Source organism: Cetorhinus maximus, chromosome 13, assembly GCF_964194155.1.
Source record: "Cetorhinus maximus chromosome 13, sCetMax3.hap1.1, whole genome shotgun sequence".
Classification (NCBI taxonomy): domain Eukaryota; kingdom Metazoa; phylum Chordata; class Chondrichthyes; order Lamniformes; family Cetorhinidae; genus Cetorhinus; species Cetorhinus maximus.
Window position 1 is genome coordinate 69,247,206 of NC_135891.1, and position 288,358 is coordinate 69,535,563.

A 288,358-nucleotide genomic window follows, 5' to 3' on the forward strand; every position below is an offset into this window, starting at 1 on the left:
TCACACTCCTGGCTTGTGCCTTGTTACTCGCCGCAGTATTCCTAGCCTCTGACCTGCTCTTGTAGCCACAGTATTTATATGGCTAGTCCTGTTCAGCTTCTGGTCAATGGTAACCCACAGAATGTTGATAGTGGGGGATTCAGCGATGGCAATGCCATTCAATGTCAAGAGGCAATGTTTAGATTCTCTCTTGTTGGAGATGGTGATTGCCTGACACTTGTGTGGTGCAAATGCTACTTGCCATTTGTCAGCCCAAGCCTGGATATTGTCCAGGTCTTGCTGCATTTGGACATGGACTGCTTCAGTATCTGAGGAGTCAGAAATGGTGCTGAACATTGTGCAATCATCAGCGAACATCCCCACTTCTGACTTTATGATGGAAGGAAGGTCATTGATGAAGCAGCTGAAAATGGTTGGGCCTACAACAATAACCTGAGGAACTCCTGCAGTGATGTCAAGGAGCTGAGATGATTGACCTCCAACAACCATAGCCATCTTCCTTTATGCTAGGTATGAGTCCAACCAGCAAAGAGTTTTCCCCCGATTCCCATTGACTCCAGTTTTGCTAGGGCTTCTTGATGCCACACTCGGTCAAATGCAGCCTTGATGTCAAGGGCATTCACTCTCACTTCACCTCCTGAATTCAGCTCTTTTGTCCATGTTGAACCAAGGTTGCAATGAAATCAGCAGCTGAGTGGCCCCGGTAGAACCCAAACTGAACATCAGTGAGCAGGTTATTGCGAAGCAAGTGCCGCTTGATAGCACTGTTGATGACCCCTTCCATTACTTTACTGACGACAAAGGGTAGGCTGGTGGGGTTGTAATTGGCCGGGTTGCATTTGTCCTGCTTTTGTCTTCAAGACATACCTGGGCAATTTTCGACATAGCCAGGTAGGTACCACTGTTGTAGCTGTACTGGAACAGCTAGGCTAGAGGCGTGGCAAGTTCTGGAGCACAAGTCTTCAATACTATTGCTGGAATATAATCAGGGCTCATAGCCTTTGCAGTATCCAGTGCCTTCATCCATTTCTTGATATCATGTGGGGTGAATCAAACTGGCTGAAGACTGGCATCTTCTCGACCTCTCGAAGAGCCCGAGATGGATCATCCACTTGGCACTTCTGGCTGAAGATGGTTGCAAATGCTTCAGCCTTAACTTCTGCATTGATGTGCTGGGCTCCTCCATCATTGAGGATGGGGATATTTATAGTGCTTTCTCCTCCGGTGAGTTGTTGAAGTGTCCACCAACATTCATGGCTGGACGTGACAGGACTGCAGAGATTAAATCTGATCTGTTGGTTGTGGAGTCGCTTAGCTCTGTCTATCACTTGATATTTATGCTGTTTGTGCAAGTAGTCCTGTGTTGTAGCTTCACCAGGTTGACACCTCCTGCACTCCTCATTGAACCAGGGTTGATCCCCTGGCTTGGCGGTAATGGTAGAGTGGGGGAAAGAATTGAGTACAGTTCTACTGCTGCTGATGTCCCACAGCACCTCATGGATACCCAGTCTTGATTTGCTAAATCTGTTCGAAATCTATCCCATTTAGCATGGTGGTAGTGCCACACACCACGATGGAGGGTATCCTCAACATGAAGACGGGACTTCATCTCCAAAAGGACTGTGCGGTGGTCACTCCTGCTGATACTGTCAAGGATAGGTGCATCTGCGGCAGGCAGGTTGGTGAAGATGAGGATGTTTTTCCCTCTTGTTGGTTCCCTCACCATCTGCTGCAGACCCAGTCTAGCAGCTATGTGCTTTAGAACTTGGCCTGCTCAATCAGCAGAAGCGATGGGCATTAACGTTCTGCATTTTGCCACCCTCAGTGCTTCTTCCAAGTGTTCTTCAACATGGAGGAATACTGATTCATCATCTGAGGGGAGGGGGGTGGGCATGGGGTTTCCTAGTCCATGTTTTTAATCTTATGCCATGAGATTTCATTCAATGAATGTTGAGGACTCCCTTCTGGCTGTGTACCACTCTTCTGCCACCTCTGCTGGGTCTGTCCTGCCCAGGGATTACAGTAGTGGGACTTTGCCTGTAAGGTGTGTTTCTGTGAGTATGGCTGTTGCTTGACTGGCCTGTGAGAGAGCTCTCACTGGCCCCCAGATATTATTGAAGAAGATTTTGCAGGGTTGGCAGGGCTGAGTTTGCCTAGGTTGATGCCAGGTGGCCCAGCTGGTTTCATTCCTTTGAGGCTTTTTAGCAGATTGATACAACTGAGTAGCTTGCTAGGCCATTTCAGAGAGCAGCTAAGGGTCACATGTAGGCCAGACCAGGTGGGGGCAGAAGACATTAGTGAACCAAGTGGGTTTTTACGACAATGATTTCATGGTTATCAATAGACTTTTAATTCCAGATTTTTATTGAATTTTAATTTTGCTGTCTGCCATGGTGGGATTCAAACCTGGATGCACAGAGCATTACCCTGGGTCTTTGGACTACTAGTCCAGTGACAATACCACTATACCATCACCTCCCCCTTTGGAACTCTAGAGAATGCTTCCTGCACCTGCATGCTTGCTTTTAGTGATTCATGAACAAGGACACCCAGGTCCCTTTGGACATCAACACTTCCCAACCTCTCACCATTTAAGAAATATTCTGCCTTTCTGTTTTTTCTACCACAGTGGATAATTTCACACCTATTCATATTATATTCCATCTGCCATGTTCTTGTCCATTCGCTTAGCCTGTCCAAATCTCCTTGAAGCTCCTTGCATCCTCCCCACAACTCACAGTCTCACCTGGTTTTGTGTCATCAGCAAATTTGGAAATATTACGTTTGGTCCCCACTTCCAAATCATTTATATAGATAATGAACAGCTCTGGCCTCAACACTGATCCTTATGGTACCCCTCTTGTAACAACCTGCCATCCAGAGAATAAACCGTTTATTCCTATTCTCTGTTTTCTATCTGTTAACCAATTCTCAATCCATAACAATCTATTACCCCAATCTCATGTGCTCTAATTTTATTTACTAACCTCCTGTCTGGGACCTTACTGAACGTCTTCTGAAAATCCAAATACATCACATCCACTGGTTCTCCTTTATCTATGCTACAAGTAACATCCTCAAAAAACTCCCAACAGGTTTGTCCAACATGATTTCCCTTTCATAAATCCATGTTGACTCTGCCTAATCATATCATTATTTTCTAAGTGTCCAGTTATCACATCCTTTATAATAGATTCTAACATTTTCCCTCCTCGTGACGTCAAACTAATAGGTCTGTAGTTCTCCGTTTTCTCTCTCCCTCCCTTCTTAAACAGTGGGGTTACATTTGCTACTTTCCAAACTGCAGGAACCCTTCTAGAATCTACAGAATTTTGAAAGATAACCACCAATGCATCCATTATCTCTATAGCGACCTCCTTCAATACCTTGGGATGCAGCTCATCTGGTCCAGGGGATTTAGCAACCTTCAATCCAATTAATTTTTTGAGTACTACCTGTTTATTAAGACTAATTTCTTTTGGTTCCTCATTTTCATAAGTCCCCTGATTCTCTGCTATTTCTGGGAGATTTTCTGTATCTTCCATGAAGACAGCCACAAAGTAATTGTTTAGTTTGTCCAGCATTTCCCTATTCTCCATTATAAATACTCCTGTCTCCACCTGTAATGGACCCACCTTTGTCCTAGCTAATCTTTTTCTTTTTACGTACTTAAAGAAAATTTTACAGTCCACCTTTATATTACTTGCTAGCTGGTATTCATACTTTCCTTTCCCTTTCTTTATCAGTTTCTTTGCTGGATTCTAAATTGCTCCCAATCCTCAGGCTTACCACTTTTTCTGGCAGCCTTATAAGCCACTTCCTTTGACCTACCAAAATCTTTAACTTCTTTCGTTAGTCACGGTTGATTCACCTTTCCTGTTGGGTTTTTGTGTCTTAGAGGAATGTATGGTTCAGCCTCAATTGGAATATTGTGTCCAATTCTGAGCATCATAGCCTTAGAAAAGGTGCAGAAAAGATTTACGAGAATGGTTCCAGGGATGATGGAACCATTATTCCATGGATAGACTGGAGAAGCTGAAGCTGTTCTCCTTACAAAAGAGGAGATTGAGAGGAGAGTTGATAGAGGTATTCAGAATCATGAGGCATCGGAACAGAGCAGATGGAGAGAAACTGTTCCCATTGGCAGAAGGGTAAAGAATCAGAGTGCACTGATATGTGGTGAATGACAAAACAGCCAATGGCGAAATGAGGAAAAATCTTCTTACGCGGTGAGTGGTAAGGAATACCACTGCCTAAGAGTGTGATGCAGGCATGGTCAATCATGGCTTTAAAAAGGAAAATGGATAATCACCTGAAGACAAAACAAATTGCAGGGTTATAGGGAAAGGGTGGGAGAGTGGAACTCATTGGTTTGGTCTTGCAGAGAACCAGTATGGACACGATGGATGAGGTCCTCAGGTCCACCAAGCTGTAACTGAGAGCTCTCTTTAGATACAATGTGCAGCTTTGAGACAGAACTTTTCCAATGTTAAGTTAAATATTCCTCAGTATCCAAACAATATAATTGGAGCACGACTTCAATGTTTAATGAGGCCCCTGCTTGCCTGCCTGTAGTGGACACTGTTGCCACAACCAAAATCAGTGCAGTTAAAATGATGGAGGGCAGGAATACATTGGAAAGCACCCAAATGCCATTTTAACCAGCCACTTATCCCTCTCACTACTGGGTGGGCAGAGTTGAAATGACCTGCAAGAAGCTCGGGACTTACATTGAGTTTTTCTTTGGCAACTTAACAATTCACGGCATGGTTCAACTCCTCTCATATGCATCTAGTAGAACCTCCAGCTGGATGGAACCATGTGTATGATAACAAGCACCATGACACCAACCAGCCTGTCTGACCCCCTCCAAAATAGAGTACAAGAGTAAGCTTGCAGGGAACATAAAAACTGACTGTAAAAGTTTCGATAGGTATGTGAAGAGAAAAAGATTGGTGAAGACAAATGTAGGTCCCTTACAGTCTGAAACAGGGGAATTTATAATGGGGAACAAAGAAATGGCTGACCAACTAAATACATACTTTGGTTCTGTCTTCACAAAGTAGGACACAAATAACATACCAGAAATGTTGGGGAACACAGGGTTTAGTGAGAGGGAGGAACTGAAAGAAACCAGTATTAGTAGGGAAATGGTGTTGGAGAAATTGATGGGATTGAAGGCCTATAAATCCCCAGGGCCTGATAACCCCAGAGCATTTAAGGAAGTGGCCCTAGAAATAGTGGATGCATTCGTGGTCATCTTCCGAGATTCTATAGGCTCTGGAACAGTTCCTACAGATTGGAGAGTAGCTAATGTAACCCCACGATTTAAGAAGGAAGGTAGAGAGAAAACAGGGAATTATAGACCAGTCAGCCTGACGTCGGTAGTGTGGAAAATTCTAGAGTACATTATAAAATATTTAATAGCTGAGCACTTGAAAAACAGTGGCAGAATTGGACAGAGTCAGCATGGATTTGCGAAAGGGAAATCATGCTTGACAAATCTACTGGAATTTTTCGAGAATGTAACTAGTAGCATTGATGAGGGAGAGCCAGTGGATGTAGTTTATTTGGACTTTCAGAAGGCTTTCGACAAAGTCCCACATAAGAAATTAGCGTGTAAAATTAAAGCACATGGGATTGGGGGTAGTGTATTGAGATGGATAGAAAGCTGGTTGGCAGACAGGAAACAAAGAGTAGGAATAAACGGGTCTTTTTCCGAATGGCAGACAGTGACGAGTGGGGTACCGCAGGGATCGGTGCTGGGACCCCAGTTATTCACAATATATATTAATGATTTAGATGAGGGAGCTAAATGTAATATCTCCAAATTTGCAGATGACACAAAGCTAGGTGGGTGGGTGAACTGTGAGGAGGATGCAGAGGTGCTTCAGGGTGATTTGGACAAGGTGAGTGAGTGGGCAAATGCATGGCAGATGCAATATAATGTGGATAAATGTGAAGTTATCCACTTTGGTAGCAAAAACAGGAAGGCAGATTATTATCTGAGTGGCTTTAAATTGAGAGAGGGGAATGTGCAACAAGACCTGGGTGTCCTTGTACACCAGTCGCTAAAGGTAAGCATACAGGTGCAGCAGGTGGTAAAGAAGGCAAATGGTGTGTTGGCCTTCATAGCGTTAGGATTCGAGTACAGGAGAAAGAATGTCTTGCTGCAATTATACAGGGCCTTGGTGAGACCACACTTGGAATATTGTGTGCAGTTTTGGTCTCCTTATCTAAGGGAGGATGTTCTTGCTATAGAAGGAGTGCAGTGAAGGTTTACCAGACTGATTCCTGGGATGGCGGGACTGACACATGAGGAGAGATTGAGTCAGGATTATATTCGCTGGAGTTCAGAAGAATGAGGGGAGATCTCATAGAAACCTATAAAATTCTAACAGGACTAGACAGGGTAGATGCAGGAAGGATGTTCCCGATGCTGGGGGAGTCCAGAACCAGGGGTCACCATCTGAGGATACGGGGTAGGCTATTTAGGACTGAGATGAGGAGAAATTTCTTCACCCAGAGAGTGGTGAGCCTGTGGAATTCACTACCACAGAAAGTAGTTGAGGGCAAAACATTGTATGTTTTCAAGAAGGAGTTAGATATAGCTTCTGGGGCGAAAGGGATCAAAGGACATGGGGAGAAAGCGGGAGCGGGCTATTGAGTTGGATGATCAGCCATGATCAGAATGAATGGCGGAGCAGGCTGAAAGGGCCGAATGGCCTATTCCTGCTCCTATGTTCTATGTTTCTATGTAAACACAGCCAGTGCCTATATAGTGTTAGATCAAACAGTACAACCTCCATGATTCTGACCCTCTACTCTAGCTGAGACAGAAGCTCAATTGCTTTAAATGTGTAACGATGTATGTTGCAGGCATTTATAAATGGTGCTTTCCACCCCTGCCACAACACCCCATATTTTTACAGTGACCAGTTTGAAGGTGTAGGCCACGTTATGGAAGGCTGTATTCATCAGCCACAGGTTGCCCACTTCCCCAGTGGGCGCTACTGAATCCTTAGGATGTTTAGACTAACAGACTTGAAAGGAGTGTCTACATAAGCCTTGAGGGGTTACTGTAGTGCACTGGTGGTAGAGTCAGAGATTTGGCTAGCGTTTTTTGTAAAGTTGTTAATTGACACAACATTAGTTGTTTATATCTGGTCTCTCAGTTTGCAAACCCCCTGTGGAGAGATAGATAACAAAACAGACAAATGAAAACGGTCACAGGATCATGGGTTGGAGTTACAACTGTATGTTTACAAACCAAATAGAAAATTCTAGAGGCTTCACAGAGAGACAGCAGAGAGAGAGCTGGAGTTATCAGGGTCTCACTCTCCTTACTAAGCCATAGGCTACCCTTAGTGTACAAAAACATAGCAAACTACCATGAGAATGCCAAATTTCTTAATAGCTCCCCTAGTCCACGCAATATTGCTCTGGACCCCATTTAAATACATTTGAATGTGTTATTGCTTTGATCATAAAAGGTTTTACAATAAAACTTGCTTGTTTTCCCACTTGCCAAAGCCAAATTGAGGGGGAAGGATGGTGATATTGTGTTCTGGAACTGCACCCAAGTACTACTGAGTACAGGTGCACAGCAAGGGCAGTATAGATGACATCAACCTCAAATTACAGTGCTCACTGGCTGGGGATGTTGTTTAATAGGATTTCCACAGTGTTTACAGGTTCCAGCTAATTTGGCTCCAACCCTACATCCTCACATTTTTGGATGCACTGTGGACTTGGCTGGATCATTAAGCATAATAAATTTCTTAAGTACGCACTCAGTATTGGCACAGTAGCTTACTTCTTCACTGATCCCAGAATGACGGTGCTGTCGGCTGACTGCTCTAACCCTATCTCTTCCCCAAGGCCACTGAGGCCCAGTTGCTGCCAAGACTGAGATATAACACAGCTCAGAGATGCAACTCACTCTTGAGCACACAAGGGAGTTTGCGTCACAGGATTAACAGCTGCCCCTAGGGAGCTCCCAGGCTGTGGACCAAAGGACAGAGCCTGTTAGCAGAAAATGGAGAACCTTACTGCAACCAAACCCTTCCAGAAAATAAAACTTCAAGCACTTGATCAAAACACATACTAAAATATTTTAATATAGCTTAGTAGGTCCTGACCACGTGCTGTTGATACTCCTGTCCAGTGCTCCCTCTGCTGATATGAAGCAAATTTTGGGAATCTGTTACAATTCTGAAGTGCAGCTTACTGCATGTTCAACAGAATTCTGACCTGTGCTAAAAGGAAGATCAGCAATCCATATGTCTGCTTTCACCTCATTGGAATGTCTCTGGGCTTTGATGAGAGTTGGTTCATTTGGTTTCCCATTTCCAAGCTTTATATTTCCCATTCTTTAATTAAGTACTTCCTCCATCCCCAGTATCATTTCTGCATCAAGTGCCGTTCTGTACTCAGTGCCATTCTATACGTAATGCCATTCTGTTCCTGGTGCCATTCTGTACATGCCTGAATGTACACAAAATGTTTATCAAGCCCAGTAACTTCATGACTTGCCCATTTTCTGTATCCCCAATCATAATTGCTCCACCATTGGCGGCCATGGCTTCAGTTTACTCATAGACGTTTACTGCACGGAATGAGGCCATTCAGCTCATCATTTCTGCGCCGATCAACAAAGATCTGACTACACTAATCCCATTTTTCAGCGTTTGGCCATAGCCCTGGAGGCTATGGCAATGCACGTGAATATCTAAATACTTCTTAAATGTTACGAGAGTTTCTGACTCAACCACCCTTTCAGGTAGTGAGTTCAAGACTCCCACCACCCTCTCGGTGAAAGAATTTCTCCTCAACTCCCCTCTTGGCCACCTACCTCTTACCTTAAATCTACGCCCCCTAGTTACTGACCCTCTACTAATGGAAAAGTGCATTCCTATCCACACTATCTAGGCCCCTCATAATCTTATACACCTCTATCAGGTCCCCTCTCGACCTTTGCTGCTCCAAGGAAAACAACCCCAGCCTATCCAATCTTTCCTCATAGCTCAGACCCTCGAGCCCAGGCAGAATCTTGGTAAATCTCCCATGCACCCTCTCCAGTACAATCACATCCTTCCTATAATGTGACCAGAACTGCACACAGTACTCCAGTTGTGGCCTATCCAGCGTTTTATACAGTTCCAGTATAACCTCCCTGCTCTTGTATTCCGCACCTTGGCTAATAAAGGCAAGTATCCCATATGCCTTCTCAACCACCTTATCTACCTGCCCTGCTACCTTCAGGGATCTGTGGATATGCACACCAAGATCCCTCTGATCTTCAGTAATTTCCATGGTCCTACCATCCATAGTGTAATCCTTTGCCTTGTTAGCCTTCCCAAGTGCATTACCTCACACTTTTCCCGGTTGAATTCCATTTGTCACTGTTCTGCCCACCTGACCAGTCTATTGATATCCTCCTGCAGTTTATGGCTATCCTCCTCACTATTTACCACCCTACCAATTTCCATGTCATCCGCGAACTTCTTAAGTCCAAATCATTTACATACACCACAAAAGCAAGGGCCCCAGCACCGAGCCCTGCGGAACCCCACTGGAAACAGACTTCCAGTCACAGAAACATCCTTCTCCCATCACCCTCTGCTTCCTGCCCCTCAGCCAATTTTGGATGCAACGTGCCACTTTGCCTTGGATCCCATGGGCTCTTATTTTCTTGACCAGTCTGCCATGAGGGACCTTATCAAAAGCCTTGCTAAAGTCCATGTAGACCACATCAAATGCATTACTCTCATCAACACTCCTGGTTACCTCAAAAAATTTGATCAAATTTGTCAAATGCGTCCTTCCCTTAACAAACCCTTTTTTAATAATGGGACAACGTTAGCAGTCCTCCAGTCGTCTGACACCTCGCCTGTGGTCAGTGAGGATTTGAAAATTACTGCCAGGGCCCCTGATATCTCTTCACTTGCCTCCCTCAACAGCCTTGGATACATCTCATCTGGGCCAGTGGACTTATCCACTTTTAAGGCCACTAAACCCATTAGTACATCCGCTCGTTCTATGTTAATTTCCTCTAATATTTCACAGTTCTCCACCCTGATGTCCATACCTGCGTCATCCTTTTCCATTGTGAAGACCGACGCAAAGAACTCATTGAGGACTGTACCATGTCTTCCGAGTCCACACAGAGATGACTTCTATGGTCCCTAATTAGCCCTACTCTTTCCCTCTTGCTCTTTATATATTTAAAAAAACCCTTGGGTTTTTCTTTATTGTACCCACCAATGCTTTCTCATGTACTCTCTTAGCTTTCCTAATTTCCTTTTTAAGCTCCCCCTTGCACTTTTTATACTCCGATAGTGACTCTGCCATATTGAGCCCTCGATCTCTGCCATAAGCTTCTCTAGTAAAATTAGCCTTTTCCCAGTTTAGAGCTTTTATTCCCAACCAAACCTTATTCTTTTCCATAACTATCCTAAAACTAACTGAGTTATGGTCACTATTTCCAAAATGCTCCCCTACTGATTCGCCTTCCACCTGCCGGGGCTCATTTCCAAATATTAGGTCCAGGACTGTCCTCTCCTTTGTTGGGCTTTCTACATAGTGGCTAAAAAAGTTTTCCTGGATGTATCTTAAGAATTTTGCTCCCTCCCAACCTTGCACACCAAAGCTATCCCAGTTCATATTTAAAATCCCCTACTATTACTGCCTTATTATACTTACGCTTCTCTGAAATTTTATTACATATTTGACCCTCTATCCCTCCCTGACTGTTTGAGGACCTATAGTACACCCCTACAGCATGTTTGCCCCTTTTGTGTTTTTTATTTCTACCCATATGGCCTCAAATCATGATCTGTCCAAGATATCATTCCTTCTCAATGCTACAATTGATTCCTTGATCAATATTGCAACCGCCCCACCATTTCCTCTTCTAGCCCCCTCACTATCTCATCTGAATAACCAGGAATGTTGAGCTGCCAATCCTGCCCTACTTTTAGCCAAGTCTCTTGTCATAACTATGATATCATACTCCAACGTGCCTACCTGTGCCCTCAGCTCGTCTGTCTTATTCCTTAGGCTCCTTGCATTAAAATATATTCCATTTAGCCTTGTTAAATTCACTTCTTACCTATCTAGCCTATGTTTCCTCTGCCTTCCAGACTCACATACTGTCATTTCAACTTTTAATTCCATCTTAGCTTCTCTCCCCTCTGAACCACTTTTCAGGATCCCATTCCTCTGCCAATTTAGTTTAAATCCACCCCAACGTAATTAGCAAACCTCCCCTCTGAACCACTTTTCAGGATCCCATTCCTCTGTCAATTTAGTTTAAATCCACCCCAACATAATTAGCAAACCTCCCCGCGAGGATGTTGGTCCCACTCCTGTTCAGATATAACCTATCCAACTTGTACAGGTCCCACTTTGCCCAGAAACAGTCCCGGTGCCCCAGGAATCTAAAGCCCTCCCTCCTGCATCATCTCTCCAGCCACACATTCTTTTGCTCTATCCTTCTGTTCCTATACTCACTATTGCGTCGCACCAGGTGTAATCTGGAGAAGTCCTGCTTTTCAATTTCCTACCTAACTCCCTAAACTCTGCTTGCAGGAGCTCATTTCTCTTTCTTCCTATGTCATTGGTCCCAACATGGACCACGACCTCTGGCTGTTCACCCTCCCCTTTCAGAATGTCCTGCAGCCGTTCCATGACATCCTTGCCCCTGGCACCCAGGAGGCAACATACCATCCTGGTGTCACATCTATTGCCGCAGAAGCGCCTGTCTACTCTCCTCATTAATGAATCCCCTACTATTATTTCCATCCCACACTTCTTCCTCCCCCACTGAGCACCTGGACCACCCACAGTGCCATGACCTTGGCTCTGGTTGGCCTCCACAGAGGAACTGTCACTCTTACCGTTTTTCAAGGTTGAAAAATGGTTTGCGAGCGAGATGCACTCAGGGGATTCCCTCACTACCTGCCTGGTCCCCTTCTTCTATCTGATGGTCACCCATTCTCTCTCTGCTTGCATTTCCTTAAGCTGCGGGGTGACCACATCCTGAAATGTGCTATTCATGAACCCCTCAGCCTCATGAATACATTGTAGTGTCCCCAGCTGACGCTCAAGCTCCAAAACCCGGAGCTCGAGTTGCTCTAGCCAGAGGCACCTTCTGCACACATGATCACCCAGACTGCCAGGAGTGTCTAGGATTTCCCACATAGCACAGGATGCGCAAATCACAGGACTGAACTCCCCAGACATATCTTAACTAAATAGAATATAGACCCTTGCTTCTATTTTACCTTTATTCCTACTTGAGCATAAACTAGATGTTAGATCCTCTAGGTGCTGCTGACTGCCTGTTCCAGGGTCCTCCTCTCGTACTCTCCTCTAGGCGCGGTTGACTGCCTGTCTCAGGGTCCTCCTCTCACACCCTCCTTTAGGTGCTGTTGACTGCCTGTCCCAGGGCCCTCCTCTCGCTCTCTCCTTCAGGCCTTAAGCTCTGGAACTCACTTCCTACACCAGTTTGCCTCATTGCCCTGCTTTTCTCCTTGAAGACATCCCTTAAAAGTCTACCTCTTTGACCAAGCTTTCGGTCACCTGTCCTAACATATCCTTATGTGGATCAGTGTTATATTTTGTATTATAATGCTCCTGTGAAACACCTTAAGATGTTTCATTATGTTAGAGGAGCTATATAAATATAAGTTGTTGCTGCTGCCCAATATCCTTCTGTACACTTTATCAAAGAAGTAGCTGAAAACCAGTTAGGTGTCAGTCCCTCAGACTAGTTGGGCATGGAACCTTCATCCTCGCCCCCTGCCAAGTCACATAAGTTGCAGTCAGTGTAATACCCCTTCCCAACACCCAACCAAAAAGATTCAGAGAACAGACATGTCCTTTCTTAACCATAGGCCTCTGAGCCACAAGTAGGAGCTAGCTGATTGCAGGGTTGCGAAGCGAGGGGTGGGAAATCAGGCCCCAAGCACAGAGCAAGAAGTTGTGCTGAACTGTACACACATATTTCTGACAGCCAGTTTCTGTCCACATAGAGGCATGGAAAAGGAGTAATCACTGACTAACAACAAACATGGAATTGATAACCCTTCATTTATACCTCTCATACTTCTATTTGTGCTAACTCTTGTTACCTGGTACTCATCAACATGCTTCTACCACACAGACTTGAATTATGAGTGTATGGCTTGGCTTTTTATAAGACATTCTCCACATTTGAACCAACAAAATAACCCTGATTTTTCTTTCAACCTGCATCAATCCGAGTGTGCAAGTTCGAGTTGGTGGGGCTGTTAAAAGCAATCTTGTCAGACAAACTCATCCTACCGCAAGAGGGCAAAGCAAACAAGACTCCTTTTGTTCCTAATGATCCCCTAATACAAACGGATCCAGGGAAAGAATCTTGACAAGGCTTGACATTGAGAGGGGATTGAAAAAGACAAGCAGAGCATAGCCCTGTCCAGCCTGAGTCTGAGACCAGCTGTTTGCGAAGCCCTGGTGGTCCAGTAGCTAAGCAACAGATAATTAGCCATAGTCCACAAAGGACCATAGGCATCATGTTTCCATTGGAGAGAGACAATTGGTTAAATAGCTTGAGGGGCACCACTTGCAAAAATGGATCAAGGAAGGAGCAGAGCCAGGGAGAGAACTCATGGGCCCTGGAGCTTCTCCTGTTTCCGAGCCCCAAATTCCACCCACCGCACCCACCCCCCCAAACCCCTCCCTCAATCAGGCATGATATTTCTTTCCTTTCAAGGTTCACAACCAATCAATTCACCAACAATCACCGAAAGGTCCTAGTAAAATGATAATGCCCATTGTTGGCATCTGGTTACAAAAATCATCCGATATATATGCAGCATGGATCATTACTATTAAGAGCAGCAACAATATAATGCAGTGTTAGTTTGTATGCATCACGCTATGACTACTAAACAAACCAAAGAGTACAAATTTTACTTTAACAGCATCGTGCAATATTATTAATTTGACAGTAAAATATCCCATTAGTTATTTATAATACTGTACAGACATTAACACTGTTATTGGTGACTGCCTCAGCACTCATTAACATGTTCTGCATATTGCACCATATGAACATGGTGACAGTAAATTCATATTTGGAGGAAATATTCAAGACTTGTAACCCAGATAAACTGCACAAGATCTTTTCCATTCTGTAGAAGGAGAAGATGTCCTCCTGCCTGGGTGCATGATATTATTCAATATAATTATTTCACACAAGGGGTGTAATTGTGTTCTCTCTTATCAGTAGTCTCACAGAGTAGAAAGATCAAATGAGACCTGAGCAACAAAGTGGAATGAATGAACAACAAAGGTCTTCACTGTCAGTGAGAAGCGTTGGAGCCCTCAGGTGTCTCTGTAAGATGCCACTTTTGAGAGGCAGGAGGACAAAGACTGAATAGTTAACAATTGTATCTGTGTTTTCTTGATCAGAAAGTCTGAAGACTCTGCTGATTTCTGCTTCTCATTACAGTATATTTTCTGTATCTACTATGCAACACAGCTTTATCATGATATTTCATTCCACAAAAAGCTCATAAAAGCACCAAAATAGAGTGGGATAATAGGTAAGTAGACAAAAGGACACAATTGAAGTCAATGGAAAAGACTCTTGAGAATCATGTGCAGTGTAAAAAGGTTTCTGATTCACTATGAGCCCATTACATATTCCTATCCTGGCAATTTCACACAACAAAGCCTGTTCACACTAAACTTCCATTAGCAACAAAATAAACTGAACTCCAGCCATGTTTACACCCTCTGTTCACTAGATAATTATGGATGACAAAGGCCATAGAACTCAGCTCTTCTCATGCATCCAGAATGACATATGAACATACGTATTAGGAACAGCAGTAAGCCGCTTTGAGCCTGCTCCAATATTTGATAACATTGCCTACATTATACCAGTGACTACAACTCAAAAGTACTTAATTTGGGACATTGAGAAAGGTGCTGTATAAATGTAGGTTTTGTCTTTCTTTCATTACACCTGCATGCAGTAGGCAGAGTCACAGTAGCAATGGCGAAATTGGGGGCCCTCTGCTGATTCTCTAAGGATAATTAATCACAGAGCAATCCATTGATATTAGGAAAATGACTAAAAAGAAATGACTACATTTACAAAACAATTCAACTCTGTAGCTAATACAACCTTACCATCCTGACTTCTCTGGCACCAATCCACAATATACCATAAATGGCATTTTCCCCTTTTATGCTAATGACACTATCCCCATGATTTGTCAATCAACTATGTACTAGCAGTTCAGGAAAAATGTAGATTGAATTGTTGGTCTGAATTTTTCAGAGAAGGATGATACATAGCATGAAAATTCAGTATGGTCTTAACTCAAGAACTAAATGGTTTCCCCTTCCCCCAGACGCTGTCATACAGATTATGTTGTACACTATGAATTTACAGTCTATCCATGGGTTCCAAATGATAGTGCATTACATTTGTACTAAATAAATGTGTAAATAATATTTTTAATAAATTCTAGTTGTTGTTTGAGGTGTGAGAGAAACAGGCAAATTAAGTGGAAAAATGTAATTAATAAATTGGAAACTCCAAGAGTAAAAGAAGTGTGACAGCAAAACCCTGAAAGAAATCATTTCTAGAAGCGCTTAAGTCATAGGATTGGGTTTCTATGGTAAAAGCTCTTAATGCTGTTTCTCTGGGATTTCCATTTTTTTTTTGCCAAACTTACAATGGACGATCGGGAATCCTCACCCCCAGAGATATTTTAGTCTCACAGTGTGACTACCTTCTGCTTTATTTGAAACAGGATGGTGCAAGATGGGATGAACCTAGGATGGAGTAAAATCTTTCTTTAAGCAATCCCTTAATGATTTCATTCCCGGATTTTGGAAGAGTAATAAAATGGGTGATAGTGAGTCAACACCCTGTATTGCAGCACTCCCAGTTTTTAGTTTCTTACATTTACTTTGATGAGGCCCAAGATTCTCAAGCATCTGTTACATGAACACAGCATGTCATCAGAATTGTGTCTCACTTAGGGCATAATGAAAATTTACACTGCTATTTATATGCCAGTTCAAATTCAAAAGTTAATTTCAAAAGAGAATTTTTAGAAGTGTATAGCATTTAATTTTGTGGTACGAAACCGTAAAAGTGACACTGCTACATCTACAGATTGGACTCCAGACTCTCTGATGTTGCTTTAGAGCTCCTGTGCCAGGTGGTGGATAGGAGGAAAAATATCTCATTCCACTGGGAGACCAAATGCCCCTGGGAAGCATGCTGCCAGTGGGAAGACTGTGGAGGTCAATGCCAGGAACCTTGCTCCCAGGACATGACTGTAATGGTCAATCACCGCAACAGAGTTGTCAGATATTGCTCTCACACTGTCGGCTCACCGCCTCCAACTTCACTGCTCACAATACTCCTCCATCCTGCTTCCCCTCTATTACAACCAGTCCCCGGGTGAAGTTCCCCCAATTCGTTACGATCCCAGACAAGGTAACTCAAATTATTATGCTCCCAGGTAAGGAGGGATGAACTGGCTCCCCTTCATTATTCAACCTCCTTGGTTGGTCGCAGCAAGGCTAAAGGATCCCTTCCCTCATGGATACCTTTTCCCAGTCCAAATGTATTTATGTTTTAAAAGGAGCCAATTTAACCAGGCTTTCTTGAGTCAAAGAAAGAATGAGTTTATTAGTTACTAAACACAAGAAAAAATAATTTAAAATGTATCACACGTACACATAGATTAGAAATGAGAAATAAGTCCAGAAAAAAAAGTTTAAAAAGATGTATACGAATCAGTCTTTTGGCTTGTCCACGAGGAGTAGATGGTGAAACGTTATGACCATTAAGTTGGGTGATTCCGGTAGAGCTGACTTTGGCAGTTGAGCAGTGGGATGGGAGATTCTTGGATCTGCAGGTCAGCTGAAAGGAGTTGCGCTGTTTCCTTTTCGACTGTGGCTTTGCTAACTTGTGAGTCACCTCCAGCAATCAGAGAGGGAGGACTTTTTTACCTGTAAGCGCAGGGAGGCCTAGTTGCTGTTCTTCAGGTATGACCTTCACAGCACACCCTCGCACAGCAGGCCTGGAACACCAAAGCTAGCACACAGAACTAGGGTTGCAGTTGTCTTTTTAACCCCTCTTCTTTTGTATTCCTGGAAGGGAAAAAATAAACATGTCTTTCACCCAGGTCTGCTTTCTTTTCAACTCACATTATGTCCACAGTCTGGAATATAACTCACAGGAGATGGTATTCAGCATTCATTATCTCCGCAACCACAGGAGATTACAGTTCAGTTTTTGCATTGTATCTTTTCCTTTGAAGTGTCTCTATCTGAAGTAGGTCTTGACACCTTTTTAGGTGTGACATTCTGTTCTCTGGACTAGTTAGTCAAGTGTAATCCACATAGGAATTTTCCCGCAAGAGGTTGCTTTACAGTCTCAGCCAGTTTTTGCTTGTATGTTCTTTGTGTTAAAAAACACATGTTTTAAATAAAACTTCAATATGTCCATAAGTAATGTGGGCTATGGTCCGCTGTCATGACACCCTCACCCCCCTGCAATCACTACAGCCCATGTCACAGCATCACTTTCTCCTCACATTCAGACACACATCACTATTGCAACCCTCACTTCCTCACATTTCACAATTTACACACTGCATTGCAATTATTTGACCATGAGAAGGAGATTCTCCTAACTCCTCACAAGACTGTCATGACCAGACTGCTTTCTTGCAGAAGTAGGTTGTTGGAACTTCAGACAGGTGGCTTCCAGTGGAGGAGGCCGAACCCACCAGCAAATCTTCTTGCCCTTTTAGTAGAAAACCTCCTGACCAACACAGGCAGGGGCAAAATCAAGGCCATGACGAGTGGAAATGCTGGAGAAGGCATCATGCAGGGTTTCTTTACACCTCATCCTCTTTCTTCCTTCTTAGTTTTACCTCATTCCCCTTTTTCTCCTGCTTAGGCAGCCCCTCAGGATCAAGTATTATTTGCTTCCACTCCATTTCAATAGGTTCTGAGAGGGCTGATAAGTCCAATGTGTGATCTGCAGACTCTGCCACATGTGGAGCAGGTGGTGCATGAAGGGTTGGGTAGATGGATTGGTTGGAGGTTTTTGCACTTCATCCAATGCCTCAACTTCACCTCTGCTTGTTCCTGAAGTCTCTCAATGTGTTTGGTGCCTTCCCGATTGAACTTTCTCCATTTTGGTCAGTCATAAGCCAGGGCCTCCCATGAGTGAGCAGAGACGTTTGATCTTTTCAGGGATTCACTGAGGACATCCTAAAGCGTTTCCACATTGTCAATGACAAACTGAAGTTGCTTTCAACAACCACTACTCCTGCTCTCATTCACAATAATATCTAACCTTTGTCTTTGTCTTTTATTTCAGGTCCTCCAACCATAGGAGTCTAATTTGAATATTTTATTCATAGCTTTAAATAATTCCGGTATCCACTTTGAATGTCTATAGAGCAGCCTGATCCAATATGGCAGGTGGTGCACTTCCAGCTCATAATGAGTTCATTTTCTGCTCACCATATTGCATTCTTAAGCACCCATTCAACACCTGAAAAATGGATGTGGTGCCGTCAAATTTTTAGACGTGTGTGTGTGTCTGTCTGTGTGTGTGTGTGTGCATGCATGTGTACATGCTTGTGTGTGTGTGTGTGTGTTTACAACGGGTCAGGGTAGTCAAAGATGGGAAATTAAACTTTCTTGTTTTTACCCCAGTGCAGCCCTAGAGCACAGCATTGTGTCAGCTCTACCACTTCCATTCCAGCAACATGACTTAACCCTCAACCTAAGAAGGGTGTCCCCTAGTGCACTCACTCCCTCCACCAGTGTACTCTGGCTGCAGTGTGTGCCAGCTATAGGATGCACCGCAGCAACTAGCCAAGGATTTTTCAATAGCACCTCCACCACAAGAAGAACAAGGGCAGCATGTGCATGGGAGAACCACCACTTCCAAGATGATCTCCAAGTAACACACCAAGCCATCTTGGACAAAAATCACTGCTCCTTTCTTGTCACTGGGTCAAAACCTTGAAAATCCCTACCTAACAGCACTGTGAGAGAATCTTAACCACATAGGATGCAGCGTTTCAAGAAGAAGGTTTACCACAACTTTCTTAAGGGCAATTTGAGATCAGCAATCAGCGCCAGCTTTTCCAATGACACATCCTGTAAATGTATAAAAATCTACTGAGGTACATCCCCACTTCCCACACCATCAATGTTGTGGACTGTCTGAGGAACACTGTTAATTTTTGCCAATGAATGGGCAGTCCAATGGCTCTGAAAACTGGATTGAAAATATTCTAGGCTTATTTCTCATTTATAATCAGCAGACACAGAAGCTGAGAGATGCACTACCTAGCACAAGTGTTGTCAAAGGCATGTAAAGATAAAATTAATAAACAGTAAAAACTTTCTCTAGCAGGCTTTAGGTACAGGCTGATGGAGCAGTGAAGCAAAGGGAAGAGTGTCAGATAGCACTGCTCCTCCATCCAGCTTCCATCCCACATAACTTCCCAATAAGCCTCTCCGTGCTGGGGTTTTGGTTCAGCACAGTTTTTGCCTTGCACCATTGCATATTTCATAAAGAGGGGGAAAGAGATCACTTTCAGGGAGAGGCATTTGAAGACTTTTAGCTGAGCAGGTACAGAGAATACATTTACACATCAAAACTCAACACTTCCTGGCAGAGTGCCCCATAATACAGAGATGATGATTAATTCTTTAAGGGAGCCCCCAATCCTGCCTTAATAAAGAGGTGATGAAGTTCACTCTCCTCACTAAAGAGCCTTGAGGTAGATAGTTCTTGATTTCAACACTTCAATTGAGGGAACAAGGTGACAGTGACATTTCATAGTTAGAATATGAATTGGAATAATGTTCTTTTGCAACTAACTGAACTAAAATGGAAATATCAGAACAATATTGGTCACCTGCTTTTTTTTTATGGGATGTGAGCATCGTTGGCTGGGCCAGCATTCAATGTCCATCCTTAATTGCCCTTGAGAAAGTAATGGAGATTCGCCCTCTTGTATTGCTACATGTGATATAAGTACACCCAAAGGCTGGGATTTTCCATGCCTGCCAGCGTTCGGTTGCGTGAGAGGACAATATGGTGCAATCGGTTTCACAAAGGCGTGAAACCAGTTTCACTGGACCACTCAGCCCGCCAATGGGGGACCGCGTTTCCTGCCATCGGATGCCGGGAACCTCATTGTAATACATCTGCATATCATTATTAGGCCAGCGTGCCAGAATCATCCCCTCACTGCTGGATCGTCTCCCGCTGACGTGTTTCACAACAGCATATAAAAGTGCACTTGGCATGCACTTGTCAGGCTGCACTTTGAGGGGAACTCGGAGGTGAGTACACAGCAATGATGTGCAGCGCTTGCCAGGGTCACCTGTTGGACTTCGGAGCGTTGGAGGAGGGCAAGGGCAGCTCTGCTATTGAATATAGCGCACAAGCATTCGAGTTGGGGGGGTAGAGTGGGCAAGGGAAGCATTAGGGAAACCTTGTATAAAGTGACCATTTCTCTGTAGCTGAGACAGTTCAGGCGCAGCCACATTGATATGATTTGACTTGGGCTTCTACCTTTTCTGCCCACTCAAGCAATGCAGAGGCATCAAAGTGCTCCAGAGCTTTTCACTCCTCCACCCCCACCGGCACAGACTGCAAACACATGAGCATTTTAGTGGACTGCAGAACAGTTGGACAACTGCACACATTGTACAATCTCCTTGCTAAAGCTGGCCATGGTTGTCAATGATGCAGCTGAAGATGTTTGGACCAAATACACTACCCTAGGGAACTCCTGCCATGATGTCCTGGTGCTGAGCCGATTGGCCTCCAATAAGCAGAATCACCTTCCTGTGGATTCTTTTCCTCCTGTTCGTCAGTTTTACTGGGGCTTCTTGACACCACACTCGGTCAAATGCTGCTTTATTATCAAGAGCTGAGTGGTCCTGACAGAACAGAATCAATCACCTGTTCAAATGTCATTACAGAATTTATCAGCTGGTCCAATGTGAGAATGACATGACTGAGGTAATAACTGAGTACTTACATCCACCTTCACTAGAAAAGAGAACACTGCCATTGTAGCAGTAAAGGGGAATGCAGAACCGATATTGGATAGGATAAAAACAGGGAATCGGGTAGGATTTGGGCTCTGTATCACCAGTCTTTCAGCACTATGCTGCCTCCTAATAGTGAAATATGGGGTCTGAGTTGTGCACACACACCAGAAATCATGAAAGCAAAAGGTAGAATGAATTTACCATACCAGCCGCAAAGCAACGAAGCCAACAAATGCCAACCCCCCAAACCCAGTTTCAGGAGTTAGTCCAACATTTTAAAAAACTTTTCATGGGGTGTGGGCATCGCTGGCTAGGCCAGCATTTTTATTTTTATTTATTTAGCAAATGCAAATCCCAGGAGCCAAGTGATTGCCTCCTTATTAGTTGAATTTAAGGTGACTAGTCCGCCACTTAGTCTGCAGAGGGGACATTCCTCAGTAATGCGCACTATTGTTTGTGTCATAAGGGGTTTGTACTGAGGCCCCGGAGGTGGAGGGAGGTTGGCTGCACAGAGACCCTGACTTGTCTTGGGGGGCAATGGATCAGCATCAGTACCCAGGTGCCCCGGGAAAGCAAATATTCCTACCAGCAGACTAAATTCCAAGAGAAAATTAAAGGACTCCGAAAGAGTCCAGTCACCCCAGTCACCCCAGAACCAGCAGTCTCAGCATTGAGCAGCCCTCTGGCTTTATGGCTCTCCAAATCTTACAGCTTAATGTTGAGGGCCTAACGGCTGCCAAGCGTTTCTACTGCCCATCTCGAATACTTAAAATGTAGAAAAGTCACCCAGTCTGGATGGGATATATCCTAGATTCGCTCTATTCTAGAGCAAAAAAAGGTGGAAATTGTGCCCACAATCTTCCAATCCTCCATGGATACGAGAAGGGTAGAGGATTGCAAATGTGACATACTTGTTTAAAAAGGGGAGAGGGATAAACACGGCAACTCTAGGCCAGTCAGCTTAACATCATTGTGGCGATGCTCTTAGACACAATAATCTGGGACAAAATTAGTTGGCATTTAGAAAAGTGTAGAGGGTGGATGAGGATAACGTGGTTGATGTTATGTTTATGAATTTTCTCTAAAGGTATTTGACGAAGTACCACATAAAAAAGTTGTTAGCAAAATTAAAGCCCATGGGATTATAGGGACAGAGGCAGCATTGATATAAAATTGGCTAAGGAATAGAAAGCCACAGAGTAGTGGTGAACAGTTGTTAATTAAACTTGAATGATGTATCCAGTGGGTGATGGTCAGTATTAGAACCATTGCTCTTTTTTATATATATTAATGACCTGGACCTCGGTATACAATGCATAATGTTACAGTTTGCATTTGATGCAAATTTCGGCAAATGAGCTACCACTTCCTTCCTGTCCTTTAAGCATTTGATTTTTAAAAATCGGGCTTCCCCCTCCCACATGGTTGCCCAGACCAAATGTTTGATGGCATGGGCAGCATATTATCAGGGTCAATTGGCTTGACAACACGCTTAATTGACACATGATTGTTCATTTAAATATGGCAGGTGGGCTGATGGTTTTGGGGTATTATGGGGTAGAGCTTGGGGCTGAGCAGGAAGCATGTGGGTGCCACACCGCCCTCACGGGAAACACGCCCACTGTGAAATGTAAAATTCGGACCTTAGGGAGGGAATTACAGCACTTAGGGCCTTGGCAACTGAGGGTAGAATTGATGGATACAATGATCTGGGAGGTTCTGGGGCTGAAGGAGATTACAGAAATAGGTGAGGGATTTGAAAACAAGGATTCAAATTTTCAAATTGAGGTGTAGCTTTACCAGGGGCAAATGTAGGGCAGCATGTACAGGGGTGATGAGTGAGCAGGATTTGGTGCGAGTTAGAACATAGGCACCAGAGTTTTGATTGATCTCATGTTTGCAGAGGGCAAAACATGGGAGGTCAGGATTGCATTGGAGTAATCAACTCTAGAGGTAACAAAGCATGGTGAGGGTTTCAGCATCAGGTAAGATGAGGCAGGGGTGAAGTCATACGATACTACGGAGGTAGAAATAGGCAGTCTTAATGATGGTATGGATCTGTGGTCAGGAGCTCATCTGCAGGTCAAATATGACCAAAATCGCAAGCAGCCTGGTTCAACTTCAGACAGTTGCCAGGGAGAGGGATAGTGAGTGAGCGGATCAAAAACAATGGCCAGGATATTTCAGATGACGGGGTTTCCCGTCCCGCCATCTGAAGAGTCGGCATGGAATGTTGCCAGAGCTTGAAAATTGCCACTATGAAGAAAGATTGGATAGGCTAAGTTGTTTTCTTTAAAACAGAGGAGGCTGAAGGGTGACCTATTTGAGGTGCGCAAATTATGAGGGTCCTAGGTAGGATAGACAAGAAAGGCCCGTTTCCCCCAGTTCAGGGGGAAATTACTAAGGGGCATAGATTGGTAGAGGGATTAGAGTGGAAATGAGGAAAGTCTTTTTCACCCAGATAGTGGTGGGCGTCTGGAATTCACTGCCTAAGCTGGTGGTTGAGGCTGGGTTAGTTTCTCTTTCTCTCTTTTTTTGGCCGCCACAGACAGGATGGGCTGAATGGCCTCTTTCAGCGCCATAACTTTTCTTTGGTTCTGTGGTTCTAACAAAGCCTGCCTACACTGCCTACCCCGCAGCCATTTCATGCTTGAATGAGTGTTAATTGGCTGCAGGCGGGACTTCCGCCCCTCAACTGGGAGGAAGTCCTGCCTTAGACAGTTGCCGACCAATCTGATTAGCTGGGAGCTCTAGTGCCTGCAACGACAGAAGCTGCAGCGGACTGAAGTGGAAGTTCATGAAGTCCAAGGAGCCAAAGCCCTGGGAGTGCATGGAAAGGTGAGTTTGTGGGGTCTCAAGGCCGGGAGAGTTGGGAAGGCCTGTGGAGGTGGATACTGGGGGGGTTGTGATGTCGGGGGAGGGGCCGAGGGTGTGGGAGGGAGAATCTAGTGGCTACCGGTCCTTAAGGGGGAGTTGCCTGAAGTTGCCTGATATAGGCGCCTCCCCCTGACCCCTCTGGGCGAGCAAGGAAGCCCATTCATGCTATTTCATGCTCCCCCCGCCTAAAACCCACCAGTGGAGAAGCATGAAATTCGAGCATGTGTCTTTCCAATAATTAGTTGGAGGAAATTTCTGCTCATCCAATACCGGATGTCCGAGTAGTAGTCCATTAATTCAGGCACAGTGGAGCTTAAGGGAGATGGTGGTGAGGTAGAGCTTGGTTTCTTCAGTGTACATCTGGAACCATCATTTCAAATGATGTTTCCAAGTGCAGAATGTAGATGAGAAGAAGGAGAGAGGCAAGGATAGATCCTTGGGGGGCACCAGAGGGAATGGTTTGGGAGCAGGAAGCGAAGCCATTGCAGGTGACTCTATGACAATGACAGGATAAATAAGAATGAAATGAGGTAAGTGCAGTCTCACTTTTGTCACAGTCAAGAGATGTTATGAACTGACTCAGAGCTATGAGAGGGATTGAAAGCTGAGGGGATTGAAACATGGGGCAGGCGTGCGGGCACGCACCCGACACACACGAGCGTGAAATAGCTCACAGTGATGTCAGGTGAGCATCCCAACATCATTGCGCCCCTTAATCAATTAATTACTTTGAATTTTCTGCTGCAGCGAATAGGCCAGGCGGCCTTTGCATTTTTTGCAAAACCTCAACAGGGGGGATGAGGTTTCGAACAGTGACTAAAAAAAACAATGAAAATTTTTAAAACTCATATTTCACATGTCCCTGTTCATGTGGCAGAGTCAGATGTGAGGACATGTTTTCCTTATTTTTAAAATCTTCAGCTCCCTGAAGCAGCTCTGTGCCTTCAGGGAGCTTTCACTGAGCACACCCCCATGCATGCACACACTTCAGCGCTTGCGCTTCTCCTTTCCCCACCCAGGCAGCGCTGAAGTTATCAGCGTGCACTTCATGCTGGCTGGCCATTAATTGGCCAGCTAGCGTGAAATCACAGACGGGGCCCAATCGCAGGCAGCGGTCCATTTCGCGGCCACCCCCGGGCCCACCCGTTGCGCCTGCCCGACAAGGGGAATATCCTCCCTGTAGAGTTCTGAGAAAGAAGGGAACTGATTTGTGAGGTGACAACATGTTCAAGGGCTTTGGAGAGGAGAGGTGGCTGAAATTGGGTGGTAGATTGCAAGAACGGAGGGGTCAAGTGGTGGTTTTTGAGAAGAGATGCTTAACGGCAGATTTGAAAAGGCGACAGCAACAAGAGAACAACTATTAATGTCAGCTTACATTGGAGTCAGAAAGGGGCTGCTGTGTGGTCAGCAGCTCAATGGAAATAGGGTCGAAGGAGCTGTAGGTGGGTCTTACTGAAGAGAGCATGACTGAAGAAAGGAGAGAAGCTGTAAAAAGATACAGATTCACGGTTAAAGTAAGAGGGAGCCTGAGAGGATGTTTGGCCCGTTGGACTAGTGGAAAGTAGGGAAGTGGCAAAGGCAGCTGATCAGATGGCCTTGATCTCGGTAACAAAAATCCCATGAGCTGCTTGTATTTAGTGTTGGAGGGAAGGGTGAAGGAAACAGGCAGAGGGGCTTAGGAAGCTGGTTAGTGGTGAAGTCAGGTGTTATTTTTACCTTCAAACATCACAATCCGATTCTCTATTGCGCCTTACACACTCCCACCCTCAAGCTTTGTCTTAGTACAATCACAATCTTTGCTTTCCAAGCCTAAGACTTCGGTCAGGGTTTTCTGTGCCCACTGGTGTCAGGCGTCATGGCAGGTGTGAGCGGACAATATGGCAGAAAGGCCAAAAATCAGTTTCACACCATCGTGAAACCAGTTTGCAAACGCCTGCTCCACCTGTCAATGGTGGGCCGTGATTCCCGCTGCCAATGTAATACATCTGCATATCGTTATAAGCCCAGCTCGCCGAATCATCCCCCACACTGGAACATCCAGGCATGCTGACGTGCTTCACAACTGAACATAAGCGACGTGCACCTGGCGAGATGCACTTCACTTGGGACTTTGAGGCTTATTTGCCCACCTTGCTTTGGGCAGCACTCACGGTCATCAGTGCCAGGCATTGCAGGCAGCACCACAGCACTTTTAGGGGGGCTCATGGGCAGGTCTCTACTTACGAGACCAGCCATAAGGCGGGAGTGGCTTTTCACTGACCGCAGAGCTAGGGCTTGCTTGGGAAGGGAGAGAGGTGGCCTCAGGTAGGGAAGAGGCTGCAGGACCAGGGCATTACTGGGGAAGGGGGGGTTTCCCAGGGTGTGTGTGTGGGGACAAATGTTGATCTGTGCAAGCGGTCTTAAGATAGTGAGGGCTGAGGAGGCAGTCTCCAAAGGAGATGAGGCCAGATGGAGATGTGAGGGTGCGTGTGAGAGAGTGAGTGGTGATGTCCCTTGAGATGGCAGTGAGTGAGATGCCAGTGAATGTATGATGGCCTTGTGAATGTGTGAGTTTAGAGTGATGGGATGGTTGCCTAACCCTGGCGGCACGAATGAGATCATTCATCTTCTTTCTGAACTGGATAGCCAATTTCTTCTTTGCAGCATTGGCACTGATCACCACTGCCACTGCCTCCCAAGCCTGAGTGGTGACACTGATGGGCCTCCTGCAGCCAGAGCGGGGGTAGAGGATGTTGTGGTGGGTTCCAACGGTGTGCAGAAAGCATCCCAGGGATGCGTCACTGAATCAGGAGGATGCAGTCTTCTTGCCTTTTGGGGCCATGTCTTCTGTGCAGCAGTCCTGGACTGGAAGCAATGAGAAGTGTGTGTATGGCTGCACTTTAAATGTTGCGCCCTGCGTGAGGAAGCAGAGAGGTGATGGTGTGGCGGGCAAATGAGAGCCCACCCACTGTACCTGCCATTGAAATGGTGTGTTTCCCGGGAACGCATGATTAATGAGGCGGGTTTGGGATGATTACGGCGTGAAAATCCGCCATTGAGGCCGATGGGTAAAACGTCCTTTTTCCCGCTTGGTACTGCACCTAATACAAATCTGGGATGATCCCGCCCTTACATTCAAAAGTTCATGATACACAACTGATTTAGTCATTGATCTTTATATCTATCTTGACCACATAAAGTCCTGCTCTTCTGTGCCAAAACTCCATCGGGAAGGAAAATGTAACCCTCAGTTTCTTTTACCAAAATTATCCTTAAACTCATCTTCTCTACTCCTTTCACCCTCATCTCCAAGGAGCTGCGAGGATACTAGGGACTCCTTGTCACTAAGATTAATATGGTCCATTCAGCTGCCTGTACTGCTTCCCTTCCCCTTCCCCTAGGCCACAGCTCTAACTTTACCCCATAGAGACCCCCCTGCCCAGTCTAGCTCTCATCATTATTATTAACCCCTGTTGCAGCTGTTATTTGGTTATTATTAACGCCACTTACAACTACAATTAGGTTATTATTAATCCATGTTTCAAGGTTATTATCCACTGCTGTTTAAGCTACTATTAGATTATTATTAATTGCAGTTTCAGTTGGTATCAAATTATTATTAATTTTGTTGCCAATGTTGAATTTGTTATTTTTAACTGCTGTGCTTAGCGTGATGAGCTTATTATTGACCGCCCTTCCTTCTATGATTATATCATCATTAACTACTTTCCCAGTTGCAACTAGGTTCTAATTATTGCCTCTCCACCTGTGGAAATACTGTGGCTCCAAGAGCAGGTCAAAGGCTGGATATTTTGCTGCAAGTGACTACCTTCCTGGCTCCCCAAAGCCTGTCCACCATCTACAAGGCAAAAGTCAAGGTGTCAGCTGTGGCTCAGTTCATAGCACCCTCGCCTTTGAATCAGAAGGTTGTGGGTTCATGTCCCACTCCCGGAAAACCAAGAACTGTGAATGTACTTGAAAGAGTTACATGCGATCTGTTGATAACTCGAAAGAGTTACAAGGCAAAAGTCAGGAGTTTGATGGAATACCCTCCACTTGCTTGTATGAGTGCAGCTCCCAAAACAATCGAGAAGCCTGTCCACTCAGGGGATGTATAGATCCCATGGCATGATTTCAAAGGAGAGCAGCAGATTCTCCCCGGTGTCCTTCCCAATACCCTATCCTTCAACCAACAACACTGAAACAGATTATCTGGTCATCGTGTCTTTTGCTATTTATGGGATTTGGCTTTGTGGGAATTGGACATCCCTTTGCCAACATTGCCACAGTATCTACACTTTAAAATGTATTTCAAAAGCAAAATATGGAGGATGCTAGAAATCTAAAATAAAAACAGACAATGCTGGAAATACTGGATAAAACTAGTAGCATCTCTGGACAGAGGAACATAGGAATACATAGGATATACAGCATAGCAGTAGCATATCAGCTCTGTGGCCTTTCATCAGACACTGACTCCTGACCTCAGCTCAAACCCAAACACAAAACCTGAGTCTAACCCTGAACCCTAATTCTAATCCTAACCTTAACTCTGTACCTACACTGCACCACCAATGTGGTAACTGCATGTATTGTCCCTCCCTCCTGGCAATCAGGGGTCATGTGATGTACTGTGGGGGGCTTCGATCAGTGAACTCTTAGCGTGGGCAATCCGGGGGCAGAGCCTTTTGGACGAGGGATCGGGTCTTGGTGCAAGCACTCCGAGATGTCTCTGTAATAAAGTTTTACTGTTTCCTTACAAAGCTTGTCTGTTCCATCAAGTCATCACATTTGGTGACGAGAGTAAAATTAAGTTCGACTGTGTACCTCACCCTGTTACTGTGAGTAATTTGAATTTTAAAAACTACTCACCAGTCATGCTGCTGTTTGGAAGAATCGATCCATATGATGCTAATATTGAAGATTGGAGCCAGTACGTTGAGCGCCTCGGATCTTACTTTATTGCAAATGAAATAACCGCTGAAGAGAAGCGGAAATCGATCCTCTGGAGTATATGCGACAGTAAAACATACAATCTGATTCGCAACCTGACTGCCCTGAGCCTGATTCCAAGTCATATAGTGAGTTAGTGGACCTAGTGAAAGCAACTCTCCAGCCAAAGCCGTCTGTGATAATACAGCGTCTTAAATTTAATTCAAGAGTTCATGCTCTGGGAGAGTCCATTACAGCTTCTGTGGTGAACCTCAAGCAGTTAATGGAATATTGTGACTTTGGGGGCGCATTAACCGATATGCTGCGGGACTGACTGCTCTGTGGAGTCAAGGACGATGCCAAACGGTGCCGCTTGCTGGCTGAAATCAATATCAACTTTAAGCGCGTCCTGGAAATCTCCCTCGCCACCGAAAGTGGTGCGAGAGACTCGGAGGCTTCATTACACATGGATAATGGCACCGTACTTCATGTAGGGCGGGAACCTGCCACTGAGCATGAAAGCCAGGCCTGCAGAATTAAACTGCAATTCTCACCTATATCCCTAATCCTGACTAGCCCTGACCCTTAAATGTAACTCTACCTCTGGTCCTGACCCTTAACCTGAATCCTAACCCAATCCCAATTCTAATCTTAGAAGTCAACCCTGAGCCCAAACTCCAAGGCTCTTCTAACTGTAAAACAAAAACAGAAATACCTGGAAAAACTCAGCAGGTCTGGCAGCATCGGCGGAGAAGAGCAAAGTTGACGTTTCGAGTCCTCATGACCCTTCAACAGAACTAAGTAGAAATAGGAAAGGGGTGAGCCCTGACCCTACCTAGGAACCTGATCATAACCCCAACTACCCTGGAATGTATCAAAATCCTTAATCCTGACCCTAACACCTGAACTAAAACTTCATCTCTGACCCTAAACCCGACCCTACCTCCAAACCGAAGCCCAAATTCAACCTTAACCCTAACCCACCTCCTTCTCTGGATAACAGCAATATACTGAGCACAGAAGCCAGCGGATTAATGTACCTCACCTCTGCACCAGGCGATCTATTTTATTAAGTCAGGTGTCAATGACTGAAGCAATGTGATCACTGATAAAGGACACTTGTCCATAGCACGGTTATCTCAGCTATTGATACCCAGCAAAACTGCCCACCATAGACACACATGATCACTGACACGGGATCTTTCTCCCTGTTACCTCAGCTGTTTGCATCCAGTTTCCATGTGGGATTAAGATCAGACAATGCTACTCAATGGTGTCACCATCACTCAGCCATGATACTTATCACCTCTCCCCACAGTCAGCCAGTACTGAGTAGGAAAGTTCTGGCTTTGTTCCGTGGCCTGTGCTGACCTGACTGATCTCAGAACTGCTGGAAATGTTACAATTGGCCTTAGCGCCATGCTGACAGAAGGGATAGTTTAGTGGGGGTTTCAACTTCTGATTGTTTCCCAAGGATGAGTGCCAGAAACAACTGACGTGTGGATTGAAGCAGGATTGGCTGTGATGCCCCCCAGAGTCCAATAGCCTGCACAAACTCAGTGTCTGGTTTTACACATTATAGTCACTTGAACAAGGTACTGGAGAGAAACATACCTTCACAAGGGATTAATAACGTCAGGGGATAATACGAGAAAATTTAAAATCCATTCCCACTAAAATTTAAAAGAGGAAGAGCAAATCAATTTTGGTGGATATTAAAAGATGTGGTCACGGGAAAACTTCTCTCTTCAGACAGATTCATCAATCATTGGTCTGATTGCTGTTGGTGTAATCTTGCTATGCATGAAATGACTGCTGTGTAGGCTTGTGATATCAACAGTGACAGTCCTTTAAAGCAATTCATTGTACATGAAGGCAGGTTGGGGTGTTTCTAAGAACTTGCTCTCTCTCTCTCTCTCTCTCTCTTCCTTGCTGCCCTCCTCCCACATTAACAGGTTCACAGAAAGGGACATTGATAAAGCAAGCGAGACACTGTGGGTAAAATCCCTGACAGCAACTGGGAATTCAAAATAATTCCATTCGATAAAAAGAAAAAAGCAAGGAGCCATCCTGCCCTATGTCAGCCTCACCCCTTCATCTCTTCATCAGCAAGCAGTTAAATTCAAAAGCCCATCCCTCTCACTTAATTACAGACGCCCTTAAGACATTCAGATAATTTGCTGTTGTTACTTTTGAGTTTAGACTAGAGGGTGCTCCTCCCACATAAGCAGCCTCCTGCTGGCTCCGTCTGCACCAGACAACTGCACAGATTTACATGCAAAGGGATCGCAACTCCTGTAGGTGAAGTAACTCTCCAGCTCTCTCGCTTAACTGTAGGAGTCAGTTCAGACAACATGGGTTCTGAACTATACCTTCACTCGGATAGCTTTGACTGGGCAACCTCGACTAAGCTGTGAGGGAAAGGAAAAAGAAGGAGTCAGAGAGAGAGAGAGAGAGACAGACAGAGAGAGAGAGAGAGAGAAAGTGACCATGTTTGTGTAGAGGAGTCACACAGCAGTCCAACCTGAGTGTAAGAATGAGCTTCCTGCTGTTAATTAGAAAACCTGTAACAGGACTTCTCTGGAACTGCTTCTTGCTGCAGTCGGTCTTGGGAAGTCTCACCACTGACAACGGCATCCATTCCAGTTTCATCCACGGCCGTCTAAAGAGCCAGGAGAGGCGGGAAATGCAGAGAGAAATCCTCTCGATCTTGGGTCTGCCTCACCGCCCCAGACCACACTTGCATGGCAAGCACAACTCGGCGCCCATGTTCATGCTGGATCTCTACAATTCCATGTTGATGGAGGAGGCGGGGGGCTACTCATATCCATACAAGGCCCTCTTCACCACCCAGGGACCTCCTCTGGTCAGGCTACACGACAGCACCTTTCTCAGCGATGCCGACATGGTCATGAGCTTCGTCAACCTGGGTGAGTCTAGAACATTCCTTTGATTCAAATTACAGCTGGGGCTGTGAAGATGAATCTAAATCTTCAACGGTGGGTGTTTTTTAGCATTCTCGGTGCCGCACACTTAGTTTGTAGGCAGCTGTAAAAATTCTTGATAGTATTTGGCATTTTGAATGAGAATCCACTTCAGGTAGGAACTGAATTGTCACAATTTTAAGTGTCCCTTTAACTCGAAGGCCAGCACAGGCCGCTGCAAATTTAGTTAGGTATTCCCCCCATCACCCATCTCACTGCTTTCTTAGTATTTTCTCCCTCCTCCTTGATGCCCAATCTTTTAACTGCAGTGATCTTTACTAATGGGCATTCCCAGGTACCTGTTCTCCAATCAGCCACTGGAAGGTACTGCCAGGCCATGCTATGGATGTCAATTCCCCCTGTCTGCTCTCCCTGATACACACTTTCCTCTCCGCAATCCCTACCTTCCTTTTTACGGAAAGCATTTAACTTTCTCACAAAAACAAAAGAAGCAGAAGGCAGACTTGTGTTGGCACAACAGGACCCAGGAACATGCCAGTTTGACAGAGTGTCCACAGAAGGAGCTTTAACAAGGAAGATCACACAAATATAAATTGTATCTTTAAGATATTTGGCAAAAGGACTGATGTGATGAATTTTTTTTAACACATGTCTGTATGGTTTGGAATGCACTGCCTGAAATAATAGTTGAAACAAATTCAAAAGCAACTTTTGAAAGGAAAATGGATAAATTGTTGAAAAGCAGAAATTTGCAGAGCAATGGGGAAAGAAGAGAGTAGGACTAATTAGGGAGCCCTTTCAAAGAGCTCGCAAAAGACAATAGGCCGAATGGTCTTATTCTATGAGTCTCCTTCAATCTTGAATGTAAAGAGTTAAGAAATTGAGTTGAAATGCTCTGATAGTAACTAGGCTTGCTTTTTTGTGCTGGTATAGGGTTTACGTTCATGCTGCACTTTAAGGGTTAAAATCTCAGCTCACAGATATATAATATATTTGGAGGCAGGAAAATGTTTCCTGGTGGAGTTCCCTGGTTAAGTATTCACACTGTGGCCTGTCTCCCGTCTGTTCTGTTGTGTGGAGCTGTTGAATGTAAACCTCACTTGATGCAGTCACCTCAATCAAACTGAGCAGCTGTTAATATTTCTGTTAACCCTTTGAATACTGGAGTATTCCCCCTCTCTTTCCACCTTCTCCCACTCCCGCACTCCTCTCCTGGCATATGGTTCAATAGCCAATGAAAACTCTCCTGTACATTATCCATTCTTTGCATGTAGCGTTTAAATGATCAATGTTGACCATTGTGTGAAGACTTCACAGCTCAGCTAAACTCTTGTCCTTAATCCAAACTTCACACAGGCACACTTTCCAGCAGGATTGCGTGGTGGTAATCAGGAGCAGAATTCTTTGTGTTTTCTAACCCAGGTGAGATAACAGCAGTTGTAAACTAAACTGTTGCCTGCCTGAGATTAACTAATTTAGCTTCAGACCAGAACCTGACCCTGGAACTGTCGTTTGCTCCACAGTAACTGACAGTAATGAGACTGAAACGTCTCTTCCCTTGCTGTCAGAAAACTTTCTATACCTTTGATCCCAATATTTCACCTGGTCCAAATTTTGAATCACTTGGGGTAGATTCTCAATTTGTGGATTAATGGAAATGTGAATTGGGCTGTTTCCATAATAGATAGCTAATCCGCAATGCCAGTTTACACCCAGGCTGCCACCTGAAAACTTGTCGCAGTAATGTTGCAGCGTCTGGCAATGACAAGCATAGCCAATGTAACTTAAGGTGATACTCCATCCATGGTTTGAACAGGGTTCCCAGCAAAGTTACAGTGGAGCAGAGAGAATAGCCAAGGAACCTCACCCCATAAACATGCTTTTGGCTTGTGCCCCAGCCTCAGGGAGTGATGTATATCTGTAGTCTCAAGGATTGATCTATGCCTGTAAATCGGAGAGTGATTCTATGTCTGTAGCTCAGGGAATAATTTGGGAGATCATGACACTGACACATTGGTCAATACATTTGCAAAGACGACTCTCTAAATCCAAGATGACCAACAGGTGTCAGCATGATCCATTATGAAAATGAACCTGGCTAATCTCTGCTCTTTCTTTAACTTTGGCAGCGCTAGCAAGGGTACCTGACCTTCCTAAGGCTTTAGCTTGTGGTTGACAACATCTGTGTTAGATCCCAGTGACACAAAAACAACACAAAATCAATTTAATATTTTCACATGTACTGTTCACAGGCATTCCAGCAGGTGAGGTCCCCAATCTTCTTTACCTAGGATCAGGTCCCAGGTTAATTATTGACCGGTAACCAGCTAGCTGATTTCAGTTAAGGCAGATATTGAGATACTAGAAATGGTCAAGCGTTCCTGGGAGAGGAAAGATTATCCAGGTGTGACATGGTTATTTCCGTTGCCTCTACTGCCCTCTAGCAGGTTGTTGAGGTTGCAGCTTATTCCTGATCCCTTCCAGTAATTGTATTGGGCAGTGTGTGGAGTGAGGCCTATATCAAACTGTGCTTTGTTCTTTTGAGAGGACACAATAAAAACATTTCCATAGTGCCTTTCATTCACTACATCCAGACGTCCCAAAGCACTTTATAGCTAATGAAGTACTTTTGAATTGTAGTTACTATTCTAATGTAGGAAACACAGCAGCCAATTTATGCACAGTAAGATCTCACAATCAGTAATTTGATGGTGACTAGATATTGTTTCAGTGATGTTGATTGAAGAATAAATATTGGCCAGGACACCAGGGATAACTCTCCTGTTTTTCTTTGAAATAGTGCCATGAGATCTTTTACATCCACCTGATAGAGCAGACAGATCCTCAGTTTAACATCTCAACTGGAAGACAGCAGCCCTGACAATGTAGCACTCCCTCAGTACTGCACTGGAGTGGCAGTTTATAATTCATCTTAACTACTCTTTGAGATTGCGAGTTTCACATTTTAACCACTTGCTGGGTAAAGAAGCTTTTCCTGAATTTCTTATCGGATTTATTAAGGACTATCTTATATTTATGGCCTTAGTTTCCGACATGCCTGTAAGTAGAACGTTTCCCCTAACAAACACTCTTCATAATTTTAAAGAGCTCTAAAGGTCACCCCTCAACTTTCTTTTCTAGAGAAAGGAGCCTGAGTCTTTTTTTAAAAGAGGGGGCTGTTGCTCATTGTTTAATTGTTCCTTAGCTCACTGCACTCTCCCCTCCCTGAGTTTCCACATCATGTGTGAGCCTCACTGACGCCTGGTTGGTTTAGCCCAACTTTACTTAGTAACTGTCTGTCAATGGTCTTCAGTTGATACAGGGCGGAATTGTCCCAGAAATCGGCAAAGTCTGATATCAGGCAGGGAAAGCAGCCTTTGACCTACTGATGGCAATAACTGCTTTATCCACCATATCGTGCGGCACTTTGTTTCAAAAATGAAGTGGCATGGGTTTCACATTGGATCACTGGTGGGGTGGCCTCTGATTCATCCGCCCCGCCATCACCACAGCCTTCAGTAATCCAGGTGCCATATTTAAAGGGCACTCCTGCACAGAACTAGCACTTTCTAAGGGATAGAAAGCCTCTGGGACCTGATGGCTGCCAAAGGGAGGAAACATGCTGCCCCCAGATTTAGCGACGCCTCCCTCAAGCGCCTATCGGATGCTGTGGAGGCATGCCACAAAGTCCTCTACTGCCTCTCTGGGTGAAGACCAGCAAGCAAGATTACCAATCCAGCATGGGAGGTGTTGGTCAGCGCCAACGCCCTGCAAAAGAGGACAGCCACCTAATGCTGAAAGAGGATGAATAACCTCCACCGTTCCGCCAGGGTAAGTCACTCTTCTCATTACTCTCAACTCACACACTCACAACCGCTTCACACCTCCACAGGGATCTCACTCACTATCAATCCAGGAACATCACCACTTACTCTCGCACACACTTCATCTTCCATGTGGGTCATGTCCTCATCCCATCCATGGCACTGCTCACCACCCACACATGCCATGCATCCTTCTCATCTGGCCTAGCAGGCATCCTGCTTACACTCTCTCCATCTGTATTCATGCAGGACAAGCTGGCACACAACAAAAGGGAGAGGTCGCAGACTGGTGGAGGAATGTCCGACATCAAGGTCCTCATGGACTTTGAAAATAGAGTCATCCAGCTGGCCAGGGATGATCTGGACCATTACTGTGCTGATGGAGAGTTCGGCAGTGCTCAACTAAGTGAGGATCCAGCAGTGTAATATCCATCAGACAACCATGCTGTGAGTGAGTTCCCCTGTTCCACAGTCCCCTGCCATGCACTAATTATCTCTCCTTGCTTTCGCAGGCACACCTGAGAGGCAGCCAAAGGGGTCCACGAGTCAGTTCCTCGACTCAAGCCCCAAAGACACCTTGGAAGAAGAACCTGATGACACACTCCAGTGCCATCCACCCAGGTGACTCCAAGAGTGTCCAGCCGATCTGAAACCCTCTTCCTGTGACCCCAGCAGCACCAGCTCCACAGGCCGAGGAGGGTGCCACTGCCACACAGCAGGACCCTGAAAGCAGGCAAGGCCCTCCAGGTGTCGGCCCTCGAAAGGATGCCCGCTAAGGTCAACACAGACAACAGGGCATAGTGTTAGCAGGCCATCTCCACCTCCACTGTGGGTGTCAGGAGAGCACCAAGAAAGAGGTAGCGGCAGGATTAGAAAGGTCAAGAAAATTTAATTGCAAAACGTGGGCACAGGCATTAATCACTTGTACTTAATGTTGACCAAGAATGTCTCCTTGTCTGTGCCTCTTTGAGCAGTGCTCGTGTGAATCAGATGTGAAACTTTGTTTCCTGCACAAAATGAAGGCAGGTGTCGCAGTCCAAGGCCTCTCCCCTGTGCAGGGTGTAACCTTTTGAGCACAGTGATTGTCCAGCTTCAAAGTCACTCCCCAGATCAGTGATTCCTGCACCTCCATATGGCTTGTGTTTGCTGCAAGAATCTTGTACCCAAGTGTCACATGGTTTCGTGATGTTTTCTGTGTGCTTTCAGCACCTTAAAGGCAAGACTGCCCCCCCACCCCATCTCATCACTATTCCCTTCAGGTGAAGGTGTGATGCTGAAGAGGACAGATGATGAAGCCTGTCAAAGCCTGTCTTCAAGTCCATGTAGCCATTGTTTCTCAGCAGCGTCTCCATGATATGAGCCTCTTCACATGAAGAGTGTATGTGCGCTGCCCTCAGCCAGAGATGTGTCGGACATTCCCAGCTGCAATGTGAAGATCTCAGGAGTATCCTCACTGTATCATCGTCATCATCCTCCTGGAATCTTGTGGCAATTGGGGGGGGCTCATGAGCATGCCTGCCTCATCTGGCCAGTGCAATGGCCTCATCACCTGCACCCTCGCCTTCCAGGATCTCATCACCCTCATCCCCTTAGACCTTCTCCTCATCGGAGGAGACGTGCAGCTCTTGCATCTCCTCATCATCCAGGTCCTCCCCGCTTTGCATCGCCAGGTTGTGTAGCACGCAGCAAGCCACAATGATGTGTGACAGCCTCTGGGGAGTGTACTGAAGTGCTCCACCAGATCTGTCCAGTTACCAGAACCTCATTTTCAGGATGCCAGTGGTGTATTCAACCAAACTCCGAGTTGCCGCATGAGCCTCATTGTGCCTTCTCTCACCAGGATTCTGAGGCCACCGCATGGGCATCATCAGCCACGTCCTTTGTGGGTACCTCTTGTCCCCGAGGAGCCAACCCTGCATCCTGTGCGGTCCCTGGAAGATGTCAGGGATCTGAGATTGCTGAAGATGTACAACTCGTGGGCACTTACAGGATATCATGCTTAAACCTGCATGATCCGTTTGTTATTGCTGCAGACCAGCTGAACATTGAGAGAGTGGAAGCCTTTGCAGTTCACATATTGGATTGCTTGTTGCCAGGGAGATTTAAAAGCCACATGGGTGCAATCGTTGGCACCCTGCACCTGTGGAAATCCAAAATTCTGAACAAATCCCAGTGCTCTTGCTTCCTGGCTTGTCTGATCTCTGTCAAAATTAACAAAGTTGTATACCTTGACAAAAAGGGCATCCATGACCTCCTGGATACATTTGTGGGTGGAGGCTTGTGAGATCCCGCAAATGACCCAGTGGAGCCCTGGAAGGAGCCACTGCCATAGAAATTGAGTGCAGCAGTAACTTTAACTGCCAGTGGCGATGGATGTCCTCCGAGTCCCAGTGGTGCCAAATCACAGGTGGCCTATGTGCGTGACCATTTCCCTTGGCATGCACCGGCATTGGCGACACTGGTTCTCGCCCATCTGCAGGTATATGAACCATCTGTAGACCCTGGATCTAGTGATGCGCCTATGAACGATGGCTCTGTGGGGTTCATCCTCCAAATGCGGAGGAGGCTGTTCCGCCCCTTGGTCTTCTGGGTTCTGCTCCTCCCTTTGGCGAGCTAGGCGCCTTCGTCGCATTCTTCTCTCCTGCCTATAAGCAATCAGGCAGACTGGGAGATCACCAGGCTCCATGGTCCTGAAGGTCTCAATGCTGCAGTATCAAAAAGAGTGACACAAGGGTCAGCAATTGTCTCTGAAGGACCACTCTTGGTCAAGTCATCGCCGATGGCTGCCTCTCAAGGCCCTTAACACATGCCAGAGAGTCCAGGCCATCACATGGATACCTAGTGTTTAGTGCACATGATGGCTCACCATGCCCACACAGCTCCGCCCCACACCACATGACCGAGTGGCGGCAGCTCAGCCACTCAACTGCATTCTGAGCTCTTATCTCAGGCACAGGCATTTTCCTAACCTAGACTCCAAGGCTTTGCTTGTACCATGAGAGTTTTCAATGTCAACTGAAACAAGGAGCACAGCCCTCTGTCAGTGTTCGATGGACATCTTTCCCAACAGGATCCTCAGGCTTGCCCAGTCGCGCAATGGTTCTGCAGCATCATCACACTCATTCAAGTTTGAAGTGTGTGCAAGGGGTTAACAGTAGAGAAGCAATCATTGGCATTCTCAGGAATAAGTGTTGCTTGAGTGGGCACAGTTGCTTGACTAGGCTGACTCCAAGCATGTCAATTGAGCTCAAGCTTAAACGCTCTCAGTTCCAGTGGAATGCTCATCTTTGATATGTTTTGCCATTAGCCCAGTTGTTTTCTTCTCCCCGCAACCCCCACCCCCCAGTCCCTGCATGTGTTTGTACTTAAACTTCAATCAGCGTTACCTTCAACCCCCTGGCACTGCCACCTTTGCCCCGAGGTTGCCTTCTCCCCCGCCTCCCCCTTTGCACAGTCTCCTTTGCCCTGAGGTTGCCTTCTCCCCTTTCCCCCTTTGCACTGTCACCCTTGCCCCAAGGTTGCCTTCTCACCCTTCCGCCTTTGCACTATCGCCCTTGCCCCGGCACTACAAACCAACCGTGAAGAAGCCACTGCAGAGACTTGCCTGTGCCCTCCCTAAATCCGTGGAGCTGCTGGGATCATCACGAGTGGTACACAAAGTTGTGTGCACTCACCTCCAAGTCTCCCTCAAAGTTGAGGTCACCAAGTTCATTCCTTTTAAAGGCTGTTGTAAATCACGCTGTTGTAAAATTACGCTGTCGTGGGATTTAAATTTGAAATGGGGGCATGATTCTGGTTGTGGCCACAATAATTAGATGCAAGTTTATTATAATTTAGTCCCTATGATCAACCGCAGGAAACCCGGCCCACCATTGAAGGTGGGGGGAGAGGCCAATCACGTCCTGGATTTACATCATCAGGAAACGTGGCTAGGGCTTTCCTGCAAGGTTCTCCGATCTCGCCACCGAACATGCCCACCAAGAACAGGGCGGAAAATCCTGGCCATAGATTCAGTCATGTTGGCTGTGAGTTTAATTTTACATGGAGGGGAAGAATCCAATTAAACCTCCTCCAACCTCTTCTGCAGTTTGTGTGCAATTCTTAAAGATAGTCTAGGGGCTAGAAACCCGGGCCTTCACATAGAGGGATGGGCCATGCAGTCAGGCCCTGTAATTATTATGGTAATATCTGCTCTTCCCACATCCTTCAGCTAGCTCCAGCTCGACGGATATCTTGAGAATCTGCTGCAGGCATCCACTATGCTAAAACTGTTTTGTAGGACACGTGTGAGAATTAAAGCACTGGGGCTCCTTCTGGGTAAAAGCTCTCTCAACTCAATACCTTATCTTGCTAGGAGTTCAATTGGTAACTCATGAAACCAGCTTGTCCCATTGTGATATAACCAAATATACCACCTCACCAAACCAGCTGGCTGCCTGATTATTTGGCAAATGCACTCAAATGAGAAATGATGTGCACAATTGTGGGTTGGCCAGAAACCCAGGGTCAGGTGCCAGTGTATGGTACTCACCTGGCAATGATGCCATTAAGGTGCATTGTGTTATCAGCATATAACTGCCTTTCACTGGGTCATGTCCAACTTGTATTGCATCAGAATCAGTTGATTTACTACAGCCCTGTATACTCAGAGAAGTTGGAAGAAGAAACACTGCATTTCTATCGTGCCTTTCACAACCTTGAGATATGTTAGGTGGAGCTAAAATACAGTGAGCAATGTTTTCTCATTCAATGGCAGAACAGATTAAAGGGACTGAATGGTCTACTCCTGTCTCTCTGTCCTCAAAAAACAAGACCACCAATCCTAACAAATCATGGGGAGAAGGTGGAGGGATAGCACGAGGTGAATTGTTCCTTCAGAGGGCCAGCACAGACACAACAGGGCTGTATGGCCTCCTTCTGTGCTGCAACAATTCTATGGCTGGAATTTTATGGTCCCATCGCGGTGGGAGTGGGGTCTGAAAATGTGGCGAGCCGTTCAAAAGTCCATTGACTTTGGTGGGACCAGAAGGGACCGTAAAATTCCATCCTATGACTCTGTGAAATCTGCACAGTTTGGGTTGAAATTGCCAATGGCTGCTAAAGAACTGTACATCAGAATCCAGTAGAGTGAGGTTAATATTGAACTAAAGCAAAATATGAAAGCTATGTGGAAATGGCCTCCCAGTGCTCCCAGCTACAGAGCAGTAAGAACTAGTAAAGAGAGAATCTCACCTTCAGCAGGCTTTTGAAAGAGTAGTCAATCTCCCATTAACACCTTGAAAAACTCAGCAGGTCTGACAGCATCTGCAGAGAGGAATACAGTTGACATTTTGAGTCCGTATAACCCTTCATCAGAACTAAGGAAATAGAGAAATGAGGTGAAATATAAGCTGGTAGAGGAGGGCAGGACAGGTAGAGCTCAATAGGGGACCAGTGATAGGTGGAGGCAAAGAAGAGATTGCCAAACATGTCATAGACAAAAGGACAAAGGGGTGTTGAATATATGTGTAAAAAAATTATAAATTATTCCAATAATTTATAATTTTTTTACACATATATTTTTCTTTTCCCACCTATTTTTAAATTTATTTCGATCCATTGTTTTATCTCCACCTTTTAGCCTATTTCGATCCCTTCCCCCCACCCCACCCCCACTGGGGCCATCTGCCACTAGCTTGTCCTGCTTTCTACCCTTAGTGTCCCCGTTAGCACATTCCTTAGATAATATCACCACCGTCAACACCCCTTTGTCCTTTTGTCTGTGACATCTTTGGCAATCTCTTCTTTGCCTCCACCTATTACTGGCCCCCTATCGAGCTCTACCTGTCCCGCCCCCCTCTACCAGCTTATATTTCACCTCATTTCTCTATTTCCTTAGTTCTGATGAAGGGTCATACGGACTCGAAACGTCAAGTATATTCCTCTCCACAGATGCTGTCAGACCTGCTGAGTTTTTCCAGGTATTTTTGTTTTTGTTCTAGATTTCCAGCATCCGCAGTATTTTGCTTTTATCCCATTAACACCTTGTTTGAAAGAGACTCTCTACATCTATTTTTAAAAAGGGTCTCACCATTAGTTCAGACAAATCCCCTGACAGTAAGTCATCCATTAGCACCTGCATCTGGAGCCTTTTAAAGAACCAATTCCAATTTGAATCCATTTCAAAAAGGGAAAACATCCTCAGTGAATAATGTTCTTTTGTTTTGCTCTGTCTGCATCTGTTGATTTATGTTTTAGCAACAAGAGGTTGTGTAATTTGGTGGAAACTGGCTATCCAATACCTCTACTCCCCCTCCTCTACTGCAACATTAATTTAATTCTCTTCCTTTGTAAAGACAAATGCAAATGTAAGCGACACCAAAATACTTCTCAGCAAATAGTTTCACAAAGTCCCAGCAGTGCCAAAGGTTGTTGGCATCACTGGAAATCATGCAACATCTGCCAGAGTCTGGTCATGGGCTGTCAGGATTAGAATACAGGTGACACCTTCTGACAGCCTGGTTAAGCTTCAGAAGAGGCTTTCAGGATGCATTCATTACTGTAAAGCCTGCTGAAAGGTAACCATCTGACCAATGCTGGCAGTTGGTTACTTGGGTGTTAGCCAATCGATTTTTTTGTTTGTTCTCAGGCCGTGGGTAATGCTGCCAAGTCTGCATTCATTCATCATTTCCAGTAACTCTGAGAACATTAAGAATCAACCACATTGTGGCATAGGTCGGCTAACTCAGTACAGACTGGGACCAAACCCAGGACCTACCTGGTCTTTGTGACTCAGTACCAAACTAGGCAGACAATTTAACACCTGTGCCTTTAAGACACAAAATCACTCTGATTTTCTTTAAATTTATTCTCGTGATGCAGTTGTCACTAGCAAAGTTGGACATTTATTGTAATTGCCATCAGAAAGTGGTGGTAAGCCTTCTTCTCTGTAGTAGCTTGATACAATTGATACAACTTCATTGTTCAGTTAAGAGTCAGCCACATTGACATTGATCTCCTGGAGGTACTGCTGGTGGTACTTCTCTAGTGCTTTGAGGTACTTGCTATAGTTCATCCAAGTCTCCAAAGCATAAAGAAGTGTGGGCACCACACCAGTGCCTGGAAAACCATGACCTTAGCCTCAGGTTTGAGATCCTGGTTCTCTCTCTTTTGCTGAGTCAGCCAAAGGCTAAGTTGGCCCATTGGAGGTGATGATGTATTTTGTCATCCATGTCTGCCTTCATCGAGAAAATAATCCACATTTTCCAGGATCTCATCATTGATTTTAATTGAACAGCACCAACCATTGTATATGGCCTTTTTCAATGTCACAAAAGCCTTTGACTCCATCAACTGCGAAGGTTTATGGAGTATTCTCCTCAGATTTGGTTGGCCTCAGAGAGATTTCTCACAATCCTCTGCCTACCCCATGATGACATGCAAGCTGTGATCCTCACCAAAAGAACCACCGCAGACCCTATCTCAGTGAAGGCTGGGGTCAAATAAGGCTGTGTCATTGCACCAACTCTCTTCTCCATTTTCCTCACTGCAATCCTGCACCTTACCTTTAGCAAATTACCCACAGGCGTGGGACAATCTACAGAAAAGACGGGAAAACTATTCAACATATACAGCTTTCAATCCAAACCAATACCACTCCAACCTCAGTCATTGAGCTTCAGTATGCAAATAATGTTTGTCTGCACGCTCAGAAACTGAGCTCCAGGTCAATGTTGACTTCTTCTCTGAGGCATATGAGAAAATGTGCCTTTCACTAAACACCCAGAAAACTAAGGACCTCTCTGAACCAGCTCCCATAGCAAAGAACCTCCTTCCATCACTCATTCAGGTACCTGGCCTTTAATTCCTGGAGTCTTCAGGATAACTGTAAATCATACAAAGATCAAACTGGGCAGAGGCAGCAAATTCTCTTACCTAAAAGCCATTACTGAACTAGTTGGATTTTTCTAACAATGCAACATCTTCAATCTTATCTGGTGCTAGCAATAAATTGCTGGATTTACCAAATTAAAGTTGCCAAGTTTCTGTGGTGGGATTTGAACTCAGAGCCCTTGATTACTAGGCTAGTATCATAACCACAAGGCTGTTGTATCCAACTTAGATAGTAGGTCACTGATAGTTAGTGATGAGTGGAGTTGACAGATGTCCTAGAAGACAGAAAAGGTGCATCTGAAACTATGGCCAATGTGTCAGGTCCAAGAGTGAGATTTGATCGAGGTATTCAAAATCATGAGGGGTCTGGACAGAGTAGATAGGGAAAAACTCTTCCCATTGGTGGAAGGATCGAAAACAAGAGGGCACCGATTTAAGGTAATTGGTAACAGAAGCATTGGGAACATGAAGAGAAACTTTTTCACATAGTGAGTTGTTAGGACCTGGGATGCGCTGCCTGAGTGTGTGGTGGAGGCAGGTTCAATCAAGGCATTCTGGACGGAATTAGATTACTATCTGTAAAGGAAGAATGTGCAGGGTTACGGGAAAAAGGCATGGGAGTGGCATTGCTTCTTCAGAGAGCCAGCACAAATATGACGGGCCATATGGCGTCCTTCTGTGCTGTAACAATTCTGTGACAGATAATCCGCCTCTATTGAAATTATCAGTGTCTCTCCAATAATTAGTTCACTTGTACATTTTGTAATTCAGAGGTTCCCAACTTTACTCTAGATCTACCAGCTGCCTGTATACCCTTACCAGCATACCAGTTTAATATTTTAACCTCTTTAATGCTGTTGTTTAAAATGTACAAATGATGACACATATACAACTTAAAGAATACCTTAATTGTATTATTTTCCAGTAATGTAACAGGTGTGGCTGTTTGTTCGAGCATCAGTGCTGTTTGGAGTGATAGGTGACAGTTTGAGTCATAAGTTGCTCAGTAAATTGGACACTGAAACATAAAAGAAAATTTTGCATAGAATAAACACCGCTCCTTTAGAATCATAGGGCAGAATTTGGCCCTTGGTGTGCGGGCTCGGTGGGGGCGGCCAGGAAGCCGACCGCCATCTGTGATTGGGCCCGGAAGGCAATTTCACGCTGGCAGGCCAATCAAGGCCCGCCCAGCGTGAAACGCGAGTGGCAGCACTCAGCGCTGCCTGTGCCTGTGCGGGGGTGGGGGGGGGGGAGTGCGAGCAGGGCAAGTGCAACCTTCGAGCATGCTCGCGAGTGCTCACTACATAACCTCCCTGAGGCAGGGAGATGACTGATTTCAAAAAAAAAATTAAAGACGCTGAGCAAGTCGTGGATAGCATGTTTAGTGAGGTGGTCACACTGCAGGTGAAGGTTATACAGACAGAAAGGGAATGGTTGACCATCAGGAACAGTAAAAGACTCAGGAAGGTAGTGCAGAAGTCCCCCATGGTCATCCCCCTCTCTAACAGATATATCACTTTGGATACTGTTGGGGGGATGGCCTCTCAGGGGAAAGCAGCAACAGCCAAGTTCACGGCACCGTGGGTGGCTCTGCTGCTCAGAGGGGCGGGAGGAAAAAAAGTGGCAGGGCTACACTGATAGGGGATTCAATAGCTAGGGGCACAGGCAGACGCTTCTGTGGCCGCAAACATGAATCAAGGATGGTATGTTGCTTCCCTGGTGCTAGGGTCCAGGATGTCACGGAGCGGCTGCAGGACATTCTGGGGAGGGAAGGTAAACAGCCAGTGATCGTGGTACACATTGGTACCAACGACATAGGTAAACTAAGGGATGAGGACATGCAAGCTCAGTGCAGGAAGTTAGAAGATAAATTAAAATGCAGGACTTCAAATGTAGTAATCTCAGGATTACTCCCAGTTCCACATGTTAGCGAGAGCAGGAATAAGAGGATGGACCAAATGAACACATGGCTGGAGAGATGGTGTAGCTGGGAGGGATTCAGATTCTTGAGGCACTGGGACCAGTTCTGGGGAAGGTGGGACCTGTACAAACCGGACAGGCTACATCCAGGCAGAGCTGGGACCAGTGTCCTTGCGGGGGCTTTTGCTAGTTCTGTTGGGGAATATTTAAACTAGTATGGCAGAGGGATGGGATCCCAGGAGTAGGATCAGATAGGTCAGATTCAGATCAGAAAAATGGAGGTAGAACATTAGCTAGGGACGTTGTGATAGACATGGAGTTACAGGAGAAGCAAAGTTTACAAAGTGTCCAGCAAGGGAAATTGATGGGGTTAAACTGTTTATACTTCAATGCAAGGGGTATTACAAACAAGGCAGATGAGTTAAGGGCACAGGTAGATACATGGCAGCAGGATGTCATTGCTATAATGGAGACCTGGCTAAAGGAGGGACAAAACTGGCAGCTTAATATCCCTGGTTATAGAGTCTCCAGACACAATAGAGTAGGAGATAAAAAAGGAGGTGGGGGGTAGCACTAATGGTTAAAGAATAAATTCCATTTGTGAGAAGGAATGATATACTAAATGGGTCAACAAACAAGGCTTTATGGATTGAGGTTAGAAATAAAAAGGGGGCAGTCACACTACTGGGAGTATACTACAGACCCCCAAATAATGAAAGGGAGATAGAAGAACAAATATGTAGGCAAATTTCTGCTTGTAAGAACAAGAGGGCAATAATAGTAGGAGACTTCAACTATCCTAATATCAACTGGGATTCAAACAATATAAGGGGCACTGAGGGAAAAAAATTCATGCAGTGTGTCCAGGAAAATTTTTTCAACCAATTAGTGACAAACCCAATGAGAGGAGATGCAATTCTAGACCTAGTCTTAGGGAACGCAGAAGGGGTAGTTGATGAAGTGACAGTTGGCGATCATATCAGGGACAGTGATCAAAATTCAGTAAGATTTAGCATTACCATGGAAAAGGACAGAGATAAGGCAGGAGTAAAAGTCTTGAACTGGGGAAGGCAAATTTTGCAGAAATAAGAAGGGACTTGGCTGAGGTGGACTGGACAGCACTGCTGGAGGATAAAACAGTGGAAAACCAGTGGGAAGCACTAAAAAGCAAGATCCTAATCGTACAAGTAGACATGTCCCCTACAAAAATAAGAGTGGTACTGTCAAATCTAGACCTCCCTGCTTGTCTAGAGGAATACAGGGGAAGATCAAACAGAAAAAGAAAGCGTACGATAGGCACAAAGAACTAAGCACTGCAGATAGCCTAGACGAATATAGGAAGTGCAGGGACGAAGTAAAAAAGGAAATAAGGAAATCAAAGAGAGGGCATGAAAAAAGATTAGCAAGTAAAGTTAAAGATAACCCAAAGATGTTTTACCAATACATTAATGCTAAAAGGTTAGTTAAGGAAAAAGTGGGACCTATCAGAGATGAAGATGGAAACTTGTGTGTAGATGCAGAGGCTGTGGGAAGGGTTTTGAATGAATATTTTGTCTCCATGTTTACAAAGGAAAGGGAGGATGTAGATATAGTAGTCCAGAAGGAACACTGTGAGATATTGGATGGGATAGTCATAAAGAGAGGGGAAGTACTCGAAGAGTTGAAATCCTTGAAAGTTGATAAGTCACCAGGGCCAGATGGATTGTTTCCGAGGCTGCTGAAGGAAGTCAGGGAGGAGATAGCAGATGCTCTGAGGATGATTTTTCAATCTTCACTCGATATAGGGGAGGTACCGGAGGACTGGAGAAATGCAAACGTAGTTCCATTGTTTAAAAAGGGATCAAAGGAAATGCCAAACATTATAGGTTAGTTAGTCTTACATCGGTGGTGAGCAAATTAGTAGAATCAATCCTGAGAGATAGCATTAACTGTCATGTGGAAAGGCATGGACTAGTCATGGATGGTCAGCATGGATTTGTTAAAGGAAGGTCTTGCCTCACAAATTTGATTGAATTCTTTGAGGAAGTGACAAGAAGGGTTGATGAAGGTAGTGCAGTGGATGTTGTGTACATGGATTTTAGCAAGGCATTTGACAAGGTCCCACATGGCAGATTGGTCAAGAAAATAAAAGCCCATGGGATTCAGGTTAATGTGGCAAACTGGATAAAAGGTTGGCTTTGTAACAGGAAACAAAGGGTAATCGTTGATGTGAATGGAAAGTTGTCTCAAGTGGTGTTCCACAGGGCTCGGTGTTGGGACCCTTGCTGTTTGTGTTATATATTAACGATTTGGACGTGAACGTAGGGGGCACGATTGGGAAATTTGCAGATGACACAAAGATTGGCCAAGTAGTGGATAGTGTAGAGGCTAGCCATAATCTCCAAAACGATATAGATGGGTTGGTGGAGTGGGCGGTAAAGTGGCAGATGGATTTTAACATAGAGAAGCGTGAGGTCATACATTTAGGGAGGTCAAACAGTTACAGGGATTACACAATAAATGGGAATATACTAAGAGGGGTAGATGAAGTGAGAGATCTTGGCGTACAAGTACACAGGTCCCTGAAGGCAGCAGTTCAAGTAGACAAGGTTGTAAAGAAGGCATATGGAATGCTCTCCTTCATTGGCAGAGGTATAGAATATAAAAGTAAAGATATAATGTTGGAATTATATAAAACACTGGTGAGGCCACAACTGGAGTATAGTGTGCAGTTCTGGTCACCACATTATAGGAAGGACGTAATAGCTCTGGAGACAGTGCAGAGGAGGTTTACAAGAATGTTGCCAGGGTTAGAACAGTGTAGCTATGAAGAGAGATTGGATAGGTTGGGGTTATTTTCCTTAGAACAAAGAAGGCTGAGAGGTGACTTGATTGAGGTGTACAAAATTATGAAGGGAGTAGATAGAGTGGATAGGATAAAATTGTCTCCCTTGGAGGAGAATTCTAGAACCAGAGGACATAGATTCAAGATAAGTGGCAGAAGGTGTAGGGGGGACATGAGGAATAACTTTTTTACGCAGAGGGTAGTGGGTGTCTGGAATTCACTGCCCAAGTTGGTGGGAGAGGCAGAAACTCTAAAATCTTTTAAAAAGTACCTGGATCTGCACCTTAAGTGCTGTAAGCTGCAGGGCTATGGGCCGGGTGCAGGAAGGTGGGTTTAGAAAGGGCACCTGGGTGTCCTCGGGCTGGCATGGACAAGATGGGCCGAATGGCCTCCTTCTGTGCTGTAACTTTTCTATGGTTCTGTGGTTCTATTTTATAAATGTTATGCAACATGTCCCCTCATGTGACACTGTCACATGAGCAGGGACATATTATTAATGAAAAAAATAAAGTTTTTGTTTGATTTTATTTGCTTTTGGAAGCCTCATCCCGCCCGTGGATGAGGTTTCCACAAAGGTGCAAAGGCTGCTTGGCATTTTCATCTGCCTGCCAACCATAAGGTTGGCTAGCCAGTGAAAAATTTCTCTTAATTAACTTTTAGTTGTCAGTGGGCACACTGCCAACTCCAGCGCACACCCACCGACCGAGATATCGCGCGAGGGCGCAATGACACACACCCGACATCATCGGGCGTCATTTTACGCTCGGTCGGGTCGGGCTCATGCCTGCCCACCGAGCTAAAGATTTTACTCAGAATTTACAGCACAGAAGGAGGCCATACCATAGTCCAGGTCGTTTATATATAAAAAATAAGCAATGAGACCGATATCAAGCCCTCGTGGATCACACGGAATCCTCTGCAGTCAGAAAAACAACCATTCAACATTACTCTCTGAATCCTATTCTTCAGCCAATTAAGTACCCAAGTTCTACTGTCCCTCTAATCCCAAGTGCTTTTATTTTCCAAATGAATCTGTTATGCGGAACTTCATTAAATGCCATTTGTCATATATATAACGTGTATCGTACTACCTCCATCAGTCCTCTCAGTTAAATAACTCAATCAGGTTAGTCAGGCACATTTTGCCTGAACTAATCTGGCTCTACTCTCTCCATGCCATCCTTTGCATTTCCACTGGTCTCCCCACCCTTAAAAGTCTTAATAAAACTCATCTTTTTGGCCAGGTTTGGTTCATTCCCTATTAATCTCTCCCTCCATGGCTCATATCCTTTTTCCTGCCAACTTCCATTTCTGAAGTCCCTTGGGATAGTCTTCACGTCAAAGGTGCTATATGGATGCAAGCTTTTATTTGAATTTGCTATTTAGGTTATTGTGTTATTACATAAGATATTTGACCCAATCAAGGTGAGATGGTTGTGTAGTTGTAATGTCACTCGACTAGTGATCCAGAAGGCCAGGCTAATGCTCTCTGCATATGGGTTCATATTCCACAACGGCAGCTGGTGGAATTTAAATTTAATTAATAAATCTGGATTGAAAACTAGTCTTAGTAATGGTGACCATGACAATTATCATTGATTGTTGTAAAAACCCATCTGGTTCACTAATGTCCTTTCGGGAAGGAAATCTGCCATCCCTACCCAGCCTGGCCTACATGTGACTCCAGACCCACAGCAATGTGGTTGACTCTTAACCACCCTCTGAAATAGCGTAACCAGCTACTTACTTCAAGGGCAATTAGGGATGGGTAACAAATGCTTTCTTTGCCAGCAGCGCCTACATCCCATGAAAGAATAAAAATAAGCCTAGGCTGGTGTTTATGCTGCACTCGAGCTCCTCCCATCTTCCCTCATCTGAATCTATCATCGTAACCCTTGATTTTCTTCAATCTGATATGCTTGTCTAGCTTCCCCTTAAATGTATCTATCCTATTAATTTCAATCACTCTCCGTCAGTGAGTTCCACATTTTCACCCCTCTTTGGATAAAGAAGTTTCTTCTGGATTCCCTATTGGATGTCTTGGTGACCAGCTCATATTGATGGCCTCCAGGTATGCTCTTCCCCACAAGAGGAAATACTCTAATCTGTATCCACTCTATCAAAACATTTCATAATGTTAAAGTCTATTAGGTCACCCCTTGGCCTTCTTTTTTTCAAGAGAAAAAAGACCTAACCTGTTCATCCTTTTCTGATATGTAAACAAATGCATTTCTGGTATCATCCTTGTAATTCATCTCTCCATCCACTCCAGTGCTTCTATATCCCTTTTCTCATGTGGCAACCACAACTGCATGCAGTACTCTATAAGTGGGCAGCCAAGATTCGATACAGGTTTAGCATAAATTCTGTACAATAACCCCACAACCAACAGATCAGATCTAAGCTCTGCAGTCCTGCCACATCTGGTCATGAACGGTGGTAGAAAATTAAACAGCTAACTGGAGGAGGAGGCTCCACAAATATCCCCAACCTTAGTGATGGAAAGCCCAGCACATCAGTGCAAAAGACAAGGCTGAAGCATTCACAACAATCTTCAGCCAGAAGTGCCGAGTGAGTAATCCATCTCGGCGTTCTTTGGAGGTGCCCAGCATCACAGATGCCAATCTTCAGCCAATTCGATTCACTCCATGTGATATCAAAAAATGGCTGAAGGCACTGGATACTGCAAAGTCTACGGGCCCTGACAACATTCCAGCAATAGTACTGAAGACTTGTGCTCCAGAACTTGCCGCGCCCCTAACCAAACTGTTCCAGTGCACCTACAACACTGGCATCTACATGGCAATGTGGAAAATTGCCCAGGTATGTCTTGTACACAAAAAGAAGGACAAATCCACCCTGGCCAATTACCGCCCCATCAGTCTACTCTCGATCATCAGCAAAGTGATGGAAAGTGTCATTGACAGTGCTATCAAGTAGCACTTATTCAGCAATAACCTGCTCACTAATATTCAGTTTGTGTTCCGCCAGGGCCACTCAGCTCCTGACCTCATTACAACCTTGGTTCAAACATGGACAAAAGAGCAGAAATCAAGAGGTGAGGTGAGAGTGACTGCCCTTGACATCAAGGCAGCTTTTGACCAAGTGTGGCGTCAAGGAGCTCTAGCAAAACTGGAGTCAACGGGAATCAGGGGGAAAATTCTCCACTGGTTGGAGTCATACCGAGCACAAAGGAAGATGGTTGTGGTTGTTGGAGGTCAATCATCCCAGTCCCAGGGCATCGCTGCAGGAGTTCCTCAGGGTAGTGTCCTACGTCTAACCATTTTCAGCTGCTTCATCAATGATCTTCCTTCCATCATAAGGTCAGAAATGGGATGTTCGCAAATGATTGCACAATGTTCAGCATCATTTGCGACTCCTCAGATACTGATGTGTCCTTATGCAGCAAGAACTGGACAATATCCGGGCTTGGGCTGACAAGTGGCAAGTTTCACACAAGTGCCAGGAAATAACCATCTCCAACAAAAGAGAATCTAACCATCTCCCCTTGACATTCAATGGCATTACCATCACTGAACCCCCCAATATCGACTTCCTGGGGGTTACCATTGACCAGAAATGAACTGGGCCAGCCATATAAATTCTGTGGCCACAAGAGCAGGTCAGAGGCTGGGAACTCGACGAAAAATAACTCACTTCCTGACTCACCAAAGGTACAAGTCAGGAGTGTGATGGAATGCTCTCCATTTTCCTGGATGAGTGCAGCTCCAACAACACTCAAGAAACTGGACACCATCCAGGACAAAGCAGCCCACTTGATTGGCACACCATCTACCATCTTCAATATTGACTCCCTCCATCATTGATGCCCAGTGGCAGCCATGTGTACCATCTCCAAAATGCACTGCAGAAACTCACCAAGGCTCCTTCGACAGCACCTTCCAAACCCACTACTTCTACCACCTAGAAGGACAAGGGCAGCAGATGCATGGGAACACCACCACTTGCAAGTCTCCCTCCAAGCCACACACCATCCTGACTTGGAAATATATTGTTGTTCCTTCACTGTCGCTGGGTCAATATCCTGGGACTCCCTCCCTAACAGCACGGTGGGTGTACCTACACCACATGGACTTCAGCGGTTAAAGAACCACCGCCGCCTTCTCAAGAGCAATTAGGGTTGGGCCATGATGCCCATGAATGAAGAAAAAAAAATCATCAAGGTCGACACTTCATTGGAGTACTGAGGAGGTGCTGCACTGTCAGCGGTGCCATCTTTTGCATACAATGTAAACTGAGACCTGGCCTGCCCACTCAATTGATGTAAAGGATCCCATGGCACTATTTCAAATAAAAGAAGTGGAGTTATCCCTGGTGTCCTGGCCAACATTTATCCCTCAATTAACATCAGTAAAACAGAATATCTGACTATTATCACATTGCTGTTTGTAGGATCTTGCTGTGTTCAAATGGCTGCCCCATTTCTTACCTTACAAGAGTGACAACTCTTCAAAAAGTACTTAATTGGGCGTAGAGTGCTTTGGGACATCCTGAGGTTTTGAAAGGCAATATAGCAATCTAACCCTTTCTTTCTTCATCTTTTCCTTTCTTAAAGGACATTAAAGTATGAACAGGGCAGATTCAGCATCAAAGGTCTAATACACCACTCTCGAAGAATTTCCACTGGAAAAACTCAGCTTTCAAAAGATGGGTCAGATTTATTAATTCAGTGCTAAACACAACTCCACCCTGTCAGGGACACGGAGTCCCAGCCACAGACGTGTCCTTTCCCTTTAAGGAGATGATCTTCTTGATGGTTCCCCTCAGGGTTCGGTGAATATGACATTTGAAGCTGTAAAAGCAGCTCTCGGGAGCAGTTGATGGAGTGAAACACGGGCTAGAGACACGCGCAGCTGCAACCTGTGTTGTGTTAAGAGTTTGGAACATGCAGCTCTGCATTCCAGCTCACTGCAGGCTTTCACTGGAGCCTGGCCAAAGGTCAGTGTGGACATCCCACAGCCTCTCGCAGGAGCCACACTGAGCCTAGCATACAGCCAGCTGGGCTGGTTTAACTTAAAAGTGCGAATGTTTTTAGTTGCTTGCTACATTTTCTTGTTCTGAAGCTGGGGTTTCAGCTGATTCAGTGTGGGATCCCTCCATACCGTGCTATGGAAGATGTGCCACATCGACACACAATCCTGCATTTGATCTAATGCCCGTGCAACAACCTGGAACTGTGGGCAGGACAGTGCCTCAGTTTTTCCATGCAGTTCCATGTCACAAAGAAGGGAGCAGAGGGGGTGATTTACCTGGATGAGGCTGTTAGTTCACAGCAAGAAAAAGGTTTACTGAGAAACAACACATACTGTGTTAAAAAACAGAACAGTTTAGCTGTGCATAATATACAAACACCACCTGTTACTGGGCTTCTGCATACCTTATGTAAAAAGACACTATCCTGGGATTTCCTCAATGTTATTGACACCTTCAGAATATTTTTTACATCCGCTGTGGCTTCTAGAGGGCAATGCGTGGAAGTTCCTGTGCATGCTAATTTGCATACTTATTGGTGTAAAAGTAGTGTAAAATTGATGCAGGCAGCAATACCAGTAGGAGACAGTCTTTAAATTGCACTATCAAATTTGCACTATTAAGCAGAACACTGAACAACAAGAAGCTCCAGTGTTTGGTTCATTTATTACTCTCTCTAATTACTTCAATGTCTAACCAACATTTTAGCTTGAACAGAATTATAAATATTCGATTACCAGCTGTGCACAGAGGACAGCAGGGCCAAGCGCCAGGCAGAGGAGAAAAATGAACGGTTTTACTCATTCAGGCCTCCATCCTGAGTATGTGTCACCAAGTTACCCATGGAGCCTAGAGGGAGGTGACATTAACACTGAGTGCTAACCTTTGCTAACCGCCAGGACTGCAGAATGGTGCAGAAAATTCCATAGCCTCAGAGGGCCAAGCAAGACAACACACTGTATTTCCACTCTATTTCCTTCCTTACCTCACAATGGGCATCAATACCCTCTTAATCTTCATTCGTCTTTCAGATGAAACTTTAAATTGAGGCCTTGTCTGCTCTCTCAGGTAGATTTGAAAGATATCATTACACTATTTGAAAAGCAAAGGTTTCTCCCCAGTACCCTGGCTAATATTTGTCCCTTAACTAACATTACTAAAACAGATTATCTGGTTAAATGTCAAACTGCTATTTGCATGATTTTCCTGCGTGCTAATTGGCTGCCACATTTCCTGCAGTGACTAAACTTCAAAAGTATTTAATTAGTTGTGAAGTGCTTTTGGATACCCTGAGGTCATAAAAGGCACTATAGAAATGTAAGTCATTTCTACAATCAACCTTCTGAGGTTAAAAGCCTTTCTAACTCCCCATCTTGCAATATAGCTCCACAATTTTGTCGGGATAGGTTCTGACTCCCCGCAGCCCTGAATTGGACGAAGCGGCTCTGGAAAAGTAAGTGAGTGAGAGTGAGCTTTTCCAGCAGGTAACTGTTTCACATGACCCAAAACTCTTTGTTTCACTTAAACACCCGCACATCTATTACTTCATGTCTCCTACACCACTTTCCTACACCACTGCCAATCCCACCCTGATTTGCTTATCTTTTTGCTGGAGAAATTGGTACAGAATGCCCATCAGACAGGCCAAATTAAGGGGACTTCCCCACCTTTAAATCGCTCTGATGTCCAGGCCAGGCAGTTCCTGGGGGAACATTCAGTACTTCCCATGAGAGATGGTGAGGCCGGTAGCACTGATATGAAGTAGACATGACAATAAAGCTTTGGAATTGTTGAAAAACCCAACTGCTTCACTAATGTTCTTTAGGGAAGGAAACTTGCTGTCCCTACTCAGACTGGCTTATTTGTGACTCCATCTCAGACCAATGTGGATGACTAGCAATCTTGATATGTTGTATCACCAGGGAAAATAGGAATGGGCAATACACAATACATCACATTTATTTCCAACAGCACTTTATTGATAACACTCTGTTATCACTGCCCTCTGTCTTACGAACGTATGAATTAGGAGCAGGAGTAGGCCACTCGGCCCCTCAAGCCTGCTCTGCCATTCAATAAGGTCATAGCTAATCTGAATGTAACCTCAACCCCACATTCCTGCCAACCCCCGATAACCTTTCACCCCCTTGTTAATCAAAGACACTGCTTTCACCACCATTTGAGGAAGAGTCCCAAAGACTCACAACCCTCTGAGAGAAAAGATTTCTTCTCATTGCTGGTTTAAATGGGCAATCCCTTATTTTTAAGCCGTGATCCCTAGCTCTAGATTCTCCAACAAGAGGAAACATTCTCTCCACATCCACCCTGTCAAGACCCCTCAGGACCTTGAACAATGCCCAGGTCAATGCGCCACTCACAGAAAACAAACACACACCATTGGAGTGCGTAAATGGTGTACATGGTCATACCTTAACAGAATGGGATTGGGTTGATGGCTCTTATGGTCCTGTCATGTTGCTTTTTTTGTATGCTCATTGTTCTTATCCATCACCACCTTCTTTCTTTCCATCTCTGTCACACTACAACTGTCACACTGATTTCTGTATCACATTTTTAAAAAGCCAGAATTAAAACTGAGTGAATGACTATCACATTTAACTATCAAACACATACGTTAAAAACCCTGTCTGTGTTTGGTCTCCCAAATGCAGAGGAAGCCATATCATAAGCAGCAAATACAGTTTGCTAATTTGAAAGAAGTATAAGTAAATCATTGTTTCACCTGGAAGGAATGTTTGCGGTTTTGAACAAGTGAGAAGGGAGGAGGTAAAAGGGCAGGTGATGCATCTCCTGCACTTGCATGGAAAGGTGCCGTGGTGAGAGGAGGGGATGTTGGGGGTGACTGAGGAGTGGACCAGGGTGTCACAAAGGCAATGATCCCCTCAGAATGCTGAAAGGAGAGGGGAGAGGGAAATGTGGGGTGGAATTTTACAGCCCCACCAGGAGCAGGCTGGCAGGCAGGGAAGTGCCACAAATTCAGATGCCATGTCAGCCTGCCCTCCTTTGGTTCAATTGAGGTCCTTAAGTGGCAGTTTACTCATGTTGGGAGGTGTTGATGCCATTTGGCGAGACCATTAAGTGAAAGAAACCTAACGGCCTTTCTGGGAGCTAAGGTGGAGATCCCTCCTGTTCAGACACCCTGTGTCCAACCCCCTCAGTGCTCCCTCCACTGCCCACTCTAACTCGATCCCCCACCCCTATGGCTGGGGTCTGCCAGCCTGGCCCCCAATGATAGCCTGGACTTACCTGCATCTCCAGATTCATGGTCCATTGGTGTTGGGGACTTTATGTAGTCCCAGCAGCACCTACTGCTCCTGGTCATACTGCTGGGACTAGAGACATGCTGGCAATTTGATTGGCCATCAGGTCTGCAGGTGGGATATCCTCCCAAATAGGGCAATAGTCTCACTCTGAGCCACTTAATGGCCCCATAGCTTTCAAATCACTGCGGGGCAACACAGCCAAATGGCGGAGGGCTCCCCCCGACCCAACTTTTCAGCGGTGGGTGCAAGGCTACCAACTCTGCGTAAAAATTCTGGCTATGTTTAGTCATGGCTGGAGGTGGCAATTTCGACAGAGGATGATCCGTTGAATGTGGTGGCTTGTGGCCTGGAAGGTGAGGGTAAGGGGAACCTTAGCATGGTAATGGGAGGGAGAGAGGGAAAAAAGTCAGAGAAGTGTGGGAAATGGAACAGATGTAGTCGAAGGCTTGTCAAACGTGGGGGAATTCCTCAGTTGAGGAAAACAGAGGTCATATCGGAAGCACTGGAAGGTGTCATGGCCAGAACAGATACGATTGAGAATGGAATACAGTCATTAAGGAGGTAGGGCTTGTAGTGGATATTGGTCAATAACCTCTCCCCAGAAATGGTGACCGAGCACCTTGGGAGCAGGGTTGCCAACCTTTTAGGATTGACCTGGAGTCTCCCGGAATTGAAGATACATCATTGCAAGCAAAACCCGAGGAAAAATCATAAGGGTGTTTAAACGGGTTTATTTATTTCCTTTGAGCACTTCTGTTACACAATAGTTATAAAAATATCAGAGGTGGGAGAAAAGACTGTGAGGAATCATCCAAATGGATAATAAAGAGTCTGTTGACTTTCCAATTAAACATAGGAACAAGAGGAGGAGGCCATTCAGCCCCTAAAGCCTGTTCTACCACTCAGTGAGATCATGGGATATCTTGGGAGGTCTGTGCTACTTTGAATACTTGAATGGAAGGCTTCAATTAAAGGAACAACATATTTACTTCAGAAATATATATCCCCATGAAGGTGTTTTAATACATAGCCTTAGACTGATTATCTGGGAAAAGCTTCCTTTTGATCTCATCTTTCTGTGTGATGTCTTCAGACCAGGTGCATAAACAGATGTGGAAAGTGTTATGTGAGAATGTGTTGTCAAGGGAACAGTGTCAGAATAGAGATAAGCTGGGACATGCAGACACAGTTCCCTCAGCTCTGCCCTGGCGGACCAGCAGAAGAAAGATTCTGCTTTTAATTAGCTTTATGTTAGATTGGTGGAAATAAGTTCTGTCACGTGATGAAGCAGGTTGAACCAGACAGACCAGGAAGATCCTTGGACTGGCGTGGGCTGATCCAGGACAAAATTAACAGTACTTGGACAAGTGTAGATTTATTAAGGAAAGCTAGCATGGATTTTTTAAAGGCAAATCATATTTAACTGCTGTAAATTGCACCCTAGAAGTTGACCTGGCGTATAAGACAACCCCATTTTTTCAGGTCCAAAAATTATGATTTTGTATATACTCTGCATATAAATTGACCTCCCTTTTCAGCCACAACATGCTATTCTTACATTAATAGTGTCATGAAAAGCTGATTACAGCGACAAATTATATACGGGCATATTGAAGTTTTTAAGGAAGATATGTGTGTTTTTAAAGAAATACAAGCAAGGACACTGAGCAAAAGATGATTGATAATGTAAAGTGAATTTTCTGGAAAATTCCTATATGGATTATACTGACAGACCTGTCCTGAGAGAACATGGAATGTTGCACCTGAAAAGGTGTCATGGCCTTCTTCAAGCAGAGACATTTAAAAGGGAAATGGGAAAGATGCAAAAGACTGGTTGCAGAGACAAAGAATGATTACCACGTCTAATAAGTCATTTAAAATCCATCTCTTGTTGATTTATATCTCAGGATGTTATAAAATGGTCGGAGATGAAAGAAAACAGACTCTGGGGCCAGATGTGTTTTTTTTTCCCTTACAGGAATACACAGGGAAAATGGTTTAAAAAGCTAGCTGCAGAGCAGTGCAGTGTATGCTGGTGTGCTGTGTGCATATGACAGCAAGAAGACCAATTAGTCACCCCTGCAGTTGCAGGCAAAGTTTCTTTCTCTCTCTCTTTCTGCTGCTGGAGGCAAGGCTTAACAGAAGCCACAATCAAAAAGGTAAAAGGACAACCTCTTCAGCCAATTTTCAGAACCAAATGTCTCCAAACCAACTACAAAATTGTCAAAGTCAGTTCTATCAGAATCGTCCAACTTAACAACCACAACGTATCACCATCTATGCCTCACAGACAAGCCAAGGACCGATTTGTATATTTTTTTAAACTTTTATGTGGACTCTTAACTTCTCCTTTCTGATCTATGTGTATGTGTGCTACGCTTTATTATTTTTCTCGGGTTTTTAGTAACTAATAAACTCATTCTTTCTTTGACTCAAGAAAGCCTGGTTAAATTGGCTCCTTCTAAAAAATAAACACATTTGTACTGGGAAAAGGTATCCACAGGGGAAGAGATCCCCTTTAAATGAACCTCGTTGTGACCAACCGAGGGGGTTGAATAAAAAAAGGGAGCCAGTTCATTCCTCCTCACCCAGGAACATAATAAATTTGGGGTCCCATTTAGGAAGTTAACATATTGGAGGACCTCACCCTGCGACATGTCATAACAGTAGTCAGCTTCAATTTTACACCCCACAAATGCATGTTTTACTTACCAGAGCTTTATAACTGTGTGCATGAGGTCAAGCAGATGATATGGGATGTGTTACAAAGATGTGTGGGAGTTTAATACACACCCACTCTTTGCATTGGATGCAGATGACATTTCAAAATAGCAAGGACCCACATCCATGCTAGTGGTTCATTTTTATACACAGCGCGTAAGTCGACCTCTGTTTTCGGAGGGTTTTTTCGAGGCTTCAAAGGTCGACTTATATGTTGACAAATACAGTAACTTGATGGAGATTTTTGATGAGGAAACAGAGAAGGTTGATGAAGGTAATGCAGTTGATGTGGTGTAGGTGAATTTCCAAAGGCATTTGATAAAGTGCCACATAATCAACTTGTCAGCAAAATTAAAGCTCATGAAATAAAGAGACAGTGGCAGCATGGGTCCAAAATTAGCATCGTAACAAGAAACACAGAGTAGTGGTATGGTTGTTTATCGGACTGTAAGATTGTATACAGTGGAGTTCCCCAGGGATCAGTGCTAGGGCCACTGCTTTTCTTGACCTATTGGTTCCAGTCCCGTCCGGTGCGGCACCAGAAATGCCCACCCAAAGTCAACAGACCATTAGCTGGTCCATCAAATCTGAAAAATTCCCACTATGGGCGGGACTGGAAAATCCTGACCTTAGACTTAGGTATATAGGACACAATTTCAAAATTTGCAGATGACACAAAACTTGCAAGTATTGTGAACTGTGAAGAGGTCAGTGATAGACTTTAAGAAGACAGGCTGGTGAAATTGCCAGACAAATGGCAGATGCAATTTAATGTAGAGAAGTGTGAAGTGATGCATTTTGTGTTAGGAAGAACAGAGAGAAGCAATATTAAATAAAGGATACAATTCCAAATAGTTGCAAGAACAGAGGGACCTGGGGTATGTGTGGACAAATCACTGAAGGTAGCAGGGCAGGTTTAGAAAGTGGTTAAAAAGGCATACAGGATCCTGGGCTTTATAAAAAGCCATGGAGTACAAAAGCAAGGGAGTTATAAAACATTGGTTCATCAACTGGAGTATTGCATCCAATTCTGTGCATTGCCCTTTAAAGAAGGATATGAAGACTTTAGAAAGGGTGCAGAAAAGATTTAGGAGAATGGTTCCAGGGACGAGGGATTTCAGTTCCATGGATAGATTGGAGAAGTTGAGACTATTTTCCTTGGAGAAGAGAAGGTTGAGAGGAGATTTGATAGTGGTATTCAAAATGATGAGAGGTCTGGACAGAGTAGATGTGGAGAAACTGTTCCTGTTAGTGAAAAGGTCAAGAACCAGAGGACATTGATATAAAGTGAATGACAAATTAACCAATGGCAACATGAAGAAAAACCTTTTTACACAGTGAGTGGTTAGGATCTGGAATACTCTACCTGAGAAGCAGGTTCAATTGTGGCTTTCAAAAGAGAATTGAATAAGCACCTGCAGAGAAAAATATTGCAGGACTATGAGGAAAGGGTAAGGGAGTGAGACTAGTAGAATTAAACTTCCAGGGAACCTACACGGATACAACAGGCTGAATGGCCTCCTTCTATGCTGCAACCATTCTATGATTCTATGATAAGTGCCATCTTGTGGTGAAATTCCACTATCTACTGTTGTAGCAGCGGCATTAACTCACTTAAAACAAACTGCTTAACCCCTTTGGTAAAATAGCAGTCAGTTATTTCACACACACTGCCACATTGTTTGTTGATATCACACAGATACATTTCAACCCAACAGCAGCATCTAATCACAAAATACATGTTACTATTCTCAAGGAAGGACAACAGGAATGATTCCAAGTATCAGGAATTTTGGCTATCTGTGAGGAGAGGGTAAGGAATGTGGGTTTAGAAGAAAAGATCCAGGGATGATTTCAATGAAGTCTTCCTCAGGGAACTGACAAGGTAAATTCTCACTTTGTAAAGGATTCAAATACCAGTGGTAGGGACTACTGAACATGACAGTGATCATGGGAGCTGCATTAACATCAGTAGAGAGACAATAATACAGGGGGAAGTGACTGAATGACAGGTGAGGGAGTTGGACATCAGTCGAAGTATAGTCAGTAACATGGAGCACTGACTGGACAATATTTCTGATTGTAACAATTCAAGGAAGCCAGATTAGTACCAGTGCTAAATATTAGGGTGGAATTCCAATGGGGTTTTATTAATTTCCTACCATAACTTGGGTGGAAATCCTGCATTAGTGGCATAAGTTGCCCTTTATACTGTTTCTTTAGAGTGGCCAGCAATCTCCTGTGAAAGGTTACTAACCTCCTTTGGAATTTTCAAATCTAACTGGTCGAGTTTACTTCATCAATGGAGATACTGTCATTGCACAAAGCTATTGAAATTGTCCCAACTCCTCCTGTGACATATGTCGATATGACCCTCACCCACCTACATCACAAGAAACACTGCATGTGAAGGGCTTTACCACATTTCTCAGTCATGTGGTAACACTGTTACTAGGTATTTATTTCAGTATAATGCTTGGCCTCAACCAGGTCCATTGCAGTCTGCATTTTACTCTATGAAGACATAAAAAAGCTTATTTCAGTGGTAAACTTTAATCAAATGACTATAAATTGAAATGGCTGGTTTAATGTTCAGGTTAGTAAATATGATGCACAGTTGCTTCATCACCCAGTGTGTAGGAACCCACAACCTCAATCACCAAGAAGGACAAGAGCAGCAGCAATGTCTGTACACCATTATCTTCGATTTTTTTTGTCCAAATTGCACACTTTACTGACCTCCCTATATTGCCAGTCACTGATGAGTCAACATCCTGGAATTCCCTACCTAGACCCATCATAGGAGGCCCAACATCACAAGAAATTTGGCAGTTCAAGGAGCCGACCCAACAGCACCTACTTAGGGCAGGTAGGGTTGGGCAATGAATGAAACCAGAAACACGCACATTCTGAGAACAAAATAAAATAAAAGATGAGACATGTGTACACATTTTACACATTGTTTTAAAAAGGAGCCATCAAAGGAATGAGGGAAGGCAAAATTATTTGAGGGATTATTAAAAAATATTGAGAGTACAAATGGAATATTCTTAAAGGAATGGTGCAAAATGTACAGGATGAATACACAGATAGGATTAACAAGTAAAGACTAAATCAAGAAACTTGAACAATGGTTCAGGTAGATGTAAAAAAGATCCCAAGACATGATGCAAAAAGAGGTGATTTTCCCACTGTGCTTACCACCATTCTTCCATAAATCAATGCCATCAAAAGGGGGTTTATTTCACTGCTCTTCATGGTATATTGTTATACTCAAAATGAACCCCACATTCACCTACATCACAAGAAACACTGCATGTTAAGGACTTTACCACATTTCTCAATGATATGATAATATATAAATGCTATTTCTTTAGAACCAGGAAGAGAAACAAATCACCACAAGAAGAAAAGTTGGGGACAGAGTTACTAAAGGTCATGTTCAACCTAAATAGTCAACATCTTGATCAAGGAGCTGTTACAATGCTAGCCTGTGTAGATCCCGGCTTCCAACACTAGGGAAACATCAGACCAAATTGAGACAGTTGCCAATGAATGTGTGTTGTTCTGATAGTGTTTCAGCACACTGGCAATTGAGTCAGAAGGCCATGGGTTCAAATCCCACGCTAGTGATTTGAGCACAACGTCGAGGCTCCTGAGTGTCACACCAGGCAATGTTTAATGCAGAGTTAACCACTGAGGGGAATGCCATTACCTCACGAGATGGAAGGCTGCCAAAGAAAAACCTAGGCTAACACTTCAGTGCAGTACTGAAGAGATGCTGCACTATCAGAGGTGCCATCTTTCAGATGAGACATTAAACCGAGTCCTGCCTGACCTTCCAGATGGAAACAACTATAAATGAAGTGAATCTTGCACATAGGAACTGGATCAAATTGAAGAACTCTTCTCTTGGGGAGCTCATAGGACTCTGAGAGCTGTAGGATAGAGGAAACTGTGGGACATGCGTCAGCCTGAAGAATATTTAGGAGGCGTCATGTGTCTTTTAAAGGGAGAATGCTATTTTCTCCATAATTAAAAACCCACACCAAGATCAGAGACACAGAAAACATACTTTTCAAAGTGGCAAGTTTCAACAATCTTATTAGTGGGTTGCTACAGGGGAAAAACAGCCAGTGTCAAATTATTATCTTGTAAGAGAGTTTTTGCTCCTTAATCGAAGTTTGGCATTGACTGATAAATGCACCAGCGGGGCAAGGCACCATACAGTTCATTATTGTTAACAGTTAGGATACAAACCAGCACTCCAGCAAAAGCAGCTGCATTGTTTACACCAGAAACAAGCACAATTATTATCACATTTGCAACCTTATTCCTAAATCATTGCTCTCTAGCCAATCCAGTAATACACAAAACCTGTTACATAAGTAGAGTATTCAAGGGGGATTTATAAATATCCCTGAAACCATGCTAGAATACTAAAGACTTTTCTGGAATATCAGAGATAATACCGTAAATGTCCTGATCGGTGTTGGCCTCACCCCCATTGTTATCAGAATGAATGACTGCCTCTAAGCCAAGGTTCTGATAACTTCTTTTAATGCACTTTCATGTTTTTCCCATTTGCCTGTTTTGACATGTGGGTGGATTGCAGCTCAGGAATAGAATAGGTGCAGACTGGAGCCAGAGGTAAAGAGCAGGAAAGTAAAATGGAAAATGCCCTGTATCCCCAATTAAAACAGGAGAGGAGTAAACCTTTGCACTTATTTTTATTCAGAGTCTAAAGAAGTTAAAAGCATTTTCTCATTGGTTCTTGGGAAGTTAACATCTCTGGCAAATCCAGTACTTATTGCCCATCCATAATTGCTCTTGAGAAGGTGGTGGTCAGCCGCTTTCTTGAACTGCAGCAGTCCATGTGGTGTAGGTACACCTACAGTGCTGTTAGGGATGGAGTTCAGGGATTTTGACCCTATGACAATGAAGGAACAGCGATATAGTTCCAAGTCAGAATGGTGTGTGGCTTGGAGGGGAACTTATGTGGTGTTCTCATGCAACTGCTGCCCTTGTAATAGAGGTTGCGGGTAAAAGGTGCTGTCGAAGAATCCTTGGCAAGTTGCTGCACTGCGTCTTGTAGATAGTACACACAGCTGCTGCAACTGTGAGTCGGTGGTAGAAGGAGTGAATGTTTAAGGTGATGGATGGGCTGCCAATCAAGCCGGTTGATTTGTTTTCTAGGGTGTCAAGCTTCCTGAGTGTTGTTGTAGTTGCACTCACCCAGGCAAGTGGAGAGTTTTTCATCATACTCCTGACTTGTGCCTTATTGATGGTGGACAGACTTTGCCGGGTCAGGAAGTGAGTTACGAGTCACAGAATTCCCAGCCTCTCACCTGATCTTGTAGTCACAGTATTTATGTGGCTGGTCCAGTTCAGTTTCTGGTCAATGATAACCCCCCCAAGGATGTTGATATTGGGGAATTCAGTGGCCTTAATACCATTGGATGTCAAGGGGAGATAGATGCTCTCTTCTTGGAGATGGTCATTGCCTGGCACTTGTGTGGTGCAAATGTTACTTGCCATTTATCAGCCCAAGCCTGAATGTTGTCCAGGTCTTTCTGCATATGGACACACAGTTCTTCAGTAATTGAAGAGTTGCAAATGGTAGTGAACATTGTGCAATCATAGTGAACATTCCCACTTCTGACCTTACGTGGAGTATAAGTCATTGATGAAGCAGCTGAAGATGGCCTAGGACACCAACCTGAGGAAATCCTGCAGTGATGTCCTAGGGCTGAGATGATGGGTTTCCATGAACCACAACTGTTTTCCTTCATGCTAGGTATGACTACAACTAGTGGAGAATTTTCCCCCTCATTCCCATTAACTTCAATTTTGCTCAAACTCCTTGATGCCACGCTCAAACAAATGCTGCCTTAATGTCAAGAGCAGGCACTCTCACTTTACTTCTGGAATTCAGTTGACAAGTTTACACAGGTTTCTTGCTTAAAGGGTGGTTGGAAGCAGAGATAGAGCCAAGAATTGGCATTATATTCCTCATGTGCTACATACAATCAGTACAGTGTTCCTATTGATGACACCAGTAAACTTTTTCTAGGTAAATCACATGTGTGCTATTGCATTTCCTTATCCTACTCTCCTTTAGGCTAATTCAGCAGTTCAGCTTCCCAGGGTAAAGATCCCCAATTACTGACTCTCATGCGGATAGAGCTCCCCGGGTACTGACTCTAACTAAATTACAATTACTAAGGCACTTACTCATTAAAGTTCAATTCCCCAGGTACTGACATTCACTGGGATACATATACCTGGACACTAGCTCTCAGTGAGGGAATCGCTACTCTGCATTACACCATTACTAACCAGAATGTGGCACTCAGGCTACTAACGGAAATAAAAACAAAAATAGCTGTAAAAACTCAGCAGGTCTGACAGCATCTGCGGAGAGGAATACAGTTAACGTTTCGAGTCTGTATGACTCTTCATCAGAACATGGAAATACCTGGTTTCCAGGGACAATTCCAGGTTTCAAAGCATTCCACCTTGGCAGCATGCAGTTGGAAATAACATTTAGTTTCAGAAAATCTTTTGTAATAAAATCAGTACAGCATTGAAAATACAGGCTGCATAAAGTCCTGAGAAAGACACCATCAGCAGTCCCTCTTCAACTTTCCATGGGCAACAGCAAAATATGTGCTCCCTCTGCCCTGCCTAAACCCCAACTTCAAAACATCACCCTCTAAGCTCCAATGACATGCTTTTAATTCCCCACATTAATCACCTTAGTGATCTCTCGCAGTGAGATTGCTCATTTTGCCAAATTAAAGGTAAATTTAGGTTATGAGCCTATACTCACTGGGCTGGGCACTGCCAACATCAAGGGCCCTTTGCAGCCATTAGACAGAAAAGCCTTTTGCCTGAATGGTGTGGGCCAAGTTCAAAGGCAGGTCCCAGGTGTTAGAGGTCAGCATCTAATCCATTCTGTTGGAGTTAAGGCCCTTACTACTAACGTTTGTGCCTAACCATCTCCTGCCTTTTTCTTTGAATAGCTCATTAAGTTTTCAGAGGGGATAATGAAGGACTTATAGGACTAAACTAATGGCAACATCACAGAAGCAAAGTCTTAGTAGGGCTGGTGTGAGTAGTAGAACTGACATAGTTGCGGAGTAAGTGGAAGGTCTCCTAAGGTCAAAGATGAAACATTTTGTTGGGGCAGCGGTAGAGAGCTTTGCTACCATTGCTTGGGAGGGGACAGGTTGAAATTACAAAGCCTGGAAGGTTCAATGAATAGGCACAAGCCTGCATGAACTCTGATGGTCGTGAGGAGTACATTCCAATTGCTCCCTTTATGCAGCATCAACCAACGAAACTGAACGAGCTTGACGAGTCAAGTAAATAGTCTCATCCCATTCCACACATTCTTTACGATACCAAAAATCTCTCAGATGTAACAGCCCTCAGGCTAGATTCCAATATAAACTAAAGTGATGACATATTTACAGATTAGTCATTGCTAGCATATCATTATATTTAATACCTTTGATGCTGGTTGCACAGCAACAGAATAACCAATGCATTGGATGTTTACTTCAAAATGTTTCTTGTTGACTATTTATGGCTTTGTGTTCTTTCTCTGTGTTGAGAAGAGGTTGGAACTCCATCCTTTGCAGTGTCAGCTGTGGCTCAGTGATAGTCTCCTTGGCTCTGATCAAAAGGATAAGTTCCTCTCCAGGGACTTGAGTCCATAATCCAGGCTGGCACCACTGTGTAGTACTGTCAGAAGTGCCATCTTTCAGATGAAACTAAGGCCCCATCTGCCCTCTCAGGAGGATGCTAAAAATCCCATGGTAATATTTGAAGAAGAGATTTCTCTTCAGAATTCTAGTCAATATTTATCTTTCAACCAATATCACTAAAACAGATTATCTGGTCATTAATCTCATTGCTCTTTGTGGGAGCTTGCTTTGTGCAAATTGGCTGCCATGTTTCTTACATTATAACAGTGACTACACTTCAAAAGTGCTTAATTGGCTGTAGAGGACCTTGGGACATCCTGGGGTTATGAAATGCGTGATACAAATCTTTCTTTCTTTAATGTGATGCTGAGGACATTTTATGTTCTGCAGGACTGACACAACAGTCCACATGTAAAGAGGTTTGAACTAATCATTTCAACTGCAGTATATAAGCAGCAGCAGCTGAGGTTATCTGTAGTGCACAGGGATCCAACAAATCAAGGAGCCTTCAAAATTCATCCTAATTATATCCCAAATGGTGATCAGTTGGTGATAGTGGACTGCACCATGCTCCCCTAGGCACTGGACTGAGATTTCTTCTTGAACCAGCCTATCCTCAATCCCACACTATAATTTGATAATCATCATTATTTCATAACCACCACAATGTAATAATATCTGATTTTCTGATGAGATATCAGATGCCCCACCTCCCCTCTCAAGTGAATGTAAAAAATCTCATTATACCAATTGAAGAAGAACGGGGAGTTCTCCCATTGTCCTGGCCAATATTTATCCCTCAACCAACATCACTAAAGCAGCGTATTTTGTCCTTTAGTACTGCTGTGTGTAGGATCTTGCTGTTCACAAATTGGCTGCCGCATATCCTGCATTACAACAGTGAATAAACTTCAAAAAATATTTAAATGGCTGTAAAGTGTTTTGGGACATCCTAAAATCATGAAAGGCATAATATAAAAACAATTTCTATCTAATGTCCCTAGGAACAAGACAACACAATTCTAATTTATTTCATTTTTTCCTTTCTTGGTTCCCAATATCATACACTTATGACTCCCCTCCCACCCTCCAATAATGAGGACAGGCAACTGCTAGACACTTGGAGGATCAGGGCACAGGCCAGTGTGACTCAGTGTCTCGATTTGAAGCTCAGAGGAGGGATCGGGTTAAATGCTAGTTTTATATTCTGCACTACTTTACTCTCTGCTGATTACAATGCAAAATAAAATTGACTGGAGTTATATAGATGAGGGAGAGGGGGTTGGGGGTGGGGGCATGGGGTGGGAGAGCTGACCCGAATCCGCCTCTGGGGTTATGTTTAAATTCCCTCTTCCAGCCCCTCATTGGTACTTCTTTCTTGACATTACATTGTGGAAAATCTCCAGCATCCTGCCACTCCGTGCCACATGATCACATCTTCAATTCATTGAACAATTTATGTACTTAGGAAGATCCTGTCATAAAATCATAGAATGACACAGCACAGGAGACCAGTTATTCCTGTACTAGCTCTTTCAAAGAGGTAGTCATCTAATCCAACCCCTGTGCTCTTTCACCAGGGCCCTGAAACATTTTCCAAGTATTTACCTACCTTTTGGAAGTTAACATTGAATTTGCTTCCATCACCCTTTCAGGCAGCGCATTCCGGATCACAATAACTTGCTGTATAAAAACAATTCTCCTCATCGTCTCCCAGTTCTTTGCCAGTCACCTTAAATAACTTTATATTGGGTCAAAAGGCATAAATGAATGATTTGAGCTCTTGATATGCCGAGCATAATGGTGTCAGTACTGAAAACAGCATCAAAAACAATGCTTTAGAATTCAAGTCAAGGGAAAGGCCAGTTCATTCTGTGTGCATGCACTGGGATTTAATCCTCCAGGCATAATATGAACAATCAACAGTCCCAGCCAACTCTCAAGCTGATCACTTGGCTGGTTGGAGGTTAGTAGATGGCTGGGGTTTAGATTGTATTATCATTCCTCTGGCTTTTATTCAATATGGAGGGAACACATACTGAGGCAAGCGCTCGCTCTCTGTACATTCCAATGTGAAGTCAAGGGCCTTGGATGTCACAGATTGTTGAAACCCTCTAAGGGTCTCAGTAACCCTTCTGAAGTAGAATCAAAAATGTTGTGAGCTTTGAATTTTAATTTAGATCCAGAATTGAGGGATTAAGGGACACTCTTTCTTTCTCTTTCAATTGCAAATATTAGTTGCATCTTTAACATAATTGGCAAAAAAAACCAGATGGGATATGTTTGAATTACTTTTCTATGATGAGTTGTTATATCTGGAATGCAATGTCTGAAAGTGTGGCGGATGAGATTCAATAGTAACTTTCAGAAGGGAATTAGGTATAACTGTAAAAAAGAAAACACTGCAGAGCTATGGGAAAAGAGTAGGGTGGTGGGAATAATTAGTATTTTTTTTGAAGAGTCAGCATAGGCATGATGAGCTAAATAGCCTCCTTCAGTGCTGTATGATCCTATGATATCCAGACCAATGAAGTACTGTATGGGGGATAGGATATGGGGTTGCATGCTTGAGTTGAGTTTTGCTCTGGGCTGCAGTTTCTCGGACAGTGCTGAGCATTGCCCTGCATGATCCTTTGACCACACAGTGCTGCTTAACAGTCCTAGGGGTGCGAAAGGCATTGAGGAAGTTGACTGTAAGTGTGCCTCTTGTTTGGGAAGTGCCATGCTGCAGGAAGAGATGTGACCAAGGTGGGTAGGGATACCACCTGTTATGACACTAACTTATGTACAAATTGTGCTATTATCTACGGGTTAATTTCAAGGTGAAGTGAAAATATAAAACATGTTTTGTAAAAGCTTCAATTCTCTTTTAGGACACACTGTTGTCCTAAATCCCTTGTCAGGTAGCATTACTCCTGATAAGAAAGAACTTGCCTCTATAAAGGGATCACAATGGATCAGAAGTGTCAGCTTGCCATTAGCAGTTTGCCTCTTCCCTGCATTTTACACAAGAGTTTGGGAGAATTGCTGCTTAGTCTTGGCTCTGTGCTTTGATTGAAATTCTTCATCCCTGTTTCATTGCTGGTTCCAAGCTTGATGATTGCCATATGAATGCAGAAATGTTGATGAGTAATTGTGGAGTGGTGCCTGTGGGTTGAGCTTTCCTGGATCCATTCTGTTGGAACAGGTGCAGTAGGAAACAGCAGTGCCAGGACTGCCAGCCTCCTGTCCATTGAACAAGCAGAATGGGGCTTTTGGATCAGGAACTTTTAAATGGCCCACTGGGACCAATCAAAGGAAAGAAGGAGCTGCAGGCAAGCTGAGTGAGAGAGAAGCTTTGCCAGATTCCTGGTACCAATTCTTCAGAATTCAGAAGGTTAGAAATGGAATCCCTCTGTGAATTGCTGGGTTTGACCAGTTCCAGTAGACATGATTTCTGGAGAATGGGATTGGCCATAGTCCAATGCATACATTAATGAAACCCCACACCCGGGTTTCTGGCTAGAGACTCTGGCTCCTAATTCCCTGGCAAGGATCAGGACAAGAGGAATTTGGGGCAACAAGTCCTTCACTTTGCTCATAGTTTGAACACTGCCCTCTATTCCACCGAGACACTGCATGGGGGTGCTGGGGTGGAGCTGGAGGTGGGGTGGTGTGAGGGATAGAGAGATGAAAAACAGCTGCATCATGGAATGCAGCAGATGAAAAGATAAATTCAACAGACACTGTAATTTACAACACAGTCAATGCTCAGCATTCAGCTCAGTCTAGGCATCTGGAACTTCTCAACAATGGAGACTGGGCCAGGAAATGGAAGATGGAATCACCACTCAACCCCAACTATCACCCCACCCAACCCCAACTATCACCCCACCCAACCCCAACTATCACCCCACCCAACCCCAACTATCACCCCCACCCAACCCAAAACATCACCCCCACCCAACCCAAAACATCACCCCCACCCAACCCCAAACATCACCCCCACCCAACACCAAACATCACCCCCACCCAACCCCAACTATCACCCCCACCCAACCCCAAACATTACCCCCACCCAACCCCAAATATCACCACCATCCAATCCCAAACATCACCCCCACCCAACCCCAAATATCACCCCCACCCAACACCAAATATCACCCCCACCCAACCCCAAACATTACCCCCACACAACCCCAAGTGTCACTCCCACCCAAATCTAACCATCAGCCCCACCCAACCCCAACTATCACCACCACCCAACCCAACAATCACACCCACACAACCCCAACTATCACCTCCACCAGACCCAACTATCACCCCCAGCAGACCCCAAATATTACCCCCACCCAACCCCAACTATCACCTGCACCCAACCCCAACTGTCACCCACATCCAACCCCAAATATCGATCCCACCCAATCCCAAATATTAACCCCACCCAACCCCAACTGTCATTACCAACAAACCCCAACTATTAACCCCACTCAACCCAAGGTTTCACCACCAGCCAACCCCAACTATCACCCCCACTCAACCCCAACTAAAATCCTCACCCAACCCCAACTATCAACCCACCCAACCCCAACTATTAACCCACCCAACCCCAACTATCAACCCCACCCAACCCCAACTATCAAACCCACCCAACCCCAACTATCAAATCCACCCAACCCCAACTATCACCACCACCCAACCCCAACTATTACGCCCACCGAGCCCCAACTATCATCCCCACCAGACACCAAATATCAGCCCCAACTCACCACAACTATCATCCCCACCGAACTCCAACTATAACACCCACCCAATCCCAACTATCACCCCACCGAACACCATCTATCACCCCTACTTAACCCCAACCATCATCTTCACTTCACCCCAACTATCACCCTCAGCCAACCCCAACTATCATCCCCACCTCACCCCAACTATCACCTCCCAGCCAATGCCAACCATCAGCCCAACACAACTCCAACTATCCACACCACCCAACCCCAACTATCACCCCACACAACCTCATCTATCACCCCCACCCAACGCTAGCTATCACCCCCACTCAACCCCAACTATGATGCTCACCTCCCCCCAACTATCAACCTACCCAACCTCAACTATCAACCCCACCCAACCCCAAATATCACCCCCACGCAACACCAACTATTAACCCCACTCAACCCCAGGTTTCACCCCCACCCAACCCCAACTATCACCGGTAATCAACCCCAAATATCATTCTCACCCAACCCCAACTATCAAATTCACCTAACCCCAACTATCATCCTCACCGAACCCCAACTATCACCCCACCCAACTATGACCTCCACCCATTCCCAACTATCATCCCCACCCAACCCCAACTATCAAACCCACCCAAACCCAACTATTATGCCCACACAAACCCAACTATCATCCCCACCCAACCCCAAATATCACTCCCACCCAACCCCAAACGTTATCCCCACTTAACCCCAGGTTTCACCCCCACCTAACCCCAACTATCAACCCACCCAACCCCAAACGTTAACCCCACTCAACCCTAGGTTTCACCCCCACCCAACCCCAACTATCAAACCCACCCAACCCCAACTATTATGCCCACCCAATCCCAACTGTAATCCCCACCAGACCGCAAATGTCAGCCCCAACTCACCCCAACTTTCACCACCATCCAAATCCAACTATCACCCCCACCCAACCCAATTATCACCCCCACCAGACCCAAGTATCATCCCCACCAGACCCAACTATCACCCCTACCCAATCCCAACTATCACCCCCACCCAACCCCAACTATCACCCCCACCCAACCCCAACTATCACCCCTACCAGACCCAACTATCACCCTCACCTCCCCTCAACTATCAACCCATGCAACCCCAACAATCACGCCCATCCAACCCCAACTATCACACCCATCCAACCCCAACTATCACCCCTACTCAACCCCAACTATCAACTCACCCAACCTCAACTATCACTCCCACCCAACCTCAGCTATCACTCCCAACCAACCCCAACTATCACCCCCACCCAACCCCAACTATCACTCCCACCAAACCCCATCTATCACCCCCATTTAACCCCAACCATCATTCCCACCTCACCCCAACTATTACCCTTACCCAATCCCAACTATCACCTCCCAGCCAACACCAACCATCACCCCCACCTCACCCCAGATTCCCAACTATCTTCCCCACCCATCTCCAACTATCATCCCAATCCAATCCCAACTACCACCCCCACCCATCCCCAATTACCTCCACCAACCAACCCCAACTTTCACCCTCACCTGAAAAAAAGGGTCAGAGCTGTATGACACCGGCTTGTAAATTGTTGTCTACACTTTGGGTGTCCTGTTCATTCCATTTGCCTCTCTCCTCCAGTCTTTCCTTTCAACTTTGACTTCAGTGTTGGGTTAAAATGCCTTTTGATTCTATCACAGAATCACAGAATTTTCACAGGACCTTTGCAGCACAACAGCAGGTTCATCACCACCTTCTTAAGGCAATAAATGCTGGCAACATCTACATCCCATGAATGATTGTTTTTAAAATTGGCCTATCGTTTCAATACTGGCTCTCCAAATGAGGCTTAATGCCATTTTTTTGCCTTCTCCCCATAATCCTGCACACTCTTTAGTTTTAGATAACAGTCTAATTTCCTTTTTAATGCCTCAATTGAACCTGCCTCCACCACAGTTTCAGGCTTTCCAAAACCTAAACACTTGCAGTGTGTAAAAGTTTTTTCTCATATTGTTTTTGCTTCTCTTGCCAATTACTTGAAACATGGCCCCTTGTTGTTGATCCTTTCATGAGTAGGAACATTGCCTCCCTATCTACTCCGAGCAGAACCCTCATGTTTTTTTATACCTGTATCATATTTCCTCTCAGTTTTCTCTTCTCCAAGGAAAACAGTCATAACTTCTCCAATCTATCTTCATTAACTGAAGTTCCTCATCCCTGAAACCATTCTCAGGAATCTTTTCTGCACTCCCTTCAATGTTACATCAAAAAAAGATAACACCTCTAGCAGTGCAGCACTCCCTCTCAGTACTACACTACAGTTTCAGTCTTGATTTTTATGCTCAAGCCCTGGAGTAGATTTGAACCCAGAGCCACAGAGGCAGGAGTGCTACCAACTGAACAGAAGGGTGAGTCAGGAATATTCAGGAGTAAACTGCACCAGTATCAAGACCCTACCCTTTCATCTCTATTAGAGTTAACCAGCTCCTTCTCCCTGTGCTTAAATATATCACATTAATATTGACAGCTGTCACTATAGCTTAAAGGACACAGTGTGAATTAGATAGAATATACCACAATGCAAATTGGTGAGACAGAGATAGAGCTTAGTCTAGTAAAGGGACTGGTACTGAACAGTGCTCAGGACATCTCTTGCTCAACCCCTGGATCTTTGGTAATTCTCATCCATGGACTCTAAGGGAGGATTAAAAAAGCAGGAATGCTCCCCAACCTCACAAGAATGCTTCATTTCTCCAATGATAGCCAATTTTTCAATCATCTCTCCCTCCTATTCAAGCCCCAGTCACAGTCCAGAACCTTTCCTCACTCCTTACTGCCAAGGGTTGTCCCCACAGATTTGCAGCTGTGGCTTCCTGCCAATACTTACTGTTCCCACCTTTTGGCCAGAAAGTTAATGTAGCCAGCTGTTAGGCAGGAAATAGGGCCACAATTATTCAAATGATGCCTGCTGTTATGATCGGCAGGACACTCCGCCCTGTACCAGTTATCAGTCTCCATCACATTGTGCCCCTTAATATCAGGGACATTTGTCTATGTATGTAATGGTATTTACGTTTACATGTTAATTTGTCCCTGCACAACTGTGCAGGCTGGTATGTTCTTGTCCTCATGTATGCATGTGAGTATGCTTGTGCATTCATATGCACGTGATGTGTTTGTGTATGTAAGATTGTCTGAATTTGTGCAAAATGGCAGCCGGAAGGGTAATATTAAACAGGAACTGATTACACATTTTTCCATTTGCATATATTATATTAATCAGAACTTCCTGCAAATACAGTATCAGGGTATGGAAACCAGACAAGAGTGTCCTGTGGTTTGGAAAGTCCTAGACCTATTGATTTAGCAGAACCAGTTCAAGCTGCTTTGCAAGTGAAAGTGACAAGAGAACAATTTGAATTGCCAGATGGATCTGTTTCGAACAGCCTCTCAGTAAACTATTAATCACAATTCCTGCTATCCAAAGCACTGCCCTTGTGTAAATACAAACCAGCAGTGGACTCCTTGGCAACTGGGCACACTTATTTAACATCAGCAACAGCTGGATCCTGAGTCACTCATTACACCCACTGCCATGGCAACTTGCAGGCCCAACCTACAGTGTTCCAGAACATTAAAGTCATCTGGGACCCAAATTCTCTTTTTCACCAAGATGAAATATTGGAATAAAAACTTTAAAATTTTCTAACCCATTTCATCGTGAAAGGTTTTGATTTTCTTATTCACATCATTAATGAGTTCAAAACACATGATGTAATGAGCTGCTTGAATTCCATTTCTAGATAACGAGGCACTGTTACACAAAATTAATAACACATTAGAAAAAAGTGTGATGCCAGAAGACTGGAGGATAGCTAACGTTATACCTATATCTAAGAAGGAAGATAGAACTTGTCCAGGGAACTATAGGTCAGTCAGCTTAACAATAGTACTAGGAAAAATAATGGAATCCCTAGTAAAGTAGAAAATAGAAAAAATATAGAAACCAAATATATAATAATGAATAGTCAGCATCAATTTAAAAAAGGAAAGTCTTGCTTGATCAACCTCATTGAATTTTTTGAAGGGATAACAAAGAGAGTAGACAAGGATAATGTAATAGATGTAATATATCAAGATTCCCAAAAGTCCTTCAATAAGATACTACATCATAGACTAATAAATAAGATCAGGGCATATAGATTCAGAGGACAAGTAGCAGAGTAAATAGCTAGCTGGCTGCAAGATAGAAAGCTGAGAGTGGAGACAAAAAACAACAATTCAGTGTGGCAGAAGATGAGAAGTGGGGTCCCACAAGGATCAGTGCTAGCACCACTATTGTTCACAATTTATAATGATAATGTAGACTTTGGAATCAAGAACACAATTTCTTAATTTGCAGACATCACCAAATTAAACAGGATATTCAACTCTGAGGACTCCAACAAATTACATGAAGACATTAATAAACTTACAGAATGGGCATTTAATTAGAAAATGAATTTAAAAATAAATAGTTGTTTGGTAGAAGAGAACTTGAGTATTGCTGAAAAAAGACATTTTATTGAAGCTTTTCGTCCTGCATTCATCAGGACAATCTCAAGAATACCAATGTCAGGAGAAGAAACAACTTTATACTGTATGAGAAAAGAGTGCTGATTGGTTGGAAAGTGGACTCTGATTGGTAGAGGTGTTGCCATGGAGAATGAAGCAGCGAATGGTTATCACTAATTTTTTTAGCTGAAACAGGCGCAACGTGTGTACATGTTCTTTCTGTCTGCAAAGAACAGGGCCCTGTGTATTAATAGATGTAGCTTCCAGTACACACAAATGTGCCACACTGCGAGCCCAACTGACAATCTTAAATTGGTTGTCAGCGTAATTATTAGCGCACTGAGGATTATTTAGCAAATGTTGTCCAATTGCAGAATCACGTCTAATGTTGGACACTGGGTTTTGACTTTTACAAGCACCAGCTGGTTGGGTATGATCTGTACCTTGCCCTTTGCAAACAGCGGCTGGGACATGCTGTTTGATACGATCAGCCAGTCTTTGGGATGTACGGCCTACTTACCTAGCATCACACTGGCACTGAAATTCATATACCACATTACTCATTTGTGTGATAGGCACAATGTCTTTTTGGCTTGACAGCAGCATCCTGTTAAGGTGAATACCATTCGTGTTGCTACTGCAGGGTAGCAGCATGAAACAGCTAGCTTCACCTGTTGCTCAAACCTGTCTGCGCCATAAACTCACTTAAGCTGATGCGGTTTGGAATGCAATTAACGACACCACTAAACATGTAACAAATCTCTCTGACCATGTACTCTCAGAAAGCGAGGAGTTTGTTCTTGCACATGGTTTCAATTTCGGTGTGCCTTTATCTCAAATCAAATGGGAAGAGGTATTTGCTGAGTTTGAACTCCTCTATTCCCAACTATCCTGCCACAAACCAGTGTCCACTGAAGACATTAAGTCCTTGAAAGCGTACCTAGCTGGTCTAGCGCATGCATATTGCAGGATTATGAACGACCTGTCCGACTTTCACATGCAACACGAATGTCTTACAGCATTGTGAGGCCTTAAGACCAACCCAGACATACACATCAGTAAACCTGACAAAGGGACGGGAATAGTCATCTTTAACAAGCGTGACTATATCAACAAAGTGCACGCCATTCTTAATGACAGGTCCAAATTCATATCCAGTGGACCTGCCGCTCAACATGACCAGACAGCCTTGCTCAAAAGTAAGCTAAAAAAACACTTGCTGGACTTGTATAAGAGCAATGAGCTACCGCATGATATACATGACTGGGTTCGTCCTCACGGGTCGCTGCGTCCGCATATGTATGGACTGCCCAAGACACACAAAAGTGATGTCCCTTTATGCCCTATCTTATCTATGACCGGTTCTGCACAACATGAATTGGCCAAATGGTTGGGCAAATTTTTAGCAACCAGTTTTGAACAACATTTCCTGATACACAGTGAAGTATCCCTTCACCTTTGCAAAGGCCATACAGGACTTGCATACCAATAGCAATGCTGTGTCCATGTGCACATTTGACATTGCTAGCCTATCCACCAATGTTTGACTTAAGGAAGACATAGATATTTGCACTACATCATGGCGATCTAGACCCACCATCATTGCATGAATCAGTATTCATTGAGCTTATGAACTCAGCAATTCGCACAAATGAACTCAGTTTTAATGACACCATGTGTGCCCAAATAGATGGTGTTGCCATGGGATCCCCTCTAGGCCCAGCTCTCGCAAACATCTTTGTTGGGTTCCATGAGAAACGTGTCTTCGATGGAATGACACCTAACCTTCTACTCCTCGCAAATTTCTGATATGTGGGTGATACATTTGCCATATTTAAATCCATAGCAGCATGTAACAATTTTCTTACATGTCTTAATGGGCTGCATCCTGCGCTCAAGTTCACCTTTGAAATGGAGCAGTCAAATGAGGAGAAACTGCTGGACATTAGGTGAGACCACTGGACATGACCAGAGACTGGTAGATGTGGGGAGAGACTGGTGGACATGAAAAGAAACCACCGACATAAGGAGAGACTGTGCATGAACTGCAAAATGTTCCCGTTCCCATGGGGCATGCTTGGAGACGAGGTCAGGAGGAATGTCATAACAAAAGTGTCGGGTCGGAAAGTTGATCACCCTGGAGGCTGGTCATTACTGGTAGAGGGCACCTGCCTGGCAGTGGCAGCTAGCCAATCTGTATAATTGACTGCCCATTAATATGCTGAATGGGTCACCACTGGGATCTTGCCAGCAGTGGACAGGTTCCTGACGGAGACAAAAACAGAATTACCTGGAAAAACTCAGCAGGTCTGGCAGCATCGGTGGAGAAGAAAAGAGTTGACGTTTTGAGTCCAACATGACCCTTCAACAGAACTGAAGTATAGTTAGGAGAGAGGTGAAATATAAGTTGGTTTAAGGTGGGGGGCGGGGGAAGAGAGAAGTTGAGGGTGGGGTGGTTGTGGGGACAAGCAAGCAGTGATAGGAGCAGATAATCAAAAGATGTCACAGACAAAAGGATCAAAGAGGTGTTGAATGTGGTGATAAGGGCCGAACACTCCTTTCAAGTGAAGCAGCATTTCACTTGCATTTCCCCTAACTTAGTCTACTGCATTTGTTGCTCCCAATGCGGTCTCCTCTACATTGGAGAGACCAAACGCAAACTGGGCAACCGCTTTGCAGAACACCTGCGGTCTGTCTGCAAGAAAGACCCAAACCTCCCTGTCGCTTGCCATTTTAACACTCCACCCTGCTCTTCCACCAATGCTGCCAGACCTGCTGAGTTTTTCCAGGTAATTCTGTTTTTGTTTTGGATTTCCAGCATCCACAGTAGCTTTTAGCTTTTTGTTTTTAGGTTCCTGACGGAGACAGGTGCCTGACTCAGGGGATCCACAAGGCCTCCTACAGTCATTCTCCCGTCCAGAGCCATCAGCCGGCCATCCTGCATAGGGGCTTTCTGACAGCTTAGTCACCTTTTTTTATTCAATTGAACACCTCACATCAGAGGGGGGTCTCAAGGTAGGGGTGCCCTCTCTTTCCCCACCCCCCCCACCCCAGCCACTGACAGTGGCAGTTCCATCTCTGATGGTGGGACTGTTGTTCTGCCCCCTGCAGGGACCCACCTGCCTCTTATTTGGCTGCCCCCTGGAAGACCTCCCATGTGGGCACCCTGACAGACAGAGTAGTGTCAGGGCTCAGAAATGATCTTACTCTCCTTCATTTTTTAAAGTGTACAAGCTTCCGCTGAGTAAAAAAGCACTCAACCAATTCTCCTGGCATCTAACTGCATCATGAACAAAAGACTGCACTTTTTCCAATCACACTCGAAATTCCAGTTCAAGGGCACAGGGAGCGGCTGCTTTAACCATCTGGACTGAAAGCTGTTCCTACTTTTGATTCATTTTATGTTTCCGATGTCAACATAAGGGCTCAGTGAAAATACACAGAGCGAAGAGATTTTTTTTGGCTGCACTACATAACTATAAAGTCTCAAGGAGGAGATTTTCCCTCATATTTCATGTCTAACTGAATAAGACCCCTGGACTTTTGCTGGTCGAACTGACATGGCCAGCAGTGCTGAAGGATACTCCAAAAAAAGGATCTGAAATGTCAGGGATCCATCGGAATATAGACTTTCCAAGTACATAATGTTCCCTGGAGGAAGGCAGGGTGAGCTCATTCCACCCATTGCAGTCCGCTCAGTTTGCTCCATGAACTTGCTCTGTATTTATAATGATTAACCTTACTCATTATTTTGATTTTTTTTAAAGAAATCTTTTTATTTTCTGAACAGAAAATATTTAGTCTTCCTGTATCAGCATCTGTTTGTACTGCATGTGGTAATGGAGAGCCAAACAGATGTGAATGTTTAATGATTGTGCAAGGCTGTGTTGGGGGGTGGAGAGGGGTGGTGGTGGGGGTGGAAAGGGGGGTAGTTGGGACCACAGGCAGGGAGAAGGCTGTAAACATGGCCTGATGGTCAGTCTAAAGCAAACTGTAAGGTGATGGGTATAGATTGGGAAGACCAGGGTCAATAACTCCTGATGTTGGGTGAATTTCTAAAATGTGAGGAAAAACAAAAGGATTTTTTGCTGTTATAAACACTTTATAGGAAAAAAGAATGCATGAGCTTTCTGTCAAAGATGTCGGAATATCAGAATATTCAGTTTTATGAGGTTCTAAACAGAGATAGTGAATACTTATATTTTGGGACAAATAAAAGCTTAGAAGATCTAAGTATCAGATTCTGATACTCCAAATCACTTCCCATTCACTCCCTTACACAGCAGTTTCATCCCAGTCTAACATATTTCTTGGCAAAGTAGCTTTGTGTTTTTCACAGTTGGACTGGAAATGGCTGGTGTTGGTGGACTAATACCGCATCCTTCTGATAATTCTATCAGCAATTTCCCACAATATATTCTTTTTCTCTGGTAACTAAAAATGATTCAATATGCTGTAAGCCATGAATCCTCAATTATGAATTAAGCTGCCGATTCAATCTCGTGCTGCACCTCTATCACCTTGGATGGGGAGATTCACAGTATCACAGTACCTTTACAGTGCAAAAGGAGGTCATTCGGCCCATCGAGTCTGCACTGGCTCTCTGAAAGAGCATTCCACCTAGTCCCACTCCCCTGCCTTATCCCCATAACCTTGCATATTCTCTCTTTTCAGGTAGCAATCCAATTCCCCTTTGAATGCCTCAATCGAACCTGCCTCCACCACTCTTTCAGGAAGTTTGTTTCAGATTCCAACCATCCTCTGGGTGAAAAAAAATCCTCACATCACATTTACTCCTTTTGCCAATTATTTTAAACCTGTGCCCTCTAGTTCTTGATGTTCACTTGAATGGAAACAGTTTCTCACTATTTACCCTGTCCACACCCCTCAGGATCTTGAATACCTCTATCAAGTCTCCTCTCAGCCTCCTTTTCTCCAAGGAAAAGAGTCCCAACCTCTCCAATCTATCCTTATAGCTACAGTTCTTTATCCCTGGAATCATCCTTGTGAATCTTCTCTGTACTCTCCCCAGTGCTTTCACATCCTTCCTTAACTATGGAGCCCAGAACTAGACGCGTTACTCCAGATGAGGCTTAACTAATGTCTTATACAACTTCAACATGACCTCCTTACTCTTGTACTCAATGCCCCTATTAATAAAACCTAAGATATTATATGCTTTATTAATTGCTCTCTCAACATGCCCTGCCATCTTCAATGATCTATGTATGTATGCATCAAGATCCCTCTGTTCCTGCACCTCCTTTAGAGTTTCTCCCTTTATTTTATACTGTCTCACCATATTTTTCCTGCCAAAATGAATCACCTCACACTTCTGTGCATTGAACTTCATCTGTCACTTGTCTGTCCAATCCACCAACATGTCTATGCCCTTTTGAAATTCAAGACTATCCCCGTCACAGTTACCAACATTTCCAATCTTCATATCATCTGCAAATTTCAAAATCATGCCCTGCGCACCACAATTTAGGTCATTAATGTATATCAGGAAGAGCAAGGGTCCCAACACTGACCCCTAGGAACTCCACTACAAACCTTCCTCCAATCTGAAAAACAACCATTTATCACTCCTCTGTTTCCTGTCACTCAACCAATTTCTTATCCAAGTGCCTACATTCCCTTTTATTCCATGATCTAAAATTTTTCTCACAAATCTGTTGTGTGGCATTGTATCAAATGCCTTTTGAAAATCAATATACACCACATCAACAGTGCTTCCCTTATCAACCTTCTCTGTTACCTCCTCAAAAAACTCCAGCAACTTAGTTAAACATAAATTTCCCCTAATGAATCCATGCTGGCTTTCTTTAATTATCATGCACTTGTCTAAGTGACTATTGATCTTATCCTGTATTATAGTTTCCAGAAGTTTCCCTACCACTGAGTTCGAACGACTGGTCTGTAGTTGCCAGCCTTTTTGAACAAGGGTGTAAAATTTGCAATTCTCCAGTCCTCTGGCACTTCGCCTGTGTCTAATGAAGACTGGAAGATTATCATTAGTGCCTCTGCAATTTCCACTCTCACTTCCCTCAGTACCCTTTGATGCATCTCATCCAGTCCTGTTACCTTAACTATTTTATGTAAAGATAGCCCTTCCAACACCTCCTTCCTCTCGATTGTAAGTTTTCCTAGTATACCAGTTACCTCCTCTCTCACCTCAGCCTGGATAGCATCTTCTTCCTTTGTAAAGGCAAATGCAAAATATTCGTTCAACACTCCCACTATTTCTCCATCCTCCACATGCAAGTCCCCTTTTTTATCCCTAATTGGCCCTACTCTCTCTTTTACTACCCTTTTATTATTTACATGCTTATAGAAGACATTGGGATTCCCATTTATATTCACTGCCAGCCTCCTTTCATGCTCTCTCCTTGCCTTTCTTATTAGTTTCTTCACTTCCCCTTCTATATTCAGCCTGATTCTCCATTGTATTTTCTACCTGATATACGACAGATATAGTCATTTGCGCACTTCCTTTTCATCTTTACCTCTATCTCTCTCGTCATTCAGGGTGCTCTGGATTTATTTGTCCTGCCTTTCCCCTTCAAGAGAATATACCTTGACATTTCTTGCAATACTTTTTCTTTGAAGATGGCCCATTGTTCAGCCACTGTTTTTTCTGCCAACATTTGATTCCAACTCACTCGACTCAGAGGCATTCTCATCCCATTGAAGTTGGCTTTGCCCAATTAATTATCCCTGTTCTGGATTGTTCCCTGTCCTTTTCCATGATTAACCTAAACCTTATGATACAATGGTCACTGTGCCCTAGAGGCTGTCCCACTGATAGTTGATCCACTTGGGCAAACTCATTCCCCAGAACCAGGTCCAAAAATGCCTGACCTCTCATTGGACCAGAAATATACTAATGCAGAAATTTATCCTGAACACATTCCAGGAATTCTCACCCCTCTTGTCCCTTTGTACTATTTGTATCCCAGTCCATATTTGTATCCCATTATGATGACTCTATAATTCTTGTACCTCTAAGTAATTTCTTTGCAAATTTGTTTCTCCACATCCCTTCCACTAGTTGGTCTATATACTACACCAATCAATGCTGCACCTTTTTCATTCCTTATGTCTAGCCACAAAGATTTCGTCCTTGACCCCTCTGGAGCATTCTCTCTCCCCAGTGCCATAATGTCATCTTTAATCAAATGTGCTATCCATGTAATCCTCAGCCTTGCAGATGCACCACAGCGACTCCAGCTGCCCTTCCAATTCCATAACCTGGAGCTCAAGCTTCTGCAGCTGGTGCCACTTCCTGCAGATATAGTCATCAAAGGCACCTTGTGCCTGCACAAATTCCCACATCCCGCAAGATGCACATTCCACATGGCCAAGCTGCTCTGACATACCTTAAACTTTATATAAAGTGTTTACTCAGCTGTCACTCACCAATCGTCTCTTCCTCTCCTCCTCACACTTCTTTATGAAATCCCGCTGCTCTCTCCCTCTTAGGCTTTTTTATCTCCTGGGCTCCTTGAGCAACTTCGATTCGCTTTTACACAGATCACTCAGTGGAGGAGACTGTCACTCATTGAAGAGGACTGTCAGTGGAGAGAGGACTGTCTCTCAGAAAGAGAGGAGAGAGACGGTCACTTTGTGAGAGAGAGAGAGAAACTGTCACTCAGTGTGTGAGAGCGAGAGAGAGAGAGAGAGAGCGTGACTGTCACTCAGTGGGAGAGAGAGAGGGACTGTCACTCAGAACAGAGTCGTTCCAGATTTGCATTAAGTGCGGTAGCGGGCAGGAAAAAGGGTGTTTTACCTGTCGGCCTCATTGGCAGCTTTTCCAGGCACCATATTTAAAGGGTGCCCCTGCACAGAGCTACCTCTCTTCAGGTGACCCCAGAGGCTCCAGCTCCACAGGCCGAGGAGGGTGGCAGTGCCACACAGCAGGACTCTGAAAGAAGGCCAGGGCCCTCCAGGTCCCTCCAAAGGACGCCCATCAAGGTCATCACAGACAGGGTGTAGCAATCAGCAGGCTTCCTCTACTTCCACTGTGGATGTTGGGGGAGCACCAAGACATAGCGGCAGGGCTAGTAAGGTTAAGAAAATGTAGTTTCACTGTGTGAGTATGGGCATTAATCACTTGTACATAATGTTGACTATTGTAAATAAACTCCCAACAATGTTCTCCGGCCTAAGGCTCCTTATTCTGATCAGCAGTGTTCAAGTCAGTCTGAAGTGAAAGCCTTGTACCTGCACAAGATAAAGGCAGTTGTCTCAGTCCAGGTCCTTCTCCCTGTGCTTTGTACAATCTTCCCAGTACACTGATGGTACATCTTCACAGTCACTGGACACATCAGTCATGCCTGCACTTCGATGGGACTTATTATTACTGCCAAAATGTACTGGGCTGACGGCACAGTCCGTCATTCTCTCTGTGTGCTCTTAGCAGCATTGAGGTGTGGCTGACTCCCCATCGCATCAGCATCTGTGTCCAGTGACAGTATGGTCCTGAGGGGTTCAGCTCACAAAGGATGCCATAGGATCAGGACAAGTTAAAGTTTCTCTGCTGCATCTCCATGATATGACTGTTCACAGAGCACAAGTGATCTGCCATCAGCCAGACAGGAGTTAGACATTCACATAAGCTATGTGGGGATCTATGGAGTGTCCCTGCTGCAAGTCATCATCATCGTCCTGGAATATAAGGGCTATGGGCATCTACTGGGTCTCCATGACAGGAGCCTTATCACAGAGGGCATGTGCGCTGCCATCAGCCAGACAGGAGTCAAATGTTCATAGATGCAATGTGAGGATCTATGGTGTCTCCTCACTGCATGTCGCCATCAACCTCTATAAATCTAGCAGCTTTGAGGGCCTCCCAAGCATGCCTGCCTCATCTGGCCAGTGCAGTGGTCTCATCGCTGTCATCCTCACCTTCGACATCTCCTCACCCTCATCCCCATCGGCGTCCTATTCATGCAAGGAGGAGACATGCAACTCCTCCACCTCTTCCTCAGGCAGCTCCTATCCCCGTTGCAGTGCCAGGTTGTGAAGGGCGCAGCAGACAATGAGGATGTGTGACACCCTCTGTGGACTGGTATTGCAGGGCTCCATCAGACCGGTCCAGGCACACGGAACCTCATTTTCAGCATCCCAAAGCTTTGCTCCACCAAAGTACGAGTTGCAGCATGAGCCTCGTTGCACCTGCTCTATGCTGCAGTCTGAGGCTGCCGCATGGGCGTCATCAGTCACACCCTCTGTGGGTAGCCCTTGTCTCCGAGGAGCCACCCCTGCAGCCTCTCTGGGCCCTGGAAGATGTCAGAGATCTGAGACCTACTGAGAATGTGAGAGTTATAGACACTCCCAGGGAATCGTGCGCAGGCCTGCAGGGTGCATTTGCTGTGGTCCACACCAGCTGAAAATTCAGCGAGTGGAAGCCCTTGTGGTTGACGTTGTTAACTGCTTGTTGCCATGGGGACCTGAGTGCCACGTGAGTGCAGTCGATGGCACCCTGCGCCTGTGGAAATCCAGATATTTGCGCAAATCCCAGCACTCTAGTTTCCTAGCTTGCCTGATCCTGGGCGAAATGCACAAAATTGTGTGCTTTCGTGAATATGGCATCCATGACCTCCTGGATGCACTTGTGTATCAAGACTTGCGAGATCCCATAGAGTTCACCTGTGGAGTCCTGGGTGGAGCCACTGGTGTAAAAATTGAGCCATTGACATTGGATGCCCTCCAGGTCCCTGTAGCATCAAATCCTGCAGCTTGAGGCATATGTGACCAGTTCCCTGGACATGTGCAGTCTTCAGCGACATTGGTTCTCGGTCATCTGCAGGAATGACAAGCACCATCTGTAGGCCCTGGGTCTAGCTAGGCACTGACCTGCAATGGCTCACTGTGGCTCTTCAGATGTGTGTGCGGGAGCCCTAGCCACCCCGTCTTCTTGAAAGTGCTGCTTCTCCGTCTGCCCAGCCAGGCACCTCCATCGCTCTTTTCTCCTTTGTCTCCGCTCTCTGTAAGCCACGAGGCATACAGCTAGGTCACAGGCTCCATGCTCCTGATGTACTCCTCCTGCAGGATGAAAGAGAGAGGCGTGTGGGTTAGCATGGGTGCACTAAGAACCTGTCTGCATTAAGTCTGAAGGCGTTTTAATGCATGCCATACAGTACTGGCCACCACTTTGATGGCCAGAGTTTATTGCACTGTATGGCTACCCAAAACTCCACCCACCTCTGTCCCACCCTACCTGACCAATTGGCAGCAGCTTTGCCTGCTGGACTGCATGCTGAACTCTCAGCTCAGGTGCAGGCATTCTCCTAATTCACACTGCAAGGCTGCACTGTTAGCTTGAACCATGGGGGAGACTGGTCCAAACCTGAATGATGACATTGCAAGAGGCTGTGAGCGCCTCCAGCAGTGACTGCTCCATGGCCAACTTTCATAACGAGATTGTACAACTCGCCCAGTCATCCACTAAGACCCCTAAAATGCTCATTAATTTGCAGTCTGCACCCAAGGAGTGAAAAACTCTGGAGCACCTGGTGGCACTTTCGTGCCTCTGCGTTCCTTGAGCGGGCACATAAGCTAGAGGCCCAACTCCAAGCATGTCAATGTAGCAGTGGCTGAACTGTCTCAGCTGTGGAAGAATGCTCACTTTATACAAGGTTGTGGTAATGCGTGGCTGCTTCCCTCCTCCCACCCCACACATGCTCGTGCACTAACTTCAGGCCACGCTGCCTTGCACCACTAACACCCCAACCTCATCCCAATCGCAGTACAGCCCTTGCCCTGGCACCGCACTGTCAGCCAGTTAGGAAAAGGTGACTTGCTTGTGCCCTCGCCTGAATGTGCGGCGCCTCTTCCTTGAAGTCAAATGAAAGACCCTCGCAAGCGTTGCACAATGTTAGTGCGCACTAACCTCCGAGCTCCCCTTGAAGTTCAGCTCACCAGGTGCACGCCTTTTAAATGCTGTTGTGAAACACGGCAGTGTGATTGCTCGGATAATCTAGCATGTGGGTGGGGGGTGATTCCATTGGGCAGGCAAAATGATGAGATGTAAATGCATTGAAATTATCCTCCTGACGTTGGATGGTGGGCGGAGCGGACGATCGCAAACTGGTTCCAAAATAGCGTAAAAGCAACTTTTGGCCTTCTTGCCATGTTATCCACTCATGCCCGCCATTACGCCCGATGCCAACGGGGATGGAAAATTATGTCTTCAGTGGGAGAGCAAGAGACTGTCACTTATTGACAAAGTGAGACTATCAGTGAGAGGGAGAGAGACTTCACTCAGGGCAGAATTTTCCGCTCCCGCTAGCTGTGGGAATAGTGGCAGGCGGGGGCACAAAATTTGGAGTAATGGGAAAAGTCATTTTCCCGCTGTCGGAAAAATCAGTTTGAAATTTTATTCTCCCAACTTTGATGGCAGGTTAAAGGCCTTTCCCGCTGATCTATGTCGGGAATCACATTTCCATTCAATTGCATCTCATGAATGTTCGTTAAAAGTCCAACTTGCCAGAATCATGTTCCTCCTCCAAATTAAGTGCCCTGCTAGCAGATAATTGGAACGGCCTGTTTTACAACCGTACATGACCTGCGTGCATCTGGCGAGTTTCACTTCATCGATAACATTGAGGTATGTAGATGCTGCTTTCGCCTGCCTTTAAGAGTGTTGCAATTCGGGTGCGTCTATCACAGGCAGTTCCAAGGCTGGACAGGGGTAGCAAGCTTATGGGGGAATGTGGGAGGGGATGTCCGGGGAAGGTTACTGGAAAGGGTGTTTGGGGAATGGGAAGAGTGTTTTAGAGGAGGTCAGTGGAGCTGACAGTGGAGTCCTGGGGGGCGAACTCAGGGTACTGGTGGTAGGAGGGAAAAGTCACAATTAGAGGGGGACGTAGGATACAGTAGGGTGGCTGGTTCAGGGTGTGAATCTGGTAGGTGAAGGTGTCATCGGGTGGGTCATGGACAGGGACAAGAAAGGTGGCATGGATAACGGGAGGGGTCAGGGTCTGGGTGGGCATGGAGACGGTAACGGGTGTTGGCTCTGTGCGGTGGAAAGCCATGTGGAGGTGGATGGTTATAGGGTCCAGGGTAATGGGGGAAGGTTCAAGGGTGACAGAAGGGAGAGAAAAGGTGATATTAGATGGGTCTATGGTGATGGGTAGAAGTTTGGGGGTGACGAGGTGAGGGTAGAAGATAGTGGTGCGAGTCTGGAAAGTGACATGCAGCATCTTTACAGTTACAGCAATGGATGGCATTTGATGTAAAACTGCGATACCGCGAAGTGGGAGGAGGGTCTTTTTGGGTAGATGGAGTTCAAGGTCAGCACAATTGGCTGACTAAAGGGACACCCTAATAATTATGAGGAAACTGTAAGAGAACAATGCTCAATTGTGATATGGTGAAGCCAATATGGCAGCAGGTTTGTTCCCGAATCATGGATCTCATGAAACCTCGAGACCCCAGCAAGGTGTGGAGCTGCTGTTTACTCTGTGCCATTTGCCATCGGCTGCAGTCAGAGGCAGGGATTAAGGGAGGGAGGGAGGGTGGATGGCTCCAAAGGACACGGCTGGTGGAGGGCAGCCAACTCATGACCCCAAACCTCCACCCTCCCGGGTGAATGCTCATGGCTGACAAGGGATCATGCAGTTAGTCTTCTTTGCTGCCAAGGCAGTGATCTCTCTACAGCGTTTCGAGAGTGGTGGAGACAAGTGTAAAAATGTCCATTTGAGGCTTCTTGCATATGGCTCTCGCCACCCTGGTCAAAGAGCATTGCCTCCATATGCATTCAAGTATGGATGAGAGGACATCCATCTCTGGTCCTCCAGGATGTCCTTTAACTGGAAGGAGCGGGATGGGATGTCATGACTAGACAGAGGCCAGGTGATGGGCTTAGTACTTGTCTGCTATCTTTGAGATGGAAAGAAACCTGTAAAAGACATGCACAATAAATGTAACACCAATTTGTTCACACATCCACGGAGGCGGCAATGATGCAGGCTGCAGGCAATCCACCTTGGTAATATCTCACATCCAGATGAATAGATAGAAGGCCTGTTGCCAGTTGGCAGAGGGCCATGAGGAGCAAGGGCCTGAGCAGTAAGAGGCAGCAGGGCCTCTATTAGGTCAACAGGCTGGCGCACATGGACCACTGCAACAACAAGCATTGGCCCAACTATGGGTGTATCGCTGGCTGTGCCCTTGTCTAGAGATGAGCAAAAGGCAATGCCATAGTCACCCTCATATGTCCTGGGATATGATTGTTCACATTGAGCAGTACGAGCTATGGCTGCAAGGGCTCAGGAAGAGTAATGTGAAGCTCCGGGCATGCAGTGAATGAAGAGATAGAGGGCCCGTTGCCGGGCTGAGTGAATGTGTGTCCAGGTGCCCTTTAGAAATGGTGGCAGCACCTCCCATGAGGCAACGGCAGGGCAGGTGACTTGCTGCCCATGCACCACAAAATTTGTCAAGCTCCTTGCGCGTGCATAATTAATTAACTGAAAAATGGAAGATCGCATGTGTTCACCCACCCCACCGCCCAGTGGGAATCACGCCAACTTTTCTGCCCGCCACTGCACTTAGTCTCCAGAACGGAAAATTTCGCCCTTAGTGTGAGAGGGACTGTCACCCAGTGGGAGAGAGAGAGAGACTATCACTCAATGTAAGAGGGACTGTCACCCAGTGGGGGAGAGATAGAGATTACCATTCAGTGTGAGAGGGACTGTCACCCAGTGGGGGAGAGATAGAGATTACCATTCAGTGTGAGAGGGACTGTCACCCAGTGGGGGAGAGAGAGAGATAGAGACTATCACTCAATGTGAGAGGGACTGTCACCCAGTGGGAGAGAGATAGAGACTATTACTCAATGTGAGAGGGACTGTCACCCAGTGGGAGAGAGATAGAGACTATCACTCAATGTGAGAGGGACTGTCACCCAGTGGGAGAGAGAGAAGCTATCATTCAATGTGAGAAGTAACTGTCACCTAGTAAGAGAGAGAGAGAGAGAGAGAGACTATCACTGAATGGGGATTGGGACTTGGATAGGCTATCGGAGGCTGAGTTTTAGATGACTTGAGTTAACAGCAGATGGAAATATTGGATTTCAGTCAGGCTTGCATTGGAAGTTGGAGTTGATAGTCATGGATTGAGGGATTCAGCAGCAAATGGTCTGAGATGGCTGGGGATATTGGTGTGCAAGTTGATAATATTATGGAGAAGATTGGGGTCAGCAGCTTAGCTCAGGGTTAAATTGGCCACTAGGATGGCAAACAATCTGGAATAGTGACTGCAGAGGCAATTAAATTGATAGAGAGGGCTTAGTGCACGTGGTGAGAGGATGGGATTGATAACAACAACAACTTGTATTTATATAGTTCTTTTAATGTAATAAACCATCCCAAAAGGTTTAACAGGGGCTTTACAAACCAAATTTGACACTGAACCACATAGGGCAATATTAGGTCAGGTGGTCAAAAGTTTCATCAGTGGGGTAGGGGTTAGGAGGTCTTAAGGAGGAAAGTGAGGTAGAGAGGTGGAGAGCTATAGGGAGGGAACTTTAGAGCTTTGGGCCTAGGCAACTTAAGGTATGGCTACCAATGGTGGAACAATTAAAATCGGGGGCATAGAGGCCAGAATTAGAGGGGTGCAGATATCTCGGAGAGTCGTGGAAGGAATCGGAAGAGGCAAGGACATGGAGAAATTTGAAAACAAGAATGTGAGTTTTCAAATCAAGATATTGTTTAACTGGGAGACAGTGTAGGTCAGTAAGCACAGCTGTGATAGGGGAATGGTGTGAATAAGGACACAGCCAGCCGAGTTTTGGATGAATTTAAGTTTACAGATGGTAGAATGTGGGAGACCAGCCAGGAATAGTCAAGCTTAGATATAACAAAGGCATGAATGAAGGTTTCAGCAGTGGTGAGCCGAGGCAGGTGATGTTACCAAGGTGGAAATAGGTGGTCTTAGTGATGGCATGGATAAGTGTTTGTAAGCACATCTTGGGTTCAAATATGACACCAAGGTTGAGAGCAGTTTGATTTAGTCTCAGACTGCTGCAAGGAAGACGGTTGGAGTTCGTATAGGGAACGGAGCTTGTATAATGTTTTTTACAATGGCTTCAGTCTTCCCAGTATTTAATTAGAGGAAATTTTTGTTCATTATCATTTCCAGAAAACACAAAGGACTTAATTTCTGCAGCACAGGGGGAATTATATATCATCTTGGCTACCTTATAAAATTATTATATTTTTTTAAAATGGACAAAGGTTTTATACTGACTGAAGCCTTACTAGCTGCTACTCACACCAAAGGGATTTCTAGCCTTCAGTAGACAACAGGGACCTCATTATCACTAAAATGGCTCTAATGCCTCCTGTAACTGCAGAAGTCAAATTGCAAGGAAATCCACAAAGACCCTTGACATTTCTAAGGCAGGGATCTGGCCAACAAAGATGATATGTCTACAAAGTCAAAGGAACCCTGAAACCTGTTAAATTTATTAATGGTTGAAACATTAACCATCTCAAGAACCCAGACCAGGAATAAACACCCTTTGTCGAAACCAAGGTGAAGAAGTGGGAATAATGTCACATGACCCCCCTTCTTCTCCCCCAATAATATTGCCACGTGGAGCTGTATCCAGGCAATCTGCCAACTTCCAGCAACAAAGCAGCAGCAGAACTAGAGTTCTGCCCAGGTTTAAATTGCCTGGACTCTGGACTCACATTAAACAATAATTCTTATTTTATCTGTGGTCCTTGTCCTGTACATCTTTCTTTCCCTTATCCCTCCTTTATTGTGTGAATGTACCGGGGTTACGTAGTGACACCTACTCCCTGCATTTTGAATGTGCGTAAAATAAACAAACCCTCTGATTTTACCCTATCTTGAGTTTGCCAGGAGGTTTATTAATAGAGAATTGAATCACTCCAAAACTGAAGGATTGGGGAAAACAAGCCACCACTTATAAAGGGGGAAATCGGAAATCAAAAACAGTTTTCTATTTACGGAGGGGTGGTGAGAGGAGAAATCAGGGCTCTTTTAAATTAAACCCCCTTCTGTCCATAACTTCATCCAATAGTGGATGTTCAAGAAAGAGTATGATAATTTAGCAACAAATGAGCTGAGAGAGGTGATCATGAGGTAGAGCTGGGTGTCATTAGCATACCTCTAAAAACTGACGTTGTGTGATTGGATGATGTCACTGAAGGGCAGCATGTAGATGAGAAATAGGAGGGGGCCAAGGATAGATCCTTGGGAGACACAAGGGGTGCGAGAGCAGGAAGAGAACCATTGCAAGAGACACTCTGGCTATGGTTAGATACGTAGGAACGGAACCAGGCAAGAGCAGTCCCACCCAGCTCCATGACTTTGTAGAGGTGTTGGAGGAGGATGGTGTGGTCAATTGTGTCAAAGGCTGTACACAGGTCAAGAAGGATGAGCAAAGATTGTTTGCCATGGTCACTGTCATATAGCGTGTCATTTGTGATAGTGAGGGGTTGGAGTCTGTAGTGAGTAGATGGATTGAGTCTGTAGTGAGGGGGTAGAGTTTGCCAAGAGGGCAGAGTTTGGCAAGGAGGTGGAGATGATAGAGCACAGAAGAGGGTGGTGACTGTGGTAAGGGGTGGCATCCGCTGCAAGAGCTAATGGTAGAATATGTAATTTGTGAATTTAGTTAAAATGTACTTTTCCTGTTTCTATGACGAATCATATTGACAGCAGCTAAGCTTGAGGAAGAGCAGGCCTACAGTCAGTGGGAGTCTCTCTTTCTAGTGCAATTGCAATCCTACAGACATAAGAACTGCACTGAGCAGCCCTGGCATTTCTCAATAGGTGTGGTGCTCAGTATCAGGGAGGTTCTGATCCTTGATTGATCTCCACCAGGACAGCAGGATGACATTAGCTTCCTTCAGTGTTCCAACAAAAACGAAGGAAGAACTGAAAACTGGTTGCTATCCAGCTCTACATGGTAAGGGTGGCATGTGTGGGTATAGGATGAGATTCAGATCTAGCTCTGGTCACAGTCAAATATCCCATCAACAGTCACTATCGAGGCTCCCCAATCATAAGATAAATACATGGGACTAGGCTCCAGTTAGCTGTCTGTTGTTAGCGTTGCCAACCATCCAGGATTATCCTGGAGTTTTCTGGGATTTAGTCTAATTCCAGGAAACTCCACTGCTGCAGGCAAACTGGTTAAAAAATCACAGGATCATTCATGAAATAGGACATTTAAAATTTGTGTTTTTTTTCAGTTTCTTTGAACACTTTTGTTTATGAGTTGGTAAAACATTGGAGATAGAAAAAAGGCTGCTTGAGAGTCAAGAATCAATCAAAAAATCTGTTTGCTTTCCAATTGGCTGGGAAAGGCTGTGCTTCACAAGGATGGGTGTGCCAGGTGACCAATGGCAGGGGTGTGGAGGCAGAGGGATTGGGGGCAGCATATCATATGATGAAACCTCCTGGAATAGGTCCAAACGGAGTTGACGACATTTTGTATACGCTCAATTGTTACTTAATCTTTGCAAGTTAACAGAGTCATAATCTAATGTTGATCGCCAGAAAATCACAGCTGGTTCATACTATTGTAAATTGAAAGCATATTTTACAACTAAGGTGCAATATCTATATAAGTATGTAAGAAATAATCCTCAGCTTGTACAGTTTGCAAATGATTATCATTTAATGCCTGTGATAAACAATAATGCAGAGGGGGCAGGATTTTTAACTCAGTGGGTGGGTGTGCACCCGACCCGACTGAGTGTGAAATGACTTGTGATAATGTCGGCCAAGTGTGCCAACGTCAATGCGCAGTCACATGATAGTTCGGTCGGTGGGTGTGTGCCGGAGCCGGCAGCATGCCCACCGACAATTAAAAGGCCTATTAAGGCCATTAAGTTATCAACTGTGCTTAATTTTTCACTGCCTGTTCAACCTAACGGCTGAGGGGCAGGCGCGTTGGAAACCTAATCCACGGGCAGGATGAGGTTTCCAAAATCAAATACAAATGAAAAAAAGAACTTTAATTTTTAATTTAAAAATGTCCCTGCTCATGTGACAGAGTCACATTAGGGGACATGTTTCATTAAATTTTTCTGTCTTTTAATAAATTTTTAATATATTCTTCATCTCCCTGAGGCAGCTCCGTGCCTCAGGGAGATTATTCAGTGCTCTCTCGTGCGCATGTGCAAAGTTCACGCTCGGCCCACTCGCCTTCCTCCCCCCGCCCACACAGGCAGTGCTCAGCGCTCAGTGCTGCCGCTCGCGTATCACGCTGGGCAGGCTTTAATTGGCTCGCCCGTGCAAAATCATGGAGCACTACTGATTGCGGGCGGCGGTTGGCTTCCTGACCGCCCCCGCCTGCCCCTGCTGATCTCTCACTGCAAGGGCAAAATTCTGCCCCAGAAGTTTAAAATTGAAATTTACTAAACTAGCATCTTAAGGCTTGAACTATTGCTCTGGAGACATAAGTTCAAATCCCACAAAAGCAATTGGTGAATTTAAATTTAATTAGAACCATCGAATGAGTACAATGCAGCAGGAGGCCATTTGGCCCTTCAGGTCTGTGCTGGCTCTCTGTAAGTGCTATGCTGTTAGTCCCATAATTTTGCAAATTTCTCTTCAGATATTTATCCAATTCCCTTTTGAAAGCCTGGATTGTATCTGTCGCCACATTACTCTGTCAGTACATTCCAGGTACTAAACAATCATTGCATGCAAAAAAATTTTCCTCATGTTGCCACAGATTCTTTTGTCATTCAAGTTAAATCTGTTTCTCCTGGTTTTTGTTCCTTCCACCAGTTTCTCCTTATCTACTCTGTTCAGACCCCTCATGATTTTGAACTCCTTTATCAAATCTCCTCTCAAACTTCTCTTTTCAGCGAATGACCCCCAACTTTTGCCAATCTATTCACATAAACAGAAAGTCTCAATTCAGTTAAGTAAATCTGGAATAAAAAGCTAGTCTCAGCAATGGTGACCATGAAACTACTGGATTGTGATGATAACCTATCTAATCTCCTTTATGGAAGGAAAGCTTTTGTCCTTATTGAGTCTAACCTACATGTGACCCCAGACCCACAGCAATCTGGTTTACATGCATGCATTGTTAACCTACCTTTTATTCCTCATAGTCCTTCTTAGTCTGCTCCTGTCTATTATAGTACTATTTCCTTCTCTAGTACTAACCAGCACTATCATTCCTTCACCCTTGTCAATTTAGTTTAAAACCTCCCAATCACATAGAGAACCTCCCCAAGAGGGCATTGGCCCTAGCCCTGTTGATGTGCAACCTGTCCCTTTTGAATAGGTGCCTCCTGCACTAGAATTGTTCCATTGTCCCAAACAATCTGAAGCCCTCTCTCCTGCACCATGCCTTAAGCCATGTATTGATCCTCCCTATATTCCTGTTTCTACTCTTGATAGTGCATAGCTTGGAAGCCCTGAGCTTGAGCTCAAGCAACTGGAGACATTTCCTATATACATCATTCCCCCAAGACACATGAAGGATCCTGAAGTTCCCACATGGCACAGGAATTGCAAGCAACACGTCTCAGATGCACATCCACTATCTAAACAAAACTCTAATCCCTCTTTTAGAATATAGTTGGTGTCTTGCTGAAACTATTAAGCTTGATTAATGCCTCTAGGCCAGCGCTCTGTAAATACTCTTACTATTCATTATTTACTGTAATATTTAACTCGGTTGAAATGTTTAATTTCCAGGATCCTAGTTTAACCAATGTCCTAGTTTAAAGAGAGAAAAAGAGAAAAATATTCACCAACCAATCACATACCTGCTTTTCATTTATTATGTTCAGTCAGCTGCTAGAAATTTCCACATAAATGAACATGGTCCTAAACATTTGTTGGCACCTGGCATAAAACAGGTGCTGAAGCATTCAATATGCTGAGCTGCACCCACCACGCACTGGAAGTGCACATTGTTGGATTAGGTGCTTCCTTAGGTGTCCAGGGAAATATTTGAAACTATCATTAAAATGTTTAAGTTAGAGTTTGACACTCGTTGTAGGGCCCTTATATGATTTTGCTATGCCCCAGTACCTGAATCGCCACATGATAAACTCAAGCAATATATGACACTAATGAGCAGCAAGGACCCTTCAGCAGCACTAATTAGATGGCTCATCCACTCACTTACAGGTTGCTTGTTTGTCCATCCAAGTAACTTACATCTGAACAGGCGGATATAGCCTCAGTTTAATGTCTCATCTGATAAAACCACAGCTTTGACAATGCAGCATTCCATCACTACTGCATTGAAGTGTTAACCTAAGTTGTGTTTTTGAGTCCTGTAGCTGCTATTGCTGTGGTACCATCCCCCAGAGAGGAAAGAGAAAATAAATTATAGTGGAACTACACTAATGCAGTGTGCCTTGATCAGAGGAGTCAATCTGAAAGGATTGTAATATTCAAGGGCCATCTGTTTAGGATTTTAGTTAAACATTAAGTGTAGGTTAGATTATGTTATAAATAATGGCCCCACGAGAAACAACTCTTCTAGATGAAGTAAAATCTCATAGTCCATTGTCATTGTAGGACTGGAGTTATTAATTATACATTAGACAACAGATAGCATATTCAATAAATACTTGCAGAAACATGTGTGAAAAACAGGAAGATTGGCTGGCTATTTTTTAATAGTTTGTCCTTAATAATTCTGAAATCAGTGTGGCAAAGATATTTGAGAAGTTAAAAGGAATTTAAAGAAAAAAAATGTAAACATGGGCCAGATTATCTATCCCCCAGGGTTCCAAAGCAGGCGAGGGTTTAACCTGTACAGGTACAGGCCAAACGACTCAAGGAATCATCAAACACAAGCGAGACTCTGGAAGTAAATGGACACAGTACCTATCTATCTTCTTTATTGGGTCTAATGTGCATTCGGCCTGCCACAATTCCTGAGACAGACTTCACATCTCACTGCTTATGGTGCATGCAAAGTTCTATGAAGCACTTTCGCTTGGTTGGCTGAAACTTTGTGTTTACTATCAATCACAAGTGAAATTAACAATTTCAAAGATCTTCCTACTGACAATCAACAAACAGCAAACCAGTGACAAGTGCAGCAAAAGGTAAAACAATGAAATTACTCCAAATAATTTAGGAAATCATTTAGCTGAAAATCTTAAATTTTCAATACCATGTAAAAGATATGCAATAAAATACAAATGTAAAATCATTACATTTACAAAAAAAAATCAAATTTATATACAACAGGATTTTTTCTGCTTCAAATGTGACTAAGTGTGGCTAACTTTCCATTGAAGGCCTTTGTATCCCTGAAAAGCCTGAGGCCAAGGAGTGCCCCAAATACATCAAGCCACACTTCCCTAGAACAGCACAGGGATCAGTATTGGAGAGGGAGGGAAAGGGTAGGGATCCGAATTAGAGAGAGAAAGATTAGGGATTAGCATCAGAGACAGGAAGGGCAGGAACGGTATCAGAGATAGAGAGAGGAAGGGCAGGGATCAGAAACAGTGACTGAGAGAGAGGGAGGAAGAGCAGAAGAGAGAAAAATCTGAGACCTTGAAGGCTGTCTGTGAGAAACTGTATAAGAATAGAATGTAGATGCCTCTCTCTACGACAAAAGGAACCATGGGATATAAAAGCATTGATATATTGTAACAAATACAAAGGGCATTATTTACGTGAACATGTAAGGTTAGCAAAATGTGCCAAAAAATACCATATTCCTGGTCATTTAAGGAAAGCATGCTCACACATGAGGAGAAAGATTATTGGGGTGAGGGAGGGGTTAATTAGATAAAAGCCAGGATAATAGATGCCCTGACTTTGTCTTTGTATGGTGGAGAGAAACCATCTAAGACAAGAACAAATAAGATAAGAGACCAGAGAGAGGGAGAAAGAGAGAAACAGAGAAACAGAGAAAGGGAATCTGAAGACCAAAAGCTGTAAGAAGAGAAGTCATTGTGCACTCCACATCCAGTTATAACACATTAGACTGAAAATCACTGCCTGTGTTTATTGCAATAGGTTATCTGAGAACTTAGTAAACTTGTTCTGACTTTATCCCATCAAAATAGTCTTACGACTGAACTTATTGCCAGTTCGTTCCCATAACAATTAGGTGTCTCGAACAGTAGGGATCAATATCAGGGAGAGAGAGAGAGAGATAGGGTATAAATCAGTACCAGAGAGAGGAATTAAGGACCAGGGTCAGTATAGTGAGAGATAGGGGAAAGGTCAGCACAACCAGATTGTGAGTCTGTCCTTCCAACAGGACATTTTAAAGGACTCACAGGCTGACATTAGTGACAGGAGGGTCTTGCCAGAAACAGGTGAAATCTGGACCGGTCTATCACTTGGTTAGGGATTTATTTGATTTGCTTCTGACTCCCATAGCCAACTTGGCCATCTTACATTTAGGGGTGTGCCTGTACTGCTCAATATGTAAGTTTATGATGGCATAACCCATATGGCATATCCCTTTGGAATCAGAACTGGGTGTCCACATCTCTTCACACGTGCTCCTTAAAGCTTTTCATAAATAGGCCAGATTATATATATTTGGTAAAACCTTGCCATTTACAAATTTTTGAGCTGTGTTTTTTCACAGTACATGACCATGCAGATCCACAGTCATGATTGGACATGCTTATTTCAATCAGTGCAACTTGTAACACTGCCTCACTCTAGTGGGTTGTTTCATTTGTCTGAAACAAACTAACTTCTAACATACAAACATATGAATCAGGAGTAGACAATTCGGCCCATCAAGCGTGCTCGACCATTTGATAAGATCATGGCTGATCTGATTGTGGCCTCAACTCTACATTCCTGTCTACCCTCTATAACCTGTGATTCCCTTGTTAATCAAGAATCTATCTAACTCAGCCTTTAAAATATTCAACGACCCTGCCTCCACTACTCTCTGGGGAAGAGAATTCCACCAATGAACAACACTCTGAGAGAAAAAATTCTCCTTACCTCTGTATTAAATGGGAGACTCCTCGTTTTTAAACTGTGTCACCTAGTTCTAGTCTCTACCACAAAGGGAAACATCTGCTCAGCATCCACCTTGTCAAGACCCCTCAGGATCTTACGGGCAGTATTTTCTGTTTGTCCAGCCGGCGCGTGCCCGACCCAAATGAGCGTAAAATGATGCACAATGATATCGGGCAAGCATCCTGGTGTCTTAGCGCACTGGCGCAATATTTCAGTCGGCATAGGAGTTGGCAGCGTGCCCGCTGACAATTAAAAGGCCTATTAAGGCCATTGACAATCTAATTGAATTAAATTTTTCACTGCCTGTCTAACCTTACGGTTGACGAGCAAGCCAAAAGGCCTAGCAGCATTTGCATTTTTTGCGAAACCTTATGCATGGCAGGTTGAGGTTTAGATCTGTCATTAAAAAAAAACATTTCATACTTATTTCTAGTATGTCCCTGCTCATGTAACAGAGTCACATGAGAGGACGTGTTTTTTAACATCTTAAAATGCTTTATTTTTAATTTTTTATACCTTCATCTCCCTGAGGCAGCTCTGTGCCTCAGGGAGCTTTTCCTGCGCACACTTGCACGCATGCACGAGGTTCCCCGCTCGCCCTCCTCCCCTCGCACAGGCAGTGCTGAGCGCTGCAGCATGCCTTTCACGCTGGAGGCCCGCCAGCCTGAAATCGCGGACCGGCCCCGATTGCAGGCAGTGGTCGTCTTCCCGGCCACTCCTGCCTGCTCCCGCCTAGCCCGCCTGACGAGGGCAAAATCCTGGCCTATGTGTTTCAATAAGACTGCCTGTCCTTCTAAACTCCAATAGATTCAGACCCAATCTGTCCAACATTTCCTCATAAGATAACCTCTTCATCCTAGAAATTAGTGGAGTGAACCTTCTTTGAATTGCTTCTAGTGCAATTGTATCCTTTGTTAAGTAAGGAGATCAAAACTGTACACAGTACTTCAGATGTGGTCTCACCAACACCCTGGGACAACTGTAGCAAAACTTCCCTACTTTTACACTCAATTCCCCTTGCAATAAACACCAACATTCCATTTGCCTCCCTAATCACTTGTTGTACCAGTATACTAACATTTTGTGAGTCATGTAGAAGGACACCCAGATTTCTCTGTACCACAAAGTTCTGCAGTCTCTCTCTCCATTTAAATAATAAATAATATATTTAAATAATATATTTCTTTTCTACTCTTACTGCCTAAGTGGACAAGTTCACATTTTCCCACATTATACTCCGTCTGCCACATTTTTGTCCACTCACTTAATCTAACTGTATCCCTTTGGAGACTCCTTGTGTCCTCTTCACAAACTACTCTCCTACTATCTTTGTGTCATCAGCAAATTTAGCAACCATTTATTATCCCTGTTCACCCAACTCATTGATAATAGATTGTATATAGTTGAGGTCCCAGCACTGATCCCCGTGGCTCTCCGCTCATTACATCTTGCCGCAATGACCCATTTATCCCTACTCTCTGCTTCTGTTAGTTAACCAAACCTCTATCCATGCAAGTATGTTACTCCTTATGCCATAAGCTCTTATTTTGTGCAGTAACCTTTGAATGCCTCTATCAAATGCCTTTTGGAAATCCAGGTACACCACCTATACAGGTTCTCCTTTATCTATGTTTCTTGTTACTTCCGCAAATAACTCTAATAAATAAGTCAAACACAATTTCCCTTTCACAAAACAATGTTGACTCTGCCTGATTGTTTTACGATTTTCTAACTGCCCTGCTTTAACCTCCTTAATAATAAATTCCAGCATTTTTCCTATGACAGATGTTAGCTAATTGGCCTATAGTTTCCTTCTTTCTGTCTCCCTCCTTTCTTGAATAGAGACATTACATTCACTATTTTCTAATCTGATGGGACCTTTCCTGAATCTAGGGAATTTTGGAAAATTATGACCAATGCATCTACTATCTCAGGAGCAACTTCTTTTAAGATGCTAGAATGCGGATAATCAGGTCCTGGGGATTTGCCTGCCTTTATTTCTAAGTTATTTCTAACTTTTGTTAGTACCCTGGTTCCGGCTTTTCTCAGTACCCTTCCCCTGGTGATTGTAATTGTTTAAGCTCCTCCTTCCCTTTCACCTCTTGATTTACAATTATTTCTGGGATGTTATTTGTGTCTTCTACAGTGAAGACAGACACTAAATATCTGTTCAACGCTTCTGGCATTTCCTTATTTCCCGTTATTAATTCCCCATTCTCAGACCCTAGAAGACCTTTGTAAATACTTGTACAAACTCTTACTTTCTGTTTTTATATTTCTAGCTAGCTTTTTCTCATACTCTGGTTTCTCCCTCATTTTTTTTTTGTTATTCTTTGCTGGTTTTTAAGTTTTCTCCAATCTTATGACCTACCACTAATCTTCATAGAATTGTATGTTTTTTGTTTCAATTTGATACTGTCTTTAACTTCTTGAGTTAGGCACAGGGGTGGCATGGTGGTACAGTGGCTAGAGTTGCTGCCTCACAGCTCCCAAGACCCAGGTTCAATCCTGACTTCAGGGGCAGAATTTTGCCCTCGTCAGGTGGGCTCAGCAGGGGCAGGCGGGAGAGGTCAGGAAGCCAACTGTCACCAGCGATTGGGACCGGACCACAATTTCACACGCCAATTAAGGCCTGCCCAGTGCTTCAGCGCTGCCTGGAGAGGGAGGAGAGGGGGGCAAGTGGGGAACTTTGCATATTATTTCGTAGTGATCGAAAATACTGCAGAGGAAAATCAGAAAGCCATCCTTTAGAGCGTATGTGGTAACAAGACACACAATCTCATCCTCAATCTGACGGCCCCAACGCACCCAATTCTAAGTCCTTTAATGAATTAGTGGACCTTGTGAAAATGCATTTCCAGCCGAAGCCATCAGTAATAACGCAGAGGCTTAAGTTCAATTCCAGAGTTAGGGCCCGGGGAGAGTCCATCGCAACTTATATAACGAAGTTAAAGCAGTTGACAGAGCACTGCAACTTCAGAGACACACTCAATGATACGCTGCAGTACTGATTAGTTTGTGGAGTTCACGATGATGCCATTCAGCACCGTTTACTTGCAAGGACCGACATCAATTTGAAGCGCGCCATGGAAATAGCACTAGCCATGGAGAGAGTCTCAGGCTTTACAACACATAAAACATGGCACTGTTCTTCATGCGCGGGGGAGTGTGTACTGAAAGCTCCCTGACAGCTAGGAGCTGGCTCAGGGAGCTGGACAATTTTAAAATCAAAAATAAAGATTTTTAAAATCTGAAAAAAATGTCCCAACATGGGATTCACTCACATTAACATTAACAGAATAAAAATCCTGCCCAAATATTTATATTTATTTTTTATTTAATTGAGGATACCTCATCCCGCCCGTGGATGAGGTTTGCTAAAAAATGAAAAGGCCACCTGGCTGATTCACCCATGGGCAGTGAAAAATAGGTTTAAATGAATGGCATAAGGGCCTTAATAGGCCTCTTAATTGTCGGCAGGCATGCTGCCCACTCTCGCGCACGCCCGCCGACCGAAATATCACGCAAGTTCACGATGACATTGGGACACTTGCCCGATGTCATCGCACACTATTTTACGCCCGATCGGGTCAGGCACAGCAAAATCCTGCCCCTGCGGATTCAAGGAGGCAGAATGCCATTACTGCCATAAGAAAGATCAGCTAATAAAACAATGCAGGACGAAATCAAAACAGCCCATAAAGCAGCAAACAAAAATGATAGAACTGAATAATACAACAGAACCTGAAGTTGCTGATACCGACTTCTATTCCAAGTACACAGCTGTAAAAACTGTGCCTATCACTGTCACAATGGAAGTTAATGGGAGGCCTCTAATAATGGAGGTAAATATGGGAGCCTCAACCACAGTGGGGGAGAGCACACATTTAAATACTGAACTGAAGGTATCCAGCCACTGAATCGGGAGCGGACAACCACTAAATTGAAGAATTTATACAGGTAAAGGTCATTACCACAGTACCTGTGTCTTATAGGCAACAGACAGCCCAGCTTCCAGTGATCATAGTGACAGGTGAAGGACCTAGTCTTCTGGGCCGAGACTGGTTACAGAAAGTCAAGCTTAACTGGCATGAAGCATTTCACTTGGGAACAGGAGGATTCCTGAACTGCTAACAAAATATTACAGTGTATTTCATGATGAATTAGGAAAGTTAAAAGTCTTTCAAGCAAAAATACATGTGGATTCTCAGGCAACACCCCGGCCTGAATCTTCTGGTCGGCGTGCGGGGGTGGGCCCCACTCGCCGATGTGTAAAATGACACGTGATGACATCGGGCATGGGTCCTGACGTCACCGTGTGTCATTCCTATCTTCAGTTCGGCAGGCGTGCACTGGAGTTGGCTGCGCGTCTGCCGAACTGTCAAAGGCCTATTAAGGCCATTTAAAAACCAATTTAAATCATTAACAGGACTGCCCATCCAACCTTAAGGTTGGTGGGCAGGTGAAGAGCCCAGGCGGCCTTTGCAGTTCTCATGAAACCTCATCCACAGGCGGGATGAGGTTTCACGAAGGCTTGATAAATTAAATAAAATTTTTTATTGAAATACATAAACATGTCCCAGCTCATGTGACACTGTCACAAGAGGGGACATATCTGAGCAATTTTTAAAATTCCTTTTTTTCCATTTTTGAGAATGATATCTCCTCAGGGAGATTTCTGCGCTCTTTCGTGCACATGCACGATAGAGCGCAGACCCTGACTCTCCCTCCTCCCTCCGCCCGCACAGGGAGCGCTCAGCGCTTCCTGGTGCATGTCACATTGGCCTGCCCACGTAAAATGGTAGCGTGCAGCTGATTGCAGGCGGCAATTGGCTGCACGCCTGCCCATGCCCGCTCCCACCCAGCCCACATGACATGGAGAAAATTCTCCCCCACCGTTTCTTTAAGGCCAGACCTGTGCCTTATGCCTTAAAGGAGAAGCTGGATGTGGAACTGTACCAGTTAGAAAAGTTCGGCATCATCCAGCCCGTCCAATTCTCGGAATGGACAGCACCCAAAGTCCCATTGGTGAGGCCTGACCAAGCTATACGCATTTGTAGGGATTATAAATTGACCATGAACAAAGCAGTCACTCTAGATAAATATCTGATCCAAGGATAGATGACTTATATGCTAAGCTAGCTGGAGGTAAATCCTATACAAAACTGGACATGAGCCATGCTTGCCAACAGTTAGAGCAGGATACCACATCTAGAGGGTACGTAACCATCAACACACACAAGGGTCTTTATCAACATACTCACCTACCCTTTGGAGTATCATCTGCATGTGTAATCTTCCAAAGGACAATGGAGAGTCTTTTGTAAGGACTTCCCCGAGTGGTAGTAAACCTAGATGATGTTCTGATCACAGGGTTAACTGAAACCGAACACTCGGCCAACCTGGAGGAGGTGCTAAGAAGATTCTTGGAAGCTGGTGTATGTTTAAAGAAAGAGAAATGTACATTCCAAGTGCCAGAAGTTACTTAACTGGACCACAAGGTGGATGCCATGGGTTTGCATCTGGTAGAAGAGAAGAGAAAGTTAGGGCAATCAAAGATGCGCCCTCTCCATTCAGTGTAACTGAACTCAAGTCTTTTCTAGATATGATCAACTATTATAGCTGCTTCTTGCCAAACTTATCAACTGTGTTGGCACTATTACACTTGTTAAAAAAGAATCATCGTTGGTCATGGAATTCACAACAGGAAGAAGCCTTTGTGAAAGTTAAGAAGCTTTTATATTCATTGTGTTTATTGATAAACTACAACCCAGCGAAAGAATTGATATTAACATGTGGTGCCTCCCCTTATGGTGTAGGAGCCGTGTTATCACATAGAATGGAAGATGGAACAGAAAGGCCCATTTGGTATGTCTCCAGAACCTTCTCCACAGCCGAGAAGGGTTATTCCCAACTAGAAAAGGAAGATTTATCAGTGATATTTAGAGCGAAGAAATTCCACCAGTATCTGCATAGATGATATTTCACCATTATGTCGGACCATAAACCACTAATAGGTTTATTCAGTGAGGATAAGGCCATTCCACCAATAGCATCAGCAAGAATACAATGTTGGGCTTTCATACTATCTGTGTATGAGTATTCCTTTATGCACCGTCGCAGCTTGCAAATTGTAAATGCAGACGCACTCAGTCATCTCCCGTTACCAGGTAGCACTGTACATGCTTCAGCATAACAAGAAGTTATGCTTGTGCTGAATTTCTTGGATTCTTCACCTGTGTGTGCGAAGCAAATTAGAAACTGGATGAACAGAGATCCAATTTTGTCAAAAGTCCGAGACCTTGTGTTGCAAGGGTGGTCAAATTCACTAGTGCCTGAAGAGATGAGACCATCCCATCCTCAAAAAACGGAGTTAAGTTGTCAAGATGGAATCTTGTTGTGGGGATCAAGAGTTGTCATCCCTTCGCAAGGTAGAGAACCACTCTTGACAGAGCTTCGCAGTGCACATCCAGGCATATCGAAGGTGAAAATGCTTGTGCAAAGCCAAGTCTGGTGGCCAGGCATTGACAGTGACATTGAAAGCATGGTCAAGCACTGTTTCCATCGCCAGCAACAACAGAAGTTGCCTGTTTCAGCTCCACTGCATCCGTGGGAGCGGCCTGGTCGTCCCTGGGTTTTACTACATGTTGATTATGTAGGACCATTCTTAGGTACCATGTTTTTATTGATCGTGGATGTGCATTCTAAATGGATGGATGTGTATGAAGTCAGATCACCGACATCGAGCTCAACTATTGAAAAGATGTGTCATTGTTTTAGTATACATGGCCTAGCGGAAGTCATCGTTTCTTATAATGGCACAGTCTTTACCAGTACAAAGTTTCAGAGATTCATGAGTTTAAAGGGGATCAGACATATTAAAAAGAATCATATCACCCCTCATCAAATGCTTTAGCTGAAACAGCTGCGCAAACTTTCAAATCTGGAATGAAGAGGTTAAATCAGAAGGTACTCTAGAAACTCGACTTTCCCACTTTCTTCTCAATTATTGTATGACACCTCATTCAACCATGGGCTCAGCACCATTTGAACTATTGATGAAATGCTGCCTACGCACAAGATTAAGTCTGGTGTTTCCAAACTTAGAGGGGAAGGTAGAGAAGAATCAGAGTAATCAAAAGTTGAATCACGATATTTATAGCAAAGCTCGCAGATTCACTGTATGAGACACAGTTTCCTTGCAGAATTTTGGAAGTGGAACTTGTTCGGTTCCTGGAATAATTGTCTCAGAAACTGGTCCTTTGTCCTTCCAGGTGGAAGTGGAAGACCAAATTGTCTGAAAACACATGGACCATCTTCGGAACAGAGAGACATTCCAACAACCAGCTATTCTGCCTGTGATTAACATCGAACCATTAATCCCTGAGGTGACAGAGAGATCCAGAATAGACATGCCCAATGTCTCTGTAGTGTTGCCAAACCCTGAACTGCTACTTTCTAATGATGTACCTGGTGCTGCAGTTCCTGATCATGTCAATCCTGTGGAAGAATCTCAAGTGGTAGAGCTACACTGCTCTAACCAATTAAGGAAAGCACCTCAGAGGCTTGATCTTTAATCACCTGCGCTGTATATATGTATATGTTGTTGAATATTCAAATGTTCTCAAATAGAAACTGTAAAAAAAACTAAAGGGGGGGAAATGTAGCAACTGAAGGCATAGCCTCTCCTACTGCCTATCAGGGGTCATGTTATTGTTCTTCAGGGTTCTGACCAATGAACCCTAAGCACAGGTAACCTGGGGGGTGGGGGCTTACTGTCGAGGACCTAGTTCAAGCATGTAGCATCTGGAAAGCTCTCTGTAATAAAGTTTATGTTTCATGTTGAAACCTGTCCAGTATGTCGTCATTACACTGCCCCTCCCCCTAACCTACCCAAGCCCTCCCAGTCCAAGATCCTGGACTTATCTGCTCCAGGGATCCATGGGCCTTGATCTTCTTTTCCTACTGCAGTCTTGTCAGCTGCCACTGATGCCTTCCTGGTGCTGCTGGATCTGCTGGCCAATCCGTTTGGCCAGCAATTCCAGAGGCCAGGACTTCTGCCCCAATGAGTGGCGCAAGTCCCGCTTGGCCCTCATTAGTCCACCCCACAGCGCTTTATGGCTGCGGGGTGGATCGGCATGGAACATGTTGGCTTCATGCTAATATTGTTTCTGGGGGGTGGCAGGGGGGGCGCACCATATGCTCCCCCGTATTTTTCAGCCCACTGCAGCTGCAACATATAACCTGCCCTGCCATCTTTAATTTCCACCCCATTTTCTTGTCCTAACTGCTTCTTAACTTCCTGTTTTACAAATCAGAACTAATATTGGACTAAAAGGGATCAGAGACTTCCCAGACAATGGGTGTAAGGTATTTATCAATTGTCAATGCAGACTAATTAATTACTTTTTGCTTACTTTGACTTAATGGGAAATAGTTTTCATTAGCGTCATAACCTTCTTGCATTTAGGCTCCCTTTATTCCAAACTGGTGTTGAACTAGACTTATCCTTAAAGCACATTTAGATTTAACTCTTTTTTTTAACAAATCTTTTCTATAGAAAAATGGCCTTAAATATATTTAAAACTTGTCATTAGTATTCCTTTATTGTAACTGTTAAAATGTAAGATGTCTGCTTAAATGGAAAAAAAATGGGTCAAAATCCCAGAGCTCCCTTCCTATCAGCACTGTGGGTGTACCTACACCGCATGGACTGCAGTTGTTCAAGAAAACAGCTCACCACCACCTTCTCAAGGGCAACTAGGGATGGGCAATAAATGCTGGCCTAGCCAGTGAAGCCCATATCCTGTGAATGAATAAAAAAAGAGTCCAAAGTAAGTCATTCAACATTCTAGTTAAGTAATTTACTCAAGACAGGAGAGTGATATTACTGCAAAGGAAGTGAACACTTTTAACATCTGTCAACATCAAGGGCTCCCAAAGGCAAGCATAACACAGCTGGATGGAAAGTAAAGCTTTTTCTGCACTGTCTCAATGATGTGTCATAATTCCCAACCTAAGAACAGTAATGTTGGTGCAGTGCTGTTACATTTCTATTTCCCACCCCTGGATTCATTGCATGTATTTACTCACTTAGTCTTCATTGTTTAACAATTTTGTGCTGCAGACTTATGCTGGCTGTAGTTTGCCATATCACAACCTCACTTCCTTTTGACAAGACAGAGAAGATTCTCCTCCTATACTTGTCCTGGTAGCACTTGACCTAAGAAAAGTCAAAAGTGTTCGCTTCCCTACCACTGACATCCTTCTCTTGATTTGTATGCCAACTCAGTGGGTAACGCTCTCAACTATGGGTCAGACGTTTGTGAGCTCATAGATCTACTCCAGAGACCTGAACACATGATCTCAGCTGACAGTCTAGTGCAAAACAGAGGGGGTGCTGCAGTGTTGGAGGCGCTGTCTTTTGGATGTGACATTAAACCAGTCTCTCATGGAGATGTAAAATATCCCTAGGCATTATTTCAAAGAGATGGGGAGTTCTCCCAATGTCCTGGCTAATATTTATCCCTCAACCAACAACACTAAACAGACTATATGGTCATCTTACACATGGGCCAGAACTTTACGTGCTAGTTTCAGGTGCGCGGCCAAGGTGGAGATGCCGTTTTTTTCACTTTTCTCATTCAAGGGCGGGATAAAAGGGAGCAGGAGCATTGGCTGTGTGAGCTGTTAAGAGTTCAGGTGAGAGTTTTCTGTTGCTTTTAGCTCAAACCAAACTCCTCTATCGTCAAGATGATACTTCTGATGAAATATGTCAGTTAAAAACATCATCACTAAGTGACTGTGCAAGCACAGTGGTTGCTTGCCAAAACAGACATGTGCCTCGCTGAGGCATTGTGAGTGGCCAAGCGATGGCTAGTCTGGACTTGAATTTCTCATTGGAGTTGCCATGACCCTGCCCTTCTTGCACACTCCCCCAGTCTCTCATCTGCCCACTGCACTCTTACTATCCTCCGAGACCCCTGCCTGTCCGAGACCTGAGGACCTTGTTCCTCACTCGCATTCGAAGTCCAGGGCATCTATCTCAAACCTGGGCAGGATCAGGATGTTGGGCACCCCACCACCTGTTCATGTGCGCTCCAGCACATTATGGGCTTCTCTTTGCCTGAACATAAACAAGTGCATTAATTAGTCCATCCTCTAACTGCAACACCATTCCAGCCTTACGACCCACCCCTCACCCCAGACAGCCAGCTTGAGGTGCCCGTCAGATTGGCACTCCCCACCCTGCTATACACACAAGGTGAGCGGCAACATCTCCCACGCTTGGGAGGCACAGGGATATGTGCCATTTGGCACTAAGCATCTCACACCCCTGAGCACTGCCACTTACGGCCACCTTCCAAGGCACCTATATTCACTTCCATGCCTTGGAGGGTGGCCGTAAGTGGCAGTGCTCAGGGGTGTGAGATGCTTAGTGCCAAATGACACATGTGGTACTCACCCTTGCAGACTGCAGAAGATCATTGAACTGCTTCTGGCACTGGATCCATGTGCGGCGCACCACATCATTCCCGCTCACCTGGGCAGCCGCCTCCGTCCAGGCCTTCTTCGTCTGGTGGGGTGGCCTCCTCCTGCCATCCTGCAGCATGAGTATTTCTCACCGAGCACTCACTGCCTCTGCTAGGACCCGCAGGGAGTTGTCTGAGAATCGTGGGGCAGATTGTCCATCAGCATTGGCATCCCAACTGCTGTGCCCACTGGCTGCTGAGGCCATCATTCATCGACAGCTCTGTTAGGCTCCTCCCCAACTCCTGACAGCCTTCAGGGCGCTGCAGGGCTCATTTTATACCCTGTTCCGGGTCATTATCTAGTCGGCACCCAAAATGGCCCTGCCCCCAATGGCAGCGCTGCACCAATATCCGGGCATGTTTCATGCTAGTCAGCCCTTAATTGACCAGACAGCGTGAAATCACATTGTTCGCTGGCGGAAGCAGACACCGTGGCCACTTCCAGGCCCACCGTTCATGTGCACCCGACAAGTGTGAAATTCAGGCCATGGTGTTTGTGGGATCTTTTGTGTAAGTTGGCTACCATGTTTCACTATTATATTATAGTAATGATTACACTTCAAAAGTGTATTAGCTATAAAACACTTTGAGGTGCCCCGAAGTTGTGAAAGGCTCTGTAGAAATGCAATTTCTTTCTTTAAGATTGGTGGTTGATGTTGAAAAACACTAAGACTGAATTTATAGGTCAAAAGGCCTGATTCACTGATTCAAACGTACATGTCCACAGTGCTGTCAGTAAGGGAGAGGGCTTAAGATTTTCCTCATGGTTCTAGGGTAATTTTTCCATTCATGTATCAATGATTTTGTTTTGAGTCTTGAATTATAGTGGAATCTAAATCAACATTTAACCTTGTTGCTATAGGCAACTGCTGAGACTCCCCAAAACTCTAATTGGAAATATCAGCCTCTTCAGGAATATGAATGCATGCCTCTCTTTTGAAGATTCACATTGGCTTGCTAAATTGGTATCAGGTAGAAGTAGCAGGAGCCCTGTGGTTCTTGCACTATATGTAAATGAATTCCAATCTAACAATTGTATTTTCAAATCTATTATTATCATAGGCATGGAATTGAAAATAGTCAGCACTTTAGCCCTTTGCCCAAAAACTGTTCCACAAAATGGATGGCAGTCTCCAGCCGTAGGATTGCCAGTCATTTTGAATTTATTGCTGAGAAAAAGGTGAAGAAGGACTGGTCAAACCGGCCATTTTATTTGGAACAACCTGAGGCCATTGGATCTGCAGTAAGAGCCACTCCTCCATCGCCCCTGTGTTCTCTGACATATGCTGGTCTCCAATCCAGCAATAGCTCAAATTTAAAATTCTCATTGTTGTGTTCAAATTCCTCCATGGTCTCACTTCTTTCCACCTCTGTAACCTCCTGCAGCTCTATGACCCTCCGAAGTATCTGTGTAGCTCCAATTTTGGCCCCTTATGCATCCCCTACACCCTTTACCCCACCATTCCCTCCCTAAACATCTCCATCTCTTCATCTTTCTCTCTCCTTCCTTAAGATACTCTTCACCACTTTGACCATGCTTTTACTCACTCTCCAGATCTTCTTATTTAGTGCATTATCGATTTTTGTCTCTGCACCACAAATTTGTGAAGCACCTTGCAAGGTCTTAATACATTAGATGCTGTTTAAGTGCAAGACTATGGCCTAAATTTTATGGGTGGGGGGGAGGCAGTGGGGTCGGGCAGGAGCAGCAAGAAAGTCAGCCAGCAGGCTAAACTAGGTGAGAGTGGGACCTCAGTAGGAGGAAGACCTCAAGAAGACCTCAATCTGATTGGCCAGAAGCTCTAGCAGTCCTGAAAGTGCCAGAGCTCAGTAGTGGGCATTGCCAAAACTGCAAGGAGGAGCAAGAAGAAAAGAAGTTGGATAGCTGCCAGAGACAGGTTAAGTCCTCGGCTTTTAGGGTGGGGAGGGATCCGAGAGCCCAGGGAGGGGTAGAAGGAGGTGTGGGGGGCTGTGTTTCAGAGGGCAGGCAGTGAGGAACAAAGTGGGGTTGTCCCTTGTGCACGCAGGGCTCTTCATGAATGATGTGCCCATCCTTCCTTTCTGCCTTTTCTTCAACTTGCCTCAAAACTGCCCACTCCCACCTGCAACTGTATTATGGCATGAGCAGCGTAATATCTCAGTCAATTGGCTTGGGTAACAAGCTCAACTGACCTTTAGTTCTTCATTTAAGTATGGTGGGCAGGCTGCCGATTTCAGCACCTGCCCGCCTAACGTATTATGGAGGACAGCTCAGGGGTGGGCGGGAAGGTGTTGGGCTGTGCACCCCTTGTATTTTACATGCCCTCCCCACTGAAAACATGCCTGGCAGAGAGCCATAAAATCCAATGTTGTAGCATCTCCCTGTAACCCAGGTAACCCTACACTGCATTCTTTTATCTGAAAAAATATAGAAGAAAATCCAATCTCTTTTTACTTAATTGGTGCACAGAAACATCCTTCCAATTGCCCAAAGATTGGTACATTTGGATGAGTTCAGTTCCAAAGTTATACATTACACATTTTGTCACACTTGCTCATTATTTCCTGTCCAAGTCAACAATTGTTTTGTACTTGGAAATTACCACTTTTCTAAATTGGGTCTTTTACTTTAGGTAGTTGGGTGCTGGCACCTTGATTAACTTCATTCTCCTTTTCAGGGAGTATTTGGTCCCTATTGCAGTGGCACTGAGAAAGGTTGAAACCCCACAGTATTATGCCAGCATTACCCATGCCTTCTACTGCCGGAGTACCTGCAACAACAACACATCAAAGGGCTGGCAGATTAAAACCTGCCTTCATCTTCTGCCATGATCACTGTGATGCTGGTCGCGAAAGGCCACTGTACTCACAGCCAGCTAACGCTACACCCCAGGCACCACAGCAGCTTTTGGCTACACACAAAGGGTATTGGAAATCTGGAACTCAGTCCACCAAAACACTGTGGATGCTGGGGAATCAAGTAAAGCTTTCAAGACTGAGATTGCTAGATTTTTGTTGAGCAAGGGTATCAAATGAAATAGAGCAAAGGCAGGTAAATTGAATTAAGATACTGATCAGTCATTATCTAAATGAATGGTGGAGATGGCCTGCAGAGCTAAATGGCTTACTCCTGCTCATATGAACATTGGGTTTCCTTTCCTTACACTTTTATCTGTCACTTTACCATACTCTCACCCAAAGAGTTTAACTGCCCACTGACCCTTTCCTACAGTTCTGAGGATTTTTGTCCCCCTATTGTGACCCTGTCCTTTAGTCATCCACATTCCTTTAAATTTCATCAGCAAGCTATTTTCCTTTGCCACAACTAATCTGCTCTCCACATATTTGCACCTGGAGCTATGTGTAATTATGATAATCAGCTGATCAGAGAAAATCAAACGGAAACATGATGAGTTGAATTTTTCCATATGGGTTACGATCCCAACGCAGGATCAATTCCAGATCAGGAATTCAGAAGTGGCCATGGTGATACAACAGACACAACCTTTCCAGAGGTGGCCAATTAAGAAGCTGCCTCTGGGAGGCCTGTCTAATTAGCAATGGCGGCTCCCAGTGTTGGTTGGGAGGTCCAATCAGAGCAGTCCACAGATTGGGCCACCTTTCACCTCGGCAGTCTGGGTGATGCTTAACATCAGCAGAGGCAACAGTGGCAGCTGCCATTGAGGCAGGTCAAGCATGAGCAGAGACATCCGTCTCAATGAAGGGTTTACAAGGGCATGCCTGCTGCTTGGGGATAGATCCTCTTTGTGAATTATTGTTGGAAAATACATTTAAACCCCCAAATAATCTGCAGCTCGGGCCACTCACAACAAAGCCGCTTCTGATCCATTTTTGGGCTCCCTGACATGGCGTTTTCTTTTTAAATATTCTTGGGGAATATTGTGTTATTCTGTAAAGGAGGCTATGTGTGTGTGTGTGTGTGTGTGTGTGTGTGTGTGTGAATGATTTAATCAAGCTGGGCAAAGGTTACTCAAGACAGATTGGGGGGAGGGGTTAAAACATGAAAAAGGATAGAGGCAAAAACAAAAATAAAAATACCTGGCAAAACTCAGCAGGTCTGACAGCATCAGCGGAGAGGAACACAGTTAACGTTTCGAGCCCATATGACTCTTCAACAGAACTAAGGAAAAATAGAAAAGAGGTGAAATATAAGCTGGTTTAAGGGGGGTGTGCAACAGGTAGAGCTGGATAGATGACCAGTGATAGTTGGAGGTTGGCAAAAGATGTCATAGACAAAAGGGCAAAGAGGTGTTGACGGTGGTGATATTAGCTAGGAAATGTGCTAATAGGTGACATTAAGGGTAGCAAGCAGGACGAGCAGGGTACAGATAGCCCTAGTGGGGGCGGGGTGGGGGAAGAGATCGAAATAGGCTAAAAGGTAGAGATAAAACAATGGATGGAAATACATTTAAAAATAATGGAAATTGGTGGGAAAAGAAAAACATAGATAAATTATTGGAAAAAAGGGGGATCGGAAAGGGGGTGGGGATGGAGGAGAGTGTTCATGATCTAAAGTTGTTGAACTCGATACTCAGTCCAGAAGGTTGTAAAGTGCCTAGTCGGAAGATGAGGCGCTGTTCCTCCAGTTTGCGTTGAGCTTCACTGGAACATTGCAGCAGGCCAAGGACAGACATGTGGGCATGAGAGCAGGGTGGTGTATTGAACTGGCAAGCAACAGGGAGGTCTGGGTCATGCTTGCGGACAGATCGAAGGTGTTCCTCAAAGCGGTCACCCAGTCTGCGTTTGGTATCTCCAATGTAGAGGAAACGCATTGGGAGCAGCGAATGCAGTAGACTAAATTGAGGGAAGTGCAAGTGAAGTGCTGCTTCACTTGAAAGGAGTGTTTGGGCCCTTGGACGGCGAGGAGGGGGGAAGTAAAGGGGCAGGTGTTGCACCTTCTGCGGTTGCATGGGAAGGTGCCGTGGAGGGGGTTGAGGTGTAGGGGGTGATGGATTTGCGGAACACCTTCGGTCTGTCCACAAGCATGACCCAGACCTCCCTGTCGCTTGCCATTTCAACACTCCACCCTGCTCTCATGCCCACATTTCTGTCCTTGGCCTGCTGCAATGTTCCAGTGAAGCTCAACGCAAACTGGAGGAACAGCACCCCATCTTCCGACTAGGCACTTTACAGCCTTCCGGACTGAATATTGAGTTCAACAACTTTAGATCATGAACTCTCTCCTCCACCCCATCCCCTTTCCGATCCCCCTTTTTTCCAATAATTTATCTATGTTTTTCTTTTCCCACCTATTTCCATTATTTTTAAATGTATTTCCATGCATTGTTTTATCTTTACCTTTTAGCCTATTTCGATCCCCACCCCACCCCCACTAGGGCTATCTGTACCTTGCTCGCCCTGCTTTTTATCCTTAATGTCACTTATTAGCACATTTCCTAGCTAATATCACCACCGTCAACACCTCTTTGTCCTTTTGTCTATGACATCTTTTGGCAATCTCCACCTATCACTGGCCCTCTATCCAGCTTTACCTGTCCCACGCACCCCACCACCCCCCCACCCTTAACCCAGCTTATATTTCATCTCTCTTCTATTTTTCCTTAGTTCTGTTGAAGAGTCATACAGACTCGAAACGTCAACTGTATTCCTCTTCGCAGATGCTGTCAGACCTGCTGAGTTTTTCCAGGTATTTTTATTTTTGTTTTTGTTTTGGATTTCCAGCATCCGCAGTTTTTAGCTTTTATCAAATGGATAGAGGAGTTTGGTTTGAGGTACAAATGAAAAGGTTAGATCTAACATTTGTATTTTTAGATAAGTTGAGAGTTTGTTTTAGTATCGAAAGGGAGTCAGAGGTGCCAAGAAACATGTTTGTATCCTTCAGGAGTTCCATAGGTAAATAGAAGAGGGGATATTATATCTTATTGACCTAAAAGCAAAGGAAAAATAGAAACATGAAAGATTTTATATTAGGAAGGATTTGAGTTTCAAAGAGATGTGAGAACAATGGAACTTGAGATGAAAAGGGGGAAAAGGTATTTTAGAGTTGCTGTGAGATGTAGCTGTATGAGCTGAGCTGGGAGCTGTAGCTCTGGCTGGGAGAAGAGGCAGTTTGAATCAGCCATCCAGTCAAGCCAGAAAAGTGCTCTAAAGTCTTGGAGTTCCACGGCAGAGTGGAAGAGAGTTAAAGGTCCTGTGGTATGCCTTTATTAAAGCCACAGCAGTTTGCCTTGAGTGATATTACTGGATTTTTATAGTTAAACATTTATAAGGGAGTGTTGCCTGGAAGGTGTTTACTTGTGGGTCTGACCAAGTAAAGGGTCTCTTGGGGGGAATGTGTTACAAAATTAACTTTAATTGTATAACTATAATCTTGTCTGCTTAAATTTTCTTTTATTCTTGTTAATAAACCTTTTACTTTTAATTGTTAAAATCCCACAAGTTTTACTCGACTTCTTGCTGCTGAGATCAGTACTTCTTCTCGTTTTCAGAATACAAAAAAAAAGGGTATGACCTGTAAGCCAAGTTTCCCTCCAGGATTTGGTTTGCACAGCAATTAGCATCAGCTGTGGTCATTACACAGGTGTAAAATCCTTTTCAAAGCTTGATGCCAAGCATGGCTACTGGTCAGTGTATCGCGCGGAGAAGTCCCAAGAGCTTACGACATTTCGTACCTCATTCGGACAATACTGTTTTCAATGGCTGCCTTTCGGGCTATCAGTTAGATAGGATCGCTTTCAAGTTCATATTGACCACATTATATGCACTGTGCCAGGATGCATCCATATCACCAATGATATTGCAGTTGTTGAAAGAGCAAGGCAAGAACATGACCATAATCTGCACTTATCGATTCAAGCAGCATGTGATGAAGGATTGGTGTTCAAAAGTCTGAAATGTAACATCAACATGAGGCAGATTAAGTTCTTCAGTTCTGTTTATTTCAGTGCTGGTATATGTTCTGATCCAAGTAAAATAGAGAATATTAAAGCCATTCCAACTCATCAAGATAAGGACAATCTTCAAAGGTTAAAGGTCCCTTTAATTTCTTGTCTCCCTACAATCCCAATTTTGCTCATAAATCTTCATCACTACGGGAATTGTTGAGAAAGGATGCATCTTTCCTGTGGCACGAAGACCACCAATATCTTTTCGAAGCACTGAAATAGTCATTATCAGAGGCATCAACATTGCAATTTTACGATCCTAGGGAGACAACTACCCTGAAGATAGATGCTTCACAGAAAGGTCTGGGAGAATGCATACTACAAAAGATGCAAACCGATTGCATTTTCTTCAAAATCTCTCTCTGTAATGTAATCCAACTACTCCAATATTGAGCGGGAAACATTAGCTTTGGTGTTTGGAATCATGCGTTTTCATACCTATCTATTTGGCAAAAGGTTTGAGGTAGAGGCTGACCACAAGCCACTGGAGATGAATTGGCAAAAACCATTGATCAGTGTGCCACCATGATTGCAACATCTCTTGATAAAGATTCAAGGTTACAACTGTGAGATCAGGTACAAGCCAGGTAACCTGATGATCACATCGGATACACTTAGCAGGTTACCTAACCCAGTGGAAACAGAATAATTATCCTTAGATCTACAAGTTGTCTTCACTGACATCGAACTTGAAGATGTTTTCCAAATTGATCTGGTACATTTTGTGCAAAGCAAATGCCAGCAGCTCCAAGAAGAAACAATGAAAGATTCTACACTACAGAAACTGGAAAACCATCACTGAAGGATGGCCTGATTTGATTCAGCATGTCCATGTACACGAGGCCATTTCGGCCCTACCGGTACAAGCTAGGCATCTCTTAAAGGCAGGCAGATCATCATAATGGAATCCTTGCAAACTGATATTCCTCAAAAACTTATTCATTCACACATGGGCACAGATTGGATGAGAAGACTTGCAAGAGAGACAGTCTACTGGCCAGATATGAACAGTGACATTGAAGTCGTCATCAAGAAGTGTGAGGTATGGAAAGAGCATGTGCCAAGTCAGCACAAAGAACCACTGATTCCACATGAAGTTCCTACCCATCACTACTCCAGAATTGCATCTGGCCTTTTTCATGTCCATGGCACTGACTTAATCGTCACTGTCAACTACTTTACGAAGTACCCCATTATTCGATAATTGCACAAAATGTCAAACACAACTGTCATGCATACTCTAAGGACTATTTTCAATTTATTTGATGTGCTTAAGAGAGATCATTATGGATAATGGTCTGCAGTTTATTGGTAAGCCATTTCAGGATATGCGTGAGAAGTGGAATATTGATCACACTACTTCTTCTCCTCACTAACCTAGATTTAATGTCCTAGCTGAACAAATGATTCACATGGTGAAATCCCTAATTCTCAAATATGGACAGACCAAGCAAGATCAACACATTGCAATGTTACATCTGAGAGTGACGCCTTTAAATGCAGCTATCCCATCACTGGCAGAGCTCATGTTCGGCATATCAATTTACCTACTGTTACCCATTATATCCTCTCAGAAACTAAAGAGCAACTTTTAAAACTGTAAGAGGTGATGGCCAATGTGCATGTTAAAAATGTGAGTACAGAATTGCCAAGTTTAACGTTGGGAAACAAGTTTGCATCCAAGATCCCATAGAAGGTATGTGGAAACCAGCCGAGGTGACGAGGATTTGCTCAGAACCAAGGTCCTATGAAGTCATTACACACAAAGACACAACTGTGAGGCGTAACCGAGGACAAACTGAGATCCATTCCAGCTCTTCAACCACTGTGCAATCCTATTGCATTGAGGAAAATATTCCAAGTGCAACCAGGAACAACATCCAAGGATGACAAGCCCACATATCATGGTGACCAATTAAAGAAACCTCCAGACAAGGTAACAATTACAAGATTTGGACGTACGAGCAGATTACCTCTACGTTTTAGAGACTCTTAGATTCCTCAGTTCTATGCACTTATGTAATGGTAACTAAACATGAATATGTATCATAGATAGTTATACCTCTTTGGAAGGGGGGAATGTATCTTTAAAAAGAAAGGGGGCTGTTGTAATATGCCTTTAAGGGATAGCAGCATGCCGTCAGTAGAAGGGAACTGTGTCATGTGATCCAGTCTCAGTTTTACTTTAGCCTGTGAGCAGAAAACAGCACACACAGCTCTGCTGCTGAGGTCTTCAAGCTTTCTACCTTTGTAGAAATGTTTTCATATGCCTAGTCTAAATAAATTAACCCACAATGTGTTTACACAATCCCTTATAAGCAATCGTTGCCTTTATATCATTATAAAAATGTGACAGAACAGGCAGCATCTGTGAAGAGAAAGACAAAGTTAATGGACTGAACTTTCAGACCCCCTCGAGATTGGGAACAGAGGCAGAGTGGATACAAAAGTACTAGTGCCGGCTAGTGTGTCAGTTTTGAGATGCCGTTCCTAGCACCAGCCATTTTGAGGGAAGCGGATTTGGGGCCTGGGAAGACCACTTGCCACCATAAAGTGGGAAGGCAATTAGACTCAGTAAGAGCCTTGTTAAAGATAAGTTTAGGAGGTCAACTGGGATTTTCCAGTTGGCCTCCAGTTGCCCGGCGTGACGGGGGGCAGATCAACTGCCTGGAGGAAGGTATTCAGCAGCAGACTGACATACCAGCACTCCAGGCAGACCTACAGACTCTCACTGCCTGCCTGCATCTGGGTACAGTCAAAGGCCACCCTATAGAGGGGTTCCTGACTTTCCTTCCACAACAGCGGTGGCTTGGCTGCGTTCTTTTTAATTATTCTTTGAAGGCACCTTCTTGTTGAAGTGCTGTCCCAGTTACTTACTTTAGTGCATCAGGGCACACCTCTGAAGCTGGAAGGCCTCTGATTGGCCCCACAGCTTTGAGAGCCCACCCACTGCATGTGAAAATCTTAACTTTAATCAGTTTCCCAATGAAGGTTGGTTCCTGCTCCCAAAACAAACCTGGCTCCTGTTTCCCGCCTCTCGGTAGGATCTTCCAGTTTCGCCCACCAGCAGAATTTACTAGTGCCACCAGAGTCAATGGGCTTTTGGCTGGCTCACCGCATTGGTCGCAGCGGGGCCAGTAAATCCCAGCCTCTGTGGCGAAAATTCAGCTCCACATTTCAGCTCAATGATCTTTCATTAACACAGACCTCTCTAATGAAAAGTCATCAAGCTGAAACTTTATCTCTGTTTTTCTCTTGACAGATGATGCTGAACCTGCTGAGTATTTCCAGTATTTTCTGTTTTCATTTCACATTTCCAACATCCACAGTATTTTGTTGTTGCAAAGTTTATGAGAAAGTGTTGGACAAACCATTCTTTCATGTGTTTAGGTTTCTCTTCATCCCGACTGAAATAAGAAAATGGTTTGTGAACATTTTACAAACCTTTAAGATTAGTCTGCAATTGGTCACTTTGATGTGAATTCCACAACATCCTCTCTCTCTCTCTCTCTCTCTCCCTCTGTCTCTTTGTAACAAGTTAGGAATGCAGCCAAAGTAATTGGCGCTAAATTTTGAAAATAGCTTAACTCTGTAGTGATTATGGTGACAGGGTAATTGAGGGTATGTCTGAAAACAAGCAGAGCTTTCGAATTCCAGAGGAGATCACAAGTTCCATTCACACTCAGATAGCCAGCCTGCAGTAGGTTGAGACACCATGTTCAGCGTGGCTTCACTAGATAGCCTGGGAGGGAAGTAGAATTGTGTGGAATTCATAATGCTGAAAGAAAGCCAGCAGCAATGCCAGGATAACTGGTAATCCCTCGATAAATCTTCTAGCACTGAGGTGCTCCCCAGCAACCTTGGGCTGTAACAGTCCAGACTTGTTCTGCCCCCGTATCCAGAAGAAAGAGATATCATAGAATCCTACAGCACAGGAGGAAGCCATTTGGCCCATCATGCATGTGTTGGAGCCTTGAAAGAGTTACCCAATTACTTCGATGTCCCTGCTCTTTACTCACAGCCCTGTAAACTTTTTCAGATGTTCAGAAGTTTATAGCTGTTACACGGTGGAGTCTAAGACGAGTTTTGCTGTTTCCTGTAACTTGATTTTCAGCTTATATTAGAGGTGACCTGATTTGCCATATGTAGGGTGTCCATTCTGCATGTGGACTGAATATGTTTTAAAGCACTCATGGAGTTTGGCCTGTTGCATCTGACAGTTAGGGAGAGAAGTGGATGAGTCTGCTGGTAGGGAGATAGGGAGGTAGCAAGTGTTGCACAGTTGGGGTGATGGTTGATGGCTGGGTCATGATGTAGTGAGCAGCATGAAGATACAGTAATTGGTATCATCTCAGATATTTGAAAGAATGCATCGGATCTATAAAATCCATGAGGCACACAGCTCCCTCACAGTCTGACCATACTGAGAGGCTGGAAACCCTGCAATGAAAAGACTTCTTTCTTTTGTGGCCTTGCCCTGTGTTATTGATGCTACAAGCACACACAAATTTGTGCTCACATACACGTGTACTCCCACACACACACACTCTCACACAGACACCCACACGCATGCACAGACAGTCACACACACACACAAATTTTCATATTACCTTACACACATTTGGAATGTTAATTTCAGTTTATTTCAGAGGTGCCATGAGCTCCAAAGTGGAGTTGGGTTGAGTACGTAGACATAGGATCTATTTTAAAATACTTGCAGAACATAGCCCACCTTTAATTTAAAATATATTATATATATATATATAAAACTTATTTATATGTCTAATATAATTTATATATATGTATATAGGTATATATGCATATATCTTTGTACTAACACACACACACACACACACACACTCACGCAAAGGCAGGAAACTCTGGTTCAGTATCCAATAGCATGGGTTCAAAAGAAACAGTATGATACAGATATGTTAATGGATCTGTTCTTGTCTGGTATCACTTGTGCTCCTAAAGCCACTTCTTAGCTGGTGTATGTGTTCAAATTACAATTTGAATCTGCCTGTCAGTGACAGCATTACTTGTAAGCTGTAAGTGAAAAGTGAAAGGACTGGCATCACTTAGGATTCAGCCAGTGTTGGAAAGTTAGCCTTCTTGAATTTGTAAGAAAAATCAGTCCTTGTTCGGGCTACCCAAGCAATATTTACTTAGAGAAGCTCAGGCAGACTAATTGTTACTCACTCATTCACTTTGAAAAAAAATTCCAAAAAGAGTTGATTTCTGAAAGTTTAGGCATGGGATTAGAGAGGATGAGAATGCAACTGTACTTTTAATTATTTTATTTTTCTTCAATTGCATACTCTTTCTCTTCCTTTACTTATCTCCATTCCTAAAGGTTTGATGGTTGCCCCCTCGTACCTTATCCAAAGGACGTTATTCATTTGTGAATTTAGTGTGTGCGTTGGCAGGTTATTTAACCATGAAGGGATCCGAGTTGACGCCAATTGTGCTCTCATTCAGGGTCTACATATGTGCATCATGTTAGCGAACACAAGTGGGAATCTGGATGATTTGCACTCCCAACCTGATGTAGCGTAACCAGAAATCAATCATGGAATTTGCCCAGACCAGCTCTGTTTATACACTTATCTTTCAAGAAAGCTTTGTCTTTGTATGTTTAAGCAAGTGTGTGCCTGGTAGCATGTACAGTAAATCCTAAGTGGTGTGAGTCCTTATAACTCACCTGTAATGCTGTCACTGACAGGCAGATTCAATGTAGACTGTACCTTGAACACATACACTGGCTAAGGAGTGGCTTCTGGAGCATAAGATGATGAGAGCCAAGAACAGGCTAAGAACATATCTAGATTATGCTGTTCCTTTTGAACCTAGACAGCTGGATTGATGCCTCACCACAGACACACTGCATTGTATGATTGGTCCAACTCACAGGCTGGGATTCATGTCATCTGACCTGTGCATGGAGTTCTTTTGGTGGATGGATTTGAAGTATTCCTAAATTATCCTCTTTCCTTGGGTCAACCAGTTTCTTATCCAATCCAAAGTTAGCCAGTTCCTTTCTCCTCTCTTCTGAACCCTGCTAGGTATGGCTCATGATGCCAGCTTGCCTTTGAGATTTCTCCCAAGGAACCTTTGGCCTCTGGGTCAGAAGGTTCTGGGTTCAAGTCCCACTCCAACAACTGGATCACATAATCTAGGCTATTGCTGGAGTGTAGCATTGTTGAAAGTGCCGTTATTTGGATAAAATGTTAAACTTAAGCCCTGTCCGCTCTCACATGTATATATAGAAGATCTGTGCCACTAATCCAAAGAACAGAAGGACAGTTCTCCCATTATCCTGGGCAATATTGACCCCAGAACCAACATCACTAAAATAATTATCTGGTCATTTATCTAATAGCTGTTTATGGGATTTTGCTGTGTGAAAATTGGCTGCACAAGTCCTACCTTAGAACAGTTATGACATTTCGAAAGTATTTCATTGGCTGTAAGGCACTTTGGGACATCATGAGGTCACAAAAGGCACTATAGAAATGTAAGTTCTTTTATGGGTCTGCTTGCACAATAAGTGTTTCTGGTTTATTTTACCATGACAGAAGATGCGGTATCACAGCCCCTCCTGATCCTGACTGATGGAGGGGAAGTGGTGGGGGTGGGGGGTGGTGGTGGGTGGGGGGTGGTGTTGGGGGGGCTGCTATTTTTAATCATAAACCTGACCAAAGTTATGATATTGCCCAACATATAATTACTATATAAATTGAGGCAAGTCTTAGTGACTATTAGAGAATAACATGGCATTCAGTTTATACAACAAACTCGTTTCATCTTTCACCATTAATATTAATAATAGGAGCCATCTGAGGTGATGAAACAAGTATATCAGCACAATATTAAAATGTATCAGGGGGGGTCACAGCAATGTTTCTCAGTAAGGCATTCATTCTGATCGACCGAATGAATCCAATGGCAAAAATGACCACAAAAGCCAACAATAACAACATTCTTGCAGGGATGAAGGCAAAATTTAAATAGTCTTTGAGGCTGTATTTAATTCTTTTCACAAAACTGTTAGCAGTGACAAAATCTGTGTCATTGCTGTCAGTTGTTTCTTTTGTGAGCATGCTGGCTAAGCCAGCATTAATTGCCCATTTCTATTTGCCCTTGAGAAGGTGGTGGTGAGCTGCCTTCTTGAACCGCTGCAGTCCATGTGGTGTAGGTACACCCACAGTGCTGTTAGGAAGGGAGTTCCAGGATTTTGATGTAGTAACAATGAAGGAACAGCGATATATTTCCAAGTCAGGATGGTGAGTGGCTTGGAGGGGAACTTCCAGGTGGTGGCGTTCCCATGCATCTGCTGCCCTTGTCCTTCTAGGTGGTAGGGGTTGTGGGTTTGGAAGGTGCTGTCAAAGGAGCCTTGGTGAGTTGCTGCAGCGCACCTTGTAGATGGTACACACTGCTGCTACTGTGCATTGGCGGTGAAGGGAGTGAATGTTTGTGAATGGGGTGCTAATCAAATGGACTGCTTTGTCCTGGATGGTGTCAAGCTTCTTGAGCGTCATTGGAGCTGCACTCATCCAGGCAAGTGCAAGGTATTCAATCACATACCTGACTTGTGCCTTGTAGATGGTGGGCAGGCTTTGGGGAGAAAGGTGAGTTACTCGCCACATAATCCCTAGCCTCTGACCTGTTCTTGTAGCCACAGTGTGTATATGGCTGGTCAAATTTAGTCTCTGGTCAACCGTAACCTCCAGGATGTTGATTGTGGGGGATTCAGCAATGGTAATGCCATGAGTTGTGTAGAGGCAAATGTGAAAAGGCTTGTGAGTGTATTTCAATGATTACAGGAAAGCACAGTATGAATGGTCTGTCAATCCTGATCCTTCCACAGACCACAGACAGTCTATCCTCTGGTGAAGGACATCCTAGGCATTCAAATCTTCTGTACGATAGCTTGGCATAAACACTCCCTGATCCCTAAAGGTAGTCAAGTGATTCTCTCACATTTTTCCTGTTTGGCATTGGTTTGCTGCCCTCTAGAAGGTGTCATGCTCCCTTCTCCCACCTCTCTGGCCTCAGCAACACAGACCCCACTGAATTCCACAAGTATTTGGTTAGCTTATTCTCTAATAATAAGAACATGAAAACAATGTCTCTGGATAATTCTATGAATATTCATCTGAAATTGAATTTGATTGAAATCTGTATCTCATTCACAATCCTGTGGATATCCCCAGGCCATAAACTCAATGCAGCTTAATACTAAACAGGTTTAAACACACACAAGCCAGATGTCTCCAAGTTCAGACACTTCAAAGCTACTCTCGCAATTGGTCTTATTCTCAACTACTTCTGTTATCTTCAATCACTACAGGTCAATCTCATTCCACATTACATGCTCAGTTCCTGGCACTGTACTGAAGAAGTGCTGCTGATACAAGTCATGCAGCAAACCCACAGTTAACAGAGGCATTTTAAGGGTTGTCTCAGATGCTGTCAGGTGCTTAGTTAAAGCATAACACACAAGGACAAATTCTTAATGCCTTCTTCCCACAGGCGATGGACTTGGAGCCTGGCCAGTTTTAAAGACGAGAATTCTCTCAGCATTTTCAATGCATCAGTGGCTCATAAACAACAAGTAATATAAATTACTTGCACACGAGCACAAGAGGAAGGATATTAAAGTGTGCTGTTGATATCAAGTCAGTGAGCATAGAAACCTGTGAAGAAAATGCAAGGGATTGCAGGAAAAGAAAGTCAGTAGGTGCCAGATGCAGTTCAATGTAGAGAAATGTGGATTTTATGGGGGGGGTAAATGGCCCGCCCCCCACCCCGAGCTAAAAGTTGGTTGGAACTGTGCTAACCAGAAATCCAGCTGCCCTGCAGTGATAATACACTGGGAGCAGCCTTAATAGGGCACTTCCATCATCAGGGACATGAAGTCCTGCCTTAGAGAGTAGCACCAGAATAGGGTACTATTCTGTATGTATATATATATATATATATATATGTATAATAGGCTACTGCTGGGACTGTAGGCAGACCCCGAAGAAGAAAAGACAGATACCGGACTTAGCTAAGTCTGGGGATTTTGGGCAGGCACATCCAGGAGATCCCAGGAAGGGGAGGATCAGGTTGGTGTATCTGGTTAGAAAAGCTAGGGGGAGAGGGACAACGAGGGGATAAAATTTTGGGGGGACCCCAAAAGGAGGTACTCCCCTTCCTGCCCCCAACAGCCCATGCTATCAAAGCTGCTGGGCTAAAAACAAAAAGCTAAAAGCTACTGCGGATGCTGGAAATCCAAAACAAAACAAAAACAGAATTACCTGGAAAAACTCAGCAAGTCTGGCAGCATCGGCGGAGAAGAAATCAGTCAACGTTTCGAGCCTTCATGGCCCTTCGGCAGAACTGCAGCATAGTTTCAACAAGGGAGAAATATAAATTGGTTTAAGGTGGGTGGGGGGGTGGGGGGGTTGGGGAAGAGACACATTGAGGGTGTGGTGTGAGCGGATAATAATCAAAAGATGTCACAGACAAAAGGGTCAAAGAGGTGTTGAAGGTGGTGGTCTTTGTCTGAGAAAAGTGCTAATTAAGAATGGAAAACAGGATATTCAAAGTACAGCTCTAGTGGGGGTGGGGTGGAAAGACTAAAGGTTTTAGTTTTAGATTTAAAAATAATGGAAATAGGTGGGGAAAGAAGAATCTATATAAATTATTGAAAAAAAAAGGCGGGTGGGGGGGAAAAGAAACGGGGTGGGGATGGGGGGAGGGGGAGTTTAAGATCTAAAGTTGTTGAATTCAATATTCAGCCCAGAGGGCTGTAAAGTGCCTAGTCGGAAGATGAGGTGCTGTTCCTCCAGTTTGCGTTGGGCTTCACTGGAACAATGCAGAAAGCCAAGGACAGACATGTTGGCAAGAGAACAGGGTGGAGTGTTAAAATGGCAAGCGACAGGGAGGTTTGGGTCTTTCTTGCGGACAGACCGCAGGTGTTCCGCAAAACGGTCGCCCAGTTTGCGTTTGGTCTCTCCAATGTAGAGGAGACCGCATTGGGAGCAACGAATGCAGTAGACTAAGTTAGGGGAAATGCAAGTGAAATGCTGCTTCACTTGAAAGGAGTGTTTGGGCCCTTGGACAGTGAGGAGAGAGGAAGTGAAGGGGCAGGTGTTGCATCTTCTGCGTGGGTATGGGGAGGTGCCATAAGTGGGGGTTGAGGAGTAGGGGGTGATGGAGGAGTGGACCAGGGTGTCCCGGAGGGAACGATCCCTACGGAATGCCGTCAAGGGGGGTGAAGGGAAGATGTGTTTGGTGGTGGCATCATGCTGGAGTTGGCGGAAATGGCGGAGGATGATCCTTTGAATGCGGAGGCTGGTGGGGTGATAAGTGAGGACAAGGGGGACCCTATCATGTTTCTGGGAAGGAGGAGAAGGCGTGAGGGAGGATGCGCGGGATATGGGCCGGACACGGTTGAGGGCCCTGTCAACGACCGTGGATGGAAAACCTCGGTTAAGGAAGAAGGAGGACATGTCAGAGGAGCTGTTTTTGAAGGTAGCATCATCAGAACAGATGCGACGGAGGCGAAGGAACTGAGAGAATGGGATGGAGTCTTTACAGGAAGCGGGGTGTGAGGAGCTGTAGTCGAGGTAGCTGTGGGAGTCGGTAGGCTTGTAATGGATATTGGTGGACAATCTATCATCAGAAATTGAGACAGAGAGGTCAAGGAAGGGAAGAGAAGTGTCAGAGATGGACCATGTGAAGATGATGGAGGGGTGGAGATTGGAAGCAAAATTAATACATTTTTCCAGGTCCCGACGAGAGCATGAAGCAGCACCGAAGTAATCATCGATGTACTGGAGAAAGAGTTGTGGGAGGGGGCCGGAGTAGGACTGGAACAAGGAATGTTCCACAAAACCCATAAAGAGACAGGCATAGCTGGGGCCCATGCGGGTACCCGTAGCCACACCTTTTATTTGGAGGAAGTGAGAGGAGTTAAAGGAGAAATTGTTCAGTATGAGAACAAGTTCAGCCAGACGGAGGAGAGTAGTGGTGGATGGGGATTGTTGGGGCCTCTGTTCAAGGAAGAAGCTAAGGGCCCTCAGACCATCCTGGTGGGGGATGGAGGTGTAGAGGGATTGGACATCCATGGTGAAGAGGAAGCGGTTGGGGCCAGGGAACTGGAAATTGTTGATGTGACGTAAGGTGTCAGAGGAATCACGGATGTAGGTGGGAAGGGACTGGACAAGGGGAGAGAGGAGGGAGTCAAGATAATGAGAAATGAGTTCCGTGGGGCAGGAACAGGCTGACACGATCGGTCTGCCAGGACAGTTCTGTTTGTGGATTTTGGGTAGGAGGTAGAAGCGGGCCGTCCGAGGTTGGGCGACTATCAAGTTGGAAGCTGTGGGAGGAAGATCTCCAGAGGAGATGAGGTCAGTGACAGTCCTGGAAACAATGGTTTGATGTTCTGTGGTGGGGTCATGGTCCAGGGAGAGGTAGGAGGAAACGTCTGCGAGTTGATGCTCAGCCTCCGCGAGGTAGAGGTCAATGCGCCAGACAACAACAGTACCACCCTTGTCAGCGGGTTTGATGACAATGTTGGGGTTGGACCTGAGAGAACGGAGTGCAGTGAGTTCAGAGAGAGACAGATTAGAATGGGTGAGAGGAGCAGAGAAATTGAGACGGCTAATGTCACGCCGACAGTTCTCAATGAAAAGATCAAGAGAAGGTAAGAATCCAGAGGGAGGGGTCCAAGTGGAGGGAGAATATTGGAGGTGGGTAAAAGGATCCGTTGAACGGGGAGAGGACTCCTGCCCAAAGAAGTGAGCACGGAGACGAAGACGGCGGAAGAAGAGTTCAGCATCATGCCGAGCCCGAAATTCATTGAGATGAGGGCGTAAGGGTATGAAACTAAGTCCTTTGCTGAGCACTGAACGTTCAGCATCGGAGAGGGGAAGGTCAGGGGGTATAGTGAATACGCGGCTGGGGCTGGGATTGGAAGATGGGGTGAGGACGGAGGGACAAGCAGGGGTGGAGGGTCCCAGATGGGTGTTGGAGTCGATGAGTTGTTGGAGCTTGCGTTCCTTAGCACTTGAGAGAAAGAGAAAAAGTTTCTTGTTGAGGCGACGGATGAGGCGAAGAATAAAATGAAACTGGGGGCACGCGCAGCTTTGAAAAAGGGTGCGGCGGTGCTGCTGGAGGGAGAGGTCGAGTGTGTTCATATGGCGGCGCATGGCACTGAGTGTGGATCTCAGAATGCGACGGGAACAGCAATCCGAGAAACGTGTTATGTCCCGGAGATACCTGTAATCCTGGGTGGGTTCGAAACAAGAGGGATGGAATTTCAGTTGAAATCCATGTGGGGTGAGTCGGAGACGGAGACAGTCACTGAGAAAGAAGATATGGCTGTGAAAGCGGGTTTTAGTAAACACCTTGTCAAACACCAGGAGAGAAATGGAAAGCAATGAAGGTGAGCAGGGCAGAAGAGACAGTCGGAAATCCTGTCGGAGGACAGAACCATACTTCTTCCAAGAGGGCATTTTTTTGAAGAGAGGTGGCAGTCAATCAAACACAAAGATAAAAACAAAAAGCTAAAAGCTACTGCGGATGCTGGAAATCCAAAACAAAACAAAAACAGAATTACCTGGAAAAACTCAGCAAGTCTGGCAGCATCGGCGGAGAAGAAATCAGTCAACGTTTCGAGCCTTCATGGCCCTTCGGCAGAACTGCAGCATAGTTTCAACAAGGGAGAAATATAAATTGGTTTAAGGTGGGTGGGGGGGGTGGGGGGGGGAAAGAGACACATTGAGGGTGTGGTGTGAGCAGATAATAATCAAAAGATGTCACAGACAAAAGGGTCAAAGAGGTGTTGAAGGTGGTGGTCTTTGTCTGAGAAAAGTGCTAATTAAGAATGGAAAACAGGATATTCAAAGTACAGCTCTAGTGGGGGTGGGGTGGAAAGACTAAAGGTTTTAGTTTTAGATTTAAAAATAATGGAAATAGGTGGGGAAAGAAGAATCTATATAAATTATTGAAAAAAAAAAAGGCGGGTGGGGGGGAAAAGAAACGGGGTGGGGATTGTGGGCTGCTGGGCTGTTTGTTTTCCTTCCACCTTCCTCCAGAGACCTAAAAATTGTGGTGGAGGTGGAAATAAGCTCTTAAGTCCCAGTTAATTGTCCAACTGAGGGGCTCAATAGCCCTAAGGGTGGGTGGACTGTCTGACGCATTACCTGTCCCTCTGTAATATGGGGGACAGGTTCTGGGCTAGGCGGAAATGTGGCGGTCTGGCTACTTCAGTTTACATGTCCCTCTGCTTTCAAATACACTGCTGAGGGGACGGGTGGGATGGTGTGCATACAATTCACCCCCTGAAGTAGCTTATTTTGAGAAATAATATGGTGAAAGAAATAGCTTAAGTAGCACAGTTCTTCAAGAATTGAATAACACAGAGATCCAAATCTCTGATTGCAGGCAGGGAAGGTCTTAGCATGGAATTCTGGGTTTTATATGTAGAATATTAAGGCAATGAGGTTGAATCAACGAGGAGGTTGTTTAGGTCACACCTGTGACAATGTGACATACTGTGTGTAATTTGGGGTGCCCATTATAGGAAAGTAGTAAAGAGTTCATTGAAGATTCCTTAGAATTATACCAGGAATGAAAGGTTATCATTATAAAGAAAAACTTGAAAATTCTGGCTTTTCATTGGAACAAACAGATTTTCCAAACTATGAAAGTTTTTGAGAAAGTAATGATGAATGTTTATTTCAAGAGGGAATAGGCTCCACAATAAGACATGAAGAACAAGGGGACGAGTTTGGAACATTTTTCACAGTTGGTCATTAGAACATGGAACACTTTGCCACAAGTGGGGATTATAACATTCAGGGTGGGAATTATAACATTATTTAAACTGGAATTGGCTTTTGAAAAGTTATACAATAAAATGATCTGAGAAAAAGGCAGGAAACTGGGCTTAGCACTGGCAGAGACTAAACCAGTGCCTTTTATGCTTTAATTCTATGATTCTCAGATCTGATAATTTATTAATCTTGTGACTGATAGTCTGCTATTCTGAAGTGGTTAATCAAGAAATACAATTAGTTAGTACCTAACCATCAACTTCTCTCTATCAATCTAACATTCATTCCATCTATGATCAATCAATCTATTATCTATTGAGCATCTATCTGTCTATCAATAAATCAACCTATCATTTTTTTTATTCGTTCGTGGGATATGCAATTCTGGCAAGACCAGCATTTGTTGTCCATCTCTAATTGCCCTTGAGAAGGTGGTGATGAGCTACCTTCTTGGGCCACTGCAGTACATGCGGTGCAGGTACACCCACAGTGATGTTAGGAAAGGAGTTCCAGGATTTTAACTCAGTGCCAGTGAAGGAACAACAATTTAGTTCCAAGTCAGGGTGGTGAGTGGCTTGGAGAGGAAGTTGCAGGTGTTGGTATTGCCCTGTTCTGTTGCCATTGTTCTTCTTGTTGGTGAGTCATGGGTTTGGAAGATGCTGTTGAAGGAGGCTTGGTGAGTTGCCACAGTGCATCTTGTAGATGGTACACACTGCTGCTACTGTGTGCTGGTGGTGGAGAGAGTGAATGTTTGCTTTGTCTTGGATGGTGTTAAGCTTCTTGAGTGTTATTGGAGCTGCACCCATCCAGGCACTCCTAATGCCTTGTTGATGATAGAACAGGTTTTGGATAATCTGGAATTCCCAGTCTGATCTGCTATAGTCTGGCAGTCTGCCTATCTATCTATCCAACAATCTATCAATCTATTCTTCAATGATAGAAAGAGATCTCTCGGGTAGGGAGAGATTAATGTCAGGGTGCTCCAAAGAAAGCAACCCCAGCCTAGCCAATCTTTCTCCATAGCTAAAATTTTCCACCCCGAGCAACGTCCCTATAAACCTCCTCTGTACCTTTCCTCTAAAAACAGTGACCACAACTTTATGCAGTACTTTACCTATGGGGAGACTAGTGTTTTATACAGTTCTAGCATAATTTTCCTCCTTTTATACTCCATGGGGTCTCAGCTAATAAAGGAAAGTATACTGTATGCTTCTTAACCACCTTATTTACCAGTCCTGCTACCTTCTGAACTGCAGTCCTTGTGGTCTAGGTATACGGACAGTGCTGTTAGAGAGGGTATTCCAAGGTTTTTACACAGCAACAGTGAAGGAACTGCGATATAATTCCAAGTCAGGATGATATGTGCCTTGTGCGGAACTTGCAGGTGGTGATGTCCCCATGCATCTGCTGCCCTTGTCCTTCTAGGTGGCAGAGGTTGAGGATTTGGAAGGTGCCGTAGAAGGACCCTTGCCAAGTTGCTGCATTTTGTAGATGATGCACACTGCTGCCACTGTGCATCAGTGGTGGTGGCGATAAATGCTTACGATGGTGGATGGGGTGCCAATCAAGTGGGCAGCACTGTCCTGGATGATGTCAAGCTTCTTGAGTGTTGTTGAAACTGCACTCACCCAGGCAAGGATCTAGAATTATTTTATGAAGTATTTCCCCTCTCCCTTTCTGTCTTAAATGTAATTATATATTTTTTGATCACAAAGTTTCTCAACTCCATCCAGGTTGTTTCTAAGTCCTTTTAATATGTATTTGTTTGTTACTGACTCTGCTACAAGTGGAAACAGTTTCTCCTTATCTACTCCATTGAAATACCCCTGTTAAATCTCCACTTAACTTTTGCTCCTCTAAGGAGCTTCTCAGCTTCTCCAGCACAAGCAACACCTGAACAGGGACTTGAACCCTGAACCTACAGGTTAAAAGTCTGATGCTCTACCAACTGACCTTTTCAGGCTTAAACCACAGGTCTCACTGGGATTTGAACCCTGGGCATTCTGCATTTCAAAAAGTGATCCTTCTATAAGCAAGAACCTTAAGGTTAGACGAACAAGTCACTGGCAAATCTACCTCGCCATTTATTGCACAATTTAGCTGTATCCCTGTATGAATTATAGAATCATAGAATGGTTACACCACAGGAGGCCATTCAATCCATCTACTCCATGCCAGTTCTTTGCAAGAGTAATTTAGCTAGTCCCACTCCTTGGCCCTTTTCCCATAGCCCTGCAATTTTATCCGCTTCAGGGTCTCATCCATTTCCGTTTTAAAAGACATGACTGAATCTGATCCAATCACAATTTCAGGCAGTGCATTCTAGATCAAAACCACTCACTGCACGAAAAAAACTTTTTCCTCATGTCACCTTTGGCGCTTTTGCCAATAATTTTCAATGCTTGTTTTCTGGTTCTCGACTCTACTGTCAATCTAAACAATTTCTCTCTATCTAATCTGTCTAGACCCCTCATATTTTGAACACCTCTGTCAAATCTCCTCTCAACTTTCTCTTCTGTAAGTGAAAACAAACCCAGCTTCTCCAAACTATCCACATAACTGAAGTCCCTCATCCCTCAAACCTTTCTCATGAATCTCTTCTGCACCCTCTCTAAAGCCTTCACATCCTTCTTAAAGTACAGTACTCAGAATTGGACACAATCTATATTTCTCAATCTAGATCTCTCCTCTAACTCTCTCTGAATCCTGCTAACACAGCCTATCTATCTCTGCATGAATCTATCTTCCTATATCTCAACAAGACCGTTACTTATTGCCATCCTCACTTGCCCTGAGAAGGAGGTGATGGGTCACCTTTTTGAGTAACTTGATACAACTGAATGGATTGCTCAGCTTCTTCAGAGGGTAGTTAAGAATCTGTCACATTGGTGTGGAATGGAGTCACAAATAGGCTCGACTGGGTAAGGGCAGCATGCCCTAAGTGACATTAATAAACCAGTTAGGATTTTACATCAGTCTGACAGCTTCATGGTCACTTATACCAATACTAGTGTTTTATTTCCAATTTTATTTTTAAAAGTTGCATTCAAATTTTCCAACTGCCAGGGTAAGATTTTAGCTCATGTTCTCTGGATTATTAGTCCAGTAACATGATTACTACACTACCCAATCCTAGGGTTCCTTAAATCTGGTTTGGACTCAGTTAGAAGAAAAGGGGGAAATTTTCAGTGGCCACCAAATAATGGGAAGGAAATAGAGGGTTACAGAAATTACAATAAGATGCAAGAAATACAGAGTAATGATAATGGGGGACCTCAATTATCCTAATAAAGACTAGGTTTGCAACAATATAAAGGGAAAAGAATAGGGGAAATTCCTGACGTATACAAGAGAACTTCCATGATCGATGTACTTCCAGCCCAATGAGAAAGGAAGCAGTGCTGAATCTAGTTCTGGGAATGAACTGGGGCAAGTGGAGCATGTTTCAGTGAGAGAGCATTTGGGGATCAGTGATTATAATGTCATCAAATTTAGAACAGTCATGGAAAAGGACAAGGCACAGTCTTGTGTAAAAATATTTAACTGGAGGAGGGCTAACTCCAGTGAGTTGAAGATGGATCTGACCCAAGTGAACTGGAGTCAGAAATTGGCAGGTAAAACAGTAATTGAACAATGGGAGGCCTTTAAAAGTGAGAAGGCTTGGGTACAGAAAAGACACATTTCTATGAGGGGGAAGGAAGTACATCCAAGGATAGAGCTCCTTGGATGACTAAAGATACAGAGGCTAGAATGTAATGAAAAAAGAGATTTATGACATGTGTAAGGTTAATAGTACAATAGAGAACCAAGCTGAATATGGAAAGTACAGAGAAGATCTAAAAAGGGAATAATAGAGTATGAGAATAGATTCATGGCTAACAGAAAGGGGAACTCAAATACCTTTTATAAGCAGATAAATAGTAAAATGGTAGTCAAAGGAAGGGTAGGCCAAATTGGAAATAAAAAGATCTTCTTGCAGAGATGTGAAACACGGAAATGTAGTAAAAAGAGAATTGGAAAGTACCAGACTTCAGGAGGACATAGATAGACTGAAATGGGCAGACGCATGATAGATTAAATTTTAACGCAGATAACTGTGAAGTAATACATTTTGGAAAGAATGAGGAGAGGCAATATGAACTAACTCATATAATTTGAAAGGGGATGCAGAGACAGACAGACTGGAGGGGGTATATTCACAAATTTTTGAAGATGGCAGGGTAATTACAAGGCTGTTAAAACAAAAATGGAACCCTTAGCTTTATTAATAAAGTACAAAAGCAAATAAATTATTTTAAACTTTTCTAAAACACTGGCTAGGCCCCAGCTGGAATACTCTATTCAATTCTGGGCATCACACTTTAGGAAGGATGTTGAGGGCTTTGAGAGATTAAAGAAGAGATTTACTAGAATGGCAGGGATGAGGGAAGATTTGATGGAGGTGTTCAACATCATGTATGGTTTTGATAGAGTAAATAAAAATGAACTTTTTTCCAGTGGCAGAAGGGTTAATAACTAAAGGGCACAGATTTAAGATAAGATAAGATAAAAACAGAAAATGCTGGAAATACTTAGCGGGTCTGACAATACCTGTGGAAAGAGAAATAGAGTTAATGTTTCAGGTCGATGACCTTTCATCATAACTGCTGTCAATATTGGGAAGTTAAATACTCATAATTCATAATGATTTACTTACATGCACCACCTGTAATATATAAAACCATCCAAAGTCTCTTCATAGAGGGGTAATCAGACAAAAACTAATGGTTTTCCCCTAGACATTTTATTCTCTGGTATGGACCCCAGCAAGCAAGTGGAAAATATGCCCCAGGACTTCTAGTTTCAGACTCAAAACATGAGAATGTCAAAAACCTTGATCAGTTTAATACTAAATTTATACTTGCACCAGCTAAAACACATGAACGGAAAAACCTTTACTCTGCTTCCTTACAATGCAAAAATGTAACAGACACGAGTCTGTTTTCAATACAGTCTGTTGCACTAAAGTGAAGATTTACAGCTGGTTATAGGGTGCAGTGCTACATTATGTTCTGTCTGTTGAATATCCTCCTGTGCTTCCTGTTTCTAGTGGAATATGACAAGGAGATTTTCCACCAGCGGCGACATCACAGAGAGTTCAGGTTTGACCTCTCGAAGATCCCAGAGGGGGAGGCCGTGACAGCAGCAGAATTCCGAATCTATAAAGATTATACCAGGGAACGCTTTGTAAATGAGACCTTCCAGATTACAATTTACCAGGTGCTGGAGGAGAACACAGAAAGGTGAGTGAAGGAGGAGGGATATGGCAGCACTGGCGTAGAAGCAACTGGGAGAGTCTCACAGCCATTTGACTCTAGGGCATGGTACTGACCTAGGTATTCAGAGATCCTGGGCAGAATTTTGTCCAGGAAACCGGGGTCCCACCAGTGGACCCGGAATTTAGTGGGATTCTCAAGCGGGTGGGAAGAGGTTGGTGCCTCTGGTGCTTGCTAACGCCTTCCTCGGCGCTGGTCTGCTTATGTGTCCAACATTGAGACCTCCACTAAAAAAAGATGAAGGCTGAGTTATATTGTTCGTAGAAAGAACAGCATTAATTTTGTTCCACACCAGAGTTCTGTAAGATTACTCTTAATTTTTAAAAAATTGGTGCTTGTATTCTATATGCAAAGTGGGGCTTTTTGTGGTAGCAAATATTCTCACAAGCCAAACTCCTATGCCAGGGAAGTGCTTTACTGAGGTTAAATTGACAAAAAATAACTCTGGCTGCTGCCTCCGGATTTGATTTCAATTCTGTGCCTCTCAGGCTGTTCCATCAGACCCTCCCCTATCCTTCTGATCTGTGCCCCTCAGTCGGCAACTTTGCGAACTCCTTCGGCTCTCCTGTGGAAGGCAGCAGCGAAGTGGCTGACCTTCCACCTCCCCGCCAGCTTTTACTTTCAGGGATCTGATGGCCTGTGACTCATGCTCGCCACTTGCCTAATTCCAAAAGGTATGTGTGTTATTCAGCAGCATGCAAATGAATGTTAACACGCCTCTTCCCAATCTGAGTTAGCTTCTCGCTATGTTGATATGGGTTCGTTGCTTTGCTGCCTTTCCACTGATCATTCAATTCGGCTGTCAGTTTCTCCTGTCAGGATTCCTATTCACCTCTCCCACCTGATTCCCACCACAAAATCCATTTTGGTGGGTTGCACTAAATTCCATCTCGTGTTTAATATTCCCCTCATGGGATACATCATGGTATGTCATAAGATGTAGTTTTATTGCCTGTTTCTGGAGGCAAAGCACCACCAAAGGGAAGGTACTTGGAGCAGCATGCTCAGTTTCGGTTTCTATATTAAAAGACATTGAGGCACTGGAGAAGGTGCAAAAAAGGCTGATACCAGACTGAGATAATGTAACTATCAGGAAATATTCAACAGGTTTTGGGTCTTTTATGTAGAAAAGAGAAGGCTGATGGGGTGACTGATAGACATCATCAAGATTATGAAAGACTTTGATCAGATAGATGTAGAGAAGGAGTTTCCACTTGTAAGAGGAGTCCAAAACTGGGACCATAAATACAAGATAGTCACTCATAAACTGAATAAAGAATTCAGGAGCAACTTCTGCACTCAAAAAGTGGTTAGATTGTTGAACTATTACTACATGGGGTGGTTGAAGTGAAGATTATAGTTGCATTTAAGGAATGCTAAATGAATACATGAGGGATAAAGGAATATAAAGCTATGCTGATAGAGTTAGATAAGGTAGGTGGGGTGGGGGGGGGGAGGAGGATCATGTGGACAGAACAATTGGTCCCAAATGCCTGCATTTGTGCTGTACATTCATGTAAGGTAGAGGGCCAATCATTGGATCTGCCATTTTAGATGCCAGAGAGTGGCTGAGTTCCCAGCTTGTTTGTACGGATAGATGTTGGATGTTTTGCCACATTAACACTACTAACTGATCCTAGCTCAAATGGTAAGGCTATAAATGCATTCTATGGTAGTCACGCATTGGCATGAAAACAGAAGAGCAAAAACAGATCAGATTTGGGACCGTAAAAACCAGGTCGCCTTGTTTTTATTTTTCTCATTCTCAGAATGGGTGCATCGCTGGGAATGCCGGCATTTCTTGCCCATCCTTAGTTGCCCTGAGAAGGTAGTGGTGGAACTTCCTTCTGGGTTGCCGGTAGCAATTTTGGACCACATCAGAAGGCAGATAAAAGTCAACCACATTGGCAAGCGATTGGAGTCATAAATAGGCCAGATCAGTTAAGGACGGAAGATTTATTCCCCTAAAGGACATTAGCGAACCAGTTGTAATGTTACCATAATCCGAAAGTTTCATGGTCACTTTAGTGATGCCAGTTTTTATTCTCAGATTTTTTTTTCACATAACTGAATTCGAACATAATGCAAGTGCAATATAAATAGAAGACACCTGGAGGCAGCTGCGTGCTCACTGCCCGACCACACCTGGGATCCGAATAGTGTAAGAAAATGCTGAAAGGAGCAAAATATTACTTTCGTAAAAAGGCAGTGGTTATCATGTGGTTGATTTATTCAGGAACTGCAGATCTATAGGCTGATGGGCCATCAATCCCAGAGCACATTAAGCATGGAGGGCACGAATGGAGAGACAGTTGGGGATCTGAAAACAGCACGAAAGGAGAGGCAGTTGGGAGTGTGAAAACAGCATGAGTGGAGAGGCAGTCAGCAGTGGAGAGCCTGAGCGGGTGAGGACCTGGAGGCAGTAACCATCACCTAGAAGAGCGGGCAAAAAGAGGGCCCAGGGACAGCAATCAGCACCCAGAAGAGTGGGTGAGGACCTGGAGGCAGGAATCACCACCTGATGGTTACTGCCCCGAGCGGTTCAGCATTGGCTAAAAGCGAGATCGCGAGGCCACCACTGTTCTTTATGAATCCCAGGGAGAGAGGTCCTGTGGGAAGGAGAAAAGAAGACAGTAGGAGTATGTGGGTCCGTATGTCCTAGGCCCACACAGCGGAGACTGGTCTCCATTCAACTCGGACCCCCTTGCCACTGGACCAGGGCCTTGCTCCATGAAGCCCGTGTGACAGCTGGTGTGCAACGGCCACCCCACGTTAAAAGAACTCACGCACAGGTATCTTCCACCCCCCCCCCACCCCCCCCTAAAATGAAGTTCAGGACCTGGACCCTCATGGACAACCCCAACAGCGACAGACTGGAACAGCGTACTGCTATTGTGGCCTGGGAGCTCTGACGTTTCGACATTAACATCGCCGCCCTAAGTGAGACCCAGCGGGTAGGGGAAGGCCAGCTCAAGGAACAAGGTGGCGGCTACACCTTCTTCTGGAAAGATAAACCAGATCACCACCTCCACGGAGTTGGCTTCACCATTAAAAACAAACTAGTTGGCCGTCTCAAAGACACGCCTTGCAGGATAAACGAGTGCCTCATGACCCTTCAGCTCATCCAAGCCTAGAACCAGTGCGTTACAGTCCTCAGCGCATATGCTCAACACTAGATGCCACAGACAAGTCCAAAGAGGAATTTTACTCCAGCTTTGAACAATCCCTGGCCCAAGTCCCAGTGGATGATAAGGTGATCCTCTGTGGCAACTTCAATGCCAGAGTTGGGAAGGACACAGATCTCTGAGGGAATGTAATTGGCAGAGGAGGGGTAGAGATATCCAACACCAATGGTACCCTGCTCCTGACAAAATGCCTTGAACACAGCCTTGTCATAACCAACACCTTATTCCATCAAAGAGACAAGTACAAGGCCTCATGGCAACACCCTCACTTCAGGCACTCACTCCTGCTTGACTACTCCATTGTCTGAGCGAGGGATCACAAGGATGTGCATGTCACCCGTGCCATGACAGGAGCCAATAATTGCTGGCCTAATTCGCTCTGTCATCAGCATCAATGTAGACACAAAGGAGCGATTGCAGCAGAAACAATACTGCAGGAAAATCAACACTGAGGCACTCAAGAACACTGATAAGAGAGCCCTATTCAGCCAGCATCTCACAGCCAACCCAGCAACTCCTGGTGACCCAGAGTCGCAGAGTGTCCACAGCAACTGGTCTGCAAACAAGGCCTCCATAATCAGCACCTGTGAAGAGACGCTTGGTAACCTGGCCAGGAAGCACCAAGACTGGTCCAATGAGAACAACCAGGAGATCCAGGAGCTGATAGGCCGCAAGCACAAGGCATTTCTGAACCTGAAACAGCAACCCAATTCTAGAGCAAGAAAACAGCTCTACAGACAACTGAAGGCTGAGGTCCAGCAAGAAACCTGTGATGTAAAGAACAGATGGTGGGTGGAGAAGGCACAGGAGATCCTACAGTGAACTGACAACCATGACGTGCAAGGTTTCTTTAGCGCAGTCAAGACCACCAATGGCCCAAGCACCCAAGGCCCCATTCCACTGCTGGCCAAGAAGAGAGAGGTGCTCATCTAGGACAGAGGCAGTCAGCGCCCACTGGAAGGAGCACTTCAAAGATCCTCTTAACAGAGACTCTGGACTGAATTTTGCCGTCGGTGAGCAGGGGGCGGGGCCCACTTGCCGATGCGCAAAATGACATGGGATGACATTGGGGGGAACCCCCAACGTCATCTCACCCCATTTAAATCCTCAGGAAGGCGGGCCCGCCAACCTGTCAATGGCCAATTGAGGCCATTGACAGGATCATTAAAACAATTAAAGGACCTGCCCGTCCAACCTTAAGGTTGGTGGGCAGGCCAGGAGCCCTGGCAGGGAATAGAAAAAACATGAAACCTCATCCACCGGCGGGATGAGGTTTCATGTAGGTATTTAAAAGTTGAATAAAGTTTTAATGAAATTTATTAACATGTTCCATCTCGTGTGACATTGTCACATGAGGGAGACATGTTAAGGATTTTTTTTTCTATTTTTAATGTTTATACAACTGTCAGCGATCTCCCTGAGGCAGCGCTTAGCCTCAGGGAGATGTGCACTCTTTCGTGCGCATGCACGAAAGAGCGCACTCTCGCATTTGGGGAATCCTCCCCCGCCAGCACAGGAAGCGCATAGTGCTTCCCGCCGGATGTCATGCTGGGCCGGCCTTAATTGGCCCGCCCACTTAAAATGGCAGCGGGGCCCGCTTCTCCAGCGGGGATCGGCTCCCCGCCTGCCGGAGATTGGGTCGGGCCCGCCCACCCGGTGGGCAGAAAATTCTGCCCTCTGTCTTCAACGTGAGCGTCCTCAACTCCATCCTGCAGCATGCTACCCACCACCATCTCAGCACAACCCCAACCCAACACAAGGTAGAAAAGGCCATTTGACAGCTAAAGAGAAACAAGGCATCAGGAGTAGATGGAATCCCCGCCAAAGCATAAAGCATGGCAGAGAAGCACTGTTGGCATGAATACATGGCCTCATCTCCCTTATCTGGAAGGTGGAGAGCATGCCAGGAGATCTCAGATGCCATAATCGTGACCATCTTCAAGAAAGGTGACAAGTCCAACTGCGATAACTATAGAGCGATCTCTCTGCTGTCGGCCACAGCTATGGTCATTGCAAGGACCCTCCTCAATCGCCTTCTTCCTGCAGCTGAAGGGATTCTTCCCAGAGTTGCAATGTGTATTCCGCCCACTAAGGGACACAATGGACATGATCTTCACCCTGTGGCAACTGCAAGAGAAATGCAGAGAACAGCACCAACCCTTGTACATGGTCTTCTTTGACCTCACAAAAGCCTTCAACACTGTCAACTGCGAAGGATTATGGAGGATCCTCCTCTGTTTCGGCTGTCACCAAAAGTTTGTCACCATCCTTCGCCTGCTCTACGATGACACGCAAGGCATGATCTTGACCAACAGATCCACCACAGACCCAATCCACATTTGGACTGGGCTCAAAGCAAGGCTGTGTCATCGCACCGATGCTCTTCTTGATCTTCCCTACCACAACGATCCATCTCACCCTCAGCAAGCTCCCCGCCGGAGAAGTTAAACTACAGAACAAGCGGGAACCTGTTCCACCTCCGCCACCTGCAGGCCAAATCCAAGGTTGTCCCATCCTCTGTCATTGAACTACAGTATGCAGACAATGCTTGCGTCTGCGCACACTCGGAAGCCATCGTCAACACCTTCACCGAGGTGTACGAAAGCAAGGGCCTTACACTAAACATCTGTAAGACAAAAAGTACCTCTACTGATCTGCCCCCTCCACGCTGCACTGCCCCCGGTTATCAAAATCCACAGTGAGGCCTTGGACAACATGGACCACTTTCCAGACGTTGGAGGCATACTGCTAACAAGCGCAGGCATCGACAACAAGGTTCAACACTGCCTTCAGCGTGTCAGTGCAGCCGTTGACTACCTGAGGACCTCAAACCCGGCAACAAGCTCATGGTCTACAGAGCAGTAGTGATACCCGCTCTCCTATATGGCTAAGAAACATGAACTATGTACAGCAGGCACCTCAAAACTTTGGAGAAGTACCACCAGTGTTGCCTCTGCAAGATCCTACAAATCCATTGGCCACTTCCAAGGTGAGGTGAGAGTGACTGCCCTTGACATCAAGGCTGCATTTGACTGAGTGTGCCATCAAGGAGACCTAGAAAAACTGGAGTCAATGGGAATCAGGGGGAAAACTCTGCTGGTTGGAGTCATTCACAGCACAATGGAAGATGGTTGTGGTTTTTGGAGGTCAGTTATTTCAGCTCCAGGACATCACTGCAGAAGTTCCTCAGGCTAGTGTCCTTGGCCCAACCATCTTCAGCTGCTTCATCAATGACCTTCCTTCCATAATAAGGTCAGAAGTGGGGATGTTCGCTGATGATTACACAATGTTCAGCACCATTCGCGACTCCTCAGATACAGAAGCAGTTCATGTCCAAATGCAGCAAGACCTGGACAATATCCAGGCTTGGGCTGACAAGTGGCAAGTAACATTCGCGCCACACAAGTGCCAGGCAATGATCATCTCCAACAAGAGAGAATCCAACCATCACCCCTTGATGTTCAATGGCATTACCATCACTGAATCCCTCACCTTCAACATCCTGAGGATTACCATTGACCACAAACTAATCTGGACTCGCCATATAAATACTGTGGTTACAAGGGCAGGTCAGAGGCTCGGAATCATGTGATGAGTAACCCACTTCCTGACTCTCCAAAGCCTGTCCACAAGTGAGGTGTGTGATGGAATACTACCCACTTGCCTGGATGAGTGCTGCTCCCACAACACTCAAGAAGCTCGACACCATCCAGGACAAAGCAGTCCACTAGATTGGCACCACATCCACAAACGTTCACTCCTTCCACCACCAATGCACAGTAAGACCATAAGCCGTAAGACATAGGAGTAGAAATTAGGCCATTCGGTCCTTCGAGTCTGCTCCGTCATTCAATCATGGCTGAAAGGTTTCTCAACCCCATTCTCCCGCCTTCTCCCCATAATCTTTGACCCCCTTACCAATCAAGAACCTATCTATCTTGGTCTTAAATACACTCAATGACCTGGCCTCCACAGCCTTCTGTGGCAATGAATTCCATAGATTCACCACTCTCTGGCTAAAGAAGTTTCTCCTCATCTCTGTTTTAAAAGGTCTTCCCTTTACTCTGAGGCTGTGCCCTTGGGTCCTAGTCTCTCCTACTAATGGAAACATCTTCTCCACTTCCACTCTATCCAGGCCTTTCAGTATTCTATAAGTTTCAATCAGATCCTCCCTCATCCTTCTAAACTCCATCGAGTATAGACCCAGAGTCCTCAAACGTTCCTCATATGTTAAGTCTTTCATTCCTGGGATCACTCTCGTGAACCTCCTCTGGACCCTCTCCAGGGCCAGCACATCCTTCCTGAGATATGGGGCCCAAAATTGCTCACAATATTCTAAATGTGGTCTGACCAGAGCCTTATAAAGCCTCAGCAGCACATCCCTGCTTTTATATTCTAGTCCTCTCGAAATAAATGCCAACATTGCATTTGCCTTCCTAACTACCGACTCAACCTGCAAGTTAACCTTAAGAGAATCCTAGACTAGGACTCCCAAGCCCCTTTGCACTCCAGATTTCTGAATTCTCTCCCCATTTAGAAAATAGTCTATGCCTCTATTCTTCCTACCAATGTGCATGACCTCACACTTCCCCACGTTGTATTCCATCTGCCACTTCTTTGCCCATTCACCTAACCTGTCCAAATCCTTCTGCAGCCTCCCCACCTCCTCAATACTACCTGTCCCTCCACCTATCTTTGTATCATCTGCAAACTTAGCCAGGATGCCCTCAGTTCCTTCATCTAGATCATTAATGTATAAAGTGAAACGTTGTGGTCCCAACACTGACCCCTGCGGAACTCCACTAGTCACCGGCCGCCATCCTGAGAAGGACCCCCTTATCCCCACTCTCTGCCTCCTGCCAGACAGCCAATCTTATATCCATGCCAGTAGCTTGCCTCTAACATCATGGGCTCTTATCTTACTGAGCAGCCTCCTGTGCGGCACCTTGTCAAAGGCCTTCTGGAAGTCCAAGTAGATAACATCCATTGGCTCTCCTTTGTCTAACCTGCTCATTACCTCCTCAAAGAATTCTAACAGATTTGTCAGGCATGACCTCCCCTTGATGAAACCATGCTGACTTTGCCCTATTTTACCATGCACTTCCAAGTATTCTGAAATCTCATCCTTAATAATGGACTCTAAAATCTTACCAACGACCGAGGTCAGGCTAATCGGCCTGTAATTTCCCGTCTTTTGCCTCACTCCCTTCTTAAACAGGGGGGTTACATTAGCGATTTTCCAGGCTTCTGGGACCCTCCCTGACTCCAGTGATTCCTGAAAGATCACCACTAACGCCTCCACCATCTCTTCAGCTATCTCCTTCAGAACTCTGGGGTGTAATCCATCTGGAGCAGCAGTGTGTACCATCTACATGATGCACTGCAGGAATTCACAAAAGCTCCTTCAGCAGCACCTTTCAAACTCATGACCACTACCATCTAGAAGGACAAGGGCAGCAGATAGATGGGAAACCCACCACCTGGGAGTTCCCCTCCAAGTCACTCATCATCCTGACTTGAAAATATAACGTCATTCCTTCACTGTCGCTGGGTCAAAATCCTGGAACTTCCTTCCTAACAGCATTGTGGGTGTACCTACACCACATGGATTGAAGCAGTTCAAGAAGGCAACTCAAAACCAACTTCTCAAGGGCAATTCGGGATGGACAATAAATGCTGGCCCAGCCAGCGAAGCCCACATCCCATGAATGAATTTTTTAAAAAGGATAGGCGCACCAACGTCAGTGTTCTCGCTCGGGTCAGCATCCCCAGCATCAAAGCATTGACCACGCTAGATCAGTTCCGCTGGGTGGGCCACATCGTCTGCATGCCTGACACGAGACTCCTGAAGCAATTGCTCTACCTGGAGCTTCAACACGACAAGCGAGCCCCAGGAGGGCAGCAGTAACGCTTCAAAGACACCCTCAAAGCCTCCTTGAAAAAAAGTGCAACATCCCCATCGACATCTGGGAATCCCTGACCCAAGACCGTCCAAAGTTGAGTGAAAGCATCCAGGAAGGAGCTGAACACCTTGAGTCTCATCGCCAAGGGCTAGCTGAAGTCAAGCATCGACAGCGAAAGAAGCACATGGCAACCCGGGCACCCCACCCAGCTTTTCCCCCTACCACTGTCAGCCCTACCTGTGACAGAGACTGTAGGTCACATATTGGACTCTTCAGCCTTCTGAGAACTAATTCTTAGTGCAGAAGCAAGTCATCCTCGACCCCAAGGGACTGCCTAAGAAGAAGAAGGCTTTAATCATGTGGATCTAAGATGTTGTCTTCCCCTTAAGAAATAAGGCTGATATTTTATATAGCAGTATCTGCAGCAACTTGAATCAGATGCACTGTAGACATTACCAAATTATTGTTTATAAAGCTCATAACAAGAACAGGGGTCCAGTGATCCCACTGTCACGCTGGGCTTTGACATACACTGGAAGGTGGGGGATTTTGTTTTTTGATATTGAATTTTGTCAGTCTGTCTTAAACTATAAGGTAAATGAGGCACCATAAACAAATTTGCATGTTGGCTCCTTTGCGATATTTGTTTTTGATGGTTCTTCCTGTGTCTTCCTATATACTTACAACATGCATATTTTGACACTTGTGGAATCATAAATTTAGCAGTACTAAAAAGACATTTGCCACTTGTCTGCCAGATGTAGCTGTGGCAATTTAATGTGCATTTACATTGTATGGCAGATTACGAATCAACCAAGAACTCATTCTAAAGTTGACAGCTTCATTTCTGGCTGCTGCATCTTCTCTGATGGTAGGAGAAAGGTCAGTATTGATCACTGATTTGGAAACTGCATCCTAAAGCACCTATTAATGTGGGATTAGCCATCTTCTGCAGAGATAAAGTACAGGACAGAAAATAGACAAGTAGACTGAAAAGGGCATTTCCTGCTTTATCTGCCTCGAGATTCCACCATGTGCTGAAATGACAAATGCACACCGCTTGATGGAGGGGAAGCAGGGAGAAAATATAGAATTGGGGTGAGTAGATGGGCCAAAGGCTTAGAGGTATAATATAAAACATTAATTCTAAGTACTTTTGAATGTCAAAGTGAGTCAACCTTGCCTCACTCTCATCTCTGAGTCAGAAGGATGTAGGTTTAGCACCCACTTCAGAGAACTGATGCCCCATCTGTTATTTCAGATGGATGAAAAAAGATCCCATGACACTCTTTGAATAAGGGATAAGTTCTGCTGGTGTCCTGGTCAACATTTATCCTTCAGTCAACATCACTAAAACAGACTAGCTGAACATTTATCTCATTGCTGTTTCTGGGAGCTTGTTGTGCACAATTTGGCTGCTGTATTTCCCTACATTACAATAGTAATAGTAACTACACTTCAAAATTATTTCACTGACTGCAGCGCTTTGGGTCATCCTGAGATCTTGAAAGATGCTGTGTAAATGAAAGTTCTTACTTTCTTCTTAACTGTTGGTCTATGGAGCAGAGCATTTGCCATAATCAACCTGGTTTTAAAAAAAGCAAATGTTAATTTACTAGATTTATCAACATAGGGAGATTTATAACAATTTCCGGATTGATTTAGATCTGTTAATTGGAAAGGAGGCAAATTAATTTGAACATAAATGTGAATTGTTCCATAAAGAACAAAAATTGTGTGCTAATGAATATAGAATGAACTGGCACAAGTAGAATTAGAAAGGGAATTGGGTAGACTTGTGTTTTCAATGTTTAGGCAATGTGCTGAAGTAACTTAAAAAGCAAATAGACTATAGGACTACAGAGGTTTTTGTACAATACACTGGTCACACCTCACTGATGTATTGTGTTTAACTCCGGTTATCATGTAATGGAAAAGTCAGAGAAAATAGCAATGACCTCAGTCAGATCCAAATGCAAAGTGGGTGAACTATGACAGCAGGTTATGAAATCTCAAATTGCAAAATCTAGAGATAAGGCAGTTCAGAGGAAGAGCTAATTGTGGTGTATAATATATTAAATGGGTAGAAAGGTCCAGAATATCATTTCAAATTAATTCAGGAAAATAGGACTAGAGAGCATAAACTTAAAGAAGTGAAAATTGAAATCAATAATATTATATTTAAAACTAATGTGAACACTTTGGTTAATCACTCATCTTTACTTTGGCTATTGCCAAAAAGTTTAACATAACCACCACGTGTTTTTAAACAAATTGCCAATGTATTACCCTCTGAAATAAGCACTTTTGTTGAAGAAAATCAAAACTCCACGAGAGCAGCTGAAAGTGACTTGGAACCTGGAAAACAGTGAGGGACAGTGCATCAGATCATTCCAATTCATGAAGGAAGCTGTCACAGGAATCTACCACCTGTTGCAGCCAGAACTGTAGGCTCGCAGCAGGGCAAGAACAGCATTGCCATTGGATGTGAAGGTCACCATAGCCATTAACTTTTATGCAGCCGTCTCCTTCCAGGCTGGAGCAGGCCATATTTGCAACATCTCTCAGTTCATTATCCACTGTTATATGAGGGAGGTCACTAAGGCTCTGTATGCAAAGAGAGCTGAATGCATTTTATTCACTCTTGTCAGAGGGAAGCAGATGGAGTGAGTATGCGGCTTCTTCTGGCTTTGTGAGGAATTCCAGCTTCACCCAAAGAGTGTCACCGACTCCACCCACGCCGCTTTGCAGACACTGTGGATGGAATTTTCCATGCCCGCTGGTGTTAAACATGTTCGGTGGCGTGAATGGACAATATGGCAAGAAGACCAAAAATCAGTTTCACAGCGTTGTGAAACCAGTTTGCAATCATCTGCTCAGCCCATCAATGGTGGGCCGTGTTTCCCGCCATCAGACGTCGGGAACCTCATTGTAATACATCTGCATATCATTATAAGGCCATGTCACCAGAATGATTCCCCCCAATGCTGGATCATCTGAGCATGTCAGCGTAATTGCATGCCAGCGTGTTTCACAACAGCATATATAAGGCTTGGACTTGGTGGGCTGCACTTCGAGGGTAACTCGGAGGTGAGTGCACAGTAACATTGCGCAGTGCTCGCAAGGGTCGACTGTTGGGCTTCAAGGTTGAGGCATGTGAAAGTGGGGGACAAGGGCTGCACTTCAGTTGAGGCAACTTGGGGGTAGGGGCAAGGGCTGCCCTGAAGTTGAAGGTAGTGCACAAGCATGTACTAGGTGGGGGAGGGAAGCGGCCACACATTAGGGAAACCTCGTATAAAGTGACCATTCCTCTGCAGCTGAGACCGTTCAGGCACAGCCACATTGACATGCTTGGAGTCGGACCTCTAGCTTATAAGAACATAATAACATAAGAACTAGGAGTAGGAGTAGGCAATTCAGCCTCTCAAGCCTACCCCACCATTCAATACGATCATGGCTGATCTCACTTCGGCCTCAAATCCAATTTTCTGCCCTCTTCCCATAACCTTTCAACCCATTACTAATTAAAAATCTGTCTACATCCTCTTTAAATTTATTCAGGGTCCCAGCACCCACAGATTCACGACCCTTTGAGAAAAGTAATTCCTCCTCATCTCTGATTTAAATCTACCACCCCTTAGCCTAAAACTATGGCCTCTCATTCTAGAATGCCCCACAAGGGGAAACATCTGCTCCACGTCTACTTTGTCTATCCCTTTTACATCTTATATACCTAAATTAGATCTCCTCTCATCCTTCTAAGCTCTAGCAAGTATAGGCCTAAACTGCTCAATCTCTCCTCATAAGACAAGCCCCGCATCTCTTGATTCTCCTCTGAACTGCCTCCAATGCAGCTACATCCTTCCTCAAGTAAAGGGACCAAAACTGTGCACAGTACTCCAGGTGCGGTCTCACCAATGCCTTGTACAGTTGCAACAACAGTTCCCTATTTTTATACTCTATTCCTTTCGCCATAAATGCCAAAATTCCATTTGCCCTCCTTACTACCTGCTGTACCTGCATACTAGCTTTCAGTGATTCATGCACGAGGACACCCAGGTCCCTCTGCACTGAAATGTTCTGAAGTTTCTCTCCATTTAAATAATATGTCACCTTTTTATTCTTCCAACCAAAATGGATAACCTCACACTTATCCACGTTAAACTCCATCTGCCAAATTTTGGCCCATTCACCTAACCTGTCCATATTCATTTGTAAATTTCTTATTTCTTCATTGCAACTTACTTTCCCACCTATTTTGGTGTCATCTGCAAATTTAGCTATAGTACCTTCTATCCCTGAATCCAAGTCATTGATATAGATTGTAAATAGTTGGGGCCCAAGGACCGAACCCTGTGGCACCCCACTAGTTACAGCTTGCCATTCAGATAAAGACCCATTTATCCCGACTCTCTGCTTTCTGTTGGTTAGCCAATCCTCTATCCAAGTTAATATATTACCCCTAATTCCATGTGATCTTATCTTGTGTATTAATCTTTTGTGCGGCACCTTATCAAAGGCCTTCTGGAAGTCCAGATATACTACATCTACAGGATCCCCATTATCCATTTTGCATCTTCAAAGAACTCTAGCAAATTAGTGAAACACGGTTTACTCTTCATAAAACCTTGCTGACTCTGATAGATTGCGTTTTGACTTTCCAAATGCCCCATTACTACTTCCTTAATAATGGATTCCAACAATTTCCCAATGACAGACGTTAAACTAACTGGTCAATAGTTTCTTACTTTCTGTCTCCCCTGCTTTTTGAATAAGGGCGTTATATGAGCATTTTTCGAATCCACTGGAACCTTTCCAGAATCCAGAGAATTTTGGAATATTATAGCCAATGCATCCACTATCTCTGCTGCCACTTCCTTTAAGACCCTGGGATGTAGGCCATCAGGTCCTGGGGACTTGTCACCCTTTAATCCCAATAGTTTGCTCAGTAGTTTTTCTCTAGTGATGGTGATTGTTCTAAGTTCCTCTTTCTCTATACCCTCTGCACTACCTGTTACTGTTGGGGTGGTACTAGTGTCCTCCACCGTGAAAACTGAGGCAAAATATTGATTAAGTGTCTCTGCCATTTCTGCGTTCCCCACTATTAACTCCCCAGTCTCATCCTCCAAGTGACCATCATTCACTTTAGCTACTCTCTTTTCTTTTATATACTTGTAGAAGTTTTTGCTATCAGTTTTTACATTTTGCGCTAGCTTTCTTTCATAATTTACCTTTGCTCTTTTTATTATTTTTTTAGTAACCCTTTGTTGATCTTTAAAAGTTTCCCAATCTTCCAGCCTGCCACTGACCTTTGCAATTTGGTATGCCTTAGTTTTTGCCTTTATGTTATCTTTAACTTCCTTGCTTAGCCATGGATGCTTTTTCCCTCTCTTACCATCTTTCTTCCTCTTTGGGATATATTTTACTTGGGAGGAATTGGATAACTCCTTAAATATCTGCCACAGTTCATCAACTGTCCTACCTTGTAGTCTTCCTGCCCAGTCCATTAGGGCCAAATCTGCCCTCATGCCTATGTAGTTACCTTTTTTTAACTCCAGGACACTAGTGTGGGACTCAGGTTTCTCTCTCTCAAACTGAACTTGAAATTCTAGCATGCTATGATCACTCTTTCCTAGAGGATCCTTAATTAATCCCAACTCATTACACAAAACCGAATCCAGAATAGCCTGTTCCCTGGTTGGTTCCACAACATGTTGCTCCAAGAAACAATCTCTAATACACTCTATGAACTCTCCCTCAAGGCTACCCTTGCCAATTTGATTAGTCCAGCCTATATGCATATTAAAATCACCCATGATTATTGCCGTGCCTTTCTTACATGCTCCCAGTATTTCCTGGTTTATACTGTGCCCTACTGCTGAACTACTGTTTGGCGACCTATAGATTACTCCCACCAGGGACATCTTTCCCAGACTGACTCTACATCTTGCTCTCTAGTGCCTATATCATTCCTCACTATAGCACTGATCTCTTCCTTTACTAACAAAGCAACACCACTTCATTTTACTTCCTGCCTATCCTTCCAAAACACTGAGTACCCTTGGATATTCAACTCCCAGACCTGTTCTCCTTGTAACCACGTCTCAGTAATTGCCAACAAATCATATCTATTTATCTCTATTTGCGTTGTTAACTCATTAGTTTTATTCCGAATGCTACACGCATTTAGATACAAAGCCTTTAAGTTTTCCCTATTGTCAATTTTCCCTGCTCTTATATAATTCTTTGGTGAAATATGGCATTCACACACTCTGTTCCTTCCTTTCACTTTTTGGTAACTCAGCCTCGTCACTAACCTGCACTCTTACCCTCTCCTTAAACTTTGATTTTTTATATTTTTATACAACTGAACCCTCCCTCCCACTATTTAGTTAAAAGCCCTATCTACAACCCTAGTTATGCGATTTGCCAGGACACTGGTCCCAGCATGTTTCAAGTGGAACCCGTCCAAACAGAATAGCTCCCTCTTTCCCCAGTACTGGTGCCAATGTCCCATGAATTTGGACCCATTTCTCCCACACCGACCTTTGAGCCACGCATTTACCTCTTTAATCTTATTAACCCTGTGCCAATTAGTTTGTGGCTCAGGTAGTAATCCGGAGATTATTACCTTTCTGGTTCTGCTTTTTAATTTAGCCCCTAGCTGTTCGTATTCCCTCAGCAGAACCTCTTTCCTCGTTCTACCTATATCGTTGGTACCTACATGGACCATGACAACTGGATCTTTCCCCTCCCACTCCAAGTTCCTCTGCAGCCCAGATGAGATATCTTTAACCCTGGCACCAGGTAGGCAACACAACCTTCGGGACTCTCGATCCTGGCTACAAGGAACAGTATCTATTCCCCTAACTATACTATCCCCGGTTACAACTACATTTCTATTTTCTCCCCCCACTTGAATGGCTCCCTGTACCATGGTGCTATGGTCAGTTCGCTCATCCTCCCTCCAGTCCCCGCTCTTGTCCACACAGGGAGCAAGAATCTCGAACCTGTTAGGTAAGGGCTAGGGCAAGGGCTCCTGCAGTGCTACTTCCTGGATCCCTCTACCTGCCTCACTCATAGTCACACCCTCCTGTCCCTAACCACTGGCCGAATTTAAGGTAGTTAATCTAAGGGGTGTGACTGTCTCCTGAAACACAACATCCAGGTAACTCTCCCCCTCCCTGATGTGTCGCAGTGTCCGAAGCTCAGACTCCAGCCCATCAACTCTGAGCAAGAGTTCCTTGAGCAACCAACATTTGCTACAGATGTGGTCACTAGGAACCACAATGGGGTCCACCAGCTCCCATATCATGCAGCTACAACACATTGCCTGGCCCTGCATCTCTATTTTATTTAATTAGTTTTTCAATTTGTTTTTCAATTTCCTACTGGTCTTTAGTTTATCAATCTGTAAAATGTTTCTCCTATTTACCTTTAATCTGAAAGCAAGTTAGAATAGAGATTCAAAATACACTTTTTAAAATCAACTGGAACTCGCTCTCTCTGCTGAGTTGAAGCTGAAGTGTTAGGCCTCCAATCCTGGGCCCCAGTAGTCACCTTTAATCTGAAATCAACTTAGAATAGGTAGTTCAAACTAGCAGTTACTTATCAACCAATGAGCTTACGGTTTTCCTGTGATGTCACTCTCTGTTTTTTTTCACTCGGCGATAGTGACTGCAGAGGACACTCTTCCCAGACTGCTTCACGGTGACGGTGACTGCAGAGAACACTCTTCCCAGACTGCTTCACAGTGACTGCAGAGGACACTCTCCCCAGACTCATCTGCCCACTCAAGCAATGCAGAGGCCACCAATGAAAGTGCCATCAAGTGCTCCAGAGCTTTTCACCCCTTGGGCACAGACTATAAGCTAATGAGCGTTTTAGTGGACTGCAGAACAGTTAAGTGACTGGGCACGTTGTACGATCTTCTTGCTAGAGCTGGCCATGGAGCAGTCACTGGTCAAAGTGTTCACAGCCCTTTCCAATGTTATCATCCCGGTTTGGACTAGTCTTCCCCATGGTTCAAGCTAATAGTGCAGCCTTGCAGTGTGGGTTAGGAGAATGCCTGCACCTGAGCTGAGAGACAGCATGCAGTCCAATGGACGAAGCTGCTGCCAATTGGTCAGGTGGAGTGGAGTGGAGGAGGGTGGGGTTTCGGGCAGCCTTGCAGCGCACTAAACTCTGGCCATCCAAGTGGTGACCAGCACTCTCCGGGATGCATTAAGGGGCCTTTAGACTTAACCAAGAGAGGTTCTTAGTACACCCAAGCTAAGCCACACGTGCCTCTTTTTCATCCTGCAGGAGGAGTACATCAGGAGCATGAAACCTGGTGACCTAGATGTATGCCTCGTGGCATACACAGGACAAAGATGACAGAGAAGAAAGTGACAGAGGTGCCTGGCTGCACAGAGGAAGGAGCAGCACCCTCAGGAAGAAGGGGCAGCTGGGGCTCCCGCACACACCGCTTAAGAGCCACAGTTGGTTGGCGCTTTGCTAGACCCATGGCCTATAGACGCCGCCTTTCATTCCTGCAGAAGACTGAAAACCAGTGCCGCCAAAGACTGAGCATGTCTAGGGAACTGGTCGGTCATATCTGCCAGCTGTTTCAGGATTTGCTGCCACGGGGACAGGAAAGGCATCCTCTGCCCGTGGCCGTGAAAGTGACCCCGGCACTCAATTTTTACGCCAGCGGCTGTTTTCAGGGCTCCACAGGCGACCTCTGTGGGATATCACAAACCTCCGCCCACAAATACATCCATGAGGTCATAGACCTCACAACTTCGCAACTTTGTGCATTTCGCCTGCAACAAGGAAAGCCAGGATGCAAAAGCAATTGGATTTGCCCAGATCTCGGGTTTCCCACAGGGGCAGGGTGCCAACGACTGCATTCACATGGCGCTCAGATCTCAGTTACAACAAGCAGTCAACTGTGTCAACCACAAGGGATTCCATTCGCTGAATGTGCAGCTGGTGTATGACCACATTAACTGCAGCCTGCAGGTCTACACACGATTTCCAGGGGGTGTCCACGACACTGGGATTAGAATAGTTAGAGTAGTTAGGTACTTGTTTGGCCATCGCAGGCTCGATGGGCCGAAGGGACTTTTTATGTGCTGTAGACCTCTATGACTCTGACTCCTACATTCTCAGTCGGTCACTGATCCCTGATGCCTTCCAGGGTCAACAAAGGCTGCAGGGATGGCTCCTCAGGGACAAGGGCTATCCCCAGAGGATGCGGCTGATGACACCCATGCGGCGGCCTCAGAATGCAGCACAGCGAAGGTATATGAGGCTCATGTTGCAACTCACAGCTTGGTGGAGCAAACCATAGGGATGCTGAAAATAAGGTTCTGGTGCCTGGGCCAGTCTGGTGGAGCCCTGCAATACAGTCCGCAGAGGGTGTCACACATCATCGTCACCTGCTGAGGCCGTTACAACCTGGCACTGCAACAGGACGAGGAGCTGGCTAAGGAGAAGATAGAGGAGCTGAAGGTCTCCTCCGATGAGGAAGATGTCGATGGGGATGAGGGCGAGGAGGTCCTCAAAGGCGAAGATGATGGCGATGAGGCCCCAGCACTGGCCAAACAAGGCAGGCGCGCTCGTGAGGCCCTCATCGTTGCTAGATTTTTTGAGGATGATCACGAAATGCAGTGAGGACACCTCATAGATCCTCACATTGCATCTATGAACGTTTGACTCAAGTCTAGCTTATGGTAGTGCACATACCCTCTGTGATAAGGCTCCTATCATGGAGATGCAGTGGAGACCCTAATAGTCGCTCGATTGCAGAAGGATGATGATGACATGCAGTGAGGACACTCCATAGATTTTCACCTACCCTCTGAGAATGCCTGACTCTGGCCGAGGGCAGCTCTGTGTTCAGGGTCATATCATGGAGACGCAGCCATGAAACTTTAAATGCCCCTGATCCTCAGAACAAGGAGCCATAGGCAGGGAGACATTCTTGGGAGTTTATTGACAATAATGAACATTATGTACAAGTGATGAACACCCATGCTCAGGCTGTGCAACTACATCTTCGTAACCTTCCTAACCCTGTCGCTACATCTTGGTGCTCCCCGGACATCCACAGCAGAGGTGGATGCAGCCTGCTGACTGCTATGCCCTGTCTGTGATAACCTTGGTGGGCATCCTCTGCAGGGCTCAGACCTGGAGGGCCACAGCCTGCTTTTGGGGTCCTGCTGTGTGGCAGTGGCGCCCTCCTCGGCCTGTGGAGCTGGAGCTGCTGGTGTCACAAGAAGAGGGGATTCGGATGGGCCGGACTCTTCCGGAGTCACCTGGGTGGATGGCCCCGGGGTGTGCGCCTGCTGATCCTCCTCCCTACGGGTGCACAAGGACCCCTGGGTGACTCCTTGAAGAGAAAGGAAAGCTGGAGTGAGTTCAAGCTGCCCCGCATGCCTCTCGCATATGCACTGTTGGAGGCCAACTGTGGCAAAGCGATGGAGTTCAGCCCACACAGCAGTGCAGGAGGGACATCCTGGACCAATGCCTCCACGGCGGCTGCCATCCTACCAATGTTGACCTCAGTGTGTTGACATGCCTGTGCTATCACCTCAGCCTGAAGGCAGACAACTCCTCCATTGTACCTTGCAATCTGAAGAATGCAGCAGACATCCCTTCCTGTTGTTCCCAAGCTTGCCTTTGCAGCTTCAGCTACCAAGATATGACTGAGTCCAGAGGCTCATCATCTGACTAGGACTCAGCAAATTCCTGGCCTCCAGCAGTTCTCCAAGTGCCAGTCACCTGGGAGGTCCCTGCCGCTGCCTGCTGTGGATCAGACAGTGTGATGTGCTCACCAGGTTGTGATCCGGAGACTACTCTAAAGCTAGGTCCCATTGAGGGTGTGTTTCTCTGCGCTGGTGGAGGTGGTGGGTGAGCGCTGTGATGGGTCTTCAATGAGGGTGCCTTCAGATTGCTCTTCAGAGGTTTCTTCGGGGTTTGATTGGAGGACCTGGGTCATGGACTCTGTCGGCTGTTTCCCAGACATGCCTGCGAAAGCAAGGGGAGATAATTAGTGCATAGCAGTGGTCTGTGAAACAGGACACATCACTCTTAGCATGGTTGTCTGATGGGTGTTGCACTGCTGGATCCTCACTTAGCAGGCCACCACCAACCTCACTATCAGCACAGTACCAGTACAGATCCTTGCCGGCCAGATGGGTGGCTCTGTTTCCAAAGTCTGGGAGGACGTTGATTTCAGGCACTCATCCATCAATCTGTGACTTTGTGTGCCAGCTTGTCCTGCATAAATTGAGATGGAGAGAGTGTAAGCGGGATGCCTGCCAGGCCAGATGATAAGTATGCCTGGCATGTGTGGGTGGTGAGTGGTGCCATGGATGGGATGATGACAATTAAGGTGTGTGTGAGTGAGTGAATGGTGATGTCCCTTGCACTGGCAGTGAGTGAGGGCCCTGTAGATGTGTGATGGGTTTGTGAGTATGTGAGTTGAGAGTGATGAGAAGGTTGACTTACCCAGGTGGAACGGAAGAGATCATTCATCCTCTTGCGGCACTGGGTGGTTGTCCACTTTTGCACTGCATTGGCGCTGACCATTGCTACCATCGCCTCCCAAGCCAGACTGGCGATGATGCTGCACATCCTGTGGCCAAAGCGTGGGTAGAGGACATAATGGCAGGCCTCCACAGCATCCAAAAGGTGCTCAAGGGATGCGTCATTAAACCCAGGAGCTGCAGTTTTCTTGCCATTCTGGGCCATGTCTTCCATGCAGCAGTCCTGGGCTGGAAGTACTGAGAGGTGTGTGTGACGCGGCACTTTAAATGTGGCGCCCGGCGTGATGAGGTAGCGAGGTGATTATGTCGCAGGGGAATGAGAGCTCGCTCGCCATCAAAATGGCATGTTTTCTGGGAATGCATCATTAATGTGACGGGATTGGGGTGATACAGTGTGAGAAGCCACCATTGTGGCCAGCGGGTAAAACGTTTTTCCCACCTGCTACCACACTTAGTGCAAATCTGAGACGATTCCACCCTGTGTATCATTTCTGAGATGTACTACAACTGGAAAGGATTCCACTCCTGTATTCGGCTGGGGTGTAACTATACTCAGCTTATCATGCCCAGTATTCTGGGGGCAGCCATGATGCCTTCATTCTGTAGGGGTCTGCTGTGCCATCAGGATTAAAGCCACCATAACAAACCCGAGAATGAATACTGGGTAACAAGGGCTACCCACTCACCACCTGGCTTATGACTCTGGTGCACAATCCACCAACATGGACAGCACGCATATAATTAAAGTCACATGCTGTCACATGGAATGTGATAGAGCAGACCTTTGGGGTGCTTCTACAACACTTCTACTTCCTGAACCGCTCTGGAGGAGTCCTGCCATACATGTAGATTGTGTGTCAAGGTCTGTTGTGTTCTGCTGCATCTGGCACTATCTCAACATAATGAGGACACAACTCTCGTCATCAGGTATACCAAGTGCCGAGACATTAGACAAATACAAAACTTTTAGGGAAATGTATATGATAATATGGCAGATTCCCATCATTAATATCTCCTAGTATAGAACATCTGGCTGATTACTTCAAAAAAATATCTGTGACATCAAGAATTTCCCATGAGACAAATAATGTCCCAGCAGCTCAGCTTTAGCTGAGGGTGCAAACATGAATTCTGAGGACAAATTAAGATATTAATTGTTCATATATATCTTCTGATCAAATGATAAACCTAACTCCTTCCTCCATGTCTCCATACTATCAAATTCTGCTGATATATATTCCAAAAATCATTGTTCCTTCATTTGGTTTCTGTGTATTGATTAACATGTAAAGAGATCTGACCAAGTAGTCTTAACCTGTATTCAATGATCTTTCAGTGACTTTTAATCCACTTTTGAAGAAAACAGGGGAACTTCTGAGAATGCCATATAATTTCCAATGAGCTATATTCCACAATTAAGGGTTAATTGTTAACCTAGATGCACTGTCCCATGCACGTCACATCCAAGTGGCAGGTTACAGGAGTAATGGAAATAGCCTTATTGCTAATGACAAAGGTGTTAGAAAAAGCCCAATCTGTAACATTGTTCCATTAATCCCTTTTGGACCAGAACAAACTCATCTATGTAAGCAATCCCGCTCTGACCTCTAGCGCAGTGAATTTTTATAAGGATACCTATTTTTGTCCCCTGTAACTTGCGCTGAACAACTGCAGAAACCGCTGAAAAGCAAAGTAAAGAGTGTCTGTTCAGGGTTTTGGATCCACCCGTCAGAAGTTAGGATGGGAGAGCAGGAGAATCCACACAGCATTGATTCCCCTAACTTCTGGCCTCTCTCCCTCTATTGAAATCTTCCTGATCCTCTCTATTTTGTTGATTTTATCATGGTCACAGGGCTTCTTTGAAAATTCCTCTCATTCCTTCTAAGCCAGGCTTGTCCAACGTAAGACCTGCTGGCCAGATGCAGTCCCCAGGGGTCTCTCCAGGCGGCCCCCAGGGCAAGTTTTTAAAACCCCAGTCAAACAGGCGACTTCCAATGGAAGATTCTGCATGGAGCTGCTCCTTCAGTCACAGGCCATTTCTCTCCCTCCTTTGCTGCTGATAGGCTCACTAGTGAGGGAGAGAATCAGTCTCTGAATGGAGGAGCAGCGAACACCAGCATTGGTGAGTGTGCTGAGGGCTGCCTGGCCGAGGGAAGTGCAGGTACGGCGGGACTAGAACCCGGGAGAGCCAGGCAATGGCGGGGCTGGAGCCCGGGGGTGCCAGGCAACGGTGCAGCTGGAGCCCGGGGGTGCCAGGTACATCTGGCAAAGCTTTGGCAGGCTGGGGAGGGTGAAGTTGCCTTGGGTCCGGGGTGGGCGATGTCGCGTCTGCTGCGGGGAGGGCAAAGTTTAGTCTGGCACGGAGTACCACAGTGAGTATGTGGAAGTGAGAGAGTGTGCTTGTGTCTGTGTGTGTAGGAGTGAGAGTGAGTGTGCCCGGCGGGTGGGGGGAGTGCTAGAGACTAAAAGAAGGGTAGGAAATAAATACAATAACTCTCACTAAAGAAAAAGTACTAGGGAAACTAATGGGGCTAAAGACCAATAAGTCCCTTGGACCTGATGGGTTGGATCCTAGGATATTAAAGGAAGTAGATACAGAGATAGTGGATGCACTGGTAGTAATCTTCCAAGAATCCTTGGATTCTGAACAAGTCCCGAAGGATTGAAAAACTGTTAATGTAACACGCTTATTCAAAAAGAGAGGGAGACAAAAACAGGTAACTATAGGCCAGTTAGCTTAACATCTGCCATTGGGAAAATGTTAGAGCTTATTATAAAGGATGTTATAGGAGGGCATTTAGAATTACATAATCTTATCAAGTAGAGTCAGCATGGCTTCATGAAGGGGAAAATCATGCCTGACAAATTTATTAGAATTCTTTGAGGAGGTAACTAGCAGGATAGATAAAGGGGAACCAGTAGATGTAATATATTTGGGTTTCCAAAAGGCGTTCGATAAGGTGCCGCATGTAAGGCCACTTAATAAGATAAGAGCCCACGGTATTGGTGGTAGTATATTAGCACGGATAGAGGATTGGCTAATTAATAGAAGACAAGAGAGTTTGGATAAGGGGGCATTTTCAGGATGGCAACCTGTAACTAATGGAGTGCCACATGGATCAGTGCTGGGGCCTCAATTATTTACAATATATATTAATGACTTAGATGAGGGAAGTGAATGCACTATCGCCAAATTTGCAGATGATACAAAAATAAGTGGGAAGGCAAGTGGTGAGGATGACACAGAGGGATATAGACAGGTTAAGTGAGTGGGCAAAAAAAGTGGCAGATGGAATATAATGTGGGAAAATGTGAGGTTATGCACTTTGGCAGGGAGAATAGAGGAGCTGAATATTATTTAAATGGAGAAAGACTGCAGAAAGCTGCAGCACAGAGGGATTTGTGGATTCTCGTGCATGAATCCCAAAAAGCTAACATACAAGTTCAACGGGTAATAGGACAGGCAAATGGAATGGAGTATAAAAATAGGGAAGTCTTGCTAAAACTATACAAGGCACTAGTTAGACCACACCTAGAATACTGCAAACAGTTTTGATCCCTTTATCTGAGGAAAGATATACTGGCATTGGAGGCAGTCCAGGAAGGTTCACTAGGTTGATCCCGGGAATGGAGAGATTTTCTTATGAGGAGAAGTTGAGTAGGTTGGGGCATGTACTCATTGGAGTATAGAAGAATGAGAGGCAAACTTATTGAAACATATAAGATTCTTAGAGGGCTTGACAGGGTAGATGGTGAGACGTTGTTTCCCCTTGTGGGAGAGTCTAGGACCAGAGGGCATAACCTCAGAGTAAGGGGGCACCCAGTTGAAACAGAGATGAGGAGGAATTTCTTCTCTCAGAGGGTAGTGAATCTATGGAATTCTTTACTGCAGCAGGCTGTAGAGGCTGGGTCGTTAAATATATTCAAGGCTGAGATAGACAGATTTTTAATCAGTAAGGGAATCAAGGGTTATGGGGAAAAGGCAGGAAAGTGGAGTTGAGGATTATCAGATCAGCCATGATCTCATTGAATGATGGAGCAGACTCGATGGGACAAATGGCCTACTTCTGCTCCTACATATTATGGTCTTATGAGTGAGTGCATGAGGAGGAATTGTGAGAGACTGCGTGTGTGGGGGGGAGTGCGAGTGACTGAGTGAGCGTGGGGCGGGGGAAGTAGTGCAAGAGACTTAGCGAGTGAGTTGGGGGGAAGTGCGGGAGATTCACTACGTGCGTGGAGTGGTGTGCAAGTGACTAAGTGGGTGTGTCGGTGAGAGTACAAGAGACTGAGTGAGTTGGTGGGGGGGAAAGCGAGAGACTGAGCCCACACACCATCACATACACACACACCCAATCACAATGGGTGAGGGTGAGTGAGTGAGCACCTGAGACTGGGAGTGAGCCGGACACCCACACTGACACTATGCTACATTAAAAACGCACACTATGTTACATTAAAAAAGAGTAATTAATAAAAATGACCAATTTATTGCTATGACATTGCTGTACTTCTGATCAGCAATCGTTTATTTCCTTCAAACCTCAACTTCTTCTTTGAAATTTGTTTTTTTGTTTTTCCAAACCTTATCTGTCCAAAATTTGCTCATCGGCCCCTTGAGTAAGAAAAATATGCAAATGTGGCTCCCGAGCGAAAAGGCTGGACAAGCTTGTTCTAAGCAAATATGCTATCTAATGTTACATCTCCATTCCACTGAAATCAAGATTCATCCCAGAACCACCTCCTCAAAATTTTCCAAGTCCTCAAAACTAGATCACTTCATTTTCCTCAATCTTTCCTGCAATCTTCAGGCTTTTAAAAGCAAGGTGGGCATCATCTAATCACTAATTCGTGGTTTACATATCTCCTCTTGTCCTGTCCTCTAACAGCTTTTAAATTTAAAACAAGGGAGAGCTTAATGATAAATAGTTGGAATAATCTCTTCTACAAGGTAATAGAAAACAAAACATCTGGGTAATTCAAAGTACAATTGAAAGAAAAAACTTGTATTTCTACAGTACCATTTATGACTTAAGAATACCCATCAGCACTTTACAGCCAAGCAAGTACTTTTGAAGTGTAGACACTGTTGAAATATAAGGAAACCGGGCAACCAATTTGCATGCAGATCCTACAAGTAGCAATGAGGTTATGACTAAATTTTTTGTGAAATTGGTTGATGGGTATACATTGGCCAGAACATCAGGGAGAATACTCTTCTTCTTCAAATAATCCCATAGGATATTTTACATCCAACAGAGGGCAAACGGAGACTCTGTTTAATGTCTCATCAGAAAGGCATCTCCTCCAACAGTCCAACTCTCCCTCAGAAGTGTCGGCTTTTTTATTTATTTATTCATTCTTGGGATGAAAGCATTGCTGGCAAGACCAACATTGTTACCTATCTCTATTTGCCCTTCAAAAGGAGGGAATGAGCACCCTTCTTGAACTGTTGCAGTCTAGGTGGTATAGGCATACCCACAGTGTTGTTAGGGAGGCAGTTCCAGGTTTTAGGCCCAATAATGGTGAAGGAATGACCATGTGGTTCCAAGTCTGGATGGTAAGTGACTTAGAGGAAAACTTGTAGCCAATGGTGTTCCCATGTGTCTGCTGCTCTTGTTCTTCTAATTGGTAGAGGTCGTAGGTTTGGAAGGTGCTGTTGAAGAAGCCTTAGCGAGTCGCTGCAGTGCAACTTATAAATGGTACACACTGCTGCCACTGTGCACCTGTAGTGGAGGAAGTGAATGGCACCCCCACCTTAAACAATCAAGTGGGCTGCTCTGTCTTGGATAATGTCAAGGCTCTTGAGTGTTGTTGGAGCTGAACTCATCCAGGAAATTGGAGAGTATCCCATTGCACTCTTGATTTTTGCTTTGTAGATGCTGGGGTGGCTTTGGGGGGTCAGGAGGTGAGTTACTCGCTGCAGAATTCCCAGCCTCTGACCTACCCTTGTAGCCACATATTTATATGACTGATCCAGTTCAGTTTCTGCTCAATGGTAACCCCCAGGATGTTGATAGTGGAGGATTCAACAATGGTAATGCCATTGAATGTCAAGGGGAGATTGTCAGGTTCTCTTTTGTTGGGGTAAGTCATTGCTTAGCACTTACGTGGCATGAATGCTATTTGGCACTCATCAGCTGAAGCCTGAATATTACCCAGGTTCTTGCTGCACGCAGGCACAACCTGCTTCAGTATCTGAGGAATTGTGAATGGTACTGAAAATTGTGCAATCATCGCAAAGATGCCCACTTCTGACCTTATATTGAGAGAAGATCATTGATGAAGTGATCATGTGCTCAGGTGTCTGAAGTGGGACTTGAACCACGGCCTTCTTATTGAGGCGAGAGTAAATCACTGAGCCACAGCTGACTATCTGGATGCTGAAATGCAAAAATTAGTCAAGCAGGGAAATGAGCTTCAATGGGACAAGTGACCTTTCTTCTCATTGATTCTTTATTCATAATATAAATCAGATGGTCTTGAACTGCAAGGTCGAAGTCTGGATATGATAGTTGAGTTCTTTAGTTTTGTGAATAAGATCAGATACAGATGACAGTGATTAAGGGACCCAAATGATGGCAAGCCTTGCTCGGGTGCACTGTGGGTCATGTCGTTTTATTACTGCATCAATACACACATTTCAATCTGACATCAAATACTGAAGTTTTGGCACTGAGCCTTCGTATAGGCCACTAAAACCAACAGCGCTTTGTTTTTCTTGAAAGGCACATTCATCAGTTGACGGTTTAAAAAGTATGTTTTTATTACCATAGTGGGGGTGATGCACTGTGCTGGCAGGTTGTGAATATTTTCCATTCAGTGCAGTTCTTAATTTTAAATGAATGGATTCTATTAAACATCCACTCATGGTCACATCTGCGTTACATTTTGAAAGATGATACTAGACTGCTTTTGTTTTGATATCAATCCACAGGGACAAAGTATAATTTCAAAGTCTAAGCCATATGAGATTAAAATAATTCAGTTCCTGATTATTATTTATTCAAGCTGACTATCAGGTACTGGGTGTAATACAGGGTGTATATCAGATACAGGGTAAATATCAAATACCAGTTGTACATCAGCTACTGGGTATATATTACCGAATATGTATATCACATACTGGCTATAAACTGGGTAGTTAGACTCTTGCTGGGGGTGGTCATTGTCTAACACTTGTGTGGTGTGAGTGTTACTTACCATTTATCAAAGAAAGCCTGGATGTTATCCAGGTCTTGCTATATGTAGGTGGGGGCTGATTCATAATCTGAGGGATTCCAAATGTAACTAAATATTATGCAACCATCAGCGAACATCCCCACTTCTGACCTTATGATAGAAGAGAGGTCATTGATGAAGAAGCTGAAGATGGTTGGGCCTGGGACACTATCCTGAGGAACTGCTGCATTGATATCCTGTGACTGAGATGATTGACTTCCAAAAACCACAATCATCTTCCTTTGTGCTCGGTATGACTCCAACCAGTAGAGAGTTTTCCCAAGATTCCCATTGACTTCAATTTTACTAGGGCTCCTTGATGCCATACTTGATTAAACACTGCCTTGATGTGAAGGGCAATCACTCTCACCTCACCTCAAGAACTCAACTCTTTGTCCATGTTTGGACCAAGACTGTAACGAGGTCAGGAACTGAATAGCCCTGAACTGCTGAATAAATGCCGCTTGAAAGCACTGTTGTTAACATCTTCCATCACTTTGCTAATGATTGAGAATAGGCTGATGGGGCTGTGATTGGCCAGGTTGGATTTCTCCTGCTTTTTGTGGACAGGAGATAGCTGGGCACTTTGTTGCGTTTATTCCAGTATTGCACCTGTACTGAAACAGCTTGGCTAAAAGTAGAGCTAGTTCTGAAGCACAAGACTTTTTTTATTCATTTGTGAGATGTGAGCATCACTGATAAGGTTAGTTTTTGTTGCCCATCCCAAATTGCCCTTGAGAGGGTGGCGTTGAGCCAACTTCTTGAACCGCTGCAGAAATGTGGTATAAATAGTGATCTTAGGGATGGAGTTCCAGCAACAGTGAAGATTCTGGTGCCTGGATCAATGCTGGATGGTCCATCCAGTTTTTATTTGTATTTAACTTTCCTGTAGTTGTTTGATATAACTGAGTTTCATATAACTGCTGGACCATTTCAGAGGGTAATGAAGAGTCAACCACATTGCTGTGGAGTTGGGGTCATATGTAGGTCAGACTGGTTCAAGATGGCAGATTTCCTTCCCTGAAAGACAATAATGAACCAGATGGGTTTTTATGACAATCCAGTAATTTGGATTCATAGCCTGTGCTACATCAGTGTGCTCAGCCATTTCATATCATGCGGAGGAATTAGCTGAAAACTGGCTTCTCTGATGGTTAGAACCTCAGGAGGAGGCCGAGATGAATCATTCACTCAGCACTTTTGGCTGAAGATGGTAGCAAAGGCTTTAGCCTTTGTCTTTTGCACTGACGTGTTGAATGCTGCCATCATTGAGGATGCTAATGTTCATGGAGCTTCTTCCTCCATTAGTTGTTTAATTCTCCACCACCAATTATGACTGGATGCTGGTGATCTGATCCATTGGTTGTGCTTGATTTTGCTTGACCCTATACATGCTGCTTATGCTGTTTAGCCTGCATTTATTCCTGTGTTGTAGCTTCAGCAGGTTGCCAACTGTTTTCAGGTATGCCCTGGTGTTGCCTCTAACATGTTTTCTTACACTTCTCTTTGGGCCAGGTTTGGTACCCTGGTTTGACGGTACTCGCAGAGTGAGGAATATGCCAGGCCTGAGGTTACAGCTTGTGGTGGAATACAATTCTGCTGCTGCTGATGGCCCACAGCTTCTCATGGATGTCTATTATAGCTGTTAGATCTGTTCTGAATATATCCCATTTAGCGCCATGATAGTTTCATACAACATGATGGACGGTATCCTCAGTGTGAAGCTGGGACTTGGTCTCCACAAGGACTGTGTGGTGGTCACTCCTACCAATGCTGTCATAGACAGATGCATCTGCAGTAGGTTGATGGGAGAGAACGGGATCAAGTAGGTTTTTTTACTCTTGTTGGTTCCCTCACCACCTGCCGCAGGTCCAGTCTGACAGATATGTCCTTTAGGACTCGGTCAGTTTAGTCAGTAGTGTTGCTACAGAGCCACTCTTGGTGATGGACATTAAAGTCCTCCATCTAGAATCACAGAATTTTAATGGCACAGAAGGAAACCATTCGGTCCATCGTGTCTGCACTGACTCTCCAAATGAGTATTATGACTTAGTGCCATTGCCCTGCCTTTTCCCAGTGCCCCTGCACATCCAGGGTATATTCTGTTTCCTTGCTACCCTCAGCTTCTTCCAAGTGGTGTTCAACATCAATTGAGGGAGGGCAGTACGTGGCAATCAGCAGGAGGTTACCTCACCCATGTTTGACCTGATGCCATAAGACTACATGGGGTCTGGAGTCAACGTTGAGAACTCCCAGACCCACTCCCTCCTGACTATATACCTCTTGTAGATCTGTCTTACGGGTAGGACAGGGCATACCCAGGGACATTGGCTGCAGGGTACAATATAGTGAGTATGACTAAGTCAAGCTGTTGCTTGACTAGTCTGTGAGACAGCTCTCCCAATTTTGGCACAAGTCACCAGATGTTGGTGAGGAGGGCTCTGCAGAGTCGACTGAATAGGGTGTACCTTTGTCGTATCTGAATCCACAGCTTAGATTGATGTTGGGTAGTCCAGTTCGTAGCCATTCTGATACAATTGAGTGGCTTCCTAGGCCATTTCAGAGGGCAGTTGAGAGGCAAGCACGTTGAGGTGGATCTTGAGTCACAGTGTAACGTGGTAAGTTTCCTTCTCCAAAGAACTTTTAGTGAACCAGTTGGGTTTTAACAAAATTCCAATGGCTTTGTGGACACCATTAACGATTATCTTTTATTCCAGATTTATCGAATAAACTGAATTCAAATTCACCAACCTTCACGATGGGATTTGAACACATTTTTCTGAATTATTAGTTCAGGCCTATGGATTACTAGCCCAGTAACAACTACAATGCTACAGTACTCTCAGTACTTTGAGTATATCATAGACTGAGTTCACATCAGAAACAGGTATATTTAAGGTACTGGGTAAATATCAGGAACCATGCATATATTAGATCCTGACTGCAGAGTAGATATTAGTATATATCAGATACTGAGTTTATATCAGATACTGGGTGTATACCAGGCACTGGGCGTGTGTCTCAAGTACTGGGTGTGTATCAGGATACCCAAGCAAAAGGAGTGGTGGAGAGAGAGAGAGAGACAGAGTGAGGGAGAACTAAGAAAACAACAGAAGGACCGAGAGCACTGCAGGATAAAAGATGCAGCAGTGAGAGAGCACAGAGAGATCAAATCAACAAAAAAAAAATCAGTGAGTGATGTCACAGGACAGTAGGTAGATGATTGATTGTGTGGATATCCCTGAGGTAAGGAGATCCCACCTGAAGGAGATATGGGGTGGAGCAGCAGAGTGGAGTGTGCTTGAGCATCAGGGAGCAAAGTAAAAAAAAACTAAAAGGAATGACACCAAAAGGAAGGGTCTAATTGTTGAGTAGCTGGTTAGTTTTCTATATATTGTCATGTTACAGTAAATTATGAGCTTTTGTAAATATATTTTTAAAAACCACAAAAGGACTGCAAAAAGATGGCCGCATGAGGCTCACCTGACTTCTCTTGTGGAATGAAACATTCCTGTCTCAAGAAGGAAAGAAATGAATTTTCCGGACTGATGTTGACTCAATACCTTTTCCTGAAACCAATTCAAAAAACTAATTTCAAATTGAGTGGGTCATTCAGATACAAAGACACTAGCTGTCTCAAAACCACCAGGTGTGGAAGTTGTCACACAGGACAGATAATCTCAGTCCCTATCCAGAACAGTTAGAAGAATCAGGACCAAAAACTGATTGGAGACCTGTATTCAAGATAATTACCCTAGCCACAAAACAGCTGGTAGAACTGGAAAGGAGGAGATAATAGAAAGAGTTCCAGGAAAGAGACCAAGAAACAATGGGCTCACCAGCAAAAGATGCTGAAGATGAAGTTAGAAACACAAGATGCAGAGAGGTAAACAAATGAAATTAGAAATAAAACTATCGCTGTCACGGGCGAAAGAGGGGAGCAGTAATAATAATTCAATTCACGTCGCCCTCTTGTCCATAACACCACCAACAGTCCACAATGTGGACAAAGGGATTTTGCTCTATCAATAGGAAATCCCCTATAGACTGAGCCCCAAAAAGCTGGCTCAGGTCAGGCAAGAAATCAAACGCATACCAGACAATGATATAATTGAGCCCAGCCAGAACTCCCCCACTGTACTAGTCCTGAAACCAAATGGATCAAACCACTTCTACAGTGACTATCAGAAGGTAAATGCAGTGACCTGAACCAATTCATGCCCAATCTCCTTCATCGAGGATTATATAGGTAAGGTAAATTACTCTGCCTACCTCAGTAAAATTGACCTTTTAAAAGGGAGGCAAGTTCCCATGACCCCCAGAGCAAGAGAAATCTGTCTTTGTCTCCCCAAAATAAACCAGCAACCTTTCAGTGGTTGACAAACCAGGTAGTAGCTGATTAACCATCTCTGCAATATACCTAGATGACCCATTAATTTAGTGAGACCTGGGAAAGACCATTTAGACCACCTGGAAGCAATGTTCCAGGGCCCACAGAGGGCTAACCTTGTAGTGAACTTAGCTAAGAGCGAGTTTGCCAAGGCAAAGGTGACTGATTGCAGCACGTGGTGGGACAAGGTCAAGTGCTACCCCAGGAAGTGAAAATATAACCCGGGTTTATTTTCCTATCCCCAAAACCAAGAGCGCAATCCTGCGGTTTCTTTGAATGTGCGGGTTCTACCGCAAGTTTGTCCTGAACTTTAACACCCTAGCTGCCCCATTAATTAATTTACTAAAGAAAACCACCAAGGTAGTGTGGACAGAGACATAACTAAAAGCTTTTGAGAAATTAAAAGCCATCCTGACAAATGAACCCGTGCTAGCACCCCAAACTTCAGTAAATCTTTTAGAGTAGCTGTTGACGCTAGTGATAATAAGTGGGAGCAATCCTACTCTAGGAAGATGATTCCAGAGTTGAATGCCTGTTTGGCTATTTCTCCAAAAGCTAAACAAACATCAGAAAAGGTGCTGCACCACTCCACCATCGAGAAGGAAACTGTTGGCCTTTCTTAGCTCTCAAGTATTTTAAGGTCTATGTTAGCAATGGCACCGTGAGACCTTGATACACACGGACCATAGCACCTTAAAGTTATTGGGAAAATTCAAAGACAGCAATGCCAGGTTGTTCCGCTGGAATTTGTTCTACAGCGTTTTAATCTAAAGATTACACACATTACTGGAAAGAATAATTTCATTGCTGATGCGCTATCCTGAGTAATAAGCCACCAAGGGAAATGCAAGAGGCAGAGGACCCTGTAACAGTACTGAATTACTGTGTGTGACTGCCTGAGTGTATGTGGAGAGTGTATGTATACATTTTCCGTTTGCTTCACAAGGAAGCCATGTTTAAAAAAAAAGTCATCACAGATTCCATGATTTTTTTCTTGTGCAATGGAGGCATGTCATGTTCCAATATATGATGAATTTTCAGTCAGTACTTTATCTTTTTAAAAACCACAAAAGGCTACAAAAAGGATAGCCCACCTAAGGATTACCTGACTTCTCTTGCGGAATGAAACACTCTCCTGTCTCAAGGGAACAGAAGGAATTTTCCAGGCTGATGTTGATTCAATGCCTTTTCGTGAAACTAATTCAAAAAAGTAATTTCAAATTGAATGGATCATTCAGATATAAAGACACTAGCTATCTCAAAATCTCAAGGTGTGAAAGTCACCACACAGGATGGATAATTGACCCAAACACCCACCTTATTTGGAAATGGACTTTGAACTTGTAAAAGTTCACCTGGTAAAACAGCCAAATTTGTTGCCTGCATTTAAAAATGCAAGATGCTGTTTTGGACAGAAAACAATGAGATTCCACAGAAAGCCATCAACCAGTTTTATAACATCCCAAGGTAATAAACAGCAATACCTTGAAAGTGGGAGATCCCTAACAAAGAGAAGAACTTTCCCCAACCTGTTCCATATTCAAGTTCACCTGAGAACCAGCCCCCAGGAAGTTCAACCACAAGAAACCTCGCAGCTTATTGAGAAACCTTCACCTTACAAGACCTCCACTCTAACCAAAGCATCAACTCATCTAACTACAGGCCTGCTACAAGAGAGACTGAGACAAACATAAATTGTAATTGTATTGCTTTTTCCTCATCTGTATCTAATCTTTGTGTGAATGATAGCTTGGGTGAGTCAAGTAAGTGAGATGTCATGTTTTTAGACCGCTGGGCAAGTAGCTGACAATAAATAACCTTCCTTACTTTAAACTTCACAAAAAAGCTTGCTGTTGGAATTATTCAAATCGGGACAATCACTCTGAGGGTAAGAGACGCATACCTCTCACATACAAAACACACTGTTCACGGGCAGTAAGAAAACACACAGGGCAGAATTTTCCCTCTGGCAGGGTGGAAGTTCAGGAGCGGGCACATGCGAGCACGCCTCCAATCGGCACCCCCGATTGGGGTTGCGCCGCCATTTTACCTGGGTAGGCCAATTAAGGCCCACCCAGCGTGATGTCTGCCAGGTAGCGCTATGTGCTCCCTGTGCAGGCGGGGGTGTTGGGATTCCCTAAGCCGAGAGTGCACTCTATTGCGCACACTCGTGAAAGAGTGCACTCATCTTCCTGAGGCTAAGTACTGCCTCAGGGAGATCGGCGCCAAATTTAAAAATGTTAAATGTAGAAAAGTAAAATTTCCCTGACATGTCCCCTCATGCAACACTGTCACATGAGTTGGGACATGTCCATCACTTTTAATTAAACTTCTATTAAATTTTTAAAAACCTACATGAAATCTCATCTCGCCCGTGCATGAGGTTTCATGCTTTTTCTGAAGCCCGCCAGGGCACCTGGCCTGCTCGCCAACCCTAAGGTTGGACGGGCAGGTCCTTTAACTACTTCAATTAGATTTTAAATGGCCTCAATTGGCCGTTGACAGGTTGGCGTGTGCACAGCTGTTTCAGCTGCGCCCCCACCGACCTGAAAATTGAAATGAGCAGGGTGACATCAGGAGTTCCACCCGACGTCATCTCGCGTCATTTTACACATCAGCGAACAGGCCCTGCCTCCACCTCGCCAACCTCAATATCCTGCCCACAAATTCTGTCCATGACAATAATAATGTTCTTTAATGTAAATATTTAGTTTATTTCTGTGAATTACAGTTAGTATAATAAATGGAAGCATGGCAAGGCATCTCAGTCCTATGGAGTACATATCCTCTTCCATGTGAGAACTCCAAGACATTTCTTGTGACCTGGACAACCACATGTGCAAGAAGTGTCATCAGCTCAACTAGCTCAAGCTCCAGGTTTCAGAGATGGGGCAGCAGCTGGTGTCACTGTCGTGCATCCATGAGGCTGTGTGACATGGATAACACATTTCTGGATGTGATCACCCATAGCTTAAGGGTGTGCAGGCAGAGAGGGAATGGGTGACAAACAAATAGTAATGGGGGTAGTGCAGGATTCTCCAGAGTGCATTTTGCTCTTCAAATGGCTCTGAATACAGCTGAGAGTGATGGTTCATCTGGGGACTGCAGCCTAGTCCCTATAGTCTAGACCAAGGCACCAGCTATAGAAGTGGAGGGGTGGGCAGGGGGAAGATTGGAAAAGCTATAGTGATAGTGGACTCTCTAACTGGGGAAGGATTGGTGTGTCTGTGGCTGCAGAAGTGAATCCAGGATAGTATATTGCCTCCCCAGTGCCAGTGTCAAGAACGTCCCTGAGTGACTGCACCCTAAGGGAGGGTGGGGGTGGGGGTAGACAGGGTGAACAGTCAAAGGTCATGGTCCATAACAGTATCAATGACACAAGTAGAAAGAAGGATGAGGTGCTGCGATCAGATTTTAAGGAGCAAGGAAAGAAATTAGTCAGAAGGACCTCAAAGGCAGCAACCTCTGAATTACTCCCAGTGCCACATGTAATGAATATCAAAATAGGATACAACAGATGATTGCATGGCTGGAGACGTGGTGTATGAAGGAGGGCTTTAGAGTCCTTAGATATTGGGATCTGTTAAGCGGGAGATAGGACTTGTGTAGACTGGATGGATTATACCTAAACAGAGCTGCAATCAATATTCTTGCGAGGTGGTTTGTTAGTGCTAGTGGGATGGTTTTAAACTAACTTGGCAGTGGCGTCCAGGGGGTAACACTAGAAAGGAAAAAACAAAGTGCACAACCAATTTTATTTTTTTACTTAGTGAATGCAAATCCCAGAAGCCAAGCGATAGCCTCCTCATTTGCTGAGTTTAGGGTGATTAGTCCGTCACTTAGTTTGTAGACGGGACACTCATCAGTAATGTGCAGCATTGTATGTGTCTTTCCACCAGTGCATAAGAGGGTTGTAATGAGGCCCCGGCAGTGAAGGTTTAGCTGTACAGGGGCCCTGGTCTGTCCTGAACCTACATAGTAAGGGCCACTGTCGCCATGGTAGCTCAAAGCCTGTCATTTGACAGATGGGGTTTGTCACAAGGAACTTGTTATTGATTTCCCATTCCTTGATCGAAAGGATGTCTGCTGACAGATCATCAGGAAGGGTGCTCCATATGGGGCACCGAGATGGAAGGCCGGCAGTGGGTGGGTTGAACCGGTCATCGTGGAGTAGTAAGTGAGGTGCAGCATGGATGGTTTTGACCAGCTTGTGGGTTTTCATCAATCAGCGGAGTGGAGGCATGATATTTGTAAGGACAGGAAGCCAGAGGAGGAGTGTTGAGCAGTTATGATGTGCATTGTTGCATTCAAATGAGTGTCAAAACATGTGTGTATAATGATCTCTGCAAGACAAGTGCACATACTCTGCTGTGAAGCATGATGAGGCAGGTGCTGAGGTCCAGGGTATTGTGGCAGCAGCATTCTGCGTAGATCTATCAAGTTTGGGTAATCAGTTGTTTCCGGTTTTGACCTTTGCTGCTGTTTTCTTCAAATGTTCCCAGAAGCACGGAGTCCTATCTAGAGTCGCCCCCAAGTATATTGGGTTGGGATCGTGCTTTAGTCTCTGGCCATCCATGTAGATACATAATTCTTTTTCGGCACTGGCATTGTGGAGGTGGGATACTCTGGATATGGTTTTGGAGGGATTTAATGTGAGGCACCATGTGCTGCAATAGTCTGTCAACTTTGTAACGTCTTTATCAAGGATCTAGCCCAGAGTGCAGAAGAATGGAGCTTTGGTGGCATAACAGATGTCATCAGCATAGCGGGACGTGGTTGTTCGCAGGTCATTTGTATATATGTTAAACAGGGTTGGGGCTAGACCCATGGTAGTCTGTTGACCTGTCTTCTCCATGCACTGTTCCCTTGCCCAGAGTGGACTCTGAATTGTCTGTTGTAAAGGAGTGTTTCAACAACTGTCTGACCCAGCTTGGAAAAATTCTGGACATCTTTAACAGCAGGGCCAGTGTGCCACACTGTATTTCATTGGCAGCTGTGAGGTCCAGTAGTATTATGCCTGTCTTCAGATTCTTTTGGAAGCCATTTTCAATGTAGGTGGTGAATGCCAGAACTTGATAAATGATGGTGAACAGCGCCTACAGTGGACCTCCAGAAACATCCTCTCCCTGATAAGTGACCCCAAGCAATAAGGGACATTCTATTTAGCCAGATGGAGTCGGAATTACTCACCTGACCAGTGCTGGGTCAATTCCTTTGATGGTTATCCCCAACCAGCACAGTGTCTAATCCTGGAAGACTTGCCACATAATCATCACAGGCTATCATTCATTCACATTGGCCTTTGCCTTCCAGTCATCCGCAGTGCAAAGATGATGTGATGAAACTTCCATAAAGTCGATTGGCCAAAATACAGTGATACCTTGGACCACATCATTGTAACTGTACCTATTCATAATATACCTGTGGAAAAATCAGAGAAGCGCTTTTGTGGACAGCCATCCCTTGTGGCTATCGACCCACTTACATCCCATGCCTTGATGCAGAGAGCGCAGAACTCCTAAAGGAACATGAGTCATCTGGTGACCCTGATATAGCAGATCATCTCATCAAATCTCTCAATGCTGCATGTCTCGCCAGATGGGGGTAAAAGACAGCAGGGCTCAATTTCATTCATTCCAGTCGTAAGTGCTGGAGCCCAATTCGCCATTTTGGAGCGGCCAAAAAATCACCTACATAAAGTCGCCCATCAGTCATCCCGAACCAAGTTCCCAGTCATCTGTTCCATATAGCAAGGACACCGTTGGAAAAGAAAATAAAATGCATTACCTATAACGAACTGAAAAATCAGCACTAGCAACATGCAGAATACAAGATTCCTGATCCCTTCAAGATCACAGAACTGGCAAAAGCATTAAGGGGCCTGAAATGTGGCGAAGCAGTGGGATATGACAACATCACACCAAAATTCCTGAAGCAGATTGACCCCTGTGCTTGTGCCTGGCTGACTCAGTTCTACACAAGAATCATCAGCTCAAACTCAGTCCTGAAGGTATGGCATATGGCATTCCAAAACCAGGAAAAAAAGCTCACATTGGCGGCTAGTTATCGACTGATTTCACTGCTTTCTGGTATTGCTATATGCCAGATGGGCAAAGTACAGACCACCCAACCAGCCCGTGCTTGCAAAACTCAAAACACAGTGTCCAACATTAGACGTGATTCCGCAATTGGATAATATTTACTAAATAATCCTCAGTGTGCTGAGAGTTACGCTGACAACCAATTTAGGATTGTCAGTTGGGCTCACAGTGTGGCACATTTGCGTGTACTGGAAGTTATATATATTAATACACAAGGCCCTGTTCTTTGCAGACAGAAAGAACATGAATACACATTGTGCATGTTTCAGCTAAACAAAATAAGTGACAGCCATTTGCTGACTCATTCCTCAGGGCAATGCCTTGACCAATCAAGGGTCAAGCTGCCTGGTTTAAATTACAACAATGCTTGGCAGTTAACTGCCAGTCACCATCACTGATGCATTCTCCATGGCAACACCTCTACCAATCAGAGTCCACTTGGCAACCAATCAGCACTCTCTTCTCATACAGTATAAATTGTTGTTTTCCCCTTCATACTGGTATTCTTGCAAAGTGTCCTGATGAGTGTAAGACCAAAAGCTTCGACATGTTTCTTTTTCAGCAATACTCAAGTTCTGTACTACCAAACAACTATACTTTCTGTGTGCTTTAAGATCTTTGAGCATCTTATCCTGTAATGCATATCTCTGCAAGTAGAGACCATCTTTAATGTCAACCAAGCTGGCTTCTGTAAGGGGCGCAGCACATCTGAGCACAAACAATTGGGAGAGACGGATAGCACTAGAGTAACAAATATTAAGGTTTTAGGTGGGGTCAGGATAAAAGGGAATGCAATAAGGTCTAGCTTAGATTTGCTTTGCTTGTATGTGAATGTTTAGAGTGTAGTAAATAAGATTGATGAGATGCAGGCACAAATAACTATGAGGGAATACGATGTTACAGCTATAATAGAGACCTGGCTCAAAAATGGGCAGGACTGGGTACTAAATATTCCAAGAGAAAAGGTGTTCAAGAAGAATAGGGAAGGAAAAAAAGGAGGAGGGGTGGTAGTATTGACTAAGGAGAATATTACAGTGCTGGAAAGGATAGATGTCCTAGAGGAGACAAGGACAAAATCTATTTGGTTAGAGCTAAGAAACAATAGAGTCACCTTTACACAACTGGGTGTATTCTATATATCTTTTCAGTATAAGGGGTCTCCCATTTAAGATAGAAGTGAGGAGGAATTTCTTCCCTTCGAGGGTTGTTAATCTTTGTAATTCTCTACCCCAGAGAGCAGTGGAGTCTGGGGCATTAGTATATTCAACATAGAGTTAGATTTTTGACTGACAAAGGACTCTTAGAGTTACAGGGAACAGGCAGGAAAGTGGAGTTGAGGCCGCAATTAGATCAGCCATGGTCTTACTGAATGCTGGAGCAGGCTCAAGGGGCTGAATGGCCTGTTCCTGCTCCTATTACTTAAATGCTTATATTAAGCCAACAACTGAAGGGGAATATATAGAGGAGCAAATGTTCAAGATAATTACAGAGAGGTGCAAAAATTCTAGAGTAGTTATAATCGGAGTCTTTATTGCTATCCTAGTCTATGTTAGGATAATCAGTGTTAAGGACAGAGAAGGGAAAGAGTTTCTAAAGTGTATTCACGAGAATTTTCTTGATCAGTATGTTTCCAGCTCAATGAGGAATGAGGTATTGCTGCATCTAGTTCTGCAGAATGAGGTGGGTCAAGTGAATCAAATGGCAGGAGAAGAATGTTTAGAGGACAGTGATGATGGTATCATAAAATTTAGGTTAGCTATAGAAAAAGAGACAAGGAGCAATCCTGAGTGTAAAATTGGGGTAGGGCCAATTTCAATGGTGTGAGAACAGGCCTGGCCTAGATAAATCAGAATCATACATTGGCAGGCAAAACTGTAACTGAATAATGGGCTGCCTTTAAAGAAGGTATCGTTTAAGGGCAATTGTGGTGCATTCCCCGGAGTGGCAAAGATATGACAAAACAAAGCCAGAGCTCACTAAATAATGAAAGAAATAGGGAATAAGATAAGTGGGAAAAGGGTGCATCTGTCAGATAAAAGCCAAATACTGTGGATGCTGGAAATTGAAATAAAAACAGAAAATGCTGGAAAAGCTCAGCAGGTCTGGCAGCATCTGTGGAGGGAGAAACAAGAGTTAAAGTCCGTGTGGCTCTTCTTCAGAGCTGAAAAGAGGTAGAAATATGATGGATTTTATACTGTGTAGGAGGAGGTGGAACAGGTGGAGAAAAATAGGTCAGGGATAGTTCAGAGCTCACTGAGAGATTTAACAAAGATGTCATGGACACGAGGAAAAGGTAGTGTTAGTGGTAATGTTAAAGACTAAAGAAGGTGCTGATAGTGGCACAATGGTAAGATAGCAGAATGTGTTAATAGCAGAACAAGGATCAGCGCCTTGTGAAAGCAAAACATCAAAACAAGTGACAGATGATCTGGTGGGGGGATTGGGGGTAAAAAAAAATTGGACTTAAAAGAGGATCAAAATGGAGGATGGTCTAAAGCTGTTGAACTCAATGTTAAGTCCAGAAGGCTGTTAAGTGCCTAATTGGAACATCACAACAGGCCAAGGACGGACATGTGTTTAATCCATTTTTCTCCCCTCAACCTTCCCCCTCCTCCATAGGGGCATCAGTCAATTGTGCTTATGTTTTGCTTTCACAGAGCACTGACCCTTGTTCTGCTATTAACACATTCTGCTATCTTACCTTTATGCCACTATCAGCACCTTCTTTAGTCTTTAACACTATTATTAATGCTCCCTGTATCTTGTGTCTATGGCATAATTGTCAAATATCTCCTGAGCTCCCACCTATCCTTGACCTTCTATTATGCTCCACCTACTCCACCCCCTCTTAAACAATATAAAATCCATCACATTTTTACCTTCAGCCCTGAAGACATCATACGGACTCGAAACATTAACTCTGTTTCTCTCTCCACAGATGCTGCTAGACTTGCTGAGTTTTTCTAGCATTTTCTGTTTCAATTACATCTGACAGATGTCAGGTTGATAAATCAAGTGAGAACCAGGCTGAATATAAAAAAATTCAGAGGGGAATTGAAAAAGGAAATAAAAGAAATGAAGAGGGAACATGAGAAGAGACAGGCAGCTAACATGAAAGAGAGTCCAAAAGTCTTCTACAGGCATATAAATAGTAAAAGAATGATAAAACAAGGAGTCAGTCAATTCAGGACCAAAAAGGGGATTTATGTATGGAGGCAAAGGGCATAGCTCAGGTAATAAATGAGTACTTTGTAGCAGTCATTACCAAGGAAGAAGATGTCATGAAAGTTATAGTGGAAGAGAAGGTAGTTGAGACAGTGGGTGAGATAAAATTTACAAAGAGAAGGTATTAGATAGGCTAGCTGTACTTAAAGTTGATAAGACACCAGGACAGGGTCAGGTTCACCTGAGGAAAGTGAGGAAAGTAAGGGCAGACACTGCAGAGGCACTGGCCATAACCTTCCGATCTTCCTTAGATACAGGTTGGTGCCAGAGGACAGGAGAATTGAAAATGTTATACCATTGTTTCAAAAAGGGTGTAAGACTAAGGCCAGCAACTTCACACCGGTCAGTTTAACCTTGCTGGTGGGAAAGCTTTTAGAGACGATAATCTGGGACCAAATTAAGTCACTTGGGCAAGTATGGATTAATTGGGGAAAGCCAGGATGGATTTGTTAAAGCTAAATTGTGTTTAACTAACTTGATTGAATTTTTTGATGAGCTAACAGAGATCATTAATGAGTTGATCATAATGCAGTTGATGTGGTGTATGTGGACTTCCAAACAGCTTTGAATAAAGTACCACATAATGTTTGTCAGCAAAATTAAATCCCATAGAATAAAAGGGACTGTGGCAGCATGGATATGAGGCTGGCTGAGTGATAGGGAATAGTGTAACATAGAAACATAGAAAATAGGAGCAGGAGTAGGCCATTCGGTCCCTCGAGCCTGCTCCACCATTCATCATGATCATGGCTAATCATCCAACTCATCATTTTCACATGGTCCAACGCTGACACTTCCCTTCCCTTCCTTGACCTCTCTGTCTCAATTTCTAGTGATAGACTGTCCACCAATATTCATTACAAGCCTACCGACTCCCACAGCTACCTCGACTACAGCTCCTCACACCCCGCTTCCTGTAAGGACTCCATCCCATTCTCTCAGTTCCTTCGCCTCCTTCGCATCTGTTCTGATGATGCCACTTTCAAAAACAGTTCCTCTGACATGTCTTCCTTCTCCCTTAACCGAGGTTCTCCACCCATGGTGGTTAACAAGGCCCTCAACCGTGTCCGGCCCATCTCCTGCGCATCCGCCCTCACACCTTCCTCTCCCTCCCAGAACCATGATAGGGTCCCCCTTGTCCTCATTTTTCACCCTACAAGCCTCCACATTCAAAGGATCATCCTCCGCCATTTCCGCCAACTCCAGCATGATGCCACCACTAAAAACATCTTCCCTTCACCCCCCACAACACCCCCCCACCCCCCCCAACCCCACCGGCGGAGTTCCGTTGGGATCATTCCTTCCGGGACACCCTGGTCCACTCCTCCATCACCCCCTACATCTCAACCCCCTCCTATGGCACCTTCCCATGCAACCGCAGAAGGTGCAACACCTGCCCCTTTACTTCCCTTCTCCTCACCATCCAAGGGCCCAAACACTCCTTTCAAGTAAAGCAGCACTTCACTTGCACTTCCCTCAATTTAGTCTACTGCATTCGCTACTCCCAATGCGGTCTCCTCTACATTGGAGAGACCAAACGTAGACTGGGTGACCGCTTTGTGGAACACCTTCAGTCTGTCCGCAAGCATGACCCAGACCTCCCTGTCGCTTGCCATTTCAACACACCACCCTGCTCTCATGCCCACACATCCGTCCTTGGCCTGCTGCAATGTTCCAGTGAAGCTCAACACAAACTGGAGGAACAGCACCTCATCTTCCGACTAGGCACTTTACAGCCTGCCGGACTTAATATTGAGTTCAACAACTTCAGATCATGAACTCTCTCCTCCATCCCTACCCCCTTTCCGATTCCCCTTTTTCTAATTATTTATATTTTTTAAATATATTTTTCTTTTCCCACCTATTTCCATTATTTTTAAATGTATTCCCATCCATTGTTTTATCTCCACCTTTTAGCCCATTTCGATCCCTTCCCCCCACCCCACCCCCACTAAGGCTATCTGTCTCTTGCTCGTCCTGCTTTCTACCCTTAATGTCATCATTAGCACATTTCTTAGCTAATATCACCACCATCCATCAACACCCCTTTGTCCTTTTTTCTTTGACATCTTTAGCAATCTCTTCTTTGCCTCCACCTATCAGTGGCCCTCTATCCAACTCTACCTGTCCCACCCCCCTCAACCAGCTTATATTTCACCTCATTTCTATTTTTCCTCAGTTCTGATGAAGAGTCATACGGACTGGAAACGTTAACTGTATTCCTCTCCGCAGATGCTGTCAGACCTGATGAGTTTTTCCAGCTATTTTTATTTTTGTTTCAGATTTCCAGCATCTGCAGTATTTTGCTTTTATCCAACTCAATAGCCTGCTCCTGCTTTCTCCCCATATCCTTTGATCCCTTTCACTCCAAGAGCTATATCTAACTCCTTCTTGAAAACACACAATGTTTTGGCCTCAACTACTTTCTGTGGTAACGAATTCCACAGGCTCACCACTCTCTGGGTAAAGAAATTTCTCCTCAGCTCAGTCCTAAATGGTCTACCCCGTATCCTCTGACTGTGACCCTGGTTCTGGACTCCCCCACCATCGGGAACATCCTTCCTGCATCTATCCTATCTAGTCCTGTTAAAATTTTATAGGTTTCTATGAGATCCCCACTCATTCTTCTGAACTCCAGCAAATATAATCCTAACCAACTCAATCTCTCCTCATATGTCAGTCCCACTATCCCCGGAATCAGTCTTGTAAACCTTCGCTGCATTCCCTCTATAGCAGGAACATCCTTCCTCAGGTAAGGAGACCAAAACTGCACACAATATTCCAGGTGTGGTCTCACCAAGGCCCTGTATAATTGCAGCAAGTTATCCCTGCTCCTGTACTCGAATCCTCTCGCTACGAAGGCCAACATACCATTTGCCTTCTTTACCGCCTGCTGCACCTGCATGCTTACCTTCAGCGACTGGTGTGCGAGGACACCCAGGTCTCGTTGCACATTCCCCTCTCTCAATTTATAGCCATTCAGATAATAATCTGCCTTCTTGTTTTTGCTACCAAAGTGGATAACCTCACATTTATCCACATTATACTGCATCTACCATGCATTTGCCTACTCACTCAGCTTGTCCAAATCACACTGAATCATCTCTGCATCCTCCTCATAGCTCACCCTCCCACCCAGCTTTAGTGGTGAATGGTTGTTTTTCGGGGTCGGTACTAGGACCACTGCTTTTCTTGATCTATATTTATGGTGTAGACTTGGCTGTGTAGGGCACAATTTCAAAATTTGTTGATGTAAGTATTGTGAACTGTGAGGAGGATAATGATAGACTTCAAGAGGACATAGACTGGCTGGTCAGTCAGCTGCATCCTCTTTTGATTTAGTGGAGTGCCCCTTTAAGAAGGACAGGCTGACTTTAAGAGTTAGAGGCTAGCAGGAACACATCCTAGCCTCGCACACTGTAAAGGCCCCTGTTGTACATGCAGCTAGTCAGAAACACAGGCTGCACTGGGCTACACGCAGAAATCATGGAAATGAGGGGGCAGCACAAAATTTCTGTGCCGGGAATGGGTGCAGGCAGATTGCAAATTATGACAACCATGCCCAAAAACTAGTCTCAATGAATTTTCCTTTCTGGGTGTATCAGGATCCATTTGTATATCAGTTACTAGATGTATGTGAGATGTTGGGCATACATCAAAAATATATGTGAAAATCAAGTACCGAATGTCTATCAGGAACCATTAAGATATAATCAGCAGCCCCTGTGGCTGCATCTGAAGTGTTTCCAGGGGTGGTGGGCACCTTTCCAGGCACCTTTATCCCAAGGCGGGTGCATCAAGCCGGGAAATTTCCCAACTCCCGCTACCCATCTCTAACATGAAATTCCAGCCCATTAACTCTGTTTATCTCCACAGATGCTGTCTGACATTGAGTATTTCCAGCATTTTTTTGTTTTTATTATGTAAGAATAAACAGGTCATTTTCTGGTTGGCAGGCTGTACCTAGTGGTGTACCACTAGAATCAATGCTTGGACCTCAGCTATTTACAATTTCTTTACTGTATGAACTAAATGAGGGGCAGAGTGCCAGATATCCAAGTATGTTGACAATACTATGTTAAGATCTTATTGAAACATATAAGTTTCTGAGGGGGCTTGACAGGGTAGGTGCTGAGAGAACGTTTCTCTCATGGGCAATCAGGAACTAGGGGACACATTTTTAAAATAAAGGGTCTCCTTTTAAGATGGAGATGAGGAGGAGTTTCTTCTCTCAGAGGGTTGTTAGACTTTGGAATTCTCTTCCCTAACATGCAGTGGATGCTGGGTCATTGAATATATTCAAGGCTGTGTTAGGCAGATTTTTTGATCTACACGGGAGTCAAAGATTATGGGGGGCAGGCAGGAAAGTGGGGTTAAGGCCACAATCAAATCAGCCATGATCTTTCTTATGATCTTACGAGGTCCTGGATCTAGACCAAATACTGAGTGTATATCAGTTACTGGGTATACATCAGGTACTGGGTTATGTCAGGTACTGGGCAATAATCACATAATGGTGTGTACGTGGAACCAAATCTATACCAACTACTGGGAAATGTCAAGTACTGCAGTATATCAGGTACCGTGTGTATATCAGGAACTATCCGTATATCAGATACTTGGGGTATATCAGGATCCATTTGTATGTCAGTTACTGGACATTTTTCAGATGCTGGTGTATATCAGATACTGGGTATTTATTAGGTGCCAGATGTATATTTTCTGTGTCCATATGCAGCAAGACCTGGACAATATCCTTGCTCGGACTGATAAATGGCAAGTAACATACATGTCACACAAATACCTTGACCATCTCCAACAAAAGAATGTAACCATCTCCCCTTGACATTCAAAGGCATTACCGTCACTGAATCCCCCACTATCAACATCCTGGGGGGGGGTTACCATTGACTAGAAACTGCACTGTGGCTACAAAAGCAGGTCAGAGGCTGGGAATTCTGTGTACTCCTGACTCACTCCTGACTTCCTAAAGACTCTCCGATATTGACAAAGCACAAATCAGGGGTGTGATGGAATACTCTCTGCTTGCCTGGATGAGTGCAGCTCCAGCAACACACAAGAAGCTCGACACCATGCAGGACAAAGCAGCCCGTTTGATTGGCACCGCATCCACCACCTTAAACATTCACTCCCTCCACTGCCGACGCACAGTGGCAGCAGTATGTACCATCTACAAGATGCACTGCAGCAACTCACCAATGCTCCTTCGACAGCACCTTCCAAACCCATGACCTCTACCACCTAGAAGGACAAGGGCAGCAGATGCATGGGAACATCCCTCCAAGTTCCCCTCCAAACCACACGCCATCCTGATTTGGAACTATATTGCTGTTCCTTCGCTGTCACTGGGTCAAAATGCTGAACTCCCTTCCTAACAGCACTGTGGGTGTACCTACACCACATGGACTGCAGCCATTCAAGAAGGCAGCTCACCACCACCTTCTCAAGGGCAAATATATCAAATAAAAAAGTGAATGAAATAGAAATTCCAGCGCAACAATTTTTCTAGCTGTGCAGAAGCAAGTGTATATCAGTTCCTGGGCCATATTGGTTTGCAGCTGAATAATGAGACCAAAGATAACTTGGATTCTATGTCTCAGACCTCATTACAATGAAGCCAGTGAAGTAACAATGATATTGTTCCAAGTCTGGACGCTGTGTGACTTGGAAGGGAACTTGCAACTGGTATTATTCCCTTCTGCTGCCCTTGTTCTTCAACGTGGTGGAGGTAATGGGTTCGGAAGGTGCTGTCTAAGAAGCCTTGGTGGGTTGCTGCAGTGCATCTTGTAGATGGTACACACTGCTGCCACTGTACGTCGGTGGTGGAGGGAGTGAATGTTTAAGGTAGTGGATGAGGTGCCAGTCAAGTGGGCTGCTTTGTCTCAAATGGCATTGAGCTTCTGTTGGAGGTGCACTCATCCAGGCAAGTGAAGAGTATTCCATCACACTGACTCTTGCCTTTAAGGTGGTGGACAGGCTTTGGGGAGTGAGGAAGTGAGTTACTCGCTGCATAATTCCTAGCCTCTGATCTGTTCTTGTAGCCACAATATTTATATGGCTGGTTCAGTTAAGTTTCTAGTCAATATTCATGTTGATGGTGGGGTATTCAGCGATAGTAATATGGTTGAAAAGCAAGGAGTGATAAAACAAGAAATGCTCAAAATATTCATCAGTTCGGGCAGCATCTGTGGAGAGAGAGCAGAGTTAATGTTTTGAAATAAGATCATAAGCAACAGGAGCAGGAGTAGGCCATTAAACCTGCTCTGTCATTCAATAAAATCATGGTTGATCTGACTGTGGCCTCAACTCCACTTTCCTGCCTGCCTCCAATAACCCTTGACTCCCTTATAGATCAAAAATCTGTTGAACTCAGCCTTGAATATAATCAATAACACAGAAACTTAAATAAAAGCAAAATACTGCAGATGCTGGAGATCTGAAATAATAACAGAAAGTGCTGGAAACATTCAGCAGGTCTGGCAGCATCTTCGAAAACTCATATTGGACTCGAAATGCTAACTCCATTTCTCTCTCCACAGATGCTGCCAGACCTGCTGAGTTTTTCTAGCACTCTCTGTTTCCCTCAGAAACTTCTATGCTTCAATAATATCACCTCTTATTCTTCTAAACTCCAATTAGCATAGGACCAACTTGCTCAACCTTTCCTCACAGGACAACCCCTTCATCCCAGGAATCAGTCTAGTGAACCTTCTCTGAATTGCTTCCAATGCAAGTATATCCCTCCTTAAGTAAGGAAATCTTCCTAAATACTTTCTGTAGCTGCATGCTAACATATGTGATTCATGTAGAAGGACACACAGATCTCTCTGTTTGTTAATTCTGTTCTCTCCCACAGATGCTGCTTGACCATTTCCAGCATTTTCTGTTTTTATTTCAGATTCCCAGTATCCACAGTATCTTACTTTTCGTCAAGTGAAGATAGTTAGATTCTCTTTTGTTGGAGATGGTCATCGCCTGACATATGTCTGGCACGAATGTCATTTACCACTTATCAACTCAAGCCTGAATGTTCTCCAGGTCTTGCTGCAAGCATGCAGAGACTGCTTCAGTATCTGAGGAGTTTCAAATGGTACTGAACACTGTGCAATCATCAGTGAGCATCCCCACTTCTGACCTTATGTTGGAGGTAGGTCATTGATGAAGCAGCTGAAGTTGGTTGGGCCTATGACACTACCCTGAGGAAATCCTGCTGTGATGTCCTGGTACTGAGATGACTGGCCTCCAACAGCCACAACCATCTTCCTTATTGCTTGGTATGACTCCAGCTAGTAGAGTTCTCTCCCAATTCCCACTGAGCAATATGTATATTAGATAAAATATGAAGATCTGAACAATCCACAAATAAATTCAGAATCAGTTGAAGCGGCCATTTCTTTTCCACAAGCTACCAGGAATTTGCATAATTTCCTTCTATTTTCTTTCAGTGAGTCCGACTTGTTTCCCCTGGACTCTAGGACTATCTGGGGTGCAGAAGAAGGGTGGCTGGTATTCGATATTACAGCCACAAGTAATCATTGGGTGGTGAATCCAAATAATAACCTGGGCCTCCAGCTATTTGTGCAGACGACAACCGGTAAGATTCAGACTCTGGCACTCTTGGCTATCCTACCTTTGCACTGTGGAAAAAATTTTAATTAGCAAGATCCGCTTGTAGTTGAACCTCTGTTTCCATCTGTATGCCAGTAGCTATTTTCCTTTGTACTTGTGCCCGAACCTATATCTTCACCTGTATTCATATTGACACCTGAACCATTGAGGGTCATTTTAATCCAACCCGTTTAGCAAAAAGTGGATGCGATTGGGCCATTGGATCATTTTACTTTCCCTTAGCTTTGGTGGAGGGTTAAATCAGATGGGGTATAAAATGGCCGATCCACTCTGATTCTCCCATCTTTCCATTAGGTGGGTTAGTTTAAACTTAGCCTTTGTATCTCTACCCATACATGCATCTAAAACCGTATCAACGTCTGGAAATGTACCTCTGTTTGTATGTGTGACTGTATCTTTACAAAATGAGGACAGTAAAGTAAAGCTACAGGTAGAAATACAGGCTCAGGAACAGCTATAATACACATAAAGATAGAGTCACAGATAGAGACATTTGTTCAGGGAATGTGGGCATTGACAGCAAGGTCAGCATTGTTGCCCATCCTAACTGCCCTTGAGAAGGTGGCATTGAGCTGCCTTCTTAAACTGCTGCAATCCATGTGGTGTAGGTACACAGTGCTTTTAGGGAGGGAGTTCCAGGATTTTGACCCAGCGACAATGAAGGAACGGCGATGTAGATCCAAGTCAGGATGGTGTGTGGCTTGGAGGAGAACTTGCAAGTAGCAGAGTTCCTATGCATCTACTGCCCTTGTCATTCTAGCTTGTAGAGGTTACAGGTTTGGAAGGTGCTATTGAAGGAGCCTTGGTGAGTTGCTGCAGTGCATCTTGTGGATGATACACATTGCTGCTACTTTGTATCGGTCGTGGAGGGAGTGAATGTTTATAGATGGGGTGCTAATCAAGTGAGCTGCTTTGCGCTGGATGGTGATGAGCTGCTTGAGTGTTGTTGGAGCTGCACTCATCCCAGCAATGGAGGGTATTCCATCAGAGTCCTGACTTGCAGAGCATGGACAGGCTTTGGGGAGTCAGGAAGTGAGTTGCTCGCCTTGGAGGTCCCAGCTTCTGATCTGCTCCAGTAGTCACAGTATTTATACGGCTGGTTCAGTTTCTGATCAATGGTAACCTCCGGGATATTGATATTGAGGGATTCAGCGATGATAATGCCATTGAATGTCAAGGGGAGATGATTAGACTCTCTCTTGTTGGAGATGGTCATTGCCTGGCTCTTATGTGGCGTGAATGTCCCTTGCCACTTATCAGACCAAGTCTGCACGTTGTCCAGGTTTTGCTGCATATGGACACTGACTGCTTCAGTATCTATGGAGTCGTGAATGGTGCTGAACATGGTACAATCAGCAGTGAACATTCCCACGCCTGATGGAAGGAAGGTCATTGATGAAGCGGCTGAAGATGATTGGGCCTAGGACACTACCCTGAGGAACTCCTGCAGCGACTGCCTGGGACTGAGGTGATTAGCCTCCAACAACCACAATCATCTTCCTTTGTGCTAGGCATGACTCCAAACAGTAAAGAGTTTTCCCCGATTCGCACTGACTTCAACATTGCCTGGCTCCTTGATGCCACACTCGGTCAAATGCTGCATTGATGTCAAGGGCAGTCACTTTCACTTCACTTCTGGATTTCAGCTCTTTGGTCGATGTTTGGGCCAAGGCTGTAATGAGGTCAGGAGTCAAGTGGCCCTGGCAGAACCCAAGCTGAGAATGAGTGTGAGCAGGTTATTACTGTGTAAGTGCACTTGATAGCACTGTCAACAACGCTTTCCATCACATTGCTGATGATCGAGAGAAGGCTGATGAAGCGGTAATTGGCTGGTATAGATATATCCTGTTTTTTATGGACAGGACATATCTGGGCAGTTTTTCACTTTGTTGCATAGATGCCAATGTTGCAGCTGTACTGGAACAGCTTGTCCAGGGGTGCAGCTAGTACTGGAGCACAAGTCTTCAGTACTATTGCCAGGATGCTGATCAGGACCCATAGTCTTTATCCAGTGCCTTCAGCTGTTTCTAGATATCACACAGAATCACAGTGTAGAAGAGGCCCTTCGGCCCATCGAGTCTGCACCGACACGTGAGAAACACCTGACCTACCTACCTAATCCCATTTACCAGCACTTGACCCATAGCCTTGAATGTTATGAAGTGCCAAGTGCTCATCCAGGTACTTTTTAAAGGATGTGAGGCAACCTGCCTCCACCACCCTCCCAGGCAGTGCATTCTAGACCGTCACCACCCTCTGGGTAAAAAAGTTTTTCCTCACATCCCCCGTAAACCTCCTGCCCTTCACCTTGAATTTATGCCCCCTTGTGGCTGACCCTTCAACTAAGGGATAAAGCTGCTCCCTATACACCCTGTCCATGCCCCTCATAATCTTGTACACCTCAATCAGGTCACCCCCCAGTCTTCTCAGCTCCAACGAAAACAACCCGTCTATCCAACCTCTTTTCATAACTTAAATGTTTCATCCGAGGCAACATCCTGGTGAATCTCCTATGCACCCCCTCCAGTGCAATCACATCCTTCCTATAATGTGGCGACCAGAACTGCACACAGTACTCCAGCTGTGGCTTCACTAAGGTTCTATACAACTCCAACATGACCTCGCTACTTTTGTAATCTATGCCTCGATTGATAAAGGCAAGTGTCCCATATGCCTTTTTCATCACCCTACTAACATGCCCCTCCGCCTTCAGAGATCTATGGACACACACGCCAGGGTCCCTTTGTCCCTCAGAACTTCCTAGTGCCGTGCCATTCATTGAATACTTCCTTGTCAAATTACTCCTTCGAAATATCACACGGAGTGAATCAAATTGGGTTAAGACTGGCATCTGTAATGCTGGAGGCCTTGGGAGGAGGCCCAGATGGATCATCCGCTCGGCACTTCTGGCTGAAAATGGTTGCAAATGCATCATTGAGAATGGGAATATTGGTGGAACCTCCTCCTCTAGTTACCTGTTTAAATGTCCACCAGCATTCACAACTGGATGTGGCAGGACTGCAGAGCTTAGATCCAAGCCCCCGGCTGTGGGAGCGCTTAGCTCTGTCTATTGCACATGCTTATGATGATTGGCATGAAAGAAGTCCTGTGTTGTAGCTTCTCCAGGCTGGCACCTGATTTTTAGGTATACCAGGTGCTGCTCCTGGCATGCCCCCCTGCACTCTTCACTGAATCAGGTTGATCCCTTGGCTTGATGGTAATGGTAGAGTGAAGGATATGCTGGAATATGAGATTACAGATTGTGTTTGAATACAATTCTGCTGCTGCTGTTGGCCCAGAGCACCTCATTGGTGCCCAGTTTTGAGCTGCTAGGTCTGTTCTGAATTTATCCCATTTAGCATGGCGGTAGTGCCAAATAACACAATGGAGGGTATGCTCAGTGCGATTTTGTCTTCACCAGGACTGTGTCCCTCTTACCTGTACAGTCTAGGACACATGCAGCTGCGACAGGTAGATTGGTGAGCACCAGGTCGAGTAGGTTTTTCCCCCTTGTTGGTTCCCTCACCACCTGCTGCAGAGAAAGTTTGGCTGATATGTCCTTCCTAAGAAATAGGAGCAGGAGTAGGCCATTCGGCCCCTCAAACCTGCTTCACCATTCAATAAGATCACGGCTGATCTGATTATGGCCTTAACTCCACTCTCCTGCCTGACCCCATAACCCTTGACTCCCTTGTCGATCAAAAATCTGTCTGCCTCAGCTTTGAATATATTCAATGACCCAGCCTCAACTTCTCTCTGGGGGAGAGTATTCCAAAATCTAACAACCTTCTGAGAGAAAAAAATCCTCCTTATCTCAGTCTTAAATGTGAGTCCCCTTATTTTTAAATTGTGCCTTCAGTTCTCGACTACAAGGGAAAACATCCTCTCAGCATCTACCCTGTCAAGCCCCCTCACAATCTAATGTTTCAATAAGATCACCTCACATCCTTCTAAACCTCAATAACCTGCTCAACCCTTCTTCATAAGACAGCCCCTTTATCTCAGGAATCAGCCAAATGAACTTTCACTGAACTGATTCCAATGCATTTGTATCCTTCCTAAAATAAGGAGACCAAAACTGCATGTACACAGTACTCGAGATGTGATCTTACTAAGGCGCTGTACAACTGTAGCAACACTTCCCTGCTTTTATGCTCCATTCCCCATGCATCCTTTGTTCCTCATTATTTCTGGAATTTTTTTCTCTCTTCCGCTGTGAACACAGATACAAAATATTAATTCAATGTCACTTCCATTTCCTTATTTCCTGTTATAATTTCTCCTGACGCTGCCTCTAAATGACCCATGTTTACTTTTGCTAATCTCTTCCTTCCTACTTGCCTATAGAACCTTTTACAATCTGTTTTTATGGTCTGAATTTTCATCCTCAAGTCAAGTAGCGGAAGTCAGACAAAGTTGTGGCTTGGCCCGCCTGCCTCAGGAGAAAGTGCCTGCAAAGGTGGTATCTTCATTGCTGGGGGGGTGGGTGCAGGCTGGAGTCAGGCCAGCTGACCCGGGAAAAAGTTTGGAGGTAGCCAAAGGGGCTGCCGGATGCGAAGGTGGGCTGTTTAAAAGGCCTGCCTGGGTGCAGAGGGACTTTTTCCCAGACATCATAAAAACGGAATGGTCCTCCAGCCCTCACCCTGCAAACATTCTCCATGCCCCATCCATGACACCTGATGCCCCCCACCCTATGCTGCCTATGACAATCTGTGTCCTTTCACCCACCTACCATGGCCCCTCATACCCCAATGCCAAGCTATGGCAATTCTACGCCCATTGACCCACTATACACTGTATAGATCTAATAAACCCTCTAGTGGCAATAGGATGTGTTTTTAAAAAAGCTTTAAAAGAAGTGATTCATTCACAAGTTTCTACTACGTTAAAAAGTCATTTCACTTAGAAGGCAATAAAAGTGTTAAATCATCCACACCCACTAAATTATCAATAACAACTTCAAACTCTTGAGTTAGGATTTTGCCCTTGGCGGGGATGATCGGGGGGTGGTCAGGAAGCCCACCCGCCGCCCGCGATCGGCAGGTGGGCCACTTAATGCCCATCCTGCATGGATCGCGAGCAGCTGCCTCAGGGAGATTGAAGCCTTGTGTAAAAAATTAATGAAGAGATTAAACATTTAATAAAACATGTCCCCTTATGTGACTTGTCACACGAGCTGGGACGTGTTTAATTCAAAAATAAAGTTTTTATTTAATGTTTATTTGCTTTAGGAAACCTCATCCCTCTCGTGGATGAGGTTTCCTAAAAAATCTAAAGGCTCCTTGGCCTTTTTGCCTGCCAATTGTTAGATTGGACGGGCAGCGTAAATTTTAATTTAATTAGATCATTAATGGCTTTAATAGGCCTTTTAATTATCGGCGGGCGAACAGCCAACTCTGGCGCGTGCCTGCTGAACAAAATATTGAGAGACTGCGCGATGACATCGGGACACACGCCCAAGGTCATCATGCGTCATTTTACGCTCGGGCATGTCGGGCACGCGTCCACACACCGAGCGTAATATTCTGCTCTTGAAACCCACTTGACCTTGTGTAAACAAACAGTGATATTGATTTTGTTTTTGATACTTTAAAGTATACATTTGGTATGGTTGAAATTTGATGAGTCGAAAGACCTTTATTTTGCTCTCGATCCCACATTCTCTTATTAATCTACATTTCAAATATTTTTTAAAATTCCTTCTAATCCCCAGTCAATTAGCAACATTCTATTTTATTTGTCCACATGTAATGCCTCCACAATTTAACCTTAGCAGGATTTATTTCCGCCAGTGTGTCAACTTTAAAGGAGCATTAATGTGACAAATCCCAAGGTGCACTGCAGATAAAAGGATGCCATTTAGCCCATCAAATCTGTGCTGGCTCTTTTGATGAGCTATCAAATTAATCCCTCTCCTGCCAATCTTTTGACATATCTCTGCAATTTTTTCTCATTCAAATATTTATCCGGCTCCCTTTTGAAGGCTGCTATTGAATCTGTTTCCACCATCCTAACAGGTAGCACATTCCAAATCCTAACCATTCATTGCATAATAAGGTTTTTCCTCAAGTCAACTTTTTTTTTTGCCAGTCACCTTAATCTGTGCCTCTGGTTATCAACCATTCAGTCATTGGAAACAGTTTTCTTCCTTTACTCTATCCAAACCTCCATGATTTTGAACACCTCTATCAAATCATCCCTTAACCTTCTCCCTTCTCTATTCTAAGGAGAACAAGCCATTTTATGATAGTAGTTTGGTAGTATAGAACTTGAGTATTGCTGAAAAAAGATTTATCTAAGCTTTTCATCTTGCATTCATCAGGTCACTAGCAAGAATACCGATATAAGGGGGGAAACAACAATTTATACTGTGTGTGAAGAGAGTGCTGATTGGTTGACAAGTGGCACTGCCATGGAGAATGCACCACTGATGGTGATTGACAGTTAACTACCAAGCATTGTTTGAAATTTAAACCAGGCAGCTTGACCCTGATTGGTATATCTCTCTTCACAATTTTTACTGTTTCTCAGTCAACTATTTAGGTGAGGGAAGAAAATTCATCAGATCTTCTATCAGTTGAAATGCATTTGTGATGGCCTTAGAAAACTGTATGCTGCAGAGCCCTGTTCCATAAATGGGGGAACAGTGTAGAAGCAGCAGAAATATGGATAGGTAAAGACATATGTAATTGTGAATAAACTAATTTTTAATATATTTGTTTTTGAAGGACAAAGTGTCAATCCCAAGATGGCAGGTCTCATAGGAAGACTTGGGCCTCAGAATAAACAACCATTCATGGTGGCCTTCTTCAAAGCCACTGAGGTCCACATCCGGAGCGCACGATCAGCAGGTGTTAAACAGAAGAACCAAGGTCGCTCTAGGTCTTCCAAGGGTCAGGAATCTTTAAGAGCAACCAGTTTAGCAGGTAGACATGCACTTTGCGCACAGTTCTAATATTACAATTCAGTTTTTATTTGCCCAACCTAAAAGGTATCATGGTGGTGCCATTTCACCTGTTAAACATCTGAAAACAAAAAGAATCTGTGAACTGCAGTCTCAGAAAACCAGACAGCTTAGTGCAGTTAAGACCTTGATATTAGTTGGCAATGATATTTGTGTTTTCAAGAGGTTTATGTGTGGCATTTCATGAGGGAGGTTCGCCAGATTCAACATCTTCAGTCAATGGGCAAAAGATGTGAGAATCCAGCCAAGGTGGAGTCTGGATATATAACAACTAGGGTTCTGATCTAGAAGGTCTAAAATGGGAAAATCTGAATAACCTGACTGAAGCATTAGAAGTCAATCAATTCTTCACAAAGTCTAACTGTGTTTTGAAGATACACACTTCAAGGAAAAGCCTTTCAATTTGGATTTTTGCTGCTGACAACAAGATCAGGCTCTAAACTTTGCCAGAAAGAAATTCACTTGAAAATAAGTTCCTTTAATGCCTAGTTGCTTGAGAGGATTCAGATTATGCGTTTAATTGGCTAACTAATATGCCCAGAAATTGCATCACACAGCCCCGACCCTGACGACGTCCTCCCCCAACCAAATCTAGCCCTCAGACTGACTGCTGATCTCCCCCCATTCCTGACCCCCCTCTTGCTCTCTCTCCAGCTCTAAGCCCCAATCTACCCCTCAACCCTGGCCCCCAATTTCCACCCAGCCCTGATCCCTGAACTCCCCCAATGCCCTGACCCCGATCTCTCCTTAAGCTTTGATACCTGATCCCTCCCTACCCAGCCCTGACTCTCAACCTCCCTCTAAGCTTTGACCCCTGATCTCCTCAATCCCCTGATGTTTCCCTTAAGCCTTAACCTCCAATCTCCCCACAGCCCTGACCCCTCTTCTTCTAAACCCCAAGGTCTGAACCTTTACCTTCCCCCCAAGCTTAACCCCAATCTACCCCACCAGAGACCTGACCCCAACTTCCCTCCCAAAGTCCTGACCCCAATCTTCACTTCCCCCCTGGAACCCTGACCCTGATCTCCAACCTCCCCCTCCCCAAGCCCTGATCCAAGTTCCCCGCAACCTCAGAGCCCTGACCCCAATCTCCACCCGACAGAGCCCTGATCCCGATTTCCACTTCCCACCCCCCCGCCCCAGCCCTGATCTCCAAACACACCCCTCCCCCTGCCTCCCCAAGCCCTGACCCCGATATCCACCTCCTCGGAGCCTGATCCTGATCTCCACCTCTCCCCGAGCCCTGACTCCAATCTCCACACCCCCACTAAGCCCTGACTCCCATTTCTACTTCCCCCCCCCCACCATAAGCCCTGACTCAACTCCACTTCTCCCCCCACCCTCTCCCAAACCCCCCGCCCTGACCCCCACCCACTCCACCACCCTGGAGCCCTGACCCTGATATCCATGCCTTCAAAGTCCTGACCCTGATCTCCCCTACAACCAAGCCTTGACCCCAATCTCCACCCTCCCCAAGCCCTGTTCTCGATCTCCACACCCCCAGAAACCAAGACACAGATCTCTTCCCTGCCCAAGGTCTGATCTCTGACCCCACGTGCTCCTGGCCTCTGGCACGACAGGACTGCAAACCCAACCCCAAGTTGACTTAAGGCTCCAGCCTTGCTGGGGAAATGAGAATCTAGGATTCTCCCAATCACCATTGTTTATACATATACCTAGAGTCTTGGCTGTTCTTCCACCGAATTTGTGACTGCCCAATTGGCTTTTTTTGCAGGATCTCCAGACAATCACTTTAATGTCATTATGAATCATGGGGGCCAGGGCTTGAGGGGAAATAAGGTCGGGGGGGGGACAGTGGGGTGGCGGAGGGAGGTGGGGGGAGGGGTGGGTTTTGGTCAGGGCTTGAGAGGCTAGCAATGTTAAACTTATTGCATCTTTAGCAACCTCCTCCCTGGGGAAGCAGTGGAGGCCTGAAATAAAGCTGCCTGGTTATCCAAGGTACTGCTCAATGATGTTGCAGCCTTTAATATCCGGGGGCCACGCTCCTGGAATTATGTGAATATTGTCATCGCCAGCTATCATAGATGGCAGTTTCTTACATGCATAGAGTCACCTGTTGTGTATTAATTCTAACATGGCTATGGAGTCGATTGCAGACCTGCAAGGCTTTTCACAGTGTGGGGGCAAGAATGAATTTTCTGATTTTGTTGGGATTGCCCGGTCTTTCTAGCTTGTCTTTTGCCCATAGCTGCCCTGTATTCTTTGCTGTTCAAAGGAAACAATGCCACTACTGGAGATTGCTCCCAAGGTAGTTCTTTATTGCTCATTTTCTCCCAGTCTATGGTGGACATGCCACATTTCCTGAGCTCTGTCTTCAAAGAGTCCTTGAACCTTAATCTCGGCCTACCTTGCAGGCAATGTCCAAGATTAATTGCGAATTCATGACTGCCTTAGGGATTTTATCGTCAGCCGTACATACTATATGTCCACTCCATCTGAGCAGGGCTCTGATGATGAGTGCTTCAATTCCAGACATGTCTGCTCTTTGAAGTACCTCAGTGTTGGGTACTTTGTCCTCCCATTTGATGCCCATGATGTTCCGACTGCATCTCATGTGGAACCTTTCCAACTGCTTAAAAATCTGAAGTAGGTAGACTGTGTCTCACAGGCATATAGGAGGGGAGGTATTATCATAGCAGCAGGTTTTGTTGTAAATTTGATATTTCATTTCCTTCACAGTCTCTTGGGTAAATGGGAAAATGTTGAGCTTGCTCTGGTAATTCTGTTTGCCACCTCTGTCAATGCAGACATTTCTAGAGATTGTGCTTCCAAGATAGGTAAAGTTATCTACAGCCATCAGGGTTATGCTATTGATAGTTATAGACAGGATTTGGTGGTGGTTGGTGGAGTATCTTTGTCACCCTTAAGTTGATGGCTAGCCCATAGGCATCAGCCACATTTGAGAAGCAGTCTATGACCCATTGAAAGCCATGCTCATAGTGTGACATGATGGCACAGTCATTGGCAAACAGCAATTCCCGTACCATCATCTCTGATACCTTAGTTCAAGATTTCAGTTGTCTCAGGTTGAAGAGATTACCTACCATCTGTTCTGAATAGGATGTATATACCATCAACATTTCTATCAAACGCTGAATGATTTTGCAACCTTTAACATCCAGGGACCACACTCCTGAAATTATTCATACACAGGAACATAAAAATTGCTGGATGAGAAAAGACCAAAGTCCATCTGGTTCACCTTGTACTGTACTGATAGTCACATAATACAGCACTAATAGAGTTGCTGAGTTATTAACCACTCTTGGCAATCATTCTTTATGAATTAGTCTGCAACAGAATCAGACATGAGGTGAGGAAACCCCCAGTGATGGAGAACTTTAGAAACCATAGTTGCAAAGTCACTGGTTCACCCTCAAGCATTCTACAGTTAAATGTGGGCTCAAAGATATGGCTCCTAGCATCACTCAGACTGCAGCTTTGTGGGTCCTCTTCAAATATTCTTTTCCAATTGAGCCAATTTTGGCCCCTCATTCCTCAGCTGGTGCTTCAACAAGTTAAAAAACAATTGTTTATTAACACCTTGGACATTGTTAACACACATGACTGCCATTTGTCTGGCTTCAGCACTTTAACCCTCCCAACATGGGTGAGCCTACTGGTAGAACTACCACCCATATACTTCGTCAGGTCATGTAGGCACACAGGTTTCAGTTTGGTCCAGCTTGTTGCGCTTGACCTATTCACTGCATCTAAGTGGCTGTCTGTGTACAGATGCCAAAAGAATCTTTTAGAAGAAACTGGTTTCTGCAGGAGCATCTCATCTAATACAAACAATTATTTGAAGCATCGCTCTCAGGATTAAAAACTAAAAATAGATTATCCTCAATATCAAAAATTGACTTGTCTTTTGATCATAACAAAAGAAATAGGAGCAGGAGTAGGCCAGATGGCCCCATTGAGCCTGCTCCACCATTCAGTAAGATCATGGCTGGTCTTTGACCTTACCTCCACTTTGTCACCCCGTCTCCTGATTCCCCTAGAGACCAAAAATCTATCTATTTCAGCCTTAAATATACTCAACAACAGAGTATCGACAGCCCTCTGGTAGAGAATTCCAAAGATTCACAACTGTCTTTCTGAAGAAATTCCTCCTCACCTCTGTCATAAATGATCAACCCCTTATCCTGAGACTAGTTTGCCCTCTTGTTTTAGACTCTCTAATGAAGGGAAACATTCTCGCACCATCTACCCTGTCAAGCCGTTTCAGAATTTTTAATCTTTCAATGAGATCCCCTCTCATTTTTGTGAACCCCAGAGAATTTAGGTCCAATTTACTCAGCCTCTCATCATAGGACAGCCCTTTCATCCCAGGAACCAATATAGCGAACTCTCATTGCCTTGTGCTCCTCTGCCAGTGCATACATTGCATAGCCCAGTACAACAAGTGGGATAAGATGGTTTTCAATGATTTTAAAGTCATTTGCAGGATGCGATGACCTGATTTCTTGTTACAGTTGCCTCCACATTTTGTTGCATCAGTAAGGAACTGGTTTGCTATTTGAGGCTTTGCCCAAGTTAACTGATTGTCTGTTATACCCGGTGTGTCATTTGAATGGACTGATCTGATGGGGATCAGTGAGTGTACAGATGGAGAGCGAGAGAGACCACAGTAAATGTGTAGATCAGATTTCAGACATTGTACTGAAGATCATGAAAAGCACCAATGGGAAAATAGTTTCCAAATGGAGGAATTAAGAAACATCAGTCAATTTACAGGTATTTATGTGATTCAGTATTATATGGAATTTCAGATAGATACAATTCAATTTTAATTATTCCAGGCATGGTAGGATATTTCCTGTCAAGATATAGCTCGTCAGCCATAGCTCATTGGGTAGCACTTTCACCCCTGAGTCAGAAGGTTGTGGGTTCAAGTTGAGCATTAAACTCTAGGCTGAAACTCCAGCCCTTTCTAGTGCTGAGGGAGCACTGCACTCTCAAAGTTGCTACCTTTCAGATGATCTATAAACTGAAGCCCTGTCTGCTCTATAAGGTGAACATAAAAAAATCCCATGGCACTATTTCAAAGGAGAACATAGGGGTTCTCCCCAGTGTCCTGGCCAATATCCATCCCTCAATTAATATCACAAAAACAGATTATCGATCATTATCACATTGCTGTTTGTGGGAGTTTGCTGTGTGCAAATTGGCTGCCACATTTCCTACATTACAACAATGACCACACTTTAAAAAATACTTCATTGGCTGTAAAGCTCTTTGGGATATCACAAGATTGTGAAAGGCTCAATAGAAATGCAAGTCTTCTTTTTCTTTTCTCTCTGCACAGCTCTCTTACCTTGCAATCTCTGCAAGAAATAAATAGCTTGTTCCTATTGCAGGCATGCAAATGCCTATAAATATCCTGTCTGCTTGCCAATTATTTGACACAGGAACTTAGTGGAGATAACTGTGGCAGACCTGATGCTGATATCCAGTTGTTAATGGCCTCTATTTTTTCTGATTACTAGAGAACAGTAGCAGTGACCAACGCCAGGCCTGCATGAAGCATGAGCTGTATGTCAGCTTTCGTGACCTGGGATGGCAGGTAACTCCAGAACATTAAGAACTCTAAAAGCATTTTTGTTTCTTATCCAAAATCATTTCAGAAAAGTTCCAACTAGTGTAGGATTTTTTAAAAAATTATTATTTCGCATTTGCTTTTTATCCAGAACAGTTCTTACAAAGAATACTTCCATAACCTGTATTTCAGAGAACATATGCAGCCCTCATTGGGGCTAGCCAATTTCCCCCTTATACAACACAAATTCCACTTTCAGATACCCATAACAACTCTGTATTCTCACTGAGATTAGTTCCTCTCATTCCTGGTTGTGAGGGGCTTTATTGTGTAAACATGTAGATTAATTTTAGCATGCGGCATTACCCAAATTAGGATTTTGAAACATTGGAATCCCATTCAGACTTTTGCACCTTCATTGTAATATCCAACCTCAGCTTCATTGGTAACACTTATATTGAGTTAATTGTTTGAATACTCAAGTGCCACTTCAGGACTTAAGCGCATAACAGCACTCCAATGCAGTTATGAGAGAGATCTGTGGTGCTGTCCTTTGGATGAGACATTAAATTGAGTAACAGATTTGATGGCACTTTGTACTTTGAAGTTGGGAATCTATTTGGCATTTTTCTAACCAATGTCCCCAGGTAATGTGCTTGAAAGAAAAATGTAAAATCTTTTTAAAAACATGGAAAGTAAATGTCCTGGAGAATTAATGTCTAAATATTTTAAACTGAATCTTGTAGTGACCTTAGAAGTGATCCCAGTAAATCAATAGTAAACTGTAATTCAACCTAGATTGGTGGAACCCCTATAAACATATCTTAGGTGCCAGCAGCATAAGTGCAATGTCCTTAACCATTACATAAGACCAGTGAGGAAGACTGGTGGGATTGTCACAATTTTAATATTGAAATACTTTATAACTATCCAGTTACACTGCTGAGTAAATTTTTGTAGGACCGGATTAGAAACTAGAGCCTAGGTTTTCTGATTGGCATGTGTATGACTGACTGTAATCCATTTGAGTAAATGAGTTACTGTTGGCACAGGTAGGAAAACCAATGTTTATTTTTTCATCCCTGGGGCTTGATTTCAAATCTAGTTCAGACTGATAGGATGAAAGACCCTTCAATCTGCTGCTGGTGAGCGTCTCATGTGACTCAACTTGAATTGAGTCTCAATTCAGTTCCTAGTAAGCATAGGTTCATGACCCAAAGTGGACCTAAGTCCCTGGGTCAAAATCCTGGAACTCCCTCCCTAACAGCACTGTGGGTGTACCTACACCACATGGACTGCAGCGGTTCAAGAAGGCAGCTCACCATCACCTTCTCAAGGACAACTAGGGATGGGCAATAAATGCTGGCCCAACCAGCAAAGCCCACATCCCGTGAATGAATTAAAAAAAAGCTGTCTCACTTAGAGAAACTACAGTATGACTACCTGCTGTGCAAAACCGACAATTATCACATTGATGCAATAAGGATGATCATCAGAATTAGGTTAAGGCACGGTTTTAGGGCTACATGGAGGGAATTCTACTTTGCATTTGACCTAGGAGTATTTGAGGCTGACTGTTCGAAATGGAGAGTGTTCCATTCCCTAGCAATAATTTCCTTCATCTTGATAAACATGATGTTTCACAGAAAAATCAATCTTTCATGGCACCTGGGGAAGTTGTGTGCTACCAGAAATTGCTGTGGAGGATGTCATAATCACAGTACAAATGTTAGATCTGAACTCTGGTCGGGCATTATTTACTTTCTTTTGAATTAATGTTATAAGCAGTTTCTTTTGCTCTTGTTATTCACTATTAAACTGATATTTAAAGTGGTGCATTTTTTTTGTAAATATGGTTGCATGCTGTTTTTAGAAAGATATAAAACCAGTTTTTCAAAGACAGCGATATCCAGAAACTCTGTTCTGAATATATATCCTGTTCCTCCTCTTCTTGAAGGACTGGATCATAGCTCCCGAGGGATATGCTGCATACTATTGTGAGGGAGAATGCTCATTCCCACTGAACTCATACATGAATGCTACAAATCATGCAATTGTTCAAACTCTGGTAAGTACTGTATACCAAGTGTATGACACAGGAAGAAATGGTGACATCTCACAATGTATGCAAAATTAAAGTCTGAAGATTTAAAACAGTATCCCCCAATAAGCCTAATAATATTGTCGTGTCTTCATATTTTTAAAAAGATGCTGACATCAAGTACAGTCTCTTTACCTTCCAGCCCTGAAGTGCAAGGCTATGAAATATGCTACCAGAGTTAGTTGTCGGAGGAGAGACCATGTCAACATTTAAAAATAGGTTAAGTAGACAATTGAAGAAAAGGAGCACAAAGTGACATGGGAACAGGCAGAAAAATGGGATTCTGATCATCATACCCGCTAATTTTTTCTTGTAGTGTGCAGCTGATTCGTTTAAATACACATTATCTTTAAATTTTCTTCAAGACCACACATGCATGGTAATTTAAATGTGCCTACTTGTGCATGTCTTGGCCAGTAACTTCTGCGTTGCTGCATGCCTGTACAGCCAGAGACTTACACGGAACACTGGTTAGGATACTGTTTGTGTGGAGGGTAAACATGTACTGGTTGGGCCTAAAGCTAGTTCCCATGTTGTAAATTGAATGTAATTCTATGTGAGTTCTTATCCATTTCTTTGATATGGAGATAAACACAGTTGTTGAAATAGGTCTTTGGCAATGGTGCAAGCCAGGCGATAGCAGAGCAGCAGTTGGTTTTACAATCGGCCCGAATTTAGTTTCTATTGACTTGGAAGGAAGCCTCCAACTCAATGTTGCCCTTGTTATACCATGGTTAAAGACTAATTTCATTCCAAAGTTGCCAAAACTAGTTAATTGCACCTCACTGAAGCATCGCTGCTGCAGGCTAGGATCAGAAGTTCCAGCTGGAAGAATACAAAATAATAAGAGTGCAGAGATCATAGCAGTCAATGGCAATCGCCCCAGCATCGCCGCTGACCAGGAGATCTGGGTCATGGTTTCAGATCGATGATCTTTCATCAGAACTGGAAAGAAATTAGAGATGTAACAGGTTTTAAGCAAGTACCAAGGCAGGGAAAGGGAAAAGGGTAAAACAAAAGGAAAGGTTTGTGTAGGAGTGCAAGATAGGAGAGCTAATGACAAAAGGGATGATGGTGACAAAAACGAAATGGTAATGGGAAAAGTAAAGAAACAGAAGGTGAGTGTAGAGGAGGTGTAAATGGGAGTGGTACAATTGTCACCAACAGCTGCCATCCAAAAAAATGGGGACAGAGGTTATGATCTTAAATTGTTGAACTTCAGCCTGGAAGGCTGTAAAATGCCTCTTCGAAAGGTGCTGTTCCTCAAACTTATGTTGAAATTCATCAGAGCAGGTTATGAGGCAGACTCAGAAAGGCCAGAGTGAGAGTGGGATCAAGAATTGAAATGACAAATCACTGGAAACAAATGGAGGTGTTCCAAAAAGCAGTCACCCAACCAGGATTTGGTCCCCCCCAATATGGAGGAGAGCAATGAATACAATATACAAAATAGAAAGAAGTACAATTAAATCACTGTTTCAACTGGAAAGAGAATGGTGAAGGCAAAAGGACATGTGTGAATGTTGGTATGGGTAGATTAAGGAGTGTTGGGGTTTCAGAAGAGTGGTGCAAAGGGAATGGTCCCTTTGGTGCGCTGGGAATTGAGGAGAAAATGTATTTGATGGTGATGTCACACTGGAGAGGGCAGAAATGGCAAAGGATGATCCATTGAATACAGAGGCAGGTGGGATTGAAGGTGAGGACAAGGGGAACCCTATCATGATTCAGGAAGGGAGGGGAAGGAGTGAGTGCAGAAATGCAGGAAATGAAATGGACACAGCAAGGGCCCTGTCGATCATGGTGAAGGAGAATTCTCAGTTGAGAAAAGAAGACATAGTAGAATACTGATATGGATGTTTGGATCATCAGTACATTAGAAAATAGAATAGACCATATAGGAAACTGGATGAGAAAAAGTAGAATGAAGGTAGAGCTGGGACCTAGTGGGCTTATAGTGAATGTTGGTCGATAGCCTATCACAGAAATGGAGACAGAGAAGTCAAAGAAGAGAAGGGGAGTTGCAGATGGACCACACGAAGGTGAGGGAAGGGTGGAAATTGCATGTAAAATTGATGCAATTTTCCAGTTCGAGGCTAGAGCAGGAAATAGCACTGATGCAGCAAACAATGAGAAAGAGGTCCAGGTAGGGGAGTTGAGGAGGACTGGAAAAAGAATGGGCCTGAACTTCCTCAGAGTGGCAATCAGTGTTGGATTGCCACTCCAGGCCCAATTACTTATGTCAAAATATTTTCGAACCTATCTCGCCCAACCTTCCGGCTCAGGCTGGGCCAAATCCAGGCGATGCAGCACGTCCTCTAGGCCCAGCATCAAAGCCCAGGAGAGTCAAAGGGAAGGAGGCTACGTTCCCTTTTTTAAGGCACTAGCTGCCGTAATCTAGATAAGTTTAAAGGTCCCTTGAAATTTAAAAGTCCTTGACAGGTAATTGTCAAAGGTAAATGGGTAGGATTTGGGGAGTGGGGGGGATTGGTGGTCGGAGGGGGGTGAATCGGAGATCGGGGTAGGGAAGGGAGGTTGGGGGAAAATCGGAGGTTGGGGGCTCAGAGATTGGGGGTCGGAGGTAGGATCTCAGGAGGTGGGGGTCGGACCTCGCTGGGGGTTGGGCCTCACTGCGGGGTGTCAAGCTCGGTGAGGGGTATCAGGCCTCGGGAGGGGGAGATGTCAGGCCTCAGTGAGGGGGTGTCGGGCTTCAGGTGGAAGGTGTTGGGCCTGGGGGTGGGGGCGTTAAAGAATCGGGGGTGGGTGGCGGGCCTCGGGGGTGGTGGGGAGGGTGTCGGGCCTCAGGAATGGTGGGGAGGAGTCCCATGCAGATGGGAAGAATCCTGTGGGGGGAGTTGTGGGGCACTCCTTGGGGGTCGGGGAGTCCTGTGGGTGGAGTTGTCAGGGGGTGCGTGGAGACCCCTGTGGGGTCGGGGTAGTTGCAAGAGTCCCATGGGGGGGTAGTCAGGAGTGGGGGAAGACCTCTGGGGGATCAGAGGTGTCAGCGAGTCCTGTTGGGGGGTATTCGTGGGGGTGGAAGGAGTTCCCTGGGGGGGTCTGAGGGTGGGGGAAGTCGCCTAGGGGATTGGTCTGGTTCTGTAAATAGTTACCCAGTAGCTATAAGTGGTCTTAATTCTTCTAACCTCTTCTAGGTAACTATTGCTGTAACCCAGGCAGAACCATCCAAAATTTGCGATTTAAATCATATTTTCAGATGGCTCCCAGTGCAGGTCATTTTCCCAGAGGAAGTGTGCACTTTTGGGCAATTGCCATGTAAACCTTGCCTGTGAACTTGCAAAGAGGATTTCCCAGTGCATCTTTAGGGTGCCCCCCTAATCCGACGCTGGTCGGCTCAGAAGTTAAGGCCCAATGTTCCACATTTCCCTCAAAAAGGCAGGTCTAGTGAAGAGTTATACAGATACCCATGGCAACATCTTTAATTTGGAGAAAGTGACTGGAATCAAAGAAGAAGGTATTCAAGGTGAGAACAAGTTCGGCCAGTTGGAAAAGGTTGCTGGTGGATGTGGACTGGTTGGGCCTCTGTTCAAGGAAGAAGGGGAGAGCCCTCATGCCATCCTGGTGGGGGTTGGAGGTGTAGAGGTATTGGGCATCCATGGTGAAAAGGAGATGTTTAGGGCCTGGAAAGTGCCAACATGGGCAAGGTACTGAAGGTCAGCTGCTGACAGATGAACTGTATCTCATCAAGAGTCAGTGGTTTCAGGAGAGGAGGGAGAAACTTGTGTGGTAGATGTGAAACAGTGTCCTATCTTATTTTGAAACATGCTCCCCACTTCTTGATTAGTTATATATGTGTGGACTGTGTTATATGGATTGTATTATGATTTTCTTTGAAATACCTCTTTCTCTCTTAATTTTACATTCAGGTTCACTTAATAAACCCAGAGAATGTCCCGAAGCCATGCTGCGCTCCCACACAACTCAATGCCATATCCGTGCTTTACTTTGACGACAGTTCAAACGTCATCTTAAAAAAATACAGGAATATGGTGGTCAGAGCATGTGGCTGTCATTAGCACCAGAGAGAGAAGAACTTGTATCTGATGGGCATTGGAAAGACTGCTAGTTACGGATCTCGCGTGATAAGTCAACTTGCCTAATGGTCTGAGGTTGTTTAAAGGAAAATCTAACTGTAAATTGAGAATTTTTTTAATGATCTTTATTTTTTAAGGTTGACTATACATTAAGTCTTTCTATACTTGGAGGAAGAGCAAAAATGTTTCTGAGTAGGAATGGCCTCCTAAAGGGTTGGGCAACCCAAATTTTAATAAGTGCTTGGTGGTAGATTTGCAATTTTTAGTGGGGAGAGGACATTTCGTGACAATTGATTTATTTCTTTCCTGTTAATTACTCAATATGAGCAGGCAAAAAAAAAATCCATACACAATGTCTAAGGTACAATATAACTGGATATTTCTGGGTTAATACTCAACTGTGACCCATCATTTCACTGGAAGCTCAGCAGTTCCATGACAGACTCCATGGAAAATTCTAGAAATACGGCAAAAAAATTGCTTCACCACAAAATGAAATACATGTACAGTGGCTGAGCAGGAATGTTTTGTTTTTCATGCCAGGGATATTGAAAACACCAATTGCCATGAATATTAGATTTGTAGATAATAAAACTCTGTGGTGTACTGAATTTAGGGAGTGAGAAGGAGGCCAGTTTATGCTGAGTTAACTGATGATAACAGAGTGGTGATGGGGCACTACATTTGGCTTCAGCACTTCCTGGAGGTGGGAGAAGGGGAGGGTGGTGTTAAGCAGGAGTAGTAGCAGTTTGGACTCACTGGTGATTTCTGTTGAATGAAACTTGATGTAAGTATGTAAGTGAGGATCTCAGTTATGATTCCACCATGATCAAATGGTCTATATTTAGTTATTTTGCCTCACTTAACAGGACTGATCTGAAGTATTAGATCAACCTGTGCAGTAAGGGTCAGCGCACAGGTAGGGGTAATTTTCAATCTCTGTTGGGTGGTAACCTGGCACAACAAATGGCCTCTGCCTCTGTAATGTGATGCCTCAACCATCTTAGCACCCAGGAGGCAAGAGAAAATGACACCCAACAGCTTCAGAAGTTTAGTAATGAAAACTGGAAAAACACATATGAAAGTTGATTAAAAGCAAAATACTGCAGATGCTGGAAATCTGAAGCAAAAACAAAAATTGCTGGAAAAACTCAGCAGCTCTGACAGCACCTATGGAGAGAAAGACAGAGTTAACGTTTCGAGTCCAGGTGACTCTTCTTCAGAAAGTTGATTGTTTGGCTGCTTAGTCAAAGTTAAATGGCAGCTCTGCAACTGAGAAGATTTGACTGAAGTGTAAAGCCTGAGAAATTCATAGCAGGTCACCTGAGGAGGTTTCTTCTGCTTCGTGTAGTGTAATCTTGCAGCATGGTGCACCAGTTCTGGTCATCTTATTACAAAAAGGATTTGGAGGCACTGAGAAGATATGAAAAAGATACAGAAGGTTGATGCTAGAACTGAGGGGATATACTCATTAAGAAAAACTGAACAGAGTTGAACTGTTATCTCTAGAAGAGAGAAGATTTAGGGGGATTTAAAAGAGGTCTTTAAAATTATAAAGGGGTTTGATAGGGTAGACATAGAGGAAATGTTTCAACATGTGAGGGAGACCAAAATCAGAGGCCATAAATATAAGGTAATCACCAATAAGTCAAAAAGAGAATTCAGGACAAATATCTTTATATGGAACTTGGTGAGGTGAATTGGCTAAATGCATTTAAGGGGAAGCTGGGTAAACAAGTGAGGAAGAAAGAAATAAACAATTATGCTGATAGGGGTAGATGAAGTAAGGCAGGAAGATGCTCATGTAGAACATAAACACTGGCACAGACCAGCTGAGCCAAATGGCCTGTTTCTGTGCTGGATACTGTATGCAATTCTATGTAATCAGAAACATAGGACTTAGGAGCAGGAGTAGGCCATTCAGCCCTTCGAGCCTGCTCCACCATTCAATAAGATCTGGTTGTGGTCTCAATTTCATTTTCCCATCTGACCCCATAACACTTGACTCCCTTATCTATCAAAAACCTGTCTAACTCTACTTTGAATAAATTCAATGATCCAGCCTCCACTGCTCTCTGGGGAGCAGAATTCCACGTAATAATGAGCCTCTGAGAGAAAAAATTTCTCCTCATCTCTGTCTTAAAAGAGAAGCCTCTTAAACTCTGTCCCCTAGTTCTAGTTCTAGTCTACTACACAAGGAGCAAAGCATGCCTATCTCTTCCCCCATCCCTCCCAATGAGTTGCAGTCCAGAATCCTAGCATTGCATTAATCTTCTCCCTTTCCAGAAAGTTTACATACAACAATCTACCCAACCATCCAAAGTAAACTTAACTGTTCAATCAATATTCAAAAATAACCTGTATCTCTGATTACCTGCTATAATCTGGAGCTGTTCATTCTCCCTGATAACCAACATCAAAACAACAGCTTGCACTTATATAGCACCTTTACATCCTAAGGTGCTTCACAGGAGTATAATCAAATAAAATGACACCAAGGAGATATTAGGGCAGGTGACCAAAACTCTAGTCAAAGAGGTAGGTTTTAAGGAGCGCTTTTGAAGGAGGAGAGAAAGGTAGAGCTGGAGAGGTACAACAATGGAATTCCAGAGCTAAGGGCCTAAACATCTAACGACAACCATCAATGGCTAATGGTTAAAAAATAGGCGATGAGCAAGAGGCCAAAGTTGGAGGACCACAGAGATCTCAAAGGACTGTGGGGCTGGAGGAGATTGTAAATATAGGGAGGGGTCAGGTCACAGAGAGATTTGGGAACAAAGATGAGAATTTTAAAATTATAGTGCTGCAAGATCAGGATATTCTGATTTTACCATGATTTTGTTATTTAGCCTGATGAGCTGGGATAATCTAAACCTGCCATATATACCACTGGTTACCCAGGATAACCTGAACCTACTCTTTACCCTGATTACTCAGGATAATCTAAACCAACTCTATTACTGATGAGGGATTTATGTTAAGGCTACCAGTAGGAAAAGCCCAGAGACCATATATATCCCTAAAATGAGATTATGATGAGATTGAGCTGTGGATCAAATTTTCGCATTGTGTGCAAACTCCAGTTCACATTGCTGTTCAGAAATCATTTACCTTCTAAAGTTTGATTGCTTCCAGATTTTCATTTCTGCAGTGAATCAGGAAAAATCTCCACTAAGTTACTGTGACAGGAGTCTGTTCTGAATAAAGCAATCATCAAATCTTCATGATTTTTTTTTAACTTTAATTCAAGATCTATATCTTGAGTGACAATTTTCAGGTACTGTTTTCCATTTCTGACCCATCTTGTTCAGTAATCTCTCACATATCAGGGAACCCTGCTATTTCCTTGCAATGTTATGGCTGCCACACACCACAAACATACCTTTGGACATGCACTTGTTGACTAGGAACTGCTTGAATTAAAAACACATTTGTACATTGTCTCTAAACCATAATAGAGAATTTTACAGAAACCCATGAATAATCCTCAATTAATAGTGCAAAATGTGTCTATGCATATCCTGTAGCTTGTTTGATGTTGTTTACAGGCTGCAGTTCCCAGTGGGAATTTAGTAAACTCACTTAGTGTAGTCACTCCTCTCTTCCAGACAAGGACTGTGTTTCAAAGGTGCATGTGCCTTTATGTAGATGAGTTGTCAACAACATACATTTGGGCCGGGATTTTATGGGGCATCGGTGGCCCCGTCCACTGGCTGAAAAGTCAGGGCAACCTTGCCTAGGCCGATTATGGAAGACAGACCTGATTTTACGTGCAGCCAGACAATTAACTGCCTGCAGTCGGGGATCCTGTCCCTTTAAGTGATGTGGTCCGGCCCCCAGGAGCTGCCGGCCAACTGAATGAGAATGTTGGTGACTGCTGGGACTGCAACCAGGCAGCAGTAGCGTCGGTGGAAGAGGCCCTGGAACCCAGGTAAGTGTTGTCGGGCTCACTGGGGCCATTCAGGCAGGCCCCAGCAAGGGGTGGGGTGGGTTGTTCTTGAGGGCACAGGCTTGAGGGGCTGGTCCTTGCTACCTATGGTCCTCTATGGGCTGCTATATGAAGCCCACCTACCGCTGATAAAATACCAGCGGCAGTGGGAAAAGGCCCTTAAATGGCCTTCAATTGTAAATTTAAGCACCTCAATTGGCCTAAGGGCAGGAGGGCCCATCCACCACCTTCTCTGCCACTGGTAAAAAGCAAGCAATGACAGGAAGGTGACGGGGATGTCACCACCCACCACCACCCTCGTCATCCAAACTGATTTTTCGCACCATCCCCGCTTCAACACATGCTCCCGATATCCGATAAAATCCTGGTCATTGTGTCTTTTACAGGCCTATATGCAGGTGTGTGTTTGAATGCATGCTAACAAATGGATGTTAATTGTGTATTCAGGCATGCCTATATGAGCAGGCAAGCAATTTTAGGACTCAGATATAATGAAGTATCATGCCAAAAGGCCTTATGGGGAAAAACAGCCTGGGGCTTTGTTAAATTACATTCTGTTTGGATCCTCTCTTGAGGGATAATAACAGAAAATCAGAAAAAGTGCTGCCAGGCAGGTATCCAGACATCTCCCAGCCTCTTTCTGTCTTTCCCAGGAGGTTTGGTGCGGAAGTATGGAACTCCTGAGGTTGAGGCTGGAGCGCCATTGAACTCATTAAGAAGTCAATTAAGGATTTTTTGAATGGACTTCCTTTTTCCCAACAGTGGAGAAATTTAATGCTGTGTCTCCAACATGACAGGTTCGAGAAAGCAAGAGCACAGCAGAAGGGACTGCCTCAGTGAAGCTAACAAACTGTGAACGTTGATCAGTAATACTGAAGAGCTACAGACATCGCCAGACTTTGAGGATGTCTTGCAAAACTCTCCTGTCATAGACTGCTATCATTGCTTGACTGTGAGTGCCAACTGCACTTCACCTGTCCAGTACCTTACCTACCCTCAGCTGCACTTCCCTGTAACCAGCCATCACAGCAGCATGGACATTGCTTATGTAGCTACACTACTCCCCTCTGCTGAGAGTCCAGGGCAGGGGATTTTCCAGTGCTACATGGTCCAGCAGCAGCTGGAGCAATACCAGCAGCAGCACCAACTGCCTTCTCCACAGCAACATGCCCTTCCACAGGGCAGATGGAATGGACACCAAGATCCAGATGTAAGTAGGTGATGCCCCCAATACATGCTCTATAGACAAAATATCAGCCATCCTGACATGCCTGTACACCAGTGCCTCAGGCTGTCATGGCAGGTCACTGCTGACATCTGCATTCTCATCCAGGTCACCTTCCCAGTGGACCAAACAAGCTGCATTGCCAGTAGCTGACGTGGTGTCTGTCACTGGAGATTCACCCCACCACCACACTAATCCAGTGATAGGGTTTATTTACATCCCAAAAATGGTCCTGATGTCCAAGAAGAAAACTCAGGTGAGAAGATTCCTCCCCTCACAACTGAAAATCACCAGGTTAAGAAAGGAGACAACTGCCAGGCTTGTGTCAGTGAAAGGATAACAACAATGGATGCCATAATTGTATACTCAACTCATTTCTCCCATCACACACCCATCAGTCTATTGACTTTCCAGGGGAGCAACCGATATGCCACATATTCCATATACGCATTCTACTATTATAACTCGTGCAGGATTACCTCACACTGTAGTCTAAATAAGCCACCTAAAAAAACTATATATCAGAATTTTACAGGCATAAAGATGTCAAGGGCCAGCTATTATAAAACAAATTACAACTCCAATTAAGAAAATAGTTGAACATTTAACAGTCAACAATTAAATTACAAATGGGCATATCAAATATTAAGATACCCTAGCGTCAATCCAGAATAATTGCTCATGATATTCCAGATGACAAGCAAACACAAAGAAAGTCAGACTGGGCCAGCAGTTGAGCCCCCTGACTTTTTTGTGCTGTCACCTCCTTTGGCCAGGACTAGTCTGTGGCCTGATCTTATGTGTTGCCTCTAGTAATGCCTTAACGAGGCAACACGCCCTAGTTGGAGAGGCAGAACTCACCTTCTTTACTTTAATTTGTGGTATTAATGGCGGAAATACCAGACATCTGTGTCCAGTGGCAGATTTAACACTATGAAATATAAAAGCCTCTACAGTCAGCTGAGAGATAGTGAGGCTGGAGCGCATGCTGTTACTCAAGATTGTTTAAGCATGTACACATGAGGCTGATTTTAAGTTAATTCGGTGTGTGGTACAATCTAGCCCACCATCTTCATCTGTTTCTAGTTAAAATGCTTGTGAGCTCAAATTAAAAGGGATAACCTAGCCTGTATTTTGGTTTTAGTCCAATATAAGTTCATTTTAAAATTCTTTCCTGACTAAAGCCACCAAATCATTAAATGTGCCTGAATTTTTTGACTTGCAATAATTCTGCTCACAGTGAATCTAAGAAAGCAGATGATTTTACTTGAGACCAAATAGTTTTGGTTGCAGTGTAATGTCTAGTGTGTGTGGATGTGTGTAATATTTTATGTAAATAGTTTTGCACAGAACAAAAGAAGTTATTTATTTCTTTAGCGGTTCCAGATTATTCCCTGTGCCCCGTACCTTTGTATTCTGGACAAAAAAAATCCTTTCTTATTTAAAACCATATTTATTATAAAATGGACTGGCAGAATGTATATACACAATACTGTTCCATTGCTCAATAAAGTCAACTTGAAAAGGTTTTTTTGTTTCTCAAATACAGTGGTTTGTAACAATTAGATGAATAAACAAGTACTACAAAAATATATGTGTCTGTCTTTGTTTTGCTTACGACACATTGTGTAACATGAAAAAATTAAGCCTCACAGATGAGACCTGGGGCTTCTATCTTTAGGCTTCTTCGAATTTATTTAGCCCAAACTCAATAGGATGAATTTTGTACTCATTACGCATTATGAGAAAATGAAATCTATGATAGGTATTGACTAACACAGCCCATTACAGGCAGATACAAACCCAACACTTCATCACAATTAGACACACCTTTTCATAGAATTACATAGAATTTACAGCACAGAAACAGGCCATCTGACCCAACGGGGCTGTTCTGATGTTTCTGCTCCACATTTGTCTCCTACCATGCAAATTCAGATAACCCTATCAAGATATTCCTGTATTCATTTCTCCCTCATGTGCTTATCTAGTTTTGAGTCAAATGCATCAGTGCTGCTCCCCTAAACTTCTCCAAGCAAGTAACACAAGTTACACAGGTCTCCACTGTTACACATTCTAACAACTTTCTGGGTAAAGAAGTTTCTCCTGAATTCCTTTTTGGACTTATAAAATTGATCACAAACATTCATTAACCTATAAGAGTCCATCACAAGTAGCCAGCAACCTAAGAGGTTCACCACAGTAACCAAACAGTCCATAAAAGTAGGTATTAGTCCATAGAAATCATTACAAAAGCAACAACTTGTATTTTAAATTGCACCTTAAACATAAGAAAACATTCCAAGGTGCTTCGGAGGAGCATTACAAAAAATAATCTGACACTGAGCCACAAACAACAATTTATTTTGATTCTTTGACAGGATATGGGCATCACGGGCAATTTGTTGCCCACTCTAATTACCCTTGAACTAAGTGGTTTGCTAGGACATTTCAGAGGGCAGTTAAGAGTCAACTTTATTGTTGTAGGTCTGGAGTCACATATAGGCCAGGCCAGAAAGCCAATTTACTTCCCTATGGGACAAGAATGAACCAGATGGGTTTTTGAAACAATCCATGATAGTTTCATAGGTAGCTTTCAATTCCAGATTTATTAATTGAATTTAAATTCCATCAGCTGCCATGGTGGGATTTGAACCCATGTCCCCAAAGCATTAGCCAAGGCCTCTGGATTACTAGCCCAGTGGCATTATTACCACTCCACCATTTTAGGGCAGAAGGCCAAAAGCTAGCTCAAAGAGGTGGGTTTTAAGGAGTGTCTTAAAAGGAGGAAAGAGAGGTGGAGAAGCAGAGAGTTTTGAGGAGGGAATACATAGGGCCTTGGCAGTTGAAGGCACACCAACCAATGGTGGAGCAACTAAAATATGGAATGCTCAAGAGGCAGGAATTAGAAGACCGTAGGTAACTTGGAGGGTTTTAAAGCTGGAGCCGATACAGAAATAGAGGGGGGATAAGGCCATGGCAAGATCTGAAAACAAGGATAAGAATTTTAAAATCAATGTGTTGCTTAACTGGAAACCAATGTATGTCAATGAGCACAAGGCTAATGGGTGAACTTGATGCGAATTAAGACATGGGCAGCAGAGTTTTGGAGAACCTCAAGTTCCTGGGAACAGTGGCAAAGTGATAGTAACTGGGCTAGTAATCCAGGAGCCCAAATTAATGGTGTGGATCCAAAGGTTCAAATCATACCATGGCAACTGGGTAATTCAAATTCAATTAATTAATAAATCTGGAATAAAGAACACAAGAACTAGGAACAGGAGTAGGCCATTTGGTCCCTCGAGCCTGCTCCGCCAGTCAATAAGATCATGGCTGATCTTCTTGTGTTTCAATTCCCACATTCCCATCTAACCCTGATAACCTTTGATTCCCTTGCCTAACAAGAATCTACCTACCTCTGCCTTAAAAATATTCAATGACCCCACTCCCAGCGCCTTCTGAGGCAGAGAATTGCAAAGTCACACAGCACTCGGTGAGAAAAAAATTCTCATCTCTGTCCTAAAAGTACAATCCCTAATTTTAAAACAGTGTCCCCCAGTTCTGAACTCACCCATAGGAGGAAACATCCTTTCAACATCTACTCTGTCAAGGCCGTTCAGGATCTTGTATACTTCAATTAAATCACTCTTCTAAACTCCAGTGGAAACAAACCCAGTCTGTCCAACCTTTCCTTATAAGACAATCCAGGTATCAATCTAGTTAACCTCCTTTGAACCGCCTCCAATGTATTTACACCTTCCTAAAATAAGGAAACCAAAACTGCACACAGTATTCGAGGTGTGGTCTCACCAATGCCCTGTATAACTGAAGCATAGCATCCTATATTTTTATGTTCAATCCCTCTTGTAATAAAGGATAGCATCCATTAGCTTTCTTAATTATTTGCTGTACCCGCATACTAACTTTTTGTAATTCGTACTAGAACACGTAGATCCCTAAATAAAATAATCCCTGTAATAAAAAGCCAGTCTCAGTAATGGTAACCATGAAAAGGCCTGCTTGTCAATTTTTAAAAATTCTGGTTCACGAATGTTGTTTAGGGAAGGAAATCTGCCACCCTAACCTGGTCTGACCTACCTGTAACTTCAGACCCATAGCAATGAGGTTAATTGCCCTCTGATATGAACTAGCAAGACACTCAGTTGAATCAAACTGCTAAAGAGAACTCAAAAAAGAATAAAATCAAGAGGGCCACCAGGTGTCGTGCTGGCATCAGAAATGACCCAGCCCAGTTGACCCTGCAAAGTCCACCTCACTAACACCTGGGGACTTGTGCCAAAATTAGGAGAGCCATCCCACAGGCTAGACAAGCAACAGCCTCAAATAGTCATGGTCACTGTATCATACCTTGCTGTCTATATCACCGACACCTCCATCACTATCCCTGCGTATGTTCTGAACCACTGGAAAGAGGGACCTATCACAGGTAGGGACAGGTGTATACAGTCAGGAGGGAGTCACCCTGGGAGTCCTCATCATTGACTCCAAACCCCATGAAGTCTCATGGCATCAGGTCAAACATAGGCAAGGAAACATCCCGCTGATTACCACCTACCATTATCCCTCAGCTGATGATCCAGTACTCTTCCATGTTGAACACCACTTGGATGAAGCATTGAGGGTAGTAAAGGCACTGAATGTACTTTGGCTGAGGGGCGTACAATGGCTCGGTAGCACTATCACTGATCATATGAACATACGAATTAAGGGCCCCTTGAGCCCGCTCTGCCATTCAATAAGATCATGGCTGATCTGGTTGTATTTCGGGGTCCATGCTTCTATCTACCCCTGATAACCTTTGATTCCCTTGTCTAACAAAAATCTATCTAACTCTGCCTTAAAAATATTCAATGACCCCCCCCCAACCCCCACCCCCTCACCTCCACTGCCTTCTGAGGCAAAGAATTCCAAAGTCGCACAACCCCCTGAGAGAAAAAAATTCTCCTCATCTCTATCCTATAAGGGCGACCCCTAATTTTAAAACAGTGTCCCCTAGTGCTGGACTCATCCACAAGAGGAAACATCCTTCCCACACCCATCTTGTCAAGACCATTCAGGATCTTATATACTTCAATCAGGTCACCCCTCACTCTTCTAAACTCCAGTGGAAACAAACCCAGCCTATCCAATCTATCCTCATAAGACAACCCACTCATTCCAGGTATCAATCTAGTAAACCTCCTCTGAACTACCTCCAACGCATTTACATGATCGAGTTGGCCGACTCCTGAAGGACATATCAGCTGGACTTGTCATTCAACAGCTTGTGAGAGAACCAACAAGAGGCAAAACCTACTTGACTTCACCCTCACCAATCTATCAGTCACATATGCATCAATCCATGACAGAAAGAGCGACCACTGCACAGTGTTTGTGGAGACAAAGTCCCATCTTCACAGAGAGGAAGCCCTCCATTATGTTGTGTTACACTACCATCATGCTAAATGGGATAGGAGCAAACAGGTCTAGCTCAAAACGCAACATCCATGAGGTATTATGGGCCATCAGCAGCTGCAAAATTGTAATTAAACACAATCTGTAATCTCATGGCCTGGCGTATCTCTCACTCTGCCATTACCATCAAGCCAGGAGACCAATCTGGTTCAATGAAGAGTGCAGGAGGGCATGCCAGGAGCAGCACCAGGTATGCCTAAAAATGAGGTGCCAACCTGGTGAAGCTACAACCCAGGCTACATACATGCTAAACAACAGAAGCAGCATGCAATAGAGCTAAGCGATCCCATAACCAATGGATCAGATCTAAGCTCTGCAGTCCTGCCACATCCAGCTGTGAATGGTGATGGACAATCAAACAACAAGAGGGAGAGGAGTCTCTACAAATATCCCCATCCTCAATGGTGGGGGAGCCCAGCACATCAGTGCAAAAGATAAGGCTGAAGCATTCAAACCAGCTTCAGCCAAAAGTGCTGAGTAGATAATCTATCTCAGTCTCCTCCTGAGGTTCCCAGCAATTCAATTCTCCCAACTTGATATCCAGAAATAGCTGAAGGTACTGGATACTGCAAAGCTATGGGCCCTGACAACATCCCAGCTGTAATACTTAAGACTTGTGCTCCAGAACTTTCCGCGCCCCTAGCTAAGCTGTTCCAGTACATCTACAACAGTAGCATCTACCCGACAATGTGGAAAATTGTCCAGGTATGTCCTGCACACAAAAAGCAGGGCAAATCCAGTCTGGCTAATTACCACCCCATCAGTCCATTCTCAATCATCAGCAAATAATTGATGGTGTCATCGACAATGCTATGAAGCAGTACTTACTCAGCAATAACCTGTGTTCCGCCAGGGCCACTTGGCTCTAGAGCCCATTACAGCCTTGATCCAAACATGGACAAAAGAGCTGAACTCCAGAGGTGAGGTGAGATTGACTACACTTGACATAAAGGCAGCATTTGACCAAGTGTGACATCAAGAAGCCCGAGCAAAATAAAAGTCAATGGGAATTTGGGAAAACTCTCCACTGGTTTGAATCATACCTAGCATAAAGGAAGATGGTTATGGTTGTTGGAAGTCAATCATCTCAGCACCAGGACATCACTGCAAGAGTTCCTCAGGGTAGTGCCCTAGGCCCAACCATTTTCAGCTTCTTCATCAATGACTTTCCTTCCATCATAAGGTCAGAAATGGGGATGTTCACTGTTGATTGCAATATTCAGTACCATTCACAACTCCTCAGATGCTGAAACAGTCGGTGCCCACTTACAGCAAGAACTAGGCAATATTCAGGTTAGAGTTGATCAGTAGTAGGTAACATTAGTGCCACACATGCACCAGGAAATGACCATCTCCAACAAGGGGAGAAGAAATCTTGCCTTGACATTCAATGGCATTCATTCATGTCCTCTGTCCGAAGGGAGGTCCTTAGCTCACTGTCTGCTGATGCTTCAGCCTGATAGTTCTTTGTCAGTGGCAGTTTGCCATTGCCTTCAACTCACAGGGGAAGAGCGAAGAGGCAGGACCCAAGTCTACCTCAGCTGGAAGAAGAAACTGAACCCACGCTGTTGGCGTTATTATGAATCACAGGATAGCCATCCAGTCAATGCAGCTAATGGGTCCTCTGTTCAACAGCATTACGATCACTGAATCTCCCAACATCAACGTCCTGGGGGTTACCATTGACCAGAAACTGAACTGGATCAGCCATATAAATACTGTGGCTACAAGAGCAGGTCAGAGGCTAGGAATCCTGCAGCGAGTAACTCACCTCCTGACTTCCCAAAGCCTGTCAACCATCTACAAGACACAAGTCAGGAATGTGATGGAATACTCTCCATTTTCTGGATGAGTGTGGCTCCAACAACACTCAAGAAGCTCGACACCATCAAGGACAAAGCAGCCCACTTGATTGGTACCCCATTCACCACCTTAAACATTCAATCCTTTCTCCCCGGGCACACAGTGGCAGCATTGAAGTGGCCATCTACAAGATGCACTGCATCAACTTGTCAAGGATCCTTCAGCAGTGTCTTCAAAATGCACAAACCTCTGCCACCTAGAAGGTCAAGGGCAGCAAGCAACACTGCAAATTCCCCTCCAAGCCACATGCCATCCTGACTTGGAACTTTATTGCTTTTCTGTGACTGTTGCTGCGTTAAAATCATGGAACAGCCTCCTAACAGAACTGTGGGTGTACTTGCCACATGGACTGCAGTGCCTCAAGGAGGGGGCTCAACACTACCTACTCATGGGCAACTAGAGAGTGGGAAAAATTGCTGCCCTTTCCATTTTCGCCCACATCCCAACAAAGAATAAAAAATATGTGGTCAGAAGCTCATTTTGGGGTCAAATATGACACCAAGGTTGCAAACAGCCTGCTTTAGCCTCAGACAATTGCCCAGGAGAGCAGTAGAATTGGTAGCTAGGGAACTGAGATGTTTGTGGGGACCAAAGACACTGGTCTCAGTCTTCCCAATATTTGATTGGAAGAAATTTCTGTTCGTCCAGCATTGAAGTAAGGGGCACATGTAAAGGAGGCTACGCCTGAGTTAGACATAGAAAGAGTGTGTAGTTGGGAATTTGGTTCACGTGGTGAGTTCTGGTAAGTTTTTTCTTTAGTTTAAAGTTAGATTAAGAGCCAGACTCTAACATAGAACTTTCAACGTTTCAGTGAGTTAAATAGATTTGTTGAAACTCTTTCGAGTTATCAACAGTCACAGATTGCAACTCTTTCGAGTACAATCACAGTTCTTGGTTTCCGGGAGTGAGACATGAACCCACAACCCTCTGAGTCAAAGGCGAGGGTGCTATGGACTGAGCCACAGCTGACACCTCAAATAGATTTGTTGAAACTCTTTCAAGTTATCAGCAGTCACAGATTGCAACTCTTTCGAGTACAATCACAGTTCTTGGTTTCCAGGAGTGGGACATGAACCCACAACCCTCTGATTCAAAGGCAAGGGTGCTATGGACTGAGCCACAGCTGACACCTCAAATAGATTTGTTGAACAGGGAGCAGACTAGCAGTGGCAGTCATCTGTCATCAGCTGAAAGTAGTTGGTTCAATATGTGTTAATTACTGTAGCAGGAAGCTGAGCAAGCTAATGATGCATCGGAGGCTCTGTATAAGCAGACAGGTTTTTCAAACCGCATGGAATAAGGGGATGCACGGACAGGAGGCTATGCTGGAGTAAGATGTAGAAAGAGTATGTCATTGCAAATTTGGTTCAGGTGGGAATTCGGTGCAGAGGGGCAAAGAGATGCTCTTTTTTCTACCTTTTTTTACAGCCTCTAGTAGTTGATGTGTTTTCTTCCTTTGTCTCCAAGCTATAGGTGAGTTCAACCTTCTATTACTTTATCTTTGTAAATTATTAATTCATTGACAAATTAAGTAAATAAGGTTGGACAGAAATGGCAGGGCTGTTGGTGTACCGTGACTGCAGCATGTGGGTATCTGTGGAATGCACTGCAATGTCCAGACAACCATATCTACAGTAAGTGTCTGCAGCTTAGACAACTTCAACTCAGAGTTACTGAGCCGGAGTCTGAGTTATGGTCATTGTGGGGCATCAGGGAAGGGTAGAGTTACTGGACACTTTTTTCCAGAAGGCAGTCACACCCCTTAGGTTAGGCAGAACTTTAGAGTTGGTCAATGGTCAGGGACAGGCGGGTGTGACTGCAAATCAGGTAGGTATGGGGAATCAGCATATCGTGATGGAGGAGCTCAGCCCCTGACTTTGTCCAACAGGTATGAGGTGCTTGTTACCTGTGTGGATGAGGAGAAGGACTGCAATGTGAATGAGCGCACTGGCCGTGGCACCATGGTGAAGGATGCCATTCATGTGGGGGGAACGAAGAGGAATGTGGTAGTGATAGGAGACTGTATAGTCAGGGGGATAGATCCTGTTCTCTGTAGCTGTGGCTGGGAGCTCCAAAGGTTGTGTTGCCTGCCTGGTGCCAAGTTTAAGGAAATCTCCTCGTGGCTGGAGAGCAACTTGGAGTGGGAAAGGGAGGATCTAGTTGTTGTGGTCCACATGGGAACCAATAACATAGGTAAAACCAGGAATTGTGTTCTGCTAAGAAAATATTGAAGAATTAGGGTTCAAATTAAAATGAAGGACATCAAAGGCAACCATCTCTGGATTGTTACCTGAGCCATGTGCCAATTGGCATAGGGTCAAGCAAATTAAAGGATTAAATGAAATAAAAACAGAAAGTGCTGGAAAAACTCAGCCGTCTGGCAGCATCCATTGAAGAGTCATATTGGACTCAAAATGTTAACTCTGTTTTTCTATCTCCACCGATGCTGCCAGGCCAGCTGAGTTTTTCCCAACACTTCTGTTTTTATTTCAGATCTCCAGCATCCGCAATATTTTGCTTTTAGTAGAGGATTAAATGTATGAAGCAGAGTGGTGTGGGGAGGTGATGGCGTAACGGTATTGTTGCTGGACTAGTAATCCAGAGACCCAGGGTAATGTTCTGGTGACCTGGGTTTGAATCCTGCCACAGCAGAAGGTGGAATTTGAATTCAATAAAAATCTGGAATGACAATGAAACCATTGTCTTCTCTTCGTCTCATCCGACGCCTCAACAAGAATCTTTCTCTCAAGTGCTAAGGAACGCAAGCTCCAACAACTCATCAACACCAACACCCATCTAGGACCCTCCACACCTGCCTGTCCCTCCGTCCCCACCCCATCTTCTAATCCCAACGCCGGCCATGTATTCACCATACCCCCTGACCTTCCCCTCTCTGACGCTGAACGTTCAGTGCTCAGCAAAGGAATTAGTTTCATACCCTTATGCCCTCATCTCAATGAATTTCGGGCTCGGCACAATGCTGAACTCTTCTTCCGCCGTCTTCGTCTCCGTGCTCACTTCTTTGGGCAGGAGTCCTCTCCCCGTTCAACGGATCCTTTTACCCACCTCCAATATTCTCCCTCCACCTGGACCCCTCCCTCTAGATTCTTACCTTCTCTTGATCTTTTCATTGAGAACTGTCGGCGTGACATTAGTCGTCTCAATTTCTCTGCTCCTCTCACCCATTCTAATCTGTCTCTCTCTGAATTTACTGCACTCCGTTCTCTCAGGTCCAACCCCAACATTGTCATCAAACCCGCTGACAAGGGTGGTGCTGTTGTTGTCTGGTGCACTGACCTCTACCTTGCGGAGGCTGAGCGTCAACTCGCAGACACTTCCTCCTACCTCTCCCTGGACCATGACCCCACAACTGAACATCAAACCATTGTTTCCAGGACTGTTACTGACCTCATCTCCTCTGGAGATCTTCCTCCCACAGCTTCCAACCTGATAGTCGCCCAACTTCAGACGGCCCGCTTCTACCTCCTACCCAAAATCCACAAACAGAACTGTTCCGGCAGACCGATCATGTCAGCCTGTTCCTGCCCCACGGAACTCATTTCTCGTTATCTTGACTCCCTTCTCTCTCCCCTTGTCCAGTCCCTTCCCACCTACATTCGTGATTCCTCTGACACCTTACGTCACATCAACAATTTCCAGTTCCCTGGCCCCAACCGCTTCCTCTTCACCATGGACGTCCAATCCCTCTACACCTCCATCCCCCACCAGGATGGTCTGAGGGCCCTTAGCTTCTTCCTTGAACAGAGGCCCGAACAATCCCCATCCACCACTACTCTCCTCCGTCTGGCTGAACATGTTCTCACACTGAACAATTTCTCCTTTAACTCCTCTCACTTCCTCCAAATAAAAGGTGTGGCTATGGGTACCCGCATGGGCCCCAGCTATGCCTGTCTCTTTATGGGGTGTGTGGAACATTCCTTGTTCCAGTCCTACTCCGGCCCCCTCCCACAACTCTTTCTCCGGTACATCGATGATTACTTCGGTGCTGCTTCATGCTCTCATCGGGACCTGGAAAAATGTATTAATTTTGCTTCCAATCTCCACCCCTCCATCATTTTCACATGGTCCATCTCTGACACTTCCCTTCCCTTCCTTGACCTCTCTGTCTCAATTTCTGATGATAGACTGTCCACCAATATCCATTACAAGCCTACCAACTCCCACAGCTACCTCGACTACAGCTCTTCATACCCCGCTTCCTGTAAGGACTCCATCCCATTCTCTCAATTCCTTCGCCTCCGTCGCATCTGTTCTGATGATGCTACCTTCAAAAACAGTTCCTCTGACATGTCCTCCTTCTTCCTTAACCGAGGTTTTCCACCCGCAGTAGTTGACAGGGCCTCAACCGTGTCCGGCCCATCTCCCCCGCATCCGCCCTCACACCTTCTCCTCCCTCCCAGAAACATGATAGGGTCCCCCTTGTCCTCACTTATCACCCCACCAGCCTCCGCATTCAAAGGATCATCCTCCGCCATTTCTGCCAACTCCAGCATGATGCCACCACCAAACACATCTTCCCTTCACCCCCCCCGGCGGCATTCCGTAGGGATCGTTCCCTCCGGGACACCCTGGTCCACTCCTCCATCACCCCCTACTCCTCAACCCCCACCTATGGCACCTCCCCATGCCCACGCAAAAGATGCAACACCTGCCCCTTCACTTCCTCTCTCCTCACCGTCCAAGGGCCCAAACATTCCTTTCAAGTGAAGCAGCATTTCACTTGCATTTCCCCTAACTTAGTCTACTGCATTCGTTGCTCCCAATGCGGTCTCCTCTACATTGGAGAGACCAAACATAAACTGGGCGACCGCTTTGCAGAACACCTATGATCTGTCCGCAAGAAAGACCCAAACCTCCCTGTCGCTTGCCATTTTAACACTCCACCCTGCTCTCTTGCCCACATGTCTGTCCTTGGCTTGCTGCATTGTTCCAGTGAAGCCCAACGTAAACTGGAGGAACAGCACCTCATCTTCTGACTAGGCACTTTACAGCCTTCCGACTGAATATTGAATTCAACAACTTTAGATCTTGAACTCCCTCCTCCATCCCTACCCCCTTTCCGTTTCTTCCCCCTCCCTTTTGTTTTTTCCAATAATTTATATAGATTTTTCTTTTCCCACCTATTTCCATTATTTTTAAATCTATACCTTTAATGCCCTGTTAGTCTTTCCACCCCACCCCCCACGAGAGCTGTACCTTGAGTGTCCTGCCATCCATTCTTAATTAGCACATTCGTTTAGATAATATCACCACCTTTAACACCTCTTTGTTCCTTTGTCTGTGACATCTTTTGATTATCTACTCCTATCACTGCTTGCTTGTCCCTACAACCACCCACCCCCCCACCCCCCACAACTTCTCTCCCCCCACCCCCCCCACCTTAAACCAGCTTATATTTCACCCCTCTCCTAATTTTACTCAGTTCTGTTGAAGGGTCATGAGGACTCGAAATGTCAACTCTTTTCTCCTCCACCGATGCTGCCAGACCTGCTGAGTTTTTCCAGGTAATTCTGTTTTTGTTATGAAACCATTGTCGATTGTTGTAAAAACCCATCTGATTCACTGATATCCCCTTTAGGAAAGGAAATCTGCCGTCCTTACCTTGGCTGACTCCAGATCCACTCTTAAAAGCCCTCTAACAAACTGTTAGTCCTTATCCTTGTGACAAAGTCACAAAAAAGGAACGGCACTCTGCAAAGTCCTCCTTACTAACATGTGGGGGATAGTGCCAAAATTGGGAGAAATGTCTCACAGACTAGTCAAGCAACAGCCTGACATCGTCATCCTCATGGAAGCATACCTTACAGATAATGTCCCAGACTCCACCATCTCCAGCTCTGGGTCTGTCCTACCAGCAGAGGTGGTGGCACAGTGGTATACAATCGGGAGGGAGTTGCCCTCAACATTTACTCTGGGTCTCATGCCATCAGGTCAAACAGGGGCAAGGAAACCTGCTGATTACCACATACCACCCTCCTTCAGCTGGTGAATCAGTGCTCCTCCATGTTGAACATCACTTGGAGGAAGCACTGAGGGTGGCAAGGGTGCAGAATATACTCTGGGTGGGGGATTTCAATGTCCATCACCAAGAGTGGCTTGGTAGCAGCACTACTGACCGAGCTGGCCGAGTCCCAAATGTCATAGCTGCTAGACTGGGTCTGTGGCAGGGGGTGAGGGAAAAACATACTTGACCTCATCCTCACCAACCTGCCTGCCATGAATGCATCTGTCCATGACAGTATCGGTAGGAGTGACCACCGCACGGTTGTTGTGGAGATGAAGTCCCGCATTCACATTGAGGATATCCTCCATCATGTTGTGTGGCACTACCACCCATGCTAAATGGGATAGATTTTGAACAGATCTAGCAACTCAAGACTGGGCATCCATGAGGTGCTGTGAGCCATCAGCAGCAGCAGAATTATATTCAAACACAATCTGTAACCTCATAGCCCAGTATATCCCCCACTCTACCATTACCATCAAGCCAGGGATCGGCCCTGGTTCAATGAAGAGTGCAGGAGGGCATGCCAGGAGCAGCAGCAGGTATACCTAAAAATGAGATGCCAACCTGGTGAAGCAATAACACAGGACTATTTGTGTGCCAAACAGCATAAGCAGCAAGTGATGGACAGAGCTAAGCAATCCCACAGCCAACAGATCAAATCTAAGCTCTGCAGTCCTGCCACATCCAGTTGTGAATGGTGGTGGGCAATTAAACAAATCACGGGAAGAGGAGGGTGAGGCTCCACAAATATCCCCATCCTCAATGATGGAGGAGCCCAGCACAGCAGTGCAAAAGATAAGGTATTCCTTGAGCATTTGCAACGATCTTCAGCCAGAAGTGCCGAGTGGATGATCCATCTCGGCCTCCTCCGGAGGTCCCCAGCATCACAGATCTTCAGCCAATTTGATTCACTTCACGTGATATCAAGAAACGGCTGAAGGCAGTAGGTACTGCAAAGGCTTGGGCCCTGACAATATTCTGGCAACAGTACTGAAGATTTGTGCTCCAGAACTTGGCGTGCCCCTAGCCAAGCTGTTCCAGTACAGCTACAACACTGACATCGACCCGGCTATGTGAAAAATTGCCCAAGTATGTCCTGTACACAAAAAGTAGGACAAATCCAACCTGGCCAATTACCGCCCCATCAGTCTACCCTCCATTATCAGTAAAGTAATGGAAAGAGTCATCAACAGTGCTATCAAGCGGCACTTGCTTACCTGCTCACTAATACCCAGTTTGGATTCCGCCAGGGCCACTCAGCTCCTGACTTCATTACAACCTTGGTTCAAACATGGACAAAAAAGCTGAACTCCCAAGGTGAGGTGAGAGTGACTGCCCTTAACATCAAGGCAGCATTTGACCAAGTGTGGCATCAAGGAGCCCTAGCAAAACTGGAGTCAATGGGAATCAGGAGGAAAATTCCCCGCTGGTTGGAGTCATACCTAGCACAAAGGAATGTGGTTGTGGTTGTTTAGAGGTCAGTCATCTCAGCTCCAGGACATCAATGCAGGGGTTCCTCAGGCTAGTGTCCTAGGCCCAACCCCACCTTCAGCTGCTTCATCAAGGACCTTCCTTCCATCATAAGGTCAGAAGTGGATGTTCGCTGATGATTGCACAATGTTCAGCACTATTCGTGACTCCTCAGATACTGAAGCAGTCCATGTCCAAATGCAACAAGACCTGGACAATATCCAGGTTTGGACTGACAAGTGGCAAGTAACATTCCTGCCACACAAGTGTCAGGCAATGACCATCTCCAACAAGAGAGAATCCAACCATCGCCCCTTGACATTCAATGGCATTACCATTACTGAATCCCCCACTAACAACATCCTGGGGTTACCCTTGACCAGAAACTGAACTGGACTTGCCATATAAATACTGTGGCTACAAGACCAGGTCAGAGGCTAAGAATCGTGTGACGAGTAACTCACCTCCTGACTCCCCAAAGCCTGTCTGCCATCTACAAGGCACAAGTCAGGAGTGTAATGGAATACTCCCCACTTGCCTGGATGACTGCAGCTCCCACAACACTCAAGAAGCTTGACACCATCCAGGACAAAGCAGCCTGCTTGACTGGCACCACATCCACAAACATTCACTCCCTCCACCACCAATCCACAACAGCAGCAGTGTGTACCATCTACAAGATGCACTGCAGGAATTCATCAAGGCTCCTTAGACAGCACTTCTGAAACCCACGACCATTACCATCTAGAAGGGCAGCAGATAGATGGGAACACCACCACCTGTAAGTTCCCCTCCAAGCCACACACCTTCCTGACTTGGAAATATATCACCATTCCTTCTTGGAATTCCATTCCTAACAGCACCATGGGTGTACCTACACCACATGGACTGCAGCAGTTCAAGAAGGCAGCTCATCACCATCTTCTCAAGGGCAACTAGGGATGGGCAATAAATGCTGGCCCAGCCAGTGAAGCCCACATCCCGTGAATGAATTTTTAAAAAAAGAAGGCGTTTCAATTCATGGGGCACTGGCACCAACACTCAGAGAAGAGTGAACTAATCCATTTCAAGGGGAAAAAATAAACCATGGTGCAGAGGCCAACCCACAGTCCAGCTAGTTAAGCAGAACAGACACAGAGACACTCCAGGTCAGGAAAAGCAATAGCCAAAACAAAAACAAAAATACCTGGAAAAACTCAGCAGGTCTGACAGCATCTGCGGAGAGGAATACAGTTAACGTTTCGAGTCCGTATGACCCTTCATCAGAACTAAGGAAATAGAGAAATGGGGTGAAATTTAAGCTGGTAGAGGGGGGTGGGACAGGTAGAGCTCAATACGGGGCCAGTGATAGGTGAAGGCAAAGGAGAGATTGCCAAAGATGTCATAGACGAAAGGACAAAGGGGTGTTGACGGTGGTGATATTATCTAAGGAATGTGCTACTGGGGACATTAAGGGTAGAAAGCAGAACAAGCTAGTGGCAGATGGCCCTAGTGGGGGTGGGGTGGGGGGAAGGGATCGAAATGGGCTAAAAAGTGGAGGTAAAACAATAAATCGAAATAAATTTTAAATTAGGTGGGAAAAGAAAAATATATTTGTAAAAGAATTATAAATTATTGGAAAAAGGAGGATCAGAAAGGGGGTGGGGATGGAGAAGAGAGTTCATGATCTAAAATTGTTGAACTCAGTATTAAGTCCGGAAGGCTGTAAAGTGCCTAATCGGAAGATGAGGTGTTGTTCCTCCAGTTTGCGTTGAGCTTCACTGGAACATTGCAGCAGGCCAAGGATGGCAATACCCAAACTGGCCAGCAGAGGGACCATGCCAATGCTGTAGAGCAAACGCCCCCACAGGTAAACTCAATGTCTTGCAATTTCAGCCCAATGTTTTCAGTGCAACAGGATTGGACACTACAGCAAACTGTGCAGGGTAAAAACTCTTAAACACACAGAAGGCCCAAAGATTATCCACAAAGTTGCAACTGAAATCCCAGAGGACTCACAGTTATGCTTCTTCAGTGAGGTCAAAGATCTTGGTTTCTCATTTTGGAATGTGGATATTTCAGTCAATGGCCATTTAACAAATTTTAAATTAGACGCGGGAGCCAGCATAACAGTCCTGTTGGACAAAGAGCCATGGCTGGTGATCCAGCAGCTGATGATGCCTTGGAGACCCCTATACAGAGCAGGAGGCTTAAAGCTCCGGGTGAAAGGCATCCTGCAGGCAACACTGAGGTACAAGAATAAAACAATCCGTGAGACCTTCTTTGTGATCCGCCACCAGAACCTTCATCACTCAGCCGTAAAGCCTGTGTTGAACTTAACCGGTTACAGAAGTTTGACACGGTCAGTCAGCAGGGGCCAGGCTCCAAGTATAAAAGTGAGTTCCCGAAACTCTTCACAGGACTGGGGCATCTGAAAAACGCATACAGGATCACACGGAGAGAGGATGCTAAACCCGTGTGCTTGTTCACACCAGGTAACATGCCTCACCCACACATGAAGCTGGTGCAGCAGGAGCTGGAGGAGATGACAAACATGGGAGTCAGCTCCCCAGTCACCCAACCAACCGCATGGTGTTCGGGATGGTCCCAGTCCCAAAACTGAATGGGTCCATCAGTATCTGCGCCAACCTGACACAACTCAATAAAGCCACAGCCAGAAAAGTACATGCCATGTTCTCAGTGGACGAAAGCCTGACTAAACTCTCAAAGAGCACCCTACTTTCAAATCTAGCCACAAACATTGACTTTTGGCAGCTCCCTCTTGATGAAGGGTGCAGGCTGCTGACAACATACATTATACTGTTGTATATGTGTGTGTGTGTGTGTGTGTGGACAGTGTTGGTAGAGCAGTGCGAATGTGTGCGTGGTTAGTGTTAGTCATGCATTGAGTGTGTGTGTGTGGTTAGTGTTAGTAGTGCAGTGTCCATGTGTGTGCCCAGCCAAGGTTAGTACTGCAGTGTGTGTGTGTGTGTGTGTGTGTGTGTGTGTGGTCAGTGTTGGCAGTACAGTGTGGGTGTTCAGTCAGCATTAGTATTGCAATGCATGGGTGTAAGCAGCCAGTGTTGGGAGTGCAGTGAGTGTGTGTGCAGTCAGCACTTGTCATGCAGAATGTGTGCGTGTGTGTGCAGTCATTGTTGCTAGGTAGAGTGAGAGTGCGCATGGCCAGTGTTGGTAGTATAGCGTGTGTGTGTAGCCAGTGTTGGTAGTAGTGTGTGTGTGTGTGCGTTCAGTGTTGGTATTGCAGCGTGTGCCTGTGTGTGTGTGTGTGTGTGTATGTATATGTATGTGTGTGTGTCATCAGTGCTGACAGTGCAGCGTGTGTGTGGGGGGTCAGTCTTGGTAGTATGGTGTGTGTGTGTGTGTGTAGTCAGTGTGTGTGTGGTCAGTTTTAGTAGTACAGTGTGTCTGTGTGTATGCATAGTCGGTGTAGGTACTGCAGTGTGTGTGTATGCCTGTGTGTGTGTGTGTGTGTGTGTCTGTGTGGTCAGTGTTGGTATTGCAGAGTGACTGTGTGAGTGGTCATGTTGGTAGTGCTGTTTGTGTGTGTGCGGTCAGTGTTGGTAGTGCAGTGTGTGTGTGTAGCCAGTGCTGGTAGTAGTGTGTGTGTATGTGCGTGTTTGGTGTTGGTAATGCAGTGTGAGTGTGTGCTTAGTCAATGTTGGTATTGCAGCGTGTGCCTGTGTTTGTGTGTGTGTGACGTCAGTGCTGACAGTGCAGCGTGTGGGTGTGGGGTCAGTCTTGGTAGTATGGTGTGTGTGTGTAGTCTGTGTGTGTGTGTGTGTGTGTGTGGTCAGTGTTGGTAGTATGGTGTGTGTGGGGTCCGTGTTGGTAGTATGGTGTGTGTGTGTAGTCAGTGTGTGTGTGCGTGCGTGTGTGTGTGGTCAGTTTTGGTAGTACAGTGTGTGTCTGTGTGTGCATGGTCAGTGTTGCTACTGCAGTGTGTGTGTGTATGCCTGTGTGAGCATCTGTGTGGTCAGTGTTGGTAGTGCAGAGTGAGTGTGTGCGTGGTCATGTTGGTAGTGCCGTTTGTGTGTGTGCAGTTAGTGTTGGTAGTGCAGTGTATGAATGTGTGTGTGTGTGTGTGTGTGTGTGTGTGTGCGAACAGTGTTGGTAGTGCAGTACGTGTGTGCACGGTCAGCGTTGGTAGTGCGGAGTAAGTGTGCGTAGTCAGTGGTGTGTGCGGTGACTTTTAGTATTGCAGTATGTGTGTGTGGTCAGTGTTAGTGGCGCAGCGTATATGTGTGCAGTCAGTTTTGGTAGTGCAGTGCCTATGTGGCTGTGATTAGCGATGGTAGTGCAGAATGTATGTGTGCACGGCGACTGTTAGTATTGCAGTATGTGTGTGTTGTCAGTGTTGGTAGTGCATTCTCAGAGTGTCTGTACGGTCGGTGTTGTTTGTGCAGTGTCTGTGTGCACACAGATTTGGTAGTGCAGTGTATGTATCTATGTCTATGTCTGTGTGTGATTGTGTGCAGTTCGTGCTGGTAGGGCATTGTGAGTGTGTACCTGGTTAATGTTGGTAGTAGTGTGTGCATGTGTGCAGTCAGTGTTGTTAGTGCAGGTTGTGTGTGTGTGTGTGTGTATGTGTGTGTGCACAGTCAGTGTTGCTGGTGTAGTGTGTGTTTGTGAGTCTCTGTGTGTGATTGTGTGCAGTTAAGTAAGGCATTGGTGGTGCAGTGTGTGTGTGATCTGTGTTGGTAGTATAGAGTGTGTCTGTGTCTTTGCGTCTATATGTGTGCGGTCAGTTTTAGTAGTACAGTGTGTGTCTGGGTATGTGTGCATGGTCAGTGTTGGTACTGCAGTGTGTGTGTGTGTGCGGTCTGTGTTGGCAGTGCAGTCTTTGTATGTGTGTGGTCAGTGTTAGTAATGCAGTGTGTGCATGTGTACGATCAGTGTTGGTAGTGCAATGTGTGTGTGTGTGGTCTGTGTTGGTAGTGCAGTCTTTGTATGTGCGTGGTCAGTGTTAGTAATGCAGTGTGTGTGTGTACGATCAGTGTTGATAGTGCAATGTGTGTGTGTGTGTGTGTGTGTGTGTGCATGCACTGACAGTGCTGGTAGTGCAGTGTGGGTGTGAGCGTGCTCAGTGTTGGTAGTGCAGTGTGTGCCTGTGTGTGTGTGTGTGAGGTCAGTGTTGGTGTGAGCATGTGTGTGTTTGTGTGTGTGGCCAGTGTTGGTAATGCAGTGCGTGTGTGTGTATGCAGTCAGTGTTGGCAGTGCAGTGTGTGTGTGCGATATTTGTTGTTAGTGCGGAGTGAGTGGGCGTGGTCATTGTTGGTAGTGCAGTGTGTGTGTGTGCGCAGTCAGTTTTTTTAGTGCAGTGTGTGTCTGTGTCCCTGTGTGTGCTGCTGTTGGTACTGCATTCTGTATGTGTGTGTGCATGGTCATTGTTGTTAGTGCATTGTGTGTGTGCGTGGTCAGTGTTGGTATTCCAGTGTGTGCCTGTGTGTTTGTGTGTGTGTGTGTGTTTGTGTGTGTGGCCATTGTTGGTAATGCAGTGTGTGTATGCAGTCAGTTTTGGTAATGCAGTGTGTGTGTGCAGCATTTGTTGTTTGTGCAGAGTGAGTGGGCATGGTCATTGTTGTTAGTGCAGTGTGAGTGTGTGCGTAGTCAGTGTTGGTATTCCAGTGTGTGCTTGTGTGTGTGTGTGTGTGTGTGTGATCAGTGCTGATAGTGCAGTGTGTGTGTGTATGTACGGTCAGTGTTAGTAGTGCAGTGTATGTGTGTTCAGTCAGTGTTGGTAGTTCAGTGTGTGAATGTGTGTGTGCGCAAACAGTGTTGGTAGTTCAGTGTATGCACGTGTGTGTGTGTGCATGGTCGGTGTTGGTAGTACGGAGTAAGTGAGTACATGGTCAGTGTTGGTAGTGCAGTGTGTGTGCGTGGTCGGTGTTGGTACTGCAGTGTGTGTGTATGTCTGTGTATGCGTCTATGTGGTCAGTGTTGGTAGTGCAGTGTGTGTGTGCGTGGCCATGGTGACTGCTAGTGTTGCAGTGTGCGTGCATGCTTAGTGTTGGTAGTGCAGTGTGTGCCTGTGTGTGTGTGTGCGGTCTGTGGTGGTAGTGCAGTCTTTGTATGTGTGTGGTCAGTGTTAGTAATGCAGTGTGTGTGTGTATGATCAGTGTTGATAGTGCAATGTGTGTGTGTGTGCATGCACCGTCAGTGCTGGTAGTGCAGTGTGGGTGTGTGCGTGCTCAGTGTTGGTAGTGCAGTGTGTGCCTGTGTGTGTGAGGTCAGTGTTGGTGTGAGCGTGTGTGTTTGTGTGTGTGGCCAGTGTTGGTAATGCAGTGTGTGTGTATGCAGTCAGTGTTGGTAGTGCAGTGTGAGTGTGTGCGTGGTCAGTGTTGGTATTCCAGTGTGTGTGTGTCATCAGTGCTGATAGACCAGTGTGTGTAGTCAGTGTTAGTAGCGCAGTGTATGTGTGTTCAGTCAGTGTCGGTAGTTCAGTGTGTGAATGTGTGTGTGCGCAAACAGTGTTGGTAGTTCAGTGTATGCACATGTGTGTGTGTGTGCATGGTCGGTGTTGGTAGTACGGAGTAAGTGAGTACATGGTCATTGTTGGTAGTGCAGTGTGTGTGCGTGGTCGGTGTTGGTACTGCAGTGTGTGTGTATGTCTGTGTGTGCGTCTATGTGGTCAGTGTTGGTAGTGCAGTGTGTGTGCGCATGGCCATGGTGACTGCTAGTGTTGCAGTGTGCGTGCGTGCGCATGTGTGTGTGTGGTCAGTGTTGGTAGTGCAGTGTCAGTGTGTGCGTGGTCAGCATTGGGAGTGCTGTGTGTGAGTGTGTGTGTGTATGTGTGCGGGCAGTGTTGTTCGTGCAGTGTGTGTGTGTGAGTCTCTGTGTGTGATTCTGTCCAGTTAGTGCTGGTGGGGCATTGTGAGTGTGTATCTGCTTAATGTTAGTAATGCAGTGTGTGTGTGTGTGGTCACTGTTAGTAATGCAGTGTGTGTATGTGTGTGTGCAGTCAGTGTTGGCCGTGCAGTATATGTGTGTGGTCAGTACTGATAGTGCAAAGTGTGTGTGTGTGCGCATTCAGTGTTGGTAGTGCAGTGTGTGTATATATCTGTGTATGTGTCTCTATGGTCAGTGTTGGTAGTACAGATTGTGTGTGCCCAGTCAGTGTTCATGGTGCACTGTGTGTTTGTGAGTCTCTGTGTGTGATTGTGTACAGTTAGTGCTGGTAAGGCATTGTGAGAGTTTACCTGTTTAATGTTGGTATGTGTGTGCAATGTGTGTGTGTGTGTATGTGTGTGTGTGTGTGTGTGTACGGTCAGTATTAGTATTGTAGCGTGTGTGTGGTCAGTGTTGGTAATGCAGTGTGTGTCTGTGTGTGTGTGTGTGTGTGTGTGTGTGTGGTCAGTTTTGGTCGTGCAGTGTGTGTCTATATCTGTGTATGTGTCTCTATGGTCAGTGTTGGTAGTACAGATTGTGTGTGCGTGGTCAGTGTTAGTAGTGCGGTGTGAGAACTGTGTCGTAGTGCAGTGTGTGTGCGTGTGTGTTGTTTGCTTGGTCAGTGTTGGTAGTGCAGTGTGAGTGTCTGCTTTCAGTGTTAGTATTGCAGTGTATGCACAGTCAGTGTTGGTAGTGCAGTGTGTGTGTGCACGGTGACTGTTAGTATTGCAGTGTGTGTATGTGGTCAGTGTTGGAAGTGCATTGTGAGAGTGTGTGTGGTCAGCGTTGGTATTGCAGCGTGTGTTTGTATGTGTGCAGGCTGTGTTGGTAGTGCAGCGTGCGTGTGTTTGTGTGTTCAGTATTGGCCATGCAACGTATTTGTGTGGTCAGTGTTGGTAGCATAGTGTGTGTTTGTGTGCCGTCAGTGTTGGTAGTGCAGTGTGTGTGTGTGAATGTGTGCAGTTAGTGCTGGTAGGGCATTGTGAGTGTGCACCTGGTTAATGTTGGTAGTGCAGTGTCTGTGTGGTCAGTGTTGGTAGTGCATAATGTGTGTGTGCAAGGTCAGTGTTGTTAGTGCAGCGTGTGTGTGTGTGTGTGTGTGTGTGTGTGTGTGCATAGTCAGTGTTGGTAATGCAGTGTGTGTGTCTGAGTCTCTCTGTGTGATTGTGTGCAGTTAGTGCTGGTAGGGCATTGTGAGTGTGCACCTGGTTAATGTTGGTAGTGCAGTGTCTGTGTGGTCAGTGTTGGTAGTGCATAATGTGTGTGTGCAAGGTCAGTGTTGTTAGTGCAGCGTGTGTGTGTGTGTGTGTGTGTGTGTGTGTGTGTGTGTGCATAGTCAGTGTTGGTAATGCAGTGTGTGTGTCTGAGTCTCTCTGTGTGATTGTGTGCAGTTAGTGCTGGTAGGGAATGGTGAGTGCGTACCTGGTTAATGTTGGTAGTGCAGTGTATGTGTGTGCGTGGTCAGTATTAGTATCGCAGTGTGTGTCTATGTGGTCAGTGTTGGTAGTGCAGTGTGTGTGTGCATGTGCGGTCAGTGTTGGTAGTGCAGTGTGTATGTGCACAGTGAGTGTTGGTAGTGCAGTGTGTGTGTGCGCGCGGTCAGTATTAGTATTGCTGTGTGTGTGTGGTCAGTATTGGTAATGCAGTGTGTGTCTGTGTGTGTCTGTGTGGTCAGTATTGATAGTGCAGAGTGTGTGTGCGCGTGCATGATCTGTGTTGATAGTGCAGTCTGTGTATGTGGTCCGTCAGTGTTTGTAATGCAGTGTGTGCGCATGCATGTGTGTGTGCGTGCATGTGTGTGTGTGTGTGTGGTCAGTGCTGGTAGTACAGTGAGTGTCCGTGTGTGCACGGTCAGTGTGGGTAGTGCTGTCTGTGTGTGGTCAGTGTTGGTAGTGCAGTGTTTGTGTGTGTGTGTGTGTGTGTGTGTCTATGTATGTGCATGGTGACTGTTAATATTGTAGTGTGTGCGTGTGAGGTCAATGTTGGTAGTGCATTGTGAGAGGGTATGCGGTCAGTGTTGGTATTGCAGTGTGTGTGCGGTCAGTGTTGGTAGTGCAGTGTGTGTGTGTACACGTCAGTATTGATAGTGCAGCATGTGTGTGGCTGTGGTTAGTGCTGGGAGGGCAGTTTGTGTGTATTTGTATTTGTGTGTGGTCAGTGCAGTTTGTGTGTGTGTGCATGGACAGTGTTGCTAGTACAGTGAGTGCCTGTGTGTGTGCATTCAATGTTGTTCGTGCTGTGTGTGGTCAGTGTTGGTAGTGCAGTGTATGTGAGTGTGTAGCCAGTGTTGGCTGTGCAGTGTGTGTGCGTGGTCAGTACTTGTAGTGCAGATTGTATGTATGTACGCGGTCAGTGTTGTTAGTGCAGTCTGTGTATGTGTGTGGTCAGTGTTGGTAATGCAGTACGTGTGTGTATGTGTGTGTGTGTGATCAGTGTTGGTGGTGCAGTCAGTGTTGGTAGCACAATGTGTGTGAATGTGTGCTTTCAGTGTCGGTAGTGCAGTGTGAGTCTATGGGTGGTCAGTATTAGTAGTGCAGCGTAGTGCATGCGTGGTCAGTGTTAGTCATGCATTGAGAATGTGTGTGTGGTTAGTGTTAGTAGTGCAGTGTCCATGTGTGTGTGTGTGCGGCCAGTGTTAGTATTGCAGTTTGTGTGTGTGTGTGGTCAAGTGTTGATAGTGCAGTGTGTGTGTGCAGTCAGTGTTGGGAGTGCAGTGCGTGTGCGCATGGTCAGTGTTTGTCATGCTGTGTGTATACAGTCATTGTTAGTGCGGAATGAGAGTATGCATGGTCAGCATTGGTAGTGCATTGTGTTTGAGCAGTCAGTGTTAGTATTGCAACTTGTGTTGTGAGCAGTCGGTGTTGGGAGTGCAGTGCGTGTGTGCATGGTCAGTGTTTGTCATGCAGTATGAGTGTGTGTTTGTGTAGGGTCAGTGTTGTTGGTGCAGAATGGGAGTATGTGTGGTCAGTGTTGGTCATGCAGTGTGTGAGTGGTCAGTGTTGGTAGTGCATTGTGAGATTGTCTGTGCGGTCAGTGTTGCTATTGCAGCGTGTGTGTGCATGGTCAGTGTTGGTAGTACAGTATCTGTGCTTGTGTGCAGTCAGTGTTGATAGTGCAGTTTTTGTGTGTGCGGTCATTGTTGGTAGTGCATAATGAGTGTGCACATTCATGTTGCCAGTGCAGTTTTTGTGTGCACATTTAGTATTGGTAGAGCAGATTGTGAATGTGTGTGTGTGTGTGCGCGCGTGATCGGTGTTGATAGTGCAGTGTGTGTGGCCGTGGTTAGTGTTGGGAGTGCAGTGTGTGTGTGTGTGTGTGTGTGTGTGCACGGTGACTGTTAGCATTGCAGTGTGTGCATGTGTGGTCAGTGTTGATAGTGCAGTGTGTGTGTATGCACGGTCAGTGTAGATAGTGCAGTGTGTGTGTGGCTGTGGTTAGTGTTGAAAGTACAGTGTGTGTGTGTGTGTGTGTACTTGTAGTGCAGAGTGTATGTATATGTGTGGTCAGTGTTGTTAGTGCAGTGTGTGTGTGTGTGGTCAGTGTTTGTAGTGGAGTGTGTGTCAATGTATGTGTGGTCAGCGTTGGTAGCACAGTGTGTGTGTATGTGTGCCTTCACTGCTGGTAGTGCAGTGTGAGTGTATGTGTTGTCAGTTTTTGAAGTGTAGTGTATTTTTGTACGGTCAATGTTGGTAGTGCAGTGTGAGTGTGTGTGTGTAGTCATGCATTGAGAATGTGTGCGTGGTTAGTGTTAGTAGTGCAGTGTCCGTGTGTGTGCACGGCCAGTGTTAGTACTGCAGCGTGTGTGTGTGTGGTTAATGTTGGGAGTGCAGTGTGTGTGTGCGTCAGTGTTAGTATTGCAATTCGTGTCTGTGAGCAGTCAGTGTTAGGAGTGCAGTGTGTGTCCGTTGGCAGTCAGTGTTTCTAGTGCAGTGTGTATATGTGTGTGTGTGCATGTGTGTGTAGACAGTGTTGGTGGAGCAGTGCCTGTGTGCGCGGTCAGTATTCATCATGCTGTGTGTGTGTGTGTGTTTATTGTGCGTGTGTGTGTGTGCAGTCATTGTTAGTGCAGAATGAGGGTATGCATGGTCAGTGTTCGTAGTGCAGTGTGTGTGTGCGTGTAGTCAGTGTTGGCATTGCAGTGTGTTCGTGTGTGTGTGTGTGTGTGTGTGTGTGTGAGACAATGTGTGTGTGTATATGCAGTCAGTGTTTGTAGTGCAGTGTGTGCATGTGTGGTGAGTGTTGGTATGCAGTGTGTGTGCATGTGTGAATGTGCGTGTGTATGTGGTCAGTGTTGGTAGTGCAGTGAGTGTGTGTGTGTGCAGTCAGTGTTTGGAGTTCAGTGTGAGTGCATGCATGGTCAGTGTTGGTAGAGCAGTGAGTGTCTGAGCAATCAGCATTTGTGGTGCATGGTATGTGCGCGCAGTCAGTGTTGGTAGTGCAATGTGTGTGATCAGTGTTGGTAGTGCATTGTGTGTGTGTGTGTGTGTGTGTATGCGGTCTGTGTCAATATTGCAGCGTGTGTGCGTGTGTTTGTGGGGTCAGTGTTGATATGCAGTGTTTGAGTGTGTTTGTGTGTGTATGTGGGGTCAGTGTTGGTAATACAGTTTGTGTATGTGTGTGTGCGGGTAGTGTTGGTATTGCAGTATGTGTGTTTGCAGTTGGTGATGATATTGCAGTGTGTGTTTGTGTGTGTGTGGTCAGTGTTCGTGGTGCAGTGTGTGCATGTGTGTGTGTGCGGTCAGTGTTGGTAGTGCATTGTGTGTGTGTGTATGCGGTCAGTGTTTGTAATGCAGTGTGTGCGTGTGTGGTCAGTGTTGGTAGTGCAGTGTGTGTGTGGGTGTGGGGGGGTCAGTGTTAATATGCAGAGTGTGTATGTGTGTGTGCAGTTAGTGTTGGTACTGGAGTGTGTGTGTTTGCAGTTGGTGATGGTATTGCAGTGTGTGTTTGTGTGTGTGTGGTCAGTGTTCGTGGTGCAGTGTGTGTGTGCGCGCGGTCAGTGTTGACATTGCAGTGTGTTCGTGTGTATGTGTGTGTGTGTGTGTGTGTGTGTGAGAGAGAGTGTGTGTGTGTATATGCAGTCAGTGTTTGTAGTGCAGTGTGTGCATGTGTGGTGAGTGTTGGTATGCAGTGTGTGTGCGTGTGTTACTGGGGTCAGTGTTGGTAGTGCAATGTTTGTGTGTGCACGGTTAGTGTTGGTATTGCAGTGTGTGTGTGTGCAGTCTGTGTTGGTATTGCAGTGTGCGTGCGTGTATGTGGTCAGTGTTGGTAGTGCAGTGTGTGTGTGTGCGTAGTCAGTGTTTGGAGTTCAGTGTGAGTGCATGCGCAGTCAGTGTTGGTAGAGTAGTGTGTGTCTGCGCAATCAGCATTTGTGGTGCAGGGTATGTGTGCACAGTCAGTGTTGGTCGTGCAGTGTGTGTGGTCAGTGTTGGTAGTGCATTTTGTGTGTGTGTGTGTAGTAAGTGTTGGTAGTGCAGTGTGTGTGTGCAGTGTCAGTGTGTGTGTGTGTGTGTGTGTGTGTGCACAGTCAGTGTTGGTAGTGTAGTGTGTGCGTGTGCCCAGTGGCAGTCAATATTGCAGTGTGCGCATGTGATCAGTGTTGGTAGTGCATTGTGAAAGTGTGTGTGGGGTCAGTGTTGGCTTTGCAGCGTGTGTGTGCACGGTCAGTTATGGTAGTACAGTGTGTGTGCGGTCATTGCTGGTATTGCAGTGTGACTGTGTGTGTGAATGTGTATGGTCAGCATTGGTAATGCAGAGTATGTACATGCGATCAGTGCTGGTCGTACAGTTTGTGTGTGTGCGGTTAGTATTGGTAGTGCAGTGTCAGCCTGTGCGCGGTCAGTATTGGTAGTGCACTCTGTGTGTGTACATGTGTGTGTGTTTGTGTGTGTGTTAGTGGGTATATATGTGGTCAGTGTTTGTAGCGCAAACAGTTTGCAGTCGGTGTGTGTGTGTGTCTGGGGTCAGTGTTGGAAGTGCAGTGTGTGTGTGCGCGCAGTTAGTGTTGGTATTGCAGCGTGTGTGTGCAGTCTGTTGGTATTACAGTCCATGTGTGCGTGTATGTGGTCAGTGTTGGTAGAGCAGTGTGTGTGAGTGCAATCTGTGTTGGTATTGCAGTGTGTATGTTTGCAGTCGGTGATGGTATTGCAGTGTGTGTGTGTGTGCACATGTGTGTATACGGTCAGTGTTAGTATTGCAGTGTGTGTGTGTGTGTGTGTATGTAGGTTCAGTGTTGGTAATGCAGTGTGTGCATGTGTGTGTGCGGTTTGTGCTGGTATTGCAGTGTGTGTGTTTGTAGTTGGTGATGATATTGCAGTGTTTGTTCGTGTGTGTGTGGTCAGTGTTCGTCGTGCAGTATGTGTATGTGTGTGTGTGTGCAGTCAGTGTTGGTAGTGCATTGTGTGTGTATGTATGCGGTCAGTGTTTCTAGTGCAGTGTGTGCGTGTGTGGTCAGTGTTGGTAGTGCAGAGTGTGTGTGTATGTGGAGTCAGTGTTTGCAGTGTGTGTGTTTAGGGTCAGTATTGGTATGCAGTGTGTGTGTGTGTGTGGGGGGTCAGTGTTGATAGTGCAGTATGTGTGAGTGTGTGAGCACGGTTAGTGTTGATATTGCAGTATGTGTGTGCAATCTGTGTTGGTATTGCAGTGTGTATGTTTGCAGTCGGTGATGGTATTTAGTGTGTGTGTGTGATCAATGTTGGTAGTGCATTGTGTGTGTGCATGTGTGTGTGTGTGTTTGTGTGTGTGTGTGCGGTCAGTGTTGGTCGTGCAGTGTGTGTGTGGTCAGTGTTGGTAGTGCATTGTGTGTGTATGTATGCGCTCCATGTTTGTAGTGCAGTGTGTGCATGTGTGGTCAGTATTGGTACTGTGGTGTGTGTGTGTGTGTGTGGGTGTCGGTGCGGGGGTGGTCAGTGTTGATATGCAGTGTGTGTATGTGTGTATGCAGTTAGTGTTGGTATTGCAGTGTGTGTGTTTGCAGTTGGTGATGGTATTGCAGTGTGTGTTTGTGTGTGTGTAGTCAGTGTTCATAGTGCAGTGTGTGTATGTGTGTGTGTGTGTGGTCAGTGTTGGTGGTGCAATGTGTGTGTTTGCTGTGGGTGATGGTATTGCAGTGTATGTCTGTGTATTTGTGTGTGTGTGTGTGGTCAATGTTCATAGTGCACTGTGTGTATTTGTATGTGCAGTCAGTGTTGGTCATGCAGTGTGTGTGGTCAGTGTTATTAGTGCATTGTGTGTGTGTGTGCACGTGTCTACGGTCAGTGTTGGTAGTGCATTGTGTGTGTATGTATGCGGTCAGTGTTTGTAGAGCATTGTGTGTGTATGTATGCAGTCAGTGTTTGTAGTGCAGTGTGTGCATGTGTGGTCAGTGTTGGTACTGTGGTGTGTGTGTGTGTGTGGGTGTCAGGGAGGGTGGTCAGTGTTGATATGCAGTGTGTGCATGTGTGTATGCAGTTAGTCTTGGAATTGCAGTGTGTGTGTTTGCAGTTGGTGATGGTATTGCAGTGTGTGTTTGTGTTTGTGGGGTCAGTGTTCATAGTGCAGTGTGTGTATGTGTGTGTGTGTGTAGTCAGTGTTGGTGGTGCAATGTGTGTGTTTGCTGTGAGTGATGGTATTGCAGTGTGTGTCTGTGTATTTGTGTGTGTGAGTGGTCAATGTTCATAGTGCAGTGTGTGTATGTGTGTGTGTGTGCGGTCAGTGTTGGTAGTGCATTGTGTGTGTGTGTATGCGGTCAGTGTTTGTAGTGCAGTGTGTGCGTGTGTGTGGTCAGTGTTGGTAGTGCAGTGTGTGTGGGTGTGGGGGGGGTCAGTGTTAATATGCAGAGTGTGTATGTGCGTGTGCGGTTAGTGTTGGTATTGGAGTGTGTGTGTTTGCAGTTGGTGATGGTATTGCAGTGTGTGTGTGGTCAGTGTTCGTGGTGCAGTGTGTGTATGTGTGTGTGTGCGCGCGGTCAGTGTTGACATTGCAGTGTGTAAGTGTGTATGTGTGTGTGTGTGTGAGAGAGAGTGTGTGTGTATATGCAGTCAGTGTTTGTAGTGCAGTGTGTGCATGTGTGGTGAGTGTTGGTATGCAGTGTGTGTGCGTGTGTTACTGGGGTCAGTGTTGGTAGTGCAATGTTTGTGTGTGCACGGTTAGTGTTGGTATTGCAGTGTGTGTGTGTGCAGTCTGTGTTGGTATTGCAGTGTGCGTGCGTGTATGTGGTCAGTGTTGGTAGTGCAGTGTGTGTGTGTGCGTAGTCAGTGTTTGGAGTTCAGTGTGAGTGCATGCGCAGTCAGTGTTGGTAGAGTAGTGTGTGTCTGCGCAATCAGCATTTGTGGTGCAGGGTATGTGTGCACAGTCAGTGTTGGTCGTGCAGTGTGTGTGGTCAGTGTTGGTAGTGCATTTTGTGTGTGTGTGTGTGTGTGTGTGTAGTAAGTGTTGGTAGTGCAGTGTGTGTGTGCACTGTCAGTGTGTGTGTGTGTGTGTGTGTGCACGGTCAGTATTTGTAGTGTAGTGTGTGCGTGTGCCCAGTGGCAGTCAATATTGCAGTGTGCGCATGTGATCAGTGTTGGTAGTGCATTGTGAAAGTGTGTGTGGGGTCAGTGTTGGCATTGCAGTGTGTGTGTGCGCGGTCAGTTATGGTAGTACAGTGTGTGTGCGGTCATTGCTGGTATTGCAGTGTAACTGTGTGTGTGAATGTGTATGGTCAGCGTTGGTAATGCAGAGTATGTACATGCGATCAGTGCTGGTCGTACAGTTGGTGTGTGAGCGGTTAGTATGGGTAGTGCAGTGTCAGCGTGTGCGCGGTCAGTGTTGGTAGTGCACTGTGTGTGTCTATGTGTGTTTGCGTGTGTGTTAGTGGGTATGTATGCGGTTAGTTAATATTACAGTGTGTGTATGTGGTCAGTGTTGGTAGTGCATTGTGAGAGTGTGTATGGTCAGTGTAGGTATTACAGCATGTGTGTGTGTGTGTGTGTGTGTGGTCAGTGTTGGTAGTGCAGTGCGTGTGTGCCCTGTGACAGTTAATATTACTGTGTGTGCATGTGGTCAGTGTTGGTAGTGCATTTTGAGAGTGTGTGCCGTCAGTGTTGGTAGTGCAGTGTGTGTTTGTGTATGTGCGCACAGTGTTGGTAGTGCAGTCTGTGTGTGTGTGGGTGGGGTTTATGCTGGTTGTGCAGGCTGTGGGTTTGTGTGTGTGTGGTCAGTGTTGGTATTGCAGTGTGAGTGTGTGCGCGATCAGTGTTGGTAGAGCAGTATGAGTGTGTGTATGTGCTTTCAGTGTTGGTATTGAAGTGTGTAGGTGAGCGTGGTCAGTGTTGGCATTGCAGCGTGTGTGTTTGTGCAGTCAGTGTTGGTAATGCATTGTATGTGTGAGCGATCATTGTTGGTAGTGCAGTGCGTGTGCGTTTGTGGGGTCAGTGTCGATATGCAGTGTGTGTGTTTGTGTGTGTGTGTGTGTGTGTATGTGTGTGGGTATGTGCACGTTCAGTGTTGGTAGTGCAGTGTGTGTGTGCCCAGTGACAGTCAATATTGCAGTGTGCGCATGTTGTCAGTGTTGGTAGTGTATTGTGAGAGTGTGCGCGGTCAGTGCTGGTATTGCAGCATGTGTGTGTGGGGTCTATGTTGGTAGTGCACTCTGTGGGTGTGTGTGTGTATGCAGTCAGTGTTGGTAATGCATTGTATGTGTGAGCAATCAGTGTTGGTAGTGCAGTGTGTGTGCGTGTATGTGCAGTCAGTATTGATAGCACAGTGTCTGTGTACGTTTGCGTCAGTGTTGGTAGTGCAGTGTGAGTCTGTGCATGGTCAGCATTACTCATGCATTGACATTGTATGCGTGGTTAGTGTTAGTAGTGCAGTGTCTGTGTGTGTGTGCGGCCAGTGTTAGTACTGCAGTGTGTATGTGTGTGGTCAGTGTTGGTAGTGCAGTGTGTATGTGTAATCAGTGTTAGTATTGCAATTCCTGTGTGTGAGCAGTCAGTGTTGGGAGTGCAGTGTGTGTGTGCGCAGTCAATGTTTGTCATGGAGTGTGTGTGTCCTCATTGTTGTTAGTGCAGAATGAGAGTATGCAAGGTCAGTGTTGGTAGTGTAGTGTGAGTATGTATGTGGTTAGTGTTGGTCATGCAGTGTGAGCGTGAGTGCAGTCAATGTTGGTATTGAAGTGTGTAGGTGAGCATGGTCATGTTGGTATTGCAGTGTGTTCGTGTGTGTGCATGTGTGTGTGTGAGTGTGAGTGTGTGTGTGGTCAGTGTTGGAAGTGCAGTGCCTGACTATGTGTCAGTGTTAGTAGTGCAGTGTGTATGTGCCCAGTGACAGTCAATATTGCAGTGTGCGCATGTGGTCAGTGTTGTTAGTGCATTGTGAGAGTGTGCGTGGTCAGTGCTGGTATTGCAGCATTTGTGTGTGTGTGTGTGCAGTTAGTGCTGGTATTGCATTGTGTTTGTGCATGTATGTGTATGCGGTCAGTATTAGTATTGCAGTATGTGTGCATGTGTTACTAGGGTCAGTGTTGGTAGTGCAATGTTTGTGTGTGCACGGTTAGTGTTGGTATTGCAGCGTGTGTGTGTGCAGTCCGTGTTGGTATTGCAGTGTGCGTGCGTGTATGTGGTCAGTGTTGGTAGTGCAGTGTGTGTATGTGCGTAGTCAGTGTTTGGAGTTCAGTGTGAGTGCATGCGCGGTCAGTGTTGGTAGAGTAGTGTGTGTCTGCGCAATCAGCATTTGTGGTGCAGGGTATGTGTGCACAGTCAGTGTTGGTCGTGCAGTGTGTGTGGTCAGTGTTGGTAGTGCATTTTGTGTGTGTGTGTGTAGTAAGTGTTGGTAGTGCAGTGTGTGTGTGCACTGTCAGTGTGTGTGTGTGTGTGTGCACAGTCAGTGTTGGTAGTGTAGCGTGTGCGTGTGCCCAGTGGCAGTCAATATTGCAGTGTGCGCATGTGATCAGTGTTGGTAGTGCATTGTGAAAGTGTGTGTGGGGTCAGTGTTGGCTTTGCAGCGTGTGTGTGTGCGGTCAGTTATGGTAGTACAGTGTGTGTGCGGTCATTGCTGGTATTGCAGTGTGACTGTGTGTGTGAATGTGTATGGTCAGTGTTGGTAATGCAGAGTATGTACATGCGATCAGTGCTGGTCGTACAGTTTGTGTGTGAGCAGTTAGTATTGGTAGTGCAGTGTCAGCGTGTGCGTGGTCACTGTTGGTAGTGCACTCTGTGTGTGTACGTGTGTGTGTGTTTGTGTGTGTGTTAGTGGGTATATATGTGGTCAGTGTTTGTAGCGCAGTGCATGCATGTGTGGTCAGTGTTAGTATGCAGTGTGTATGTGTGTGTGTATGTGTGTGCAGCTAGTGTTGGTATTGCAGCGTGTGTGTTTGCAGTCAGTGATGGTGTTGCAGAGTGTGTGTGTGTGTGTGTGCACGTGTGTGTATACGGTCAGTGTTAGTATTGCAGTGTGTGTGTGTGTGTATGTGGGGTCAGTGTTGGTAATGCAGTGTGTGCATGTGTGTGTGTGTGTGTGTGTGCGGTCAGTGTTGGTAGTGCATTGTGTGTGTGTGTATGCGGTCAGTGTTTGTAGTGCAGTGTGCGCGTGTGTGGTCAGCCTTGGTACTGCGGTGTGTGTGTGTGTGTGTGTGGGTGTCGGGGGGGCTGGTCAGTGTTGATATGCAGTGTGTGTATGTGTGTATGCAGTTGGTGATGGTATTGCCATGAGTGTTTGTGTGTGTATGGTCAGTGTTCATAGTGCAGTGTGTGTATGTGTCTGTGTGTGTGTGGTCAATGTTGGTCATGCAGTGTGTGTGTGTGTGTGCGTGGTCAGTGTTAGTATTGCAGTGTGTGTGTGTTTGTGGGGTCACTGTTGACATGCTGTGTGTGTGTGGTCAGTGTTTGTAGTGCAGTGTGTGCGTGTGTGGTCAGTATTGGTATGAAGTGCGTGTGTGTTTGTGGGGTCAGTGTTGATATGCGGTGGAGGTGTGTGTGTATGTATGTGTGTGTGGGGTTAGTGTTGGTCGTGCAGTGTGTATGTGGGTGTGCAGTTAGTGTTGATATTGCAGTGTGTGTGTTTGCAGTCAGTAATGGAATTGCAGTGTGTGTGTGTGGGGGTGTGTGTGTGTGTGTGTGGTCAGTGTGGTAGTGCAATGTGTGTCTGCGTTTGTATGTATGTGTGCAGTCAGTATTGGTCGTGCAGTATGTGTGTGGTCAGTGTTGGTAGTGAATTCTGTGTGTGTCTGTGTGTTTGCATGTGTGTTTGTGTGTGTGTGTTTGCATTTATGCTTGTGTGTGCGTGTGTGTATGCGGTCAGTGTTTGTAGTGCAGTGTGTGCTTGAGTGGTCAGTGTTGGTATGCAGTGTGTGTGTGTGTATGTGGGGTCAGTGTTGGTATTGCAGTGCATGTGTGTGCAGTCGGTGATGGTATTGCAGGGTGTGTGTGTGTGTGTGTGTGTGCGCGTGTGTGGGGTCAGTGTTGGTATGCAGTGTGTGTGTGTGTGTGTCTGTGTGTGTGTGGTTAAAGTTGATATTGCAGTGTGTGTGTGTGTACAGTAGGTGATGGTATTGCAGTGTGTGTGTGTGTGTGTATGTGTGTGTGCATGTGTGTGGAGTTGTATAGAACCTTGGTGAGGCCACAGCTGGAGTACTGTGTGCAGTTCTGGTAGCCACATTATAGGAAGGATGTGATTGCACTGGAGGGGGTGCAGAGAAGATTCACCAGGATGTTGCCTAGGATGAAACATTTAAGTTATGAAGAGAGGTTGGATAGACTTGGCTTGTTTTCATTGGAGCAGAGAAGACTGAGGGGCGACCTGATCGAGGTGTACAAGCTTGTGAGGGACATGGACAGGGTGGATAGGGAGCAGCTGTTCCCCTTAGTTGAAGGGTCAGTCACGAGGGGACATAAGTTCAAAGTGAGGGGCAGAAGGTTTATGGGGGATGTGAGGAAAAACATTTTTGCCCAGAGGGCGGTGACAGTCTGGAGTGCGCTGCCTGGGAGGGTGGTGGAGGCAGGTTGCCTCACATGCTTTAAAAAGTACCTGGATGAGCACTTGGCACGTCATAACATTCAAGGCTATGGGCCAAGTGGTGGTAAATGGGATTAGGTAGGTAGGTCAGGTGTTTCCCACATGTCGGTGTAGACTCGATGGGCCGAAGGGCCTCTTCTACACTGTGTGATTCTATGATTCTGTGATTCCGTAATGTGGTCAGTGTTGGTAGTGCAGTGTCTGGGTATATGTGTGTGTGTTTGTGTGTCAGGGTGTGTGTGTGTGTCTGTGCGGTCAGTGTTGGTAGTGCTGTGTGGGTGAGTGCGTAGACAGTGTTGTAGTGCATTGCGTGTGTGTGTGTGGTCAGTGTTGGTATTGCAGTGTGTGTGTGTTTGCAGTCAGTGATGGTTTTGCAGTGTGTGTGTGTGTGGTCAGTGTTGTAGTGCAGTGTGTGTGTGGTCAGTGATGGTATTGCATTGTGTGTGTGTGTGTGTATGCGGTCAGTGTTTGTAGTGCAGTGTGTGCTTGTGTGGTCAGTGTTGGTATGCAGTGTGTGTGTGTATGTGTGTATGTGTGAGAGGGGGGGTCAGTGTGGGTATTGCAGTGTGTGTGTGTGCACTCGGCGATGGTATTGCAGTGTGTGTGTATGTGCGATCAATGTTGGTCGTGCAGTGTGTGTGGTCAGTGTTTGTAGTGCAATGTTTGTGTGTGTGGTCAGTTTTGGTATGCAGTGTGCGTGTGTGTGGTCAGTGTTGATATGCAGTGTGTGTGTGTGGTCATTGTTGGTATTGCAGTGTGTGTGTGTTTGCAGTCAGTGACGGTTTTGCAGTGTGTGTGTGTGTTTGGTCAGTGTTGTAGTGCAGTGTGTGTGTGGTCAGTGTTGGTATTGCATTGTGTGTGTGTGTGTGTATGCGGTCAGTGTTTGTAGTGCAGTGTGTGCTTGTGTGGTCAGTGTTGGTATGCAGTGTGTGTGTGTGAGAGAGGGGGGGTCAGTGTGGGTATTGCAGTGTGTGTGTGTGCACTCGGCGATGGTATTGCAGTGTGTGTGTGTATGTGCGGTCAATGTTGGTCGTGCAGTGTGTATGGTCAGTGTTGAAATACAGTGTGTGTTTGTGTGCATGTGTTTGTGTGTGTGTATGTGGTCAGTGTTTGTGGTGCAATGTTTGTGTGTGTGGTCAGTTTTGGTATGCAGCATGTGTGTGTGGTCAGTGTTGGTATGCAGTGTGTGTGTGTGTGTGTCTGTGTGAGTTGGGTCAGTGTTGTTATTGCAGTGTGTGTGTGCAGTTGGTGATGGTATTGCAGTGTGTGTGTGTGTGGGGGGGGGGGGCGGGGGGGCGGGGGTTGGGGGGGGGGGGGTGGGGGTCAGTGCTGGTAGTGCAGTACATGTGTGTTTGTGGTCAGCGTTCGGAGTTCAGTGTGTGTGTGTGCGTGGCCAGTGTTGGTAATGCAGTGTCTGTGTATGTGTCTGTGTATGTGTCTGTGTGTATGTCTGTGTGTGTGTGTGTGCGGTCAGTGTCGGCAGTGCTGTGTGGGTGAGTGTGTGGGCAGTGTTGGTAGTGCAGTATATGTGTGTGGTCAATGTTGGTAGTGCAATGTGTGTGTGTGTGTGTGTGTGTGTGTATGTGTGCTGTCAGTGTTGTTACTGCAATGTTTGCCTGTGTGCCTGTATAGTCAGTTTTGGTTGTGCAGTACATGTGTGTCTGCGGTCAGCGTTCAGAGTGCAGTGTGTGTGCATGTGTGGACAGCGTTGGTAGTGCATTGTGTGTGTGTATATGTGTGTGTGCAGTCAGTGTTGATCGTGTAGGGTGTGTGCGCAGTTAGTGCTGGTAGTGCATTGTGTGTGTATGTGTGTGTGTGCAGTCAGTGTTGGTAGTACAACGTGTGTGTGCGCAGTTAATGTTGGTAGTGCATTGTGTGTGTGTATGTGTGTGTGTGCAGTCAGTGTTGCTAGTGCAGCGTGTGTGTGCGCAGTTACTGTTGGTAGTGCATTGTGTGTGTATGTATGTGTGTGTGTGCAGTCAGTGTTGGTAGTGCAGCGTGTGTGTGCGCAGTTAGTGTTGGTAGTGCATTGTGTGTGTGTATGTGCAGTCAGTGTTGATAGTGTAGTGTCTGTTTGTGTGGTCAGCGTTGGTAGTGCCAGTGTTCCCTACAAGTCTAACATGACCTCCTTGATTTGTGCTCTATACCCCTATTAATGAAGCCTCTGATGCTGTATGTTTTATTAATCTGCAATGACTTATGCACATATGCACTCAGGTCCCTCTGGTCCTGCACTTCCTTTATAATTGTTCCTTTTATTTTATATTGTCTCTCTGTGTTCTTCCTACCAAAATGAATCACTTCACATTTCTCTGCATTGAACTTCATCTGCCACCTGTCCACCCATTCCATCAGCCTGTCTGTCCTTTTCAAGGTCTACACTGCCCTCCTCATTGTTCACAATGCTTCCAAGCTTTGCATCAATCGCAAATTTTGAAATTGTGCCCTGTACCAAGTTCTGGATCATGAATCTATATCAAGAAGAGCAAGGGTCCTAACACCAATCCCTGGGGAACTCCAATGCATACTTTACAATCTGTTGGGACCTTTCCAGGATCTAGGGAATTTTGGAATCTACACTGAAGGTGTGCATTGTGCTGGCTGACAGTCAATGGCATGATTCGGGATGACTCAGAGCCTTCATGGGCCTACAGATTCTTAGAAATGGCAAGGTCCAAGTGGAAGTAGTACAGTGAAGGAGTGATGTCTTGAACTCGCAGAGGAGAGCCAAGACAATGCAGCAGATGTGGGAAATTGCTAAGAAGATCCTAGTCAGGAGCTCTGCCCCAGGACAAGTCTTCAGTGTTGCGAGAAATGTCACAATTTGATATGAATGTTTATGGCAAAATCCTATCTTATAAATATACTTTTCAAGTGCACACCACCAGCATCACAACCTTAATTCATTCCAACCACCATCAATATATGATATTCATACAACACACTATTACATCCTTCCCATGCATTACACACACCTTATATACATCTAACAGCTATTCCACTACATAAGGCATAACACATCTGACATACACTCATTCACAATCACCACACTTCTTTTCCAGGACAAGATGCTGCATAACAAGCACCAGCAGGACATGAGCGGGGGAGTGGAAGCACAACTCCAATGAATTCACTCCACTTAAGGAGAAAATGCTAGTGGTAATCGGAGGGGAGTGGGGGAAGCCTTGGCTGGAGGCAGAGCAAAAGATGTATTGCTGAGCGATATGTGGCCACTCCAGCTTTCTTACATATCCGCAACTATTCCTAATCTCTGATGCCCAAAACTACCCTCACTCACAAGCTCCATATGGTGTCATCACACAAATCCTCCTACACAGACCAGACCTTCAAGCTTTATTATTGCAAGCTCCCAGGAGCAAGAGCTACTTCCTCCCCCTGGAGGAAGAAGGGAGCACCCTGTCAATCACCATCACTGAAGCAGACACAAGCTTAGAAATTAGCAGCCCAAGTAACTTAAAGGTTAAGGTGGAGCAGGGATCTTCACAGTGACATGCATTGGGCGTTGGTGGGCAGCAGCCAGGTGGGCGGGAGGGACATTATAGATCCAGGAGGCCAGGTGCATTTTAGTTCTGTTGTGGAGGAAATAGCTGTGGACCTCATAGGGACAAGTTTCAAAAGAAGGCTGATGGGTTTGACAAATCAAATACAAACTGTGGGCGGAATTGTCCCAGATTTGCACTAAGTGCTGTAGCGGGCGGAAAAAAAGATGTTTACCAGCTGCCGCAAAAGGCGGCTTTTCACACTGCATCGACTCAATCCCACTTCATTAATTATGCATTCCCGGGCCACTGGGTTCTTTCATTCCCCTGCCCCACCATCACCTCAGGCCTTCAGTAAACCAGGCGCCAAATTGAAAGGCCGCCTCTGCACAGAGCTAGCATTCTTCAAGGGATAGGAAGCGGCTGTGAACTGGTGGCTGCCAAAGGGAGGAAACATGCTGCCCCCAGATTTACCGACACCTCCCTCGAGCGCCTACTGGACTCAGTGGAGGTCTGCTGTGATGTCCTCTACCCCCACTCTGGATGAAGGCTAGTAAGCAAGGTCATGGGAGGCAGTAGCAGAGGTGGTCAGCGCCAATGCCCTGCAAAAGAGGACAGCCACCCAGTGCAAAGAGGATGAATGGTCTCCTCCATTCCGCCTGGGTAAGTCACTCTTCTCATCGTTCTCAACTCACACGCTCACAAACCTATCACACATGCACAGGGATCTCACACCTCAAGGGGCAACACCACTAACTCTCACACACACCCTCACATTTCCATCAGGCTTATACTCGCTGGAGTTCGTGTCCTCATCCCGTCCATCCACCACATAAACATTCCATGCAATACCATGCGTCCTGTTAACATTCTCTCCATCTGTTTTCATGCAGGAGAAGCTGCATCACAGCAATAGGAAGAGACCCCAAACTGGGAGTGGAGTGGCCCATATTTGGTCCTTCACTCACTTTGAGGAGCGTGCCATTGCGCTGACTGGTGAGGACTTGGGCTGTGCCTATGGCGACGGTGAGGTCAGCAGCGAACACCCAAATGAGGATCCTGCACCACATCACCCCTCTCTCAATGCAACTGTGAGTGCTCTCTCTCCTGCTTTTTGACTCTGCTGCCATGCACTAATTATCTCTACTTTGGTTCACAGGGAGCTCTGCCAAGCGACCGGCACCCTCAGCAAGCCAGTCCCTCAGCTCAATCCAGGTCCTCACCTCCAGCCAAGAGGACACCTCCTCCATTGAAGAGCTGGAAATAAGCAGCCTGGAAGACCCGTCACAGCATTTACCCACACCTTCCACCAGCGCAAAGACACACACCTTGATGGGACCTAGATCTAGAGCAGACTCGGATTCACAATCAGGAGGTCACTGCACAGACACATATCCGCAGCAGGAAGAGGCAGGTTCAGCCGAGCTCACCGGCACTTGGAGGACTGCTGGGGAAGAGGCATCTGCAAGGTCCAGGTCAGATGACAAGCCTCAGGATTCAGCCTTCCAATTCATTGTGGAGAGTCAGCAGAATGTGAGGGAACATCATGCAGAGCTGTTGGAAGCCCTCAACAGAGTTTCACGTAAGTCAGAGGAGTGCATCCGCCTGCTCTCTAATGAAGTGGCGCCCACATGTGCATGTGTGGAGGTCTCCATGGGAAGGATGGTGGACGCCACGGAGACTCTGATCCAGCAGAATGCGGAGATGCGCACAGACCTGCACTCCATCACGGTAGCCATGGGTGAGTTCCTGCAGTGGCAACGCGAGAGCGAAACAAGGCACCTCAGCGTCCTTCACCTCAAGGAGTCAGGCCGGGGACCTCCGTCACCTGAAGGGAGGAGGAGTGGCAACTGGACACAACTGGGTCATCCACTCAGGAATCTCAGAGGCTGTCCTCTGCCTCTGAGTCCCTGTTGCCTGTGACCCCCTCAACCTTGTTCTCTATCACTGCAGAGGGAGCAGCTAGCCCACAGGACAGCCAAAGCAAGCCAGGGCCCTCAAGGCCTTGGTTCTCCCAAGGACCCACACCTAAGTCATCAGAGGCAACCATTGCATAGGCTGTCTCCACCCCTGCTGCAGATGTCACGGCACCACCTAGAAGTAGTAGTAGGCCTAGAAAAGTTAAGAATTTTGGATCACAAGCGATTGTACATTTTGTCACTTTATAATCTGAAAATATATTCACTTTCACTGAATAATGTATAATGGTGTCTTTCAGCTTCATTTATAGGCTTCGTGAGTCCTCCCCATGCATTCCCCTCTTCCCACTAGCAGTTAAGCTGCATGCAGTGGCCTATGAGTGATTCTGGAGGGAGAAGTGTGTGTGTGTGGCAGGGCCTTTCAGAGCCTCCTGCAAGCACTCTCCCATGCACGTGGAGCCTTCCTCCATCACATTCATCTCAATGTCCTGAGCATTTTCACTGCTGCCTGCTGGGGTTCTCTTTCAGTTGTCCATCTGAGCTGACCTGTATCTCCGCCCACCCACTGATCACACTCCCATGCAGAACCTGTTCCCACCCAACACGAGGCACACTTTCGATTTTGCAAGATTTTGCAAGTACTGGTGAAGTATGTCTTTAGCTCCCCCATCCTTTCCCCTCCCCCAGTTACCCATGTCCTTTCCCCTATCACTGTTGACCCCCCGGCATCACCTTCCACCTCCCCACCATCACCTACCAGCCAGAACCCTTTTCTTTCCGGGGTGTGCAGGTGAAAGTGCATATTCCCTACCTTCCTGAGAATCCACCCCTATCCACATCGACCTCCCCGACCTCCTCCTCCCCACCAAGGTTTGTGTCTGCCTCCGAGTCCCCACCAACCAACCTCGCCATCCCTTCTACCGCCACCATCGCACCCTCACCCTCCCACCCTACTGGCTCATTCTGCACTCTCCCATTCTCACCATTCCCTCCCACCATGCCACCCTCATTTCGCTCCACAGGAGGTAATCATCGACTCCACAGACCTCTTCCTTGCGTGTTCATCTGCACATCCCTCAACCACTTACTCCTTTCTCCTCTCCCCAGACGCCTTCTTCCCCCTGGACTGCTGCTCCCTCTCCGAACTCCTTCCTTCACCCGAAGCCCTTCCCCACTTTGAACTCTTTCCTCCACCTGAAATCCTTACCCCTTCTGAACTCCTTCCCCCCTTCAAACTCCTTCCCTTTACACCTTCATCCCCACTTACACCTACCTCCCCAGTTGTCACATTCGCCCCATTTACACCCTCCTCCCCTTGTACTCCCTCCGTCCCCAACCTCAGTCCCCTGCACCCCCAACACCATCGTTCCACCCCCCCCCATCACTCAAACCTCACCCCCCGGCACCATCATTCCAACCACCCTCCCACCCCCCCGGTACACCTTCCTCTCCCACTCACAGCTGGACCTTCCTCTCCACCCACTCGATGATCATCCTTAGCAGTGTAGCAGACCATGGCCAAGACACTGATGTCCCAAAGCAGACCCTCAACAGTGACCTTCCACCTTCCGTGAGCAGCTTCGTGGCACAGCCATGTCCATCAGAATCCACCCAGTATGTGATACATGTGTTCCTACAGGGTCCAGTTGTTGTACGGCTCCAGCATCTTCAGTTCCTCGGATGTCCACAATGTGAGCAAGGCCCTGATGGTAAGTCCCAACTTCTGCATGCCACACTTGTCAAGATGTGTTCTGCACCACCGTGTTTTCCTGCCGACGTGGGCGACAAATTTGACATGGGGGGATGATTCCGGTGAGCAGGGCTTATAATGATATTCAGATGTATTAAAATGAAGTTCCTGACATCTGGCGGTGGGAAACGCTGCTCGCCATTGATCGGCAAAGCAGACAATCATAAGCTGGTTTCACGACATTGTGAAACTGATTTTTGGCCTTCCCACCATATTGTCCGCTCATGCCCGCCATGATGTCCGAAGCCAACAGGCAAGGAAAATTCCACCCTGTACTTCTTTCCTCTCACCAACTGTCCGTAAGCAGAAGGTGTTTTGAATTATTTTTAAAGTATGCTGTGGAATGTTTTCCCAAACCCTTGGTTTGTGTAATCCAATTTACTAATAGCTCACAGCAAAATCATGTTATGCTTAACTTAGAAGGTTAGTTTATTTCACATTCAAAACCTGGGGGAGGAGTGTTCACAATTTCCCACTCCAATGCACACAAACACACAGCAAGGGGGGGATAGAATGAAAGAGTTTTGCAACTATGGATAATAACAGTACAAGAGCCACAGAAATGAATATTAGTTCACGTGATTTCCAGAATCCAAGAAGTCTAAGTCCAGAGGGTGTTTCCTTCGTGGCAGTGCTCAGTCCCGATGAGTTTCCGGTTGAAGACCACAACATGAAAATCCTTGAAATGAATGACGCTGCAACACGATGGGCTTTCTGAGCTTAGACCATTTGGCAGGCATTGATCAGAGACTTTTTGAGACTGCTTGCTCAGCTGGGCTGCTGGAGTCCTTTCCAGTTGATGTTAAAACAGCAGTTTGAGGATTTCTCAGTTCTTAAAGGAAATAGTCAACCGAGTCATGCGACCTTCTTTTTCCACAATGATTTCAAAAAGGGATATTTATCGAGTGTCTGGAACTGGCTTTGGTTTCAGGACTGATAATGCCCCAACCATTAGTTTTTGAAAGAGTTACCAGCCATATTGAGGTTCTTGTGTCGGGAAGTCATCGTCTCAAAAGACCCTCTGACTCCGCTAGAAGGGTAAGCTTATCGAGATGCAAATTATGTCCTTTTGTCCCCTCAGCGGTCCCCTTTACAAATGGACCTGAACAGTCCCAGGTTTGAGATGAATCCGTTAGCAGCTCTGCAGGCATAACGAGTTTTGATCTGCGAGTCCCCTATTTTCATGATTACTAGGGGTCTGTTCAATGAGGCGTGAGATTCCACAGGCTGAAAGAGGAATTATTTTGTTCTTGTAACTGCTGTTGTTAGCTTCCAGAACAAAGGGCCAATCATGTGGTCATGTGAATTGTAGCGGCTATTTTCTTTGGTTCAGCAGAAAGTCCTTTTTTTTTAAATGGCAAAAGAATAAAGTTTTGGATTTCTTTTCATGTCATGTTGACCTAACAACTACAACAAGCTTCCGCTTGTCCTTGCCGTCCACCCTAACAGCCTCCCCATTCAACTGATCATCCTGTGCCTTCTGGAAGTCCATATAAATAACACCATAGTCCCTGTCCACTACTTTATTCACCTCCTCAAAAAAATTCAATCAGGCCTGTCAGACATAGCCTACCCTTTATGAATCCATGCTTAGTGCTGTCTGATCAACAGAAAATTTTCAAGGTGTTCTGTCACCCTATCCTTAATTATAGACTCAAGCTTTATCCTGACAACAAATGTAAGGCTACAGGCCTATAATTCCCTGGTTTTCCTTTCTCACCTTTTTGGGTTGTGGTGGGGAATGAGCAATTTTCCAATCTAAAGGAACAATTCCTGAATGAAGAGAACTTTGGAACATAATATGCCATATTGATGAAAGGTCATCGACCTGAAACTTCATCTTGTCTCTCCCCACTTGCTCCCAGGCTGGCAGGGTATTTCCAGCACTTTTTGTTTTATTTTGGACAATTATACTTAACACATCTGTAATGTTCCCAACCTTTCTGTCATTGGTTCCTGGATGTGAGGCAGCATTTGTTGCCCATCCTTAATTGCCCTTGAAGGTGATGATGAGCCACCTCCTTCAATTGCTGCAGTCCTTCTGGTATAGATGGACCCACAGTGCTGTTAGGGAGGGAGTTCCAGGATTTTGACCCAGCGAAAGAGAAAGAATGGCAATATAGTTCTAAGTCAAGGTTGTTAATGGTATGTTAATTATATTATTAAGGTTAGGCATATACAAGTATCTTGAGTTGACTATCCATCCTACTGCCCCGAGGTGATGGGGTCCCCAGTAGAGGGCTCTCTACTTGGGAGTCTTCCCCTATACCATCAGGGATTTGGCACAGAGGGTGTTGCATGCAGCAGTTCTGTACAATAAAAGGTTCATAAACTCCTATATTTTCTGCAGCCTTGAGGAGTCCGTTTTCCATGTATTCATAGACCGTGCGAGGTTGCAACCCTTTTTTAATTATCTGAAGGGGCTGCTCCTCAAATTTTGATTGCAGTTCAGCCGCATGCTCCTGATCTTTGGCCACCTGGTGCGCTGGGGGGACGGGCAGCTGAAGGACCTCTTTGTAAGCTGGCTCCTTGGCCTGGCCAAGGTGGTCATTAACAGGTCCAGACAGCAGGCAGTTGAGGGAATGTTCAGCCCGACTGTCTTCCCCTCCTCCACGTCCATGTTCATGGCCAGCTGTCCCATGAAAGGGAGCATGCGGTGTCCACCTTGAGGCCTTCTGCAACCAGTGGGTGCCGCAGTGACTGGAGTACATCATCAGCCCCCAAAATAACATTTTTGATAAGTTTCCTTTGTAGTTCTGTTTTAGTTACAGTGCCCCTTTCAGGGGTTGACCATTTGTTCATTTGTTGCTTTGACTGCTCAAAAGAGTATAGAGAATTTCCCTCGTCAGCTGTCCAGACATGCTGTGGCATTCCGTTCTGCCATCCAGGAGAGGTGGGGGTAAATGAGCTTGTGGCGCAGATTGAAATTGGCAGGTATGATGGACAGGGAGCTAAATATCCAAGGATATACATCCTTTCGAAAAGATAGGCAGGTTGGCAGAGGGGGTGGGGTTGTTTTATCAGTAAGAAATGAAATTAAATCGATAGCAAGAAATGACATAGGGTCAGATGATGTACAATCTGTGTGGGTAGAGTTGAGGAACTGCAAAGGTGAAAAAACCATAATGGGAGTTATGTACAGGCCTCCGGACAGTAGTCAGGATGTGGGGCACAAGATACACCAGGAGATAGAAAAGGCGTGTAAGAAAGACAAGGTTACAATGATCATGGAGGATTTCAATATGCAGGTAGACTGGGAAAATCAGGTTGGTAGTGGATCCCAAGAAAAGGAATTTGTAGAATGTCTACGAGATGGCTTTTTGGAGCAGCTAGTGGTGGAGCCCACTAGGGAACAGGCAATTCTAGATTTAGTGATGTGTAATGAGGCAGATTTGATAAGGGAGCTTAAGGTGAAGGAACCCTTAGGAGGAAGTGACCATAATATGATAGAATTTACCCTGCAATTTGAGAGGAAAAAGCTGGAATCAGATGTAACGGTATTACAGTTGAATAAAGGCAACTACAGAGGCATGAGGGAGGAGCTGGCCAGAATTGACTGGGAGATAAGCCTAGCAGGAAAGACAGTGGAACAGCAATGGCAGGAGTTTCTGAGAGTAATTTGGGAGACACAGCAAAAATTCATCCTTAGGAAGAAGAAGCATGCTAAAAGGAGGACGAGGCAACCATGGCTGACAAGGGAAGTCAAGGACAGCATAAAAGCTAAAGAGAAAGCATACAATGCGGAAACCAGGGGATTGGAAAGCCTACAAAGACCAACAGAGGACAACTAAAAAAGAAATAAGGAGGGAGAAGATTAAATATGAGGGTAAACTAGCCAGTAATATAAAAGAAGATTGCAAGAGTTTTTTTTAGATATATAAAGGGTAAGAGAGAGGCAAAAGTGGACATTGGGCTGCTGGAAAATGACACTGGAGAAGTAGTAGTGGGGAACAAAGAAATGGCAGAGGAACTGAATAGGTACTTTGCGTCAGTCTTCATGGTGGAAAACACGAGTAACATCCCCAAAGTTCAAGAAAGTCAGGGGGGCAAAGGTGAATATGGTGGCCATTACCAAGGAGAAGGTGCTAGGAAAACTGAAAGGTCTGAAGGTGGATAAATCACCTGGGCCAGATGGATTACACCCCACAGTTCTGAAGGAGATAGCTGAAGAGATATTGGAGGCGTTAGTGGTGGTCTTTCAGGAATCACTGGAGTCAGGGAGGGTCCCAGAGGACTGGAAAATCGCTAATGTAACCCCCCTGTTTAAGAAGGGAGTGAGGCAAAAGACGGGAAATTACAGGCCGATTAGCCTGACCTCAGTCGTTGGTAAGATTTTAGAGTCCATTATCAAGGATGAGATTTCAGAATACTTGGAAGTGCATGGTAAAATAGGGCAAAGTCAGCATGGTTTCATCAAGGGGAGGTCATGCCTGACAAATCTGTTAGAATGCTTTGAGGAGGTAACGAGTAGGTTAGACAAAGGACAGCCAATGGATGTTATCTACTTGGACTTCCAGAAGGCCTTTGACAAGGTGCCACACAGGAGGCTGCTCAGTAAGATAATAGCCCATGGTGTTAGAGGCAAGCTACTGGCATGGATAGAAGATTGGCTGTCTGGCAGGAGGCAGAGAGTGGGGATAAGGGGGTCCTTCTCAGGATGGCGGCCGGTGACTAGTGGAGTTCCGCAGGGGTCAGTGTTGGGACCACAACTTTTCACTTTATACATTAATGATCTAGATGAAGGAACTGAGGGCATTCTGGCTAAGTTTGCAGATGATACAAAGATAGGTGTAGGGACAGGTAGTATTGAGGAGGCGGGGAGGCTGCAGAAGGATTTGGACAGGTTAGGAGAATGGGCAAAGAAGTGGCAGGTGGAATACAACGTGGGGAAGTGTGAGGTCATGCACTTTGGTAGGAAGAATAGAGGCATAGACTATTTTTTAAATGGGGAGAGAATTCAGAAATCTGGAGTGCAAAGGGACTTGGGAGCCCTAGTCCAGGATTCTTTTAAGGTTAACTTGCAGGTTGAGTCGGTAGTTAGGAAGGCAAATGCAATGTTGGCATTTATTTCGAGAGGACTAGAATATAAAAGCAGGGATGTGCTGCTAAGGCTTTATAAGGCTGTGGTCAGACCACACAGAATATTGTGAGCAATTTTGGGCCCCGTATCTCAGGAAGGATGTGCTGGCCCTGGAGAGGGTCCAGAGGAGGTTCACAAGAACGATCCTAGGAATGAAAGGCTTAACATATGAGGAACGTTTGAGGACTCTGGGTCTATACTCGATGGAGTTTAGAAGGATGAGGAGGGATCTGATTGAAACTTACAGAATACTGAAAGGCCTGGATAGAGTGGACGTGGGGAAGATGTTTCCATTAGTAGGAGAGACTAGGACCCGAGGGCACAGCCTCAGAGTAAAGGGAAGACCTTTTAAAACAGAGATGAGGAGAAACTTCTTTAGCCAGAGGGTGGTGAATCTATGGAATTCATTCCCACAGAAGGCTGTGGAGGCCAGGTCATTGAGTGTATTTAAGACCGAGATAGATAGGTTCTTGATTGGTAAGGGGATCAAAGGTTACGGGGAGAAGGCGGGAGAATGGAGTTGAGAAACTTATCAGCCATGATTGAAATGCGGAGCAGACTCGATGGGCCGAATGGCCTAATTTCTTCTCCTATGTCTTATGGTCTTATGGGTCCCCATTGGAGGGCTCTCTATCTGGGAGTACTCCCTTTTTAAATTGGGGATTTGGCGTGGAGGGTGTTGCATGCAGCAGACTTGTGCAACCATAGATTAAGTCAGTTCACAGACTCCCAAGCGGCCTTAAGGGGACTGTGTACTATGAGTATATAGGTTGTACGAGGTTGCAGCTCCATTTTCATTCTTTGAGGGGGCTGCTCCTCAATTTTTGTTTGCACTTCAGCTCCATGCTTCTGATCTTTGGCCATCCAGTGGGAAGGGGAGAGGTGGGTGGATCAGAGGACCTCCATGTCGGCCTGCTCCTGGGCCTGGCCAAGGTGTCCATAAACAAGTCCAGGCAGTGGGCGGTTGAGGGGGTCATTTGACCCAATTGCCTGCCCCTTTCCTGTGGTTACATCCGCACCCAGGTGTCTCTGGAGAGGGAACACGCGGTGTCCACTGATATCCTTGAGCCCTTCTCCGACTGATGGGCATCACAGGGCCTGGAGTACATCAGCCCCAGGAACGTTATTTTAATTTGATAAATTTCCTTTGTTGTTTTTGTTTCAGTTGCAGGACCCCTTTAAGGGATTGTTAATTAGTTAATTTGGCCATTTGTTTTCCAGAATCATAGAATTGTTACAGCGCGGAAAGAAGCCATTCGGCCCATTGTGTCTAGACTGGCTCTCCAAATGAGAGTTTCATCTAGTGCCATTTTCCTGCCTTCTTCCCTTAACCCTGCACATTGTTTGTTTTCAGATAATCATCTAATTTCCTCTTGAATGCCTCGATTGAACCTGCCTCCACCACAGTCTCAGGCAATGCATTCCAGACCCTAACCACTCGCTGTGTGAAAAAGTTTTTTCTCATGTTGCTTTTGCTTCTTTTACCAATTACCCTAAATCTGTGTCCACTGGTTCTCAATCCTTCCACCAATGGAAACAATTTTTCCCCTATCTATTCTGTCCAGGCCCTTCATAATTTTGGAAAACTCTATCAAATCTCCTCTCAGCCTTCTTTACTCCAAGGAAAAGTGTCCCAACTTCTCTGATCTATCTTCATAACTGAAGTTTCTCATCTCCAGAATCATTCTCGTAAACCTCTTCTGCACTCTCTCTAATGCCTTCACATCCTTCCTAAACATGAGGCGTCCAAAACTGTATGCAGTACTCCAGCTGAGGTCTAACTAGTGTCTTATACAACTCAACGTAACCTTCCTGCTCTTGTACTCTATGCCCCCATTAATCAAGACTAGGTTACTGGATGTTTTATTAACTGCTCTCTCAGTTTGTCCTACCACCTTTAATGACTTTTGCGCATATACACCCAGGTCCCTCTGCTTCTGCACTCCCTTTAGATTAGTACCTTTTATTTCATACTGTCGAGAGTATAAAGAGAGACTCCTGGGACTCTGGTGTTAGGAAGAGGCTGACATTTGTTATGTAGCATTTTGTAAATAAATTTAGTATTAAATAAAAGGTTGGCTTCTGGTTTCCTAATTCATTCCAAATGTTGTTGAAGTAAAGATGGTATGTGGTTTTGAGGGGAACCGGCATGTGTTGGTGTTCTCATGTGTTTGCTGCCCTTGTCCTTCAAGATTGTATGGGTTTGGAAGGTGCTGACAAAGCCTTGGCAAGTTGTTGCAGTACATTTTATAGATGGTACACACTGTTGTCAGTGTGCACTGGTAGTGGAGAGAGCAAATGTTTAAGGTGGTGGATGAGGTGCTTTGTACCAGTTAATGTCAAGCTTCTTTTATTTGTTCACAAAATGTGGGAGTCACTGGCTAGGCCAGCATTTATTGCCCATCACTAATTGTCCTTGAGAAGGTGGCAGTGAGCTGCCTTCTTGAACCACTGCAGTCTATGTGCTGTAGGAAGCAAAATTCTGTTAGGGACAGAGTTCCAGGATTTTGACCACAGAAGGAATGACGATATACCTTTTGGTCAGGATGGTGTGTGACTTGGAGGGGAACTTCCAGGTGGTGGTGTTCCCATGCATCTGCTGCCCCTGTCCTTCTAGATGGCAGAGGTTGCAGGTTTAGAAGATGCTATCAAAAGATCCTTGGTGAGTTGCTGCAGTGTAGAAGGTACGCACTGCTGCCACCGTGCATCAGTGGTGGAGAGAGTGAACATTGAAAATATTGGATGGGGTGCCAATCAAGTGAGCTGCTTTGTCCTGGATGGTGTTGAGCTTCTTGAATGTTGTAGGAGCTGCACTCATCCAGGCAAGTAGATAGCATTCCATCATATGACTGTCTTGTGCGTTGTAGATGGCAGACAGGCTTTGGGGAGTCAACATGTGAGTTACATACTGCAGAATTCACAGCCTCTGACCTGCTCTTGTAGCCACAGTATTTAAATGGCTAGTCCAGTTCAATTTCTGGTCAATGTTAGCCCTAAGAATATTAATAGTGAGCAATTCAGTGATGGTAATGCCATTGAAGGTCAAGGGGAGATGGTTAGATTCTCTCTTGTTAGAGATGTTCATTACCTGGCACTTGTGCGGTATGAATGTTACTTGCCATCTATCAGCCTAAGCCTGAATATTATCCAGGTCTTGCTGCATGTGGACACGCACTGCTTCAGAATCTGAGGAGTCGCAAATGGTGCTGAACATTGTGCAATCATCTGTGAACAAGCCTACTTCTCATCTTATGATGGAAGGAATGTCATTGATGAAGGAGCTGAAGATGGTTGGGCCCAGAACACTACCCAGAGGAACTCCTGCAGCGATGTCCCCGGACTGAAATGATTGACCTCCAATTACCACTACCATCTTCCTTTGTGCTTGGTATGACTCCAACCAGTGGAGAGTTTTCGCCCTGATTCCCATTGACTCCAGTTTTGCTAGGGGCTCTTTGATGCTACACTCGGTCAAATATTGCCTTGATGTCAAAGGCAGTCACTTTCACCTCACCTCTGGAGTTCAACTCTTCTATCCATGTTTGGGCCAAGACTGTAATAAGGTCAGAAGCTGACTGGCCCTGGCAGAACCCAAACTAAGCGTCAGTGAACAGGTTATTGCTAAATAAGTGCCGCTTGATGGCGCTGTCGACGACACTTTCTATCACTTTGCTGATAGTAGATTGATGGGGCGGTAATTGGCTGGGTTGGATTTGTCCTGCTTTTTGTGGACATAATAAACCTGGGCAATTATCCACATAGCAGGGTAGATGCAATGTTGTAGCTGTACTGGGACAGCTTGGCTAGGGGTGTGGCAAGTTCTGGAGCACAGGTCTTCAGTACTATTGCCGGAATGTTGTCAGGGCTCGTAGGCCTTTGCAGTATCCTGTGCCTCCGGCCGTTTCTTGATATCACGTGGAGTGAATCAAATTGGCTGAAGACTGACATTTGTGATGCCGGGCACCTCAGGAAGAGAAAGCCGAGATGGATAATAAACACTTGGCACTTCTGGCTAAAGATTGCCGCAAATGCTTCAGCCTCGTCTTTTGCACTGATATGCTTGACTACCCATCATTGAGGATGGAGATATTTGTGGACCCTCTGCCTCTTCCAGTTAGTTGTTTAATTGTCCACCACTGTTCACAACAGGATGTGGCAGGACCACAGAGTTCAAATTTGATCCATTGGTTGTTGGATCGCTTAGGTCTGTCTATCGCACATTGCCTCCACTGTTTGGCATGCAAGTAGTCCTGTGTTGTAGCTTCACCAGGTTAACATCTCAGGTACGCCTGGTGCTGCTCCTGGCATGCCCTCCTGCACTCTTCACTGAACCTGGGTTGATTCCCCGGCTTGATATTAATGGTAGAGTAGGGGATATGCCAGGCCATGAGGTTACAGATTGTGGTGGTATACAATTCTGTTGCTGCTGATGGCCCACAGCTCCTCATGGATGCCCAGACTTCAGTTGCTAGTTCTGTTCAAACTCTATCCTATTTAGCATGGTGGTACATGATGGACAGGCTTTGGGGAGTCAGGAGGTGAGTTATTCACTACAGAATTCCCAGTCTTTGACTTATCTTGTAGCCACACTATTTATATGGCTGGTCTCGTTAAGTTTCTGTTCAATGGTGGCAACCAGGATGTTGATGGTGGGGAATTTAGTAATGGCAGAGCTATCAACAAGAGGAGATGGTTAGATTCTCTCTTGTTGAAGATGATCACTGCCTGCACTTGTGTGGAGTGCATTACTTGCCACTTATCAGCTCAAGCCTGAATGTTGTCCAGGTCTTGTTGCATGCAGACATAGACTGCATCAGTATCTGTGGAATTGGGAGTGGTACTGAACCCTGTGCAATCATCAGCGCACACCCCCAGACCTGACCTTATGATGGAGGGAGGGTCATTGAGGAAGCAGCTGAAGATGGTTGAGCCTAGGACACCACCCTGAGGAGCTCCTGCAGTGATGTCCTGAAGCTGAGATGATTGGTCCCAAACAACCACAGCCCACTTCCTTTGTGTTAGGCATGATTCCAAAGAGTGGAGAGTTTTCCTCCGAATTCGCATTGACTTCAGCCTTGTTCAGGTTCCTAGATGTCACACTCGGTCAAATTGTGCCTTGGTGTCAAAGACAGCCACTCTCACCTCGCCTCTGGAGTTCAACTCTTTTGTCCATATTTAGGCCAAAGCTCTAAAGGGGTCTGGAGCCAAGTGGCGCAGGCAGAATCCAAACTGAGCATCTCTGAACAGGTTGTTACTGAACAAGTGCCACTTGCTAGACCTGTCAACAGGGCTCCTTGATGCCAGACTTGGTCAAATGTGAAGGGCAGTCACTCTCATCTCACCTCTAGAGTTCAGCTCTTTATCCATGTTTGAACCAAGGCTCTAATGAGGACAGAAGCTGAGTGGCCCTGACGAAACCCAAACTAAGCATCAGTAAACAAGCTATTGCTATTTGCTCAGCAATAACCTGCTCACTGATGTTCAAACGTGGACCATTAACCGAGTGTGGCACCAAGAAGCTTAGCAAAACTGGAGTCTACGAGAATCAGGGCGAAAATTCTCTGCTGGTTGGGGTCATCACCCCTTGACATTCAATGGCATTACCATCACTGAATCCCCAACTATCAACATCCTGAGGGTTACCATTAACCAGGAACTGAACTGGGCTAGCCATATAAATACTGTAGCTACAAGAACAGGTCAGGGGCTAGGAATCCTGCGGCAAGTAACTCACCTCCTGACCCCCAAAGCCTGTCCACCATCTACAAGGCACAAGTCAGGAGTGTAATGGAATACTCTCCACTTGTCTGGATGAGTGCAGCTCCAACAACATTCAAGAAGCCTGACACCATCCAGGACAAAGCAGCCTGCTTGATTGGCACCGCATCCAATACCATCAATGTTCACTCCCTCCACCACTGACGCTCAGTGGCAGCAGTGTGTGCCATCTACAAGATGCACTTCAGGAACTCATTAAGACTCCTGACAGCACCTTCCAAACCCATGACCACCAGCATCTAGAAGGACAAGGGCAGCAGACACATGGGAAGTTCCTCTCCAAGTCACTCACCATCCTGACTTGGAAATATATCACCGTTCCTTCACTGTCGTTGGGTCAAAATCCTGGAGTTGCCTCCCTAACAGCACTGTGGATGTACCAACACCAGATGGACTTGCAGCGGTTCAAAAAGACAGTTCACCACCACCTTCTCAAGGGCAACTAGGGATGGGCAATAAATGCTGGCCTAGCCAGTGATGCCCACATCCATGAATAAGTTAAAAAAAAACACCTTCTATCACTTTTCTGATGATTGAGAATAGACTGATGGGTAAGTAATGGAACGGATTTGATTTGTCCTGCTTTCTCTGGACAGGACGAGGCTGGGGAATTTTCCACATTATGAGGTAGATGCCTGTCTTGTAGGTGTACTGGAACAGCTTGTTCTAGAGCACAAGTCTTCAGTATTACAGCTGGGATGCTGTCAGGGCCCATAAGCTTTGCTGATCCAGTGCTTTCAGCTATTTCTTGATCATGTGGAGTGAATCAAAATGGCTGAAGATTGGTATCTGTGATTATGAGGGCTTCAGGAGTAGGCTAAGATGGATCATTCACTCAGCACTTTTGGGCAAACATGGATGCAAATGCTTAGCCTTGTCTTTTGTGCTGGGTTCACTATCACTTGAGATGGGGATGATTGTGAAGCCTCCACCCGTTTTTTAATTTCCACCACCATTCATGACTTGATGTGGAGAAGTGCAGATCTTTGATCTGATCTGTTGGTTATGAAATACTTTTGCTCTTTCTATCTCATGCTGCTTCTGTTGCTTAGCATGCATGCAGTCGTTTGTTTTATCTTCAACAGATTGGCACCTCATTTTAAGGTATGTCTGCTGTTGCTTCTACAGTCCTCGTTAAACCAGGGTTGATCCAATGGCTTGACGGTAATGGTAGAGTGAGGGATATGTGGCCCATGAGGTTACAGATTGTGCTTGAGTACAATGTCATTGCTGCCACTGGGCTACGGCACCACATGGGTGCCCAGTTTTGAGCTGCTAGATCTGTTGAAAATCTATCCCATGTAGCACATTCATAGTGCCACACAACATGTTGGAGGATATCTTTCAACTTTGTCTCCACAAGAACTGTGTGGGACAGGACATACACAGGGATGGTGATGGAGGAATTTGGGACGTTGGCTGTAAAGTATTATTTGGTGAGTTTAACTGTCAGTCTGTTTCTTGACTAGTCTGTTGGACTGTTGTCTCAATTTTGGCACATACCCAAGATGTTAGTGAAGAGGTTTGTAGGTTCGACTGGGTGGAGTATACCATTGTCATTTCCGGTGTCTGAGTCAGTGTTGGCTCGTCTTTTCAGTTTTATTCTTCCTTAAAATCCTGGGATAGAAAACATCTTGTTCTGGAGTTTTGTCACTCATAATGCCATTGTTTATTTAATTTTGGGTAGTCTCTGTCCTTGAATCAATATTAGTTTCCTTGGGATTTCGTAGGGATTTGCTGTCTGTGAGAAATGGATGTTATTTTTTATATATTTTTGGAGAATATTGTGTTATTCTGTGAAAAGGCAGTGGGTGCCTGTGTGTGTCTATATATGATTTAATTAAGCTGGGCAGAGATTAATAGGGGACAGGTTGTCTGGGGGGTGTATAACATTAAAAGGATAGAGGTGTTAAGTTTGAGGTACAAGTGAATAGGTTAGATCTAACATTTGCATTTTTAGATAAGTAGAGAGTTTGTTTGAATATCAAAGGGGAGTCAGGTGTAACAAGAGACATGTTTGCATCTTGCAGGAGTTCCATAGGTAAATAGAAGGGGGATATTACATTTTATTGACCTGAAAGCAAAGGCAAGATGGAAACATGAAGGATCTTAGATTTGGAAGGAGTTGAGTTTCAAAGAGGTGTGAAAACAATGGAATGTGAGATGAAAGGGAAAATGGTATTTTAGAGTTACTGTGGGGAGCTTAGCTGTTTGAGCTGTCAGGCTGTTGAGCTGTGAGATGTGAGATGTAGCAGCTGGAGCTATAGCTGGAGCTATAGCTGGAGCTGTGGCTGAGAGAGGATGCAGTTTGAATCAACCACCCAGTCAAGCCAGAAAAGCCTTGGGCTACAAAAAGGTTTATTCTAAAGTTTGGATTTTCACAGCAGAGTGGAAGAGAGTCACAGGTCATGTGCTATGCCTTTATTGAAGGTACAGCAGTTTGCCTTGGGTAATATTACTAGATTTTTAAAAGTTGAACATTTAGATGGGAGTGTTGCCTGAAAGGTAACCTGTGGGTCTGACCAAGTAGAGAGTCTTGACTAAGTTTATCTGTGTATCTGTAATCTTAGAACCATAGAACCATAGAACACTACAGCACAGAAAACAGGCCATTTGGCCCTTCTAGTCTGTGCCGAAATATTATTCCGCTAGTCCCATTGACCTGCACCTAGTCCATAACTCTCCAGATCTCTCACATCCATGTATCTATCCAATTTATTCTTAAAACTTAAGAGTGAGCCCGCATTTACCACGTCAGATGGTAGCTCGTTCCACACTCTCACCACTCTCTGAGTGAAGAAGTTCCCCCTAATGTTCCCCTTAAACCTTGCCCCTTTCACCCTAAAGCCATGTCCTCTCGTGTTTATCTCTCCTAATCTAAGTGGAAAGAGCCTATTCGTATTTACTCCGTCTATACCCCTCATAATTTTGTAAACTTCTATCAAATCTCCCCTCATTCTTCTACGCTCCAAGGAATAAAGTCCAAACCTGTTTAATCTTTCCCTGTAACTCAACTCCTTAAGACCTGGCAACATCCTAGTAAATCTTCTCTGCACTCTCTCAATCTTACAGATATCCTTCCTGTAGTTAGGCGACCAGAACTGCACACAATACTCCAAAGTTGGCCTCACCAATGTCTTATACAACCTCACCACAACATCCCAACTCCTATACTCAATACTTTGATTTATGAAGGCCAGTATGCCAAAAGCTTTCTTTACAACCTTGTCTACCTGTGACGCCACTTTCAGGGAATTATGTATCTGAACTCTCAGATCCCTTTGTTCTCTGCACTCCTCAGTGCCCTACCATTTACTGTGTATGTCCTACCTTGGTTTGACCTTCCAAAATGTAACACACTTTTCCGCATTAAATTCCATCTGCCATTTTCTGGCCCATTTTTCCAGTTGGTCCAGATCACTCTGCAAACTTTGAAAACCTTCCTCGCTGTCCACAACGCCTCCAATCTTAGTGTCGTCATCAAACTTGCTGATCCAATTCACCACATTATCATCCAAATCATTGATATAGACAACAAACAACAATGGTCCCAGCACAGATCCCTGAGGCACACCACTGTCACAGACCTCCAGTCTGAGAAGCAATCATCCACTACCACTCTCTGTCTTCTCCCACACAGCCAATTTCAAATCCAATTTACAACCTCTCCATGGATACCAAGTGTCTGAACCTTCTGAACTAACCTCCCATGTGGGACCTTGTCAAAGGCCTTACTAAAGTCCATGTAGACAACATCCACAGCCTTTCCTTCATCTACTTCCTTGGTAACCTCCTCAAAAAACTCTACAAGGTTCGTTAAACACGACCTACCACGCACAAAGCCATGCTGACTATCCTTAATCAGCCCTTGGCTGTCCAAATAATTATATATCCGATCTCTCAGAACACCTTCCAATAATTTACCTACTACTGACGTCAGGCTCACTGGCCTGTAATTACCTGGTTTACTTTTGGAGCCTTTTTTAAACAACGGAACAACATGAGCTACCCTCCAATCCTCCGGCACCTCACCCATGGCTAAGGACATTTTAAATATTTCTGCCAGGGCCCCTGCAATTTCTACACTAGTCTCCCTCAAGGTCCAAGGGAATATCACGTCAGGCCTGGGGGATTTATCTACCTTTATTCGCTGTAAGGCAGTGTGCTTAAGTCTTGTTTTATTCTTGTTAATAAAGCTTTTACTTTTATTTTTTAAAATCCCAAAAGTAGTACTGGACTTCTTACTGCTGAGATCAGTATGTCACCTTCTAGTTTACAGAATACAAATAAAAGGGTATGGCACATAAGCCAAGTTTCACTGTGGGATTTGGTGTGCACAGCAATTAACATTGGCTGTGTTCATAACACTGACCTAGCGACCCTCTCATTCTTTTAAATTCCAGCGAATATAGCCCATTCTACTCGATCTCCTATCATGGAAGAGACCTCTCATCCCAGGAAGTGATCCAATGAACATTTTGTTGCACCCTCTGAGGGTAATATCCATTCTTAGTTACAGAGACAATAAAAGCATAATAGGAGCAGAAGTAGACCATATGGTCCCTTGAGCCTGCTCTGCTATTCAATACGATCATGGCTGATCTTCTGCCTCACTCTACTTTCCTATCCATTCCCCATATCCCTTCATTCCCTGAGAGATCAAAAATCTATTTAACCCAACCTTGACTATGCTCAATGATGGAGCATCCACAACTCTCTGGAGAATAGAATTCTAAAGATTCACAATCCTCATGAGTGAATAAATTTCTTCTCATCTCAGTCCCAAATAATCGACCCTTTATCCTGAGGCTGTGCTCCGGTGTTCTAGGTTCTCCAGCCGGGGAAACAACCTCTGTCTACCTTGTCAAGACCAAAACTGTAAACAGTATTTCACCGTAAGATGAAGGGTAATAGTTCAGGACACTGTCAATGTTAAATAGGAAAAATACATGTATTTATATAGCATCTTCAATGCAGTAAAACATTCAAAAATACTTTACATGAGTGTGATCAAACATAAATTGACACTGAGCCAAAGGAGATATTAGACCAGGTCATTAAATTTTGATTTAGGTAGAGTTTTAAAGGAGGAGAATTAGTGAAGTGTAGAGGTTTGGGGAGGGAATTCCAGAGCTTATAGCCTGGACGGCTGAAGGTACAGCCACCAATGATGGGGTAAAAGAAGTGGGGGGTGTATTAAATGCTAGTGTTGGAAGGGCACAGAGTTCTTGGAGAATTGTAGGGCTAGAAAAGGTTGTAGTGATAGGGAGGGGTAGGGTTGTAGACGGTTTTGAATACAAAGATAAGAGTTTTAAAATTGACATGATGGTGGACCTGCAGCCAATGAAGATCACAGAGGTTGTGGGTGAACAAGACTTGGTGTAGCTTAGGATACGAGCAGCAGTGCTTTAAATAAGTTCAAGCTTATGGAAGGATTAAGGAAGCAAGTCGGCCTGGAGAACATTGGTCTAGTCGAGTTTGGAGGTAAGCAAAGTTGAGGGAGAGGGGAAGCCCATGTAGGAGATGCCCAAAGTTTCCTTTTGGAGCCTGGAGGAGTCCTCCAATTCCTCCTGGCCCACAATGAAACTATTAAAACTGTCAAAAACCTTACCCTACTGGATCTCTTCTGGCCCTGGCTACATCAGCCAGCAGCTTTCCCTGGCAATGTACCACACTTTGTGGTTCTTGAGCATCCCAGAGCTAAAATTGCATCAGTGTACGAATAATGTCACCAGACCTTGATTTTGGGGTACAGATGCTAATTCTAATAGTTGTATGTTCAGGGAGAATGAGTCTGAAACTAGCCTGAATGAACTGGTTTATATACTCATGCAATGATTCCCTAATCCTTTCCCAGTTGGGTACAGCTATGCTTAATTATCAACTTAAAGCATGTTATTCTGTTGCAGCACAATTTCAACATTAACAACAGAGTCCGCACCCCTTCAGAAATCCATGAGTTTATCAGCCTCCAGCAGGAGTAGGGAATTAACGGAGAAGTAAATAATTTGCATCTATTTAAACCCCCCAGCTCTTGCCTCACTTTTGCCAGACACGGTTTAAAATCAGGATTTTAGCTTGGATCAAAGAAATTTATCCTAATGTTTTATGCTGAAAAACTGCTGGTCAGAGAGGGGTTGTCAAAGCATACATTTTAATTTTACCTGCAGTAACATCCAGTGCAGCTGTCAGTGAAAGCTTTGGGAGGCTTTAAAACAAACTTCTGTAGGAGTCTTTCTAATTACATACCAAATGGATGTTCCAAATGCATATAGTCCAAAACACATTACGCGAAATAAAATCAGAAAATGCTGGAAAAACTCAGCAGGTCTGACAGCATCTGTGGAGAGAGAAACAGAGTTAATGCTTCGCGTCTGTATGACTCTTCTTCAGAGCTCACACATTATGTGAGTTTCCCAGACAAAATATTGTGCAGGATAAGAAAATTAGAATGTGCAATAATTGAGTTTGATAACTCCTAAAGATTGCACACTACCAGATATACATTTACATTAACCATCACCCCTTGACATTAAATGGCATTACCATCGCTGAATCACTCACTATCAACATCCTGGGGGGGGGGGTTACCATTGACCAAAAACTGAACCGGACTAGCCATATAAATACTATGGATACGAGAGCAGGTCAGAGGCTAGGAATCCCGTGAGTAACCCGCCTCCTGACTCCCCAAAGCCTGTCCACCATCTACAAGGCACAAGTCAGGAGTGTGATGGAATACTCTCCACTTGCCTGGATGTGTGCAGTTCCAACAAAACTCAAGAAGTCTGACACCATCCAGGACAAAGCAGTCCGCTTGATTGGCACCGCATTCACAAACATTCACTCCTTCCACCACCCGAGAAGCAGTGGCAACAGTGTTTAACATCTATAAGATGCATTGCAGAAACTCATCAAGCCTCATCAAGCACCTTCCAAACACACAATCACTACCATCTAGAAGGACAAAGCCAGCAGACACATGGGAACAGCACCACCTGTAAGTTCCCCTCCAAGCCACTCACCATCCTGACTTGGAAATATATCGCTGTTCCTTCACTGTCGCTGGGTCAAAATCCTGGAACTTCCTCCCTTACAGCACTGTGGCGCACCTACAACACATGAACTGCAGCAGTTCAAGAAGGCAGCTCACCACCACCTTCTCAAGGGCAATTAGGGATTGGCAATAAATGCTGGAGCAGCCAGCAATGTCCACATCCCACGAATGAATTAAAAAAAACTTTAAGATGTTTTCGTTTTGGTGCTCTCATTAAAATGTAGCTCCCTGATGAGTAAAGGTGCAGTCCTAAGTTTTACAAACCAGATGTTTCCAGGTTCAATCACTGTAGTACATTAGCTGATCTCAGCCAGAACATTAGTTAGGCTACTATTGGCTTCAGAGGCCATGAACTATAAAGGGGAAGGATCAGTCAACATTCCCATTCTTAATGGCTGCCCATTTGCTCATTCTGGAAAGTGTGAGGAGATATGTGCATGTGCTCTTGCATGTGTTAGTGTAAACAGTGGATATGGTTAGGATTGGGTTAGACTATAAAACACCCACAATCAAATAACCTACCAATAATTGTAGTCTGGATTCGTATCTGCTGGTAAACTTGGCACTTTGAGGAGGTACCAGAGGATTCTGATAGAACCGTGCCGCTCAAGAAAGTAGAGAAATATAGGAAAAAATCTTGGTACAGAATTTGGAAAATTTGAAGAACAACATATTAATAATCAGAACTTTCAAATCTTCTTTAAAGATTTAAAGGTTTAAAAAGAGAGCTTATTCACCTACCAGAAGATTGTGCGTTCAATCGCTGCTCCTGGTTTCAAGCATATAATCTAGTTCTCGTGTGAGCAATAGTGGTGAATTGTTGGATGAGACATTAAAGCAAGGGTTCTCGCCTGTTTAAGTAAAATATCCCATGGTATTACTGAAGAGAAGTAGTGAATTTTAATAACCAAAATCACCAAAACAGATTAAGTTTTCATTTGTTGTCATGGATACTTGACTTTTGCAATTGATTGCTGTGTGCAGCATTACCTACACTTCAAAATTAATTCGATGGTTATGAGCTTTTTTTATTCCTAACTAGGAGGATGAAGTACAGTCTGAAGCGACTGTTTTGACATTTGACACATAAAAAACTGAAAATGCTTTGAATCTTCACTATACAGTTTCAGACCATCAACCACTGCTGAAGTTGCCCAAGTCTATTTTTCTTCCATCCCTTTTTGATTAAAATGTAAAAGATATCTCAACCTACAAGCTAAATATATTTTTATTTGTTTTTTTAACTTTCAAAATAGGTCTCTCCAATATAGAGGAAACCGCATTGGGAGCAAAGAATGCGGTAGACTAAATTGTGGGAAGTGCAAGTGAAATGCTGCTTCACTTGAAAGGAGTGTTTGGGCCCTTGGATGGTGAGGAGAGGGGAAGTAAAGGGGCAGGTGTTGCTCCTTCTGCGGTTGCATGGGAAGGGGTTGAGGTGTAGGGGGTGATGGAGGATTGGACCAGGCTATCCCGGAGGGAACGATCCCTGCGGAATGCCGCCGGGGGGTTGAAGGGAAGATGTATTTGGTGGTGGCATCATGCTGGAGTTGGTGGAAATCGCGGAGGATGATCCTTTGAATGCGGAGGCTGGTGGGGTGATAAGTGAGGACAAGGGGGACCCTATCATGGTTCTGGGAGGGAGAGGAAGGTGTGAGGGCAGATGCGCGGGAGATGGGCCGGACACGGTTGAGGGCCCTGTCAACCACCGTGGTGGAAAACCTCAGTTAAGGAAGAAGGAAGACATGTCAGGGGAACTGTTTTTGAAAGTGGCATCATCAGAACAGATGTGATGGAGGCGAAGGAACTGAGAGAATGGGATGGAGTCCTTACAGGAAGTGGAGTATCATACGGGAAGCCGCATGGGCCCCAGTTATGCCTGTCTCTTTATGGGGTATGTGGAACATTCCTTGTTCCAGTCCTACTCCGGCCCCCTCCTACAACTCTTTCTCCCCTACATCGATGATTGCTTTGGTGCTGCTTCATGCTCTCGTTTGGACCTGGAAAAATTTATTAATTTTGCTTCCAATTTCCACCCGTCCATCATTTTCACATGGTCCATCTCTGACACTTCCCTTCCCTTCCTTGATCTCTCTGTCTCAATTTCTGGTGATGGACTGTCCAACAATATTCATTATAAGCCTACCGACTCCCACAGCTCCCTCGACTACAGCTTCTCACACCCCGCTTCCTGTAAAGACTCCATCCCATTCTCTTAGTTCCTTCGCCTCCGTCGCATCTGTTCTGATGATGCCACTTTCAAAAACAGTTCCTCTGACATATCTTCCTTCTTTCTTAACCGAGGTTTTCCACCCACGGTGGTTGACAGGGCCCTCAACCGTGTCCGGCCCATCTCCCGCGCATCTGCCCTCACACCTTCCTCTCCCTCCCAAAACCATGATAGGGTCCCCCTTGTCCTCACTTATCACCCCACCAGCCTCCGCATTCAAAGGATCATCCTCCGCCATTTCCGCCAACTCCAGCATGATGCCACCACCAAACATATCTTCCCTTCATCCCCCTTCCGGCATTCCGCAGGGATCGTTCCCTCCGGGGCACCCTGGTCCACTCCTTCATCACCCCCTACACCTCAAACCTCTCCCACACACTTTCCCATGCAACTGCAGAAGGAGCAACACCTGCCCCTTTATTTCCCCTCTCCTCACCGTCCAAGGGCCCAAACACTCCTTTCAAGTGAAGCAGCATTTCACTTGCACTTCCCTCAATTTAGTCTTCTGCATTCGTTGCTCCCAATGCGGTTTCCTCTATATTGGAGAGACCAAATGCAGACTGGGTGACCGCTTTGCAGAACACCTTCAGTCTGTCCGCAAGCATGACCCAGACTTCCCTGTCGCTTGCCATTTCAACACTCCACCCTTCTCTCACGTCCGTCCTTGGCCTGCTGCATTGTTCCAGTGAAGCTCAATGCAAACTGGAGGAACAGCACCTCATCTTCCAACTAGGCACTTTACAGCCTTCTAGACTGAATATTGAGTTCAACAATTTTAGATCATGAACTCTCTCCTCCATCCCCACCCTCTTTTCGATCCCCTCCCTTTTTTTCCAATAATTTATATAGATTTTTCTTTTCCTACCTATTTCCATTATTTTTAAATGTATTTCCATCCATTGTTTTATCTCTACCTTTTAGCCTAATTTCGATCCCTTCCCTTCACCCCAGCCCACCCCCACTAGGGCTATCTGTACCTTGCTTGTCCTGCTTTCTACCCTTAATTAGCATATTCCTTAGATAATATCATCAGCTTCAACACCTCTTTGCCCTTTTGTCTATCTCCACCTATCACTGGCCCTCTATCCAGCTCTACCACCACTTAAACCAGCTTATATTTCACCTCTTTTCTATTTTTACTTAGTTCTGTTGAAGAGTCATATGGACTCGAAACGTTAACTGTGTTCCTCTCTGCAGATACTGCCAGACCTGCTGAGTTTTTCCAGGTATTTTTATTTTTGCTTTGGATTTCCAGCATTCGCAGTTTTTTGCTTTTAGCAAGAATACAATGTTGGGCTCTGATATTATCGGTGCAAATGTATACTTTTATGTACCGTCCTGGTTTACACGTTGCAAATGCGGCCGGATAGTATTGTACATGCTCCTGTTCCACAGAAGTTGAGCTATTACTGAACTCCTTGGATTCTTGGCCTATGTGTGCAAAGCAAATTAGAAATTGGACAAACGGAGATCTAATATTGTCAAAATTGTTTTGCAAGGATGGTCAAATTCGCCTGTATCTGAAAATTTGAGACTATTCCATGCCCGAAGTACAGAATTACGCTGTCAAGATGGAATTTTGATGTAGGGATCAAGAGTTGTCATCCCAAGGTTTCTTGTTGAAACCTATCCGCTCCATCGAGTCATTAGCAAAGGGAAGCTAGGTAAGCACATGAGAGAGAAAAGGACAGGAGAATATGCAGATAGGGTGAGATCCAGCAGGCGGAAGGAGGCTTGTGTGGATCAGAAACACTGGTGCAGGCCAGCAGGCCAAATGATCTGTTTCTGTGCTATAAATTCTATATTAAAGAGTGGTACTTTGTATACTTGATTGGCATCAATCCCTTCTCCCACCTTACATTGCCCTCTCACTGTCCTCTCCTTATACCTCTTGCTGTCTAAACTGCTGACCACCCAACTTCCCCTCCTGGTCCCCATATTAGCTGACATTGTTAACAGTTTTCTCCCCTTCAAATGAGTCGTCATCATTCCTCCTCTCAAAAAAACCATCCCTGATCCCTTTGTCTTGCAAATTGCAATCTCTCTTTCATTGCCAAATTGTCACCTCCCAAATCCATACCAATATTTCCCCCTCCAACCAGGTTTCCACTTTAGCCACAGTACTGAAATGGCTCTTATCAAAGTCACAAAAGACATTCTACATGACTGTGACAAAGGTAAACTTACCCTCCTTGTCCTTCTTGACCTATCTGCAGCTATGACACAGTTAATCACGCCATCCTCCTCCAATACCTGTCCACCATCGTCCAACTGGGTGGGACTCACCCGGTTCCATTCCTATCTATCTAATTGTAACCAACAGAATCACATGCAACAGCCTCTCTTCCTGCTCTTGCACCTTTAGTTTTCCCCAAGGATCTATCCTTCGTCCGCTTCTATTTCTCATCTACCTGCTATCCCTTGGCGACATCATTTGAAAACAGAACGACGGGTTCCACATTTTTGCTGACATCCAGCTCTACCTCAGTACCATCTCCCTCAATCCCTCAATTTTCTCCGACTTGTTGGACTGCTTGTCTGACATGCAGTACTGGATGAGCAGAAATTTCCTTCAACTAAAAATTGGGAAGGCCAAAGCCAATGTCTTCTAATCCTGTCTCAAACTCTGTTCCGTAACCAACAACTCAATTCCTTCATGGCACAAGCCTGAGGCTGATCCAGACTGTTTGCAACCTTGGTGTCATATTTGACCCAAAGATGAGCTGTTAACCAAATATTAGCTCCATCACTAAAATAACCTACTTCCACCTCTGTAACGTGTCCCTACTCTGGCTCAGCTGGCTAGATTCAGCTGCGTTGCTGAAACCCTCAACTGTGCCTCTGTTATCTCTAGACTTGACTATTCTAATACAATTCTGGATGGCCTCTCATCTTCAGCTCCTGCATTCATCCAATACTCTGCTGCTTATATCCTAATGTGCACCAAGTCCCATTCACCTATCAATCCTGTACTTGATGACCTACATTGCCTCCCAATCTGGCAATGCCTTGATTTTAAAGTTCTCATCTTTGTTTAAAATCCCTCCACGACCACGCCCATTTCAATTTCTGTAATTTCCTCCAGCCTCACAACCCTCTGAGGTCTCTGTGCTCCTCCAGTTCTGGCCTCTTGAACATCCTGAATTTTAATTGCTCCTCTAATGGCAGCATGCCTTCATTTGCCTAGGCCCTAAACTCTGGGAGTTCCGCCCTAAACCTTTCCACCTCTATCCCCGCCTTTAAAACAGCACTTAAATCAAGCTTTTGGTCACCTATCCTAGTATGCCCTTTTGTGCCAAATTTGATAATGTTCCTGTGAAGCGTCTTGGGATGTTTTTCTACACAAAAGGCACTATATAAACACAAGTTGGTGTTGTCTCACTCCCTGACCCCCTGAACATTTCTTCTGGCCACCCTACCCCTCCCTCATCCACTCTGATGTTTTGAAGACAGTAGAGTGGTCCTGAGGACGTCTAAGGTAGATGCAGCATATTCACAGAAAGTGTACCCCAGATAAAAATTGTAAACCAACGTATCAGAGCCAGGGAAGATGCTCCAGACCACAGAAAGCTGGAACTATGCGGGGGGAAGCAATCATTGACCTGAGATTTTCACAGAGATACCGCTTAATTGGTATGGGGACAGATTCCCTGTCCAATTAAGGACGGTGGGCAGGGTTTTGAAGCTGGAGGGTCAATTTGAGACCTTCTAGTTTGAGAGGAGCAGCAGGATTAGTAACTGAGAGTGTGTTGCAACATGGAGACATCCTCAAACCAGCTTTAAAAAAAATAGCTCAAGTTGCCAAGCCAATGCAGTGTGTATTTGAAGGTGGGGAATCTTTGTATGCAGTGACTGTTGGCAGCACCTGCACCCAGAGAGGGAAGGGCTCTTGTAGGCCTACCTGGACTTTGGCACCTCAGCCTGCCGCTGGGTGCCTGTCTTCAGGTAGTTGAACTCCCCTCTCGCCCCATCAGGTAAGTGAAGACCAATTGGAAAGTCCCTGCCTGTCTCCTTATAGTGCCCTTAACAGTACTCTTAAAGACCCTAATAGACTACAACGTCATGGGGGGGTTGCTCAACCCCAGGTGTATAAACAAAAACAATTGACAACATGGCTCACTTGCATTCATGGTGTTATAATCTTTAAGGTTGAGGTTAGACTGAGAAATGGCTATTGCCAATAAAATACAATATAAGATGGCAAAGACCACCCCTGCCCCAAAAAAGTAACACGTAAACAAATAAGGTGACGTATCCAGTGGTTTCGAGATCAGGTCTCAATTGTTAATGTTTAGCTCCTTCAAAAAGTATCAAGAAACATACTAAACTAACGCTATTCTCTGAGTACAAGATATTTCAGCTGGCCGAACAACGCTTTGATAGCGGCAGCTCGAGAGCAGCGGTTTGAGTGAGGGAGGGGGAGAGTCACGTGGCGACTAAAACCGTTCGCAAATTAGAAGATTTGAAAAGAAATGGCGGCAGCAAAGAAGCGGGAAGGAATAGGGAGTGACCAGTGGAGAAGAAGGGAAGTATACATTAGGTAGGAATGTGGATGTGGAGAGTAGGCGATGGAAGCCTCTGATAAGGGCAACTCTTGACAGCTAATATTGATATTCGACAATAGTGTTGTAACGTTGACGATGTGTTAGCTGGTTTTTGCACACAGCAAGATTTTACAAATTGTAAGGTCGTTGTGATGGATGTTGGTTGAAAGAGTATAGGTTAGAAGAACTTTATCCTCCAGTAGGAATTGTGAAATGGGAAATATGCCATGTACCGAAAGGAAAGAACCAGCTTGAAGGCAACAGAGTGCGAATCATAACGGAAAATAATTTTAAAAAGGACCAAATAAACTAACACCCAATGTGGCAGTAGCCTTGATGCATGATTCCTCCCAAATAAGAGTCATATTGGACTCCAAACGTTAACTCTGTTTCTCTCTCTCCACAGATGCTGCCAGACCTGCTGAGTACTTCCAGCACTTTGTTTTTATTTCAGGCTTCCAACGTCTGTAGTATTTTGCTTTTATTACATTGCATTATCCCTTCTTGCTCACTCAATGCAACCATTGATCCAGTTCATCAAATCATCCTTGTCCAACTATAATCTCCTCTGTTGTCAATGTTGGATGACTTGTCCTCACCTGGTTCACTCTTAATTATTTAATAATAGCAGAGCCTTCTGCAGTTACTTCTGTTGCCATCTGATGCTATTACATCTGGATATGTTTGCTGACCCTCTAACTTTGGGTGATTCTCCTCAGTGCCACTGCTGAGAACTTGGGAGAAGAGGACTGCACATTTGGACTTTGCACTTGTGCATTGATTTCTAAGACTGCCTCTGGCTTTGCCCTCAGCAAGTCAGGGAAGGGGTTGGTCATGCTGCATACAACCATGGGATATTGGAAGTGATTCTGGAAAGGGTGAGACCTAGCGTTCTCTTGTGTGCAGACGGCCCACTGGTCTCAGTAGATGCTTGGAAGTTCTCACCAGCTGATCTCAGCTTTGCATGTTTTAATGCAGACCGGTTACACTCAGATGAGGATTCTCTGGCTACAGATTGATAAGCACACACCATTTTAGGCAAGGTAGAGAGGGAGCCTTCCTTTCTCAGCTTGTTCTCGAACAAGACTGCCTTTTTAAAAAAAAGCAGGCTCACAACTTAAGCTTGTTTTTCTCTCTCCCATGTGATTGCCTTGTTGTCTCACAACTTCATTAATTAAAGTGCTTTGCAGCTCAACACAAACAAACGGCTCCTTATCAAGTACTGTATAGGTCAGGTGATTTCTTGGAAGAGGTCTGCTTCCTTAAAGTTCCAAAGTGAACTTATGACCTTTTTTTAAAAATCCTAGGTTTGCGTCCATATGACCAGATCATGCCAAATCCTTCCATTTGTAAACGAAAACTTCAGAGTTTCAAACTCTGCTTCTGATGTTCCAGTCCCCTGGACTGCCATGCGCATTCAAGCTTCCTTCCACGCATTCACTCTGTCTCAACCGTGCCAACAGAACACCACTGCTTCACATGCCCGTGGTTAAGAGTTACTGACCATCAGCTGTCTCCTTGGATCTTCTGGCTTCTCGCAAGCCTGTATTGCTTTAAATTTGCATCCTATAGCTTCTCCCTTTAAGTTTGGAGCCTTTCTCTGCTCCTCACTCCCAACTTCACTTAACAGGACCTTTTCCAGATGCCTGTTTTTCTTTTGACTAGAAGGTTGTCTTGGGGCCTTCCTTCCTTTTCTTTGGGGGAAACCTGCTTCCTCTGCAGTTTCCTTTTCTGTGTCCAACCTCTCCTGGCACCTGCTTCCAACTGAACTCAAACTGCTTTCAGTATCTGTGTCTGTGCGGGGGGCCTCCTTTTCTGGACCCCTGTTGCTAGGCAACAGCAGGTTTTTTTTCTACCTTGTTTGTATTAACTTCCCTTCAACAGTCAAAAAATCTCATTAGAATGCAGGCATCTTTTTAAAGTGAAACTAAAGCTCCGGTTTCAGCCTTTTAACCCACACAATACAGAAATACAAATTTATATCTTATTCCTGACACGCATACACCCAAATACACATGTAACTTAAACTATCTCTCCTGACAATTGTTACACCGATCACAGGCTGCATGGAGCTAACGATACCTTCAGAATCAAACCTTCATCCAAAAGGAGAGGCCCACAAACAAGCAAACTACAATTCCATAGATTCTGTCTACCAGAAATAAAGTTGTTTTCCAGAGCAAGCTTAAAGCCAGACTCCACAACGACCCAATTCCAGGAACTGCTAATAACTCAGCAGAGCACTAAGAACTGTTGTAAACCACTTTGCAAGAAACAACTGCAGAAGTGGTTGGCTTCCCAACTAGAAGAAATCAAGATGGGTTTGCTGAAAATGAAATAGAAATCCAAGAGCCTCTTCAGAAAAAACATTCTTGACACAAGATTACTTGCATGCCCTGACAACCAGACCAAAAAGCTGCATTTAGGGAACTGCAACACTATGCAAACCAACCTCTGAGTCATCCAAAAGAACTGGTGGACAGCTCTCGCTGAGGGGATACAAATGTATACAGATATGAGATCCTTCTACATGCCTTGAGATCTGTATATGGACATTCCCTCCAGGTGCAGGCACCACTAAAAATTTTCAGAAGGAAAAAACCCTGCTCATGGATAAAAGAGTCCATCTTGCACCAAGAGTCAGAAAACTTTGAGAGCCTATTTTGTGGAGGAAACATCCATCACAAAGATCACCCAGAGGGAAGTGAAGTCTGAGCTAGGTGAACCACCAATCCTTGAAGAGCTCAAGACTGCTATGGCACAATTAAAATGACAAAGCCCCCAGAATAGATGGGATTTGAGCTGAGGCCTATAAACAGGGAGGAGATGTGATCCTTGATGGGCTTACAAATCTGTTTACAGCATGCTGGGAGATAGGGACAGTGCTGCAGGACCTTCCGAGATGCAGTGATTGTCTCACCCTACAAAAACGAGAGAGAGAAGTCTGACTACAGAGGCATCACTCTACTCTCCATTTCGGGCAAAATCTTGGCCAGAGTGCTTCTAAATAGACTTGTTCTGGCAATAGTTGAAAGCTTCCCTGAAAGCCAGTGCAGATTCAGACCTAATAGGGAACTACAGACTTGATTAATGTGCTGGGAGAGATCCAGGAGCAGTGAGAGCAAAACATGGGCTTGTATGCTACTTTTGTCTGTAGATCTCACCAAGACGTTCGATTCAGTCAGTCCAGATAGATTTTGGGAAAAACTATCCTGATTGGGATGCCCTGCAAGGTTTCTTACCATTCTCCATCAACTGCACCAAGACCAGAAAGGTCAAGTCCAGCAAAACGGAGCTGTCTAAGACAGCTTCCCTATCTCGAATGGTGTTAAGCAAGGATGTATTCTGGCATTGATCCTTTCTCTTTTTTTCAATGTGATGCTTAAAGAGGCAAAGGCAGGCTTGACAGAGGGCATATAGATCCACTTCCAAGCAGACTGCAGTCTCTTCAACCTGTGGTGACTACTGGCACATACCAAAACCACAGAACAGCTCATCAGGGAGCTTGTGTTCACTGACGATTGTGCCCATCATGCACACACAATGGAGGCAATGCAGCTCATTGGTAATCTGTTTCTCTGAGGTAGCAAATGCCTTTGGCCTAACTGTAGCCTGAAGAAAACAAAAGTGCTGCACCACCCATGGCCTTGAGGAAATTACATTCTGCTGCAGATCAGCATTGACAGCAGCACTTCAATGCAGTGGAATAGTTTATCTATTTAGGTAGTATAATCTCGAATGATGCCACTGTTGACGAGGAGATAGACAATCAACTGTCTAAGGTCAATAGTTCTTCTTGGCTACCTCTCAAAGGGTGTCTGGCAAAACTATTCACTACACATCTCTATTAAAAGTGGAGTATATAGAGTAGGAGTTATCACCACCCTCATGAATCAGAATCACGGGTTCGGTACAGAAAACAAATGCAACTGCTGGGGCACTTCTATCAACACTGTCTAAAATCCATTATGAATAGGGTCATAGAGGTCTACAGCACAGAAAAAGGATCTTCGGCCTATTGAGTCTGCGCCGATCAAATAGTACCTAACTATTCCAATCCCATTTTCCAGCACTAAGCCCATAGCCTTGTATGCCATGGCATCGCAAGTGCACATCCAAATACTTCTTAAATGTTATAGGGTTTCTGCCTCTACCACCCTTTCAGGCAAAGAGTTCCAGATTCCCACCACCCTCTGGGTGAAAAAATTCTTCCTCACCTCTCCTCTAAACCTCCTGCCCCTTATCTATGCCCCCTGATTATTGATCCCTCCGCCAAGGGGAAAAGTTCCTTCCTGTCTACCCAACTATGCCTTTCATAATTTTATACACCTCAATCATGTGCCCCCTCAATCTCCTCTGCTCCAGGGAAAATAACCCCAGTCTATCCAATCTCTCCTCTTAACTGAAACTCTCCAGCCCAGGCAACATCCTGGTAAATCTCCTCTGCACTCTCTCTCGTGCAATCACATCCTTCCTACAATGCAGATTCCAGAACTGCACGCAGTCCTCTAGCTGTAGCCTAACCAGCGTTTTATACAGTTTCAGCATAACCTCCCTGCTCTTATATTCTATGCCTCAACTAATAAAGGCAAGTATCCCAGTGCCTTCTTAACCACCTTATCTACCTGTCCGGCTACCTTAAGGGACCGGTGGACATGCACACCAAGGTCCCTCTGATCCTTGGTACTTCCCAGGGTCCTACCGTTCATTGTGTATTCCCGTGCCATGCCCAAGTGCATCACCTCACACTTATCCGGATTAAATTCCATTTGCCACTGATCAGCCCATCTGAGCAGTCCGTCTATGTCCTCCTGTAATTTAAGGTTATCCTCCTCACTTTTTACCACCCCACCAATTTTCATGTCATCCACAAACTTACTGATCAGCCCTCCTACATTCAAGTTTAAATCGTTTATATATACCACAAACAGCAAGGGACCCAACACCAATCCCTGTGGAACTCCACTGGACACAGGCATCCAGTCACAAAAACACCCCTTGACCATCACTCTCTGCTTCCTGACACTCGGCCAATTCTGGATCCAAATTGCCTTGGATCCCATGGGCTCTTACCTTCGTTATCAGTCTCCCAGGCGGGACCTTATCAAAAGCCTTGCTGAAGTCCAAGTAGGCTACATCAAATGCATTTCCCTCATCTACACACCTGGTCACCTCTTCAAAAAATTCAATCAAATTGGTCAGACATGACCTTCCCTTAACAAAACCATGCTGACTGTCCTTGATTAATCCCTGCTTCTCCAAGTGTAGATTAATTCTGTCCCTCAGAATTACTTCCAATAGTTTCCCCATCACTGAGGTTAGACTGACTGGCCTGTAGTTCCCTGGTTTATCCCTTCCTCCTTTCTTGAATAACGGTACCATATTGGCTGTCCTCCAGTCCTCTAGAACCTCTCCTGTAGCCAGATAGGTATTGAAAATTATTGCCAGCGCCCCTGTTATCTCCTCCCTTGCCCCACTCAACAGCCTGGGATACATTTCATCTGGGCCTGGAGATTTATCTACTTTTAAGCCTGCCAGACCACTTAGAACCTCCTCCCTTTCTAAGCTAATTTCCTTCATTATATCACAGTCCTTCTGCCTGATTTCCATACCCACATTGTCCCTCTCACTTGTGAACACCGACAAAAAGTATTCATTTAGAACCCTACCTACGTCTTCCGGCTCCACACGCAAATTATCACTATGGTCCTTAATGGGCTTTACTCTTACCCTAGTTATCCTCTTACTCTTAACGTACTTGTAAAATAACTTTGGATTTTCCTTTATTTTACCTGCCAATGTTTTTTCATGCTCCTTTTTGCTCTCCTAATTTCCTTTTTAAGTTCCCCCCCTACACATTCTATACTCCTCTGAGGCTTCTGCTGTTTTGATCCCTTGGTATCTGCCATAAGCCTCCCTTTTTCTCTTTATCCAATCCTGTATATCTCTCGACATCCAGGGTTCCCTGGATTTGTTGGTCCCACCCTTTGTCTTTACTGGAATATGTTGGCCCTATACTTTCCCTATTTCCTTCTTGAATGAGCCCCACTGCTCTGACGCAGATTTACCTAAAAGTAGCTGTTCCCAGTCCACTCTGGCCAAATCATATCTGATCTGATTAAAAGCAGCCTTCCCCCAATTTAGAACTCTGATTTCTGGCCCATCCTTGTCCTTTTCCATGACAACTTTGAATCTAATTGGTTACAATCACTATCTCTAAGATGCTCCCCCACTGATACCTCTACCACTTGCCTGGCTTCATTCCCTAAAATTAAGTCCAGGACCGCCCCCTCTCTTGTAGGATCTTCTACATACTGGCTTAAAAAGCTCTCCTGGATGCATTTTAAGAATTCTGCTCCCTCTAAACCTATCACACTATGACTAACCCAGTTAATGTTGGGGAAGTTGAAATCCCCCATTATTACTACTGTATTATTTTTACACTTCTCTGAAATTTGTTACATATCTGCTCATCTATTTCTCTCTGACTGTTTGGGGGCCTACAGTACACTCCACAGCAATGTGATTGCTCCTTTTGTTTTTAAGTTCTACCTATGTTGCTTCATTTGAGGAGCCTTCTAAGATGTCATCCCTCCTTACTGAATACCAGATGGTAGGATCTCATCGCAAACAATGAAGTCCTCAACAGAGCATATCTACTCAGTATTGAATTTATTCTCTTGCAGTGCCAATTGCATTGGGCAGAACATGCCTCCACATGTAGGATTCTAGAATGCCAAAAGCAGTGCTTTATGGTGAATTAAGTGAGACTGAGATGCACCTTGTAAATGCTTCAAAGACCACGTGAAAAGACAGCTCTCTGAGTAACACTGACCAATAGGTGTGGAAGCAGGCAACTGCTGACAGACACAGCTGGCACACAACAATCAGGGAAGCAATCTAGAAGTTTGGATCAAAAAAGACTGCTCAAGAAAGGCACTGCACAACGGAACACCTGTTATTGGGAAAATGCTAGAATCCGTTATTGAGGAGGTAATTGTATTCTGATTTTCTAAAATGTTCTGCGGGCTGAGTCAATGTGGTTTTGTGAAAGGAAAATAATGTTTGACAAATTTATTATTTTTTGAGGAGTTAACAAGCAACATTTGTATTTGGATTTCCAAAGAGCATTCGACAAGGTACCATATCAAAGGTTATTACGCAAAATAAGGTCATGGTGCAAGGGGTAACATATTAGCATAGATAGAGGATTGGTTAGCTAACAGGAGAGTAGGGATAAATGGGTAATTTTTGGGTTGGCAAGCTGTTACTAGTGACAATTTTGGCAGAAGTCCCAAATGTTAGTGAGAGAGGATTTGTGGGGTCAACTGAGCATGGTGTGCCTTTGTAGTTTCTGGTACCTAAGTTGATGCCAGGTCCATTGTCCTATTCCTTCTTGGTTTTCTGTAGTTGTATCAAACCACTGAGTGGGTTGCTAGGCCATTTCAGAAGCCAGCTAGGAGTCAGCCACATTACTGTGGGTCTGGAGTCACATGTAGGCCAGACCGACTAAGGTTAGCAGATTTACCAACCAGAAGTATATTAGCGAAACGGATGAGTTTTATGATGATCTGGTAGTTTCATAATCATTATTTTATTCCAGATTTATTAATTAATTGAATTAAATTCCTCCAGATACTGTGGTGGGATGTGAACTCTTGGTTCCAGAGTATTAATCCAGGAGTCCAGTAACATTGCCACTACCCTACTGTTCTCTATCAGCCATAATCTTCTAACCTTCCTTAGACGTCAGGTGGTGCCAGAGGATGGGAGGATTACAAATGTCACAACCCACGTCAAAAGAAAAGGGGGAGGGATAAACTAGGTAACCACAGGCCTGTCAGCCTAATGTAAATTGTTGGGAAATGTTTAGAGACCTGAATGTTTACACCTGAATCGTGCTGGGACCAATGTTCTAGCAAGCCACATAACTGAGAAGTAAAGAGGATTTTAAACTAAATAGTGGGTGCAAGGAATCAAATTTGAGAAGATATGGTAAACCAAAGAGTAGAGATAAGGTAAGAGAGAAAGGTACTAATATGGGAAATGAAACACCGACCGTGACAGGAAGGGTTAGAGAGTACAAATCTAAGAATTAATCCGCAGATAAGACTGGAAGTTACAAAAATAATAAAAGGACAAAACTGTAGGCTCTGTAGCTAAGTACACTTAGGATTCAAAACAAAGTGGATGAACTCATAGCTCAAATAGAAATAAATGAGTACGATCTGAAAGCCATCACAGCATATGGCTGCAGAATGACATAGATTAGGAGCTGAATATTGAAGGGTACATGACATTTAGGAAGGACAGGAAGCTAGGAAAAGGTGGAGGGGTGGCTCTGTTAATTTAATGGTGGTATTAGTACAATAAAGAAGAATGAAGTAAGTTCAGGAAACCAGGATGTAGAAGTGGTTTATGTAAAGATGACAAATCCTAAAGACAAGAAGTCACTTGTGGGCGTGGTGTGCAGGCCTCCCATGGTAGGATGGAGTATAAAGGAAGAAATAATGGGAGCTTGTCAGAAAGGTACAGCGATCATCACGAGGGATTTTAATCTACATGTAGACTGGAAGATCAGATGGGCGATGGTAGCCTAGATGAAGAGTTCATAGAATGTTTTTAGGATAGTTTCTTAAAACAGCATGTTCTGGAGCCAGCCAGAGAGCAGGCTATACTACACCTGGTATTATGCAATGAGATAGGATTAATTAATAATCTCATAGTGAAGGTGCCCATAGGTAGCAGCAATCATAGTATGATTGAATTTTACATTCAGTTTGAGGGAGAGAAGAGTGGGGTCCAAGACTAGTATTTTAAACGTAAATAAAGGCAATTATGAGGGCATGAAAGCAGAGCTAGGTAAAGTGAACTGGCAAATTAGGTCAAGGGATAGGTCAAGATGCAGTGTCAGACATTGAAAGGGACGTTTCAGAATACACAGAATAGATATATTCCAATGAGAAAGAAGAATTCCAAGGGAAGGACCCACCATCTGTGGTTAACTAAAAAAGTTTTTAAAATATCAAACTTTAAGAAAAAACATAATTGTGCAAGCATGGGTGGCAGGTCAGAAGGTTGGACAGGATGTAAAAACACAGCAAAGAATAACTAAAAGATTAATAAGGAGGGAAAAATTAGAGTGTGAGAGAAAGCTAGCTAGAAATATAAAAACAGTAAGAGTTTCTCTAAATATTTAAAACAATAAGAGTTAACAAAGTGAGTGTTGATCCTACAGAAAGTCTGGGGAATTAATGGAAAATGAGATGGCAGATGAATTGAACAAGTATTTTGCATTGGTCTTCCCTATAGAGGATACAAGTAACATCCCAGGAATAAGAGTTAATCAGGAAATGGGAGGGAGGGAGGAACTCAAATTACAATCAGCAAATTGGAGCTACGGGCTGATAATCCCCGGGTCCTGATGGACTTCATCCTAGGGTTTTAAAAGAAGTGGCTAGTGAGATAGTTTATGCGTTGATTTTAATCTTACAAAATTCCCTAGATTCAGGGAAGGTTCCATTGGATTGGAAAATAATGTAACCCCTTTATTCAAAATGGAGGGAAACAGAAAGCAGGAAGCCACAGGCCAGTTAGCTTAACATCTGTCATAGGGAAAATGTTAGAAGCTATTATTAAAGATGTTATAACAGGGTACTTTGATAAACTCAAGGTAATCAGCCAGAATCAACATGGTTTTGTGAGAGAGAAACCGTTTCTAAAGAATTTATTGGTGTTCTTTGAAGAAGTAACATGTCCTGTGGGTAAGGGGGAACTTGTGGGTGTATTGTACTTCGATTTCTAGAAGGCACTTGATAAGGTGCTACACCAAAGGTTACTGTAGAAAATAAAACCTTGTGGTGTCAGGGGTAACATAGAAGATTGGCTAGCTAATAGGAAACAGAGAGTAGGCATAAATGGGTCATTTTTGGGTTAGCAAGATGTAACGAGTGGTGTGCCACAAGGATCAGTGCTGGGGCCTCAACCTTTTACAATTTATATAAATGACTTGGATGAATGGACCAAAGGTATGGTTGCTAAATTTGCTGATGATACAAAGATCTGGCAAATGGAGTATAATGTGGGAAAATGTGAGATTGTCCATTTTGACAGGATGCATAAAAAAAGAAGCATATTATGTAAATGGGGAGAGGATTGCAGAGCTCTGAGATGCAGAAGGATCTGGGTGCCCAAGTGCATGAATCGCAAAAGGCTAGTATGCAGGTACAGCAGGTAATTAGGAAAACGAATAGAATGTTATCATTTATTGCGAGGGGAATTGAATACAAAAGTAGGGAAGTTATGCTTCAGCTATACAGGGCATTGGTGTGACCACATCTGGAGTACTGTGTACAGTATTGGTCTCCTTATTTAAGGAAGGATATAAATGCCTTGGAAGCAGCTCAGAGAATACTTACTAGATTAATACCTGAAATGGGCGGGTTGTTTTATGAGGAAAGGTTGGACAGGCTAGGCTTTTGTCTGCTGGAGTTTAGAAAAGTAAGAGGTGACTTGATTGAAACAGAGAAGGTCCTGCCGGGTCTTGACAGGGTGGATGTGGAAAAGATGTTTCCTCTTGTGGGAGAATCTAGAACTAAACAGAGATGAGGAGAATGTTTTTCCGAGTGTTGTGAGTCTTTGGAACTCTCTTCCTCAAGAGGCTGTGGAAGCAGAGACTTTGAATATTTTTAAGGCAGAGCTAGATAAATTCTTGACATGCAAGAGGGTGAAAGGTTATCGTGGGTAGGTGGGAATGTGGAGTTGAGGTTAAAATCTGATCAGCCATGATCTTATTGAATGGCAGAGCAGGCTCGAGGGGCGGAGTGGCCTACTCCTCCTAATTCCTATGTTTGTATGTAATCCAGGGCAAAATTAATTTTTACTCGGAAAAATGAGTAATTAGATTAACAAATCCATGCTGGAATTTTCAAGGGAAATTCTGTTTGACTAATTGAATTCTTTGATGAAGAGATGGGGAGGGTTGATGACGGTAGTGCAGTTGATGTGTTTTAAATATTTAATAGCCATTTGACAAAGTGTTACATAACAGATTTGTTAGCAAAATTTGAAGGCTATGGGAGTAAAGGGACTGTTCAAGCAGTGTGTATACAAAATTGACTGAGGTACAGAAAGCAGATAGTAGTGGTTAATAGCTGATTTTCAGAATGAAGGAAAATGTACAATGGTGTTTCTTAGAGGTAGGTGTTGATGCCACTGCATTTTGATATATATTAACAATCTGGACTAGGATATACAGTGCATAATTTCAAAGTTTGCAAATGACTCAAACTCTTAAATATAATAAACATTGAGGAGGATAGTAATAGACTTCAGAAAGACATGGATTGGTGAAATGGACAGACACATGGCAGATTAAATTTAGCAGAAATATGAAGTGATTTGTTTTGACAGGAAAAGTGAGAAGAAGCAATATTATGTACAATGTTAAAGTGGGTGCAGAATCAGAGACCTGGAGCTGTACATACACAAGTATTGTGTCAGGACAAGTTGAGAAGACTGTTAAAGAAGCATATGGTACCCTTAGCTTTATAAATGTAGGCATTGCGTACAAAGGTAAGGAAGTTATTCTGAACTTTTATTTAAAATAACTAGTTAGGCTCAGCTGTCATATACTGGGCACTTTTAAGAAGGATGTCAATATCTTAGAGAAGGTCGCAATGAAATTTTGAGGGACTTTGCAGTTACATGGAAAAACTAGAAAAATTGAGATTGCTTTCTTAAGAGTAGAGGGGAGATTGAGCAGAACAGTGAAGGATTTTGATTGAGTAGATAATGAGAAACTGTTTCCAGTATCAGAGGGTCAGTCACCAGAGGACACAGATTTAAGATAATTGACAAAAGAACCAGGGGCAACATGAGGGGTAAGCAATTACACAGCGATTTATGATCTGGAATATACTGCCTGAAATGGGGGTGGAAGCAGATTCAATGATAATTTTCAAAAGAAATTGGATAAATACTTGAAGGGATATTAATTTACATGGCTGTGAGAAAGAGCAGGGGAGAGAAACGAATTGGATAGCTCTGAGCTGACACAGAACATAACATCCTTATTTAAGGAAGGATGTTAATGCATTGGAGGCGGTTCAAAGGAGGTTTACTAGATTGATACCTGGAATGAGTGGGTTGTCTTATTAGGAAAGGTTGGACAGACTGGGCTTGTATCCACTGGAGTTTGGAAGAGTGAGTAGTGATTTGATTGAAGTATACAAGGTCCTGAACGGCCTTGACAAGGTGGACATTGAAAGGATGTTTCCTCTTGTGGGTGAGTCCAGAACGAGGGGACACTATTTTAAAATTAGGGGTTGCTCTTTTAGGACAGAGATGGGGAGAAATTTTTTCTGAGGGTTATGCGACTTTGGAATTGTCTGCTTCAGAAGATGGTGGAGGCGGTGTCATTGAATATTCTTAAGGCATGAGTAGATAGATTCTTGTTAGGCAAGAAAAGCAAAGGTTACCGGGGTTAGATGGGAATGTGGGAATCGAAACACAAGAAGATCAGCCACAATCTTATTGAATGGCGGAGCAGGTTCGAGGGGTCGAATGGTGTACTCCTGTTCCTGTTGCTTACGTTCTTATGTCATGTCCTACACTACTACTCTGGCTTGGTAGGTGATGCCTCTGGTGATCACCACGGCCAACGTTGTACAGAAGAGGTTGGCCATCCAATGCAGATAGAGGATGAATGATCTCAACCCTGCAGCCAGGGTATGGCAATCATCTCATCATTCTAAACTCTCTCACTCAAGCCCATCACACATTCGCTGGCATCTCACTCACTGCCAGCACAAGGGACATCATCACCCATTCTCACACACATACCCTCACATGTCCATCTGGCCTTATCTCCTCTGGAGACTGCCTCACCATCTTGAGGCCACTTGCACAGATCAACATGTGCCCCTACAC

At 44.9% G+C, this 288,358-nt stretch overlaps 1 protein-coding gene across 1 annotated transcript; it reads left to right on the forward strand.

The window, feature by feature from the left end:
• The first annotated feature begins 31,132 nt into the window (after positions 1-31,132).
• bmp7b (bone morphogenetic protein 7b) lies at positions 31,133-210,411 on the forward strand. Its single transcript, XM_078555505.1, has 7 exons — positions 31,133-31,832; positions 135,604-135,796; positions 184,852-185,000; positions 191,764-191,961; positions 197,513-197,589; positions 199,520-199,630; positions 203,545-210,411. Exons 1-7 carry the CDS (start codon positions 31,439-31,441, stop codon positions 203,692-203,694), a joined length of 1,272 nt encoding a protein of 423 aa, XP_078411631.1. The 5' UTR covers positions 31,133-31,438; the 3' UTR covers positions 203,695-210,411.
• Positions 210,412-288,358: the final 77,947 nt, after the last annotated feature.

What these genes read in the sequence shown, in the direction of transcription:
- bmp7b (XM_078555505.1), top strand. Translation starts at nt 31,439, where the DNA reads ATGAGCTTCCTGCTGTTAATTAGAAAACCTGTAACAGGACTTCTCTGG. An exon ending in ATTTGTGCAGACGACAACCG is followed by an intron (nt 185,001 to 191,763) that starts GTAAGATTCAGA and finishes TTGTTTTTGAAG; the next exon opens with GACAAAGTGTCAATCCCAAG. An exon ending in AAGAGCAACCAGTTTAGCAG is followed by an intron (nt 191,962 to 197,512) that starts GTAGACATGCAC and finishes TCTGATTACTAG; the next exon opens with AGAACAGTAGCAGTGACCAA.